Source organism: Passer montanus, unplaced genomic scaffold, assembly GCF_014805655.1.
Source record: "Passer montanus isolate IOZ18808 unplaced genomic scaffold, ASM1480565v1 scaffold6, whole genome shotgun sequence".
Classification (NCBI taxonomy): domain Eukaryota; kingdom Metazoa; phylum Chordata; class Aves; order Passeriformes; family Passeridae; genus Passer; species Passer montanus.
In genome coordinates this window covers 7,018,083-7,306,440 of record NW_024371037.1, presented here as the reverse complement: position 1 = coordinate 7,306,440, position 288,358 = coordinate 7,018,083, and the positions used below count along the sequence as shown (strand labels likewise).

General features: G+C 38.1%; 2 protein-coding genes across 9 annotated transcripts; one reads left to right on the top strand and one right to left on the bottom strand.

Annotated features, from left to right (window-relative positions):
- The first annotated feature begins 116,236 nt into the window (after window positions 1-116,236).
- Window positions 116,237-248,437, top strand: PTPRZ1 (protein tyrosine phosphatase receptor type Z1). Of its 7 annotated transcripts, none has more exons than XM_039726779.1 (31): window positions 116,237-116,706; window positions 156,041-156,106; window positions 189,363-189,542; window positions 191,383-191,534; window positions 192,917-193,012; window positions 193,272-193,338; window positions 196,719-196,876; window positions 197,424-197,574; window positions 203,394-203,578; window positions 204,281-204,407; window positions 210,691-210,734; window positions 213,344-216,824; window positions 220,519-220,663; window positions 227,867-227,958; window positions 231,262-231,347; window positions 233,592-233,612; window positions 233,777-233,873; window positions 235,328-235,410; window positions 236,131-236,265; window positions 237,518-237,652; window positions 238,683-238,846; window positions 239,583-239,666; window positions 241,163-241,298; window positions 242,259-242,405; window positions 242,979-243,072; window positions 243,322-243,395; window positions 244,366-244,494; window positions 245,584-245,730; window positions 246,053-246,195; window positions 246,776-246,911; window positions 247,405-248,437. In XM_039726779.1, the coding sequence occupies exons 1-31, from the start codon at window positions 116,649-116,651 to the stop codon at window positions 247,543-247,545; spliced, it is 6,954 nt and encodes a 2,317-aa protein (XP_039582713.1). In that variant the 5' UTR covers window positions 116,237-116,648; the 3' UTR covers window positions 247,546-248,437. The 7 variants fall into 7 exon arrangements, with proteins under 7 accessions (XP_039582713.1, XP_039582709.1, XP_039582711.1 ...); XM_039726775.1 differs by having other exon boundaries at window positions 213,344-216,914; XM_039726777.1 differs by lacking the exon at window positions 233,592-233,612 and having other exon boundaries at window positions 213,344-216,914.
- A 5,219-nt stretch (window positions 248,438-253,656) lies between these two features.
- Window positions 253,657-281,560, bottom strand: AASS (aminoadipate-semialdehyde synthase). 2 transcript variants are annotated; one of them, XM_039726768.1, is made up of 24 exons: window positions 281,407-281,560; window positions 279,400-279,620; window positions 278,140-278,316; window positions 277,423-277,507; window positions 276,620-276,687; window positions 276,364-276,510; window positions 275,301-275,379; window positions 275,081-275,208; window positions 274,774-274,922; window positions 273,481-273,603; window positions 273,218-273,329; window positions 272,630-272,689; window positions 272,471-272,538; window positions 268,675-268,796; window positions 266,335-266,464; window positions 265,361-265,471; window positions 263,965-264,073; window positions 263,441-263,581; window positions 261,398-261,565; window positions 259,161-259,256; window positions 257,433-257,548; window positions 257,166-257,254; window positions 256,660-256,836; window positions 253,657-256,203 (listed from the first exon to the last, which is right to left on the bottom strand). In XM_039726768.1, exons 2-24 carry the CDS (start codon window positions 279,610-279,612, stop codon window positions 256,085-256,087), a joined length of 2,787 nt encoding a protein of 928 aa, XP_039582702.1. In that variant the 5' UTR covers window positions 279,613-279,620; window positions 281,407-281,560; the 3' UTR covers window positions 253,657-256,084. The 2 variants fall into 2 exon arrangements, with proteins under 2 accessions (XP_039582702.1, XP_039582701.1); XM_039726767.1 differs by lacking the exon at window positions 281,407-281,560 and adding an exon at window positions 280,864-281,377.
- Window positions 281,561-288,358: the final 6,798 nt, after the last annotated feature.

Sequence of the window (288,358 nt, the reverse complement as noted above, 5' to 3'; positions counted from 1 at the left end):
GACTTGTTCAACCACAATTTCATGGTCAGCAGAAAAATGGCCTTTTTGGAATTGTGCGGGGCCATCAAAATCCATAGAAAACAGATTGGAAGAAGGTTTGGGTGATTCCTGCAGGACATATGTACTTTCTCATTACAGCCATCCTGGGACTTCATTTACTGAGAAAAGTTGAGGGCAAGTCTTTGAGAATCAAAATTCACTTCCAAGCAAAACTACTCAGGCTCTACTGACACCAGTGTTAGTTTTGAGTAGTAAACATCATTAGAAAAAGCAGCTGAAATAATTATCCCAAAAATTTCAGTTTTCACCTGAAATTTTTACTTTTCATTGTCCAACAAATTTCTCCACTTAATCTAAAAAACATCTTCAAGTGTATACATACTCTACTCAAATATTCTTCTATGGTTATCCAATATTTATAAGAAAAAATTATGCTGGTTATATGTGATCAAGACAACATTTTTGTATTTGGGAATTTTTACAATAGCTAGACCATGACTAAAAATCACTGGCAGGGTTAAGTGGATTCCACTTAAGCAATCAGAACATAAATGATTGGCACATTGTTTTATATGGCAGAACAAGTATGACTAAAATTAATATGTAAAACACAACATTGATTCATTTTTCCTCTGGCAAAATTGACTTTATGCTATTGCATAAGAGGCCATGGTAGTCTGTGTCTTGAGCAGATGTGATCTTCAGAACAGAAAAAATCTCCTGTTTAATATAACAAAAATATGTGGTCTCAGAAACTATCTGTTTTCATTGGCCACATTCAGTTTCTGGCACATAAACACCCTCCTGAATCCTCAATAGAAATTAACAGCTTCTGTGTACTTGGAAAAATGGTGGGGTTTGTTATAGCACCAATAGAAATAATTTTTAAGTAGAAACTCATCTCAAATATAAATTTAATAAGGTAGGATAAAATTCTAGTTGTTCCTCATTCTAGTATGGCAGTAACAAGTCACCAATACAGCAAAACATTCAAACATTGTAATATCTAAACCACATTATAGTTTTTATAATTTAATCATGTATAACATCCTTTCTTTAGAAACTACATGAAGGTATGAAGACTGTCTGGAATTAGCTCAAATATGAGTGATTAACAACAGATGCAATGGAAATTGCTTACTGTGTGTCACCCAAACACATTCAACCACAAAAAGCATTTTTCATAGCAACACAGTGATCACTTAAAATAAAATTAAAAAAAAAAACAACAAAAACAACCCAAAACCAACTATATTTCTTATATACAGCCCAATAACCAAGAATATTTATTTCCAAGAACTAAAAAATATTTTTCATTTTGTGTTGTGAAGTGCAGGAGGTAAGAGGTTAAACATAGAACTAGAATATAGAAAAATACAGAAGACATGTTTCTTTGTAAGCACACACATGGAATTCTTCTTGGCTCTTGGAAAAATTGAGCTGTTGTACTTTTAGGAGCAGATTTTTCTGCTCTGATTTTGACATCTAGAATTTAAGCTGAGCAAGGTGACATTCCTTTCACAGCTACTGGAGAAAAACAGGTACCTTTGTAAAGTACTCTTCTTGCAATGGGCAGGGGAATCTCATTTTATGTGCTAGAGATTTCCTGGGCTTTGGAAAAATAGAAGAGATTGTGGATCATATTTGTTCTTTGCAGACATCAGTGTCTTGCTAACAATATAGAGGATTCCTGGTTCTTCCTGGAGTGTCGACAAATTACCACCAAATAAAAAAAAAAAAAAGCTGGTACTATTTTATAAACTAAATCATAAAAATAATAAAAAATGCAATTTCCTGTAAATGCTGCTGGGTGTATGAGGACTAGATTAATTTTCCACAGAAGACCTAGATTCAGGGGTCATAATATTACTAAAAGAAAAGGTCTGCTTTCCCTGCTATACCTTTAAACGTTCAATAGATCCTTGAATTAATTTTTACAGGGAACAGAAGACCTGAAAAATTATTGTGGAAGTAAGAGTTTAATATGTAAGGCAAGATTACAGAATTAAGCATTTTGTACAAATACTCTCTCAAAAGGAAAAAGAGGCAAAAACCCAGAAATATCTTGAATACATGTATCTAAATGTGGACTGGATTACCTATAGAAATTAATATCTCCAGGTACTCAGCAACTGCAGTATTTGGTTAACAGACTAGATAAGGGGCTCAAGTTTCTGCATGGCATAAGTATGTCTCACAGCTTCAGATTAGTCTGCAATAAAGTTTTTTGTGAAATTGTTTTTCTGTAAGAAGGCAGCACTTCTGATAGTTCTGGTGAGCTATGAAATACAATTTTATCTTTATGCTAGGAGCAACTGATTGCAAACCATGTTGCAATGAACTTTGTGAACTTGTCATGGTTGCATCAAGAACTGTACTAACACCTGCAGCAATGAGGCCCTATTGTTTCCTCAAGCCATCTTCACTTCACTTGAATTTCTGCTGTAGAGAACAATTCCTGAGGCTTGGTACAAAAATATTTAATTAGTCAGCATGTGATTTACCTGTAGTGTGATATTAAGAAATACATAGTGTGAGGAATTTTAGTAAAGTGTGGTGTTTTTTTCCGTCCTTAATGACCTTTGTGTATGGATTTTGGGTCATGGTGTTGTATGATAACATGCTGTTCTGGATAGTGGCTCAGGAATAATTTTTATTTTTTCTGTTCCTGGAGTTAAAAAGGTAAATGAGAGACACTAGGAGTATGCAGAGCAACACCATGGATGCCATGACGTCAGTCAGAATCATGAAGGTGTGGAAAAGATCAGATTTGCCTGCCTCAGCAGGGCAGGAGAAGACCTGGCTGCCACAACGTCTCTTTGCAAGAGCAGCCTTTGGTCACAGGAGGGACCGTGGCACCGTTCAGCAGCAGTGCTTGAAGGCACACCACCAAAGCAGCTGGTAGGAGAAAACAGTGCTGGAGGTCTCCAGGGGTGGCAGGACTGCTTCCATCCTCCTTTTCAATGCAACAGGCTCTTTGGTGAGAGGAGCTAATCCACGAGGCTATTTCCATTACATTTAAGGGTTTCTGACTGGTTAGCAGGCACTTAAATCAAAACACCCATGGAAAAAGACACCAAAAAAATATGCCTGAGGCAGTGGGGTCTGAAATGAGAGTTACATTTAAATATAAAGGATGTAAAGATAAACAAATCCAGGGTTTTAAAGATAGAAAAATCATAGAGAAAGTGAAATGAGCCCATTGGATTAGACTTGTGTGTTGAGCTCTAGGCAAAAGCAAGATTAACTTTATTGAGGTCAATAAATAAACCTCCCTTCAGAAACAAATTACTTAATTTAGTTCTGTGGTGAGACAGAGCCATCTGTAATGCCCACCCATCACCAGAGCAGTTCTATAAATAACTACCACTGTTGCACTACAGCAGAAGAGGATTAAAGCTCTCATTTAGCTCCCTTGCAGAGACAAAATACAAAGTTTTTACTGTGTGTGAGCAGCGTAAGTCGTCGCTTACTGCTGGGTGAATGATGGCCATCACAAAAACCTTCCCAGGACACAGTGAGACACACTAATTTTTTTCCTTTGGAGCTTGTATTTCTAGATCAGTAATTTAAAAAAAAAATCATCCTCTCCTTTTCCCACCCCCTCCCCGCCACCAGCACCCAACAAAAAAAAAAAAGGGGTTAAATGCAATTTAAAATCAAATTATTGGATATGTTGAAATCTGGGTTGTCAAAACCAGTTCAGACACTGTGTTCAAGACCATTTACATCCCTTCATTTTTCTTCAATATTTATTTTGGTTGTATAGGTCCCCTAACAAGTGTCAATGAAGAACACACTGCACTGCAAATAAGTTCTGTTTCAAATATACTAACCAATTCAGTGACAATCTTACTTTTTTTCTTTATTTGAATGTTAGTGACCTCAAGGCATGCAGTACAAGAATAGGTTCTGCTTTTTTTCTAATGATTATCTCTATCTTTAATTGAAATCTTACTATTATTTGATTTAATAGAAATATTAGAAATATCTGCTAATATTTAATACTGGGGAAAATATCCCCTTATTCAGAGAGACATCAAATAATATATTTTCTCTATTTTTCATTTATAATTATTTATATCTTTCTTAGGACTGTTAAGTGCTACCTAGCTTTTGATCAATATTTTTATGGTAATAAACAATAAAGCTTTTTTACTGCTATTTAAAGTGGTTTTCACCTTCTTCCCTCTGCAACTTCAACTTGTTCCTCTTCATCAGCTAGAACAGGACCATTTGATTCAGAACAGCTGAGAGAGTAGAGATTTCTGGAAAGCAGTGCAGAACAAGGGCAGGGAAGTCCTATCAGTGACTCTTGGGTCCCCAAGATGTGCAGATGAATGTCAAATCAACTGGCTGCCTGGCTGCCTGTTAATCTTGGTGGGAGGGTAATAGGAAAAAGAGGGTTTTAATAGTTTTATTCCATATCACTTTGCAGCTGAGCTCTAAATGAATAGTCAAGGTTTCAAATCACAGATGGAATTGTTGCTCTGAAGCTTTGGCTTAAGTAGAGACCAGTTTTGATAACAAGTTGGTAAAGCTCTCACTGGGAGAAAGTCAAGGTTGGCATCCTGCCTAGATGACACCATCATCAGCAGAAAGATATTCATTCACACCAGCTGCACTAAAGCTCTCCACAGATTTCTTTAAAAATTTTAGTCTGAGAAATTATTATACATCTCTTTATTGAAAAACTTCAGAGTTTACTCAGACTTCAAACAAAAGAGTATGTAGGAACTAAGTGTGACTTTAAGGCTCCAGGACTACCATTTTGTACCACTAAAAAGTCAATAAAATTGCCATTCTTCAGTAGAAGTAGCAACATAATCTTACATCTCAGGAAATTGGGATAGACCACAGTGTTACATTATGATGATAATGGTTACCAGTTCTCCACTACACAATTCAAATAGTGCAAATGTTTCTCAGTTTCTGCCAATATTTGAATGCCAGCAACAGCATTGTGTTAGAGCAGTTCAGAGATTAATAATTTCCCTTTTCACACAGCACCTGACCTCTAATAAACTTGTTCCATCTAGTAACACTGTAACATTTCTGAGAGTTTCAAGGAGCAGTCCAAGGTGTAGTTTAGAGTGGCAGCATATTCCTGTTCTCACACAGGTAGTGTTGCAGAGGTTTTTGAGTAACTTTTCCCTGGATTTAGAGAAGTCCCAAAGAGACCAGTGGCCTCTCAAAATGGTGCTGCATTTCTGCCTGTCACTTTCAGGGCTCTTTATGACCACTTGTGCTGGGTGTCTAGCAAGAGTAGAGCTCCTAAAAGTGGGGAGAAGCAAGTCCATGCTGACAGTATTTTGCTGATTGCCATGGTAACTAGGGGCATTACTGTGCCTCTAAATGGTCGAGATGTGCATTGCCATCCAGTGCTCCTCAGAGGAATGTTCTTATCCTAACCATAAGAGGAATTCTCTAGCACATCCCAGCATTGCACAAATTGTCATAGACAACAAATATGGGGTAGAATTAGACATGTCCATGCTGTATTCCAGGACAGGTGCCCTCCCTGCCTATTCCCTAGGAGCTTGTGCTTGTGCCCCTGGTGAAACATTTCTATCATTTCCACCACTGCTGACTTGCTGCAGCTTCTACACCCCATTACTTTACTGTGCTCTTGCACTCAAGGGGTTGCACTGAACACTGCAACTCAGTGCCTACCACAATCTTTCTGTGACATTGTAACTTTCTCTGATTTATGATACTGAGGACATTATGAGGAAAAAATCCCCCTTTTTATTTTTGTGAGTAAATTTATGCTGTTTCCATAAATTTTTAAATTATTATTATTATTAGCAGAGGATGGAAAGGAGACAAAAATATTCTAACTTCTCCATTAAACTATATAATGAAACAAGAAACTTTTCTGATACATTGAATTATGGACTGTTACTGTTTACACCTAGCTATGTACCCTTATTTCTAAACATCCTCACGGACTCTAGAACATCTATAACAGAATTTTTAAAAATAGCTGAATGAGGGGAAAGAAAATGTCTGTAATCTATACAAAACAAAGGAAGATGTGTTGTGGGTTTTGCTGGATAAATTAGATAAAACATGAGAAAATTATCCATTTCTCTGAAAGATACATTTGAAGTAAAAATGCCCTATTAGGTTTTTAATAAATTCTGGGGTGTATTGAGTAATAGCTGGCCACCATACACCAGGGTTTGGGCAGGATAAATCCTTCCATAGTCATGTCAGGTCACATGAACCTTCTTCACAAGTTGTATAAATAAACGCTGGCCAATTGACTGTATCACACTGTCTGGAATAACTAAGAAAACATAACCTAGTGCAAACGAAGGAAGGTAGTAGCTGGCAAAATCTACTCGGGTTAGCTGCTGAATTTGCATCTATCTACAAGCATAAAATGTTTGAACATTATGGGCAATCATTTTTAACTTAGTTTTTTTCTGAACCAGAGTCTAGATTAATTTAACAGAGAAACAGAAAGATTTTTTACGAGGCAGTTCCATTTTAGTTTGCAGTGAAATTCAGTATCTGTTGAATTATCAGTGACTGCATGTTGGCACAAAAAAGGATGAAATAAATTATTCATAACAATTAGCATAGAAGTGTAACATTTCACAGGAGGGATTAAACTGGAGTGACTCATTCAATCTATCCTGCTGTTTACAGAGGTTTCAGTAACCTAGTGAGGGTGGAAAAATTTTCCATGAGACTCAGGCCTCAGGTCAGGTAAAGAGATGTTTTGAATGAGTTAATTGTAAAAGCTGTGTTTGTGTAATGTGTTGTCTAAAATAGTGTTGAAAGGTAATAACAGCTTCCATGCAGTGGGTCATTGGCTAAATGCAGAATAACAGGCTCATTCACAGGTGGTGGATGTGTTACGTCAATGGAACTATCAATAAAGTCTGCCCACAGAGAGTAACACAAAACACCATTCAAAGCAATGGGATCCTGATCAGAAGTTATAGGACACTACACTGCTGGATATCCATATGCATTTGAGGCTGAAGACAATGGTACAATCCTTCAGAAAATAAACAGGTTTCAAGAAGCAGCAAAAATTAGAGCTTCTCTGTCCCAGACTGACAAAACTTTCAGATGTGACACTTGAAAGCAAAGAAATTGCCTGCTTAATATAAGCAAGAAAAACCTTCATGTACATTTCTTGTAAACAAGCAGAACTTTAGCAAAAGAAATCCAGCTCTTGACATTTTTCCCTCTATCACAATTAATTTTGCAAGTGCCTGATCATGAACTAATAACTCTGATTGATGGGAAAATATATTCAGAAGCAAAAGATTATAAGAGAGATGGCATTTTTATAGTTTCATAATGGACTCAAACATATCTGTATCTAACCATGATAGTTTGAGGTCCTTTCTGAGGTAATCTAATACATTTCTGTGACATCACAGATTTTTTAGAAGAATTTGAAAGGATGGTGAGATTTTGACTGGAAGATGGTTGTGAAAGAACTTTCTGGACATAGATCAAGCTGAAGAATAAAGTTAAAAGAGAATTCCTATAACCAAGAGGCTATAGAAGGATGAAACTGCTAGTAAGTATTTTCAATTTGTCATGGAGCTTGAAGAGAATTCTCCCTGGAGCTGTGAAAATGTTCATAGTTAAAGTTCAGGCTAAGTAAGATGTGACAAGAAAAAATTGATTTCTCTGTGAACATATGCCCATGTTTTAAATAAGCATGATTAGTTGGAAGGATATTTTGTGCAAGAAAAATATTTTGGCCCAATTCTTTAAATGCTTGCAGGTAATTTAAAATTAGCTGAACATCTGTATTGTATCCTCAATAGTCAGTCATAGTCTTAGATGATTTGTGCTGGTTGCAATGATGTTGAACTGTCAATTTTCTAAATAGCAGCAGAGTAGCAATCTCTTTGTAAGCAGGTCTATTTGGCTCCATGAGATTATGGTAAAATCTCCCAAGGCATAATTTTGCTACAAAGGGGAACAGTCAGAGGAAGACTTTGATGGACAACAAATTAAAGTAAATGATTGACAAGACAGAGCCAAGTTCAGCTATTCAGTACCAATTCTGAGAGCCCAACAGCCTGCTGGGATTTTTTACAGGATGTTAACAGAAATAATTGCCATTTTTTGTTATCAGACTACCTCAAAAACTCCTAAATTCATTTTGTACTTCTGATAACAAGAAAAATTACAAGGACATTTGCTTAGTCATATTTTCACAAACTTCATTTCTGCTCCTCCTGCAGGCTGTAGAATCATAGAGAGTCAAAGCTTCTGGGAAAAAGTTTCAGGATTTAATAAGTGCAATATTTGTATGACTGATTTCCTTCGTGTCTCTTGACCTTTTCTTTCACAGAAGCACTTTATTATCTTTTAAGCATTTCTGCATATATTTGTGCAAAGAGTGAGACTCACATATAGGTATAAGTCTGATTTGCCAGAAAAGTTTGATTTATATGACATGGAAGGATTATTTATTTCTATACTCTTTTATTTTAAACCTTACCTTTTTGTGAATTATTTTAACTACTATATTGCTCAGTTTGCTGGTTCAAGTTCTGACCTCATGAATTAGTATTTTGCTGTAACTTATTTAGTAAGTACTGTCTTATGAACACACAATGCCCATGTAACTGTACTTTTGTTTCCACACGATTTAAAAATAAGAAAGCAAAACCATGCTTCAAATACTGTACAAGCACTCCAATCTTATACATGAAGGATAACAGGAAGTACAACTGTGATGGGAGAACAGAATAGAAATAAAAAACAATTAAGATGCATTAGCCTCTGATTTCACTAAGGATCATGTGATTAAAAAGAAAATTGTTAAATATTTGCATTTGAAATGCACTTCCAGAGTTCATTGTCCACTATTCATGCCATGCTCCATCAACTCAAAAAAAATCTAATCAGAACAAGTAGTTCAGGGCCATGTCTTGTTGATTTTTGAGCATCTCCAGGATGAAGAGTCCACAGCAACTCTGGCCAACCCATTTTGGATCAACCTTATGTTTAAAAACTAATAACATTGTATTGCTATGTTACAATTAATCACAATGTATCTTGTTTTCCTCTCTTCCTAGGGACAAAGATAATGTAGTCATTGGAGATGAGGATATGGAGATGGAAACAATCATAATTAGGAAGGAAACAAAGGGGTTAATGATTTTAAGATTAAGATTATTTAATTAAGGTGAGTAGAAACTGATCTAACTGTTTGGAGCACTGTGAATCATGCTGAAGAATGAGTTGTTGAGTTTCTTCTCTTTAGGCTTCTAAAGATAATCATTGGCAGTGAGTTCTTAATGTTTTCATTAATAATCTGGGCAGCAAAATAACACTTTGTTAATGCAATTTGCTGACAACATAAATTTGGTAAATAAGAACAGTACGGAGAAAAGTCAGAACTGTGCAGACACATAAATACGAACTTTAAACAGAACAAAAAATGTAAACACATCAGATTCAATAACATAAGAAGCACATAAGTAAGGCTTACATATGCCTCTCCCAAGTTTACACTTTCTAACACATCTCTGGGTCTTGGGCTAAAGCTCAGCCCAATCCCTTGGTTAGGGATAGGAGAAAGACAAACTTTAGAAATCTGGCAAACCATGGTGTTTAAAATAATGTCTAGGCCATTTATACCTGTTTGGGAGTAAGGTTCAGTCCAAGACCAGGTCTTGGGCTAGATTTTGGGCTTAGTGTTCAGAGAGGTTAGAACCTCTCTCACAATCTGTTTTTAATATGAAGTACCATTGCATTGGGTTTGTGAGACAAGATTTAGGTAGTGGGGAGGGTACAGGGATGGCTTCTGTGAGAAGCTGCCAGAAGCTTCCCCCATGTCCAGCAGAGTCAATGTCAGCCAACTCCAGGATGGATTTGCCTCTGGCCAAGGCCAAGCCCATCAGTGATGATGGGAAATGATATAAGAAATGCTGCCAGAAGCTTCCCCCATGTCCAGCAGAGTCAATGTCAGCCAACTCCAGGATGGATTTGCCTCTGGCCAAGGCCAAGCCCATCAGTGATGGTGGGAAATGATATAAGAAATCGAAAATCTGTTGTGTAACAGCAGCAGTGAAGAGATGAGTGAAATCATGTAGAGAAACAGCTCTGCAGTACCAAGGTCAGTGAAGAAGGAAGGGAGGAAGTGCTCCAGGCACCAGAGCTGGGATTCCCCTGCAGCCCGTGGTGCAGGCCATGGGGAGGCAGCTGTACCCCTGCAGCCCATGGGGATCCATGGGGGAGCAGAGATCCACCTGCAGCCCATGGGGATCCATGGGGGAGCAGAGATCCACCTGCAGCCCACGGGGAACACAATGCCAGAGCAGGTGGATGCCCAAAGGAGTCTGTGACCTGTGGGAAAGCCAAGCTGGAGCAGATCATGAAGAACTACAGCCTGTGGGAAGGACTCATGTTCACGGAGGACTGTCTCCTGTGTGAGATCCCATGCTGGAGCAGGGGAAGCATGAGTCCTCCTGAGGGAGAAGGAGTAGCAGAGACAATGCATGGTGAACAGGACACAATTCATAACCCCCACCCCCTATTCCGCTGCATCACTGTGGGGAGGAAATAGAGAACTGGGGGGTCAGGTTGAGCCCAGGAAGAAGGGAAAGGTGGGGGAAAGATGTTCTGAAATTTGGGGGTTTTCTCACTATCTTATTTTGATTTGATGGGCAATAAATTCAAATATTTTCCTCAAGTCGAGTCTGTTTTGCCTGTGATAGTAACTGGTGAGTGATCTTCCCTGCCGTTAACTCAAACCACAAGACTTTCATTATTTTTTTCCTCTCCCGTCCAGCTGAGGAGGGGAGTGATAGAGCAGCTCTGATGGGCACCAGGTGTCTACCTATGATAGTGAAGTCACTTGTCTGAAATAGGCTGCAGCAGAAGCAAAATGGGTAGCAAAAGCCTCTAATAGCATCCAAGTTAAATGGATTATTGAGTGCACATTGGGGAAATGGAACTCATTAAGAGGTTGCATAGTATGCTCCTAACAGTTATAATCTTATAAGGGACCCACTATGCTTATTTTATTCCAGCACTGCAAACAGAGAAAAAGAGGTTTGGGAAGAAACAATGATCTTTGAAGAGCACATTACCAGTGTGCAGAAAGGATAATTTTGGTAGTGACTGTGGAACATCCAGTTAATTTGTACACTTCTGGTGTCTGGGAGTCTTGAACACACTATTCAGCTTTGACTCCCCTGGGCTCTCATCCAGGGAGCACCCCTCCCACTCTTCACTGCAGTAGAAGTGCACCCAAACACTAAATATTCACCCAATTAATTAGGTTAATTAATAACTTAATTAACTGTCTTATTAGCAATGTGCTAAATGGTGAAGAGCAGTTGAGGCTTCACAGGTATTAAAAGGTACAGAAAAATATTACGGTTCTACATATTAAGGGTCACACCATTCTTACTATTAAAAAATCAAGATTAATACAAATAAATCATGTCATCTGGCTCGCTAGATTGGAATGAAACAGAATTTGTCCCTCTCCTGAAAGACCTCCTTAATGACTTTTAGATAGGTTGTGTACCTGTATCTGTTAACAGAAACTCTTACTCTCTCGGGTATTCCTGGCAAGAATAGATAAAACTGAAAAGGAAAGGATGTTACAGTGCCCCAGGACTGCTCAGTGTTAGAGGATGAGGAGATGGCTTTTTGATATTGCTTACTTGTCTCCTCTTCTCACTTAACACTCCAACATACATGTACATAGGCAATTCATAGCATAGGCAATTCTCCTGGCTGTGAACTTCTGTTAATATGAAAACTTAGCCCTTGGTAATTATGAATACATTGGGAAAGTCAACACTGCTTGTCATCTCTCAAAGATATGTGTATCTCTAGGAAGATTTTCACTAGAATTTAATGGGCACATTCACAGGAATAAGTGAACCACCAAGTTTGATTACTTGTCTCAAAGAATGGGGATGCAGAAGATTTTCAGGTAAAAAATTATAATTCAGAATATATTATAATTTAATTTTGTTTTTGGAAATGACTGGACATGAAATTACAATAAATTGCTTTAGGTTACCATTCAGGATTGGACATATGCTTAAATACTTCAGATTTGGCAATTGAAGAAAGCAAAAGCAGTAGTGTGAATTACAGGCATCATTAAGAGTGTTGCCTATAGTGAACTTGGACTGTTCATTAAACTATAGTTCTTAGCTAGTTAGACCATGGTGCATTATAAAAATTATAGCAATTACCATGATAATTAAATGAGTCATCTATTATTACACCTGAGCTTAATGTCATGCTTAAGGCAAGAGGTACACTTTGGGCTTTAAAAGGTTAATTGGGCTTTTAGAAAAAAAAAAATAGATAGACATGTTATGAAGGACTTTATTACTTAGGACTTGTTCCTAAGTAATAAAGTAATAAAGTCTAGCATAAGTAATAAAGTGTAGCATAATAGCAACCTTCCCTTGTGTGCCTCCATGACCTCCTTGGACTTCTGTGAAGAAATTTTACCTGTAGGCATACAAATTAATTGATTTTAAGACTTACTGCTTAAAGCAAGATAATTGTTCCTCTTTTTGTTTTTGCTCAAATTTTCAGGAATTTGAACATCTTATTAATACTGTTATTAAGAAGAGTGTTAATTTTGCTAGTGGACACTCCTGTAGACATCATCCATTACTGAATGGCATGTGAACTTGTGGTATTTAATGTTTTAAGTTAGCAGTAAAACCAAGTGAATAAAACACTGAGGTTTCAGGAAACATCTGATACAAATTAGTATTTGGGAGTGACGCAGCACTCCTGCATTATACAGGATGTACAGGATCAGGCTGCCTGGATTCACAAGGCTTGAACAGGCTGCAGGAGCCCGAAACAGCCTTAACAGGACTCGCAAAGCAATTGCCAGATGAACATTGCACTTATCTGCTAATCAAAGGTAACTGGGATATTTTCTTTCATTTCTCCTCCTTCTGATGGTCCATGACTGCTGCACAAGTGTCACCTCAGTGTTCCATGCTCACCACCTATGACATTCCAGCTCCTTATTTCTCTTCATCTCTAGCTCCCTATGCAGGCAGAGCTAATGCTGGGGCATCCACATGGCTAAAATGACTGTGCTACAATCACAGGTATCTTTATCTATGGATCTTTTATTTCTTTTTTCTGTTTGTCTGCTTATATTTTCTTTCATTCTTTGTTGCTTCACCCTACAAATCACATTGAAAAAAGTCCTTGATCTCAGCCCAGAATGCAGATGCAAGAGCTAAAAGGATCCTGTTTTTTTTGTCAGAGAGCTGTGTAAGTCTGCAAGCAAATAAAAGAAATTAATAAAACCAATTTACATGAGGGACTCCCTTATGCTCGCTGCCCTGGGAGTAGGAAGATGACAAACTCCATTAGTTTGCTATCAGATGCCCACTCCAATAAAAATCAAAACCTATTTGAGATGCTCTATGATATCTCACATTGCCACTGGCCAGTGATCCAGAAAGGCATGGACCTTTCAGAGGTTTTCAGCAGCTGTGTTTCACTCAGTCTATTAAGCACCTGTCATCTGTTCCAGAGACAAGTATGTTACTGGCAATTTCAGGTAAAAATCTGTGTTAGCTTTTTCCTCATGCACTTATTTGTTTCTCTGATGGCAGAGAAATGTGGCTGTGCTTCTGTGAAGAGACTGGAATTTCCCTAAGAATTCCCTTAGGCTAGGACCTGCTGCCATGCTTCTTAGGGGCATCTGAATGAGTCTGCTCCAAAATGCAGTCTTTTTCCAGAGTGAGGTGGGGATAAGGTTAGTGTTTGTAGGATTAGGAATCTTCAGAAATATGAATATGCTTCCCTACCTTGGAAAAGGCTACATAAATCTGTATGGTCTAAAGACCCAAAGGAGAGCATTCATACACAAATGACCCTTGAAAAACTTGGAATCAAGGTGAAAAACCTCTGCTAAGGGGAACTGGAGATTACTCCCACATCTCCCTGTTTTACTTGGGGAATTAGACAGTGTACTGATTTTAAGCCCAGCTGGAGATGAAGCACCATCCAGTGAGATCAGGGAGAAAACTGGAGGATGAGAGGTACATTTGGGGTGATGCAATAACAAAGGGAAAGGATGCCCATACAGTTAGCAATCCCAGATGTCTCACAAATTAATCACCTTTTTAGCACCCTCTTTCCCTTCTGTGCTTTTTCTAGTTTGTAATTTAAGCAGGTCTCCAGGAAAGACTTCAGATTCACAAAGGCAGGTCACTCAAGGGGATGTTCTTTAGGTTTCCTCACCGGTTTATTCTGAGCCAAATTTACCACACGCACCTGTCTTGTACCATGTTTCCCCCTGGACTCAAAAAACCCCAAAAAAACCTCCAAAATAAACAAACAAACAAAAACCCCAAAACAATCAACCAAACAAAAACCCCAAGAAAGCATGGTCATAGAGGCAAAACATCAGACAGAGACAGCTGACATAAACCCTTTGGCAGATACCCCTGGTATCCTTGAACTTTGTGGACTAAGAAAGTGATAGCAGCATGCACATCAGGTACTTTTAGGATCAGGAATGTTAGACAAGTGATAAACAACACAAGCATGGGTAATTTAGCATGTGCAGCATGAGCCAGAACCTCTGGGGAACAATAGATAAACATGAATTTTCTCTGCTCTCAAGGCATGCTACAAGTAGGCATGCACAGGATTATGACTGTTTTTCCTGCAGTCTTCAGACCCTTTGTCTTCCCTCTCTCAGGATCCCTGATCCTATAGAATCAATGATGATCTGATACTCTGACTATGTAGGAGCCAAGAAAAATCTATGACTCATGACAGTGGGATGTCCAAAGATCCACTTCAGCACCTTGATACAAGACTGTATCATGATACAAACAGCTATCACTGAGTCCTTTTGGAAGTTGCTCACATTTTCTGTTTCCTTGCTTAACTTTCCTTTTGTTTCCCTGTTACAACCTCTGGAGTTTATATAGGCAGTTAATAGATTTGCTGCCTCAGTTTCTGCCTCTTTCTTTTTTTCTCTCATGTGGATTTCTGGTCTCAGAAACCAACATGCAGTTGCAAATGCAGTACAGGCTACAGACCCTCTGTAAGCCCCACATCTGATTCTGCTGCCTCGACATTCACAGAAACACTGCTGTCATGGCTCACCAGGCTGGACTAATGCCAGCTAAATACAGTTTTAATGGGATCCCATTCCCTGGTGATTGAGAAGGCTTAACTGCCATATGGCCTCTTTGGGCTGCTTTGCCAGTAGCCTCACAAAAGTGAATTGCCCTTGCACAAGCTGTAAAAGGGGAGATCAGGAAGTAATATGTTCAGAGAGGGGATATGAAAGTACAGGGTGTCAGGCAGTTTTATAAATTAGCATAGGAGTCATTCATCATGAAGACTAAGTCCTACTGAAAGAATGGCAGCAAATAAAGGGACAGAAAGCATGAAGTTCGCTGTCCTATAGCACATTTCCCTTCTGAGGTGGAAGGTTACTTACCTGTGTTTCTTCAGTGTTTTCAAAATTCATAAGAACTAAACCTTTAATGTAACAGAAATTATCCAGCGGTGTTCAGAGAGCAAGCTTTGGCAACTTCCACAGGATTACTGGGGAAAATAATCCTAAGAAGGACCAGAGGGGTCCTGATGAAAGTAGCTATTGACTTTTCATCAAATCCTTGAACTCATAATTAAACCAAGTGAGATGAAGAACAAAGTAAGTGGTATTAAAATATAATCAGTGATAAATGCAAATGTCAATAATCTAATTAGTGCTATTTTTCCTTGAGAGGCAGCAAATAATAAAACCACAAAGGATTACAGTCTAAGTTTAAGACTACACTTCAGGATTTCCTGCTGTACAGCAGAAATTCTATTGCAAAACCAGTTATGTATTCATACCTGTCCTTCCATCACCATGGTTATTTTTCATGGGAGACGTAGTTTATTCCAGCAATTGAGAGCTTACAAAGTACTGAGGCTGCTGGAAAAATGGACTGGCAAAGACCTTCATGACTTAATGTCAATGTTACAGATTTAATTTAAGACTTCACAGACACAGTCTGAGCAACTGAGTACCTTAATTTTCCTTCTTTGTTGCTTATGCAGTATCCATACATCAGAGCTGAGGGAAGCACAGGCACCGCCTCAAGAAAGATGTTTTCCCTTGTTGAGCCAGACCCACCAGCACAGCTTAGTGAAGTTACCTTTGCCAATGAAAGCACTCCTCCATCAGCCCTTTCTGGCATAAGGATGTGAAACAGAGGACATGATTTGTTCACACACCTATGGCAGCAGTATTTAGCACTACTTACATCAGCTTAAATTGAGTGCCTTAGGCCAAAAGCATACAAGTTCTAGCCAGGATAGCAAGTGTTGGCTAAGCCAGAATCCCCCCTAGGCAATTTGGTTACACCACCAAACGCCAGTTGTAGACCTGTCAAATGAAGAGTGGGCATTTTCTGAATTTTGTTTAGCTCTTTTAGGAAAACTGTGTGAGCTGCGTGGTTAGGAAAACCCCCAGTGCTGCTGCTCCACATGGCATCTCCACGAGAGGGCTCTGCTGGCATGCCTACACGGGCCGTGGGACAGGCACCTCCCGCGGGCTCCTCTGAGCCCTGGGACCGTCCCGAGTGAAGTGTCAGACTGGCTGAGGGAAATGAAACACAAAAACCTCAAATCTAGGAAGAAAAAGGAAAAGAAAAAAAAGAAAAAGAGAGAGGAAGAAAAGAAAGAAAAAACGAGACAGAAGGAAGGAAGGAAGGAGGGAAGGAAGGAAGGAAGGAAGGAAGGAAGGAAGGAAGGAAGGAAGGAAGGAAGGAAGGAAGGAATTCAAAATCAAATGTCCACCATTTTTTCAGCCAAAAATTTTGGTCTTGACCCAAAAAGGAAGTGTGCCACGGAGCTTCTTTACAAAAAAAGGGCTAAAGTTTGCTGTGAGAAGTTGAACCCTGCTATAGCAAAAAAAAGCCCCCTAACAATATGTCACAAACTTTGTTCCCCAAAGACTGTGGTTTCTCCTATGCCTGAGAGCACCATAAGGGTTGATCTTCACTCCATGGCTGCTGGGTGAACAATGTCCATCTGTCTCCTCTAGGTGATGTGGTGTTTACTGTGTTCACAAGAGGAGCTGAACAGTGAGATCACTTTGTTCCTTGTTTGCCCCTGTACTGCTGGCTTCATACTCCCTCCTAAGTAAAAAGTTCAGTCTGTGTAACTGAGCATAGGTGAAAAGAAGACTGAGGCAAGAGCTTTCATCAGTGTACTCAGCATAACATCTTTCTGCACTGAATGATGAGATTTCTGGAACAGAAGTCGACTTTGATGTGCACAGCATCAGGAAAGCAGAACTAGGTCACTCTCATGTCTAGAAATATATTGTATTTTTCACCATAGCAAGGGCTTGGCTTTATATATTGGAAAGTTGTAGAATATTATTAGTTTTCTAAAAATATAACTAATTCCTACTTTTCTCTCTAATAATTACAGAGGTTTTGCATGCCTAAGGCTGACTGCATGTGAGGGGTATTTTTTATTTTTGTATATATAGATGAAATATTGCTGTACTCTGGAGACTGAGCTTTCAACAGCTTCAGCAGCCTGAAATAACTGTAAACCTAATAACAAAATAACTGTAAACCTAATATTACCTTTTTTAAATGTGTCTTATGAATTTAAGACCTCTAGAATTTTATTTAAATCTCACAGACATCACTCAGGTGAAGAAAACTGTAACATTCCTACAGGGATCAGAAGCAGTAATGAATGTAAATGACTCAAGCGTGGTCGAGCTAACTACAGGCATTTCAGTTCATAGCCTGAGCTGTCATGTGAGCCCAGAGCCCACACACCTGCTCACACCCTGACTCACATCTGGAATGAGACAAGGCAAGAAAACTCATGCCCAGGCTAGATCTGCCTCACACACTGGTTATGCCTTGGTTGGCAGAATGGGTACATCCATCTTGAACCCTAGCCCAAGCAGACAGAGTCAGAATGAAAGTAGCCACCCAATGTCTCTTGTGCCTTAAGTACAGAGGGGAGCAAAGCTGTGTATGTGTCTGACCTGGTGCCATGAGGGTACTGTGCTCTGAGAATTTGAAGACACGACCACAGATTTTATCTGGTTCAAAATGCAGAAGGCAGCTGCCTGCTGCCTCCTCAGCGCTCCTCCAACGATGTGCAGTGTAGTGCACTGTGCAGAGCACCCTGGCTCCCTGGTCATCTGTAACCAGTGGCCAGCTGTAGTTCATGGAGTAACACATGCTTTTGTCTTTGGCGGATTTAGAATAATTTGCTACTTGCTCTGGGGGTAATAGTGAAGTTAATTTTGGCATCAGTGGCAGAATGTTAGTTCTGAAAGAAGAACTGTTACTTGAACTCAAATAGTGGTACAAAAATCTCACATAAAATTGGATCAAAAGTCTAGAACTCCTTTAAACCGTGCACCCCACCCCCTCCTCCTTCCCAATTGCATTTTGCACTCTATTACAACTACTGAGTTCAGCTGAGAGCCCTAATGGAACCCTACCTCAGCTGCAATGCCTAAGTCTTGGTGGCATAGTGGTCTCAAAGAAGGGTATTTGACTAACACTTGCATTAACCCTTGGCAAGTGGCCTGCAGCTCTTAATTTCCAGACCACGTTGAAACACCTTCCAGTTCATTTGGCTTCTGATTAAAAAGGCTGATGATGAAGAGCAGCATTTTGGACAAAAAGATATTAAAATCTGATGTTTAGCTTTTTGAATTTTATGCTGATTCATTCTGGGTTTGATTGACTTTTAATATGTGTTTTGTCCCAAAGGCTAAGAAACATAATTAAATTAACTAGAAAATATAATTGTTGATTTTCATCATGACTGTATAGAGATTGGAGCACTTAGTCATTCTTGAGTCTGTGACATTTTTAAAGGTTGCATGGGATTTTCATCCCATCCGTTCTGCTACAGTCCTATCAAATCCGACACCTCACCTCTCTCCTCTTGGCAACTGACAGGAGAACAGTCATTAGAATTAAAAGACCATACATGAGTTTAGAAAGGTAGTGCAAAAAGGTTTTTTAGAAAACCTAGAATGGATTAAAATATTGGTAGTCAGTCTGAAACTGTGAAGTATTTTTCACATGGAAGGCATCATTGCAGCACATTTGCAGCTAGAAGTGAGTCTAGACAAGGTATCTATCAGTCTAGGTGTATGTATTGATAACATCTGGTGAAAGGGGAATATATAGTATTGAGAAAACCCTATCTTGATATCTATATAATTATTTTAATAATAAAAGAGATAAGCAGAAGAAAGAAGAAATGTCAGTATCCATGGCAGTTAAGCACACTACGCTCTCTTCTGAGTAAGCATTCTTTGTATGCAGGGACGGAACCAATAGTGACTCAAATGGAAGCTCCTTGCTGCTACAAGCATGGCAAACCCCAAACGGTGGCTTACCTGTCCCTTACTTCATTCTTTGAAAAACATCAAACGGTGGCTTACCTGTCCCTTACTTCATTCTTTGAAAAACATCAAACGGTGGCTTACCTGTCCCTTACTTCATTCTTTGAAAAACTAGACAGAAATTGCTACAGTTGTCCCAAAAGCACAATATATACCTGTTCCCTCTTTGTTTCAAAATTTAATCTGAAGTCCATTTTTTCAGTATTTCAAATTTGAAACAGCTTTCTACAACTAGATTCACTACAACAGTGTTCTTTGCTTTGAAAATACTATCCTGTGGGGATTTGCCTGCTCTCTGAAATTCCTAGGATAATTCTGCTATGGGTGGTGCTATAAAATTCAGTGTTGATGATTGTGTTCTATTGTCTTAATGACTTGCTTTTCACATTCTTCTGCACCTAATTAGATGCAGATCAAATGAAGACATAAGTGCCTGCGGATAAAGAAAAACTCTTAAAGGGCAATTGGCTCAGTCAATGCAAGCCTCTAAGGGATGTTTGAAGCAGATGCAGTGATTAATTGGTTATATCAACTTCTTGTGATGAACTGTTCTGACAGGACAGGTATTTTCATGCTGTCTGATTTGATTGCAAAAGCTGTTTGTGTAAGAAAAGTGCAGCATCGAAGAGACAATCATTAAATGTGCACATGGGGACTGTATCATCAAAATAAGTATATGGAAGTTGTGAATATGTAATAATTAGTGTGGAGAGGCTAAAAGCATATTTCTAAGGTCGAGGATATGCTGAATAACTTCTCCAAAAGTGGTGATGTTAGTAATGATATGACAAGTAATAAATATTTAGCTGAAACAAACTGACATCAGTAATTTAGAAGTAACTCTCAGAAAATGTAACTGCTTCTGTATAATGGTGAAGTCTTATGAAGGTAACATGCACTGAGCCAGCACAGCAACAGCTGGGAGAAAGTTCAAGATCCATCACTGAGAATCCATGCCCTAGCACTAGTACCTGTTGCCTCCAATTCTTCATGGTAATGACAGAGTTAGGATAACCTTCTAAAATTTCTGGTCTCATTAGCCGGTGTTGAAAAGAAACTTCATACCCTACAGGTCCCAAACAGTGTAACAATGCAAACTCTCAGCTTCTGTTTACCTTATTAATTTAGGAGCAGAACATCTTCAGCAAGAGAAAAGATTTCAGAACTTTGGCTAAGGGAGTTAGGGGTGTTTAGCCTGGAAAACAGGAGGCTCAGGGGTGATCTTATCACTCTCTACAACTCCCTGAAAGGAGGTTTTAGCCACTAGACATTTGGCCTCTTCTCTCAAGCAACCAACAATGATGACAGAACACAGTCTCAAGCTGTGCCAGGGGAGGTTTTGTAAGAATTTCTTCACAGAAAGTATGATTAAACACTGGCATGGTCTGCCCAGGGAGGTGGCGGAGTCACTGTCCTTGGAGGTGCTTAAGACCAGTTCGGATGTGACACTCAGTGCCATGGTCTAGTTCACATGGTGGTGTTGGGTTATAGGTTGGACTTGATGATCTCAGAAGTCTTTTACTATTCAATTGATTCTGTGATTTGTTAACTTGGTCCCTTCCAGGCTGTAACGGTACATATTGTTTTTTGTGGTATAACTTTGACCTTCCACGTATGTTACCAGGTTGTGCCATTAAAGCACAGATTGTTTGGAGCTAAGCAATGAGCAATCACCTTTGGAGCCTCTCTGCGAGACTCTTGCAACTGACCTTTCCCCATCATCCCCCCTTTGGCCTCATCTTTTTTACAGTCTGACTTATATCCTGGCACCGGTTCCTCAACCTTTCCTTGCTTTCTTCATTGCTCTCACTTTATTGTCATTTTGCTTTGCCATCCCTTTTCCCTACTGTATGTATTCTGTGCAGACACATACCCTCCCATCCTACATTGGGTTTTTCTATTTTTTTTTTACAGAACACATGCACACAGGTATGAACAATGCTCAAACTAGTAAGACTTCTGAAGCAAAAGAAAAAGAAACACATTAACACATTTTATTTTGGTCTTGCTTCCTTTTGCTTTCCCCATTCTTTTGATTTTTGGCTTGATCTCTCATGAATAATCAGGCTATATAAATACTTTGTAGTAGGAACTATATCTTTTATCAGTACCTAACACACTTCTGGATGCTATAGAAAAGCTGCAATATGTGGTTAAAATATTTACCTTAAGAACTCAGATACTTAGCATTCAGATTTGATTATCTCTCTTTCCTTAGGCAATTGGCTCTGAAATGAGAACAGCAATAACAACATAAGGAATTAGTCAACTTGTATCAGTCAAGGGACTGCACTTGGTCCATTTATATCTTGTTTACATGTTAAAAAATCAAGGCACCTTTACTGTGACTCTAAAACTGTTGTCTAGGAAAAGAACACTCCTACACTCAAGATTTTACACTTAATTTAGAGAGGAAGAAGAACAAAGGATTGTAAGGTGAAAATACTGCTCAAATTACATTCTATAACATGGTCCAGTGTTTTGAATTTTGCTGTTTTAAGAAAAGATTTTGCTGCTATGCATGTGCAGTGATAAGGTACAGCAGTGTCCCAGTCACCAGATCCCTTACCAGACAATCCTCTTACTTCCACAGGGTTTCTACTCCCATTTACCACATCACATGCTCAGCATGGGACACCACAGCTTTATCCACAGGGTAGCAAACTTGTCCAGGATGTTTGTTATGTGGGTCTGAGCCTGTGGCAGGCCTGAAAGACAAGTTTTTTGCCATGCTTCCAAGGGTGCTGTGACCACTGGAGTATTTTCAAGGCATGAACAATGTTACAGAGGCATGAAGGAGGCACTGATTTATGCTGAGAGGAAAAACAGCTCATAAAACTGCAGTTTCTAGTATATACAAAAGAGGCAAAACTTAAAACATAAATTTCCCTCTAGGTTTTTGTATGTTATCCTCCTACTTTACACCAGCTAAATCTTGATTTCTATATGACTAGTCCTCCATTCATTGTACATAAAATTCAGTCAGGACTAAACATTGTCAAAAGAACCAGATACCTAAATGTTAACATGGCAAAATCATTGAAGCAGACCTATAACTTTGTAACTGGAACAATTAGATGGTGCATTAGAAAATGTAGAGGGACGTCTTTGATTAGTTGTCAGCTACTAATGGCTTATTTCAATTATTTTTTAATTAAAACCATTGGGGCATTGGAAGAAACAAATCCGATTTTTTTATTTTGTTTCATAATTTTAATGTGTATGTTTTAAGAATGTTCAGTGCAAAATTAACTTTAATACATAACCTTTACAGCTTTATGAATAATGCTACCTTATTAAAAGTGAATCAGTCTGAAAAAAGCCCCAGTATTGCACTCTTGCTCCTGGCAATGTGTTTGCTTTTTATTCATCTGTTGTGATGAGCATAGACCTTCAGGTTATCATTTTGTTTCACTCTAGTCTTAATTTCACATTGCAGACAGGATCAAGTTTAAGCAAGCATTGGAGGGAATGTGGTTAAACTCCCTTTTACTATTTTTTAATACAATAGAAACATGTAAATGAACTTACCGGTCTGTAATTTTTTTTGGTGCTACACAATACAGCAAAGCTAGGAAAAGTAATCATCCCCTGCTCAGATTTGAGGGTTTTGGATGCAAAATCATGACATGAAACTTTTCAATTAGGTTGATGCTCCAAGAGCACTTCAGGACAGCACGGGTCAGTCATCATATCAAATACCTGTCTTAGAGCACCTCTCTCACTGTGTTACAGTGGTCTGAATACACGGGGTCAGAGAATCCACTTGATTAGAACCAAAGTGGAAAAAACCCAATTCAGATAATCAAAAAAAACCTCCCATCTGTTATGTGTCCCCCTCATCCTCTCCCCCACTACCACATAACCCCTCCCACCCCAAGTAAAGGGCATACACAAAATCCTGGTTAGTTTTAATCCAATTCAGCCCCCTGATCAGGTAGCAACATAAGAGATGTTTCAGTTTAGGCTCCCAAGCGCACTTGTCTCCAGTGTTAAAATTTAAAGGTGAACCCCTCGCAGAGTGTCTGACTCTCCACTACAATTAAGACAGATGTAGGCAGGAACTCAGGGGGTACCAGCTGATATCCCAGATACCCCAGGTTACCCAACGTACTTCTACAGAGCTGTCATGTCTCTTGCAAGATTAAGAGACCTATGCCCTTCCAGATGGGTAGATGGGCAGCAGGTGAGTTAGTGTAGGGACATGCACAAGACTAGATATTTATGATTAGCCAATTGAATATGAATGTCGACATTTAAAAAATCCACCTCTGTTACTCTCATCCTGAATCCTGACTGTAAACTCAACCTAAAGCAGAACACCACTCACAAACATGCCAACAAACACCAGGGAGAAGGGCAGTGCAGGATGTAGGTATTACTCAAAACACAACGGGAGTGAAATCCTCCTTTCTTAGAGCAAAAATACTTTATTTTGAGTGGAAATCTCTTTGTGTACTAAAACATGATTTTTATAATTACTGTGTTATTAGTTAAAGCAACAGCAATAATCTTTTACTTTTGGAACAAGAGGCCATTAGTTCCCCTTCAGTCCTAAAAAGACCTCTCAGGAAAGAGTTCCAGTTCAAGATGCATCTTCTCTTAACCTGTAGTCTCTATCTGAAAGCATATTAAATTACCCTGGAATATTTTCTATAATTAATTTGTATTCCTTTGCCCACAGATTACAGACTCTGATTCAAAGTTCTTCTGGGCTCAGCCTGAAGTGGGGACAGCCTGAAGGCTTAGGATCCACTGGGACCATGCTGTCTGGTAGTGGAGTGAACTGTGATGAACAGGACAGTAAGAAAGTTGAGGTGAAGTCCCCTCCCATCTGAAGTACTAAAATAGCATAAGTCCAAATAAGCGTGATCAAAAAGGAGAAAAGTGTATTTCAAGAATAAAAACAGTTGCTGCAACGAAATAAGTGGATAACATGAATGAGAGCAAGAATGAGAAGTCTAATTTCCCTGAAATTCATGAGTTTAACCTCAATGAATTTTTCTGCTGATTTCATCTGGTTTCCTCACCTAACCTTACATAAAACATGTGGACAATACCTTTGATATGGATATTTCACTTCTAATGAAAACAAGTGTTCATACATCTTCCTGTTTAGGTGGGAATTCTGCGAGCATCTCTCTGCTGCGGGAAAAGGGAAAAACATCTGTTCATTCTCTATTGCCATCGGGGCCTTTCTTTCGCAGAGGTTACTACCTTTCCCTCATATCATTCCTCTGAATAGACATTATAAAAAGCAAACTGGGGAAAAAAATGTAACCAAAGGACATTTAGGGAACAGAGAACCCTCCTTCAATATTAAATTTACCAGTAAACCTCATTGCTCAGTTTTTACATATATGAATACATACATAGAGCAGCACATGACAGAAGAGAAACATCATAAAAAGAGAACATCATTACTCAGAGATATTGATTCGATATTGATTCAAGAGTTGGGAACAGCCAGCCCATCTCAGCTGGCATGGGAAGAACTTCCTGGGAAAAGTTGTTCCAGCTCAGAAAGTCTATGACTCAGCAAAATTAAACTTGGAAGCAAGGACTTGCCTGCAGGGACAGCTCCAGGGTAGAACAAAAATTGGGTGTAACACCCTTTTTTTATTCTATTCCCGACTCCTTCATTTTGTATTTTCTCTGTGTAGAAAATTAGATTTACTTTATAATAAATACTGCTTTTTATATTTGAAAGTCCCTTTGGTCTTCTTTAGGAAAGTTCAAGTCAAGTTTCCTCCTGTATTTTTCTGTATCTACAGAAATTTGTTGAACCTAAAAAGGCTTACGTGAAGGAAAAATTCTAGGTTTATTTTAAAATAGAAGAAAACTTGAAAGGAGCATGAGCCTTAATGCTATGGAAGAGCTTGCAAGCTTAAGCATTAATACTCCTACAAGAGATTACAGAATCAAAACATGTTTTTAAGTCAATGCTCCATTTATTTCCTTGGAGCCTTTTATTTTCATGTCTAGAAGTCGATTTGGTTCATGATTTCTAATGTTAGCTTGACAGCACTGAGTGATTATGTTAAACTTGGCATTAAAAGGACCACATTTAAAATAAATCAAATACTTAGTGCATATGTGAAGACAGAATAGGATTTAAGGAAATCATAATGAACACTTGAATGCTGCCTATCAGTCAGAAAACTCTTAAAAGGCCCATATTCTTGAGATATTTTCTTTGCTTAGTTTGATTAGTCATGTTGAAAGTAACAGGACCTTTTGTGTGCATCAGTGTCTGAAAGACATGCTACTAAATTGGCAGGAGCTACTATATATCTATTCTTAGTTAAATAGTCTGAAAATCTCAAATACTTCTTTAAATCCTTGACATCTTCAAGTTTTTTTCTCTTTTCAGGTAGCTCTGTTCTCTGTTAATTCAATTGCTTTGGGTGGTTGTTCCTGCCAAATGGCAAACAGCAATTTTCCTTAATCTGCATATTTTAAAATGTACTTCCCGTGATTATCTGATGTACAGTATTCCCTCCTGCAGTATCTGCTTTGTAATTTACAATGGACTTCCAGCTTCTTTAGAGTGATCTGTGATAGCAATCCATTGAAATATTTTTGATGAATCTCCATGAGTATCTGATTTGATAGTAAGGCTATAGATTTTTGCAAGAAAATGTATCTGACAACAATAAATTCTATATTATTTCTTTATTATATTATCTTAATTCTATCTCTTATGCATAATTAATACCTGCAGAAGTTGCATGTCTTCCTCTAGGGACACTTTTTGAAAACCAATACACTGAAGTATCAAAAAGAGGAAAATGAATCAAAATATTCTAGATTTCTAACTATTAAAAATTCAGTAGTTTGCAAAGACACTGTGATAAACTGCCTCTATTCCCAGACAGAAATAAAAGTAATACATGTTAGGGAATCTAACAAAATTCCCACAAGAAAGGGTTCTGTCTGACAATATCCAACTTCTTAACACCATCACTTAGCTGCATTTGGAGGAGCTTAACTTCATTGTATACCTCACTATTTAGCATGAAATCTCTTAGACACTAATTCCTGCACCTGGAAGGGGAATGTTTATTTCCTACCTGGGGCTTTACTGCCTGGTAGTTTGTTCATTCAAATGGGCAGCATTTAAGTCCTGACAGCAGCCTGGAAAGCTAGTTGTGCTCAAAGATAAGAGAAGTCTTCTCCTGGCCTGCTGCTGCTCTTTTTCCTTTCACCTTTCACTTGTTTTTATCAAGATCATAGAATCACAGAATCATCAAGGCTGGAAGAGACCTTCAGGATCATCTAGTCTGACCATCAACCTGGCAGTATCATAATCACCCCTAAACCATACCCCCAGGTGCCACATCCAGACATCTCTTGAGCACTTACTGAGATGGTGACTGCACCACCTCTCTGGGCAATCTATTCCAATGCCTAACCACTCTTTCAGCGAAAAGTTATTTTCTAATATTTAATCTGAAAATTCCCTAGCTCAATTTAAGGCCATTTGTCTCAACCTTAAGAGGACTGTCGGTGGGTGGTACAAAACCAAGGCTGAAAATAAGGTTAGGCATGTTCCTGTAGGCACCCATAACCATGAGATCAGATCCAGACCTTCCTTGTCTTTTGCTCCCAGAAGCATAGTGTTCAGTTTTGACCAAAGGACAGGGCATGCCCTAATTTTTGGATCATGGAATGTTGTGAATTCAGGTATTTTTAGAGGACCCATACTGGGGGAGCACAGATCCATCACCTAATTCATGCTGTCTTCTGGGCAGTTTTGTTAATTGCTAGGCTGTTACACTAAAGATAATTATCAATACTATCACAAAGCTCTATTAAAGATACCAGCCTCAAAAGAGCAGTGGTAGACTGCAACATGAGTGACAAATATTATCAACAATCTGAATCATCTCTTAAAGTTGCCTATAGATTCAGGGGGAACCACTCTAGTTAAGCATACAGCATTCAACCAGCACGGAATTAATGTAACTTTTTAAATGGCGTGGTTTAAGAACCTGGAGGAAGCAAGTTCCCATTTGGCCATAGAATAACAGAATTGACTAAGAAAGAACTGAAATGTCTATTTTGCAATACATATAATGATCAAACTGCTCTGCAATTGTAAGAAGTGACTTATTCCAATCAAAAGATAATCACATTTTTCTGACGTGATACTTTTCTACATTACATTATGTCTAAGATGCACCTGAAAAAAGAAAGACACAGTGAAGAATCTTTTTTTGGATACCTATTGTTCTTTGGGCATAATTTTATCTTGTTTTTCTTGTAATTTTTCTTGTTTTTCTTCTTCTTATATTCCTTTCAATTAAGACAGAGAAGAAGAAAGCATCATAGCTGTTGTGTTTTGGCCTAACTCCATGACTAGTTGCAATTTAAAAGTTCTCTGCTGTTTGCCCTGCAAATTGTGGTTATCACTGATTAACAAACCACTAATCTTGTAGAAATGGAACTGAATAGAATGTCAGAAGCCCAGGCAACTATTTGGACAACACAGCCTATAACTGGATTTCATTAGTACTGCACTAATAACTCAGTGCATTAGCAGAAAGAAAATCATGTAGGAAATGGGATGGAAGCTGTCATCAGCCTGCTTGTATGTTTTCACTCTGGTGTGACAGAGCACAAGAGGTTGATGCCTCGGTTACTGAATTTGATGTGCAAGAGTAAAAAAGCAGATAAATTCACGCCTTCCGTTTTTCTAATCTAATATGAAAGTATATTAATCTGTTTTTGAAATCTGCAAAGCTGCACAGCTTCCCCTCACTCAGAGAAGGATCAATGAACAAAATGGAACATGATTCATGCTATTTGCAAAATTACTTTTTTACATGGAAGCTAGAATGCCATAAAATGTGTGACTAGTGATGATTGTCTTGACAAATAAAAGACTTTCCTTTTCTCTTAAAAGGTAAGTAGCAGGAAAGAAAGAAGGAAAGAAATTATTTTTCAAGAAGAATTTTTCAAACAGCCACAGGGGGCTTACTGTGGTCTGCTCCCACTCTTGGGTGGTCCCTTTAATATAACAATTATGGAACAATGCAAGAAAAGTTTACTTACTGATGGATCCTTCTCATGGTTGTTGTGGTGGGTGGGTTTTGTTTTTTTCTTTTTTTTTTTTCTTTTTCCTCTTTTTTATAATCTTTGCTCATGCAGAGGTAATGGGGAAAATTGGTGCAGCTGTAGCTAGACTGCTGCTGGGACAATGTTAATTCAATGGAAAGGATACATGTTCTTTACAGATACAAAAGATTTGCTTAGGTTGTAGAGGAGAGACAAGAACTTGAAGAGAGGTCTGTTACAGACTACAAAATCTACGCAGGGAACCTCCTGGACTGAAGATCATCAGAGGCCAAGGATGCCAGGAGAAGGGTACAGCAAGTGATTGTCCACTAGCTGCTCACAGCTCCCACTGGATACTAGCTGAGAACAGGGCTTTTCTTACTGGATCATGACTTTAAAGAGAACAATATTTCTGCCTTATAATTAAATAGGAGATTAAAAAATTGTGGGTATTTCTAAAAGTACTGGAAATTAATTTATATAGAAATATGAGTTAAATTTTAACTCTAAAAACTTACTCAGGAGGTCTTCATCTCTGACTTTGCCATTGTCTGTAAGTGCAATCCCTCCTAAAACATTATCCCCTAGAAAGTTTAACGTATTCCTTTTGTTTTTATCACAGAGATTTCAGAAGCTCAGTTATGTACTTACCATGTGAAACAATTAAGCAGTTATAGGTACAGTAATGTGAGCATAAATAACTAAAACTACTACATTCATTTTGTATACAACCTATTCTGTAGTGTGTTAGTAGTCCAAATTGCAATGCTTTGCAACAGAATATGAGTTGTCAGCAGTGAGGCTGGGCTGTTACATCACACCCAGAGAGCTATTATTTAACATGTACATAATATTTTCATCCTCAGAGAGTTTCATGAGCAGCCATGCATTCATCTCCTAAAGATGCCTCAAGCAAAGCAGGTAAATATTACCATATCTATTTCTAAACTTGAAAGACCAAAAGACAGGAAAGGTAGGGAAGCTAAGCGACTCACCCAAAGGCAATCAGTAACAGAAAGACACTATCAGAGACATAATTATAGACCAAGCACTCCTAATTATATCTAGAATACATTTAGAGGAGGAGCCTGAGGCCATGCAAGTCGACATGCTTTTGTCAGCATTTCAAACACGATGCTGTGGTGACCTTTGGAAAAAGTCAGAGAAAGAACTTCTGGATATTATCCCTTAATGCAGCATGCCTGATCCAAACACCTTTATGAATCATTCCAGAAATGCCATACCTTATAAAGAACATGCACAGTATTATTGTTTCTACCATACCTTATAAAGAACATGCACAGAATTGTTCTGATATCTCAGCAACTTTGCCCTATCAGTGAGTGGGATTTGTTGACAAAATAAAAACTTATACTGTCAGCAGTATGGTCAGTTAATAATGCAGAGCATGCTGGGCTGTACCCAGTAATTTCCTATCCTGAAAGCATAATGTGGGTGTGGATGCCACCTCTAGCGCTCATAATTCAACTTAGCACTCCATTTTCCCATCCCTGCTCCTTTTATGATGTCATTTTCATCATGTGGAATCTGTCTCAAAAATGCAGTCTTTCTTTGAAACTCACTCTTCCCTGTCTGCCCCAGGAAAAAAAAAACCGAAATCCTTTGCCCATGACCTTATGAAATGTGTCTTTGACTGCTGCCTATTGACTGTTCCTCTTGATGAGGGGATTAATCTTATTCTCTTAACACTATTCTCATCTCTTGTCTCTAGGCCCTGTACACTTCATCACACAAAATTTTTGTAGGAGAGGTACATTCTTTGCAGCCCTTCTGTACAGCAACACAGTTCTACCTCATCTGTCTCTCAAACTTCACTAACCAATTTCTTAAACTTTTCTATGTCTTCTATCTCCAATCACATCTGTGCATTCACATTGCCCCTCTCCTTTCTATACCCCCTTTTCTACAGAACAGTTAAGTCTTCTCCTTTCAGTCTCATTCATTACACCCAAATCCTCTGCATTCCAACAAAACTTCCATCTCAGTACTATTTCCCTGCTCACTGAAAGCTAAATACACCCCAAGGATATTAGCGTAATTGAGCAGTTCAGATGACTGAAACCAGGGGAGAACTTGGGGTTTTGAAAAAACATCACCATATTCTGTGTTGCCTGAACCTCAGCCCATCCTCCTCCACCCACATAAGAGCAACTCCACAATGATTTAGATTATTTAGATCCTTGGTTTTATAAAATCAAACAATATAAGCTGGACTGTTGATGCTATAGAGTGGAGTTTTTTGCCTCACATTTGACTGAAACCAGGGGAGAACTTGGGGTTTTGAAAAAACATCACCATATTCTGTGTTGCCTGAACCTCAGCCCATCCTCCTCCACCCACATAAGAGCAACTCCACAATGATTTAGATTATTTAGATCCTTGGTTTTACATATATCAAACAATATAAGCTGGACTGTTGATGCTATAGAGTGGAGTTTTTTGCCTCACTTACATTTCTAGCACAGTGATTGACCACACAAATCAGAGTTGCTCCATTCTTTATAATTCTGTTCCTTTTAATTTACCATTCAAAGGTGAGAGAGTCCATGGCATCCAGTGAACTGAATGAAGGAAGGATCTCCTTGCCTTGCAGACAAATATACAGAGCTTAGGCATCTCTTTCCCACAGGCAAGAAATGCAAGGATTGCCAAGCTATGCCAGCTTACTTATTCACATAAAAAACACAAGATTTCAGGTTCTATTTTTTCTGTTTTCTATATTTGTAGTCAGTTCATGTACAACACTTCACAAATTTACAGTCAGTCTCTTTAACCCTTAGCAAACCCTTAAACTAATTTTTACTGGGGAGTTTGTGGAAAAAAAATACAAGGAAGAAGCAAGCTTAAAGGGTTTAATTGTCTAGTCTTCAGAAACACTCTTTGGTTTTGTTTGTTCTTCCTTTACTGTATAACTTTTTGGGTTCTTAGTTAATGAAGAATAGTGCAGACTGGAAAGCTGAGCTTATCTTTAGTTTCAATGAAGAAATCTTGTCAGTAGAATTTCTTGATGATTGAAAGAAGTGAGCCCACAGAGACCAGCTGGTGGGATTCTTTTCTGAGATTAATCTTTTCTGTTTGCAGATATTTACAACAGTTAAAAGAATTCAGTACTGAGAGCCAGTCTGAATGACTGAAAAACACTTTTCAACCATTCAGATATATACAGGAGACAGTATCTCTAGTATTGTAAATGAATGTATCACTCTCAACTTCAAAGGAACTAAGATGTTTCACACCAGATGAAAAACCAATCCCATTGGAATTTCCTCTTGTGCCAGAGTTTGGTTGCTGTTGCATGTCTAGGTTCAACTGATCTGGATCAAAAAGGCTCCTAGTCCCAGCTGCTTCTCACTGTATTCTCTAAAGGTTAACCCCCGTTTCCTTCCCATGTTCCCCCTCTGATATGTGTACATAATTGTTCTCTAACCCAATTCAATCAAAATGAAACAGGTTAGGAAAAAAACTACTATTTAAAGTGTGTGAGCTAACCTGGATCATTTTGACTGAACTGGGTCAGGGAGTGATTATATGTGCCTTCTACCAGCTGAATGAAAAGGAAGGGAGACAATCTATTTGCTTGGCTTAGTAACAGTCAAAACAAGCCATAGGACTGCAGCTTTATGTGATTTATTCATAGACTACCTGTGGATGGTATAAACTGGCATGTCGTCTAAGAGATGTCTCACTGTGCTCTTCCTTCTGATGTGGTTTCTGCATAACTGAAATGCCCTAACAAATCCTCTTGAAACCATAATGGGGAGGTCAAGTGAGCATTTCAGGTCTCCCAACATGCTGATGCCTTGGGAAGTTCTGCCACACACACTAAGTACTGGCAAAACTGCAACCAAAATGGTTTAGAGCAGTGCTGGGAGATGCAGGGCATCAGCTAACATGTATGTCTTTTGAAATCAGCCGGATGGTTTTTTCCTGGCAGATCGAGACAGCCCTCTTCTATTTACTCTGAAGGGGAGAAAGGATTTGCTATCACCATCAACATGCAAATGTTACTGCACCCTGTCTAACAGATTTAAGCATTCTTCAAGTGAAGACATTTAATGTCAACATTTGGGCTTAATAGTCTTTGTCAACAGCTCATTTTATGTAACAAGCCTGTACTCTGCCTGACCTTTAGTTGAGCATAAGGGAATTCATAGCATAGACACTGCATGGCCTTGGATGCGTGCTTTTTGGACACGCAGAAATCTCAGCCTTTCCAGTGCTGGGGCTAGTATTATTACTCTGAAGGCTTTTCCCTTCTTGGAAGAAAAACAAACCAACAAACCTCAACTGTTTTAGCTTGTTTGGTCTGTTAAATAGTAAAATTCTTCACTACAATTCCTTTTTCTCAGTTCTCCATTATCCAGCTGCTGGCAGGAGTACAAGAGCGCAGGAAACACTGTCTAAAATAAAACAACCCTCTAGGAACCATCCAGGTAAGAGCAAAATTCACCCTGGTGTCCCCCCACCCTTTTTTATAGGCTCCTATTAAGTCCTGATAGGCTGTGCTAAGGTTTTCCTGGACCTCTCTCTTCTTCAGGCTGAACAACCCCAGTTCTTTCACCCTGTCTTCATAGGAGAGGTGCTCCAACCCTCTGACTACCTTGTGGCCTCCTCTGGACTCACTCTAACACAGCCACAACCTTCTTATGTTGCAGACCCCAGATCTGAAGCAGTATTGGAAGTGGAGTCTTGAGAAAGCAGAGGAGAAAAACAAAATCCCCTCCCTCAGCCTGCTAGTCACACTGCTGCTGGTGCAGGCCAGGCTGAGGGTGTACAATGCTGTCACATACCCAGGCCTTTATCCACCAGTATCCCTAATCCTTCTCGGCAGGGCTGCTCTCAACCCTTTCATCCCCCAGCCTGTATCACCTGGGTTGCCCCAGGCAAGGTGCAGAACCTTGCACTTGGCCTTGTTAAAGCTCCTGGAGTGCACATGGACCCACTTCTCACAGGCTCACATGAATCAAGAGGCAGAACTATAACATTCAATACTGATGCCCAGAAAATATTAGTAAACATTAAGGGCAGCTGTCAGTACAATTCAAAAATCCTGTCTGAGAGCTGTGGTTCACAATCCTTTTCAAATTCAGCACCTCTTCAGAAATGAGGGTTAACTCTGATGATGATGATAATTTTCATGGGTGCAGCTCTGCCAGCAGCAGACATGCTGCATGCTGTACCCACTCTGCAGTGGGTTGTTAATCTTTCCTGCAGGAAAAGGATGGACAGCTGGAGGCAGTAACCTCTTTTGCCGTTGTAGTTAAATCCATCAGAGACTGAATCACAGCTCATATTATTTTCCACATGAGCTCCATTTATGCTCTGATGAAATGATGCATTCAACAGAAACAAAATTAAATGCTGAAACCATTAAATTCTTTAAGACCAGGAGACACCACAAGTTTTTGTCATTAATCTGCCGTAATTAGGAACTACTATTAACATCTTTCATAGTACATAATATTGAAGTGTTATTAATGAAAATGCTGCCATGGCATGATATAGTGGGATGCACAATTTCATTGACACCCAATTGTACATTCCTGAGAGTGTAGTGGATTAATGCAGGAATAACACAAACACAAACTTGAAGCAATAAGATCTGAAATTAAATCTTAACTTAGATAATCCTTGTGGACTTTTTCCCCAAAAAAAGAAAAACTTTTCAAAATATAGAAGGTGTGAGAAACTTGAAGCAATAAGATCTGAAATTAAATCTTAACTTAGATAATCCTTGCGGACTTTTTCCCCCCCCCAAAAAAAAAACTTTTCAAAATATAGAAGGTGTGATGGGAAGATCACCTGTTTAACCAATGCAAAGACAAAGCCTAGGTTTAACTCCAAATTGAGATGAAGTGAGATTTCAAAGCTAATCTGAACCCAAAACACTGGAATTTCAGCTGGACTTGAAATCACAGAAGAAAAGTAATGGAAAATGTGATATGTTGAAATGGAAAGAGGATGTGGTTTTCAGGTTACCTGATTTTAGGCCATACAAGCTGGACAGACTTGTCTATCTCTATCACTACAAGAAATTTTTTATACAGTCAAGGACACCAACAAAATAAAGAAAAGCAATATAGAAGTTAATTATAAAGTTAAATATACATATATAGTATGCTTATTGTCTTTAAAATAGACAGTAAAAGATAAGATCTCTTCTTTGCAGAGCAAAGCCTGTTACATTTAACATGAAAATTTTAACAAGAAAATACAAAGCCAATCCTGATTTGCACAGAGATTAAAAAAAGAGAATTGTTCTTTAAATCCAGTTTGAAGAAAATGCAAACGCAAATCTCCCTCCCCAATGATTTTTCATGATTTCAAAAAAAAAAAAAAAAAAAAAAAACCAAAAAAAACAACCACTACACAGCACTTAAAACTGTTTCATTTTCTACATACAAGGTAGAATTGAAAAGCCAAGAAATCTCACTTTCTCTTCTTTTTCCCCACCAACAGATGTCATGCTGCTGGCTCCTTTTGGAGCCATGATATTCAAACTCCCTCCCATACCCTCAAGAAACAGACACAGGAGAGGTAGGGAGGGCACAGATGTTTCCATTCTTCCCACCAAGTCTGCCTGTGGGTTACAGGGAAGACTCTTTTCAGCTCCCTTTTATTATTTTATTATGGGTAAAAGCACAAGCACCAAGGTCCTGCCATACTGAAAGTTGTGATTTTAGTTTTCTGAAAATATTTATGACTGTGCAAAAGAATGAAAAAATTCTGTTGACCTTATTAAAAGCTGGTTTTTCCTATGTCTCACAAGAAATGGAACTAGCAAATAGTGTGAGGAAACAAAGAGAACAAAATCTCATGGTTATTTGAAATTGTGCACATCGTGATAGTTTCTTTCAAGCTGATTTTTTAATGGCAAATTCAATTTTCTTCTTGCAGACAGAGTGGAAGTAGCATTAGGCATACACTATCTTTTATTTTGCTGCAAGATCTGTTTGATTCCATGAGAAAATAAGACCATTCATAACTATCCGGTAAAATCACATTCAAGCACAGAACCTGGCAGCCGTAGCAAAACTCTGGGAGATTTTTGTCATTTTTATTTATGGAAGCCTTTGGTGTTCTTGGCACTGTACAAAACAGAAAAAGCCAGAAAACTTCACTTTCCTATGAAGTCAACAACCTGAGTTGTACTGTGCAATTTAAGGCCAGCCTGGGTCTAAGGTAGTGAAGAACTACACTATGTCCTGGAGTGAGAGCACACCTAGATAAACAAATATATTTAAATAGGACAGTGCACTGTCTTGCAGTGGTATTAGCTTGGCTCCCAGAAGCATAAATTAATAGTTTTCCACTGGGGCAAGTTGGGATGATGCATCATTCTGACATGGCTGTAACCCTGGCAGTTTTTGAGTCAGTTCATTTGCAGACAGTTTGGATATGCTGCACTGCCTGATGTGGAATTATCCTTTATGATCTCCTTGCCCTCACAGCCTCAGTACCCAAGTAATGACCCACCCCAGGCAGGTCCTAATTTTGTGAGAGCAGTCCAAACAATGAATATACTGACTAAGCAGATGATGTACCCAACTCAAAATGGTTTAGATGTCATTTTATGATTAAAAAACTGTGTAGTGAGCATAATTCCTGCAACAGGCTAATCCAGGAAGGCATTTATGAAAGTGAATATAAGGGGAAGGTGTAATGCATGTGGGGGATCATTAGACAGTGGCTATAGGTGACCTTAGACAATATGCAAAGACAGACTGGGAGATCATGTGTCACTTAGAATTGTCATCAAACAGTGGAAGAGTAGGCAGTGATAAAGGATTTGCACAGAGAATGAGGAGTCTGCTGAGTATTCAGAACAGGTTTGAATGTGAGCAGAAAGGCTCAAATTAGTTAGTGTAGGAATGTAGATCTTTAGAGGAGAGAGGAGATATGCCCCTGATGAGAATGCTGCTATGACTTGTCCACTCTACCAGAGATTATTTGGCCACACACTCCCTTGATTTGTTTGCTGGGGAGGTAGGTAGCAGAAAATAAGTCAAAATAATTTTCCCTAAAAGATAGAATGTTAAGTAATATTTAATAGGTTTTGGCAAAAAAAAATCATGGAGAGACAATAGTCTTGTACTGCATATTTGGTGTGTTAGTTTCCATTCTTTCAATTGGAGAAATAGACGACTAAAGAGTGAAAACAGGGTTCTTCCACACTCATCCCATCCTTGCTGGCACAGATCACATTCCCAGCCATACAATGGGGATCTGCAGCAGCAGCATGTGTGTCCTCAGTACCTCTTCTCAACTTTCTGGAGCAAGCCATCAGCCTCCTCTCCCAACCAACTGATCAATGAATCAATTTGAAGGGAAGATTTGAAGTTACACTGTTACTAGTGTTAACTGCTGTGTATTGACTGCGTGGGAAACAAGCTGATTCTCCCCTACAGCAGCATGGGAAGATAGGTACTTTAGTCATCTTCAACTAGTCCCCCACATACAGCTATACATCCCATGCTACAGAGTGCACAGAAAAAGTTGTTCAGCAGCTATCTAGAGCTTGTTTTACACAGAAGTTTAAGAAACTCAAACACCCCACTGTTCTTTCAGTGCTAGTTTAAAGGGAAACTGTATCAGCAGTAATGGTTCACACTACACGTGTATATGTGCTGATACATATCTTTCCTACCCTCATGAAATTTTAGGTTTTTAGAGAAAGTCACAGTCAATACAAGCAACAAAGTCCCATGTTACAGTCCCTGTAAGGACATGCCAACTTTTTACACATGACAAGGTATTATGCCATAGAGAAGCTCTGTGTCGTTTCCTAGATTCTCCAATGTCTCAGAGTATCTAAGCTGGAAACTCAGGAGCTCAGCTTTTTCTGAAAGTTGAAATTAAACCTAAAACTGACATAGCCTAAACCTCTAAGGAGTTTTCAAAATGTTCTTGGTCTTTATTTTCTCTGCTTTCAGAATGTTTTGATAAATGTCCTCTCACACAGGTGTCCTTCAGAATCCTCTCTGCAATGAGCACACCTAAAGTAGATATTATTCAAACAAATGCAAAATTAGTATCATTTAATATGCCTTCGGCTGCTCTATATGGATATATCTCATTCGTCAGGGACTCATCCATAGATGTTTTATATTTCCCTTGCCTTGAGAACTTTCAAACCTACAGAGCCCAGTTCCAAGAAAAGGGCCATGAGACTACTATTCACTTTCATCCTTTTTTATTTGAAGCTAGATTATTAAAGAAAAAATATGTAAATTTCAGAATCAGAGAAGATAGGGAATCAAATTCTGTACAGTTTGCTTCATATAAAGAAATTCAATAAATCAGAGAAACACACAAGATTACTTAAGGAATTTTGATGTTGAAAATTCATTAGCATATGGAAAAATCATCGTATCATTAATTATGTAACTGTCTTAGATGCCATTTTAGAGATGCTGATTACTTTCATGTATTTTTTCTCTTTCATATTGTACATAGTACAGAAGTTCACTACAGAAATTATTATTAAATGATATGCTGATGAATGAGCACAAAACTATTAACGGCACATAATTTGCAGTGTACATGTCCACTGGAGTATATAGCAATCCATGCAGATCTTATAGTATGCCCTATGTGCTTTGATTTTCTCTGTTAGATGATTGAAAAATATTCATTAAGAGATTTCTCTAATGAGCTGCGTTCAAGCATAAAATAGGCCATTCCTTTTATAATTTAAGTGTGGTTTTTGGAATATAAATATCCTCCAATTCCCTATAGGTACCAACTTCAAATAGGGGTTTTGTCTTAACACAGATTTCAGGATCTTTGAAGGGTCTTTGAAGTTTATAATTGGGCGCAAGCTGAAATGTGGTGTCATTCACTCAAGCATTTGCACTGCTTATGTTTGGTAGAAAACATACACTTTTTTGAGATATATCCCCAAATTCCTTTACATAAATACTGTAGAAAGCTGAGAGAATATTCACATTATAAAATCAGTACAACATTGTATGACCCTCTGGTCAGTTAATCCTTGATCCCATTCACAGAGTTACATCAGACTTACCCTTTTTGTTTTCCTTTAAGTTATTAGAGAGAAAGCTTTTTTGTGCTTTAATTTATTCTGTTTTCATTTGCAAGGTACTGAGAAGGCTTGAGCAGTGGCAGCTTTTAAGAATATACATAAATATGATGAAAACCAAAACAGTGTTTTCCCATCTATAAGGTGAAAAGCACAGAGTGAAACTGTCCTTTGTGCAAACATTTTGCTGTTATGCCTGTCTGAAGACTGTTAAAAATAAGAGCCATATCCTGAGAGCGTAGCAGGTCTGAATTCTAGCTTCCTGGGGAGGTAAGCCCAGCTGAGGACATCACTTGTCAGAAGTGGCATTTCTGAGCTGGATGAGCTCACTGTGATTTGTTGAGTTGCAGAGTTGAACAGTGGCAGGCTGGGAGCATTCTGCTTCAATGAAGTTAAATAGCCAGTTATGTGATGAAGTGAGGGTACTGTAGCTCCTTTTCTTTGCTATTTCCTCTTCAGTCATGAACAATTCCTAGCTGATGCTAAATTGAAAACTCACTTTGTCGTCAAGCTCCACCACAGATATTCAAGTAGACTTCAAGCCGTATTGTTGCATTCATCACTGCTTTGGTTTTCTTAAATAGAGACAAAGGAGCCTTCACATGGTAGCAAATTTAAAAAGAAAACAAAACAGCCAAACAAAAGCCAGGCACAAGGACTGGACTTTGGCACAGAAGTTTGGCAGATGTGACTGGGTGATGGTGCATCATAAGTGAAAAAACCAAAGCCAGAACCAACACCACTTTGTAACCTACTCTGTCTATCCGGGATAAGCACAGAGCAAGGGTCCCATCAGAAATAGACTGTAATTTTGAAATGAGTGGAAGGTAGATACATTGTCTACTCCAGATACCAAGACACCTAACAGAGCTAAAGAGAGTCTGGTTTCAGTATAAGGATTGCTCTTGAGGGACAAGCACATAAGTGCTCTGCTCCCATAGGAGTACTCTGAGCGTTGGGCTGCCATTGCATTTCTTCATGCCCCATCCTCTTTTGGCTCTGTGATCACTGGCCTCCAGGTGCACATTCCCAGCCTCCTGAAAAATGGATCTATGAGTTCAAACTACTCTTCAGCTCAGAAGTCAGAGCTGTCATTTTTTCCTTCTTAGGCAAGCACACGAGAAGGTAGACTTTATGGTAAAGGATAAAACTGCTGTCACCAATTTCAAGCCAGCAATGATTCCAGGTAGCCATCCAAATGAGAAAGAAAAAAACCCCACGTTTCTATAATATGTGCAAGGTATCAAGATGATTGAAGTCTAATATCAAGCTCGGTAACTTTCTTCTTTTTCTCAGCCAAAAGACTCTGAGGACACTGAATGTACTGTCACATCATAATTTAATCATGCTTCCTTTTCCTTTCCTGAAAAGTCATTTTGGAGGATGTCATCTGTGCTAAATGCTACACAATCAAAACTCCATTAGTTATACTGTCAAAATAAAATTCATTAAACTTCCAACCAAATGTAGGCAATTGTTCTTCAATGTCACTGGTGTGGTCAAAATACTTTTTCAATTAATTTTCACTAAGGAAAAATTTCAGGGTTAGGACTGAGTGGTAATTTATCCTGCTGTAAGTCATATTTGTTTTTCCATTTCCTCAGTTTTATTGTAAAGGTTCAAAGACATAGTTTTAAATTGCCGTAAAGTGCAGTCCATTGACTGAGACATATGAACACATCAGGCAATTAGGCTAATCTTGACAGGCATAAATCATCTGTGCCTTGAAACCTGAAATCAGTATGAAAGCTTGCTTCTCGGACCTGAATTCAGAGAGACAAAACAGCCATTTTCATTGTGATAACCAGCTCATTTCCTTTTGGAGACACTTTTGATGACTGCCTTCTATTTTTCTCACATCACTGAAAACAGGCATGAATTCAGTGCCCCTGCCTTAATAAAACTGACAGCCTGACTAATCCACAGCCATTCCCAGGATAACAAGCAATTTTAAAAATGTAGTTTGCTGCAATAAATACCATCGTGACTGAAGATCTGCTTGTCCTTTAATTCTCATCACTCAGCCAGGGCTTTCCAGTTGCTGCTCACAGTCCTTTGTGGTCTACCAACATCCACCATTCATTGCGAAAAATTCACTGTACTTTAGCCATTGTTCATCCTGGCACAGCTTTATGCTTTGAGAATACTCCATGAATGACCCACTTGGATCCAAACCTTTCTATGGCTGAAAAATACTGTTAAATGAGTGCTTCTAATTTAAGAGGCCTAAACAGTTTTCAATCCTGAGCCAACAGCTGTGGTGAAATCACTCTCCTCAAAAGAACATGGCTCACTAAAACCTGATGGTAACATTAACACGCACCTCCATCCCAACATTACCCAACTCCAAGGTATGACCACCCCTCACTGGGCATGGGCTCTATATTCTTTTTGATTGCATCTTTAAAAATGAAGGGAGAGAATTTTACTCCAATCAGTAACAAAAGTATGCATGACTAGAGTCACTCAAACTCCATCTAAAAATAAAGAAATAGTGTTAAAATAAGTCAAGAATGGGGACAAATTTAGGGAAGACTCCATCGTCACTGCTGGGATCAGTTGATAGGCTGAACCTGTCTTCCCCCATAGGGACACCTGTTGGATAACAACAACATTCTGTGCGTGCTGAATACTCTTACCGGGGATTAGAACTTCTCTGTAAATTGTTTTGAATACATTTTTGCAGTCAGATACTATCACCACCAATTATATTAATGAAGAGTGTTATTCCATAAACCATTGGTGTGAGTGCCTCACAGGCACTGGCTATTGAGTACACTGCACTAGCAGCAGAGATCATAATTACAGAGGAAGACCTGCTGAGGGGTCATGAAGTGGGAAGACCCACTGAAGGGTCTTCCTTATGCTGTTGGTGCATTTCCCTGAAGAGGTCAGTCGAGCTGCCCTTGATACAGCAGGACTGCTCATGAGGGGTGCCCATAATGGGACACCAACCACCTGGTCAGGCACAAGGGTCTTGTCATTTCTGAGGCACTGATAGGCAAATCAATTATTAAGGGTCGAGGAAATCTCCCCTTTTCACATTAAAATTTCTCTCTTTTTATAACTTTTGATACTGTAGTGCATTACTGTATTACTAAGATGTCATGACTCCATATCTGGCTGAATAGAGTTTACACAGTTTCTGCCCCAAGCATGAGAATCTTTTCAATTTTTTTGAGGCTTTCAAGTCTGAGTAATCTTACTCCAGCAATACTTAAGTGTCTCTGGCACTTTTACACTTTTTTTTTTCTCCTCAGAATCCAAAGACAGTTCACAAGTGGTATGTGGTTGCCCTCTTAATGAATAAGCAGAATTTATTGCTTACTACAGGGAGTGTACTTAGTGCTTTTTACTGCATAAAAGCTGTCCAAGCTCTTCTGCTCAAGCCTACAACCTGTCTGACAAGATTGTCACTGTGCTAGTTACTCTGTTTTGAAGATGTTTTTTTATCTCCAACTGAGGATAACAGTCACACAGAATCATGGAATGATAAAGGTTGGAAGGGACCGCATTTACAAGTAAACCATCCTCTACACATCTAAGTCAGGGACAAGAGAAAGTTCTTAAAGGTATGTGAAAGCCAGTGTTTAGTCATGATATGGAAACTTCTCCTCAGTCTCCTGTAGGTGTAAAGATCTGTTAAAGATGATGTAGTTGGTAAAGATCTTCCTGTGACAAATTCAGTGAGAGCAAGGCTTGGTAGAGTGAATATAAAGTGGGAAGTAAAAAGATTTGAGTTAAGATTTTCTGATCCAGATGAGGGAGGGATTTAATGATTTGCATCTGTGTGTAGAAATTCTATGGGCAGGAGCAGACCACTTGGGAAAACACACAAATTCGAAATGGGTATCAAGTGCCATCAGCTCCTGCAGGTTCCTTCCCTCTCACCAGCTATGGAGAATTGCCAACTGATGGGCAAATTGCACAGGGGCTGTAGAGAGGCTCCAGCTGCAGTCAGCCACACACCCTATCCATTGGACCTCACCAGTCAATGTGTCTATTGCTCCATGGAAACTGGATGGGATTCATTGTGTCCCCCTGCTAACAGAGTGTTCTGTTGGGCTGAAAGTGAAAAGGTAATGTATGTACTGCAGCTATGTGTTGTGTAGATGCTCTGTGATCTGAAATGACCTGGAAAATGCTTTTTTTTTTTTCTTTTTTCAGATATGTTCTGGCATGCTCCAAAATGCATACAAATAGTCTCTCTTGCAAACTGGAAGGTATTCTGACATACCACTTCAAACAAGCTTATCAAAGGAATACCTGTGGTAGATAGGTCTGGGCAAAACACCCACAGCACAAAGAATTAAGTAATGACCATCCTCTGCATTCCCATGTACTTTATACCACCTTGGAGTTCACAGTGTTTTAGAAATTCTGAGTGGTAACATTCTAGCAAGACAGGGAAGTATTTTTCTTTTCTTTCTTTTCTTTGAAGAAGCTGAAGCTCAGACTGGCCCAATGACTCACCAATGTACCTAGATGTGTAAAACATCCCTAAAGTAAGTGAGATGAGTTAAAAAGCAAGAGCAAAAAAAAACTTCATATATACATATCAGGTATATCCTATCAGTCACTTCCACCTGAAAGAATGTTTCTCCTGTTGCCCTTTTTTATTGTTGACATTCATCCTGCATTTTCTCTGTTCTAATTGTTAAATCAGACATTTGCCAGTTTTTGTCACATATATTTTGCACCTGAGCAATCCTAGATAAATTCATATCTGAATCTCATTGTAGATAGTCTAAGAGAGCATCTCATAAATTCTTCTACTCTTCTATTGCAAGGAAGCCAAGTACACTGAGAAAACCATTTTTATCTAGGTTTCTGGTTCTTTCATATTCTGTGTGGGATTCTCCCTAAATAGTCTACCAGTCCAACTGTTTTCAAAGAAATGCTGTGCTAGGAACCTATTTAATTTTCAGCTTCCTGAACACCTTTGTGGCTTAGCAGAATACAAAATCTGTACCTTGATTAATTAAAATGTCTCATAGTCATCCAGCTCTGAAAAAAACACATTTTTAAAGGCTAATACAATATGTGTCCAAAAAGTTCAATGCTGTGCCTTCGGTCACCACATAATATGGTTGCCAAAATATGAGGAAGATATAGAATCAGAAATACTGCACAGAGATGCACTAATTAGATCATTGCTTATTCAAGAGAAGAGATCTTTCATCTCCAGGAACTCAGGCAATTAGGTGAGGTCTGTCACAGTACACCACAGGGGCAGCCAACTGATACTAATGAGCTTTGTGCTGTAGTTGAGTAAACAACCAGTCATCACAGTCTCATTAAGGCTCTTCCATTTCCATGTTTTCTTCCCAGTTGCTGGGCTCTGTGGTCTGGTAGTGTGTTAAGGCCCTGTCACTACTTTGGGTCTGCATTTATTACTTCTGCTTGTTCCTCCTTCTCTCTGTCCACATTGTTTTGTTTGTCCAGTGTGGGACTGGTGCTGACCCTTCCCACTCTGCCCTCACCCCATCTGTTTAATTTTTTTCATGTGCTAGCACATCTTCCATTGGATGCTCTGACCTGTTTAGATATGTTCCTCCTTCCTGAGGTTAATTTAACAGCAATGAAAATTCCAGTTATAGAGAATAACTCTATCCAGTTTGTTCAGGACAGCAGCTGTCACAACTGGATGGGTTTTAGTCTATATTATAATTACAATTTACAACAAAATATCAAATTTTTAAGTTACACTGACAGCGATGTAGTTTCAAACTATTCACATACTGCAACATAAATATTTTTCGTTATACCTCTTGAGCATCTATTTTTAAAATATATAAAGTATTAATTTATCAAAATATCAGTAAAAATATGTGTACATAAGAAATAACTGAACTATAAATATAAATCAGCTTTAACATTTGATTCATAGAGATGGTAAAGACTGGCTTTAAAAGTAGATACACAAAGTAATTTGTGGACACTTGGCCAGACTGTGCTCCCCAGAGCATATCAACTTTATACTAGAGTCAATGCAAACAGACATGTGGTGTGAGAAGCTGTAAGAGACCACAATCTGAAAAGCAGAGCTTTTAGCTAGCAGTCAAAGGCCACTCAGAGACTGATGGAATCAGCCATTCTGCTGAAATCTAAGACCATGCCAAACTGGATCACTGTCACTTGTATTTTATTTCTAAAGAAACTAGACTACATTGTTACATATTTTAATTTCTTAATCAGAACATGACAGCATAGCTTCCTTTATGCAGCAAGAGATTCCGTCACTTAAACAGAGGTAGCTGTTGTCATTTGAGATGCACTGGCTGCCAGCTGCTGCTCCAGACAGGACACCCACAGCTCCCTGTACAATTAATATTACATAGGCAAATAATACAGTTACCAATATATGCATCAAATGCTTGTATTTAGGTGACTAAATCCCAGAACCAGTGATTGTCAATAAGCATGTTTTAATGCCTGGACGCATTTCAGCATTAACATCTTTAGACTTATCTTGCAATTAAAGATAAATACAAATTTCCATAGGTTTTGATCCTTGAACTTATCCCACAGGGTGTTTCTTAAAATACATTTACTCCACCTTTTAAATGTACTATTCACTCTGATGCTTCTTAAGCTGTAGTGCATAATATTCCATTGCTTCTAATCAAGGAAAAGTTATTTTCACAAACAGGTATCTATAATTTCTGTCTTTGTAGACTTCTGTTGTGATTGCTTACCTTAAAAAATCCAAATTAATAAACTTACTCCAAGAGGAAAGTGTTTTGGAAGTGGGTAATGCCAGGAAAATGTGTTCTCATCAGAATAAGATCTGTGCTTAGACTTCAGCTGAATTCAGCTGTCCTGATGATATATAATTTTTATTCTTTTTTTTTTTTCATCAAGAGATACATATAGAGGTATAGATGTGTATGTGCATCCTATCTCAAACCAGCGTAAATTTAAGATGAATGCAAAGCCTTGGCAATTTGCACTTGGTTATATGAAACAAGCTTTTTCTTGTCAAATTCTTTTCTTTCCCAACCTTTTCTTGCTTGCAGTAACCTAACCCTCTTCAAACAGAAGCCTGCCAGACCACAGACTTTGTTGTCACTGAGAGAACCCTGGGGTATCACTGAACAGGCACAAAGAACATAACAGTGCCCAAGAAGTAAAGTATGCTTATTTAAGCATATTTAAGCAGCAGAACCTGTCTCTTCTCTTGAACATATTTCACAATAAGTGCAGAAAAGCTTGAAAGGGTGGGAAAGGAAAATATTGTCTGTTTTAATGCCCTCTGAAATGGTAATTTGCTATGAAATTAACATGAAGGTGAACAAAGATACTCACAAACTGCATGCAAAAAGTGCTGAGCCACCAAAGTTTTAAAAAAGAGAAGGTTTTTGATTATAGGTGTTTTTAAAATGAAATATAATCCTCATGAAGTGGAGCAAAATTATGAACTTTGAATGCAGATTCAGCTTGTCACTGAAGTTTCTGCTTTACCAAAATTTTTTTAAAATAATTGGAGAAGTCACTCAGGCACTAAAGCCATGAAGGGGCCTTTAAATTGACCCTGAGGTTTCTGTAACACATGGATGTGTGCTGAATGTCGATGCAGGTCTCATTGTGGCTGCAGATGCACAGAGGAGATTCCCGTGTTTCTCTCTCAAGAGATAGATTCTGGAGGATCAATTAAAACATGCCTGGACTCGACTGACAAGTGAAACTCATTATAAAGAGCTGAACCAGCTGATTTCTGGCATGGGAACTGACAGTCAGCTGAACCTCAGAAATCCTCTGCTCTGGCAGTGTGTCACTGCACACAGAAAGGGATGGAAATCCACACGGTTGTACCACTTGCCTCGGCTCATTCATGTAGACACACCACCTCCATAGCAAAGAGTGTTATACTCAGTGCTACACTCCTGACCCAGGAGCTGTCAATGCCAGCTTTAATGGAGTACAAGTGCAATGCCAGAGTCAAGCAACTCTTCCGTACGTGTTTTTCCAGAGACAGAGACCATCAATTAATTTTGCCTAGATAACCAAAAAGCTGTTGTGGTAAAGATATGATTTTTCCTACTGAGCAGAGCTACTGCAAAACTCACTGACCTGGAACTGAGATGGCCATACATAAGTTTTATTCATCCTCAGATAAATCATGTGGGTTTAACATATCTTTTCCTAAATAGAGACCAGGAGTCGATATTCAGTTTTTTGAAATTGTTAAATAAAATTCCATTCTCATTTATGCCAGTGTGAATAACAGTATTGAAGAATCTGATCCACAAACTAATGATAAACATTTTCTCTGACATGAACACAACACATTCCTGTGTTATGTAACTTGAACTGATTTTTTTTTTCTCTCTGTTTTTCTTTGTGTTTATTTTTTTTTCCCTATAGCTTGAACATGAGCATAAATGGGAGTTATGGTCAATATAGATATTCCTAAGAGGGAGAGAAAAATTTAATGTTGTGGGTCAGCTAGTACCTAAAATAACGTTCTCCTTCTGATCTTTGTCTTTTGGATATTTTTGTGTTTGCCTGTGGTTTAAAAACGAACTCTCTTCAGTGGAAAAGGTCATTATGCTCCTGTAATTTTCATGCTACACCTATGAATTGTATCTATTTTATTATATCCAGTCAACTTTCACCCAAGCACCAAAATTTTAAAATACAGCACTGCCTTGTGCTTATGTGGAACACAATGAGGAAAATCCAACCACACAATGAGAATATTAATTATACAATGGCAAGAAACTTACATATTAATTACAATAAATGTATTCAAGAGGGACATTTAGATTCTTTAGCTTACATAAAGGAAAATACTTATACAATTCCAGTTAAGATGCTATTAAAATAATGTGGCTCCCTTAAGAGCCTTGCTTGGTATGTAATGTCTAAATAGACATTGTAACTTTATATTGAATAGCATTCTATGATGCAACATGGAATAAAATAAAACCCCACTGTATTTATCATAGAAAAAGACCTACAAAGAAAAAAGATATTTTGCAGTGAATATTCCACATGTAAACATTCTTAAAATTACTTACCCTATTACTTTAGCTATACTTAAGTTTCAAAAGTGATTTCTATGTTAACCTCATTCCTAACTGCTTATAATATTCTGAAAGGTTCTATTTTCAGACTCAATGCCTCTGTGTTTTGCCTTTGTATTTATAAATAATAAAAAGTTTGCCTTCTTTAAAATTTGGGTTTTTTATAATACTTGCATCTCCAAGTTAATTCTTTCTCTTTTCTGACCTAAGCTGAATTGAGTGTTATACTATGACCTAAAATTACATCCAACAACAAATCTTTGTGCAGCAAAACTGTAAATATGTGTGTTGACCTTTAAAGATCATACACAATGAATTTTAAACACACCTGCAATGTTCTGTAAGCCACAAATGAAGAGTAGCTGTGTGTAGGGATGGGTGTACTCCTCTGCAAAGGCAAAACCTCTAACTCCAAATATTGTTACAATTCTGAAAAATTATGCTTTTATATATACAGAAAGGACTACTTTCTATATTTCAGGGTTGTTACTCTACCTCCCATTCTGGTGACTGAAGCTGCATCTTCTTGGTCACATTCTCAGGCCTTGAGAGCAAATTGCACCATACAGATAATACCTGTGCTGTTAAATTATATTTCAGTTACTCACCTCTGTGTCTTTATCTTCTAATATATCTTTACAGAAAGCAGATTTGTCTAGATGTGTCTGTGTTCAAGGTTTGCTAGTGCTTTGAAAAAGAGTGTAGACCTTCAAGGATGGATGTGACACTTTTTCTCTCCATATCTTGCATACAAGATAAAAGGTTTGTGTAATAGTTCACTCCAGCTTCCTGTTTGACTTAGCCTGCATATTGTCTAAGCAAGGATTAAGATCCTGAATCATCTTTTACCCCCCACTCTCAGACCTGAGTAACTCTTCCGTTATACCAAAAGTATAGCACTGAAGAACATTTGAATCATTATGCTTCTCTTTCCCAGTTTTTGCGAACTGTTAATTATCAATGATGTTAAAAATAACTAATCATCAGTATGCAGTAGGTACTGCAGTGACATTTAAATGTGATGCTGAAGGGCCATGAAGCAAATGACTTTTGACTGTTACCATGCTATAATTATGTTCTCATGTCATATGTGATTTTTATAATGGGAGATAAAAAGCGTTTTCTATAAAGTATAACAATTGCTGCCACTAGAACTAATGTCTGGATCTACTCAGTTACCTCTAGTGGGAGGAGGAAAACAAAACCTCCTTCCCTAGAGTCTCTGATGGAGATCTGATTCGGAAATTTTTACATCAACATCAATCACCTTATACAACATATTTTCTGGTTTTATTCTTTCCTGATTGCAGTTCTGGATAAGTGAGATTGGTTTGGTGTTGAACTCCTAAACCAGAATTTATACTTTTCTGCCTAGGTAACTCAGAATAGTTAAGTATCAAAGTCTACCAGCAGATTTTCATGGCTCACTGTTGCCATCACACAAAATTGCAGCTTGGGAACATATCAGTGTTAAACATAAGTCATGAGTGCTCTTAAGCTTTCGTGGTATGAAAAGAATAAAGTTTTTTCTATTCCTTATCCAACACTCAGGACTTATTCTTGACCATACCACAATAACTGAAAGTAAGTAGATACAAGGCTTTACAGTGTTTCCAAAAAATAAATATATTCCATGTATTGGAAACATACACAGATTTAGAAAAAATAATAACACATGTATCAGAATTCCCCCACCTAGGATACCTTCTTTTCAACATTCAATATGCTTGTGTCCTTTGAGAAATCTAGGATCTTTCATGATTAAAGTACAATCTCCCACCACATTCATGGCCTTGTTCTTACTGTCAAGCAAGGAATTGTATTTCTTCCCTGGATTTTCTCACCTGCTGTGACTAACTACATGACTACAGTTTAGTGGTGTGGTATCAACTTTGTGTATGGAAAGTTTGCTAATGGCGAACTCACCTGAAGTAAATTTGGCAAACTCTGGCTGCACTATCAGGGGTTTTGTCAAAGCATCTTATGAATCACTTCAGTTGGAGATGCAAAACCTGAAATTGAGAAAGAAATTAAATCCATGTAGTTCATGCTGCATGAGAATGATTTGAATTTAACAGTAGACATAAGTTTGTGTTGTAAGAATTCCTGTCCCTTCCCTGCTGTCCAGCATTCCTCTATCAGTGTTAGTTCCCCTCTTGTTCACCACTTTTCACTTATGTAGTTATCAATGGCAGCTGTTCAGCCCATGGAGAAATCCAACACTCTCAAATGCTGGTTTGCTCCTGAACACTTGGAGAAAAATATTTTTCTCTTTAATTCATCTATGTCAGGCCAAACAGTTTTCTTTTACCTGTATCACCAACCCTTTGGATACCATTCTGGTACATATGCAGAAAAAATCCCCATATTCAAACCAAGGTTCAGTCTGGACATGGCACAAATGGGTAGTCTCAAATTCACATCAGTGTTATAATCTGCATTTAGGCATATTCAACATTTTTTATGTGTAAATTAGCATTTTTTCACATATCTTAACCCAGTAGTTTCTTCTGAATAAATTGATAATAGGTGTTTTCATTACAATAAACATAGACAGTGATTGTTTTCCTATTTATTGCAAGACTTACCACAAGACCTCTTGAGAACCACATTGCATTTATTGCTTTTAGAAAGAGTAAGAAAGAGTAAGAAAGTGTAGCCCTGTTACATGCTTTTCCAAAAGTTTTCACAATACACCAAAATTCATACTAACACCTCTGCTATCAACCACCACTATATGTTTTATATATATATACATAAACCTTTTCTGTCTGTTTCTGTGATGTACAACCCTTTCTTTTAAGAAATTATTTATGTGAAATTCTGCACTGGTTTTAGAATATTTGTTAAAAAATAATTAGCTTTTGCAGATAATAGCAGCCATTTATTTCTTTCACATGGGACTGATGATGAATGCTTAAATATATTTCACATTCCCAAAATGTGTACCCTTTCTCTTATTTAAGTCAATATGCTATTTATTTTTTCCTTTTTCTTTAATATTTTCACATAGCAAATGATCAGTTAAGGTTGGAAAGGATGTCTGGAGGTCATTTGGTCCAACCTCCCTGCTCAAGCAGGATCACTTAGATCAGGCTGACCAGGACTTTGTCCAGATGGCTTTTGCGTACCTCCAAGGAGGGAGGGAGATTCTACAGCCTCCCTGGGCAACCTGTGCCCAGTGCTCAGTCATGGAGCACTGGATGCACAGCTCCTTTTTGGCAAAGTTTCTTTCCAGCCAGGGCCTCCATCATGTGCTGGTGCTCAAGTTTATTCTGAGGGAACAGAGACTCCACTGCCCATGTATCTTAGATTAGGTCACAGGCAGTACACAGACATGGCTGTGTGTTTCTGACTCATTATAAATTCATTTTCTAAGTATGAAATCTTTTTCTATTTCTTCATTTCAGTTTACCATGGTTTAAAAATTTACCTCTAACAGCAAATAAGAATTGCAATTGTCACCTTTGCCACCATATTTTATCAAATTGTTTACTGAATTATAATTACTTCATATTTTAGATAGAAAATTCTTCACAGGTATTATAGCATTATAGTTAAATTGCTCAGGGAGTCATTTGTGAGCAATGGGAAAAATCACAAAAAGAACAGGGTTTCATGTATTTCTATTTATATGTCAAAAAGCAACAGTCTGCCTTTCAGAAAATATATGTTGATTTTTATTGGCCTCTATTGATGTTATTAAAAAAAAAACACAAAACAACTTAGTGGAAGATTTTTAAGGATTTTTTTGATGTTCTTACTTAATCTTCCACATTGTTATATTCTACTTCAAAACTGCCTAAGAACAGAAGATATGCCTATATTAAGGAAATAGAATTTCATTGACAGGAGGGACATACAGCATCATATGTGGTAGTTTTACACTAAAAGGTAATTAGAGGTAGGTTGAAAACTGCCATTTAACATCTATTTTTTTTTAGTAAACATTCCTATTCTGTATGATGAAAGGCAGTCCAGCTATTAGAAACACAATACAAAAATAGGTCAGTGGTGGATTACTGTGATGCTGTGGAGAGCAGGGTATTGCAAATGTCAGTCTTTATGGGTCCTAGAAGGAAGCATGAGAGGGATTTTATGAGCCAAACTGGATGCAGAGATTTTCTCAATTCAATGTTTCATAGTAAACATACTGCAGAAGCAGCAGCAATTAATCTGAGTGACTAAAGTCTACATGAATGTAATGTAATGGCAGCTTCCTTCACTGTTGTCTTTCCCTGGTTTTTGCTGAATCCAGGTGCAAGAATGGAACAAAGATTTACATGTTCTATTATGCATATTCATTAAAAATGTCAGATTCAAGATTCTTTGCCTAATTTTTCTTTTATTTATTTCCCATTGGATGCAGTTTCAAACAAGAATGATCAGTTAAACTATGGATTTCTAATGAAGTATTAACAAATACATGTAGGTTTTTCTCCTTGTGAAGAAAGCTATTTCTATGTTTTACTCATTCAGCTTGGGCAAGAAAAGAGCATCACGTGATAAGCATGTTCTAGCTGTTCAGATTTAGCATATTCCTGCTAGCAGTCTACATATAAAAATTATTTACAAAATGTATCTGATGAATAAATTTGAATTGTAAAAAGCTTTAATTTTTAAATTTAAAATAGGAAAAAGGCTCATAAATAATTTTGGGGTGATTTGACTATGACAAAAAGCTGAAATAACCAAATTATTAATGGATGAGTACTTACTTAGATTTATTTAAGATATTTTTGTAAGTAATTCTCAACAAGAATGCAGTCAATGTTTTTTAGATATCACAGTCAGACACTGGAAAAAGTCAGATAGTTTCAGATAGTCAAATGATGGCATTGATTGGTTTCTTAGTGAAGTGCAAGTGTGTAAATAAAATGGAAGTTTTTTTGAGCTGTTTTAGTTACTTATGACTTTGCTATAAGGATGATAATTTTTTTCAAAAGTCAATGTTTGTATTAAAAGCTGAAAAACTACCTAAAAGGTCTGGTGGGAGGACAGGGTTAAAATTGGTAGGTTTGGTGAAGAAGAAGGAATAGTTTTTCTCAAAGTGACATTGCAGCTGAGAATGCTAAAAATGTTGGTGTGGGAAAACTGAGTTTCTTATGCCTCCTGTTTGGAGAAGAAGAGTTCCTGTGGAGAGGTAAAACACACTCCCAGGACATGTGTGAAGCCTTTTGCTATGGCGAGGTGGCTGCGAGCTCCCTACACTGCTCTCTAGGAGGAACTGAGGGGAATAGAGCCTGTGTCCCCCCTGTGTGGTTCAGCCACCTGAAAAAGGTAATGAAATGCCTTCTTTTTCAGCAAGGTAATGAAAAAATCTACTCTTTGTATTTTGGCTGAGGTTTGATGGTTGCCCTCGGTTACCTCTATGTGTTGAGACACACAAGATCCTTTTCCTACAAGACTGTTGCTTAGCTTCTGTAAACCCAGGCAGGCTATACTGATAAGCAGCACATCCATAACTTGCCCAAGCAATTTTCTTGTTTTGCTTCTATAGGATGATCAACAAGCTTTCCTGGGTTGGGCTGGCTGTGTCTCAGCATGTCCTATGTAAGTCTTACATAATATGCTTGATTGATTCTTTTTCTCCAACATGCAAATCTTGCAATACCACATGATAAACCAGCTGATCAAAATTAGTGTTTCATGTCACAACTTGTATAGCATGACATGTTACAGCTGTGTATTTCTACAAATTATTTGAAACACTTTACTAGCTGCTGTGAAAGAAAATATATTTCTTCTTTGAAAACTATACCACTTTCACCTGGTATAGAGTTAATTTTCTTCTTAGTAGCTCCTGCAGTGATGTGTTTTGGATTTAGTAAGAGAATAATTTTAGTAACACACTGATGTTTTGGTTGTTGCTGAGTGTTTACCCTAATACAGTTTCCTGTGCTCTGCTGGTGAGGAGCAGGGCAAGAATCTGGGAGGGAGCATGGCCAGGGCAGCTGACCTGAAATGGTCAGAGATATTCCACACCATAAAACATCATGTCCAGAATATAAATTGGAGGGAGTGGCCGAGGACCCACAATTTTTCCTTTTTTACTTATCCTCCATCCCACTGGGGGAAGAAAGGATGGTGAACAAATTGGCATTCACTCACCAACTGGGGTTAAAGCATGTCAAAATCCTTGCCTTTCTCATTTCTGTGGAATTTATGGATAAATTTTCCAACCAGTGACAATTTATCTCTTCCTTTGCAGAAATGTCTCTCAAATCTTTCCAGAATCTGATCATATTTCAATGCCATTCCTGTCTTGTGTATTTCCCCTCCTTTCACCCAATGCTATGGTCTTTCTGTAAAATTACAGCCATATCTGACACTGACCACAGGAAATATCAAGAAAGTATTTAAGTAGTGCTAGCTGTCTTTTCAAAATTCTCAGAGAGTGACAAAAAGTCATTAACTCAAATGAGCACTCACACAGAAATGTTCATTCATTTTCAGTATTCAGAAAAAAATCCAGTAATGTACTTTACTCCTTCCTTAAGGAGGAACAGAGAAATAGAAATTGATATGGACTTATTGGGCCTGCTTGAAGCCAGCTTTTGTTGAAGTATATGTATTGACATATAGGAAGAAGACTGGAAGGCACATCTGTGAGCATACATGTGCATCTTCCATCTTCATTTTGAAAGGCAACACACAAGAGAAAAGCTGCTGCATTGCCTCAGGAAAAAAAAAAAGTTTAGCTGAGCTTTACATTGTTCCTCCTGCTTTTTCAGGAATAAATGGTTTGCACAACCCCTGAATAAAATCCATGGTCACAGGTCCTCCTAATTACCATTCCTGTTATTTGTCATTATCTTCTCCCTTCTCTGTCTCACACACCTTCTCACCTCACAGCCTACACTTTCAGCTCTAAAAAAGAACAAATAAAAACGTGTAACCATATCAGCAGAACCAGAATTTATCATCAAGTTGAATAAAGAAAAAAACCATCTCCTCGATGTCAGTGCATGTGTGATTATTCTCATATGAAGTGAAGAGCAAGAAGAAGTAACAATACAGGACACTTTGCATTTGGAAAGTGCTCTGTTAGTTTTCACATAGGTTACTTCTCATGTGATTTGGTAGAATTACTTTCCCTCTTCCCTTTCCATTTTGGACAGGAGGAAAGATTTAAACGCTGTAAAACACAGTAGGTTAGAAGAATTTTCTGGTTATAGGAGTCCAACTAACAGTTTTCCCCAATTCATTTTCAAAGCTTTTCAACAGCAATTACTGGCTTCTAAATTCTTCTTTACCCTGCCCAGCATGTAAAACATGCAATATATGTAGACACTAATATACTCAGCTTACCTCCCATCTCAGCTGAATGAGCTTCATGCTAGCAATTTTAGTAGAGTCATTCTTGTTTCAGGCCAGTGAATTCAAGCCTTCGTATGCAGGATATTTGATCAAAAATCCATACATGAGGGAAGAGGGCAATGCATCAATAGCTGATAGCTTTCTAGTACTTTTGCCTTCCCACTGATTTCGCTGACAGCAAAGGGGATGAACATCTTTTTCAGGTACACCTGTGGCAAGGCTGGAAAACTCTGGGGTGGGGAGAAATGGAGCTCTGATATAAGACCTGGCCCAGCTATTTCATGGGTCAGGTCTCAAATTCATATTAAGAATTTGAGTTACAGTCCTCAGCATAGAGACTAAAACCCAAATGTTTTTATTTTGGTGCTTTATCATAATTTACTGGCTTTAGAATTACACATTAACATAATCTTCTTGCCATATTAATACAGGATTTTCCTGATTCCCAGGTATCCTTCTAAGATCCTTTTTCTTCCCCTCAGTCTCTCTGCCTTGTTGTTTATTGTAATATAAAATAACAGTAAAATATTACTTTTGTAAAAAGGCATCTCTAGGATGTATGTTAGTTTATCTTTTCTATAGTTGCATTGCTTTACTAACACTAAAATTTGCTAAACTAAATACAAGCATTCATCTTATCAACATCTTTATACTCAAAGCTTTTTAGAGTGGTGAGGACCTCATTTTTCAAACAAAAGACAGATTTTCATGTCATTGCTTATCACTTCTGCTTACTGACCTCTTACCTGAAGCCTCCATTTAACTTAAAGCCATGAAACATGCTTAATGTTAAATGGGAAATTCTAGTGCCTTCAAGAAAGTTTTACCTCTGCAGAGCATCTGAAATAGGACATCTAAATTATTCTAAAGCTCTGTTTCCAAAGAGTCTGCTTTTTGCACCAGTTCATTGAAAACCATCTATTTTTAACATTAAAGTTACCTGCTACAATGCTGTAGTCCTAGGCTCTTTAAGAAATCAGATTTGTTATCTGTAAACAGATTTAGGGTGCCCAATTTGACAAAGGAGAATTTTAACCCACCAAGACAATTTCTCAACCCAACCAATTTCTAGTCTGTAGTGGGGATAGCAGTTTTCTCTGAAATCACTCACCAAAATGACCTGTGAGCCACCAGGCTCACTTAATTCAATCTTGGTGCATATCCATGAGAAAATTTAATACCTTTTCCAGCACAGAAAAGGAAATACCACCAACAGTTGCAGAAACCCAGAGGCTATGTGGCTTTCGGAGTAGCAGGGAGAAGTTAAATAGACTGGGATCTGGCTGTAGAAAGAGAGATTGGTTCTTGGATATTGGGATGAAAGGCTCAGAGCTGGCACGAGAAACTATATGTTTCTGGCAAAGGAGTCTATAAGAGGCATGAAAGAGCCTTGTGGGTGGCCCACTAAAAAGGGGGGTTACAGCTGGGTCTGAAGAAGGCTGGCAGAAGACAGTTCCTGGCTGTTAGATTTGCCAGCCTGTGTATGCCTGCAGCAAGGCAATGACCTACAGGGAGTTGTCTGGACAAATTCCACATCTATACCCAGCAGGCACTGGGATGTCTTCAGGGCTGAATGAAGCATGATGATCTTACATTTGTTGCTAACCATTTGTATACACAGAACATGAAAAGAATTTTCCTCAGAAACAAAGGTTGAGAAAGGATACCTTCATTACAACATGATCAAGTGAACACGGAGAATTCTTAAGTGTTTATTTGAACACACCTGTCATTCTCTAGGTATTAAAATTGCACAATGACAATAAAAATAATAAAAAAGAGCGTAAGGTAATATATTTATTTTTTGCCCTACCCTCTGCGTACTTGGAGTGCAAAACAGAATTAATCTGCTAAAAACAAATCAACACAAAAAACTCTTAAAGGGTTGGAAGGCTTTTCATGTCCTTCCTCCTTTGTTTAGTTTGCTCATATGTTTGTTAAACATGACCATATCTTTCCAAACTTTTTATGGGTCATGTTTATAAAACTCTTTTTCCCTGTTTTTGTCTAGATTTTCTTCAACTCCATTTTTCTTAAAATATAGTGGCCTACCTAAATATAGTACTCCAGGTAAGTCCTCACCAGTGGCAGATACAGCAGAAGAGTGACCTTCCTGACAACACAAAATTACATGTTTTTTCACAACAGCAGGATATAGTTGATTCAGAATTAGCCTAATAAGCCTTATAACTTTTAGGCCCTGTCTGTTGGTTTCTGCCAATTCATGCTCTTTTCTGCATGAAAACACCACTAGCAATATATTGAATTTCACCTTTATTGAAATTCCCTTTTTTATACCAGATGATTTTTCAGCTGGTCAAGATCTTATTCAGTGAACCTTGCCTACCATCTTCACTCATTCAGTTTATCATTAAAGTTCTTTCCAAACTATCTAAAAACTATTCATTCAATCTATTAAAAAATATTGAAGAATACTGAGCACAGGACAGAGCCCTAGGGAGTGTGACATAATAGGAAATGGTTGACAAATAGCTCTAGAGAAGATGTGTGCTTTTAGCTGTGAACCTGCCAAAACCATCATGTATACATGACTTCCTTGAGAGAAAGTGCCATATGGAAAGATCTCAAAAGCCAAAAGTCAAGACATATCCTGCTGTTGCCTTTTTCTGTATGTGACATGATTTTCTCTGGAGAATAAAGAAACTGCAGTGGATTAATTTTTAATTATTGGAAAACCAGTTATCTTTTTTCTCATTTCATTGTTATCCTTTAAATACTTACAAACTGGAATTAATATTTTGATTCTGATTCTTCCAGGCTATCAAAATGGCATGTTCTTATAATTCCATTTTACCCTTTTCAAAATGTGAAATATCTTTGCCATCAGGTTTCCTTGGATGTTGTCATTTCTGGAAGAAAATCACTGCAGGTTTGGGAGTTGCTATAATACACTTAATCAGGAACTCCCAAACTTGAGAATGACTGAAATATTCTCAAAGGGTTTTGAGCCTAGGTTTTTACATCTGATTTTAATTTTAATTATTTTGACTGTATAAAATAACTAATTTTTTGCTGTACTTGAAATAAAAAAGACTGAATTTCTCTGCTCATTACTTCCTTCCCTTTCCTGGTAAGGACTTAGCTCATTCTTTCATTTCATTTTCATTTATTTTTAACATATAATTAGAAGGTTTTCTTCTTGTCTGTTTTCTCATTAGTCACCTAACCTTTCACATTCTGTTGTATGCTCTGAATCAGGTGGATTTTTCATAATGATTTTTAGTAAAAATTTTTAATTTTAGTAACAATTTTTAGTAAAAATTTTTAACAGTAATAATGCGTCTCAAGTACCTCAACCTCCTGGCTCAATTGCATCATTACAGATTACTTCTACTTTTATCCATCCCCAGGAACTTCTAGCAGATTGGCTTTTGGTTTCTTGGAAGCCAACACATTAAGCCTATTCATTTTTTATCTATGGTGTTGTTACATCCTATGTGTTTTCTGACTTTACTATTTAGCCTGTTGCTCAGATACTTACACGAAAGAGAACAGGAGATTCTTGTGTCATAAGAAGGTGGTGTTATAGATTACAGTGATTAATCATCATAAAAATCATAAGTATACTAAAAATGAAAATCAAAAATGTGTACTGTTTTGCAACTTTCTCCTTATATGAAAAGAGAAGCTATGTTGAACATCTATTGGCACACACTGGAGAATTACTTTCATTGTAAGATAAAGTAACTTCCTGCACAGTGAACTGGTCCTCTTTCTCTTCTGTTGAGATTCCCATTCCCATGAGGAAGGAAAGCTGAGTGTCTTTTGTATTCTCCTGTGCCCTGAACAGAAAGCATAAGGTCTTGCCTGGCATAAAGGAACTGAAAGAAGTAGACAGTGTATGCAGTGGTGGCCTCTGGGAATGGTTTCAGGACTTTGTATTTCCTAGTTATTTTGTGCCTTTTTGTCAAAGGGTAAACAATTCAAGCTAAATTATTCAGAAGGGATTTAGGAGGTGTTTTCAAGTTCTGCAGAGTACAAATATGTGGAAAGAAAGAAAGAAAAATCAAGCATTCTGCTTTAGTTTTGTGTTTTTGTACACTGAGATCTTTGAGGAGAAAGATTGTATAGATGGCTGGGGTAATCCAGTTCCCCCCCTTCCTGAGTAGGGCTTTCACAGGAAGCCGCTCCAAACCACTGCTGGAAGAGGTCTATCTCAAGCCTAGTAAAGGAGAGAAAAGAAAAACCCCGGCAGATGAGAAGCCATGGTAAAATCTGAGGGGACTTTGCTACCAAGACCAGTATGTTAGTGATATTTCTCCAGCTAAGAGAAGATACTGAGTACTCTTCAGAAGATGGTGTTATGTAAATGGGTGGTGTATTTTAGCTGTGCAATACCAGCACAAGACCTTACAGTGCAGGGTGAATTCACTTTCCTGAAAAAAATACCTTCTTTACATGTAGGTGGAGGAATGTAACTGCCTAAAGGTAGAAATTGAGGTAGAAGCCATCTGCTTCTGGATTCTCACATTGACAATACAATATATGCATACACATAGATGTTTGTGATTTAAACAAAAACTAATTGGTAATTACTAGAACCATGGTATGCCTCAGTACTCATAATCTGCGTGAAGGCAGAAAAAACCTGTTTGACCCCAATATAGCAAAGCCTCCCTCAAGGACTCCTGGAAATGCCATTTTCCAGACTTGTGCTTCCTGCAGTACACGGCAGCAGATGGCCAGCCAGCACTCTGGGATATGACTGACTGTAAAAGAGTGCCTTGACTTTATTCTTTCATTTTAAGGACTCCAAATTTTAAATGTATGTATTTTGACAAAGTTGTGAGACTGATTATATGGGAAGTAAGAAACGGGAATAAAAGTGGTTTCTTTACAAGCTCTCTGAAGAGGCTAAGAACTTCAGGCTTGTTTATACTAAATTACCTGCTGGACTCGTGTCTTGGTTAGGTTAGATAACACTGAATGCCCTCAGTGGGGTCACCCATATCTTTCTTCAATATTCCCACAGTGCAGTTTGAGTAGTGAAAGAAGTAGTAACCCCAGAAATCTGTGGCCCTCATGGCATACTGTCCCAAGGAGAACAGAGGCTGCCTCTTTTGAGATTGGGCATTCTTGTACTCTGTCATCCATCCATGTTGAGCATTATTCCACTTATATGTTATTATGGATTTGGCCTAATTCTATGTGATACAGGACCATGTATTTACATTTAAATATTATGCTGACTGCAGTACAATTACTGTTAATAACTGATCCTAGAAAACCAATTCTCTTTCAAAGCACTGTTACAGCTATTTTCATAATGATATTTTTTCGTGGTTCACAAAGTTGTAGGTGACAAGGTGCAGGCAGGCACCAGAAGTTTTGGAGGTACTGACTTTCAATACATGAGGTCCAAGCACACATCCTTGTCCTCTGTCCTCTGTCTCAGCATGATCTGTGACACTTTATGTAAGATTTTTCAAGCTAGGACATCTATTTCTATGCAGGTTTCAGCTACACAAGTGTGACAGACCAGTTTGAAACCTTCTTCACATTACCCCTATGAAAACAAAATACTGCAAGAGAGTACTACACTTCTTGGGCCTAAAATTTAGTAGACACTTAAGAACCTCACTTACCTGAACCTTGTGGACAAAGGTCTTCCAGACCCAAATTAACAGAAAATGTAAAGTATTTATGACAGGGCTCCAATACAAAACATGGCCTTGAAAGATAATTATGAGCTTGGTATATAGGAATGTAAATGCATTTAATTCTCTTTGTGATATATTGTAGGCTTGACATGTTGTAACAACATTGAAAAAAATTGAAGAATGTTAGGGACATCCTCAAGGAAGCAATGAATTCCTAATTTACATAAAAATGGATAGAGGTAAGGAGAGAGGAAAACCCTGCTGCTGTGCATGACTTTCGAACCTTGAAGTTCTTCCCCAGAAGTCAGTGGGAAGAGATGTGAGACATGAGAACTTGGCTGTAGGTGAGTTAGAATCACATCTTGCTGTTTCATTTTTTTACCTTTGACATTCTGTTTCCAGCCCTGATATTAAGAATTTAAGATTTTCTTTTGGTCTTTCATTAATTTTCCCCATCATCTTTCCAGTGCTACAGCTGAGGCCAAGGGAAGCTGACAAATTTGGCTCATGTTCTGTCTCTGGAGGTAAAGTGTGCAAGCATCAGTCTAACGCTCCCCCCATGAGGTGCACTCTAACACGGTGCACTCTAAATGCTCTCAGCCAAGCTGGAAGGGTCAGCCAGGGCCTGGGAGTGCCAAGCACTCTATTGAAAACATTGTTCCTGGCAGACACAGAGTACACCCCTTCTTCCAGGATCAGGTAACAAAGAAAGACCCCTCACAGCAGACTCCTGGGGACCCTTTCAAATCAGTCCATGGCTTCAAGGGAAAATGTAGCATCTTCCAGAACAGGAGAGAGGGCTGAAACTAAATTAACCAAGAGAAAATGTTGGACAGTACTGATTTGTGTGACTGTACTTGAAAAAAATATTTACAAACACTTTCTGCAAAGTGGCTACTACTGTAAAATATGCAATAGACGGTGTTTTCATGAGAATTAAGAAAAGGAGCAGCTCTTTTAATCTAATAAATTCCATGAAATTTGTTCTTTACTCAATCCTCTGACCTGAGATGCTGTAATATACAGGTTTATTCTACCTGTTTTGAAAGGTACTGGACATTATCCAGTAGTTTTCTCACTCCAGTACACATTGCAGCTATGCTGTTGTTTTTATCACTTCAAGTAAAAACTTCAGTTTTTATCACTGACAGAATAGGCTCTGTTCTGTCAGGCTCATACCTCAAGAAGGTCACTGGCAAAAACTACTTGAAACTCTGCTTAAAGCCCAGACCCAGGCTTTGGAGGAGATCATTAATGCTTAGAAGCTGGCTGCCAGGGCAAAATGTTTTCATGGAGTTTTCATGGAGCTTTCATGGACCTTTCATGGACATACCTGATATTCTTCTCAGAGTTAAAAGCTAAACAGGATGTGGGGAGAGTTTCTATTTTATACTCAAAAATAGGTGCAAATTGCCCTGATCTTATTGTATAGCTATTGTTAGATTCTTTCTTAGGTTGAAAACAAAATAACACGTGCAAAAAATGAAAACATATTGGAAGAGACTTATACAGGAGTGCATATTTCCTTATGTTCCCATGTCCCTAAAAATGTTTGTATTCCACTCTAATGTAAGAAATTAGATGTAAAGAAGGAGAGTGCATTTCATTACAGGTAACTCAAAGGAACTATCAGGGTATTCAGTCCCATGTTAAGTTAGTGTTAAAATAGAAGCCTGAACTCTATATTCTCTAAATGCAATTATGTGAAATGTGTTGGGATTGTCACAAACCAGATGCTACCAATATTATCAAAAGGAGATTCTCTTTAAGAGCTTATCTGATATTTTGTGTGGTACTATGAAAAAGTGCTCATTGTGCAGTAAAATAAACACCATTACCATTCAAAATCATGGGGGAAAAAAGGGGAAACCAGGCTACAGAAATCTGAAGAGTGCATTGAAAGCACTTTTAAGTAAAGCCTTTCAGAGATTCTAACAACTGCCAAAACAAGAAACCCAACTTCATTTAGAAGAAACAGAAAGCAACTGTGTGGAGCGAAAATCCATGCTACATAGAAGAGATTCGAGTGCAGAACATAGGGCCAAAGTGATGGTAATTCCATCTTGAAATGGTAAGTATCACAAGTGAAAAGGCCTAGCTGAAAATAATAGTGCTCCAGGTACAGGTCTTCCATAAGGCCCTAATTAAGCAAAAGAGATTGCCCAAGAATATTAGCATCAGGAAACAGCTCAAGTAACCTGAATGTAACCCTGGCATGTAATTGATAAAATATTAAACTGATATTTTTAATCCAACAGCAGCCCAGGTTAAGTCATGAACTTGTGAGTTAAGCATGTTTTATAGTGAAACATCAGAAGCTAAATTTTACCCATGAAATATACACTCACAGAGAGGTTATCACCCACAGAACAGACACACACCTACTGAAAGTAGGCAGCCGTGCATGCAAAATTACCTCCTGCCTGTGAGCGCAAAGGAGTTACTTAGATCCCTTCTGTGTCCAGTAATGGGCCCCAAAGGAGAGACAGCTTGGATACTGTGTATTGCTAATAACTGAAAAAGGTGCACTGGAGCCTGCATAACTAACTGTAACAGAAAGGGTTACAGCAAGGCCTGTGAGGAATACAGCAGGAAAAAAAAAAAGAGAGAGAACACTGAGCGGTGGAAAATAGTTCATACCCCTCTTCTTTAAAGCTTTTTCTTACAATCCTAATTAGACATGAGAAAATAATTGCTTTTTCAGTTTGGTGGCTGAACCTAAAAAATACTTTCTAATGTGTTCCAGATGAACCTGAACTGATTTCTTTTGCTAACTTCTTTTGCTAACACAAAAAGCAGCATTAACAATATTTGGTGCTAAAGCACTTCGACATTTCCAAAAATTATTTGGTAGTTGCCTTTTTGTTGGTATTTGGTTGGTTTTTTTCTTAATAAATGAAGGAGAATTTGACTTCTGCAAGGAATACATTTTTATTTCAAAAAATTGAAATTTGATCCCAAAGTTTGAAAAATGCTTTGGTAGACCTAAAGCCTTTTCCTTCATATGAAATTTAAATTTGAATGCAGGCACAATCTCCATTATTGAAAGCTTTTACTTTTTTCCCCCCAAAATTCACATTACTAGAATTAATTCTGCCCACATATAAGTGGAGCAATGCAACTCAGTTCACTACCACAGGGTCCTGAATCAGCAAAGAACCTGTGTGTGCCCTTAATGATAAGGAACCTGAGAAGACATTTGTATTTCTGTTTGAAAACTAGGTCAAGTAAAAAAAAAAAAATTGAATTAGCTCAATATCATTTGAGCAGCTTACTCCTACATTCCTTTACCTCTTATAACTGTGCAGTAACTTCCCTATATTTCCAAAATCCTCTCTGTCCTGTGGAGGTTCTCGTTACCACACTCCAAAGAAGTGATTGAGGGCAGTCTGTAAGCTCCCAGTCTGCACTGCTGACTCCTAAACAGAGAATTCCTCAGGGTGCTTCTGATCTCCAAGGTCTAGATCAATGCTTCTGCCACAAGCTGTTTTTATCTCAGGCTTGTCCCTGCCTCTAGAGCGCTCCCCACACTAATTACTGCGTGGATGGGATCCAGCCATATGGGCTAGATGAGACACAAGGAAGACTCAGGTGAAGCGTGCAGCTCCTGTATCTGGGTGAACAAGGATTTCTGAGCATTCCCAGAGTGCAAACCTCCAGTTTGAGGAGTTGTGGACCATTCACATCCCACCATCACCCCAGTAGCTAACTCTTCACCAAAAAGAAAAAAACAGGAGATACGTAGTAAGATAGTAATTGATTGTATGAGCAATTGAGGAAAATTGACTGAGTCACTTGGACAAAATGAATAAGCTGAAGAACAGGAAGAAAAAAAATACATAAAATGAACTATTTAGCAATCTCTGCTGCCTCTGGTATCAACAGTTTCCAGGACTTTTTAAGAGGGATCTTGACTGCAATGCGGCTTCAACAAGTTGTCCAAATGACTATATTCTTTCCATTTCTTTGCACTTTTCCTTATTTCAGTTACTCAGGAATTGTAGCTAAAGACAAGAGTAAAAACATTTCTCTTTATTTAGGGTGTGCTGGAGGAACTTCAGTTGAGAACACTGAAATCACAGCCAGATCCAGAGTCCTTTGTTAAAACCTGTTTTTGGAGAATCCTGTCCCCTGCTGCTGACTCTTTTATTTGCTCTTGCCTCTTTTCTGTGCTGCTGCTCTTGGCAAACTGGGCCTCCTCTTCCCTTCAGAAGGATAATCATCATATTCATTCTGGGAAATCCCTGTTCCTGGGAAAGGGATGAGGCAGTTCTTGCTATCTGCTCTGCCAGCTCTGTGGGTAGTTCCTATTTCTCCTCTCTGTCTATTCAAGTTCAGGTATAGAAGACCTAAGCAGAAACGGTCCCTGCCTAAATAAAGGTCTGTTTAAACCACTCTAGTCTCTACAGCTGTTCTCTGAAACTACAATGACTCTTTTGGGAGATTCAACACCTAGTAAAGTTTTATCTGTGAACACATAGGTTTAAATGTCTTAATCTGAGAGTTCCAGCTGTACCTTATGAATCCATGGCCTTTTATTTCACAACAGCTTTACTCTGTCAGGCAAGATAGCCCAAGCATTTAGACTCTGTGACTGAAGATACTTTGAACCTTGAATTTAGAGCCATATAGGCTTAGATCTGAAGAGTAGCTAGTTTAGGTAAGCTAGGCTGACAGAATCTAGCCATTATTTCTGTGTTACAAAAAATAAAATTTTCTATTAGAGTTAGAGTAAGTAGGATCAGATGAGTTTCTGTAGCGTCCATGTACAATGATCCCAGTCTAGATGCTGCACAATGAGGTTCTATCAAAGGCAAAGGGTGCATTCAGCTTTCTCACACATCATTTTTGAAAGGAGGTCCGAGAGATATCTGTCACTGATGCTTTTACTCAACCTTGCAAGTAAGGTCTGAGTCAAATTCACCAGAGATTATGTAACAACAAAAAAATTGTATCTTCCCAAGGTGTTTAATACTTTTCTCCAACTTCTAGATTATCAGTCTGATAGTCTTCACTGGAAAATCAATGCACATAAAATGAATACATACACAAATGGCAGCAGCATTAAAAGAAGCAGAGTGAAAATACTTTGAAAGAAATAGTAGATTATATCTGACAAAATATATGTGAGTTTTGAAATGACATTTGAAAAGACATCAGAAGGGCAGGGGAAATGAGGCCTTTTCTATCTGTTCCGACTACAACTCTACTGTGAAAATTTTCCCTAACACATAACAATCATAGCAAAAAATCAGCTTCACATAGATAATGAGCTTCACCTTTAATTCCTTCAATATGATGGAAAGAATCTTTTGCAGGCAAAGATACAAGTGAGAAAGGCAACAACCTTTAGCATCAAAATCTGTGGCTTATTGCAAACAGACTGACATTTTTGTAGGAGAAAAGTATAATTAAGTTGCAAGATTATTTTCCAAAACAGAAAGACCTTATTCTACAAGTGGAAATTACATAAACCAAATGGTTCATCATGTTACCTTTAAGTTCAACTATCAGTAAATTCAATTCCCACTACCCCTTCAAAGAGTTTAAATCTGAAAAATATAGAACTGAAGCTAACACACAAAAACTGTGGTAGGGAAAAGGGTGGCAAGATTACTAGGGTAAATGAAATCATGCAAATCATCAATGAAATCCAGTGTCCTAAGTTTACCTGGACAGCTATACAGGATTTGTACACCACAGGCTGGTTTTATCTTTGGCTTATCTCTGGCTGTGTAGAGCTCTGCCCACAGGGAGAGCAGGGAGGCAGGCAGGGCAGACAGCCTCCTGCTGTCCCCCAAACTGGTGGTGTTTGAGGCCTGCAGAGAGCAGTAGCAGCACCCACACATAAGCTTGGACTCCAGGATTCCTTGTGGTGATGACCCAGGCTTACTGCTGTCAGAAATCCCCATCCTGAGGCTGGGTCTGCCAGAAAGGATCCCCCTGGTCCAGCAGAGATCCTCTGCACTGAAGCAGTCACTGAAGAAGTTATGATCTCCAGGCAAATAAGGTAAGGGTGACAAAAGAATGTTAAAATTTTAGTGAAAAGACATCTATGATCCAGGCAAATTGCAAAGGAGAAAGGAGCTGGGAAAAGAATTGGATAATGAGTTATAAAGATGAGACAACTTAACTGCACAGTACTAAAAGACAAACACCAGCTTTAGAGGAAAAAGACATTTTGAGGACAGGAACATTCTTGCAAGTCATGGGTCAGTGCTGCCTGTGACAGGAAAGAAGAATCATTCTTGCTTTGAGACCTTGTTCTTGCCCCTAAGTCCTTTTCACAGCATAACAGTAGGAAAAAGTTGTTAAATGTTCAAAACAGCTGCTGCTGTGCTCTCTGCTGTCTCACAGCATCCTTTGATCACCAAAATGTATAAGCAGAAGCCCAGGTTCATTGCTAAGCAACAGACTGCTTAAACATATACCTGAATTCAAGTTAATGACAAAACTCCTATCAGTAGGACAGAAGCTTGTAACTCAGTTTAAATTCACATGAGTGTCTTGTTGAATGTGGGGTATGGAGGTGGTAATGTGCAATCTCTGCCCAGCGACTTCAATGCCAAAATGGAGGTCACACGAAGCTAAAGCAATATCAGACTTTAGGTGCTTTCTTGATGCTGCTTTTGGGCTCAATGATCTTCATGATCTTTTCTAATCTGATTCCATAATTTGGTATCAGCCATTGCCATTTTGTGTCTGTTGATTAATTTTTTGCAGCAGTTTGAGAGTTTCCCTTCTCGTTAATTAGGAGTGGTGCAGCATGAGCGAAACATGCAAACGCAGCACCTGAAGGGATTGCTGCACAATCTGATCCCATCACCCCTGTCATGGGACACCATGCACTAATCTTTCAGCACCAAGAAGGTTTTACAGAACATTCACTCCCACGCTGTAATCCTGGTTTATAGGTTATGGGTTTGGGTTGGAAGAGACATTCAAGATAATCCAGTTCCAACCTCCCTACCATGGACAGGGACTCCTTCCACCATGTCACTCAGAGCCCTACCCAACCTGATCTTGAACATTTCCAGGGATGGGGCAGCCGCATCTTCTCTGGGCAACTGTTCCACTGCCTCACCAGTCCCACAGTGAAGAATGCTTTCCTAATATCTTGTCTAAACCTACTCTCTTTCCATTTGAAACCATTCCCCCTTGTCCTATCACAACATGTCTTTCTTGTAAGCTCCCTTCAGGTAGTGGAAGGCTGCAATAAGGTAATTCCAAAACCTTCTCTTCCTGGCTGAACAATCCCAACTCTCCCAGCTTTTTCTAGTAGGAGAGGTGCTCCATCACTGTAATCACCTTCATGGCCTCCTCTGGACTTGTTCCATCAGGTCTATGTCCTTTCTGTGCTGAGGACACCAGAGCTGAACACAGTACAGCTTTTCAGGTCTCCTTCTACAAGACATGGAACACAATTTTTAGATATAAGTATACATGTATGTGTGTGTGTGTGTGTGTATACAAATAACATATGCCATGTATACATATCTGTATGCATTTACACAGCTACTTACGTGTGTGTGTGTGTGTGTGTGTGTGTGTGTGTACAAATAACATATGCCATGTATACATACCTGTATGCATTTACACAGCTACTTATTTTTGAATAAAACATCTGAGGAAAGGAAAATTAATGGATCTTGCTGCTTTAGGACTTATTCTTCCTTACCCAGTGTGTCCCTACTATTTGTTACATTCAATTCTCACAACACCGTGAAAAGGAGTTGGTAAGCATCTGGAACATGAGAAGTGTGGTTCTGTTCAATCTCTCAAATGAATAAATAATTTTAGTTGATGCTAAAAATCTGCAATGAAGTTAGTTGCTATAACAGCCACTAAAACTGTATTAGAAATTTTGGGAGAAAGTGACTCATGATATAAAGGTATCACATACATTTAAAGTTCTTCTCTTCATGTTTACTAAAGCCACCTAAGGAAAGGTATAAAAAAACCTCAAGAGGCAGTAAAATGATGGCAGTGACAACTAGCTAGGTTCTGAGCAAAAACCTTGATGACTGGGAATGGCACCAAGGCTTTTCCAACTCCTCTACAAGAGACAGGAAGAAGAGCAAGAAATACAAAGTCTCCCACAGATGGGATCCTGTGCACCTCACTTCAGATGTCTCTAATGTAAATGCCTATGTTTGAGGTAGCCATCCCCAGGTAATTTTACCTGGAGGCGAGACATCTTTCCATTGCCAGATCCAGGGATCAGCCTGACTCATCAGATGCAAGCTATGTGTAATTTTACAGGCTAATTGTGGTTGCAATTAATCTGGTTTAACTTTGTTGTTTTAAAGTTTGGAGATCTGTTCAGTTCACTTGAACCACACCTGTTCAGGCAGCAGTTTTGAAATTTTGCCTCATGCTTTTATTTATTGACATAATGATCATAATTATCACCCCACTTCAGTTAGCAGTGGTTTTGATGTGGCTTCTGAGGGCTCAAAGTTGACTGTATAAGGAACAATATTCTTTCCAAAAAATGCTGATTTCGGCTTATGTAAAACGCTTCACACAAACATGAATGTCTTTCTGGAATAATCACTCTCTTTTCTTCTTGCAAACAAAAGATACATCCAAGAAACTTCAATTAGAACAAGAGTGTAGCTCTGATCAAAGTAAATCACAGTGTAGTAGAAATGTTTAATTTTTTTCCTCTACTTTCAATGCAATTCCAAAATTATCTAAGACCCACTTCAACAGATCTGAAATATATTTCTTCTTGATCAAAGGCAAAAAAAAGGCATTTTCATATCATCATTTCAATAATTATCCTATACTAAATATTAAAATGTGTTCTATCATAAAGTCAAAACCAATTATTTGGTTTTATTAGTACACATAGCATAGGAATTAGCATTTTAATCTAATCCACACAGACCATTTTCCATGTATAAATATGAAACATTACATGGAGATCAATTTGAATTTTTCATTTTTCATGAATTCTGAAATGTTTGGTTTTGTATCCTATTTTATCTCTCAGAATTCCTTGAGAAATGGAAATTCAAATCAAGCCTGGTAAAGTTTTATGAGGGAAAGTAACATTCAGGTTCTCTGAAATCTTCTGAAATTCAGCTACTATCATTTGGATGAATCATGAAGGATTATTCTTTCTAAAACTTGGATAGATTTTTAAGTTGTGTGACTGTGGGATCCCACATAAAAATCTATATGATACACAATAAAAAAAACTCCTTTAATAATTGCTTTTACTGAGAAGGCATAAAAATTCCTGTGTTATTTACACAGAAATAAAGGAAGAGATGATGCTTCATTCAGGTCTTCTCTCTGAATACCTCAATATGACTTGGAAAGATAATAAATTTAAGTCTCAGAAAGATCAACCCATTATTGTATTCTCAGTAATTTTGGAAAATGGGAGTGGAAAATGGGAGTGGAAAATGGGAGTTAAATGGAAGCACTCAGAACAAAGTACTTAGATGTTATCTCAGACTCCAATTATGAAGACCAAAGAGCAAAGCCTTCCAGGTATCATTAGCACCACAGGAGATCTTTTCACTAAGCTCATTTAAAACATAGATCTGCACCTAAATCTCTTCTCATGAAAAACATCTCTTCTGTCTAAAATTTCCCTGAAGCATAAATGTTGAGGCACTGGTGTGCAAATGGAGCAATTAAAAGCAGGATTAAAAGAAATTTAAACAATGTATTTCCTTCATAACTACTCTTATTATTATTCTGAAGCTCCTCAGAGTCTCACTTGATTTCCCCAATGGATTTTTAGTCTTTTTCTAGTATCAATATCAGTCAGGATCTCTCCCTGCAGAGTAACACGTCTGTTTTCAGGGAAAAGAAGGGTCGACAGATACAGGATTTCTTTTAAATCAAGCCAGAACTCATTATGCATTTTGTTTTCCCTCTTGCATTCCCACAGCCATAGGAAAGACATAGCAGGCAAAGTACTCACTATGGAGAAAAAAATTGCCATTATACACTATAGTGAAGCCATATAGTTTTCAAGGAAGTCTGGCATATTTAAATAAGCAGAACTCACTTTTACTGCAGAAAAAAAGTATTGATTTGGTTTTTTTTCCAATGACAATTTAGGAATTTACCTTTTTTTTCACTGAGAGTAACAAAATAAATAATTGCTTTTAAGATTGAAGTGATCACAATAGGCTTACAGAGTTAAGGAGTTTTGCAGGAGCAAAGGCTTTATGAGGAAAAATAGTTTTATATGCCCAAAAGAATGGCCTTATTTATTTGAAAATATAATTGCTTTAATCCTCGAGGGGTTACCTGAGCTTTCACCTTTCTAAAAAGCAAGCTATATTCAAGGAACCCAGAACGGATCCTTTTTGAATTTAAAATATCTTTACAGCTCTCACTCTTTTAATTTGTTCATCTGTGCTGCTGCTGAAAGAACTTGGTCAATATGATCTCTACAGCTATCTCAAATAGAAGTTGCACCTAATGGAAATAGACAAGACAAGAGCTAGGATTTTACTGAGAAAACACATTTCCATCTGAATTAACCAACAATAAAAGGTGGCTAAACATCTTCTACCATCTTTTCTGGCCAAACCCCTACATTCCACCTCCTACAAAAGGTTACGGTCACAGCCACACATGTTTGATTTCTCCTGCTTGGGTCCACATACTGAGGCAAGGTGAAACCTTCACCTCACACAGGATACAGAAACTTGTCTGATGGGTGTAAACTTTGAGAACACCTGAGGTTCAAGACTTAGAACCTGCACTTGTCTCCCTGCACTCAAAGACATACTGATACTGTGGGCTGTCAAATATTTTATTTGTATTCAGCAGCCTTATTTAATTGCCTTTAACTGCTTCTGTATGAGCAACTGCATAGTCACTCTCCTCTTAAACAATTCAACCTGTGGTGCCTAAGGAGTGCAGAGGAAAAGAGAGTTCTCCAGCTGTGAACCAGCAAAAGAGAAAGAAATACAGTGAAAAAAACACACCATTCTTGGAATAGACTATAAAATGCATGCAAAAGACTTTACAGTATTTAAGAATTAAGGAAAAGATAGGAAAATATAAACTAAACTACAGAATAATGTACAGAAATCTTTCCAAGAAAAAATACAGAGAAGTAAAGATCAGTTTACCATTGACACTGCTGAGCAATCCATGGCTGGAATATGGAGTGAAATCACTTTATCCCTTTGTTGCTTGAATTGCAGTTCAATTTATGCTTGCTAATCTATTACTCTTCATCAAAAAGTTACAAAACATTGTCTTACATGTCTTGGAAATCAAAATCAATCTGTGCAATTTGAAAATTTAGGAACATGTTTTCTATCCAAAAGCAGCAAAATAAGGATGGTTATCTTACTAAAATCATGGTACTTTACAAGACTTTGAAGAAAACCAGAAGAGGAATTTACCCCAAACTGCTGGATGGAAAATGTACCTCAACATTGTTTTAGTTTCAAGACATGATTAAATCACATTTCATGTTTTCCTATCTTCTAGATAGTTTATTTACAATGTTCAAGAGTACATTTGTACTTTGTTTCTAAGATCTTAAAGTTCCAAACTGCAACTGCATGAATGCACGTGGAGTGCACCTTTTTACTAAGCTGTACTTCTGTCCCTTTGCCAGCTGTAGATGGAACACCAGGCAGTTTCTTCTCAGGAATCTCTAATCACTCAGGATGGGAGAACAGAAATGCCATGTTTATGATAACACAGTAGAGAGTAGTAGTAACTTGCAAGGTGAAACATGACATCTTAATTACCCTTCAATTCAAGGTATTTGTGGGTTTGTGGATACTGCTTAGCACTAAACCTGACAGTTTGGGCTTTGAGCAGTCTATTCAGATGACTGTATTATTTTAGCCTTTGAAGGGAGCATACAAGGAAGGTGGCTTCATGACCTGGACAATAACTTCCAGTTATAGTAAATGGAAGCTGAAAGTGATGTTGTTAAAGTTTACAGAGCTCATAATAAGGACATGCTCTATGAGACATTGAAATAAACCTCCCTCTTTCCCAATCATCAGCGTGGCTCTGAACCAATCAGCTTTCACTAGCTCCACATCGTACTTCTGACAGGCGTTGTAGCCCTTGCTCTCAGTACACATGCCTCAGTCATCTTCTTCATTTCAGTTCCCTGGAACAAATAATTCTAACTTCCTTTTCAGATCAAAAATCCAAGTAAATTTGGATTTCAGGCTATACAACCAGTGAATAAAATGAGACAAAACTTCATGATCACCACTACTTGGCAGTGACCTTCAGAAAGTATTTCTTCCTCCCTGTCCTCCACACCTGCCTCTTGGCATCATGAATGACCTGAGTGGAAGGGACCTCAAAGATCATCTGGTTCCAATTCCCCTGCCTTGCACAAGGACACATTTTACAAGATTATGTTGCTCAGACTGTTATCAAAAATAGGTAGAAATACAATTCCTTAACACCAATGTAGCATTAATAAGTAGGGATTCTTTATTCTACCAGATGCACAAGAGAATATCTCCTCTGAAATATCATTCATCCTGAGTACAGCAAGAGCTTCTGTTTACATACTGTATTTACATACATATTAATTAATTTTCTTGCAATAAACATCAATATGATAATACTTTTATCAAATACCATTAATATATATTCCCTCTCTTATGCTGATGAGTTCTGTCCTGGAGATATCTTTGGTAGTCCTGGGTGGTCAGTGATTCCAAAGTCATACTTGATGGTCTGGTCAACTGATAAAAATTAGGAATAACTGGGCTGGATACTCTCTGGTTCTTCTTGCTCAATCCTTAACATCATCCTACAGGATAAGCATTGTACAGATCCATAGGTTAGTGGTTTATGAAGAATAAATGTTGTATTATTCCACCAGGTGGAAACAATTTTTCATCTGGCAACAAGAGCTCCATCCACCCTAGCCCCGAACACTTCCCAGGATAGGGCATCCATAACTTCTCTGGGTAACCTGTTTCAGCGTCTCAGCATTCTCACAATGAAGGCATTTTTTCCTAATATATAATCTAAACCTACTCTCTTTCAGTTTGAAGACATTCTCCCCCCAACGAATAGTGCTGTCACTCTATGCTATTGTAAGATAGTCCCTTTGCATCTCTCCTGTCGGCAGAATCCCCTCCCTTGACCTGCTGTCCACACTGCTTTTGATGCAGCCCAGGATACAGCTGGCTTCTCTCAAGGCTCACAGTATTCCCATCAAACTTTTACAGGACATACACATCCACATCCAGGTGCCCTGCTTTTTGTCTCGGTTTTTACCTTTCCACTGGAATGGCAAACACTCTGCTTTAAAAGATCTAATAGCTCTTCAGCTTAAGGAACTTCATATTCTCTAAGCAAATTCAGAAGTTATATTTCCACAGGATTTGCAACCAGATAGGTGCTGAATTCTATGAATTACTTAAGTAAACAAACAATTCTTCAGTATTTTATTCAAATCTGCCTTGAATCTTACCCTGCTGCTACAATCATACTGATGTTTCCATGTGACTGTGTTTCTATGGATGTTACAGTGTGTTGAATTTATGACTCATCTTCATTTTAAAGATAGTTCAGTATGCACACATACACAAAAATATCAAAAGGTTGTCATCATCTTTTCAAATCTGGTTTATAGGCTACTTGATGTAAAACACGGAAGGCTTTTCTATCATAAATGGTGAGTAATACTGACCATAAGTAATTTTTGAAGTCTCATTAGGGTAGAAAGATTGAATCAGAAACTGCTTGCTTTTTTTGGTGATCTAACTGTGTAGCAGGTATTGCTTATTAAGTGGCATGAGGTGTAAATGAAGGAACAATACATCCTACTCATTCATTTATCAGCCCCTGTGTCAGTGAGAGAATTGCATCCTAACATACAAATCATATTTCAGAGGTGCATGTCAGATATGACTTAAGTTGATGGCAACTGCATGAGTAAAGTGTGTTTCAAAACTCAGATCCATGATGCATTCCTAAATCCACTGAAGATAATGTGAGGCCCCTCTTTCAAGTGGAACAGCTGCCAAGTCCTATGGCAATTAATTTTAAAATTGTGCATTTCTGAACACCAAGTTCATAAAGTTCAAACACATTTTGACATTCTATTAGTAATTTTGCCATAAATTAAAATTGAAAACCATAAAACGTCAGAATTTTCCAGTGACCACATATACTTCTCCAAAATTCACTATATTATGTTCTGCATTTATGGATTTTTATTCATTTTTGCTTTCATTCTCATTATAGAATGATGACTTCCATCCTGAAAATAGCTACTTGATGGAAGTAGAGTCATGGACATTTAGTTTCAGCATAGACACAACACTACAGATGTCTGAAGTTAGGATGGATTACAGCTTTTGTCATTCAGACATCATGAAATCTGAGACATACAAAGCAGCCTGACCCATTGCCCAGCACAGACTACAGAACATTATCCAGTGATCCTTTTCCTAACAGATAGAGAACTAATAAATAACTTGTATCCTACCTGTTGAATAAGGTGAGAAAGTTAGGGATGGGCAAAATAATATAGAGTATAATGGATGATATAGAATCCCTTGCTCTAGAACCAAGAGAAACAACAGATCACTAACAGCACTATAGTGAATAAATCTGACTCAATCATGCCAGCAAGGGCTGAAGTTTGAGTCAGGTGTCATTTCACTAGAACTTTTGTTCCAGCTAACACATTAAAAAAGCTAAAAATAGATACCCTCTATCTAACTATCTGGTTTAACCTCTAGAAACGGCTTTTGCCTGCCAGATTAAAGACTGATTGCATCTACTGATCTTTTTTTTAATGTACATATGTATGTTTATATTTTTATAAGTATCTAAGTTGTATCTTGATTTTCTTTTGATCATGGGAATAAATTATGAACAATTACCTCACTGTAACTTATGAACACTTCATAAATTCTTACTTTTTTGATAAGAGGTGGCAGGTGTAATCTGCTTTAATGTAATGTCTTTACTTTTAGAAAATAAAAATAGATGTATCATACCCTATTTGTTGCAATGGAAGTTTTAATGTTTACATCTAGCTCAACTGGTAGCAATTAAAACTCTAGAAAACAGCCCTTAATAGGATCAAAAAGGTCTTTTTCATTTTATTCCTTGAAATGCACATCAAAGCCTCCAACTCCCTGGGTAGTGCCATTAAGCTGCTCTATAAATATGTGCTCTGTCATGTGACAGTAAAGAACGAGGAATTTTTGGCCAAATAACAGTTGAGCTGCAATGTGACCATTGCAGAACACAGTGCTGTGGGTAGGGGAAAGAGAAAGTTTTACTGTGAAGGCATCATGAAACTCAGCTGAGGCAAACCAGCTGAAGAATCCCCACCCTAGTTTTAAGAAGCCAGGCATCCAAACACATCTTTTGACTCATGGAATATGAGCATGAAAGCTTATCCCACAGCACAAAAAAGCCTCTCACAATGTCACCTAAAAGCAGAATTGGATCATATTTCTGCCCTTAACTGTTGGAAACAGTCATATCTGTCAAGCAACAAAGAACACACTTCTCTTTTAGATCTCTCATGGAGATCCTGTGAGAGCCTCTTTTTAAACCTACCTACACCCCCTGAAAGGCTGGTCTTACAATAAAGTTCAAATCTGAGAGGAAGAATTTTTGCTGGTTCTTCTACTCCAAAGGAAGTATTAATTTGATGCTGTTTGATCTTTAGATGTGGTCTCTTCAAGATTTGAGACATAATGACTTCCTTAAATCTATAAGACTTATGCAAAACTTGTGTGAGGTAAAAGATAGACACTATTATTCTCTAAAAGAACACAAAACAGGAGTAGACATTGTCCTGTTCAGGCAGTTTGAACTTCCTGTGTATGAAGGGCAAGAAATAATTCTGTGCTTGACATAAGTTTTCCAAATAGCACAGAACATCTGGTGTTAAATAAGCAATGGCAAATTATGTTTCTACTACACTACAACAGATTGTTTCATCTATTAAAACAAAGGACAACTAATTGCTTGCATAAATTATGACTTCATTTGGACACATTACCTTCATTCCTTTTTCTTTCCAAGCTTCACCATGATGTAACAATTCCTATCACCTAAGGGAAAACAGATTGTTAAAGACTAACATAACATTGTTTCAGACTTCAGCAGAAGCCTAATCACACAATCAGCCTGGAAATGCCTTTCTTTTTATGGGTAAATTAGATCTACATTTTTAGAGCAGCTATGTAGAAACTGCTTTGAAACTATTGGTCCTAACCAAAGTCTGCATCTATTTGAACATAATTTATGAGGTGCATACCAATATCTAGATATCCAAATTGTATATTTCTCTCTAACATTCTAAGAGAACCACTGGCTACAGGGTGTATAACCCTTTCTTTGCAAATTGAAAGGCATCTGCAAAGAGGAAAAAAGGGCAAACTCGACTGATCTCTGGGCTCCAGACACTGGATTAGAAATATCCAACATCTTGATTTATGTATCTGTTTTCCTGACTAGCTATTCCAATGAAATTTAACTTATCACTTAAAAACTCCTAGGGAAATGAAGACTTCCTTCTATCTGAAGAATTTTTTCTTCTTTCTCAGATACTACATTGCAAATAATAATTAGGGATTATTATCATGAGGTCTTCACCATGTAGAGAACCAATAGGAAAATGCACCGTTCAGCACAATTTAAAATCCCAGGATAGATTGATTCCTGTAAAGCTAGAAGGATTTGTCATTGCTTAAGATAAAATCTTCAGAAGTGCTTAAATTACTTAGGCTGTTGAAGTCCCATTTTCAAAAATGACATACACACTGAAAAACATAAGTGAATAGAAGCCCTATGATTACTGTAGCCTAATAGTTATTTCATTGCAGGTGAGCAGCAATAACTGCTATACTTAACCTGCTAAGATCTGCATATGAGGCTTAAATGGCTCTTCCTTTGTAGGTTAAGTACAGTCAAATTTTTCTTACTTCCCATGTAGCAAGCAGGCAGCCTGTTATGAAGGCCTACTTGACATGTGGCAGAAGATGAAGTTATAGTAATTCATGATTAGCAAATGAAATCATGAATATATAAATTATGAATATATAAATTCAGCGGTTTTTGACTCATAGCCTAAACAGAACTTCACCCAGAAGTTCCTCCAACAACCCCACGGCAGCTCACAGAATAGGCATGTGAATGAATTTTCTTGAAAGCTTGCTTTATCCTAAGAAATAGCTATAGATTTTTCAATTCTCTGAAATATTATTCCAAATGTTCTTACACACTGGTGTGTATTTTAATATAGTTCCAAAGAGAATGTTTACTGAGAGCCTGTGATTGTTTATATTCCTTCATTTCTTCTACCTTTGTTGGGTTACCCAAGTTTTCCGGGAGCTGAGTTTCTTGGTATATGCACACACATGTGTGTTACAACTATAAATTGTGAAGAATGCACTAAGAAAAGACATACTAACGGGTTAATCATCCATCTAAATCTGTGTGTGGGTGGCTAAATAATTCATTTGAAATATAGCTCACTTCTCACCCACTCACAAAGGTGTTACTGAAGATATGAATTCTCTTTCATACTTGGGAACAAAACAAGGCTTATTTTTTTGGCTTTTGTAAGAAATGCTAAAACCAATGTGAGAACCCATCTTCTCAAATACACACAGAGTTCCCACAAGCATTTATACAACATCTGCTGCTGGGGGATGAGGCTAGTAAACAGTAATGTTAATAAGAACTAAAGATATAGTATTGCTAATAATACAAAGTAATAATGTGTTTCTACTGCTTAGGGCTTCACAAGTGTATAACCTAAGGCAAAGACTGTTTTTCATCTGGAGGGGGAGAAAGAAGACAGTCACATTTTACAGCAGCAAATATCATGCTTTGTAGAATTTCTGCTTCTCTACTGCAATGTGATTCTGTAAATATGATGCATTCATTTGTTCTACATCTATTGCTCTGTACCACAGAACGGATGCTGTGATCCAAAACACATGAAAGAAGAATCACTGGACTGATTGCAGAATCACACTATTTAAGTCAGAATGTGCTGGATTTAAATACTTTGTTCTCATGGACATGGTGAGCTTTTCTGTCAAACTAGCTGCAACTGAATATCCTGCTTTAATAAAAAGTATACACTATTCTATATTTACAGAATATTACTGTTTCCAAAATGCTGCTCCTAGATAACAAAAGTTTGTAAATTCACCCAAACACACTTAAAAAGGAACAACTTATATGGGTTTTACTTTTCAGGTAAATACATATCACACACAATAGGAAGCATGGGTATTATCATGGTTTTTCCACTCTCTTAAGGTTTTTAGGTGTTTTAAGTTAAAAAAAAAAAACAACAAAACCAAAAATAAAAAACACCAAAACCATGATATTCAAATGATATGGGGAAAACAAATTCTAAACCTCATGGCTTTACCATTTTAGAATTGCATCAATAAATTTAGGAGAATACTTCTGACACAGTATGCTTAGCCTTCAAATTTAGGGAAGTACAAATTTAACTACATGGAGAAGAAAGCCTGGGGCATTCTCCTTCAATAAGACACTGTCCTCCTGGCAGTCACTGCATTATAAAAACAAGCTCAAAGAGTTTTTTGCATAAGGGTTGACATAATACAGTTCCCCACTATACCTTATCATGGTATCTTGCTCATCTGTTCATAAGGTGGGCACTGTGCACAACAGCAAAACTTGTCTTTCAGGAAATTACTTTCTGGTTGACTCTACTCAGATATTCGGTTCTTCTCTACCTATGCTAATAAACAAGGAAACACACTGAACTATGTATCCAAATGCAGCCCAGACCCTTCATTTTTATAAGTCAATCTACAGCACAGATCCAGTTCAAATCCAGCTGGATTGAAAGGGAGCCTTTTCACTCTGTTTTAGATCAGGGTATGCATCCTGCCTTGGACAACTCATCTTTCTGTATAAAAGCCCTTGCAATTCCTTTCAAGTTCCCTTCTAAAAACATCTTTTTCTTCTACTAGAAGAAATTCTGAAATATTCTCGTTTTCTTCATGCTGTGAAATTACAGTATGTGGTCTTTATGGGCAGTGTATGATGCAACTGGCAAGTGTTAAATGGCTGGCCACCCACTGTGGAATAATAGTGGATGGTAGAAAAAGCACAGCAAAAGTCCATCAAATAAAGGGCCAGAATTCCTTAGACAACAGTTAAAACCCCAGGGATAAAGCAGTCGAGCATCACTTCCTGCTTAAGATAGATGACATTAGTGTCCAATGAAAACAGACCTAGATGCACAGGGAAAATGCAGACCAGCTCCTGAGATCTAGATGTGAAGGCACCCCATGAGCTGTACTTGTTATCTGTCCACAAAACAATACATAAATCTGTAATGCCTCCTGTTTGGGAAAAAACAAAGAACTATATAAACCAGTTTATAATTTTTACAGTTCCTTATTGCAGCTGGCTATTGCTAAAATAGATGATCTCATAGTCTGCTGTGTGGCTGCCAGATAGCTTGCATGCAGATAGATGCCTTTGTGCTGCAGACCATAGAAACCTGCATAAAATTGGCCTTCTTTCCTTAATAGAGCTGCATGAACAAAGATGAGTTTGTTGCTGACCAAGAACTGAAAGCTTTGTTTTATAAGACTCTTTGAATGTATTGCACTTTGCCAAAAGGAAAGGTTCTCTATTAAAAAGGAGAAGGAAAAGGGGAGAGGAAAAAAGAGAGAGAGAGGAGAGAGAGAGAAAGAGAGAAAGAGAGAAAGAAAGAAAGAAAGAAAGAAAGAAAGAAAGAAAGAAAGAAAGAAAGAAAGAAAGAAAGAAAGAAAAAAAGAAAAAAGGAAACCAGACAAAGTGTGTGCACTTCTGTGGTGAATATTTGTGAATAAAGTGGGCTGAAACCTTTTTTTTTTTTTTTTTGAATAGTGGTCACTTTTTTTTGAGCTGAATAAAAATGAAAGCAAAAGGAACTTTAATTAATGGGATGCCTTTTGATTTGTAGAGCAAAACTGCCAGAGCAGATGTACCAGTAAAGAGGATTAGATTGTCCCTTCCCTGACGCACTGAAAATTTCTTTTTCCCCTTGTAGTAACCCCCATTGAGGAGAGGCTGTCTTTAGTGTCGAAAATTCAGCACTGCTAAAGAAACTGTTGTATTTGGGCACAATGGGCAGCTCTCACAAGACTAGACAGAATATGTGAGGAGAGAGCTAATATTCCTTTAAATCCAAGGTTGATTCCAGTTCAGTATTTAGAATAAGCCTAAATAAAAGAGAATTTCTAAGTCTGATTTCTTTCAAATCTCATCAAATATGTATTAAAGCGAATCCTGAAGCAGTCATGATGAATGTTCATCCTTTTTAAAAGACTGAAGTAACTTAAAGAAAGAATCTTTTAATTTATATTAAAAGTCCGTCAATTACTTCTGAAATCTTTGGCTTAAGTTCAACTTTGAGCAAGGTGGAATCATGAAGTACAAATGCAATGATTAATTTCATACACAAAAATTAGGTCTGAGAAACAAATTTCTTAGATATTTGATTTTTAAATATTTTAAATGGTGGTTTTAAGACTAGTTTGAAGAAAAACATCTCTCCATGTCACTTATATTTATTTAACTTCCTTTGCACCAGCTGTGAGATAAGGTGCATAATAAAAATTCTTTTATCTAGTGCTTGCCTAAGTTCATTTTAAATTTCTTCTGTATTGAGAACAAGCAAAAATATCTAAACAGATTGCTTTGGAAATACATAACTGACTCAGTGGTGGACATGCTAAGGTGGTGAATGCACAGAAGCCTAATTTATCCAAAGAGAAGCTAAATGGCTGCAGGAATCAAAATAAATACTTAATTTTTTTTTCATGTATTATATTCCACCTGTAAACAACACATATTTACTACAGCAAATGTATTCACAGAAAAGAGGGGCAATAATGCATTTTTCAGGCTACAGTGCTTATTTCTTGTCTTTTTGGATGACTCCTGGAATGGAATAGGCACAGAGGTCTTCAGTTTACATTTTTCCTCCTTTCCAAGGGATAGTAACTCTGGCCTACACCTATTCCTGCCTTAGTCAAAGGCTAACCTTGATGCAATCTTTCATGAGGATAGTCCCAAGCCATGATCTTGGGTAAGTGATAAAAATTACTTTTGGTACACCATTTCCATCATGTTTACTTGACCAGAACAGTTTCTACTGCCAAATGTCAAACAAAATCAAAGCCCAAATGTTTCCTTTTGTTAAAAAAGGTTTCTTCTGGTGCAAAACTTGGCCATGCATTGCTCTCCCACTGGGTAAGTTACTACATTGTTTAGGCTATGATCCTGACAAGTTCAAGTCCTAAGGAAACATTTTAAATGTGCTTTTTCTTCTTGCAAATCACAGTATAGATTATCCTCAGCATAACACTCCTGCTGCTACTGTAGTGCAGAAGCTTTATATTGGCATCAAAAGTATGTACAGCACCAGAGTCCCACACCTCAACAGTGCAGACATCATTGCCAAGGAATCAGGACTTTTATTTAGCCGATTGCAAATCTTGTAGAACACAAATCAAAACAAAGCGATTAAGTTTTTTTACCAAACTCTCCAACACCAAGGCTCTGGATGGGATCCTGTGATGGTATGACCAGAATATCATTAGACAAATCAACTCAAGGGAAGGGCTCACCAGTATCAGCTCTTTCCCATGAGTGCCTAGTTAATCTGCAGTCCTTTTTGTCCACACTTGTTCTACACATAAAAACAGTGGGTAAAAATAAGCACATGGCTATTTACCAGGGATGCACTGCTCTTCCCCGCTCAGCAGGAAATTGCTTGGTTGTATATTCAACTGCTGCAAGAGGTGGGGGGGGGGGGGGGGGGGGGAAATGCAAGAGCTTGAAAGTGTTGTCTTTTGGCAAAAAAAAAGATGGGTATTCTAGGACAATTTTATGCCCTGTGGACAACTGATCCCTAAACTGTTCATTCTAAAACTAAAACGAAAATCAAAGATAGGCAGAGGTAGGGATTGCAGTTCATGCAGTGCACAGGGGCAAAGAACAAGTATGTAGACCCATCTTAATACCTTAATAACATAATTAGTAACAAAATTATAGCTTAGAAGTGATGGTGTACCAAAACTGTGATAATGATGAAAGGCAGAAATTTCAGGCAGGGATTCAATTTTCTTTTTCCATAGAATTTGCTATATGTCAAAGATCCTGTTTTAGTTCATTCCTCTTTCATTTTCAGTATGAATTTTAATGTACAATTTTATGGTGGATGCTTCAAATTTTATTTTAATGTAGTATATATAATTCATAGACATAAAATAGATTTGCTATAAAATTGTGGTTTTGTTTGCTTAACTGTAAGAATGGCATTTATCAGGAAGGAAGATATAGCTTTATAATATCCAGCTACTGAAAGACTGACAAAACATGTCCTCCTTTATACTGGTTTTGTTATAACCATAGTGATAGAACAAAACCCAGCAATTTGGGCTTGTGCGTAGAAATTGAATTAGAAACAGAATGTAATGTGAATGAGTTTATCACAGACACATTTCTATAACAGCACTACAAACACTTTACTTGCACTTGCTGTGTAATTAAATCCATGATTCAGCCTGTTTTGTTAAATTACATTCATGTCTATATGTATAAAGATCTGATTATTTTCCTTTTTTTTAATTCTGGAGCAGAGTTAAGATGGAGCCAGTTAAATCAATGCTTACCTATGAAGCACTACACTAATTTTTCATTCCTTGTATTACTTACTTTATTAATTATATCTTCCTTGGTTTGTAATAAATCCACTGCTCTACTTCAATACCTTAGCTACACTAACGTGATTTTTTTTAAATGTACAGCATTATTCACTATACTTACAAAAGGTAAGATAAGGTAATGAAGTATCTTTCTTTTGATAAGTAACAGTAGTGTCTAGTGATAGAGCAATGCAGCCCCTTTATGTGTGTTTCCCATGTGTGTTTCTCCAAGTAATGTTGCTCACTTGTTGCAGTCTAAGTACTAAACAAGATTTCTTCTCATTTAAACATCACTCAAGAACTTGCCTTATTTGGTTTCTTTATATTCAGCTTCATCCCAGTCTTATTGCCAGCACACCTCTATGAAACAAATTCCAGAGATTTCGATTCACTCTTAGGTCCAAACTCCATTCAGTTATAGCTCCATCATTTATCTAAAAGACAGAACATTCAAATTGATTCTAATTGTTCTGCAATTCATGCCATAGCTGCTAAAATAGACTTTTCCTGTAATATATCCTATTGGTTTTCTTTTGCTCCTCTAATCAAGCACTTTTGCAGGTTTTGTATTTATAGCCTGAAAACTAAGAGGTAGGTAATTTGTGGGTTACATTATTTGTTTCAGACACTATCCTTGATAATTTGTATGACTAGCCAGGAATCAGAAAAAAGTTGACCATTAGACCTGTACCAGAGGTGTTCTTGCCTCCTTACTCTATGTGAGATGAGAATGATTAGCAAACTAAGACTACCTCTCTCCAGCTCATAGTCTCAGCATGGCCATCGATAAGTGAAGGGACATCAAACAGACATGGAAATTTGCATCCATGGAAAAAACTTCACAGTGCCTCTGGCTATGATTTCAAATCACTTTGCAAAGCACGGTCAAATGTTACCCCGTGAACAGCGAGGTATCCAAAGTAGGGCTAAAAAGCAGGTCTTCTGCTGTTCTCAGATGCTTTAGTAGAGTGGGACAAACAAGAAGTGTGCTATCCAGAAGGAGAGAAGATGTGGGCAGAAATTCCCAGGTAAAGGCTGAGGCAGAATTAGTAAGTGAGAGAGTGAAGGTGTTCTACTGCAAGAAAAACAAACAAAACAGGTAGGAGAAAGATCAGAAATCCACCTGTGTTGGTATGTGATGACAAGACACAGAGGAACAATGTGAAGCTCTCTGCCACGCACAGCTCCTCTCAAATACTGACATAGGAGGGCTAATATACTGTTTGGAAACAGAGTGGATCCCATTGCCCTTTTTAATGGATGACAAACCCAACTGAGACATGTAATTCAGGCATAGATGCCCTTCCACTTTGGGCTCCTGCCAAAGAAGGAGAAGAAGAGGAACACCTGAAAGGGGAAGGGGTCTGTCCTTTTACCCAGAGAACATAATTTTCGCTTGCCTTCTGCACACTGCACAGCCTTTTGCACCATGCAGCTTCAAGGGAGCCGAGTACTCTGGTATCCAGAACACCAGAGCACTGGAGGGCTGGTCAGCCTGCAATACAGTCTGAATTAAATCAAATCTTCCTCAGACAAAGAAGACATGAATTCAGGGCTTCCTCTTTCCAAGAATAAATGGCAGTGTATGATGCAGAGGACGTGGCTGCTGGTTGAGGTTCAGCGGGAAACAGTTACCTGTCACCTCAGCATGAGGGTAGGTGAGTGTCAAGAAGTTTTTACAAGCTTTCCTTCAATGACGTGTCTAGGAAGATTAGTGTTTAAGGGGATAGGTAGCTAGCTAAGCTGAAAAGATGTAACCCTGTTCCATCTGTTTTTCACAAATAAAGTTTTATTTCTATTTATGCCAAGATCCAATTCTAACAACTTAAGTGTAATTGAATAATCCCCTTGTATTGTGAACAAGTCCATCAAAATCAATTTAATTTTCTCACATACTGAGGTTGTATTCAATACAACCTAGAATAACAGTCATGGTCTTCAAGAAAATATGATTTACTGTGTTACCACCCTCCCAAATAAAAACAAAAAACAAAACCAAAACAAAGACCCCCCACTTATCGTAGACTTTCTATTATCAAATCTTCTTTTTAAGGGTCAATTATTCTGTAAAATGTGTCTGAAAAGAACTATGTTATTTTCAAAATTTGCAGTTGCCATAAGGCTACTTCATATCCCTGCATGAAAGGTCAAGAGAGATTCTAAATTGGTATCAATTGGCAAAAATCCATGTGCTTCCATGGAGCTGAATCTATTTACATCAAATGCTTTCCTGGCCTTTTGAGAACAAGATTTTATTGTTGTTATTATTATTATCATTTTAAAGGCTACCAAGACAGCAAGGTTTATGCCATTTTTTTCCTGAAACTTGTGTTTGTAAAAAGAAAGCACATTACTTTCTCTTTAGTAATTTTCTAATTAAATCCACATGGAGATAATCAGCACTTTACGAATAATTGGGTATACACCCAATTCTTGCTCTTGGAAACATGAAAAATTTTTCAGCAAATACAACGGCATGAAATGTCCTTTATAACAGGCTCAATGGCTCTCACAACTGTGACATTACATCATAGGAAAAAGTTCATAATGCTCCTCCAGCAGGGAACCAAAGAAACAAACATATTAATATACACACAAAAATTATCCTCAAGCTAAACCCTTGCTTCATGCTCAGTGCCTGAATTTGCTGCCATGGCCACATTGAAAGGAACAAAATCCAGAATCATGTCACAACAACCATGTTTTATCCAGAATGGATCAGAAGCATGTATGGCTGTTCCTTGGCTCTTACAGATAGAGATTTTGAGATTTACTCCCACACTGCAGCCTCATGGTGTGCAGTAAAATGCCATTTATTCTGCCCAATGCTGACAGAACATGGAACTCTGTCCATGCTCCCTGTGGAGTGAGGACACCCTCACTGCTATGGCAGGGCTCCTCCCGATGACAAACAAGTGTCTTGCTCTTGGGTTGAATTCAATGTTTGCTCCTGCCCAAAAGCAGGACAAATTAACACTGGTCTGCAAGTGCAGGTGCTCACTTTTAGACAGACTACCAGTTTCCAGGCAACACAATGACCCTTTTTGTTTGGAGGTATTGCTTTGTTAGGTGTAATTGTATACACTGTCTCCACTTTAATCAGAGACACCTAGTAAATTATACAGGGAAGCATTTTACAGAGAGGAACACTGGCACTCTGAGAAACTCCAGCTGTTTCTCTGCAATATTTATTATTCATATGCCATCCCCATTTTCTCTATGGGGCCTTCACATTGCAACAAAGCAGAAAGCAAAGATGCTATCAGCTGACAGCTTGCAACTCTGGATCTAAAAGTTTAACTGTTCAATCCCATGCCCTTCAGACAGGCTGCTCCCCGCTCAGTTGTGTTTTTGCTGCCTGGTAAATAGTTTACAGTACAGGATTAAATGAGCACAAGAAATTCTCTAGTCTAATAATAGGCTACATTTTTGTAATGATATCATTATATCTAAACAGTAAATTCTCTCTTGTTCTAGAAAAGAACACAGCTACATGAGATTGAGAAAAGTGTTACTTTCCATTGACAGCCAAAAGCATGTACCCATGTGTCTGATCCAGTTGTGTTGTTAATGGAGGGTACTGGCAGGAGAAATAAGACATCATTACAGCTCACTGCTAGTTTTGTACATGCAGCAAACATAGCAAGGAACAATAACAAAAAAGTAGAAGAATGAGAGAAAAAAAATCAAATTCCCCTTTCTTTCATTCTCATCTCTGGGGGACTTCTACTCAAGGTGCTGTGGTACTAATGAAAAGCTTGAAAGCCCAGAGTCAGATCAACCCATCCACCTGCCCACAACACCCTGACATCACAGGTTTTAAACAGAAAAAAAGACAGACTGAAAGATGAGCCCAGGTGACCTCCAGCTTTTTTGATTTAATGGCACATCATATTGAATGAACCTTCCCAGAACAGTTAAACAAACGATCTCTGATATTTCTCTAGGCTATGCTTTATTGAAAACTGCACTTTTCAAAGATTGCATGTTTGGTGACGTTTTTGCTCACTGATAAGAGCTTTGCAGTCTAGTTAAGGATGGGTGTAAAGAGGAATATTTCTCACCTACTACAGAAAATGAGGGTAATTGATTAAAAAAAAAAAACAAACTTGCAGCACTTTAATTAAGCCTTCAGGTCTGTGGACTAAAACCCTAGGATTCATGATTAGCATCCAGAACACATAACATTCTCTTCAAAGAACAAAGTGATGTACTATTCAATAACACTGTGGATATTAGGAGAGTGGGCAGAGCTGTGGTGAGTGGGAATTATGGTGCCATATGGCGGCAAAGCCCACACAGAAACAGCAGCTGCAAATCCACAACAGCAGCAGCAGCTGCTGGAAGGGACTCAGGAATAGCAAAGCCTTATAAAAGCCCTGGAATAGAAAAAATATGATGATGTTGGGAAGGCCCATGCAGTTATAATTCTTCTTAGATTTCTGAACATGGGTTAAACATTCCTGCTAGACACTGCAGTGGAGTGATGCAAGGTCATAGGAATATTTTCTTTGTTATGACTCTTTTGACCCACAAGAACCTCTCATCTCTCTTGGCCATGTTTCTGTCCTGTGCCCCTCCATCCTTCTTAAGATGTCTACTGTGCTCTTATGACAGGAAAGTAACCTTGTAAAACCAGTTCTGTACTTAATCTAACAGTTCCCTATGTATAGCTCTGCAATTAGGAGGTGGTTTAGGTGTGGCACACAACAAGCAGTAGAGCAAAGGAGCCTCTAGTCAGTTTTCATCTCCACTCTTCAGTCCCTCCTGGCTGCACCTACTTGTGGTGAGGGGGAAAGGGAGATACATGCAGATCAAATATCAAAGAACAGCGTTTTACCAGATTGTTGCTCGACCCAAATAAACACTGCAATAGCTTCTTTTATAAGCACGTAGAAACCTCTTACATTTCTAGCACCGTAGAAGGAAAAAAACCAAAGGAAACACTATGGTAATTAAAACACAACCCCTTACAAAAGGAGAATTTTAGCTATGATTTTCCGTCTGAATATTCCCAAGCCTTTTAGAAAAGCAGCTTATCTTCAAGAAAATTCCCATCAAAGGCAAATCCATTGAAACACTGAATGCGTTGTTTCTCTGCTTAATTAGCCCCATCATAATATGCTAATCAATAGTAAATAATTGGTTTTTAATAGTTACCACTCTATAAAGCCTTTAATTACCCACAACCTTCCTGTAAGTCATCAACATCGCCAACCAAGCAGAAACATACTCAATAATAGCTCTAAAGTTTCATAAAAATCTTTGGTGATTTGAGTATCTAATTGAAGAAACTCAACCTTGTCCTTCCAAAGTCAGGTACTCAAAGCAGCTTAGCATATTTGGATAACCAGACTAGAGATGGGGATAAAGGCAGGTTTCACCCAATTTTACTAGCAGAGTTTGAATTTTATATAGCTGCTTTTCTCTTTTGCTTAAAAAACACATTTCATTTGTGTTGAAAAATTATGTCCTCATTTCATTTTTTATGTAGTCCATATGGGAAAAGGCTTCCATGTGGCAGCAGTGATCTTAACAGATGCTCCCCTTTGGGCAAATGGGCTTTTAATGGAAAAAGTGCTGAGCAAGATGCCAGTACCTTGTTCTGATGGAGCAAAATCATTCTGAAATTAAAGTTTTGTTTGTCTCCAGTGTACTTTGTTTATTATGTCAGCTGTTAACTGCTATCCTTCATCACAAGCCATGTTTAATTTATAGGTATTCATATCAGATATAAAAACAGAGAACTGGAACTTAAATCAGTTATTAAATACAGTCCATTAAATTGACAATATAACCCATTAAATGGGAGATTATAGCTGCAACTTATTCTTCATCTGTCACTCTTGAGGGAAATGATTGTTGCTTTCTACATGGAGTCATCAGTCAGACTCATGGCTGCGTGATGAACTGTGCTGATTTGAACCTAGGAAACATAAAGACCCAAGTCATTCATTACTTTCTCTTGTACGCCACTTGTAGACATGGTGCCAGCTGCAGGAAAATCTCTCTCTGCCCCACACTTGAGTTGCAATAGGCCTATTATTCAATGCCAGGCTATGGTTTCCTAACTTTTCCGGCATCAGCTTAATAGTAGCGTCAGCTGGGCATCATGCCATGTGCATCAGCTATGCCTCATTTACCCTCCTGCTCCCAATTAGCTTGATCACGATGATAAAACCAGGAGAAAGACCTTTGGATAGAAGGCACATATTTATTTGGCCAACAGTCTAGTAAAAGGAAGGAAGGATGGGAAACTCATAAAGGGGAGGAAGCATGGAGTGTGATCTTGGCTGTACTGCAAATGCTCTGCGTGACTGCCACTTCTCTCAGCCTTCTTATTCTTCTTCCCACAACTGGGATCATTCTTTGCCTTGCTCATGGGAGTTTTCTGAGCCACTCAGCACAGTGGCAAGACACAGAAATGAATTACTATAAATGAAGGATTCCAAAAACTTTAAATAACCCTGGTGTTCACAGATCTACAGTCGCTGCTGATGTCTCTTAATCAAAAATCTTTGCTGAAATTCCCATGATCCTATTTTGTTTGCTGTGACTGTTAGGCTGTGAAGCTGCCATCTATCGCAGTTGCAATTCAAAAGCTGAATGTGATTATTTTGGGTAAAGGAGAGACATCTACTTTAAGACCTTTGGGCAAGATATGAGCCACAGCAATATAGGTATGAGAGAGAAAGCTCTTTGATTTACTCAGCAAGTAGTGTTTGTGCTAGCACACAGGAGTAGACACCACCAGATCTCAGATACAAGCAGGGCTTACAATATGCTGGACAGGAAAGGAGAATTTGCAATTTCCTGCTGTTGAATCCATGGCATTATATGGCAGTGGAAAAAGAGATCATTTAAATGAGAAGATCCTGTATCTCCCGGTGATCTCAGATCCAAGGCAGACAAATTGAGGGAGAGTTGCTAAAAACCTCTCCAACTACAAAGAAAATCTTCACCTAGCAATCTCAGGAGCTTAAGATTTCCTTCATTTTGGTCTTTTGGCCCATTTTCTCTAAGGTGCTGCTCATCCTCTAAAAGATACTTTCATCTACATGATTCATAGTCTTCTGAAGCAAGATGTTCTTTTTGAAGATAATGGAATCAAGATTGTGTGAAGTCCTTCAGGAAATCTGTACCCAATGTAGCTGTGATGAACATTCAAAGCTAGCATAAGAACTCTGGGAGTGCCAGCACCCAATATAGAACACATTGCAGCCTCAGAGCATGGAGACACAGAAGGACAGAAGGCAAAGGTCCTGTCCAGACCAAATATTGCAATGTCCATTACAGGTCAGGAAGGCAGTGAAAGTCAGCTGATTATCCCATCTGATCAGATGTAGTTCCCGTCTCTTCCCACCATCATTAAAATGGTCAACTTCAGACCTGAAATTAGTCTTGTTTCCTCATCTGGGCCTCAGGCACTAATTGTGCGTCATTTTGGCTGTGACCCTCTATACATCAAAATGAGTGACAGTGGAATTGAAAGAGAAAAAGAGAGAGATCAACATGTGATGCCATTTTATGCCATCTGCTACTAAGTATGAGGATATGGGTAAACACTGTTTAGAAGGCTTCTTAAAATGTTTACCTACAAAGGTCTACTACTTCACTGCTGCAATCTTTCCTAGCAAGAATAATTCTCAGAATGATTATATCCTCTAAAGATCATGATGGCATTTACACCTACATTATTCAAAAGTAATGTCCATGTTCCACCTGAACAGGCTTTCTGTGGGAGGTACTGAATAGAGTGTAAATACCTTACAATGCCTACGTGTATTAGTACATGACTTTCATTCTTTCATTCTCCTGATTCAAAGACTTTGAATCTGGTGATTCAAATCTTTGAATTTGTTGTTCACAGCAAGAAGACATTCTATTATGTAACTTCAGTGAAAAACTTCAGTTATTCCTTAGAGACTAAATGTAAATCAAAATCAAGTCTGTAAGAATTAATTTCATCTGCATCATAATAAACATCTTTGCCTCTGTTCACTTTCATGTTTCTTTGAAATTGGAAGACTAACTTTTTTTTTTTTCGTTCTAGCAATCATAATTCCATCCATACGAAAAATTAACCCCTGTTTTCTTCAAGAGTCTTAGGTTCTTATCCAGAAGATTGATTTTTTTTTTATATTTGGAGTGTGCTTGGAAACACACTATCTCATTCTAGGAAACATGTGACCCCATCCCTCTTTAAAGCAACTATCCAAAAGCTGTAACCTGGGATGTTTTGAACATATTCCTGACTTTTGTTGCACAAATTAACAGCATTCACTCTCATGTTTGTAGAATTTGGCCGCTAATTTTCTACATGACTATGTAATTTAAGTATATAACCTGCAGCCAACCATTAAAGTGAATAGATTTATTTTGCTAAAGAGAAAAAAGACTGTTCCTCTTATTAATGCCCCAAATCTTTATTTCACTACTGTGCAGAAGATAGTATGTCACTGGAAAAAAATACATTTCAGTTTCACCATTATTTTGAGTGCTTTTTATTTTTCCCTCTGTAGACTTTCTACCAGAGCACTGCAGCCCCAAGCACTCTGTCATAATTCCTCAAATAATTAACAAGGCGGTCATTTAAACTGAGCAATCTCTGAATACACCCATTGCTCTCTAACATGGGAACTTCTACAAAATGGGATGGTTGTGCAATGGCATTTGTACACAATATTAAGTAATCCTAAGTACCATATGAAGAATATACCAAAAGTCACTGACAGGATGTCTCCTTGCAGACAAAAGAGAATGTTCATTTTCAAGTGAAATATGAAGTAAAAGAAATACTTGCTTTCTTAAAAAAAAAAAAAAAAAAAAAAAAGGTACTTTGGTGCCAAATATTTTAGAGATATTGTTGAGGAACAGTCCTTCCTCACATAGAGGTTATCCCTGTGGTGCTGCCAAGTTCAGTGCCTGAGTGGATGATTTGCCAAGTAAGTGCCAGTTGTGTAATATATGCTGTAGCAGGCATGGAAGCAGATTTTACTTTCACACTCGCCTTCTGAATTGGCATTCTTTGACTCTTTTGTGCCAATATTGCTCCTCTTGCCCATTCTGTGCCCTCCTGTTTCACTGGAATGCCCTTTCCCCTCGCATATAAGCTGAATGTCCCGTTGTTTGCTTGAAAGCAAGAGTTGCTGAATATGGATTTTATGAAAGTCACTCAAGAAAGACAGACTGTATTACTTGCTACATACCTTATTCACATGGTAACCCTACCAGGAGTACATTATTTTTAAAAAAACCCACTTATATTTTGTCACATGTAGTTGTCTATCTTATAAAATGGAGACAAAAATAGCTCTTCATTCCTCTGGAGCTTTTCTTTCTCATACACCCTTTCTGTCCAAACGACTGTTTAAATTTTACTTCAATTTTTTCTCTCCCAAATCTTGATTGTCCTCATACGTATTCCTTTGAGTTTGCAAATATCCACTGTTTAGATAAATATGTACCTACTCTTCAGTTCTTAACCATATGTTTTGAGTCAAGTCTCTTTAACAGCTCCACACAGTGCTTAAGCATGTCTTTCCAAATGCTGACAATTATGTGTGCCCTCTCCAGTAGTAAAACTGGATTTTCCAAAGACTTTATAATCAAGACTTAATAAGCATGTTTATGCAATCAAATTATAGAAGTTGTTGCAAAATATATTAGAAAGTTTCTGCAAGTTAAAGGCAACTTCTAGTTCAACTGGTGAATCACAATCCTGCTTAATGTATGTTGCTTTAAGTCCTGCAGTAGACCACGATGTTCTTCTTCTTTGTTATGGAAGCAGGAAGGATAAGCAGGCTGAACAAGGACATATCTTAAATGGCCTTCATCTACCTGTCAGTGGCCAGAGTAGCATATCAGCCTTGCATCCTTTGAAGTCACAGAGGACTCCTTCCAAGAACCAAGAAGGGACTGGAAGACAATAATCACTCTGAGAGTTTGCAATTACATAGTGGATGCATCAGCTGCTCAGGTCTTCACTTGTCAGTCAAGGAGTTGTATTAATAAGGATGCGTGTTCTGATCCTGGGGTAAACATTAGGTATTTCAACTTAGATTGCATCCTTTTCTTTGTGGCTTAATCAAACTCAAGTTTCTTTTCCCTGTTATTTCAGGATGTGTGTATAGGCAACTACTGACACTCAGCCAGTGCTTGGTGAAACGTAAAATATAATGACATGATGGGCTGTGGAATCTCTGAGTCATAATACCTTTAATGAATGCCTCTAAGTTGGACCATTTAAACTGTTCCCTAGCTCAGCAAAGACCCCAAATGTCAACTGAGTAGAGTATCAAAGTGTTTTGCGTACACCTTTTAGCCAGAAGAAAGAGAAGGGACTTCATTGCATAGGATCTACCAAACCTTCAGGGAGTGGTGAGATCCAGTTAATGCATCTCAAGGGTAGTTGATGCCACTGCAGAGTGACTGCTCAACAGTCTTATACCTGGCACATGCAGAATTCTTTGGAATGCAATGATTTTTTCATGTGGAATTCTCCTTAGGAGAATTTTTCTTTGGAGGAAAGTATTAGTTAATCATTCATTAATGTCTACTACCAATTAATGTCTGCAAACATGTCTCATTTATTAATTACTACAAACCATAAAGACACCCTGCTAAAAAAAGGGGGGAAAAAAGACTTACTGGAATGCCTGGACAAATTCTTTTTTTTCCTTTTTGCTGAGAGCAATGGCTTCCTCTAAACATATGTCAAAGTAAGTTTTTAAGAAAAAGTAGTTAAAACTCAGTTTAGACTCCCTGTCAGATTTCTCCATTTCAGGTTTCATGAACACACAGAAACATAGGAGCACTGAGACAGCGTTCATATGGGGGGAGCAGGGCAATTAATAGAAACCAATTTATTTCTTTGGAAATGCTATTAAAAAATAGGTCACCTCCTTTAAAAGGGAGTAGAAAGTCTGCAGATGCTAATCTTTGGTGTGTTTTGAATCACACTTTCCCTTGTGATAGCCTGATATCTGCACTTGGCTATAAATGAAATCAGAACCATTGCAGATGTAGCCATCTTCTATTGTTTTCAGGACTTTAAGAGACAGAGTCCTTGCACAAGCTTCCCAAAATTTCTGTGTAGAATTTGAATGTACAACAGAATTTCTGGCAGGTTAAATAAATTTGGAGAAAAAAACAAACCAAACCAAAACTTACAGGACACATGAGAATGCACTTTTGTCTATGGCAAGATATATTTTATTCTGATTTAAAATAACAGTTAGTGACTTACTTTCTTAGTGGGATATTTTATTTCTCTATTTCTTCCTGCAGTAAATCAGTTCTTTTTTAATAACCATCATTTTTTAACTTCTTTCTTACCATTGTAACAGGATGCTCAAATTATGTTATTCTTCCAGAGACTGCACTTAATCAGATACTTCACTATATCTCATTATTTCCACAGTTATATACTCAATTTATTTAGCATCTACGTCTAATTTCTTAAAGTGTAGTGTCATGCATTGGTTGTTCTTCATAAATAAAAAAATAAGAATACAGCCAGATTCAGTGCACTTTCTTTATTTCTGAAATTATTTTTCTTAAATTCATGGGATGAAATAAAATATTTAAACATTTAAAATGCATTTAAATATTTGTAAAACAGGTTTTTCACTGCTAAGAAATCCACCATCTTTCCTGTAACTTTTCTTAGCTAAACTTCATTAAAAATCAGCTCCTTCGCTCTCCCTCTCTTGCTTTTTCCCTCCCTTTCTCTCTCTTTATTTTCCTCCTCCTTGTTCTCATTATTATCTTCATCATCTTCCTTGATCTTGCCCTCATCATCCTCTTCCTCTCCATCTCCCTCCTTGTCACCTGCTTCACCTTATTTTCTTTCTCAAAGCAGGTTAGACTCAATTTATGTCTAGGACCCATGAAGCTCTCCCAGATCTCTAAGAAGCCAAAAAGAGACTCAATGTGAGCCAAATTATAAAATAGGCTAAATGACAGAAAAGGAGATAACTCTTCACAAGGTTTCTGTGTGCTGACTCTTTCAAAGCTGCAGGCCATGCCTGGAGATGACACTGATTTCTGTCTTATTACGTCCCAGTACTGAAAGGGAAACTTCACTTACAGCTGGACTATTATTCTCAAATCCTGAAGAAAATTATTATAGGATAAATCTAGGTTTTTCTTTGTCTAATAAGGACAATGATTTTTAAGAGTTGAAAGTTCACTTAAAGTTTAATTAATTGGGATGTTAAGTACAGAGGTTGCAAAATAATAATTTTAGAAAAATTATGAGAAAGTCTACTTGATCTAGTAGGGCTTGCTGTTATGGCAGCTGTGCTATAAGAAGCTTTCTTCATAAAAATAATTTATTTTTTGCCTACCTGGAGTCTGCTCATGTTATTATCTAAAATGCAATAGCTGAAGCATAGGGGAGTGAAAATGTGAGGTGAAAAATTCCTAACAATTCATTGGTGTATCTAAGCAACCAAGTGAAGGACTAGATGTGCTGTCTCATGGCCTTCTGAAACTTTACAGTACCTGCCACTCACCAGTGTGGCCCACTCTGACAACAGATGCAAAAATGGAAAATTTAATAAAACTCACTTCAGGACCAGCAACACAATTAAGCTGTGCTTTAGCAAAATAGATCCATCACATAAAGTATGCAAAAGAACTGCTATAGGCTGAGAAGAATAAACTTTCCATCTCTGCTTCATTCACCATGATGTGCCTCTCACTGCTTTCTTCTCTTCTTCAGCCCTAATTTCCCCTCCTCCTTCCCTTTTCAACTCCTAATTCTTTCACTGCTTCCCATTCAGGCCTTGCCCTCTGCATTCAGTTTCTGCTTCTCATTCCCCTTTGCCCGCTACCCGCCCTGCCTGGTCCTTTTTGGGTTCAGTTCTTCTTACTTCAGGCTTTTATTTCTCTGAGGGATTTGAATAATCACTCCTTCTTTTTTGATCTCATTGTCATCTCAAAAGGTCTTGCTGCCTTCCACCCTCTCCTCAAAAGGTAGATTTCCAAAGAAAGTATTCATTCCAAAAAGGAGGAAAGGGACCTCTGAAGCTCACTGACCCTTCCTAAATTGGATGCCCCATTGTGCACCACAAAATTAGGAATTTTTCTATTGTATGACAATGTTAACTTTGTTAGTGAATTTCTTTTTTAATGAGCACATTAAAATCCTCCTTAGCCTTATAAAGACATAACTCTATCATTATTAATTTCTGTCTCCAGAGAGGTGATGTGGAGTTTTAACAAGGCTGATTTAGTCATACATTAAATTTTATGTAAAACATCAGGTGAAGGAGTCTTACTAAAGGCCAAATAAATGCTTTTGTAGTATAAGAACCGGGACCCCAAAAGAAGGCTGACACATACTCTTGACCATATTTTCAAAATGCCCCTCAAATCTAAAATCTGCAACTGAATACCCTTGAATGCAACTATGCACAACTATGCAACTATGCAGCTAGCAACACTAGCTGAGTGTCTAATCACACTGCTTGAGCAGAGAAGTCTTTCATAACTGTGCTTGTTCTTTGTCATAGGTCAGACCAAAGACCCGGACACAAACATCAGGTATTCCAGGAAAAAATTACAGTGATACTTCAGAGTCATAACTACTGTAATAAATTAAAGAACAAGTCAAAAAATAATAAAAAAAAATAATTTGCAGCTATTATCAAAGGCTTCAGCCTTTTGCTTTCACCATATATTTAAAAAAAAAGAAATTAAAAAATACTCAGTGACATAGAAAAGGCTACAACACAAGAACACCTGGAGTCAAAGCTCTTCAAAGGACAACCATATAGGCATAATATATTTAGTCAAGCAAGTCATATATTTCACTCCTTTTGTATTCTGTCAATGGCAAACTGCTAGTTTGCTACAGACATTGTAGCTAGGTGAGGAAATGTTAAAACATTCCTTTTTTTCCTGCAGCACCCAATCACCAGGATACTAAACAAGCATTCCAAAATAAAATGAATGCAGAACCATATGGTGAGTTTTGCAGGAAAAAATCGCTCCTGCTTCTGTTCTGTACTACAGATGGTTCTGATGGACAGCACATTTTTACTGCCTAGAAAAATGTGAAGACAATTCTGAAAATCTATTTATGGAGCACTGTCCTTCTATTAGACAGAGGGATAAGTAGCCAGAGGGTACCTTTAAAGAGTTGCCATTTCTATTTTATATTCCTTTGCACATGTATTATCTGCTCATGCAAATTCCTTAGCAAATCTTTGAAAAATGCATTGCTGCATCCAGTCTTAAGACTACATTTTCTTCTATTAGTTTCATCTCACTTCCCAGAATTCTCACTTCTACCTGTAACACTGAGCCTATTGTTACTTGACCTTTTTTGAGCATCAATATAGTTATTTTTTCTTGTAAACTTGTAAGTTTGACTGCCTGGTCTTTTGAAGTAATAGTGGTCTTTAGCAGTTGCCTAGTAGACACATCTGACTCATCACCATATCTGTGGGATGTTGACTAGGTTTAAAAAAAAAAACAATCATCAACAAAAATAAGTGAAAGACCTATTTTCCTTCACATTTACAATTCCCATACATATCAATAGTTTTCTTTTTAATGGATAATGTAAACCAACAAGCACTTTTAACTGTCAGGTTTTCATTTATTGTTTTCTTAAGTACAGGACAGTAATGTCCAAAATGTTCAATCTACTGTTATCAGAATATTGCCAAATTAAATTGTACTGCAAAATGTACAGATTTAGATAAAATGTCTCAGAATGATCTCTTCACAAAACATAGGAACATTCATTTAGCAACATAAAAAATCATTCTCATGTCATCTGCCTGTGACCATAATATTATGAATTTCAGTCTGCTCTCCATGAACTCACAGGAAGAGAGATCCAGCCCATTTTCCCTCCTCCTCCTCTTTGTCCTTTGCAGGAATTTAAATAAGATTTCCATATCTACTTTTACCACTTACATTCTGTTTCACAAATAAATGGTTTTGTGTAAATGCAGATTTACACAGTCACAGGCATTCCTGTTCTACATTCAGTTTTGACTATTTTGCATAATTTTCTCTTTAGGGATTCTTACAAAAAGTGACAGGGGGATGGAAGTGTGTTTTTTCACTCCTCAGCCATGAATTCCATCTGTTGTCATGGCACTGAACCCAGTGCTGAATAGCAGCCAGCATTGCTTTTGATGTTCTGTAGGATTAGTAGAGATGTCTGAAGTTATTGTGCAACATAATTCATTGGAATAGCTCTAACTGAGCTATACACAAATATTAAGTTGCTGAATTAATAAATATATATTATATACCACCTAAGTTCACTTTCTGAGAGAAATCCCTTGGACTGGTACTATTTCTCTAATGACTCACATACTTTTTTTTCAATTATTCTCATTTCTACAAACACAAGTCAAAAGTCTGTAGAGTTTTGTTAGAGGCAGTTCAAAAATAATATGGCCAATGAAATATAACTGATGATCTGTGACTGGTGAAATGATGAGGCAAGTTTTATTTTTGTAATCTAATAAAAATATTCATGATTTGGCTCTGCTTTTCACTCTGATATTTTCTATTGAGCTATCGACAAAGTTACCATTGATCCTAAATTCAGGAAGAGTCAAATATTCAACAACTAGATATATTATTCAATGCTCAGGACATTCAGGTGGTCCTATTTTAGATCTTCAAATCTCTTGACAGAATCAAAATTTCAGAAAAGCCCATCGAGTAGAAGAGCATTATTTTTGTTTGGTTTTGTTTTCTTATAAAGATGAGTCAGTGCTGTATAGGAGTTTCTTCCAACATTACTTTTCCAAATAAGAACTACAGGCTGTCAGTCTAACAATACCTTGTCTTGTTATAGATACACTTTGGAAAGATTCTCAAGTTTAAAACAGAGTTTCTGGTTGAAACAGAGAATATTTTACCTTGGCATGAACTCAGGAAAGGACATGTAAACAGCTATTTGCAACAGGTAATTACAAAGGGTAGCATATGAACAGAACTCTGCTGCTTCCTTTTCTGTCTCTAAGAAGCCAAGTTTGCTTCTGCTTCTCAGAAAGCAGCCAGGTTATACTGGCCCGGGCAGTGGCGGTGGGGAGAAGAGGCAGCAGCTGGCATCTGCTGTCCTCCCTGGTCCTTCCCTGCAGGAGCAGCAAACCGATTTATTGTGCTGTTTCCTGAGGAGGAGCAGTCCAGCCCTTCATCCTTGGAAAAGAAGCGCTCAGTTTTGCCTCTGCAGCTGAGAGGTTCTGTCTCAGCTCTGTCCAGAAGAGTAGCCTGGTGGGTGTCTCTTTCTAACAGAAGTGAAGATGTAAGTCTTTGATGCAGAGCAGACTGTGTGGATTTGGTACAAGACACAGCTAAAGCCAGTGTCTTGCTGCTGACTGTACTCCATGGCTTCAACAAAATGTTTTAGAGAGAGCTATCTTGCATTCTCTTCATCCTGAAAAAGCAAATAGGAACTAGATATTTATTTTCTTCTCTAACTGATGAAATATTACTGATTCGAAACCCCTTCGATTTATGCTGTTTCTAAACAAAAATATCTCTTTTTTCCTTAAATTCATTGTTTTCATATCAACTGTTTGCACAGACTATATGGTACCCGAGAATTGGACTCTTACAAGTGTTTGGAAATTACCCTGGCTTTTCCACATGTGACCCTCTTTGAATAAAACTATGCAGCTAGATCAGATAGTGTTTGTGTGGAATAAATCTAATTATTTCAGTAGTAGCATCCTGAAGCTACTTCAGTGCAAATTAATATGTTACTAAATTAGTTAATCAGCTTCTTATTTGAAATATAAGTATAGAATACAGATACATTACCTTGAAAACCAACAGAAGTCTTCTGATATTCACCAAGGGAAAAGGATAAGGACAACTGGACTTGTTGGGATATAAGATGGAATACAGAATGAAAGTATGCTCAGCTGTGCAGGTCGGTTTCACCTGCAGATATTTTGCCCTCCCTGGTGAGCCAGGAAGGCTGAACTTCCATACATTTAGTGAAGTGAGGGAGCTTCTGCAGCAACAAGTGCACAAGAAAAGAACACTTACTGCAGAGTTAACAGAGGTAATTTCTTGTTTATTTTGAGAAAAAAATTAGCATGATTTCATCTTTCGTGTGTGAACTGGTAGAAAGATATGTCTGTTTTAAAGGAAGAAATCATCATGGCCCACAGTACTTTTTCTCCTTTCTGTAAAGGCTTTTCACCCATATCTTCATCTCAGTCTATTAAATGCATGTTTCTTTTGTAGCTGATGCATCAATGTCTGTACAAATGCAGCATAACACATGAATGATTGGGTGAGGGCTGGACATTAAATTGGTTTGGAAGAAGCACAGCTTAGGCACTGGTGAGACAGAGCCCAGACTGTTATTTCACCAATACTTAAATCTCATTTCTTTGTGATGCCTCCATCCCCAGCAGCTCCAGCCTGCAGCAGATGTGTAGCATGGGAATGGCATCAGCCTGGAAATTCTGCTGAGCATCAGCTGCAGCCCTGCTCACCTCTCACTTCACCCTCTGGCAGATGCAATATGCTCAGATATTTACTGTATGGGCTCTGTGTCCCCGGGGCTTGACCATACATTCTTCAGCAGGACAGGGAGAGTACCATAGCTGGAGATAGGGGTGTTAACCCTTGCTTTTCAGTGAAGAACAGACCACTGCTGAAGCAAATAAGAATTACCATATCTGGAGAGGCTCTGCTCTGTTATGCTGTGGGAGTCCCTTGTGCTGCTCCATACTGTGGAGAGAGTGGTAGAGGACTGACAGTGACAGCAGTACAATGACCCTGGTCCAAGGTCAGTCATGGCTGGTCTTCTGGTTCCTATGTGCACAAAGAAAGGGGAGAAACAGAGAGGCCAAGAATCCAGAGTTCATTTGCAGGTTAGATTGAATCTCATTGAGGTGAAAAACCTTTTTCTGATGTCACAAATACCATTCAGTCCCTGTATTGAGCACTCTGTGTGGAGCATACATCCCATTTGTAGCCGTAAAATTAAAGACTGCCTTTTCGCTGATAATTTGGCTCATAAAACACATCCATTGTAGGCTCCTGGTGCACAGGTGCAGCACTGCTAACTGAACATGAGCCCATGAGCAGTGTGGTAAGGAGGGATGCATATGATACAGCACCAGGCTGTATCGGTGAAAATACTTTAACTTTTCACTGTTGTAGTCAGCTAGACTGAGCTGCCCTTCAGGAAACACAGTCAAGCTAGGTTCCCTGTGCTCAGAACAGTCTCATCTAGTAAATAAGCGTCATGCTATCTAATTGTGTGAATTTTATTGAGTTTCATTTTTAAGTTGTTATTATCTCAGGTACCCGTAGATAAGATATCACTGCAGGAGAAACATCAGGTCCAGGGCCAGAATGATCCTGTCTTATTTAAGGACTCTCCTTGGCCACTAAGACCTTTATCCACCTTAAGGACATCCAAGAGCTAGTCTCTCTTTTGAAAAAAAATGCACAAAAGAGATGTTGAAGCACTGTTTTATTCAGGGGTTTAGTAGACTCCACTGTATTGTTTCCATTTTATTTGGTTTTACAGTGCACTGAGAGTGTCTTCAGAGACAGAAACCTCTTTGATAAAAAGCACAATTGTCTAATCTGTGCCAGTCATGCTGATGGACGCTGTAGATATCTTGATATTATGGTGCTTAGTATTGTCAGATGGAACTGAAATATCAGCATAGAACTATATTTACAATGAAGTTGGGAACAAACAGCAATTAATAGGTACAGTTAACAGGCTTTCAAAAAGTGGCAGGAAGCCTACCAAGCTCTCTTTTCACAATGTATCACCAGAAAAAGTTTTATAGATAACCTGTTTTCAAAAGACAGAGAGACAGCAAGACAACAAGATCTATCAAAGAAAAAGCATTTAGGGCAAGATTATGAAGTTGTTGAGCACTTACATGTCAAATCTCATTGACTTCAACTTCTCATTAGCATGAGAAAGGGTTGCATAGTTTGGCCTTTAGTAAGACAGTAGGCTTAAAAAATACACATTTGTCAACTTTCAGCTGAAGAATCTCACTAATACTAATTCTATTCAGACTACCCAGCTGAAAGAAAATCGAATTAAGTACCTGCATGTGAGGTTTTATCTATGCATTTGTGCACACAGGAGTGAAATTCTGTTCAATTTATAGAATACAACTTTTACTCTAAAATTAAAAAAAAAAAACATATCACCATCTGCTATATTTTATTCCTCAAAAGCTGAGCCAATCTTTCTAAAACTCATTGCAATTTGGAATCAGTTGCTGAAATGTGCACAGTTTTCACAGGTATCCTGAAATATTTCTTTCATGTATAGAGAAACAGCACCAGTATTACCAACAACTGAATATTCTTGGATGAAAGCTGCCTTTAATAAGTTTGGACTAGGAGAAAAATCTGTTTCTTGATGTAAAAATAAATGACAGAAGGCTTTCCTTTACTCACTAAGAATTATTTCTTTCACTAAGGGTTAGTTCTTTCCTAAACTTCTAAGGATTTTAGAGTGACATGATGCAGATATGTTTTTTGAAGCTTCTCAGGAAGTAGAGGGAACATGCTGATTCAAGAGCTCCTTTTTTGAGGGGAATATCCCTCTTTTTAATATCCTTGAAGCTATTATGTAGGCCAGACAAATTACACCCCAAAGCCTGAATGTGTTCTGAGCTAGTCAGACATTTCAGAGTAAACTTTCAGGGACCTCATCTCTTTCAGTAATCCCATGTTTTAATACATGAACCCAATTCAAGACTATATTTCCTTTGAGGATTTCCAGAATTGTTTTGGAAAGTCATTATACAGTTCCAGTAATTTGTAGATAGAATCCAGTCATAGCTAAAGACACAATAATAGAGGCATGGCTCTAGATTAAAACAAAACAAAACCAAACAAACAAAAAAAACAAAACCAAACTAAACAAAGACACAACAAAAAACCCACAAACAAACAAAAACACAAACAAAACCCAAAACAAACTTGATAGAATTCTTTGTCTGTGGTATTTAAGAGATAGTGGAGAAAAAAAAAGAGGCACTTTTAGGGGGGACATAGGTCAGGTTATGTTTGATGATACATGTTTTAATCATTCCACCAGTGTTTTTTTTCTAATCTTTCTCACTTATCACTGTTAAAAAAAAAAATCAACATATCTTATTATGTATTATTCTCTGCATCTTCTATTTGCCTTTCAAAAACATTTGTTTTCCACATGGATGCCAAAGCCAGAAGGAAGTGACAGCATTTAAAAGCATAAGGGCAGCACCAATTCTACTAACAATTTCAAAGCTCAACAGGAGTCTCCAAGTACCAGAGAAATTTAACCTGTAGTACACAAATGTATTTTATAAAGTACAAGGGATTAGATTAAACCATGAACTCTCAAAAAGAAGGGAATTTTACCACTGACTCTGCTAGAGGCCAGGCTTTCATCCTCATTGTATCCCATAAAAGATCTATAAATACAATCCGAGCCTGAATTTTCCCTCTGTAAAGACTCAAAACTCGTATCTGAATGGAAACGAAGACAGTTTTGGAGGGAGGAGATCTAGTGCAACAGCACTGTCAATCCCATAACTAAAACGTGGTGCATACACCCTGGGACTGGAAAAGGACTCCCACCCTTGTCATTGTTCTACCTGAATGTTGTGAGAACATTCCCCACAAGGAAGTGGCTCTATGGGGGTTATGCAGATAATGTAGGAAATGTTAGGAAGAGAAAGATCATCTGTATTTTCAAAGGCCTTCTGATTCAAGGCTTGACTTAGAGGAAGCTCTACAAAGCCTATGCCAGAAGGGCTGCTGGATTTTACAACACTCAGCTAGTTGTAAACATCACACATCCGTCATCCAGGCCCTTTAATTTTCCACAGTACAGTTCAGTTCAGAAAAATCCATCTGTACTGAGGCAGAATAATTTTTGTGCCTCCCAAAATAATTTGCAGCAGGTCCTAAGGTAGGGAAGGCACAGTCCAATGCTACAAAATTATGTTTTAAATTTGAACTCACCTATATTACAAAAGTGCAGTAGTGTTGCATTTTAAGGCATCACAGTTTATGTTACTGTAGTGCTTCTCAGCCATCTGACTAGTACAGCAGTCATGTATGTCCTAGAAAAGTGGGGAGGACAAAAACAGCTATGAGATGAAAACCCTCAGTTATTTAATGCTCTGAATTCAAAGAAACTGAATGTAAAATATTTCAAATTCAGTCATTTACTTACAGTGTATGCCAAGAAAATCTGAAACTGTTATTTCAGTAAAAAGCCAAGATGTTTTACAGTTACAGCACATTTGTTGTCTGTGTCAATTGGACTTAATCCAGCCCCTTGAGATCTGAGTTACAAAAAATCATTAATTTTTTATAAATATGCTCATCAGTATCAAAAATTGGTGGTAAGACTTACCTACATCTTAATAAAAAGTACTGGATGTGTGACCCTGTTTTCTGATATTCTGAGTTCTGATAGCTGCACAATGCAAATTGTGCCTTTTCAGCTGCTTTGAGAAGTTGGCAGAGTAAACCAGGGATGTTATTCCAGTCTTTGGTTTAATTGGAAGCTTTCAGTATGTACTCTAAAAGTATGGGGAAAAGAGATCTGTTTTTCATTCATACCTATTCTAGTTATGGAGGTTTTTCTCACTGTTACACACAGCAAGTCCTTTAAGGCTACTTCCAACTTCAGGACAGTCAGAAGATGGGGAGGCCTTCTCCAGACTGACTGCCCTGCTCAGCATCCCTCAGAGTGATCTGGAGTGCAAAGGCAGCTCACACCACTCCAGTGACATTGGCCACAGGTGAAGAAATGTGCAGTTTTGTCCAAACATTTTTTTTTCCATATTCTTGATTGTTTCTGGAGTCTGAAATCTAGTTTGAGATTAAAAAATTCAAAAACAAATAAATAGTGTGGGAGCTTGCTGTACCACACAAGATAAACACACACATGTACACATACAAACCTCCACCTCTCTCTCCACCCTCCCATGCTAAAGTAGCTATCTTGCACATCAAAGGGTGAAGGGTATTTTTGGTATATTCAAAAATCACTCAGGAGATGAACAAGCTTATTTGTTCCAAATGATGAAAGTTCAAAGTATTTCATTTATGCTAACAGTTCATTAGTGTAGCCACTCATGTGTGCTAATCCCACTTATTAAGCCTCCCTGTCTTCTATTAATAATAATTTAGCTAAATGGGAGATGTTTCAACAAGAGTATTCCTACTTTCATATATAATTATACCAGATATGGGTATAGTATCTTGATAATAATCTTCCTTTTCACAAAGCCTTTAATCTAAATAGAGCTTGGAGTTGCCACAAACGACACTAAGTGCTGCACAGGCTGTGTTTGTCTGAAATACTGCTACTGAGCTGTCTGTACAGTGCTCACCTCCAAAAATCCCCATGGGAGTAGATTAGCAGTGGTATCTCTCCTGAGCAGACAGAAACCTATACAGCAGAAAAACACTGAAGTGGAATCCACAAAACTACTCATGCAACTTAATGGGTCTCAGGACCTCCAACAAGCTGTCGCAATAAAAAGAGGCAGCAAATGTTGAAAAAGCAGTGGAGGACTTGAGCATCCTATTATTGCCTAAGTGAGAGCTTCAGCTAGTACGCAAAAAGAGGCCATTTCCTTCTTCAGCTGTTTCCAGAAGTGAGCTAATTGTCTGTGCCTTGAGAGATGATTTACACAAGACAGTTAAGCCTTGGCAGCCAAGGTTGCCAGATGTTTGTAGGACCTGCTACAGCTTTGTTCACCTCTGCTGTAAGTAGTTAATTTCTTTCATCACGTAAGGAGACAACTTTATGCTTCTCTGCTCCAAGTCCAAGAATAGCCCATTTCTTCCTCCTTTTCCTTTAAAGTATCCCATCTTTCCTTTTCTCCCAGCACATTGCCATCATCTCATTGAGGACATCTGTTTCCACTGTCATACAGGGTAGCCCCCCTTCCACTACATACAGGGTAGTCCCCTTCACTGTCAGTTTGGGGACTGACAGTATTTATACAGTCAGTCCCCAAACTGAACAGTGCAGAAAGCCTGCTTTTCCTCCATCCTCCTATTTCTGGCTAAATCAGACTACCTGCTTTCTCTCCTAGCTTATAAGTGCCCAAATCCTGCTCTGCCAAGCACCATGCCAAGCAGGATGAAAGATATCTCCTAATCTCCACCAGGGAAGAAGGAGGAGGCCAAACAGAAGCACACACATTCCTAAGCTCATGGAAGGATTGCAACCTTGACTGTGCATGGACAACATGTCAGTCAGTCCTGCAGGGAAGATAGGTACTTATCTGGAGAAAGAGGGAATGTCTGCCCATCCCTAACCTCTGAGAGGTGTAGAACTCAGCCCATGAATCTTTCTCCAACAGCCAGACCTCTGGAGGCAATATGGAATGAAACTCAACACCCATGCACTAACACTCCTTTGGGGATTTAGCTCCTAGCAGTTCCCGGAAGGTGATAAACCAGGTGATAAATCCTACTCATCTTGAAGATGATAACTGAGCACATGTACTCATGTATAGGCATCTGATCACACTCAAGATGCTTTATGAATGAGTTTCACGCTCACAGCTGTAAGTCTCATCCAAGTCCTGAGGCCAATCTAACAGTACAGAGTGCAGGTCACTGAGATTCTCAGATTCTCAAATAGCACTAAATGCCTATATTTAGGAATTTGAATTGAGCCCTCAGAGTTCTCCCTGTATGTGAGTTTTCTAAGTTCTCACAGTCAAATCCCAACTGAGCCATGCAATGGCATTCAGATAGATATTCAACATATCCTGCAAAGTATTTGTTGATATTTGGTCAGAACGCGCTGGCCAGCTCTCCTTGTCCTATAATGGGAGCAGAGTCATATTGGAGGCCCTTACAGTTACATGTCTTTTCTTTCAAACTATAACATCCCCATCAAGACAATATAAGATGGAAAAACAGAGCCAAGAATTCAGCATGGGCTTTACAAGGATAACCACAAAACAAGGAAGATTACTGGTGTAGGATAAAATAATGTAATCTGGCACTAAGGATTGACTCCAACTACTTGCCCAAATCATTTTATTCAATATTTCAAAACAGTGAAAGATCACAATAGAAGTCATAATCCGGGAAATCACATGGGTCTTTGCACACTTGTGCTGATTCATACTGCGAACTGGGAATGTTTCAGTCAGCTTGATCAAAGAAAAAAATACTTATTGACCTGCTCACATATGCAAGCATGTTTATGCTCCTCATCAGTATTTTCTCAAGCATGCTTCCCCATCCTCCTCGATCCTTCCCTTTCTTCTCTGGTCTTCCTCTAGATAATAAACCAACCCTCAATTATTTTTCCCCATTTGTCCCAGTTTTACTATATATGTATTCATATTTGGTGGTTTTGATAGTTACCTAGGTAGTCTTGACCTTACAAAAGTTTATGGATACTGTTACCTAGGCACTGATGACATTAAGATTTCCCCTCCCCAAAAGATGCCACTATTGCCCTCCTTACTGTGAATTTTGGTTAGCCATCAACTCATGTAACTTACCCTTAACTAACTGTGAAACACAGCCAACCTTCACAGTTCTATTTCTAACTTCTGACAGCTTCTCACTCTGCTATTCATTATGTCCCACAAGAAAATGTCTTGTGCCACATTCAATTAGCTGAACCTCAAGCCTGGGCTCTGTCATCTCCCTACACACCTTACCCTTGGCTGCTTAGCTTTCACTTAATTAATGATAAAACTTACTTAAGGATTTAGCTTTTTCCTGCAATTTAGTTCCATGGACATGTTTACATTTTTTCAGATGCATTTTAAAATAAGCAAATGACATTTGATAAAAGCATAACCTAATAGCACACCCTTTTATTGCAGTCAGAATATTTTGATGATCTGATGGTAAACACCACTATTACCTTTCTTATCCCAGCATATTTAAATACACCATAGTTTCTGTCATCTGCCAGGGCCATACCTGTCATCACAAGACCTCTAAAGGTCTCAGCTGTCCGTGAAGAGTGAACTTATAACAGTGGAATCCAAAAGCATCATTTGGCTCACAGAAAGTACCTGTTCTTTCTCCAGTGGTTAGTAGGTCCCCACAAAAGAGAAAAAAGAGGACTGGTACAAAATACTTCCCCCAGCTAACCTGCAACCACTGACTAATCCTGCGTTCAGATTTACTAAGACTGATGGTACATGTGCATTTAGTAAACTTCTAAACTCTTGTTGGCCAGTCCTTGAACTCTCATCAATACATTTGAATCCACAACACCATTGCCAAGGATTTTGACAGGCCTGAATCTAATCACTGATAGAACTTTGGGGATGGAGTCTTTTCAAACTTGGCTCATGCTGGATTCATTTGCTGCCAGCAACAGTTCTTCCTGTTGGCCAAGTGAGCAGTTCCCATCTTTGGTCTCCATGGTCTGATCTGGTTCTACAGACCTTGGTCATGGGATGTCTCTCTTCCAAACTGAGGAATTTTAGACTCTTCCCCCCTCAAATGTATTCCTTATTGTTCCCTAAACATAGAAGACATCTCACCTCATCTTTGAGGTGTTCTCTGGAGAAGGTTGTTGTCCTTAAGAGAAGGAAATTTTGGTATTTGAAGGTGTGTGGTGAGGAAAAAAACCCCAAACAGAACCTAAGGAGTTTTTAAGAAGGAATTTTCTTTTGGCCATAATTAGAAGCATCAAGCAAAGAGAGGATTTGTAGAGTGACTTAAGTAATTATGTTCTCAGTTTTGTTCTCTATTAAGAATATTTTTGCCATTTTTTGGACGTCTGTCAAGACTTTTCATACAACTGTCTATCATAACCCCAAATACCAAATAGTGAGTGGCAAGAGCAACCTCAGATCTCATCATATTCCTTTAAGATATAGAATTCTTTTCTATACATGTGTCACTTATGTCTTTATATATATTAATTTTTTTATACTTCAGTTACCACAGTTGATAGGCAGCTCTGAAGTTTTAGTAGTAAACTAAGTCTATGTTTTCTGATAATAGTTTGTTCAAATATCAGAAGTTTATTTTTCTAACAACAGAGGATCTGAGATCCTAAAAGTCTTTACAATGTAATGACTGCCACAAATGCTTTTAGAATTAAGAAGCAATATTGTTTAATTATTCCTTTCCTTACTTGGGAAACTTGGGCATTTTGTCTCCATGTACTAGAAACCAACATATCTGCCTCTCTTTATTTTTCTTATCAATGAAGTAGCAACATGTGGTACTGTCAAAAGAAGGAGGAGTGGTGAATTTATTTTGTGGATACCTTGAATACTGACAAACAGCTGCTATTTTTCAAATGGGCTATGGCATATCAGCATACCTTTGTTGTCATTTGTGTGCTTTTATCCCCAGTTGAATAATAGATTTCAAATATATTTATATTTTAAAGCTATGAAAATAATAGCAGTCATAATATGCAAATTCATTTCCATAATCTAACTAGCTTCTTACTCCATCTAAAATTGAAACTTATATTGTAAATGTGTTACAATTGCTATAAGGAAAAAAAAAGGGAATAAAATTATAAACATGCATTTAAGAACAAAAAATTCCCATGCTTCATTTTCCAGCAGTGAATTATTCCTACCATTCAATATGTGTTATTTGAAAACTCCTCTGTGTAGCGTCATCAACAATGTTTACCGGAGCATGATGATTATGATAAATTGTTCCAGGGAGTTCATGCCTATTGTAGTTGTAGGTCAGCACTTGCTGTAAGAAGAATGCCACCAAATTCACAAATAAAAGAGCAAAAAAAATTATAAATGTGACATCAGCATAGGAAAAAACTGTTTGATAAGATCTGTGAATATGCCAGCTTGCTTTTGGCTGGAATTGACCTAGCAGATATCAGCTTAATGGCTTGTTCCAGGGAGATTTATTTATTTATTTATTTATTTACTACCATTAAATGGGCTATTATTAAAGCCTGCTGCAAACGTAGGAATGGGTTCTACTCTGCATGATCAACTGTTTAAGTCTATGCATGCCTTTAATACATAGCTTAACCATGCACTGGAGTTTTGCATTTTGGATTGATGTTTTTGAAAGTATACATTTTGGTTTTGTTTGTCCAAATTTCCTATCAGGATGTACATTATCCTTAAAAGAAGCAGCAGAAAAAGAGCCCTTTAATCATCGACACCACTGAAAACAGTGCCTTATTCTGCAGTTACTGACTGAGAGAATTTTCTTCACTGGCACAGAAAATGCCTCTTTACACTCTGTAATGACAGCTACACCAGCACAGTAAGAACAGGAGGAGAAGGGGACATGTGAAAGTGTAGGCACAGCTCACTGCTTGGCTGACATGAAGGACAGTGGGTGCCTTATGTGTCTCAAAGTGGAGGGCCAAATTCCATGCCTGGGTAGGCTGCAGAGGAGCTGGGAGAAGCTCTGCACACCACCACTGTCCCCAGCAGTAAGGCAGACCTGCTTCTACCTGGCCTTCTATAGAAAGTTCAGCAAAAGTTAATGTCACCTCCCAGGAGGTCACATTACCTTGTGTTTGGAGACTGGAAGGGAATTGGATGCTAAATAATTCACTCCTGCCCACTCTTCATTTATCATTTCAGGATTTAGCCTTATCTGTCTCTGTGGGAAACTACTGTGTTGCTAACAGGTAACCAGGCAGTGAGATGATATAATAGTGTGGTCAAAGCTGTGCTTTCTGCTTCCAGCTTTACATTTAATAATCCAAGCAGAAATTAATGGGAATGTTAAACAGGAGTATGAAATATTATTTTCATTTCTTCCTTCCATTTCTTTGTTCCATAGCAGGATGGAAGATAACCAAATATCCCTAGAGGCATATCCATTTGTCTAGAACATAGGAAGAGATTTGCAACTGAAGTAAGAACATTTTTACAACATGGCCATGGCTCCCACAGAGATGAAAATATAGTCAGAAACTCAGCCAGTGGTGCATCTTTCTTCACAGAGAGGTTTTGTGTATAAAAGACAGAATCAACCTTCAATAAATATGTTGGAAACACTTGTTCATAAGAGGTGTTGAGTAGCAGCAGTGGGCGTCAAGCAGTAGTGTTGAGTGCTACATAACAAAGGGGTAAATTGTGATCAAACAGCCAAAAACAAGTATGAAGGAAATGTAGACAAATTTGACTCAGTGCTCATGCATGGATGCATATGTGTGTACATAAACATATATTAAAAATGTTCAAAATTTGCCCTTCAATCCATCATTGCTTATTTCCCACACTCGATAATCGCTCTGCTCCAAGACATAGTGGGGTTAGAAGGTCATTCTTCAGCAGACTTAATAAAGAGCAGCTGTTTTGGCACTTAAAGTATCAGCTAGGAGAGACTGGTTTTGCCAGAAAAGACAGAGTTTGTAGGGGGATGTGGAGTTTATTTCACAATCACCTGGTAAAGCTGGGAGAAAACAATATATAAGATTTCTAACCCATAAAACTTTGCTTTGCTTTGCTTTGCCAGAAGACATGGTGTTGAAGCCTTTTCCATGTCTAGGCCAGACAGATAGCTGTCTAAAAAAACAAGTTTAAACCCTGCTTTTTTTAGTGCATCTAACAGTTCAGCTTTTTTCAACTGGTTCTTACAGGGAAGTAAAAAAATTAAACCAGATTATGTGAATTGACTTTGTCTTTCACACAACCCTTCCAAGAGTCTGATGGTACCAGGCTCCTGTCAAAGTGTCAAGTTTTGATCTTTTTCTGAGAGGAAATTATACACATGTACTGCCCTTTTGCTTAGCTTTGAAAACCAAATTGGGTTACATCTTCTCTTTCAGGAAAGGGATGAGAAAGGGCTTCAAAGTCATAATTTTTCTTGTATTTTTGTGTTCTTGGAGGCAGATTAATTGGGAAAGTAATGCCTCAGACCAATTAAAAAATGGAAGTAACAGTAGATAGAGGTCAAAAATGGAATTCATTTAAAATATGAAAATAAAGTATTTACTTGTTAATAGGTTTTGAATAACCTTGAAGCTCTAACATGCCGAACAAAATTGAGGTGGACAAAAATAGTAGGTTTACTTTCATTTTGTATCTTGATATTACCAAAACAAAAGTTTGAGATCCTGTGCCAACACTTCTCCACATATTTAATTCAATATTAAACGCCCATGTCAATAAGCAAGTGCTCTGAAAAAATACAATATTTCAACTTGACAGATCTGACACGTTTTATTTCAGCACAACTCCTAATGAATTTGGGGTTTGGTTTTGTATTGTGTATCTGAATGATATTCCTAATGATGGTAGGGACAGACACTGCCAGGACAACACATTTTAACACACCTTTTTAATACTTTGAATGTACATGTGGGTTTGTCCAGGGAAGAGAGAAGAGGAAGAGAAGAGGAAGGGAGGAAGAGAAGAGAAGAGAAGAGAAGAGACCCAAAAATGGATTTGACCAATATCAAAGATATTATTGAAAATTGAAACAAGAATAGACGATAAATGCTACAAGAAATTGACATTATTGTGAAAAAGCACCTATAAAGCACTCAGAGCTAGAAAAAAAATTAAAAGCTGAAGGAAGCATGGAATGACTCATTCTGGAAATTAACAAGGTTGTCACAAAACAAAGAAAACTACAATGTCAATGTGAGAAAAAGATCATTTAGCCTAACAAAAAATGCTGAAATTGATAAAAAGAACAGATTTGAAGAAAATATTTAACATCAGGTGGGAAAAGAAAGTTGAACATTAAAGAAATTTGAAAACAAAAGGAAAGGCCTTTCAAAAGAAGAAAAGTTTTAAACTAAACAGGGAACAGTTTCTCATCAAGATTTGCTAATCATAAAAGTACAAGTAGAAACATTGTGTACAAAAAAAAGCTTTATGAAAATCCCCAACATATCTACTATACAGTACAGTGAGGAAAATAAGTCATATTTTCATTGCTAAGTCATCAATAAGAATAGTAAGTTTTAAAGAAACAAATCTGTAATGTTAGCTACAAGTCCATTTCATATCTGCTTGCTCCAGTGACATGTTCTGGGTTATTTACTTCATAGAGGAGAGAGAGGAAGCAGTAATACAAATCATGTTTTGAGCTAGTTATTTTCTTTACACATTTATCTACAAATTAATTTCTGTGAATTTGGCTTGTAACAGTACAAGCGAAAACATCATGAACTGACAGCTGAAGGCAAAGATGAAGCATCACCCTACCACAGCCAAGTGCTTCCTGTTCCACAGAGAGCTCTCTCCCCAGCCTTTCCTCAGCTCAAGAACCAGAGGGAACTGTAGTACTTGGCCTCTGTCCTGTGTATTTTCCAAACCACCGACACCTATTCAAAGCAGCTGTAAAGTATAATCATAACAGCATATTACAATTTAATTCTTATTTTGACCAGCTATGCACACACAATGAAAGGCCAGAGATGAACCTTCTAATCTATCCTAATTATCTCCATATTATAGGCTACAAAAATGCAGCTGAATTGCTTAGGGTAGGCATCTTTGGCCATGTTTTAAGGAGACTATATTTTGATGTAAAGGTTTGAAGTTATGGAGATTCTAACACATTCACTAGTAATCTGTCTTAAATGTTTATCATTCACCTCATAAAATATTATAGTGTATTACCTACTGAAAGTTAACTGTCAGCATAACAACTATGTCAGTCCAGATTCTCCCTGTGTAGTAATTTACTGTGGAAAACTAGGAAACAGTAGTGCCCTCTGTGAATGCTGTGAATGACTTACCCTTCATTGTGGATGTGTTCATGATGGGTAACTTAACCATGGCATAAATAAAAGGGAATTCTTAAAGAAACCTCGTAAGAAAGAAATACACTGACCTATCTAAAGCTTTTCCAGCATGTACCTGAGCAGCTAATCATGTTAGCAGCTGTTAAGAGGAGGTCCTTTAGTCTTGTTAGGCAGTCACAAGCCAGGGAGCAGCTGGCCACAGCTGAGCACCTGGTGATTAAAAAGTCATCAAAAATTTGTTCTAACATGGATAGAGGAGGAACCTAGAAGTTGCTGCAAGCTCATGCATACTTAGAAGCAACACAATTGAGTTACATCTACTTATCATCTTGAGAGAAAAGCCAAGCAGAGGAATAGTCTGAGAGTCAGGCATTACTGCAGGCTCTGGCTTTATACTGTACATTACAATGATCTATTGTATATTACAATATATTGTACATTGCAATAATACCTCTGCATACCGCTATGCAATATTGTATTATTCTTACTCCTACTGAAAAAATAAGCCAGTTGCAAAATGGTGTTGGAGCTGGAGTTTATCTCAAATATATTATTTGTATTAGTATCTTGTCTTCCAAATGTGTATCAGTGTGTTTTTGCATGCTTGTCTATGCATGGATCTGGAAATCACTATAGCTTTTTCCTGGCATTTAGGTTCATTCAATAAAATGAAAATCAGCTGATTAAAATCTTTAACATTTTCCCTTAGGACAATCCTAAAATAGTTTTCTATTGGTGAAGCTCAGCACATGAAGCTTGTTTCTTCCCATGATGCCAGAAGTCCATTTAGCACGTACTGTCACTCAAGTTTTCTCCTAATGAACCAACCCCTATTGTATTTACATTGTAGTACCCTGAAAGATGCTGACCTTGCATGAGAAGACACATCTGCAGTCTGCTTTCTAAATACAATTGTCTGCTTGAGCATCTTGGCACTTTCTCCTCTAACTTTTATTCACTCTGAAATTTCTACTTTGTTTAATGTCAAGATAGCTCATAACAAAAAAGCTAGGTAGAGCAGGTGGAAATTGAAATCAGAAATACACAGGATGGGTTTTTTTGTCTTCTTGGAAGGACAAGCTGACAGATGCAGCCCCTGTGCCTGAGGACTGAGAGGCTCAGTAGAGGAGGGTACCTATAAAGCACCAAGTGTTTTTAGACTTAAGTTGCCCACCATTAAAAGTCGCATCACATCCGTGCAGAATAGACCATTTCACTCGGATGCAAACAGTATCACAAACACAGAGACCATTCACACGCCTCCTGGGCTGCACTTCGGCGAGCCTGGGACGAAGCCGAGGACCGTGTGTACCATCTAACGCTCCCAAAATCTCTTGTGTTTGCCAGGGGTGTTTCCAGCCCCCACTTATCTTTTCCCATGAGAGCTCAGCTCGGCGCGGGCAGGCCGTGGGAAGGCAGGCACAACTCAGAGGGCAGGGTGCCCCCCCCGCCGGGTCGGGGTGCGTGCAGGGCAAGGGGGGCTCAGCTGGGGCCCCGCACCAGGCCCACGCGTGCTGCTCTGCATCCCCCGCCCGGCGGCCCGCGCTTCCCAATACGCGGGACCTGGTGTCTGCCTTCATGTTTCACTTCTGGTTTGGGTGGGTTTTGCTTTCTTTTTTTCTGGTCTTGTTTTGACTTCCCGCAAAAAAAACGGTGCCAGTGCCTGCGCCCTGACCCACTTCTCCGCCGGATAATGATATTCCGCGGCTCCAGCCCCTTCCCCCGCTGCCACTCCAGTTCCCAGGGAACACGCAAACCCTCCGGTTCCCGGGGCAGGGAGCAGCCTGCAAACGGCACCTCCTTAGAGGCGGCTCCGCTCCCAGCGCCGCCGGTGCCCGCGCCCGTTCCCACGGCCGCCCCTCGCCGTGCCCGGGGCCACCGCTGCCATCGGGGCCCGTCCTCGGCCGCTCCGAGTGCTCCAGGCTGCACTGACCGGCCGCGCACCTCGCTGACCTCGGAGACATCAAGAAGCCCAGAGACACCCTCCCCCCCATCTCCGCCTCTTATAAAGATCTTGTTAAAGAAATAAACTTTTCTTCCCACGGCAAGGGGAGGCTGGCGGTGTCGGGGGGGGCTGCTCCTCAGCCAACGCCGGAGCTGCTTCCCAGTCTTCGACCCCGGGGCCACGCTCTGCCCGCGGCGGTGTGAACCCCTCTCGGTCCCCAGGCACCCATTCCCTCCCTCCTGCTTTTCAGGAGGCGAGGGAGGGTTCTGTTCCTCCCGCCCGCGGGTGCGCGCCACCGCACTCGCTCCGCACAACACCCCCGCACACGCACCCCAGCCCCGCACCCCCCATCCACACCCACAAGCGCGCACACACACACAGACACATATACACACACTAATACACACACTCACTCTCGCACACACACTTTCACATATACACACACTCACTCACTCACACACACATACATACACGCACTCTCACACACACTCTCACAGGCGCGCACACGTGCGCGCCCGCCCAGCGGAGCGCGGTCTCCGCCCCCCGCGCACACACATACACGGCGTGCGCACACACACACAGACACAGACACACACGACACACAAACAGTCGCGACAGACACATCAAGCGGACACCGCGCACACGCACCCGCCCGGGCACACCGCGCATCCCGCGCTCCCCCGCAGCCGCCCGCGGCCCCGCCATGCGCTGAGCGGAGCCGCGGCCCCGCAGCTCCAGCGGCAGCAGCCCGCGGAGGCCGGCGGCGGGCAGGAGGCTGAGACAGCCGGACAGGCAGGCAGGCAGTGGGAAGGAGCCGAGGGACGATTTGGACATGCTCATTCTCGGGCGCTTGGTTGCCTGCATCCAGCTCATCTGTATCCTCAGAGTGGGTGAGTGATCTCTGCATGATTTCATCTTCGGGCTTCGGAACAACTTTTCTCCCCGGGCTCCGGTGGGCTCCGGTTTTGGTCTCTCTGATCCCTTTTACTTACATATGCAGGCGCAGTCCGTGCCTGTTCCACGCGGCGAAAACACGCTGTCAACACCACGGGTGGGAGCGTTTCTCCTACCCCGTGTACTCAGCCGCCGCGCTCCGAGGATGCGCGGTACCCACGCCACCGCGGGCGCTGGCGGGCTGCTCCGAGCGGGGCTCGCCAGCCCGCGCTGCCTCTGCTCCCCCAGCGTGCCCGCCGAGCCCTCCCCGGGGCCGGCCCCGCGGGGGACACCGGGTGTGCGCCGGTGACAGGGGGAGAGAGGGAATCCATGCCCAGCAATGCTGATATCGATCATCTCTGGGGACGTGCGATGTGAGATGTTACTTTAAGGTCTCGCATGAACTGTTCCGAAGAGAAGGGGATGGTGCAAAATTTCCCTTTAAAAAGGGCTCGTTCTCCCTGAACCGGTAACCTCAGTGGTTGCCCTGAACCATGCAAAATACGAGTCGTTCATTCACGTGGGACCCCGCAAACAGAATATGGATTCATATATAGATGTTAGTAGGACTGCTTACATAACCAAATTCATTTTCGGCTCATGCAGACCTGTGCAACTGGAGCGCATCCTAAAAATCATGCAGTTCCCTGTTACATGATAAGATGGTTATTATAACCAGCGTGAGTCACTTAATGCTGCTAGAGTGCTTCAAATAAACACCAGCAGCTTTTGTGGTCGGGTTTTTATCCTGTTGGAGGACCGTTTTGAATTTGTACGTTCTAATTAAATAGAACACTAGAAAATACCAGTTGGCTGCTTAGATTTAAGTATGAGGAACTTGGGAGCTTTACCTCCTTGTGTATAAAACCAGTCTTACAATAGGTCTGCGGTGACAAAGTAGTCACTAACCTACATTTGTCACCCAATAGGCGGAGCTGCTTCTGAAACCATGCAGCTCTATAAACAAAGATCGGGGTTAGGTTTCACTCTCAGTGGAAGCAGTTTTGTACCAAGTTCTGCTAGTTTGGGAAAACTACTTTTTTATTTTATGGGAAAAATGCTTTTTCCTCTTTTCAGAAAATACTGTGGAATGGTTGAACTATAAACGTGATGAATGTAACTGATATCAGTTAAAATGTATCATATTCGTAAGGGCATTAATAACATTTTAATGTCACTTTTCAACTAACCTATTCCTAAAAATAGGGTTCTTGCTCCAATTCTCTTACTTCAAATAATTGTCTTATACTATGGCAAAGAATGGCCTGTTATAAAAATTTTAATAAGTTTTAATAATGTCTTTCTTACATTGACAACATATTTCTTAAAATCAGATGTACTCCCAAGTCTGTTTAAAGGAAAAAAAATTAGCAGTTACTTTTACATGTGTGTGGAGGTATATGAAAATGTTTGAGAACAGATCAAGTGTACAATAATATCATCATAATGTAATACAACTCAATTAAATTTTGGAAAGAACTTCCCTATTCAGGTGATCCTATCACACTGAAAGCAATGCAAGACATAAACATAATTTCATACCCTTTTTTGTTTGTTTTAAATAATTTCATCTAGAATCTTATTAGAAATAAGCTGGTTTTATGTAATATATAATATAATGTTTGGGTACTTGTCATGCATATGTATGTTATATTCATGAATTTACAAGATCTGACAGGATGGGAAGAGATTTTCTATTCATACATAAGATTTAAGTGCAGCTACTTTTTGTTTCTTTAGACGGATACACTATTGGTTTCAAACCTGACCTGGAGAGGACCCCCTTTCTAGATGTGATGGATTGATTTGGTCTCAGTGGTGCAGCCTTCTGAAGACTCATGAGCTAGACTTGTCAGTGTGCTCAGCATTATGATTGTTTCCAAGAATGAATAGCCTGTATAGGCTATTAGATTGAATCAATAAGATTTCATTTGAATATGTTCCTGTTTGATTACCTCTCTGTAACATATATGGGATGATACAATAACATTAGTTCATAGAAACAAATACTTAGAATCCTGATATCATTTTCTTCTGTGTTTTTTTGTTTGTTTTTTCATAAAATATAAAATAAATTATTGCATACCACCAAGGAATGGTTCCAAGGGTTTGGTGAGAGTGAAGAACTGGATGGGACTGTCTGGCTCTTACCATGAAATATTTCTGGTGCAGAAGAAACCAGACCCAGGGCTCTGTGAATGGATTGGTGCTGGAGAGCAAGGCAATCTGCCTTGGCATGGTGGAGTCTATGTTTATTAGTGTGAGGCTAGGCAACGTGTAGATCCCAGCCTCATTTGCTTGCAGTTTCAAAAAACATTGTTTAGTCCTTAACTGGTCTGGGACAGAGATTTATCAGTGGCCCTTCCCAGGAAATCTGATTGGGAGATTTGCTATTGACATTGGGAGATTCAACAGGGAAATCTGTCTCATATGTGTCCAAAAAGACAAGGCAGCCAAGTCAGCCTCACCCAGGAATAAACTGTTAGAGCAGATGGAGGCAGAAAGTTCTTCTGGGAATGACAAGACAGTGACAGTTCATTCTTTGCCTTACTGAAGAAATGCTTAGGAGCTTAATTCTAATATCCTTGCTGAGTTATGAACAGCACCTTCCTTCACGGTGTTACTGAAGCCAAGGAACTTGATTGCATCAAGTACTGATGTAATTATTTATGGAGCAGGGTATTATCTGAGTACTCTCAGTGAGTGCTGTTCAGTGAAGTCCAATGAAACCTGTGGAGTGAGATGCTATTCAGCCACAAATAAGAGCTCATAAGAAATCCTATGCCATTGTTTGTGAACATTCCTGTGAGGTTAGAGATTTCCTATTAAGTTCTTTCTTTTACTGAGATTAAAAGAAGAAAACCCCCAACCCTACATGGACAATTCACTTAGGTTTTTACAGTTTTATTTTTAATGAGAAATTTAGGAATCTGTACTCTTCAGCCTGCATGTATCTCAGACTGAAGATACTCTTTGAAAATCTGCCCTGGCTTGCTGATGTGTTCCATATAACCTGAAAGTCAATGAGGTGTGCCCTTTTTGTGCCATTTGTTGCTTTGTTCCTATGGAAATAATATCTGGAGCCTCTTCAATAAGTAGACTATTTATGAATCTGTGTAGGCAAGAAAATGTTCATAGAAAAAGGAACATATTTTAACAAATTAGACTGTAACTGTGGTTAAATTTGAGTCAAAGATGTGTAAATATTTAGGCAAGAGTTAAAAATATTGCATGTTTTCATTAGCAAGATGTAGGGGTAGTTTCCCCAAAAAAAAGTAAAAACTGTCTCTAGAATTAGCTAGTCTGTATCTTACTGCTGTCACTGCCCAGCCTGAACCAGGGTTTTGCCTTTCAAAATGCAGCTCATTAATCTATGAATTGCTTAATTAGTTGTGTCTCAGTTTAATTTCTCACTATCTAGAAAAGGTCTCTTGCTTTTAGTTTGTTTCTGGCATCCCTGTGCCATGACTTTATTTGCACAAAGATGGTAATAATTCCCTAAATATTCTTATTTTTCTTACACAACTGACATCAGGACACTATTTCCAAGCTGTCAGGCAGCATGCAACTCACTATCAACATGAAAACAACTTCTCTGCACTGTTAACTGGAGGACAACTACTAAAAATTATGTGAATCTAAAGCACAGCATTCCTTTGGCTTGCTAAATCCTATCAGACTTTGTTTCATTCTCATGTCCACATGTTTAGACTCAGTAAGCCCTTGGACTATTAAAGGACTGTGGGATCAGATCCTTCTTGTTTGCACTGATCTCTTATTTTGGCAATATTTTTGTAGGCCAGTTATTTGGCACATTTAAAACTGAATTACATTACAGTAATATTAATGTATACTACTTCTAATGCTTTAGCACATTTTATGCTTAAGACTATATGTTCCTGTGGATGATGATACATAGCTCCTATGGAGACATTTAATCCTGCCATAACTAAAACATAAGAGCTAAAACGAAAACCAAGAATTTTAGAACCTATTTATTTTCTACTTTAACCACATATATTGCAGCCATATATATGTTATTCATTTTTGTACCATAGAGATTTATATGTATCAAAATATAAATATACAGTATGGATTTATTTTAGATTAAAATACTGGTAGGTATGAAAAGTGACAAAATTAATGGCATTTTAAAATTAATGTCAGTTTAGCCAAATATTTACTTAGCACACTAATCATCTGTAAGACATATCTAAAATAATTATGTAGTTTTCAACATGGAATTAATACAATTTATAAGGAGAGTCTTCTTAATTGCATTTGGACTTACTTAGTCTCTGATATTACCCTTCTATCTGAATTCCTGGAGAGAAACTAAATAATATGTATAAAACTAAGATGATAATTTGAAAATATTATCATTATAATCTGTATTGTAGATTAGGATGTTAATTTATGAAAATAGGTACTTGCCCATTTCTTAAGGAAGGCTATTCCCTAAATATTCAGTGCTCATCATTTAAGTGACCACTTCCCACTATGAGATCTCTAATTAGGAATTTAAGGGTGAACAGATTCTGCTCTTTCCCTGACGATTTCAATTCCTCTTCAAATGTGCTGTGCTTCTCAGTATTCCCCGTAGGGCCTGGAAGTCTGTGGCAGTTCCGGAGCCCCCAGCTCCCATTTAACAGCTCAGTTCTCACAGCTTCTTGCACCATTTATGTGGCTTTCCTGTACAAGACATCCTTTGGCTATTCAATAAGCTTCTTTTCCCATAAAGACAAAAGTTACCTTTTTGAATACATGTCAAGCCTTCTGTATTAGAAAGATGAATCTACAGGAAGAAAAGGACTTACAGTATTAAATAAACAAGATCCACTAAATGAAAGATAGCAAATATTTCAAAGAGGCTGGGACTATAAATGAAACTTGGCTCCTGCAGGTTGTTGAGGAACTGTTGGCGGCAGAGTACTTTTGTAGGAAGGTATGGTGCAGGTTGCTTGTTGAATACAAATTACTGATGTTGGTCCATTCAGTCTTGAGGCTGAACTGGAAATAACTGGAAATTTTAGATACAAGGTGAGGGTTTATTTGCATCACTGGCTGGTAATTATGGTGCTATCTGATAGAGGTGAAATAATAGACTTTTTAAGTAAAGCAGACTGGGTGTGAGAGTGTCAGATTATTCTAGACGAGGCATGTCTCTCAAAATCTCCTATTGCCTTCTACATCTTTGCCATACTTGACTTTGGTTTTCTTTCATCCATTGGAAGTAGCCATATTTCGCCCTACAAATCAGTATTTTTCATTACTGTTTGAAGACCCCAGGAGCTGTTGTTTGAGTTAGTTAATTTCAGAAATCATTATTGTGGTGAAAATCACAAGGATGGTGAAAGTACTATCCTACCTCTGCTGAGGAACACTCAGCAATGGAACTAGGATGCCTGTGGAACTTAGGTGTCTAAACCCAAAAATTTAATCCAAAAGTTTCCTGACTCAGCTCATACCTTGATGGCTTCCAGGAAGTTTTCAGGCAGCTATAGTGGCTCTCCCCATGTGCCTTACCTAACCTTATGGTGTGCATCTCAGTGCCTCTTTCACTCCAAAGTCTCATTGGATCCACATGCAAATGTCCTTTCAGGTGACTTTCCTGAACCTTAAGTCAGTAAGGCTTCCCTAAATATCTGCTGACAGAATCAGGTGTCTTGATCTGGCTGCTGCTACTTTTCTTCAGGATGAAGGACAAGGTGGTGGCTATGCCACCTTCTCATGTTGTAGCCCAGCCACTGAAGCCTTTTACCCAGACAGTCTAGAGAGAAGGTCTGATCTGAGATAAAGGGATTTGAACCATGTCTGCTGTCTCCAAACATTAGGTTTTGTCAAATGAGAAGACTTTCATATTTCTTGTGTAATATGAGGTAATTTAGCTTATTCTTCTAAATTAAAAAAAAAAATTGTGAGGATTCTGGGCAAAATCTTGAAAGAGGGTTGCTAAGCAGTTGGAAACCATATCTATTTCAGGAGATTTTGGAGTCGGAAATGGATCCTGGAAAAGTTTGCAAGAAAATTTTCTAGCACATAAGTTTGCCTTTTTCTCACTGTTCCTTAAGCATCCACTTCAGGCTTCTGAAGCAAGGATTCTGAATTAGTACAATGCTACAGCAAGATAGATAGGAAATATGAGTTCTTATGCCTCCTTCTACTCAGAATTTCATTACCTACTTGCTGGATACAATGCAGAAATCACTACCCCTGGTACTGGCTGTACTCTAAAAAAGGTCAGATTTTGCTCATTTAATAGTTCCAGATACTTATTTAAAGAAGGGAACTCTAGGCTGCACTTTTGAAAGACTAACCTCTCTCACAAGTGAGCAAAGCTCAAATGTCTTTTCACCAACTCAGCATTTCACATCAGCTGTCCTGGTCAGCTGAGCACCATTTGGGCAAGCCAGTTTCTTGTTACTGCACTCAGCTGCTTAGATCCCCTAAAGGCAGTGGAGCAGCCTGAACTTCAAGGCCCTGGAGCCTGCTGCTATTGCCTGGCACATGGGTAATTCTTAAAGCTGTCTTGCTCTTGAGTTTTTTTCTAAGTCAAGGCTATTGGATATATCTTTTGCACCACAGTTTCAGATTCAGCAGCTAAAAAATAGGCTAGATGTGGTTTGGCTACTTGCCATATAAAAAGCACTATTTCCTTATCTAGATTTCTACAGCACCCAGTTATACATACAAGGTGACATGTCTGGGGTTTTTTTACTATCCTTTATATTTCACTGAATGTAAAAAATGTAGTTACTTTGAAATTTTCTCCGTGATATTGAAATATTAAAGATCCTAATGTGCAGGTAGCATTCAGCAACTTATATTTCTACATGAAGCTACTAGGACTTCTCACCTGACCAGTGAGATATTTCATTAGGGGTTTTTAGGAGCACTATATCTGTTAGTTATTTGGCTGGGAATTGTTGTCCTCCTGGCCAAAAAATTTCTGCTAAATATTGGATTACCTGAAGGCTGAAATATAAAGTAGGTAACATTTGAAAAGTTATCCATTTTCACTTCCTCATTTATCTCTTTGCTGACATAGGATAGGAGTAAAGCAGGGAAGAGGTAGTTAAACAGTGACAATGAAAGGGCAAAATAAGAGACGTCCAGAGTACTTGTGTTAAAATCATGTTACAAAAAATTGGTCTTCAAAATCTTATAAATTAAGAATGTTATAAATTAAGAATGTTGCATAAAAATAAATCACATCAAATGTATCTTAGTGAAAGACAGGGGTTTGTAAATTCTGTAACAGAATGTGACAAAGAATTCCTGACTCATTAAAAATTTTCTTGTCATGGTAAGTTCTTTAATTAGAACAGATTTTTTTTTAATAAGCTATCCAGACCACATGAAATATTTTACTAAAGAAAATGGAAGGATTTATTGAATTTATTGAGATTTAGACTGGGTTGTATCATAATACTTCAAAATACACTTTTCCAAAAATAATGGCATTTTTAAAAGCTTAAAAAAAAATCCTTGAAAAAGATAAATTTGTGACGTTCTGCAGGGACAGCATATACTGAAGAAACAGAAAGCTTTTTGAAAGCTACAGCAAATATTTTGAGGAAAAAATAAGCCTTTAAAATCAGCACTTTTAAAAAAAATTGACTTGATTCTTCAATTGCTTTATAGGCTGAACTCCATGATTTCAGCAGAAGTTCCCAAAAAGAAAAACATCTGCTTGCTGAGACTAAATAGCTAATGATCAGAGTAACAGCTGGCTTTATAAAAGGGACCTACTATTGCTCTGGGCAATTTTTCTTCTGGCTCCATCCCCAAACTGACCAACTGTGTTTGATCTATTTCTAGTCCCTTAGAAGAGTCTCTTAGTTTCAAGTGTATGCCAGTTATTTCTTTCAGTACCTTTTGTAAGTCTTATTCTGATAGGCATGTCTAAGTATGATAACTAACAAATTTGTCAGGCTGGGACTTCCTGGGTGTCCTGAGAGCTTTCTTCCAGCTTCTTGGAGCACTCCAGTTGTTGTCTGTGATAAGTCATTCCAAATGGTGCACTGGCCACACAGCCCATCCACCTGTCATTTGCACAGAGTTTGGGGAGAGTCTTGTGTAATTTGTGCCTACCTCTTTCTTCATATCTGTGAGTTTTGGTCACTACCTTTGCATGCCATGTATCTTGCAATGTTACAGAAAAACTGACTTTCAAAAAAAAAAAACAAGCGAGAAGAAGTTCCAGAAGACCTATACAAGTTTTAGGGTAGCGCTAACACAAATCCAAATTACTATAAACTGGCAATGTGAAAATTTATCCTGACAACTCAAAGAAGGCTCCTAATTATGCCAAGCAGGCAAACAGGAGCATGGCATGTCTCTGAGAACACGGCACAGCAGTTCGAGCAGGCAGGGGAGGCAGGCAGGGTTGCAGGTTTCTTCCTGCTAGTGGGATTTTTAGTTTATTGTTTGTTGTGTTTTGTTAGTTGGTTGCTTTTGGGTTTTTTGGGGGGTTTTTTTGTTAGTAATGGTTTTTACACAATGGAAAACTGCAGTTACTAAAAGTGTGGATAGCAAAATAGAATCCTCCAAAAAGGACGTGTCTGTCCAGACTCCTTCCTGTGATGGAGTGCTTGAGCCTTTCTGTGATGCCAGGGGGCATTGCAGGAGAAGCCTGCCTGAGGCATGAACAAGTGAATGATCTCATTTCACTGGTGGCTGAGCTTAGGGAGGAAATTGAAAGATGAAGGTGTAATAAGGAAATTTAAACAGAAATAGATTGCTGGAGTTCAGCTCTTCTGTCCTTGAGGGACACCCACCAGGAGCTGGTTTTTACACAATGGAAAACTGCAGTTAGTAAAAGTGTGCATAGCAAAATAGAACCCTCCAAAAAGGACATGTCTGTCCAGACTCCTGCCTGTGATGGAGTGTTTGAGCATTTCTGTGGTACCAGGGGGCATTGCAGGAGAAGCCTGCCTGAGGCATGAACAAGTGAATGATCTCATTTCACTGGTGGCTGAGCTTAGGGAGGAAATTGAAAGATGAAGGTGTAATAAGGAAATTTAAACAGAAATAGATTGGTGGAGTTCAGCCCTTCCATCCTTGAGGGAGGCCCACTAGGAGTCAGAGGACTCCCATGCCTCCCAGTGTCAGGCAGGAGGAGGACAGCAGGTGGATGAAGAGGATTGGAAAGGGGTCCTTACTCAGGGATGTAACAAAAATTCCTCCCAACCCCCATCCCCAACCCAGGTGCCACTTCAGAATAGGTATGAGCCCCTGAATCCACAGGATGAGCCAGATGATGTAGGAGAAAATTAGCTGCCCAGTGAGCCTCCCAGCCACGCTTCATGTGTCAGACAGATCACCACCTCTGACATTAAAAAGAAAGGAAGGGTGGTTATAGTGGGTGATTCCCTTCTGAGAGGAACAAGAGGCCCCATATGTCAAGGGTCTCTTGCCTTCCTGGGGCCGGGTATGAGATATTACCAAGATACTCAGTCAGCTGATTCAGTCCTCTGATTATTATCCACTGCTGAAACTCCAGGCTGGCAATGATAAGATTGAAAAGAGGAGCATCAGGACAATTTAAAGGGACTTCAGGGCATTGTGTCAAATGGTTAATAGGGCAGGAGCTCAGGTAGTGTTCTGCTCAGTCCCTCTGGTGCCAGAGAAAAACTATGAAAGAAATAGGAGAGCCCACGCTATCAACATGTGGCTCAAGGGTTGGTGTCATCAGCAGACTTTTGGATTCTTTGATCATGGGGCAACATTTTTGGTATCTGGCCTGCTGGAACTGGATGGGCTCCATCTCTCTGTTAAGGGCAGAAGGATTTTAGCTCATGAACTGGCAGAACTCATTGAAGGGCTTTAATCTAGGTCTGAAGGGGGAAGGGGATGCAGCTGGGCTCTCTGGAAGCAGGCCCAAGGGTGGTAAGCCTGAGTTAGGGGTGAAATCAGTAGCCCAGCTGAGGTGCATGTATAGCAATGCACGCAGCATGGGTGACACACAAGAAGAGCTGGAAGCCATGGTGCACCAGCAAAGCTGTGATGTAGTCACCATCACAGAGACGTGGTGGGATGACTCAGGTAGTGCTTTGTCAGGGTTCTCCTTGCCTGGTTTCTGCACCCCTTTTAAAGTGTAATTCTTACATACCTGATGCAATTCTTTTTCCCTGTTTGTTCCTCCTCCTTTATTTGGGATGAAGAAAAAGGGATTTCTGTTTTGCTTTCTGCTTTCTCTGTATGGTAAAAAATAAAGCAAACATAAATCAATATATATTGATTTACACTAGGTAAAAAATGTAAATTCCTTATTTTGTTTCTCTGTGAATTTTATTTTCTGCACTGTTGCCTGATCAGCTTCAAAGGTGTATTTTTTGGTATATCTTGATGAGAGATAGAAAAGATTTCTGTGTTTAGAAATTATGTATGTATTTGACCAGTGTCAAGACAGTATTACATTCAACAGGATTCTTCCAGGAATACTTAGACTAGAAATTATTCCTTTAATCCATTAGAGAAAAATACCTCCATGAAAAATACCTGAGAATTATGCAAAGATATCTTTTAATCGGAGTCTTTTTTCAATATTTTCTGGTTTTTGCTATCCACAGTGGTTTGTAATTCATGAATCAGCAGACAAAGTATGTTTCCATGTGACAGTACTCATCTCTTTCTGTATGGGAAGTTCCAAATTTTTTTTGTGAGTGATAAGACTGTGACACAAAATCTTGTAATGATTTGTCTGAGCAGTAGCTGTCCTCATGAAAACAGTAGTTTAGATTTGATATTAGAAAAAATGTCTTCACTGAAAGGATGGTCAGGCATTGAAACAGGCTGCCCAGGGTAGTGGTGGAGTAGTCACTGGAAGTGTTGAGTCCTGGAAGTGTTGAGAAAAAAACCATGTAGAGGTGGCACTAGGGGATATGATAAAGTGATGGACTTCGTGGTTGGACTGGATCAGCTTAGAGGTCTTTTCCAGCCTTAAGGATTCTGTGTTTCTGTAAAAAATGGTAACAGGAACAGATATGCCCTATTGTTAGGAATATATGTCAATCTTATATGACCCAATTACCTTTTGCAACTATAGGTTTACTGTAGAAAAAGAGATTCATCATAGTAAAATATATTGCAAGTGCACTTTAGAGCAGGTTAAAAATATCCTTATTGCCCTGCTGAATGGAAGAGGACAGGTTCAGCTGAATCTGCTGAAGCTAATAAGACAGTGATGAAAAATAAATAGTTTCAGGTTACGTGCAGTCAAGTGAAAGACAGGAAACTGTATATGGAGCAGCCAGAAAATCAAGTCCTGTTTTTGGTGAATAAGGTAATATGAGTTAATCAGCTTTTTCTAATATGATCTACATATTCTATCACAACTGTAAAGAGTGCATTTGAAAAAAAACTGAAATACAAGTTTTCATGGTTTGCTTCATGGTTTGCTTAGTTAAATAATTCTTGGATGTGCAAGAGCTTTTCGAAACACATGTAACCCTGAAATCTGCTGTTCAATTGAAAGCAACAGGAAATTCAACCTACTCTGAGTATGATTAAACCAAAGATGTTTCATCATCTTGCAGTGGAACTCAAAATGCTGGGTGTACATAGACTGGGACGACTCACAGCAGCCAGCATGCCCTTTACTGGGACATGCAAGCTTGGCTGGTAAAATAGAGATCAGTGTAGAGATCAAAATGTGAAAAGAATAACTAACTGGGACATGCTTCTTAGGGACACACATTGGGAATAATTATGCTGACACATCTTGTTTAGATGGCTAGATATGTGGAATTCACAATTGTTGATCTTACTACCCCTAAACCAGCTGTATGATGCTGATACTGGACACTTCCATCCTCATCTAATAATACAATATTTGCCAGAGAAACAGGAGATGGCAATCCTAAACATTTCCCACATATTGAGATTTGAACCACAGCTGTGGAGGGCAGTATGATCCACAGCATGACAGAGCACAGCAGCTGGGGATGGGCAACACTGCTGATCTGTACCACGCTGAAGATGGGAATTGTAGAAAAGTTTGAAAGAGGAAACCAAACTATCCAGTCCCATGGGTGGGATAAGGTGGTTCAGTGTAGCATTTCCAGGTACTAGGCTAGATTTTTGCCCTCTCTTCTTCACTGCACTACCCTGCTCCAGAGCAGCAGCTGCCGCTGTGTGTGAGCAGCAAATCCTGAGCAGCAAATCCCTGGTCTCCTCCTTCTGCTGTGGCTCCTTGCTGTCTCTCCCCTCTACACCCCCACACCACTGTCACTCTGTGGCTGCACTAGGGATCTCTCTACTGGAATGGACATAAATGTGCATTTGGCAGCCTGTACTGCTGGAAGGGCCACTCTGCCATGGGCAGTGGGCAAGAAAATACATTCTGTAGGTTGGTTTAAAGGCTTGGGTCAGCAGTTGGCCCATGCTGGGTTGTGCCTGTCATAAAAATATTGATACATGGAATTCCAAACCCTGTCTTTTATCTAGCTGCTATCCAATATAAAACCAGCAGGATTACTATTGTCTCCTGTAGTTTTGAACCCTGATGAAGAATGCTGCTGTTATCTCCTAGTCAGGTGCTCATTCTGGTGCTTATCTAAGTCTTCTGGGCATCTCTGAATAGTCACCTGCTTACCCTGCACCCATGAAGTCTCTGAATCTTTCAGTCTTGGACCAGCTGCTGCTTTTGTTGTGTTGCAGAAGGTGAACCAGTTAGACACAAAAGTGCATTTTAACTCTCCCAGAAAAGCATGTAGCTGTGTCATTAGTTTGTGCAAGAAGTGCATTTGCACCACCCCTGTTGGAATAACAGGAGGTTTTTCTGCCACAGGCAGGTATGGCAGCTGAATGAGCAGCTGTGCAGTGCCCTGGAAGAAAATACAACATGTGCTCCTTTTTGTAGCAAATCAGATGCTTTAGATGGCATGGAGACAGAAGATGCATTTCCCTGGTGAGTCACTGAGCTTCCCTAAAGCCCCTCATCTCCAGGGCTTTCAGCTGAGGTGAAGCATGTTATGCTGCTCCCAGTACAGTCAAAACCTTAAAGGCTTAGTCAAACCTATAATTAATTAATGCTTGTGTTAGACTTAGAAGATATCTCACTGGATGAGCACTAAGTCTGTTGCTAATGATTTTAAATCTATGAAACAACTTCCTAAAACCCTTTAAAATTGGCAATTATAATGTTCTGTCTTACATGGGAAAGCTTTGATCACTCCAGAGCAGGAAATAAATGCATGACTTAAACTGGAGTGATTCAGTGACAGAACAGCAGCAAACTGTGAAATACAGTGGCATGGCAGAGAGCCAGAGGAAGATTTGCTGTTGCTCCTTCCAAAACTCAATTTGAAGTCATTTCAGTATTTCTGTGTTGCATAAATGATTGTGAAAGTCCAAGGAGGTCTGCAGTTGCATGTGCTTACAGTCTGAAGATAAAACTAAATTGAAGAATTTTTGCTTTCATGTCTTGTTCATTTTTTTTTTAGTTCCTATGCAATTACAAGGCTACATTCTGACACAGCTCTAGAAGTGAACCTAATGAAAATCTGGCTTGTTCTGCCACAGGTACTTAAATGTGATTTTAAAAAAAAAGGTGTTAAATGTATTTGAAAGCCCGTTGTTTTCTGCTCAACAATAGACTCTAGAAGTGAACCTAATGAAAATCTGGCTTGTTCTGCCACAGGTACTTAAATGTGATTTTTAAAAAAAGGTGTTAAATGTATCTGAAAGCCTGTTGTTTTCTGCTCAACAATAGGAATACTTTGCAGGGAAACTAACTAAACTAACTAGCTCCAGTCTAGAAGCTTCATTTTTGCTGTGATGTTTTCTGAGAGCAAAACATGTGAGGCTATCTTCTGTGCTTGACTAATGTTTGTTGTGGCTTTAGCAATGCCATTCACCAAACTGTTTTCCTAACTTATTCAATTTTTAATGAGATCATTAAAATTAAGCAAGTTCTTAGGTATAAAGCAGTCCGGTTTTTGCTTGTAAACTTTTCACTCTTCCTCAAATAACTCAGTTATTAATGCATAGAAGAGAGAAAATAAGAACATTTTAAGAAAATAAAAATGCATTCTAAAAAGACTCTGCTTTAATGATGTATGGGGTCTTTTTAAGTTACTGTACTGCTGTCACCTGCATGTAATAAGCACCTGTTGGAGGCATCTTCAGAAACATTTTACTTACTTTGATTAATTGCATAATAAATTCTCCCTAGTGGCTGTTTGATTAAGTGAAAAATGCTGCAATTTGCTTCTTGAAAGAGCAAATTTTATTGTAATGGGTTTTTATCATAATGAAATAAATTTACATCCAAGTAAAATGAGGGGGGAAAGGTCTCTCTCTCTAATTGTCCATAAGCTTTCCACTGAGGGATTAAATGTTAGCACTGTGCCTATTGATGCAGTACTAGTACACTTCCAAAATTTTACAAACATTAGGGAAACTTATAACTGGTTACTGGAAACACAGCCATTTAAAATACACAATGTATTTATTTCATTGCATGCAATATATTTATTTCATTGCATGCACAGATGAATTCTTTAACTGGGCTTTTATATGTGTTGGATATAAAAAAAAAGAGACGTCATGTTAAACTGACATGTGGAGATGCTGTATAATCAGGCAATTGCTACCATTTATTATTTATGTATTGACAACATTTACGTGCATCTGTCAGTGACCAGGGTTTCATTGCATAACGTACCATGTGAACACAGAGCAGGAATATGACACCTACTCTAAGGAATTTAGAAATAAAATAGCATACAGAAAGAGAAGCTAAGCTATTATGCTAATACAGAAAGAGAAGCTGAGAGGACAGAGAAAATGGGTATTACTGCTAAGAAAAAGAAATATGTTAATATAAAAAGCAGTTTAGTTGGTGAAGCAGCAATTTGTCATGTTTTCTAATTGTTCCTAAGAGTACCAGTTTTCAAAGAGATATTGAAGAGGTCTGTCTTGGTTCTACATCTGTAAGGTAGAGGTAGTAATGCTTTACTCAAATGTATTTTGTGTGAACATGAGTATGTTCATTTCTGAAGCTCTTTGAAGAGTAAAAAGGTTGGCTGGAAGTCACAGGTGACAGTGTCCCACTGAGAGGAGGTTGTGCAGGGAGCCTCTGCAGCCTCTGAGGACCCAAGGCACACATGAAGGCAGCTCTGTTTGCAGTTCTCTGGCATCCCTGCTGCAGCCCCTTGTGCTGTGTCAGTGCCAGGCAGCACTTTGAGGTGAGGAGAAGCATTCACCTGGAGACTTACTGTATCCTGATGGTTCAATAGGCAGCTGAAAATCATGTAATCTTGGAACTGAACCTGGCAGTATCAACTCAAGCATGTAATTTCACCTTCTTTGCTTGTTTGCTTTCTGCAAAGCTGAGATGATATACCCAAACTTTCTGACATTGGTTCAGGAGCAAAAGTACTGCACGCTTATGAGGTGCAGACATAGTACAGTGTGCCCACGGGTGTGTGAGCTGCTTTGGGTGAAAAAGGGAAAACCCTTTCAGCCTTCCTAATGGTGTAGGACTTCACTTAGGGGAGACTGCACGGACACCTGAAAACATGAGTCAAAACAGCTGATCTGAACATTTATCTAGTGGTGGATTGTCTCTGATCATAATCCTAAATGGGGGTTCTCACCCTGTGTGACCTGCTGCTATCCTGAAGCTATGGGCTGCAACAAGATCTCGTACCTCATGGTCCCTGAATGTCAGCATGGAGAAAGGTGGGAATATCAGGTACGCATTTGCTGCGTAAAACAAAGCTCCAACATCTCACAAAAGGAACAATTGCACTGAATGGGCATGCCACTGATGTTATTTTATCTAATTGCTGTAATGCAGTGTTCATATGAAGCGTGTAGTACACTCAAACACACTGAAAGTTGGGTTTTCCTCATGTGTAGCAGTCAGTAAAGCTTGGGTCCATGTGTCATGTTTGATGATAATAAAAATAATTATATTCTTTATCCTGTGTAATTTTTCTTCAGGTATCATTCTTCATGCTACAAAGGTAGCATGTGAGCACAGGTATAGGTGTGGTGGCTGTTGGCAGCTATTTTCCATTAGCTGCCATTTCAGTTCCACAAGGTCTTGCAACCCACGTTTTCTAGGTGGTGCCTGGTGCTGAACGAATGTACAGCTTTTCACTCTTATGCCCTCCATACTGCCTCTTCATGGGTCACCCTGCAGGCTTCTGTGTTTGCTGCCAGTTACCACTGCAGCGTCCTGACACATTCCTGTCTGCAATTCTGACTTCAGGGAGGTGACGCTCTGTATCCATTTTTACTTTTACTTCAGAAATAAATGTTGACTTCTAAGTTGTTACCATAAGGCCAACTACTGACATGGACAAAAGTTTTAAATTGCACAGGTGCAGTGGATAAAAGCCTACATTTCTTTGTATTCTCTCTAAAAAAATAGCATGTGTTAAAAATTAATTGAAGGACCATTCCAGATTTCTGATGTCTTCTGGCAAATGATAACTTGTGAGGGGACAAACAGTAAGAAAAGTGGTGGGTCCTATTAACAAGAGGAAGAGACTTAATGGTAGTTTCCGGAGTCTTTAGTCTTTCCCAGTTTGTAGAAATCCCAGAGTGACTGAGAGAGTAAATGAAAGAAAACAACAGCAAAGAAAAAAAAACATTAACAAGAGGAAGAGACTTAATGGTAGTTTCCAGAGTCTTTAGTTTTCCCAGTTTGTAGAAATCCCAGAGCAACTGAGAGAGTAAATGAAAGAAAAAAACAGCAAAGGAAAAAAAAAAAAAAAAGAAAGGGAAAAAGAGAAACAGGAAGGAGGAAGTGAAGAAGAGAGGGAGGAAAAAAAGGAGGAGCAGTGATGGGTGTAGGGAAAGAAGAGACGCCACCTCCTGCCCACTTACCCACACTTCCACACTGCCTTGACCTTTGAGGTTGGCCTTCAGCCCCTCTTCTCTTCTCCCTCCTCAGAGGGAACTGTATGCACTCCCATTCTCCTCCTTCTGTTTTGCAGCCCCACATCTGGGTGTGAACCAGATTCCCTCCAGAAAATCCTACTCTTTTAGAACAGTTCTTGTCTGAGGGTAGGAGGGAATACTGCAAAGTAGATTCTGGGTAATTATCACTGCCTGTGGCAAGCATCCATATCTGAGATTATTCTACTTGTACTACATACAGTCTCAATGCAGCACAAGTTCTGTGGATTTGTTGTCAATATTACAAGTCAATTATTGAAATAGTTGTTAAAGAGTGAGCATTGACAGTGCTATTCAGGCTGTAATGACCACTGTAATCTAAAAACTTCCAAGGAGCTTTATTATTTTCAAATAGAAATGTATGTTCTTATGCTGAAAGGTAATTTGGTTGGAATAATACATTTCATTTATAATGAATACATCCTAAACTAATGCTGCCTCATGGAACATTATTCAAACCCAGGATCTGAGGGTAAAACTCACTTCCTAAGGATGGCACACTGCTGTCTCTATGGACAGGACATCAGTGTGTGTTACAGATTAAATAGGACTACTGGTTTTCACCAAAATGTGCAGACCTTTGGTAGTAACTCTTTGTGAAGAAACATTTGAAGGAGAGTTAAGAGCCTTGGAGTTGTAAGGACCATGTTGGGAAAAGTTTTAGCATGTAATAGGGAACAGACAGGCTGGCATGGCAGTAGGTTTTTTTTTTTAGAGAAACAATATTTAGAAATAAATTTCAGCTAAATTTCACAATTATTTTAATTGGAGAAAACAGCTCTAAATTCTTTTTGATGCAATAACTGTAATGAGTACTATTTTAAGAATCCACCCAAGGCTCTAGTCATGAAAGAACATGTGCTTGACTGGGTTGCGTTCACTCTTTAAAATAAAACTGATGTTCTGCTTGCTGCTTTAAAGAGAAAATCTCCATTAATTTTCCTCCATGCCAGAATTCCATGATGACTGTGATAAGTATGCTAGTTTTCCATGGAAAAAAAATCAGAAGAGAAACAAGCTGTAATTACCTACAGAAAAACAAAATTAAGTAAAGAAAGAAATTGTCAGAAGAAGAGGCATACTAGTGCAAATCTTGATAAAAAAAAATTCTTCTGCTCAGTTCTAAAGTGTGCCCATTGCATTTTTGATGTAAATCTACTAGGTGATGCTATTTTCTGATGTACGTTGTACAACAAATAAGTTTCTTAGAGCAGGGCAATACTGGGGTGTTGTGGTTTAACCCCAGCCAGCACTAAGCCCCAGGCAGCCACTTGCTCACTCCCCCTCTGCAGGATCATGCAGAGAATCAGAAGGATACAGGTGAGGAAAGTCGTGGGTTGAGATAAAGAGAGACTAATAAAGAAAGCAAAAGCTGCACTCACAAGCAAGGCTAAAAAAGGAATTTTCCCGACCTTTCCCATGGGCAGGCAAATGTTCAGCCATCCCCAGGAAAGCAGGGCTCCATCACACTTAATGGTGACCTGGGAAAACAAATGCCATCACTCCAAACATTCCTCTTTTCTTCCTTCTTCCCTCCACTTGGTATACTGAATATGATGTCATAGGGTCTGGAATATCCCTTTGGTCAGCTGGGATCACCTGCTCTGACTGTGTCTCCTCCCAACCTCCCATGCACCTCCAGTTTCCAGAAAAGGCCTTGGCTCTGTGCAAGCCCTGTCCAGCAACAACAAAAACACCTCTGTATTATCAACCCTGTGTTCAGCACAAACCCAAAACACAGCCCCATACCAGCCACTGTGAAAAAAAATAGCTCCACCCCAGCCCAAACCAGGACATAGAGTAAGAACTAGTGTCCAAGAGCTTCTCCTGCCTTTAAGTGACTTGCATGCTCGGAAAGAAATTAGAAAAATATTAGCTGCTACAAGTTACCATATAGCAAGCTAAATTTTAAGAGGATTGATTCCAATTACAGATGATCATCTGCTTTCTTTGATGTATAAAAATATCCAAAACATGGCCAAAAATGTGGCATAGCAGTGTTTGCATGAGAATGACCTATTAAGTGTACACCAATGTAGCCTCTCAAGAACTTAATATCTACTTCTACATAGAAGTAGATATTAAGATACCAATAAAATAAAAAAATATTTTTCCTACAGTTATATTCTGCTATTGCCTTTCCTTTGAGTGCAAATATAGAGTTCATAAAAAACCATACACATTTTAGTGAACTAATAAAATTTGATCCTAATATAAATGTATACTATATTGCCTGTGTAAGAGCAGTAAGCCCATTGTTTTGGCAATAAGCCAAGCACTGCTGGATAAATTAAAATGCAACCCTTTCATCACTGCTTGATTTAGCATTTAGTTGACATCAAACTAGGAAACATGCACTAGGCAGAGTACAGTATGTGATTTCTCCATATAAGTACCCTAAATTCTTTTATTCCATACCTATATAGTAGGCAGGATTAATACTAATAGGATTTCCTCTATTTACAAAAAAAAACCCCAAAAACATGGTCATGTTAGAGTGTTATTTTGTAGTTGCATTCAGCATATATAAGATATTCCTTCACCCTTAATATAATTATGACAAAATTAATAATGACAAGCCTTGACAAAATAAGTGTGTGACAATGAATAAAAAAGTGGGTTAGACATGAGGGACTTTTCTTTGTCGATGATGACAGGGCTCAACCTATAAATTACCAGTGTAAGAGGAGTATGCTGAGAAAAGACAACCATAAAGGTAAATTACAAAATCTAAATGAGACCCTGGGGACTGGGAAGATAATGATGTAAATCTAATCTGAGATGTGGGCTGAGGCACAAATGTATAGGTGAAAAGCAAGCTTTGATTTGATACAAGAAAAAGGAAATGTTTGAGAAATGATCTGTAAGTTATATGTGACCTCAGAGAACAATTCATCCATCATTCAGTTAACTGCTGACAGCTTGCTTTCCCTGGGGAGTTAATTTGATGGCAACTGCCTGCCCTTAGCTGTTCATTTTGATAGGAGCTGAGAAGCTTGTTGCTACCACAATCAGGCTTTTGGCACTCACCTGACACCCAGCATGCACGCAGATAGGTGTCTGCCACTCTGGGACAGAGAGGGCCACCAGGAGTGGACCAGACAAATCAATGTGGCCATTAAGGAAGCCCTTGGTCAGCCCAGAATGGCTCTAGGAAGGGCATCTGAATGCTTTGGCAGCTGAGCCACCCCTCAGCCCTGCCAGCAGGAGCCTGCCCCAGCAGCACGTGAAGGTATGGACCCCTGTACCATGCTGCCCTTCGTGTGGTTAGTGCATGGAGCAGCTTATAAAGAGCAATTAAACGTTAGGAATCGGGAAATAGGTGTGAATGAAGTAAAAGTTGGCAGGAAGGTTAAATGGACAACTTAAACTTTCAAGCTGCAAAATATAAAAAAATTAACAGAAAAAATTATGAATGAAAGGAAGGGAAGAAGAAAATAAATTAGAAGACAGCAGAATGATCTTTGGGTCCCATTCTGATTTGACAAAGAACTTCTTTCAGAAGACTTCTGGGTTTTTTTTACAAAAGCTCTGGGTTTTTTTTGTACTTCAATCTTCACACACATGTTATAGTTTGATTCCATTTTTTCTGGAAAGAGAGATGAAACACTTGTGTCCCCTTTTGGAAAGGTATGATGATTTTGGTTTGATTTTCAGCCCAGAAGTAAGTTTTACCAATAAGGAAATAAAAATGGGCAGATACACACACTGGTCTTCTGCATGTTGGTCTCAAAAGTGAATTGGTTCAGGTATTTATAAAAAGCCATAATCCTTTCATAGTGCTACAATCACCTAAGAAGGCCAAGATACATTTATGTAAAATTTGTAATTTACAGTAGAAGTCTAGACCATATTTAGTTTTTTTCTTTCTAATCTCAGCTGTAAGCTGTGTTTGATTGATGCTGTGATGGGCCCTTTCCCCTGTTGTGCCTCAGAGTAGAAGAAAAGGGAGAGTTAATGCTGAGCCATATATTCTAACCATTCAAGGACCAAAAATGCTCCTTTGGGATGAAGATTAGAACTTCTTTTCTAAGGCAGACTTTGATGCAGTCATTATTTCTTGTTGAATTCAGTTACCTATAATGTGTGCCTCATGAGAACTTTGAAAAGGCACTGCTTGCACAGGTTGTATGTAGCCAGCACACCCCCAAGAAATGTTCCTTACTTTTCTAAAGAGAGTGTTTACTTCCTGCTTCTTTCATATGCCAGTCTCTTAGAGTGGGTGGTGGGTGGGGGAAGTTTAATTTCTCATTTTCTTTTCTTATTTTGCTTCGGTATACTTATGAAGGAACCTGTGCTTTGGAAAGGGACAGTAATCTTCATCACAAATTATATATAACTTCAGCTAATCAACATTTGCTTGGAAAATTTGCATTTCCTATAAATGAAACCATATATTACTTATATAATGCTTTGTCACAGAAAAGCTATTTTCTTTCTATGGAAAGACTTACTCTGATGTGAGTCCTTTGAAGCTGGTGGTAAAACTGAAGTTACAAGTTAATGATACATAGTACCAGAGAATATTGTGTGAAGTATTGAAGGCTGAATTGCAGAAAGCTATGTGGATATATGAAATGTATTTGTTATTAGTGATATGGTATTTATGGGCTGAAGAAAGGCCATCTTTTTCAGATGAGTGTCAAGATACTTGATTTCATTCCAGATTAATTTTCAGAGTAGAACTTAAGGTACAACTAAGGTTCAAGATTACCACTGAAGCCCCAGACAGATGTTACTACATGTATATGCATGCATGATTATTGATTTCAGTTTAAGAATTCTAGAATTCTCTCACACACAGAATAAATGGTTGAACCCAATGCCTCTTACTAAATTCTCTATTTTTCTTTACTAAGAAATGTGTTTTATTGTTTGGAAATCATTCTTATACCATGTATCAGGATAAGCAGATAATTTAGAGCATAGCAGGTGCTTTACTTTAAAGAAGAATAGGGTAAGGGAAAAAAATTCTTTCGGTTCATTTGTGGAAATTGTGTTCAATGTATTTGAAGACATTGTAGATAATAAATTTTTGTACTCTCAGATCATACCTGAACTTGATCCCCTCAAAATCTGTGGCAACACTTTCTGTTTCTTTAATGGAGCTGCAGTTTGTTGTAGAGAGGCTTGGGTGCGTAAGGGAGACAAGAAGGAGAAGAAGGAGCTTTACCATTTAAACTGTTGCATGGTAGTCTGACTTAAAAGTACTCAGGACTTGTCAAAGAAACTAGCAATTAACTCTGAAGTCTGTAACATTTCAATCCTTAAATACAAAAGAGAGATCTCTTCCATTTGTAATTATCCTTATGCTCTAAAAAAATAGGCTCCAGATAAAGAAAAGTATTTCCTTTCATTAAACCCCATGAGTACTTTTAGACGGAAAGGCCATTACTATGAAAATATTGTTCAGTTTAAAATCTCAGTGTGATTTTGTTAGGGAAAAAACCACAAATACATAATTCATTATTGAAAATTCCTCCACTTGTGCATAGCAGAGTCATAGGAAAGGTTTTTTAGGTGCAGAAGCTGATGAAAAAGATTTGGAAACCAGCAGAGAGAGGGTTTTGGGGAGGGAAGATGTGATGTCAATTAGCCCTAGATGGATTCAGAGGTGTGGAAGAATGAAGATTAGATGACAATAAACTCAGAAATATAAACTGTTGTGGATTGATAGAAGGTAGGAGAATAGAGATAGTAGTGAAGGTATTCTCACCCTTAAAGAGTTACAGCTGTGCTAATTATCAAGCATGAAGACCAAGCTTGCCCTTAATAGGTCACAGCTGGATCCAATTAAGAGAGGTATTATAAAAGAGCAGGTTGGCTGGTTGAGAGGTGAGATGGTGTTTGTTGGCTGTGCAGAGGAGGAGAAAGAGTCAGTGCTGTGAGGAGCTGCCCATGAGATATCACTGAGAAGGTATGAAACCTTTACAATAAGATGCCAACAAACTGTAGCATTTTGGACATACTGTGCATTCCTCAGTTCCTTGGGAGTAAGAGATTGTTCAGGTAAGACACTGACCTTCATGCTGTAACATACCCTTGGCCAGAAAGTTAGCCCAGATTCCTCCTAAAGATCTGATTTTCTCCTCAAGAGATATGTGAAACCAGCAGGTGTATTGCTGCTTTACAGGAAAATGTTTTGAAAAGGATTCATGTCATTTAAGTGCACAAAATCTTACAGTAGGAGCATTTTGATTTGGAAATCTTGAATCTCCCAACATCTTTTCTAAAAAATTAATTCCTAATAATGCTATATTAACATAGTAAATCCAGTATCTGGGAGGCCTTTTCCTGGCCTCTCCTCTTTCAGAGTTTTGAATGCAAAATTGTAGTGATGTCTTGTAGACCAAAACTGATTTCAGTGGTGTGTTTTAAACAAAAAACAAACAAACAAAAGGTCTGAGGAAAACAGAATGTAAGTCTAGTTCTAGCAAGGTCGGCCAAGCCAGACTGCACTGAGGACACCTTATTGGTCAAAGGAAGGGATTGCATCTTCATTTTGGTTTATGTCTGACAGATGTACTGCTGTGACTTGCAGAGTAATTTTTGACATAAAAAGTTCACTATTATGGCATAACAGACTAGCATTTTATTGTTCATAGGGTATTCCAAACTGTTTACATTTTGCAGCTGCTTGGTCTAAGATAGTTGGATAGTGATTGTTTATTTTAAAAGATCATTTTAAACAGTTACCGAAAATACTGGTTTTCCTTCCTATTAACTAATTTTCAGGTTTTTTACTGTAAACTATATTTTAGGAGATAAAAGTATGTATTGTTTGAAACTCTCATCACAATATTCATGTCACTGAAAGCTTGGCTGCCTGTTTTCTCTGCAGACTTATGTAAATTTTCAGGGACCTTGTGTGAATGGAAGGAGTTTGAATTTGTGTCCATGGTAATCTGTTCAATGTGTAGAGGAAGTTACAATGGCCTGAGCCCATGAAAAGGATCAGTTGTTTTCATGGAAAGCAGTCAAGACATGCTTTGAATTCAGATAGTCAACTTAATCAGAGCTGGACTTTGTTCCATAAGGGTTTCTCTTTGAAAGAGCTGAATGCTGGTCACCTGCTACAATCAAAATACATCATTCATCTGTAAAGGGGCATAAAAATTTAACAGTTAGTTGAAGAATGGATACATCTCTGAAACAAAGGGAAAAAGTCCTGCAGTAATTTAGAATCTCTACATGGGCATATAGAATCATGAAAATGCCACAGCTATCAGGGCTCATTACCTGCCTTCAGCCACGGGCAGCTGAGTTAATTCTTACTGTGCTTCTTTAGGAATGGGGATACAGCTGTGCTTCTCCTCGCTGACTTCCTGGCTGTGGTGGGAGTTCTGCTTGGGCAGGACTGGCCAGCACACCTGATAGGCAAGAGTGAGGGGTTTGAGCAAATGTGGGAGTTCAGAGTTGTATCAGCCATGAGAGGACATAACAATAATTCAAGTCTAGTCCTTCACCTCTGACAAAATGGTTTTGTGTGGTACAGCTTACAGCCCTGGTAAGAATAAAATTATTGAAACTATATTTCTCTTTTGTCTTTACTAAAAGAAATCATGTAACACTTGGTGGCTTTTCCCAGCATTTAAATGAAATTACAGTGGAAATATTAGGAGAAGTATCATTAGGCAATCTATATTTATTTTTCATCATTTTATTAATTAATCTATATTATTATTCAGCAAATATTTAATTTGAAATATTGACTAATACTTGTCTCAGCTTCATCTCTTCCAGCTAGTGATTCTTCTGCTTCATATCTTAATTAATCTGCTGCAGAATATTTCCAGAGATCAAAGGTAGATTTGTATGAAGGATGGCTTGTGTTTGATGATGACAAGGTTAAAAACAGTTAATACAATAATGTAAGAAAATAAACAGTTCAGTCTCTGTTATTCATGCAAGATTTTTTTGCAATACCTATCAAGTGCTACTTGAACGTTTTCCACATTACCAATGTTAGCTAAATAGATTTCCCTTATTGTTGCATGAAGCTGTATTTAGAGAGCATTGTAACTACATTCTTGGGCCTTCCTTGAAAATGGCATTACCCAAGAGCTTTACAGGGAAGAGGCAGATCTTTCAATGCAGAACTCTGAATTAAGACAGCAAGGATACTGGGTACTTACCCAAATCCAATTTAAGAGCTGTAAAGTCATAACATTATTTTCATAAGAACTACTGTGCCCTGTGCGTGTCCAGCAGTGGAGATGTTTTGACATTAAAACTGTGATGGGAAACATGGTAGCTGCTCAAGGTGTAAGAGAGAAGACTATTGATGGACAATCACAGTGTCAGCAGCAACATAATCTCATCCAGCCAGAGGCAAAACACTTAAGTACTGTTATGGCTTGCATTTTTACTGGAAATTTAAGTTTTCGTTCTCCATTGGAGCAGACAATAGCAGCAAGGATTTCCTTAAAAGTCGCAACAAAAGATAAGAGCATAGGCAGAGGTACACTGTTAGGGAGTATCTCTGATGTTTTTACAGAGGAAATAAGGATGAATGGCCAGATCAGGCTGTTCTCTTGGTTCTCCACATCAAACACAATTGGATAAAGCAGAATTTCTGGAAAATATTCAGGGGGAAAGGCAATATTAACATAATAGTTACCTAAATGAAACTTTGTAGAGTAATTGAGTTGAACTGTACAGTGAGGAATCATAGAATTTGGAAATGCTCTTGTCCACAGTATAAAGGGTGTACTCTGCAGTGTTGGTTAGGCCAAAATCTGCTCTATCCTATTCCTTTACTTGGGTAGTGAAAGGCAGTATTGTCTAAAACCAGCATTTGCTCTCTGAACAAAGATTGCAATACAAAAGTAAGCATCATGTGATCCCAGTTCTATAAGGTAGCTGCAGCTGATGGATCTGAGATTTTTCCTTTTTTTAGGTATTTCACTTCACAGTCATGTTTTGCTTCCCTGATGGAATTTCAGATATCTAAGGGGCACATTGCTTAAGAGCATTTAGGGACATACTCCTGAATTGAAGCAAAGGAAGAGTCAGTCATATCACTTTCTCCAGCAATCCTCTCAAAGTTAACTTCATTGTTTACCTGGACATAAAAGTAAATTATCTATCACAGAACAGTAAGTGACGTTTATTTTAAGTTTAAATAGTACTTGTATTTTATCTAGGCAAAATGCTGCCACTGTTTCAAACACCATGATCATTCATGTGTGGTATGCAAGTAGTAGGAATGGCCATGTTGGGTCATCTCTGAATTCAGTTTTGTGTGAGAGAGGCCAGTGCAGAGGTTTCAGAAAAATGGGTATGAAATCATACAGTAGGTAGAAGTTAAATACTCCCCAATCTTTTCTCATATTTATCATCTGTGCTACCTTTCAAAATGTGTTGTGATAAGACCAAGTATTCCTGATATCCTTACAGTTATTTCAGTCTTCATTAAACTGTTAACCTGAGCAGTTTCTTGCAGTGATAATTGCCTAGACAGATGTGGATAAAGTGAATCCTTTCACTACTTTTTTTTACTTTCAGCCTCCTCATTAATGAGGAGGTTCTTGTTCTTCCAAAGAGAGGGGAACAGAAGTTCCCAGTTTTCATCTTAGCAACATTCATTACTCTTTATATTTGTTTTCTTTACAAAACAAGCATTCTTAACTTTTTTCCTTCTCCTTATCTAGAACTTTTCTGTGGCCACTTTAATCAATGTTCCCTCTCGCCCATGTTATTGTGCTTAGTTATTGAAACCACACTGATGGTTTGTTTTAAGGGGCAATAATATTTGTTCTTTACCATTTCTCAAATATTTCCAAATTTAGGCTCGGTCTCCAGCTATAGATTGAATGAAGAACTTGATTTAGCTGTCCAGATGCCCTGGTCTGTGCTATCGGCTGATAAAATTAATTAGAAACCCAACAAAATAAAAGCAGGAGTTTTTTTCTGTGCTTTTTAAAATTACTTTTTGCTGCTACTTCTGTCAAAGCTAATCATCATTTGGCAATGTTACACATTTTCCTTGCCTGTTACAGCTCTTTGAATTTCCTGAAACCATAGTCTTACCTAATCTGATTAAATGAAACCTCAGTGCATCACATTTTGCCATGTCCTCTTGGATCTTTAACCACTTTACTTTCTGGAAAATTAGTAGACAATTTGAAGAAATGTTATTTGCTGCTACTTCTGTCAAAGCTAATCATCATTTGGCAATGTTACACATTTTCCTTGCCTGTTACAGCTCTTTGAATTTCCTGAAACCATAGTCTTACCTAATCTGATTAAATGAAACCTCAGTGCATCACATTTTGCCATGTCCTCTTGGATCTTATAACCATTTTACTTTCTGGAAAATTAGTAGGCAATTTGAAGAAATGTTGCATTGCTATTTAAACTGGAAATATTTTTATTTTGGGGAACTCTTTAAAAAGCTTGTGCATTTAATTACTAAATGTAGGTGTCATTGTTCTATTTTGCCACCCGTGCTGTTCCATGAATGTCAATTTGAATTATGGTGCCATCATCACTCTTTAATGACTCATGTGCTGTTCACTGGGTAACCTGTCTGCTGTGCATATTAGGAGAAAGGCTTTGGCTTGTTTGTGTTCAAGAGGTACTTTTCAGATTTGCACCAGCAGTGTTACTCTAAGCTTTGTCCTGCTGGGCCATTTACCCATTTTAAATGTAGCCATTGATGTCATAGTGGTTTGTTACATTGTGCTGATTATTTCATTCTGCTCCCCCTTAGGAATTCAATTTGCTTTTCTTTGCTAGCCTTTGTGACATAGCCACATATATACATGTTTATACATTATATATATATACACACACAGTATATCTTATTAAGGCTCAGACTTGTTCTTCATACACACAGTATATCTGTTATTAAGGCTTTTTCTTTTAGGGTTAGCTGCATGTGCCTGTCCTCTCAGCAGTTTTACTTTTCACAAGGCAGTCTCCAGTTCCCAGAAGTTTAAACCTTCTTTGCTCACTCAAAGTGAGTTTTAGCACTCTGTTCATTTTGTCTGTTTGGGCCTACACCCTTAAATTGAAGACTTTATAGGAAAACAGAGAGGGAGCTTCTTCTAAGGCTATAGGTAAACTTCCAGGCTGTTCCCTATTCACAACTCTGCATTGCTAGGCGGGATATGTAAGTCAGGCTTCCTCCCGAGCACAATGGCAGAAGTGTCTAAATGGCCCTTGGACAAAGCGCCCTAATTATGTGCCCAAGGAGTACTCACTGCAGACACTCTGAATCCAGCCTATTGAAGTTTTTCTTTATATAAATATTCATAAGAGAGAGGGGGACAGGCAGACATGCTTCACAGGCTGCTAATTAATGCCTTTACCCATGGTTTTATTGCTCTACACCTACACCAAGGACAGGATGTGTTTATCAAGGGCTTTGAGGATTTGGGGAGCCTGCAGTGGGAGTTCAGTGTTAAAATCCTCTTCTGGTACTAATTCTTTATCACTGAAGAGCCAAAACCTCTTAGCTCTGTTGGAAGTTGAGATCTGAACAGGCAAGGAGTTTAGGCAGGTGAATTCCCAATGAGGTAATGACTTGATCTGTCCTGGTGTAAATTCACAAGCCTCTTTAATGCATTGAAACTTAAATACAAGATTCAAGCATGCTCATGCTACTAACTTACCATACATTTTTAGATAATGTTTTCTGGATTCTGGTTGCTATTAATTAATGGAGCAATTAATTAATAAATTTATTGGCTATAAGAATAATTCAATCCTGGTACATAAGTAATTGCATGTTTTTCTAGTTAGGTACATTGTATTTAACTTCAAATTTCAGTGTTTAGTTTGTAATACAAATTTGCCTGTGAATCACAGTGACAGTCCCAGCCTTCCAGATTTTAATTTCAAATATTTAATTTCTCACTATTAGAAAGTCACAGTGAATTTGCAGTTGCTTATTGAGTGTTGACAGCTGACTGCCACAAGTATGAACTTTCAGTTGTATTGAACTAATGGGAGCCTAGGAGGAGTTCTGCAATATAATTCTCAGTTCAAACTGTGTTACACACTCAGTGTAGGATTGCAAGTAACAAGAGGTCAGAACCTCTATTTTGTGGTTCAGTGCACAAATTAAGGCTTTTCACGGAGTGCCACCACCACCTGAGACCTGTGAAAATGCTTTTTACTGCCTTAGCGAAAGACTGGATTATATGGGGAAATGGTTATTGCAGGAAGGTGAAATTTCATGTTTACATGATTTTTCAAACCATGTTTCCATCATCTTATGGGGCTATTATTTCCACATTTGGGGTCAAATCTTGCTTAGCTCAGGTTATGTCTCTTGACAGAACCAGCATTAGAACTAAAAGAATATGAACTAACAAAATAATCTTGTGGGTTTGTTTTTCTGAAATCACAAATCTGCATTGTATGCTGTTACTGTTATGTAAAATATGCATAAAGTAGACATTAGGAGGATGGGTAGGTGATGGTTGTATGCCACTGTATAGTGGTTTTGTGCTCTGTCTGCATTCACATGGATCTTATATTTCTTCCCAGTAAGATTTACCATCCCACTCCAAGATGGAGAGCATATTGATTAAATACAAATAAGCAGAATGCATTGACTATATAGATCATGCAAAATATCTGATCAAAACATCTTTCTACTTCCAAATATTGTTAGTATCTAAATTCCAAAATTGTCTTTGAAGTTCCAGTTTTTTAGGTGATTTCTACAGGACTAGGATGAGATTCCTATTTCCTTCATGGTACTGTCTTGGGTATACATAAACCATGAGACAGACTTTGACCCTAAAACTATATCAAATGGTCATTACAGAGTCGATAACAAGTAACTGCAGAGAATTAAAAATTGAGTCAAAAAAGCAAATGTGAAGAAAATAGTTTTTAAATTGGCCTGCCTGACCTTATTTTATTTTATATTCCCCTCCCCACACACACTTTTTTTTTTTAGTTAAATCTGTATGATAAAAGAAAAAAATGAAGTGTCAATATTGCTGCAGTTAGCTAAACAATCACATCCAGGCTCAATCAGTACACAATGTTGTTTTCAGCAATCTGTGAAAGTAAAAATATTGTTCTGTAGAACACTACACCATATTTGTGTATATTTGATAAAGTAGGGGACCAGATACCGAGCATTTGCTTTTTAAAACACTAGTAAAACATGCTGGTCAACAAAAGTCTAGTGTGAGATCTCAGTGCCTGGACTATATGGCAACAGTGGTGCAGCACCCTACCTGCATGTTTCAGGAGTTGGCAAAGCACAGAGGAAAGCCCAGACCATCCTCTGGAACTTCAAGCCATCCCCATTTTTTTTTGTACTCTTTTATTTTATGTGACTTTCCAAAGTAATAATAGAAGCTAATGCAATGTCATTTAATCTGTCCATATTGACTATTAAATTTTTGAAATGAACTTCTAAATGGCTGAAGTGCAATAATAGAATGATATCCCACCAAAAGCAGAGGCCATACTAATTAAACTTGGGACTTTTACAGCTACAGTCCTTGGTAGCTGTAAAATCTAGATGAGGATTATGGGAACCTCAGCCCCATCCAACAACATCACACCCTCCTCATCAGTCAGCCCCTTCCAGGTTCTGCCATCTCTGAGCAAAGCTCCAAGATCTGGGAGAAATTCTGGCTGAGTGCACTAATTTTTTTTTCTGATCTATGTGACATATATTTCTTTTTTTTCCAGTAATTTCCTGGTTTAGGTTGTGCCATAGAGGTTAAATTCAATGTACATTTCAAATATGTTGTGGTGAAATCTCAGAGATAGTACTAGGACTGTACTTAAAATCAACAGGTGTGGTTTGGCTTATTCAACAGTGAGTTTCCAAAGGATTTTGTAATTTTATACAGCAGGAGTCAGACTGAAAAGTGACACTTGGGCAAAAGACAGACACCCAAGTCCAAAGTTATCCAAGTCCTGAAAATGCTAAGAAATAATGCCTGACTTTACAGATGCTTCACTTCTGCCCCTGAAAGTCTCCTGAATGCTTAAAATTCTGCTTTAGAGTTTGCTAAAAATTTCTTAGTCTGGATGGCAAGGAGCTGCCTGGAGTCTTTTTCATACCTAACACATACTAATTTCAAAAATTAATGATATTTCAGGCATTCTATAAAAATTAAACAATATCAGAATAGGTTAAAATACACATTTGTAGAGTTAAGCTCCATATAAGCTATTGCTGACTCCAGGTCTCCTTTTGACCACATCCTACTGGCTCCACAAATATCAGGAAAAAACTCCACGAATATCAGGAGACAGGTTCTTCTTCCTCTGACTTGGGAGAGGTGACTCTGTGGGGCAATTGCTCCTTAAAAGCACACAAAAGCCAAGGACAAGGCATCTGCAGGGGCAGAGGGAAGGTGCTGGCTTGCACTCGTGGCGAGGGGAACTGAGGATCTGCAGGGCAAAAGGCAGCACAGATTATGTATCAATTCAGTGTATTGCTAAATACTGTATAATGAATTAATTTTAAAGTAATTGCATCATTCTGATTATTTTATCTGCAGTCTCCCTTATGCCACTATATTTATAATTCTGCTGAAGTCTAGTAAAAAATAGAAAATTATTTTAAAATCATAATACAAACCCATAAGTACATGTCTTTATTTTGACTTTGGTTTGTGTTTCTAGTGTGCTAGTGTTTGTCACATTTTTCCCTGTTGTCTCTATCAATCATGAGACACTGTTTTCTTTTACAAAATATGTGTTTCTGTGATGAGTTGCAATAAGGAAATGGCTAAAGGAAAAGGGTAAACATGACATTTAATTATGATGTTATCATAAGGGAGAACAATGTGTGTGAATGCATTTTAATACCCCTTCTTGATAAATCCTTACAGATGAACATTTATGCAGACATACTAATGCACGTATATAATATAATTGTTAGGATCTGTCAAAAAATGGTAGGTTGTGTATTGGTTTACATGTTTTTATTTGTTTTGTTTTTCATTATGTTTTCATCATGTTTTTCATTATGTTCATATATATTTTATGAAATAGAGACATATTTTTAGAGATGTGCAGTTTCTATTGGGTTTTCATTATGAGCTTTGGAATTTTTCAGTCTTGATGTTGTGGTGTGTAGTTTCCTCAAGGGAGTAGAATGATGTTGATATTGTTTTATAAAAGGTATGTGGCATAATCCCTAGAATTATTTGAATACTTATAGGAAAATCATCCAGAGCAACCTCTCTCTTCCCCATGGTTATTGGAAAATAATTTCGTTGAGACTGTAATATGACTGGAGGGATAATGGTTGAGTAGAATTTGCAATTCCTGCATCAAATAAATGGGAAAGGAAAATATATAATAATTAAATTAATTCTTCCAGTAAGGAATGTCTTTCTCTCAATATCCCATCCACCAGCATATTCAGTCTAAGGCTGTTCATTCAGGTCCCCAAGATGATTTTAGCCATTGAAATATTTTGCAAAAGACAAAGTTTCTAACAGCTTGACTTCACAATCCCTACTGTGCTAAAAAAGCATTTATTTCAGTAAATGCTCCTTTGAGGCAGCTTGCATAAGGTTTACTCTCAAGAGTTTCAGATAAATATTGCCAAAGATTTAGAGCTTTACTGGTTGTTAGCTGCTAATATTAACAGACAGAGAGGCATTGAAGAAACATAGTAATTAAAAGAAAAACCCATAACTTTCCAAAAACCAGTTAAATGTGAACTCTGGGATTTTGGAAATAGGACTTAAATTTGTTTTATTTTTCGTTGCACTTTTATCACAATATTTCTTTTTGCTGGAAAGGGAATTGTGAATGTTTTTACACTTAGGTGTGAAATACAAGAAGCAGCGCTCATAGTCGTCACTCTTAATTATATTTATTACAGTACTTGACTCATGATTTTACTAGAAATTGGGATCATTTGAGTTATTGGAATGCCTAGAATGTTGAAAAGGATTATGCAAATAAAATTATTTTACCTTTACTATTTATGTTTAAACAAAGCTTAGTTGTTTTTATCTCCTTCTTACTTCCCTGGTACTGCTGTAAGAAAAATAAATTAATTTTTAAATCAAATGTCCATAGTCTCCCTGACTTGTTTCATTTCTTGTTTGTTCGTGTCTGGTCTGGATGTACTTTTTATTTGTATGATTCCATGAATTTCCATGTTGTGTTAACAGGCTCTGGGTATGGGGAAAAGAATCTGGGTAGTAAAAGCGTTATAAAAATGTGTTAGGAATCACTCCTTGGTACCTGTTTGTTTTTTGTTTTGTTTTTTTTTTAACATCAATTCCAGTTTCTGTCATGAACACCATCTCAGTTCATATATAGCACAATGATATAACATTTTTGGGGAATTACAGTCTTCCTAAGTCCCTCCTGCTTTTGGCTTTGAACACATTTTTAGGTGCTTCAGCAGCAATCTAGTCTTGTAGTTTTGCAAGGCTATCTCATTGTGCAGTCTTTAAATTATTGATAAATCTTTGTGTTTAGCCAAAGGTCTTCACAAGCACTTAGTTTATTTTACCTGTGCTTGTTCAAAGATGAGCACTGGTAGGTACCACTCTCCCATCTAAAAGCTGTCTTGTTACCTTGGTTTCAGTGAGCAGACACTTCAATGCTATGTTGGTGACCAGAGGAGCCCTAAAGCTTGCTGTAGGTAATGCTCCATCTGTTGGGAAATGGCTGTGTGGGAGGCTGAACTCTGTCAGACCATTTGGGTGTACAAGATCCCAAGTGGAAGGAGATATTTAACATTTCCTACTTCGCCCGTAGTCAGAGTGAAGGTGGCAGCCCATAATTTAACCATGTTGAATCATGCCCCAGAGTATCCCTCCCAATTTCCACTGGCAGCTTAGGAATTTCAGGGCCGCTCTAAACCTGTAAAATTCCAGAGGTGTAGAACCTAAATTGGTCAAACTGGAGTCCATGTTATCTTTGCATGTACAAGTGCATTTGAAAATTGTGATTAAACAAGATTTATAAATCTTAGCTGATGCCATAGGTATTATATTTTTAATTCATGGCACTAGTCACTATAAAGTTGTGACAGGTGAAGTAAGCAGTGTGCCTATTAATACTGTGGTGCTTAATAATAGCTACTTTTAAATTTAAATAGTCAATCTTTTTCTTCTAATTTTTTTAACTTAAACACAATTTGTATTAGTAAATAAACAGTACAATGGCCAAATTGTAAGAAGAGTTTTATTTTGGCTTATTATTTAGTGAAGGAAAAGTCTCACTTGTCAATGGATATTGGAATGAGCAGCCTACACTCAAGTGTGATGGAGGGGACTGACTCTCTCTATATACACCTGATCATGTACCAAAGCCTGAAATAAGCCTACACACAAGAAACTGTGTGTAAAAAAAAAAAAAATTTAAATTTCACTAAGGGTGGGAGAGTTCTGACAGGGCTTGACAGAAGACTTAGACACTTTAATGTTCAGGGAAAAAGAATATGTGAAATTGTAGAGGAGGGTTATTAAAGTATTTTTGTGTTAAGAATTTTACAGATGGCATTACAGAATGAAATACATTCATAAGAAGAGGGAGGCCTTACTCAGGCAAATGTAGATCATTCTGCTAAAGCAATTTATAGTTAGCTACTGTCTTTTAAAACTTTAAGACTGTTACCAGGTTGTGTTCTGAATCTTCTCATTTCCTCTGTCAGTATAAATTAGAGTTATTTCAGTCGAGGCAACGAAGCTACACCATCATAAGACTGATGAAAGATATAGAAGTGGATTCTGTGACAATCCTGTCACAGAAATGAAAGACGCTAAAATAACTAAATTAAAATTGTGGGAGAAGCAATCCATTTATCATCAGATGTGATTTTGCACAGTTTTACCTCTGTTTAACGTTCTTAGAAGCAGAATCTGTATAATGAAACTCCATCCAATAATCTATTTAATTGTATTATTTTCATATTTGACAAGCACCAAGCATATATTCTTTTAATTACATGTTGCTTCTTTTTTAAAATTTATTATGCCATTTTTGCAGTTTGTCTTCCTCTCTGTGACTTCTTTGCAGCAATTTTGTCTGGTGTTCCACTTCTTAGCTGCCAGCCATGCACAGATTCTTTCAGCTACCCTGTATAAGCATGGCTGTTACCCTACCATTTTAATTGATTCTACAATTCCTAATCCTTCTACAGTGAAGATATGTATATCTTAATCTACAAATAAGCTACTTGCCTGATAACCTGTCTTTATTAATAACCAATGCCAACTGACAAGGCAAGTGGATTAAAAGAGGGCAGATATGCAATGAGAATTTCTTAATATAATCCTCCCAATTTGATCAGTAGACTTAGTGAGCTAAAAGTGGTGTCACTGTGTTTAAGAAGTGTTTGTGGATTTCTCCTTCACAAATTTTAAAATAATTTCCAAACGTGTAATCCTCTGATATTCATAGCTTCTTCAGTCAGTAATACCAGTGTACATAGCTGAGCTCTCATGAGACACAACTGACTTGAAACAAGAGCCTCTACGTTCCTCAAAGAGAAGATTATCACAGCTTTCAGTGATTGCTCATCCTTGCTGCTATTCTGAGAGTTCCTGTGTACTTCCTTGGCCTAAGAACCATGCATTGACTCTTTGCCATGTAAATTGGAATTTTAATACCGACAAAGCCTTTATCTCCATGACTATACTGCATTGCCATTATCCACTTATACCAGATGAACGCTTATGACTTTAGAATCTGTCCTCTTTGCTCTCAAATGAGATTTTAGGAGGAAAATATTGAATGGACCATGTATTCCAGGACCAAGTCATGTTTGTAATCTAAATGCATAGTTCATAATATGTCTACCCATACTGCACATACACCAGTGTCCTATTTGTAGACAGATCTCACTAATGCTGATATTACTTGATGTGCCCCAGGTCCCATAAATAAGTCATTCTGGTGTCAGAATCTCAAATGCCAGCTCCACTGCAGGTGCAGCTCACAAGTGCAGGCTGAGTAGAGGTAAAACCACAAAGGGGTTGTCCCTTTTTCCTCTCGAGTCTGGTAGCTGGTATGTCTTGACACTGCTGTGGCACAAAGGCCATAAAGGGTAAAATTATAGTATCCTGGGTATAAATGTCAGTCCCAGATTACGCGTGAGCTTGTATCCTTTGTAGCAAAGCAGCACATGGAGCACAGCATCCCTAGCCTCTCGAGCACTGTCCTTAGAAAGCCCTTTTATACCAAGGCTTAGGAGAGGGATCTCTGATGGATACTTGGAGCTTGTTGCCTTAGCATCTCTGACAGGAATTTCCCCAATAGAATTCAGAGGTTTATTGTTGGCTCTTTTTTTCTGGCACAGAGTGTCAAATCAACAGGATCCCCCTCACAGAAAATTATTTCTGTTAATCATTAAAGCTAATCATTTTTCACGTATAGATATACATAAAGATAGTGAGGATTAGAAGGTTTCATTCACAGGACTAAATCAAAAGAAATGCAACTGAGGCCAGGAAGTACAAATCTGGTTATTTATACTTTTTAGACAGAAAAAAGTATCTACAAGATTGTATTACTCCTAACACTATGCTTTAACCAGAGATCATGTTCTGTCTTTGCCCTTGTGACTGAACATGAGACAGGGTCAGTCACAAATCAGTCTGTCCTGCTACCCGTGAATAGCAGGGAGCATTTGCCACCATTATTTCTGATTTCATGGGCCTTGGGCACTGGGGCACATACTGTTTCAACAGAATATAAAAAGAAACAAGTCTTACAGCCTCAGACAGAAACATTTGACTTTGAAGGAGAGAAGTAAAAGGCTGGGGGGGGGGAAGCATTTAATGGTATCTTGCATGTCTCCTTAATAGGCATAGAAGGATAACAATAAAACTGTAAAAACATTATCCCAAAACCAAGCTTCCCTCTTCTGTGAATAAATCAATTTACAGAAACATGTCCAAACGCTTCCTGGAAACAAAAAAGAATATTTTGTATTTTTTGCTTCATAAAGCAGCACCTCATCCAATAAAATTCAAACTATTTTAGGCACTGGCTGAAGACGTCAGTGTCACAGGAGTCATGCAGACTGTCAAGCTGATCAAGCTCAATCAGTATCATAGATTCACGCATAAAACCATAAACTTGACATCAGTTTTGCCTTTTTTTTTTGTGAAGATGTTCTTCCCATCTTCATTTAAATTAAATGCAAGGAATTTAAATACAATATTTAAACAGAAGTACCTGCTGTCATATATCATCGATAAAAGAGATGGTGATTTGTTAGCTTTAAATAAAATAAAACTAAAAAGTAAAATAATTTCTTTCCAGCTGGTCTCTACACTGTTAGCTGTTTAACCTGACATTTTACACAGCAATAGAACGCATGGTTGTGTTTCCCAGGGCCATTTACATCAGCAGCTCAAAGGAAGAATTGCTGCATGGCTTGACCTCACACTCACACAGCACTTTCCTCCACCACTCATGCTAGCTATGAATCTTCAGTCATTTCCCAGATGAAATTTGCTTTTCTTCTCTAGTTTTGCCATGTATTTAAAGTGCAAAGAGACAAGACCAAAACCACTTGAGTCCCTGCAGATGCAAGAAGGTTCATAGCTCTGAGTGTGCTGTGGAGGGGCTGTGGAAACACAGCTGGCAAATAACAGAGGAAAGGAGGCGTATCAACTCCTGACACCTCCTGAAATCTTTAAAAAACTTTCTCTAAGATTTACTGGGTTTGTAAGTGTGTAATGCACCAAACAAAGTAAACCTTGCCCTTTTTTTTTTTCCCTTATTCGTTGAAATTGTCACTCTTTGTTCATCAGAACTCCCTATAAAATTTAAAAAGCAGTGGGAATCTCTCATGCTCAGGCCCTGCTTAGTTTGCATGTGACTGCTCAACAGATTTCAGGAAGTAACAATTAGGAGGACAATGGATAAAGGAGGAAACTGGAGACATTATCTAACAGCTGTGAATCACAACTTACATAGCTTTCTTGTCCATAATTAATTGAATGACCAGACACAATGCACATTGACTTGGAAATGTGGTCCAAAGACACCTTTGATGCATATCAATCCTTTTCCACTGCCTTTACTTACCTGTGAGATTTGATCTCAGTAAGGAGTGAAAGTTGTGAATTGCTACAAGGGATAGTTTGGTATTTTTTGGCAGGGAGGGAGAAGGAGAAGAGAAAAATATGAAAGGGGAATCACATCTCATGGAGGAGGTAGAAGTCTAGTGAAGTTAATAAAACATGGGCTTCAGATAGCTAGCAGAAAGTCACTGTAAGACACATAAACGTGTAAGCTTGCAAATAGGAATTATGATTTAACGTCCTGTAAATAGTACTACATTCCCACATGAGAGATAAAGAAATGAATGTTATGAAACTGTTTCGTTAAATTATTTATTGCAGAGTTATGAGCTGAATTCTGTGGCATTTTCTCACAGAAGCAATCCATATATGTGTTCAACATGCTTGAGGGCAAATATTTCTTAGATAAGTTGTATTTTACTTCTCTAGATCAGTAATGACATTTTATATTATGGCATTAGAAATTATGATCTCAAAAAACACATATCTGCAATTTACATGCCTCAATAATTATTAGGGGGCATAGTCATCTATTTACTCATATCACTCTGTTGCTAGAATTGCCCTAGGACTGGCATAAAAAGAATAACAGTGAAGGTTATTCAGTAGTCAAAGTAAGTCAATGTGCATTTATACACTTAGATATTTCTCTCTAGAAAAACCTAACATCATTTAAAAGTAGCTAGTATCTAACCTTCTCTCTCCATCAAATATATGAACATACAGCTAATACTTTATATAAAATTATGCCAATTATATAACACAATGAAAATTATTTTAATATTTTAGAATATTCATGTTCAAATATTGAATCATTTTATAATATTTTATTCATTAATATTTATCTTGTATCAGTAGTAAAAAGTTACAGAAAACATTTGAAGTTATGACCACACTGAAACAAAAGTTTAACTGCTATTGACATCCTGATTATCTAGAATGGTTCTTCTAAAGGACATGATAAACCAGGATTTATTCATGGGAGGGTTGTATTAATTTTAAAAGAGGAGGAATGGCTGTGGGAAGGAAGGAAGGAGTCATTGTCTTACTGTAAAACTTTCGTATTGTATTTGTGAATTCTCATGGGTAGCTCCTCACAGCCAGCTGACTCCTTCCCCAGCACCACCAGCTAACTCCAATGCTCTCTCAACTAGCTAGCCCACCCGTTTATAAAACTCAACTTGTGTCCTTAATATGCTACAATGTTAATGATATTTAGATTCTGTTTAACCAGTACTTATCATTTGAGGTCCACGATAGGGACAAAGTAAATTATCATTAATTAAAAGAATGATTATCTTGTTGGAAGCAGAGGTGTCATCAACACTTCAAGGTCCTGTTAGGCTTCTGGTTTTAATAGTAAATTATTACTATTTTGCAGATTTGGTGTACGGATACTTTAGACAACAGAGAAAATTGATTGAAGAGATTGATTGGTCATATACAGGTAAGAAAATCATTCAACTCTCTATTGAATAACTTGTTTCACTTTGATATTTGTGTGTTCATTGTTACAATTTAAAGAGCCTCATGTGTCTGTATACCACTTACCATATGCCTAAACAATTACTAAACTGCAGGAAATGGAATCTGAAAAATACAGGAACTTTACGATAGGAGAGTATTTTCATCTATTTAGATTTGTATTTCAATCTACTTAGTGATAGATTACATCTATTACTTTTGGAAAGAGAAAGTCCTCAACCTTAAAAGCTCAGCCTGCAACCTGAATTATTTGATGAAGGCTGGGCCAGTAAATTGTTAAGTGCTTTTTAATCATGTCAACATTATTGTTCTAGCCAATCTGAAAAGCAGTCAGAAAGGCTGAAACAAGGCACAGCACGTTATATGGAAAAGAACCTGTCCATATACTGCATATGAACTTCTACCCTGTGCGTGTGAGCACTTGAGCATCCTTGCCAAGTCCCACCCTGACTCTCCTAAAAACTCAGTCACTTTGTCTCTCATTTACATGAGTAAGGAAGATACATCCCGAAATTCTTCGTGACCGTTGTGTCATTAAAGAACAATGGAAAATTGACAATTAGCTTCCTATGTTCTTGTGTACGAAAGGGTGAAACAAGGCACAGCACGTTATATGGAAAAGAACCTGTCCATATACTGCATATAAATTTCTACTCTGTGCGTGTGAGCACTTGAGCATCCTTGCCAAGTCCCACCCTGACTCTCCTAAAAACTCAGTCACTTTGTCTCTCATTTACATGAGTAAGGAAGATACATCCCAAAATTCTTCATGATTGTTGTCTCATTAAACAATGGAAAATTCACAATTAGCTTCCTATGTTTTCTTGTGTATAAGTCAAGTGATTTCAGTAATACTAAAAAGGTAATTTTGTCCTTGGTGTCTTTTGCCCAACATGTAGGAAGTGAGTTCTTATGGATGTGTGTAGGCTCCTACATTTTAAATTGCTTATGCTACTGTTTCAAAAATACCAAACTATGAAAAATAAGGACTGTCATATTTCAGTTTTTCATAAATTTGATTCAAAATATGTTCCTGTAGTTAAGGAAAATTGCACCATTCTTTTTATTTCTCTAACTTTCTTTCTCATTTTCAAGACAATTTTTATCTTCTAGCGTAAAACATAGCTAACAAGTTTTAAATCTAGAGAGAATTGAAACAGGCTAGTCATAAACCCTTCAAAATGAGATTTATAATGAAAACTCCCACTTACAGAGATTGTAGTGCAAAATTCAAGCATAAGATCAATCAATACAGTATTTGATGTTCAAAGTTGATCCATTTTTTAATATTGTAGTTAGATGACTGTGGGGATAAACCTCCTGGATTCCTGGTGACCAGTGGGCAATCTTTAAAGGATAGCAAATAGGGTTTGTTTAGGATATCAGAGGATATAGCTCTTCCCTAGGCTGCACAGAGCACCCATGCACTGTGCAGCTGCTGCAGCATCCATAGCTCACACTGATGGATATTTTGCAAGGAAAAATAGCACAGAATTGGCATGTCAGCTGATCCATACCTGTTGTTTCTCTCCCTTAACCTGTGATGGATACGTGTGTGTTGTCATCTCAATTCATATGCTTTGCTCCAGTGACTCCCTAGCAGGCAAAGCCTTTCTGCCCATTCAGACCTGTGCAGGAGCCCTGGCTAGCATCCTGCTGCTCCTGCAGCCACCCGCCCCAGCTGCATCCTACTGCCTCACTGCTGCACGAGCTCTGTACACCCCCAGCATTCCTAAACAGCCTGTGTGGTCAAAAATTTATGTTCAAAGCTTTTGGGGAAGGTTGCATGTAGATCAGGCACTCGGAGCTTAGGGCTAGCAACTGAGTGTTATGGGATGCTTTGGTAAAATACCAGGTAATTGGTTCATGGAGTGAGGTGGCATACACAAATCCAGTTTCACTGATAAAAGGACAGCCTTCCTGAATGTGGAAAAAAATTACAGCTTTTGGCATTGTGCTTTGGAGGCATAAGATCTAGAGACTGAAGCATATGGGTTTTGATCTCCTTCATTTATAAGAACTTAAATTATTTTATTCCTGAGGCAAGCAATATCAGGTACTGTATGTATGAGCACTGTACCTAGCACAGGCTTATGGTTGTGAGTCATACACCAAAATGCACACTTCTGTATGGATGAATGCTTTCCCAGTACATTTTTTTCCTCAGACACCAGTTATATTCTGCTGTCTTATAACCTTCTCACTCAAAGACTGAAAGTGAAAAATTTTATTGAAAGTGAAAAATTAGACTCAATGTGCCAGTGAAGTGTTTTGAATGGGCCTGGGGATCCTGGAACCATGAAGTCTAATCCACCATGGGTAAGAGAGATCCAACTAGCTTGGTAAATTAACCTGAGTCTGTGCAATGTAATTCTCTATATCAAATAAGAAATTTCAGATACATTAGCCACAGTGGGTCAGTATACTCCTTTACTGGGATGGTGCTGTGAGGTGAAAGTAAAATGGACCTAGAGAGTTTTACCTTCTAAAATCATCCAATTTCCGAAGGTGAAGTTTCATAATAAAGTAATTACATATGCTGGAAATTAATGAGTCACCATCAGGTGTTAACTCTTGGATAAGTGTATAATGAAGTCATAAATACTGCTGGAAAGATTTTGTAATACTTCTAAGAGCTCTGTTTTAAGCCATGAACAAAACCTGCATTTGCATGCATTAATTTAATCTTTTGTGTCTTAACTTTGCATGTATTTGCATAAACAAATACCACGTTAAAGAACTGGAAGGTAGGAGTTCTTGTTACAGATGCATCCAATGTTTTCTGGAATGAGGGGAAGCTAGCCTATTTGTAAAAAATACTTTATTTTAACAACCTTTCATTATATTTTTCATTAAAGCAGTCATAGAAATTTTTTTAAATGTCACAAATATTTTCAAATGGTGTCATATGGCAAAAAGTGAATCCACCCAATTTTTGTTGCAGAAAAACCCTGGTGTACTGTGAAAATTCAATTTCCTTGAATCAGTTACATACTAATTGATAGGCAGAGGTCATTTAGACAATATTTAACCGTACCACTAAATTTAGTCATTCACATATTACTTCAAAGCATTAAGCAAGTAATATGAGTTTCAGTTACTTTCTGTCATAGAAGTGTAAGATTAAATTTTTTTTGATGCTTTGCTTGTCTGAATTATTTTTGACAGAAGGAATGATATAATGTTTTTTTCTGGTTCTGATGTTTGGGATTTATTTTAACATGGCTGGTTGATATTAGTCCGTCAAATTCCAAGTCTAAAGTTCACATGTAAAACTGGCAAGTGATATCACAAAAATATTTTTTTTTTTTGTCCCCAGTGAAATGTCTTTCTGTTGGGTTTCACTCCTGGGATTTTGGTTCTTGTTCACAGCAAACAATTTGTGTGCTTTAGGGGGAAAAAACACAGCTGAAATTTGTTAAAAACAAGAGATTCTGAACAGTCTTCAAGGAATTAGCAAAGCCAAGGGTTTCAAAAATTTTCAAAAATTAAATGTTCTATGTAAATAATACTATCATCAGATCAATGTTCTTTGCCTCATCATGTAGGAGTGTTACGTTCAGCCTGTGCTGCCATTTATTATGTGATACCCTGTTACACATTTGCTTTACAAATAATGACAAGTCTGATCTTGAGGAAAAGGTAATTTTGTTATAAATTGATTGGTCTCCAGATATTCAAAGAACATTTTTATTATTTGCATTTAGAATCTGAATAATATTTCCTTTCTCTCTGGGGAAAAGCATCATGAATCATAGAATCACAGTATAATTTAGGTTTGAAGGGGCCCTTGGAGATCATGTGATTCCAGCCTCAGCTCAAACCAGAACGATCTTCAAAGCTGAAACAGGAAAAGTATGGAAATTTTCCAAAGAAAGAGGTGCTGCAGCTTGGTCAATGTGTTCTGTTGTTGTTTAGAAAACATTTCTTTTCTTTTAGTCAGCTTCAATATGTCTTATTGCAGCTTGTGGCCATTGCTTCTCACTCTTTCCTTGTGCACTGCTCTGTAGATTGCTTTTACAGAGCAGTAGACTTCAGCTAAGTTCCCTCTCAGCTTAAGGTTCAGCAAACTCAAGTCCCTCAGCCTCTTCTCATACATGGTGTGCTCCAGCCCCCAGAGCACCTCAGCAGCCCTTGGGTTGTAAATATCCATCTCGTACTGGGTTCCATCTCATCCTGCTGGCTCCACTCTTGCTAAGGTAGCCCAGGACAGTGTTTATCCTCCTGACTGCAGAGTCACGCTGCTGACACACACATAACTCATTCCATCAGGATTATTAATTAAGATATTCAGATAATTTTTAATATTATCTGATGTTTTTTGGTAGTAATGTATAATGATGGTGCTCTTCTGGCACTTGCATCGATACTTCTTTCAGTAGCAATGCCTAAATGTAATGATTTTTTTTGTTTTGCTCCCCTGTTGAACTAATTGAACTAATCTTGTTAAACCTGGAATTGTTACCTTTTTGTGTCTGATTCAAGAGCTTCCTGGAGATATTCCCCTAGTTTATCATTCCCTTTACTGTTGCTACACAGACAAAACTTCAATTGGTATTTGAAAGGCTAGGTTTGCCTTCCCAAGTCTTACAAATGTGCTGTGATTGCTTCAAATGTTCATGCCTGTAGTTTGGCTCAGAAATCAAAATGGCCTTTGTTTTCAGTGGCACTGAGAAAATGCAGTTTTTTTTTCTTGCCCAAACAAGAGCTAATATTTTAATTTCAAATGCTCCCGTATTTCAATACTGAGGAGATTTCATTTCAAAGTCACTTCTCATGAAGTTTATGGAAAAGCTTGTTGTTGCTTATATGCATAACAATGCATGGGTGTATTTTGCTTTTCACTCAGCCTAAAAAGTGAGCAAAGATCTACGCTATCTCAGCTGTGGCTTAACAGAATGATTTTAACTCTAGCTAGGTAGCTAACTCTGCTTATTGTGTAAAATGTCTGCTGCTTCTGCTACCCACCAGTTCAGTCCAGGTAAAGTGGAAAATCTGAGTCTTTCCCCTCATCCTCACCCTGTCTCTCTATTCAGCAGCCATGTGCTGGGAGCATGGACAAGGTGGGGCATGCAGGTGCTGCTCCCTGCCCTGCAGCTGAGGCGAAGGAGACGCTGTGCTGCTGAGCTTGTGTGAGCGTGGGCATGGTGCACGCTGCCTGTGAGACAGCTCCAGGAGCAGGGCAAAGGGAGTCAGGAGGGAAGGGCAGGGGTCTGGGCCTGGGCCTGGGCCATCACCTCCTGGGGTGCAGCACGATAGATGAGCTGTTTTGTGAGCCAAATGCTGACAGTGAGCCTAAGAGTAGGATGCACCAGCAGGAGCCTGCTGGAAGTGGGATCGAGGAGCTGCCTGCTGAGCTGACTGCTTTAATGGACAGTTCTGCCAGACCAGACTGAAATGTCTCCAAGAGAGCCCTGGCCAAGAGTTGATGAAACCTTCTGCTTTCAGTGGCTTGATAAACCTGTGTTCTGGGAAGATGATGCATGCCAAATTAAATACAATTTTTTTCCTTGCAAAGTAACTACCATAGCAGTATCGACACAACTTCATGAGAAGATGTTGTCTTTTTATGACCTCCTGCCAAATACATCATATTGTGCTTTGTGTTCACCAGGTATAGTCATAACTGATGTGCAATATCAGTTGTGGATAATAAAGAAAAGCCTGTGCTCTTGGGCTGTGTGGGTTCCCTCAATAAAGGGTGCAGCATAAGAAATGAAAATAAGATACTTTCTTTTATTAACTCATAAAATAGTTCTGCAGGGGTCTTTTCTTTTTTAGTAGACTTTATGCTTCAGAGAGACTGTCACACATTTTCTTGCATGACAGCTCATTACATGTATTTATAAGCTCCAGATCACACAGCCACTTGTGCTTCCAGTCTTTCATCACTAAATTCACAGGATCACTAATTAAAAGTTTGTTGTTTTACATTGTTACTGGTTTTGGAAAGCTTGTGATTCCACAGCAGAAATTACATGGTTATGCATCTGTTTGCGCCAAAGGTACAAGGTGTCCTCAAGTGAAAAGCCACATGCTGGCATTTCTGGTCATCAAGAAATTCCTTTTAAGATATCTCAGTGTACTGAATCAACAGCACAAAGCACATTATTCAACACAAAGAAGATGTCTATTCAGTATATTTCCAGATTTTGAATTCATATAAAATTATATGGTTCAGAAGTCTGTTTATAATAAGCTTTGTTTTCAATGAAGAAAGCTGATCTTTGAGCAGTAGAAAGCTATTGGCGGCAAAGTGGAATTTATTTTTTTTTTTATTCAGTAATATTTCCAGGGTAAACTGAGTGGAAAAGTTTTCAAGGGATTTTGGGGGAGGAAGTAAGAGAATTGGACCCCAGATTAATGGAATTTTCAATGTTGGATGCTTGTGGGACAGGTCTGAAGAATAGCATGTTGATATTAATATTTGTCTCATCGCTGCTAAATTATAGTGGTTTTATTTCAAATAATGTTAAGGTCATCAATTTGCCAAAGTTTCCTTTGAAGAGACTCAGATAAGACTGTAGCTTCCTCCATTTCAGTCCTCTCATGCTACAAACAAAGAAAACCATTTTCACAAAGTGCACAGCAAGTTCTGAGCATCATCCAGATTTTTCAAATGCAAGGTTGGCTTCTGAAGTATAGAAGTCTAAGTGTGAGATATTTGCATTGTGTGGCACTGCTGTTATGCCAAGGTCTGTTCAGGGGTCAAAAGATGTTGAAACTTCCCATTAAGGGAATTCATTTGGAAATTAAAAGCTTTTTTAGGAGTGCTGTCTTCAGAAATATACCAAAGTCAGATGGAAAAAGCAAATGTTGAATATCTCGCAGCAGACTGCAGCCTCTGATTAAGCCCCTTTGCCCTTCAAAATGATCATAAAAGTATCTTTATGCACATACTACTGATTGATTTCTCTATTTACAAGTGCATTCAATCTATGCTGCAGTAGGAAGGTTATGTTCTTGGTGCTTACCAAATGCACAGATTATTACTTTAAGGTCATCACCTCCATATAAAAATAATCTGTGTGTTTGTGAGGTTTAGAACCCAGCAAATAACTCTCACAATGCTTATGTTTACAAAGGCCATATTTAATTATCTGCTCCATCCAATTCGTTTTGGACTTCCTTTACTGACATTTTTACTCCAAGGCTATTCTGCTGTGTTTATAACAGGTTTTGTTTTTTCCTGATGAATTCAAACCCCAATCATTTCAGTATGCGCAGTGTGATGATAACTAATAAATAATTCTGTGGGATTTACTCAAAAATTTGAAGCCATTCCTGATGATCTTGCTGCATCTCATTAATTCAATAGATATCAAACCCTTCTAGGTAGATTTTCCATGTAATGTTCTTTAACCTCTAAGAATTAAAGCAGCCCCCCAAAGGGCAGGATTAAACAAGTCTGTGAGAGAAGGAAGATAAAGGGTACAATGAAGAATCCTGAGCAGGAGGGCACCATGGAATGTTATAACTTCTTTTCCCAAAAAAAAAAAAAAAAAAAAAAAAAAATCCAAAACTTTTCAATTTGAGAAACTAGGGAAAACCATCAGCATTTCTGTCTTGGAATAGTCAGCATTTGCCACTAGATTTATCAGTTGAACTGTTCCTTCAATCATTTGAATGCCAAAATGATGGAATTTCAGTTCTGAGCATTTCTTCCAGCTGTGAAAAATGCACAAGCCCTTTTTTTTTGAAAAGCTGGGTCTCTCTGCATACATATTTAGCTGGTTCCTGCTATACTCGAACAGTTGTGCTTCTCTGTAGACAAGCTGTGGAGGCCTCTTTCTGCTCTCTTCCAAGAGCTTTCTTTATAAGACTGTAAACTGTGGCTTGATCTGATATTGCCTGGCAATGATCCTGTTTTAGGAGCCACAGAAACAATTGACTTGTCTTCTTTCATCCTTTATCATAGATGCTGCATTTGAAACCTAAGCTGTTTTCCCTCTGTCAGTGGCTCCTCTGTCAGTGCACTTTAGCTGATGAAAACTATGTTAACAAGAGGTGTTTTCAAAAGGTAGTTATGAAAATTAAGGTATTAAAAATGTAAAAGCAAAGAGATGGATAATATGTTGAATGCTAGAAAAAGGAAAGAATCATTTACATGTAAGGACTTGGATTTTTTTTCCCCCAACTTCTGATATTTCCTTAGATGTTTAACGACCCAATTCAGGTCTTGAGTACATGGCTATAAACTGATTACAATAATTTTTACTGTGTTAGTGGTATGAACAAGCCCAGAACAAAAAATACCCAATTTTTTTATTACCCTGCATCAGTAACTGAAAGGGAAAATTTGAAAAAATACTGTTGCTGGAGTATTTACAAATACTGCGACAATGATTAATAAATTCTCCTGTTTCAGAACAGAATAGATTTTCTGCCTGCTTGTGTACATGTTTTGTCCACTTTGCATATACACAATATGATCAATCTCTTTTTCCTGTTGTTTTTCAGGAAAGCAAATATTTGAGGTTAGAGTTCTAGTCAGTGAAAAATTACATGCTAAAAGATTTTTTATTATTATTATTCAAATGTAATTTCTTGAAAGCTGGCTTCAAAGTAAGGCTGTGGTGTGTGTGAACAGAGGAACACTAGCATATTACCTGTTTAATCTGTGTCTCATTTGCTTTCCAAGTATCCAAAAGAGATGTGAAGTGGCCAGCACAAACAGGCAATAGACAATATGTAATACACATTCTTAAGTAGCAGGAACATACTTTAAAAAAAGGCAAGCATTCATTTTTTCAGCTGTAAGTACCCACTTCACACAGATTCAGCACATTATCATGGCTAGTCTTTACCAACACATTTAGCCACCAAGATGAGATCTGTACACCTGCCAGTCCTAATGTGATGTGTATCTGATCAAAATGAGAGCAGTACTTGTTCTCCTCTGTGTGAAAGCAACTGATGATAAGCTGTTGCAGTAGCTTGATCACACATTTGAAGTTCCCTTTGAAATAATTTGTTTTTTCCTTAGAGAAGCTGTGGAGCATGTGCTAAAAAGAGCTTTTCTGGATGACTTCCTGTGTCTGCTCACTTCATCCCATTCTCAAAAGAAATTTTCCTATCCTTTCCATTTTACTTTTTGTCATATTGCTTTAGTTCTTCTCTTAGAGTGTAGCCGCGACTTGTTTCCCTTTTGCATTACAAAATTCTCCTTTTTCCCACTATCAAATAATCATGTAGGGTTTTGTTGCCTACTTCTACCTGACATTCTTAATAGCTGCATGAAGTAACTGTCAGTTTACCACTTTATCTCCTGTGTTTCCAGGAAAAACTTTGCTTCTGAGTAACTAAAGAAGAAAGAGCTGGCTGAGTGTTTCCATGACTATCTTGCAGTCTCTCCCAGCTGCCTTTTCCTAAATGTCAGAGCCACTCTCCAGCATGGTTACCATGGTGCCTTCAGCTGGCATGCCTGCAAGGGTTCACAGAGCCAGCACACCCACTGCACGTTTTATAGGAGCATACCAGGGGGGAAGGCTCTGCCCTGCTGTGTCACAGTTAAATAGAACGTATCAGAAGGTACTTCTTGGTGCATATTCTGTGTACAATTGGCTCCAAAAACCCATTCAGTCAATTAAGGATATTCTCTTTGCCCCTCCGTTTGTGAGGGTAGTGGTACATTTATAGATGTGTTGCAAGTTACATACATAAACCTGCTGCTGAAGTGCCAGCTGAACAGGTCATAAATGTAAATGCTGCTGGAGAACAGTGAGATTTATACTGTGCTATATTCATTAACTGTCTTCTATAAAAAGATTTTAGGGTGTTTTCTTTTTCCTTTTAATTTATTATTCAACTTCAAATACTGTTATTAGCGAAAGAAACTTTCAATCAATATAGTTTCCTGACATGAAAGTCAATACAAATAAAGTATATGCTGCATCCTGCCATTGGAAAACATGACTTTTTAAACCTCAGCTTCACAACTGGTAATCTGTTGATAGATTAGTAGCTGAAATAACAAAATGCTTTTTAAAATGACAACAGATTTTAAAGTTTATTTTGAAATTCCATGCAACTGAGTTATATTGATGTTTCTAAAATTTGCCTTTGTTCCAAATAATAAGCTACTAGTAAGTTTTGTTCCAGTCAGTCACTTGTTTCAGGTTCAGTTGGTCATATTCTCTTAAACAAATGGTCAGATAGCTGCAAGTCCATTTTAGGTGATCATAAAATAAGAGGTCTGAACTACAGTGTACTTTGATCTGTTTCCTTGATAAATGTTTTATAGAAACAAAATATTCTTCTCTCAGTTGCTCAGCTTTAGTTGTTGTGAATGAAGTGGTATTTTCCAGTCCTTTAATTGAATGCTCAGGGTTTTGGTTTTGGTACCATATATGAACTCCCCAACTCCAACACATGCTACAGGCAATCATGCCATCTAATTCTTACAAAAATTAATTGAAATCTGTTTTAAAAATAGGTGTAATATTTTGCTTCATAGTTTCACTGAAAGACTATCTCAGAAACCCATTCTTGAGTTTTCATAAAATCATAGAATTATGTACATTGGAAAAGACCCTTAAGATCATTGAGACCAGCTCTTAACCCAACACTGCCAAGTCCCCCACTAAACCACGTCCCTTAAATAACACATCTTCTTAATGCATCCAGGGATGGTAACACAGCCACTTCCCTGAGTAGCCTTTTCCTGTACTGGATAACCCTCATGATGAGGAATATTTTTCTAATGGCCAATTTGAACGTCCCCTGATGCAACTTGAGGCTATTTCATTTTGTCCTGTCACTTGCTACCTTGGAAAAGGAACTGACCTCCACCTGGATACAGACTGCTTTCAGGAACTTGAAGAGTGATAAGTTCTACCTTCAGCCTTCTTTTCTCCATAACACACTCAGCTCCCTCAATTGCTTCTCATCAGACTTGTGGTCCAGACCATTCAGCAGCTTCTTTGCCCTTCTCTAGATACACTCCAACACTTAATGTTTTTCTTGTAGTGAGGGGCCCAAAACTGGACACAAGATTCCAGCTGTGGCCTCTCCAGTGCCAAGTACAGGGGCACACCCTCACCTGCTCCTGACTAGACTATTTCTGATGCAGGCCAGGATGCCATTGCCCTTCCTGGCCACCTGGGCACATGCTGACCATGTTCAGATGGCTGTCAACCAGCATCCCCAGGTCCTTTTCCACTGAGCCTGGAACATTGGATGAGGTTGTTATGACCCAAGGGCAGGACTTGGCACTTTGACTTGCTGAACCTCATCCAGTTGCCCTCAGCCCATTGATTCAGCCTGTCCAAATCCCCCTGAGAGCCTTGCTGACCCTCAGCAGATCAGTAATCTGGCCCAGCTTGGTGTCACCTGGAAACTGACTGAGGGTGCACTTGAGCCCTTCATTCAGATGATTGGTTAAGATCTTAAATGCAACTGGCCCCAGTAGTGAGCCCTAGGAAACCCCACTTGTGACTGGATGCCAACTGGGTTTTACACCTTTCACCACCACTTTTTGTACTTGGCCATCCAGCCAAACCAATTTGGAGTTCCAAGCTAGCTGTATTAGTGGAGTGTTAAGATAATCTGGTTCTTCCAGTAGAATTTATTGTTTTGTTTGTTCTTTGGGGACTTTCTTTCTATTGGCAAAATTTACCTGCACTGATATCCATTTCCTGTTAGTTTTAAGTTAAAAAAACCACAATAATCTTCTCTCTTGTCCCACTTTGATTGATGCACTAGATTTTTCTGCTCAATTATATTTCATCTAAAATTATTTTGTCTTCAACCAGCATCTCATGCACATATCCTACATTAACTGTTCCCAGGACTTTTTGCAGAGACATTAATACTTCATTATCTTTACTAGGAGTTGCATGGTTAGAACTTCAGTACACACTTGCCTTTCCATCAGTTTCTAGCCCTCTGAGACTGTCAGACACGGTCTGATTCTCCTCCTCCCCCATGTTTTTCCTACGTTGAGATTCTTATTAGTAACAAAAACTCCCACTGCTGTCTAAATGTATCACTTTATAAATTGCATTGTTGAATTTCATGCCATATTTAATACTATTTTTCTCAAGGTCAGCTGTTTTTCCCACATGCTGTACTGGACCTCCTTGTGATGGTGTGTTTTCACATGTCATGTCATCAGTGGGTGAAATTAGCAAAGTTGAGAATCTGCAGAGCTTCCTGCACACACACAGCCTAGTATTTCCTATGTACTGCTGCTTACTATTTTTCTTCTTTTCTCATTGTGCAAGTACTGAGCTGTTAGAGCTGGCTGATAACAGCAACAGGATAATATGGAAACAATTTGTATTTATTGATGTATTCAGCACAATTTAAAAATTGGAGAGTTTCTGCTTTTCCAGACACTTTTAGTTTTTCCTTCCCTTTCTTTATTTCCTTTCTTTCTTCCACAATATCTCAATTTTGAAATCACCTAAACAGTCATCTGTGTTCTCATTCAAATTCTGCAGGCACATTCAGCCTCACTCTAACTCCACTGCCTTCACGATCATAGGTCAATATAAGGAAGTTGGCTTATATAATGTTTTATATCCTAGGTGAAATATCATTTATGTTGTAAGTTTATTTTGTGTTCAAGCATCACTAAATTGCAATGATTTATAGTCTAAAAATGAATGGCTATATGAATACATAATATACAGTTTGTACCTTTATTATTCTATCACCCACAGATAAATATCTTTGATAAATTCCGCTGTAAATAAAATTTAAATTATTGCTAAGTAGGTACAAAATTCTACAACAGCTACTAATTACCTATACTCGGATTTCAAACTTCATTGTTACTGCCTGAACTAAAGCCAACAGAAATCAGTGAAAAAGATATCCCTTAACATAAAATTAAACCACAGTTCAGTCCTACCTTATCGTTATGACCAATTTATGTCACATTAACAGTGGAGTATGTTTCTAAACAAAATTTTATGTGTGGATCTTATCAAGGATGGAGCAGATAGGAAAAATACTAAGAAATTAGGTGCAAAATTTGTTCTACTTTCAGTGTTTAAAAATTATCAAATTAATTTAAAAATTATCATAGAAAAACTAGGAGTATTTGGCAATTAGGTGAGGAATCACTTCATAACACCCGACAATTAGCTGTTGCCATGTAGACCCCTCATTATTTTACATTCCAAGAAAAATTACAAGCTTATTAGCTTTATTCTGCAAAGTCAATCATCAGTGAAAATTGATCTTTATGTTAAATTGTCATGAAACTTTGTATCTGGCACCTCTCTAAGATGAACAGCTAAGTTTGTACTTGCCAAAGCTATTGTTTTAGTCTGTGGTAGTACAAGATTCAAAATAATGCAAGCAAATACAGCTTTTTCTACACAATCAAGAATGATGTAGATTTTTACAAAGTTTATGGTAATGTGAAAATAGAAAATAGTTTCATAAATCCTTTCAAGACATATGCAATAAATCCCCCTAGATGTGATCTTCTTCACTATTTTCACTAACATCTCAGGTAACAGAATTGGGGGCATTTGCAAATCACGGGAGACACCATGCTGGAAGTTGCAAGAATTTTGGGTGACATAGTAAGAATTCAAAATGTACTTGAGAAATATTCTGAAATTAATCAAGTAGAATTTTTCAATAAAGTGATAACAGCAAGCACAAATTACTCCCACCAGGAAAGAAAATCAAACACGTAGATGCAAAATGGGTACTGGCTGGTTAGGTGGCTGTATGGCAATTAGCCATAACTGCATCTGAATTAACAATATGTTGTCATTGCAGGAAAGGCAGTCCCATTTTGAGGTGAATTAGCAGGAATGATGTATAAGGCATGGGAGGCAATTATTCTGCTCTACTTGTTGCTAGGAATATCTCAGCTGTACTTCTGTATTTATCCTTGGGCTGCACACTGTAGAAAAGACAGTGACAAATTGAGAGAAGGTGCAGAGAAGAACCAAAAACAATGATTGGTGTCTAAGGAAGCCCAAAATCCTTGGATGATAACTGAAGGAAATAAGTTAGTGTAGAAAAGGGGGCTAGGATAATATTTTTCAAATATTTAAAAGCTGTCAGTTGTTCTTGATTCCACTGAAGTGACAAGGTTGAATCAGTTTAATCTGCAGATGAAAAGGCCAAGGTGCAATAATAGGAAAATATAACTGTGAGAATAGCTCCATTGAGGTTGCTTAGGAAGGCTGTAGAATCCCTCTTACTGAAGTTCTTTCAAAAAAAATGGGGAAGGCAAGTATTAGTGAGAGATTATTAAATCTGATTAAACTTGATCCTGTAATGAAGGAAAGGACTCAGATGACCTTTCAGTCTTGCACATCTGTGATGCTTTGGGGTAATGTAAGACCCAATTTAATCATCTTTCAAACAGCACCTTGTGTCTACGTCATTGCTTAGACAAAGAGAATACTCCCAACCATTCCTGACATTACCCAGAATTTCAAACCTTCACAACTCTGTTAATCATTAAACATTTGTTTAAGAAAATTGTTTTCTATGCTGGGTGATTTCCTCAATTTTGACATTTTGAGGCTGTGGGAGGAGGGGCTGCAGGGAGTATTCCAGACAAAATTATCAAGTTTTTTATAAAGAGACACAGAAAAATGTGCAAGTTCTCTCTTCTGGAAAAAAAAAAAAAAAGGCACAACATTTCTCTGAAAGCCTGATATGTCCTTATTTTGGATCTGGATTCTGGAAGGATGAGGTAGTTTTTATTTTATCTACTCAGTTTCTGTATAAGGCAAGTTTTTCTTGGGCAAGCTCTTGACACCATGCCCTGACATAAAATATTTGTTGAAATAATTCAATGTTACCTGGATGATCTAGACTACTGTAATTCTTTTGAATGGAATTGCAGTAGAATCCTGTAGGATGGAGACCTCTGTCTGAGAAAAGTAAATTTTTAAGTCACTCAGACTTGTTTCTGGGGCTTGCCTGATTTGCACCTACAATTCAAATTTAACATTGAAGATTTCTTGTAACTCTAAGTTCATAATTTTTTGGGTTTTAATCAATCACTTACTCTTCCAAAACTTTTGGATGCCTTTTTGAAATCCAAATTAATTTGCCTTTCTTTGGACATTTGTTGCAGATAATTTGAGATTAAATGCATTTATTTTTATTTACTTTTCTGTCTCTTGGACTACTGCAAGCCTGCAGTCAGAACACTGGAGGCAGGCAGTATTTTCTTTCTTCTGCCACTGAGCAGCTCAGATCATCTGGACTGTCAGCAGCTGGAATGTATTGACTTCACTGTCAGAGGAGCCCGAGGGCTGAGTAGTCTGCATTTGTACTGCTTTTTTCCTGTTCTGCATTTGTGTGCCCTGTGGACTAGCAGGGCCCTATTTCACAGAGCCCACAAATAGTTGCGTCACCTGTTCACTCAACTAGTAGTTTCTAGTGGCTGCTTTGTATTTGTTCTAGCATTCACATTTTATCTTTATGACATGACATGAGAAATCAGCTTTTCCAACATTTTCCAGCTTCAGGATGCCTTCAACAGCTTCCTTCAGCAGTATCAGTGTGCATCACTGGTGCTCACGCATTTGCTGTTGGTGAATCACTTTCTTTTATGTCACATTCTTTTGCTGTCTGCCTAGCTGAAACATTCCTTATAATATTCCCTGAGGTAACTGCACTGGGGAGTATGATGAATCCATGTCCCTATGAGGATAATGTTAGGTTTCTTTTTTGTATCATAATGATACTGCAATGGAGCCAGAACTTATGCCTAGAGATGGAATAGTTACAAACCAAACCAATCCAACAATAGCAGATGTAGAAAAAACAATGTAGTAACTTTTTAAAATGTCAGGCTTGCATCCACATATCCTCACAAACTTTTTGTATATGTTCTTTAAAAACACACACTACTTCCTGTTTTCTGAGCAGCCAGAGCACTAACATGACCCTGTAAATTTTTTGCGTGTTTTTGTTGCAAACAGGTACATTATAGGAGTAGAGGTAAGCAGATGCTCTTTTATCCTAAGATACATTTTTATATGAATTTAGGACCTGATTCTAGCTATGCAGTCTCTTGAGGTTACTGGGAACTTAAGGCACTGTGATTTACAGGCCCATGCACTTTGCTGATTTGAAGGAAGAGATGCAGTCAGGAAAAAAATGTCTCTGTCACTTCCAAAACATCTTTCTTCTTCCCTCTGATGTATTTTTATAACCCATGAAGTGACTATTCTAGTTGTCAGGAATCACTGGGGTACTTTCTGTCAGCAGAGCACAGAAGTGCTGGTGTGTATGAGGAGCAGGGTTGTCTATCTCTCCATAAGGACATCATGTTCATCATGCTCAAGTATCACTTGTCCCCTTATTTATTTTCAAATGAGGCATCCACTGCTATTAATTAGTTAAAGTGAAATGAAATACACAATCAAGCAATACTTTTCCATTAGAAATGCCCCTCAAGGATACATTTGGTTTTCTTTTTACATATTTGTGCTCTCCATGTTGCACATTCCACATAAATTTGCAGCTTTGAGTCTACAAAGTGGCAGGCATTTACATGAACTGAAACTAGCCTTATCTAACCTTGTACAGCTCCTTTCTTCTTCCCACAGTGTGGTGCAATTTTCCTGCAAATTAACACACCTTACTGGAATTGAGGTTCCAGAAAAAGCTTCCCCATCTCTCAGATTATATTAACTCAGAGTAAAAGGCAAAAAAAAGACCTAAAAGGCAACACAAAACTTCAGAATGTTCTTTTGTCCTCCTTCCCCTACCCTAAATGCTGAAACCACAAGGTGAAGTCAGGCTTCTTTTCAGCTTGAGGGCAGAGGTCTTTTGCTGCCCAGAGGCCTCAGCAGCCCAGCCTCCTTGGAAAGGCTGGACACTTCTCTCTTTTACTGGTTAGGCCTTTTGTCAATATCTTGGGATAACTCTTTCAGGAAGAATAAACCTAAAAATTCAAGTCCCTGCTTCCTCATCCAGTGCTCTAATCACTAGTGCACTTGCAGTGGAATATAATCTGTGGCCATCATTCCCATTGCCATTAAGAGAAAATTGATTGGACATTTGGACCGACCTTTGAAAGGTGCCTGCCTTCAATACAGCCAGTGAAGAGAAAAAGGCAATTAATTTGTGAACACTCCCCTTCAAGTCCTTTTGCCTTTGGCTGCATAGCATATTTTACCAGATGCTTTAGATACATTACATTGAGCCTGTGCACTGCTGCAGAGAGATGGCCAGAAACTTCTGCCCATGTTACCCCTCAGTTTCCTATTTTGGTTTGAGTAAAACAATGGCATATGGATGCTCATGAGAAAGCATCCTTTAAAAATAGATAATGTGATGTCAAATGACAAATGTGCTCCTTCAAACCAAATAATCTGATTTTCTTGGAAATGACTGCCCAGGTTCTGATTTTGCAATGAGCATCCTTTAAATGCTATGCAGGGCAGCAAACCTGCAGTTTAAATGCCAACATCTTAAGCAGAAATGCAGCTTATGCAATCTTGAAATGACTTAATATTTCTCAGAATTTATGTATATACTCACCTTTTGTTTTTTCTCCTCTGCTTCAATGAAGGTTGCTTTTACATTCCACAGCTCATGTAGGAGGCTATGTAAGAAGTTAGTAATAAAATATTAATGTTGTCGTCCCACAGGACATATTGTTTATACCACCACAGATGTATTTTACATCTCAGATCAATACAGCAATTTTTAAAAACCTCTTTTGAAAGCAGCAATTGGAGTATGATTATAGTTGTCCACAGTAGTTATTTCATACAGCAAATTAGGAAATATATGTCAGGACCCATTATGCTAATGGGAGTCTTGTAAGATTTTTAAACAATGTAAGTAGATGCCAGATTTGCAAACTGATGACCCTTTTTAGTACAATACTCTCAGTAGGGAGGAGGGAACAAAAATATTGTTGACTTGAACATGGCTGTCAAGTTAATGCTTCACAGGGACCCACAACACTAATCACCCTCCTTGAATGCAAGTTCTCCCTTTCTTTAGCTCTCTCATAAGTTATCTCTTAAGCACTCATTAGCCAGTGCAGCTGAAGGCAAATTTGCTTTCAGTGTCAGCTACCACCATTTCAGTCCTGGCCAGATACAAAAGAGACAACAGTATACTGCCAATGACACTTTATTTCCTGCAGTATTTGTAAAGAAACATTTTGTTTTCAAAACCAGTTAAAATGGAGTAAGCTCTTACATATTTGTGCTCCATAAAATGCCCACTCTGTAGAGGGTGAGAACTGTAAAAATTATAATGCAGAGGATTGGAAATTCTCTATCCTAAATGGCTATTTAAGTAGCACATCTGGAGAAGGACATCTGCCAAATTTTTAGCAATCATCAGCAGCATCATTAACAAGAGAACCATTATGGTATGTGCAATGGTAATATTTATCTTATGCAACTGAGAGTTTGTCCTAATATGAAATTAAATTATGTACCAAATTAAAGGTTAGATCAAGCTTTACAGTCCTTCAATGGGCTCTACTTATTATCAAAGAGGGAGTTGTCAGACCTAATCTGAAGGGGGGAGTTTATGCAGATATACACCTGCAGCCAAGTCAAAGGACATGGGAATGCAGAGTGGGCAAGGGCAGGGAGTAAAGCTCCCTCAGTGCTCTCTGTCTGCAAGCTGAGGATTATTTGAACACTGATCAAGTGTTCTCAGGAGACATGTTTTAATTAAATTCTGCTCAGCTAAGAAGTTGGACAAGAACACAATTGTCAACAAAAGTCCCTCTTTGATGAGGCTGAATGCCAGCATCATGAAACCCTCAGAGTGTCCCTCAGTATTTCAGTTTGGTGGAATAGCAGTAATATTACAGCTTGACAGTGCAGAAGCAGGAAGAGTGCTCTTCAGGCTATGCCTAGTGATGTTGCCAATGTGCCTGTGGAATATGATTTTCCAAGCTGTGGAGTAGTGTGCTCAACTCATCTCACAAATGAGAGGGGCCCAGGATGGCCGTGCAGAGTACTTGTAATACCTCAGCTCTTAGCTCTGATACTAGAGTTTATACAGTTCAGGTGAAGACATTTTCTTTCTGATTTGATTTAACAAGTTTGTATTTTTTTTTTTACAAGGTTCAGCATAATGGGAAAAGAGTAATACTGGAAAAGAGTAATACTGTCTCTCTTAGTCAGTGATTTGGATGATGGGGCAGAGTGGACCCTGAGCAAGATTGCTGATGATATACAACTCTGAGGAGTGCTGAGGGACCTCATCAGACTGGAGAAATGGGCTGACTCATGAAACTGAACACAGGAAAGTGTAAAGTCCTGCACCTGGGAAGGAAGATCCTTAGGCACTAGTACATGCTGGGAGACAGCCAGCTGGAAAGCAGCTTTGAAGAAAAGGACCTGGGAGTCCTGGTGGTCATGAGTCAACAACGTGTCTTTGCAGCACAAAAAAAAAGTGTTAATGTTGACTTGGGCTGCACCGGTAGAGAGATGCCAGCAGAAAAGGGAAGGTGATCCTTCCCCTGTTCTCATCTCTGGTGAGGCCACGCCTGGAGTGCTGTTCTGGACTCCTCAGTACGGGAGTCATGGATGTATTGATGGTGCTCTGAGTGATGTGGTCTGAGTGAAAGGTGCCCCAATCCGTGGTAGAGAGGTTGGGACTAGAGGTCCCCTCTAACCCAACCCAGTCTGTGATTCTCTGATTCTGTGATTAGAGTGAGTCCAGTGAAGACAAGAAGCAGAATCTGAAACACAGGAGGTTCCCTTTAAACTTTGGGAAGTACTTTATTTCCTGTGACTGGAACTGAGCACTGACTCAGGTTGTCCAGAATTGTGGAATCTGCATGACTGGAGATATTCAAAAGCCTGGTCCTAGGCAACTGTCTTTAGATGACCTGATTTGAGCAGGGGTGTTATACGATAAGCCTCAGAAATCCATGCCACCCTCAATTGTTCTGTGGTTCTGTGATTCCAAGTAGAAATCTCACACAAAAGGCAGATGATTATGAAACCAGAGAAGGAAGGAAATAAAAGAACATGGCAAGCTAAGAGATTATAAGGGTGAGTAAGTCTCAATAAAAGTTTGCAATGGTAAATCTCCACAGAATAAGAGTTTCAAAGACAACAATGAGTCAAGGAACTATTTATCAGAACTGCAGTGTGACAGGATATTAGCAAAAGTACAGGCAATATAGAAAAAAAATGGTTTTCACCAAATCTCCTGTGACTCACAGTCACAAACTGGCAGTATTTTCTGTGAAGTCAAAAACATCTGTTCTTTGCAGAAACAATTCCATGGAAACTCCACTCACTGAGTCTTCTAGATTTGATTTTACCCCACAGGGAGGTAGGCTGTACTAGAAACAAAAGATTCTGGGTATTATTCCAAGATAGAGCTTGTTCTCATGAAGAGAAAAGTTGTTGTGGCCTACAGCAGAGAAATTATTTTCAAAGACTTCACAATTACATATGCAAGAATCTGTCTCTGCATTTTCTCAGAAACTTTCATTTACACAGTTCTTTTGCCTTGCTTTCCCACCCCCAAGCTCCCACCTTCTTCTAATGTAATACATTATTCACTATTTTAGAATTGATGCAGAAGAATAGTATAATTTACCTATAGGGTTTTTTTGATCAGTCCCTTAGACTGAAATCTCTGTGTAAATGTTGTCCAAGTTCTTCAAGAATATAATTAATCTTTTCATATCTTCAAAACTATACCAAGAGGTAAAGATTCAGTACCTGGGCTTCTCTGTATCTTGCCTGTGTGATATGCCTTAGCTAGAAAATCAGGTCTTGTATCTTCTCTTTAATGATCATAACCTTTGGCCACTTTTTCCACCCCAATTGTAATCAATGCCTACATTAGTCATTCACAGCTACCCTAATTAGGGAGAAGTCATACACAGGTCCTCAAAGAATTAGAGAGAGAGGAGAGACTGAGACATTGTGGTGTAGAGTACACATGGTAAGCAAAAGAGAAATTCTTACAGAAAAATAATATTTCAAACCAGTAAGTGGTTGGTTTATACTTTGTATAAACTAGGTGAGGTTTCTTCTCTAATTTTCTCGATTATAGTTCACGTGTCCCTGTTTTGGCTTGGAAACAAGTAAATTTTTGCTTCTTAGCTGCTATAGTGCTGAGTTTTGAATTTAGTATGAGCATAATGTTAATAACACACTGATATTTTAGTTGCTGCAAAGTAGTGCTTGCCTTAAGTCAAGGGCTTTTCTGTTTGCCAGTGAGGATGTGCAAAGAACCTGTGAGGGAGCACAGCTAGAACAAGTGACCCAAACTGGCCAAAGTGGTATTCCACACCATCAGACTCAGTCTATAAACTCAGGGGAGTTGGCTGGGAGCCAGTTGCTGCTGGGGAATGGGGTCAGTGGGTGATGACAAGTTTATTGTGCATCACTTGTTTTTCTTGGGTTTTATTCCTCTCTCTTTTTCTCACCTTTTTCATTACTGTTTTCATTAACATTATTAATATTGCTGTTGTAATTTACTGTAATATTCAATTAAACTGTTCATATCTTAACCCATGAGTTTTACTCTTTCTCTGATTATCTTTCCCATCCCACTGGGGTGTGGGGAGTGGGCAAACCTCTGCATGGTATTTAGTTGTTGGTTGGGGTTAAATTATGACAATATACAATCTGTTAAATTATGATAATATGCAATCTGAGTTTCTTGTTTGAGGATATAGTAATTAAGCATCATGATTTCATGCAAATTTAGGTGAGTAGAGGTTTTGTGACTTTGGTCACAAGAGGAGAATTTTTCAGAATGAAAATGGTCAAACATTGAAATAATCTCCCCAGGGAAGTGGTGGACTTCCCATCCTGGACACTTGTAAGATTCAGCTGGACAGGGTGCTGGGCCATCTTTTTTACACTGTGCTTTTGCTAGGAAAGATTGAACAAGATGATCACGGAGATCCCTTCAAACTTGGCATTCTATGGTTCTATGCAACCGTGTCAGGAAAACTTTAAATGGGTACAGTGCTATTTGTTGCCATATTACATACATTAGCCAATGAGCTGGAATAGCAACTATAAAACAACTAGAAATTGATTATATTTAATAATTTTTAACAATATGAACATTTATATGAACATACACAAGGTGTTTTGTGGCCATCAGTATGTTCTGTGACCAGAACAGCTGACTGTACACATCACTCTGGTTGTGAGGCTGAGACCTAATTCAAATTACCAAAGAATCAAAACACCAGCGAAATGCTACAGAAGAAATAGACACTGGTTTAGGGTTTATGTGTGCCAGCCGAAGCAACGAAGCAATATGAGGAATTTTGCAGTAAGTTCTGTGTAGATTTCTCAAGAGCACAAAGGTTTAGTGTATCCATTATAATAGTGCTGATGGTAGAGAAGGTGTATCTTCCTAAACTTCACAATTCAAAGTTAGGCACCTACATTAGGCACATAAATAGCACAAGGGGGAGTTATTTTCTTCAGAATACACCAGTTAGCAGAAAGGTGCCTGCTTCAGCCCATTTGTGTCATCCCTGCTCTTTCCCTGCTGAATGCTTCAGCTGCTGGGCTACAAACTCAGCCATCCCTCTCCTTATCTTATCTGTCAAATTAGATGCTGGAATTTTTAGCATCTCCATGTCTCAGCACTGGCAAAATGAGTGAAGATGACTTGTTTTCCTTCCCTTTTAACTATTCTTAGGCATTATCAGGGAAAATGCAAAATATGAATGGTGAATGATTTTCTTTTGGCTGAGGAGCATAATCACATTGTGCCAAATACACTGCCTGGTTGTAACTGCTGGGATATTGTAGTAAAATGGGCATTGCCTTGAATGTCCCTGAAGGGCAGGAGGCGCAGCTGCAGGGCTTTGCTTTCCCCTTGGTCCTGTTGGCTGTGTGCTCTGAGGGTCACTAGGCCCATACCAGCTGGATCTGCGCCTTGGGGGACTGTGGCAAGGGATGATGATCCAAAATGGGCTTCAAGTTTGGTTCCTCAGCTTAGTCAAATTGACAGTGTCTTAGGGTACAAAAAGTGATAGAATATTTAGTGGAGCTTTTGGTAAAAATTTGGGTATCTATGAACTGTAATGTGGCTTGCTCTCTTTACTTTTATTAACTGCAATTCAGTTAGGTGCACAATAGACATCTGCTGGGGAGATTTTGTCCTAGCAGCTTGCAGGCCTGTTTCAGTTATGGCTGTCCAACTCTTTGCAGACTAATGGACAAGATTCTTGTCTGAAAATTTTTACTCTGGAGTAATTCAGTAAATGTAAATGTGTTTTCAAAATATTTAAATTCAAGATAAGATGTTTCAGGTAGTATAATTTTCTTCCTGAGTATAAAGTGATACTTTCCAACAAGCACAAGAATGAAAGGAGAAGCAGTGATAAATAAAATTTCATTAAAATTTAATCTCCCCCTAGTTAGAATTCTTCAGTACTGGGGATGACTTGGTACTGAAGTTACTTGTGTGCATTCATTCCCCTCTGGGGACTCACTAATATCCTTTATGTGAGTGATAACATAATTCTGTGCAGATGAAAATTACTTCTCTGCACTGGAGAGACACTTGATGGTTAGGTGATGTTACTGGGTCAGGAATACCATGTGCTACTCTTGATCCTGCCATAATAACTTCTTGATTAAGGTAGATAAACAGACCAAGAGTCATTGCTTAAATTTGTTCCACTGTGATAAAGTATGATAGATCTCTTCCTGCTTAAATAGTTTATTTAGTAAAAAAAATTAATGCAATATTTGCAGGTGTAAAATGTAAAAAGTGTACTTTATATATTTGATCCGTAGGTAATAATGTGACAAAAATAAGAAACATGATCTTCAAGTCCTCTCCTGTTTTCCTATGTGTATATGAAAAAATACTTTCTTCATGGAGAAATATCAAAGAAAAAAATATTATATCAATCTTCATGGAAGAAGATTTTATATTGGATTGTGTAGTTCTGTGTATTAGCCATGGATTTGAAAAAAAAAACCAAACAAAAAACAAAAAACTAAAACAAACAAGTACTAAACTGTTTAAGAGTTTAGTGAATTTAAAGTTAATATTGATATGAAAACTTCCCCACCCTGAACTTTTGTCTTAGGTGGAGTAAGTAGGCAACAGATTTTATTTGTTTCTGAATACAAGCAGTGCAATGAATTCTTCATTTCAGAAAATATGAAGTAAAAAGCTGTGCTCCTAAAAGCAGAGCAAGACTTTTTAGGTAAGTTTTATCACAGTGAAGCTAAAGAAAGTACAAGAACTTACTGGCTGAGTGAGATAGATGTGAGACCACAGCTGCCCAAAGATGCATGAGTTGTGTACCTCTGTCCAGCTGATGTTGCTTCCATCCTCATTTCAAACATTTTCTATTGTAGAAGAGAATAGAAAAGTTGTGAAAGAAAATCCTGTCAATGGCAGCAAGTTCCAAATCTGAGGTGGTTTGCCCCTACTTCTGAATAGCTTTTAGCTCTGCACTCTTGAGAATAACTACTCAGCATTGAAGGTGACTTTGAGAGTTCTTAGTACTGAAAGGTTGTAAAAGATGGTTAGGATTTTTTATATATTTGAAAATTAAAAAGAGAGATCTGCACAACTTGTTTATGCAAAAAGTTCTTGTTAGAAATATCTGCTGTGTATTTTACGTAATGCCGTTATTGCATCAAGACTGGGTAAGATATCGCTCAGTGGAAGAGTTTAGAAAAAGTGTTTTTGAGGATATGATAATCTCAAAAAAGTCTAATCAGGGTATAGTATTATTTAAATTTAACATGGATTATCAGAAGAACAGTTCTGTATATCCACTGACATTGCTACGGCAGTTGTGAAACTATCTGTATGAATTTTTGAACAAAATGTAAACATAATGGTAATGCTGAAATTATATTTAGTCCAAATAAAATAATGCCATTAGATAAGGAAGGTTTGTGTATTGTTAGGAGGGGGTTGATTTTTAACATTTTGCAAAGGACTTTATTTTGGGGAGGTAAAGGAAAGAGAATTAAAGTTTTTAGTTATTGTAGTCAAAAATCCTTGACAAAAAGGCCATTTTATGAACTAGAATTGTCTTTCTAAAGCAGAAAATAAAATATGTGAAGCAGTTGTGTAGATAAACATGCATAAGCTATGGCTCTTTGTAAGAAATCCATATAGTTCAATATAGTTCTGTACAACATATTTCTGCCCGTCACCTCATTTTATCCTTACCATTATGTAAACATAATGTGTATTGAAATTCCCATAGAAGTGTGATATGAAATCCTGCTAAAATATGCTAAAAGTAATCCAAATTTCCTATGGTATTATGTTCTTCTGCAGATATTTAGGAGCTTCATTTTACAAAAATTGAAACTGTGTGAAAATGAGAACCTAGGGAGCAATGAACCAGAATTACTGGTATGTAATTTTGGACATTAGGTTAATTTTTTCTGCAGACAGCTTCTGGGACTGCCTGGTCAGTGACATAATCCAATAGTCTTTTATATTTATCTTGCTTTGGTTTATATCGATCTAAGTCCTTGCTTTTTATAATCTTTATGTTATTCTTTACAGCTGAAATAAATGCCTTTTTGCTATTCATAGTTAAATGCTGACCTTTTTGATGGTTATTTGTGGGACTTTTCCATTCACAGTTCCACTACTGCTGTTCAATAGTGATGTTTTATATGCTCACAGCCAATCTGATTCAAAGCCCAGAGAACCTACTTTGGATTATTTTTATAATTCAGCAGGCTTTGGATCAGAACTCATGACTGTGGCCTTTATGAAATGTATTATTCTTCTAGACAGGCTTGTCCTGACCCAAGTTATTTTCCTAGGTGGTAGCAACATAATAATGCATGTGTTTGATAACAGGAAAAAGTGCCTCTATGCCATACCACAACAGGGCTTCTCATGGAACTAAACAGACTGCCTGTTAACATTTAATGGTCCAAGAGGGAGGGAGAATAAAGGGAAGAGAGCAGGGGAAAGAAAAAAGAAAGAAAGAGGACAGGAGGGAGGTCATAGCAGAATAGAAGGGAAAAGGAGACTGTACTGATTTTCTCAGTGAAAGCCAATATTATTAGATCTGCTGAGCTGAGAAGGAGATTATATACTCTATTCTAAAATTCATCATTGCATTTTGTTTCTTTACAACAGTGTGCCTGGAGTGCCTGGTTCTGTCATGCAAGATAATTTCAAAAATACAGTAGAGTCTGCTTTGTAATAATGAGGAGAGAAAAGCGAAGACTAACACAGTGCCATAATGCGAGTCATTAGACTTAGACGGTGATTTGTACTCCAGCAAAAAGGAGGTTTCTTGCTGCTGAAGATGAGTTTCATTGTGCTCATCTCCTGGGACTGCATGAACTATCACTTGTCAGGCAGGTGCTAAATGCTGTGCTTGAAGTAGGTTATAGCTTCCTCTTCCTTTGCTCAAGCTGAGAATCCTTTAAAGTGCATCTTTTAGGCCTGTTTAAAATTGGCGTAACCTTTGTGTCTACACAATTTCTTTCATATGCAGCCATTCCATTTCTCATAAAATGGTACTTGCGTGATATGGGGAAGAGGGAGATACTGCCATAAACTTCATTTATGCCCATGTTCACCAAGAGAAAGACAATAAACATCCACTTGTTCTACATACAGTAGCCATATGTTTGGGAGTAAGCTCTACTTCTAGGAAGTGCAGATTAACTGCCAATGAGACTGCACCAAGTTTAAAAAATGTTGCTTTTATATTCCAAATCAGGTCTGGCTTGAGGGGACAAAGCCTATGAATGTCCTGTTTTCTTCTTCCTTCCCTGCTAGTAGCATGTGAAACAGCTGAAAAACAGGTGGGGAATCCTCATCTTGTGCAAGGCCAAACACTCTTGTGTGAGAGACCAATGTTGCCATGACACATTGACAGCTAATTAAAATGCATGTATGTTATAGGAAAATAAGCCATAGCCCATGTTTCTTGGTGCTTATTTCTTAGTCTGAAAGTGAGTCAGTCCTATGTATTCCAGTTCTGTTGTTCTGTTTTCAGCCCTGGTTATTTGTGATCCTGAAATTATCTTTGTCACTCAACAGTGTTGTATTCAGTTTCATGCTTTAAAGTATCAGTGAAAGTTAAGGAAATAACTGCTACAATCTGAATTCCTTGGAACAAGGTTAGAAGTTATGAAGCCCAATTAGGGCTTCATATATTGTCAAGAATTAAATAAAGCAGGAAGAAGAATGTGTTACTTTTTATCAGACATTTTCTCATTTGGCACTGTACCAAACTTCCTTCCTTAATACTTAGTTGAAAATATTGCTTAGATCATAACACTACAGTAATAAAAAATTATTACGTGGCAAGTTTCATTATATATAACTACACAATTCTCTAGCTGCATCTATATGCAGATTCAGCAGTAATGAGATGAGAATAATAAAAAAGAGGTGCCTTAAAAGGTTGACTGAATTTCTCCCATAATCCTTCTCCTAGTCTGAGCAGCTGTCCCGTTGAGTGCCCTGCAGATAGAGCATCCGTGATAATCTGTATTTCTCTAGCACAGAAGTATTTGATTGTATATTTTCTAACTAGTCTGCAATGGCAAGATCTTTTAGGCAATGAAAGAAGAGGAATGGCAAACAATTGCTGTTATGAAAGAAAGCTGTCCACTGGCGTTCATCTTCCTATGCATTTTGCTCACTAATTCACTTAGTCTGACTATGAATCATCAGACTGAGTCCCAGGAAGAAAAAATGACAGATAGTCACTGTATTAATAGAACTGATTAGTTTTCCACTGTATCTCAACAACTGTAGTTTATTCTATCTGGGGATAAAGTGGAAAAAACAAAACATCTTTTCTTACTTGGTTGGTTTTTGACTACTTTATTGAGCAATGTCTCTGTGGCTGTGGATATGAAGAAAGCATACAGTTTATGTTCAAAAAACAAGCAAACGAAAATGGAAAAAATAGCTACAGTCTGAAGATAGCAAAATGTTTCATCAGTGTTTTCCTGACACATTTTCTATGAGAGATTTTAATAAGAGGTAAGGGGCCTAGGACATTTTAAATGAGGAGAAGGAAAGATTAAGATGATAGGGTTCAATTGACTACAGATTAGTGCTGTGCTGTCTTTCAGGGTATTCTCACAGATTATCCATGTTTATGTGCACGTAGACACAATGCACAAGATACGGTCTAGGTAAACTGATATTTAGGTACAAAAATGATGAATAAGGTGCTAAATGGAATAAGAAGTTAAATTATTTGGCTAATATGAATGCATCTGGTTGCAAAGCAACTAGAATTTTCTGTTGATTCTGTTTGCTTTATTTGAAATATTACACTCCACAGTAAGAAAATGTGTTGAATTAATTTCTGTATGAGTAACAAAAAAGTCCATGGGATAAATATGATTTGACTTCTGCTCATTTATAAGCAAGTTACTCTATCAGTGTTGAACTTTGAGGGTTTAAGTGCTATTAAATTTTTCTAAATCTAGCCTGTGGGCTGACTCTCTCTAACCAAACCAGCACAATTTTATTTTTGACAACTTTGACTGAGATGTTGGCAAGAAATCCAGTGCTGGAAAACCTCCAAGCAACTGCATCACTGAGAAAGGCATAATAAATGGCTAAGCCCAAACCTGGAAGCCAAAACTCCTTCTTTGTAGTTACAACTCTGTCTGGGCAAGTAATTTTATCCATTAAATTCACGAATTTTACAATCTTAAGAATTTTTATAAACTTATGAGACTGATCATGATCAAGTTGTGGGAGTAGCTGGGGCTTTTGGAGGGGAAAAAACCGAAACCCTATAACCGTTTCAGTGAAGATCAAGATGACACAGAAGAATTGCCTTCTACTCAGTAATATGTGAAATTTAGTCATCTATTTTTTGATGACCATAAACCAAAACCCTAAAACCGTTTCAGTGAAGATCAAGATGACACAGAAGCATTGCCTTCTACTCAGTAATATGTGAAACTTAAGTCATCTATTTTTTGATGACCGTGTTTCCCTAGAATGCAAAGTGTTGTGTTATAGCCCTTGGAATATGAGCTGTGGCAAGATTCCCGAGACCGATATAGGCAGAATTTCTCTCTTTGGGCCAGTAGTGCACTCATCCAGACTGAGAACTAAAATCATTCTTCTGCCTTGGAGGATTACAGAGTGCATTGTGCAACTTTTAGTATAATGATTCTATATTTTAGAGCTCAGAGCAATACTGATTTGGCATCTAAATTTAAACTTTGTCCCAGTGTAAGTACGCATATCTATGTGTGGCCTTATTTCTGGTTTTTCATATCTTAGATAAAACATGTTTGCTAAAAATAAATAATTGAAATCACTTAACACTTCAAAGTGATAAGTCAATAACATTTTTGATAAGGCAAATCCATTATTAACAGTCCACACAGAGGGGTTATCTTTAATCTCCATATTTATAGAAGTAATTTTAAAATCATGAAAGCAAATGCTGATGAAAAATGGAGGGGAAAAAATTAAGTAGAAGTAAAGAATCCATCTCTCTTTTCTGCTGTCTTTCATCTATAAAATAAACCCTGGGATTCACATCCATTTCATTAAAGGCCTTCCCTGAACCTCCTTTTCTCCATGCTAAACAGCCTCAGCTCCCTCAGCTGCTCCTCAGAAGATTTGGACTTAGACCCTTCACCTGCTCTGTTGCCCTTCTCTGGGCACACTGCAGCACCTCTATTTCTTTCTTTCAATGAGAGCTGAAGAGGAAGCCAAAAGGAGAACTGGATGCTCATTATAGGAGTGGAATCACAGGGACTAAGGTTGAGGAGCAGAATTAGATATGAACATTTCTTAGAAAGAAAGGCTAGGAAAATTTTCTTCAGACATTCTGCTCTGGACAAGAGTGGTAAAGGTTATGGTATTGCAGGCCTCCATTTAATCTACTTTGTTTGGTTTTATTTCCATTCTTTGTGAATTGCCAGTTACTTTTTCAGGTCTGACATATTTGACAAACATTCTTCCTCTGTGCACTCTTGAAGATATAATGTTCATATATTTGTTCTCCTCAGATTTCTAAAGGACAGTTTGGGAGAATTCATTTTCAAAGCTCAATTTCAACAATATTTTTCAAAATGGCTGGCACAGCTTTGATTTATGATTTCCATCATAACACCTAGAGTAAAACAATCTGCTCTTGTTTAAAAACATTCAGTTCTTTCATTTTTACTTTGGTTTTCAGCAAGTTATATAAACTACAGCAGTTCCATCACCTGCTGCCTACACCAGATGAATTTATGTTAACATTTTAGTTCAGATCAGGAGTGGACTTTTGATCAAATCTCCTGTCTGCACCCCACTTACTAAGTTTTGGTTTGTGCGATAGAGTTGTCTCACTGTGTGTGGCATGGGTTCCTCTTAACTGGTACCAAACAGGAATTGTGTTGCAGGAGAGTACCTTATACCCTTCAGCAGCCAATGGGCATTCAGCCCAGGGGACCAGACAGAGCTAGACTGAGGTAAAAACCTTCTGAAAAACATCTGGTATGGACATCTGGTCCTCAACCTCAACTGTTTCTTTCTATAAAGCTATTTGTATTGTTCAGCACTATTTGCTAATATACACACCCAATATCTGCTCCAACATTTGCAGAATTCACGCATAAAAGTGTATTTTACTGCTGTAATGTAATTTGGGTCATCATGACCAGATTCCAGTTCTCCATTCCTTCTCAGACTCCATTCCTTAGGGGATTTCCCTTGTTTCTGCCCCAGATCAGACCCTGCCATTGATTTCCTGTATATTTTATTCCACAGTTTATTATCAATGCTACAGCTACACAATGTCTTCTGGGATGAGCAAAGATTGCTCATCCCAGAAGAAATTTTATCATGAGATGCATGTTAGGACTTTATTACACACTGAGCCACAACTAATGACTACCAAGTTGTAGAACTTAAGTTCTACATACAAAACCACGAAGTACAAAACTATGGAAGTTGGAAGGAGATTATAGTTTCTCTGGTTTTAATTTACTTGTTTTCACTGAACATAATTTAAAGACAAGATGAAAAATGCAATAATGTCTTTCATCAAAAGAAGCATGGAAAAAATTTTCCAAAAGCACTATAGTGGGGAAAAGAAAAGAGTAGTGTTTTTAGTCAGTTCTAATGTCAGTGATGGGAAAAGCAGAATAACAGAAATGCATTTTGGGGAAAAAAAAAGATGATGTTCTGAAGGAGAGACTGCAGGTGAGCTATGGGATTGGTTATGTCAGTTTTAAGAGAATGGAGATTTCTACTGCCTTGAGGATACTGCAGGAGTCTAGGGAAGTGTTTGGCTTTGGCAAAAGGAGCAAAAGAAATAGAGCATGGAGCGGGAGTGCAGCTTAACTCCAAGGGATGGCCGTGGGCAGCCGTCTCAACCCAAACTGGCAGAAACCTGTGAGAGGGAGCTTTAAAGAGTTTCCTGCAGCTTGGAAAATCACTGACCTCTCTGAAATCAGACCTGGAAACAGGAGCCTGTTTGCAATGATACACAGGGAAAGCTGAGAGTTATTCATGTCCTTTCTGACCCCGTTTGGAGGCTTTTCTGTTTAAAAGTTAACTAATCTAATTTTATTTTTTTAATTTCTTTCTTGATGTTAAAAACCTTCAATATTTGTTAGAAAATTCTCTGTTGAAGACTTGAGCAGATTAATATCCAAATATTGATTGACTTGAAATGAGAATTTCCTGAGGGACACTTATGAAAGAAATATTAGCCACTCTTTTCTTGTGAAAGTGCATTACAAATCTCGATATTGCATTATTTTTCCAGGTGATAAATTAAAACTGACAGCTAAAGGACAAGTCTGACTTGAGGAGGAGCTGAAAGCTTACCCAGTGTGCTATTTCCAAAGGGACCAGTGCTTGCTTGGTACAGGGTTCAAGTGCCCACCTGTAGGATGCTGACATTCATAAGCCTGTGGCCTGATCTCCCTTTGGGTTGTTGCACTGTTGTGCCTGTCAGTTCCTTCTGTTGCTATTTGAAGGCAGTAAATGTGTTTGGATACCATCTGCAGTAATTCTGATGCAGTAAGGTGATACTGGTAACTGGCTTGACTTGTACTTGTTCAATAATTTAGTTCAGGCTTATTTCTAGCTGGCTATCCAGGTGAGCATCTTGTATTACTGCCTATTGTCATGGTTACAGGACTGTCTGCATATCTTCTTCCCCCTATGAGTTTTCTGAGTGCAGTAGGAGAGCTGTCCTTGCCTGGAGTACAAGATAGAAAATTGTCACTGACAGACTTGGATGTGGCACACTGGCCTGTAAATGAGCATTGGTTTATTTCAACATAACTAGTAGAATTCAAATATATGCACTGCATACACTAATATTAGTTCTTAACTGCTAGTAAGTGGGAAGTTAACTGAAGTCATTCCATTTTATTGAATATGTATCATTAACTCTTGGTTTTAATTAGCATTTTGAAGTATTGCCAGAAATCCTTGTCAGGAAAAATATCTATATGTTTTCAAACACATTAGCATACACAAAATGTTGTTCCATTTATATTAGTATGTTATATAAACAAAAGATTGTCAGAGCCGATGCTACTGCATCATGCCGATTTGTGGAGTACTTGTCCATTTCCTGAAAATAATCAAGTCTTTGGTGAAGCACACACTGTCTGTGTCCCTGATTTGTGTCTGGACTGGCCCCAGTGAAATGCTACACCAGCCTGTGCCCTGGAGAAGGCGCTTGCTGCAGCACAGGAGCTCCTCTCTGCCGGGCAGGTGCAGAGGGAGGCAGATAGCTGCAGTGGAGTGCACAGCTGGGCCATACAGCCAGCCTCTCAGATACAGCATCACTCATGGCTTTTCCTTTTCCAGAGTAAAAACAGTTTACCTTTCCCCCTCTGTGTAAGAAATTCTCAAAACATCTTACTGCTTCTTTATATTTAAAAACCTTGCCGGATATGACTTCATTGGGCAAAAGGAACATTAACATTGGTTTGATTAAAAGTTATTTGGGTAGGATAGTTCTCCAGCAGTTCCCACCTTTTTTTGCATGTTGATTCCGTTCATCTGAAAGCTTTTTTTTTTTGTTTCATGTACATTGTTCATGAGGGTTTTGTTGTTGTTTTATGCTTTCCTTTAAGATTCATAAGAATGTATGTGTTGATGTCTAGAGTGCTCAGAGTATGACTTAACTGCTGAAGGTAGGAATCAGTGGTAGGTGTGCTAAATATTGCTACAGACAAAGTCTAAAAGAGGGGCCAGTTCTCTGATCTCAGATTGCAAACTGTGTTTTAACATTACCACAATAAAAAATGTATGGATGCCAGTTTGCATTTAAATGTATTTACCCCACATGTTTTGAATTCTAGGAACTTTGAACCAAAAGAACTGGGGCAAGAAATATTCTGCCTGTAATGGTGCCAAACAATCGCCTATTAATATAGATGAAGACCTTACCCAAGTTAATGTGAATCTGAAGAAACTTAAATTCCATGGATGGGAAAAGGAAACTTTGGAAGATACTTTCATTCGCAACACTGGCAAAACAGGTAAAAAAAAATGAGATCTCACATTTGGAGTTAAGAGGTCTGAAAAGTGATATAGGACAAACAACCAACCAAGAACTGTTACTGAATCATTTTCATTTCACTTAGCAGATGCATTCTGAGTTTATCTATTAAATAAATAAACAAAACAACAGTGATGACAGTAGCTAAATGAAACACAAATCACACAAACAAATTTTTATGTGCATGGACAGATAAAGCCGAAGCAATCACATCATGACTATCATCCCATCATGGGCATGTCATTAAATCAAAACAGTAAGCTGGCATTTGCTGTGAAATTATGGTAATTATTACTGTATATCTAGAATCTGTAATGGGTAGGCAAAAATGATTTTTTAAAAGTACAAATAAATTACCTACTCATCTGAAAGCACTTCATGGATAAACTGAAGTTACAAACAATTCAGGTTGGGATTTATCTCACCTACACATAGACACATATAATATAGAAACTTCCATCTGAATTACTCACATAGATGCCTCCTAACAGTCAAAGAAGAGAAATGTGTGCTTTTGTGTTCTGATTTGTTTTACCAATCATAGAAATACATTTTAGAACAAAGTGATTTATACCTACAAGTGCCTATTTTTCCCAGCCGTGAAGAAAGCTTATGGTGTCATCTAAATTGTCAGACAAATCTTTTTACAATCACTTATAAATCCAGGAACATAGTAACTAAAAGCCACTTGTTAGAAGTACTGTTCCTTGCTCCTTGGGCATATGTGTGGAGGAAGGTATCTCTTAACAACTGTGTTTGACCTTCTACCAGTTCCCAGTGGGACCCCTAGATCAGCCTTTATGGTTCAGTTTAGTTTGCTTTGATTTAGTTCAGTTCAGTTCAGTTCAGTTTAGCATCATTGTTCCTAATTTCTGTTCTTTCTGTCCTGTACTTCCCACATACCACTACACAAACCATTTACTTCCCTCCTACCCTACTAGCTGAGATAAATATTGCTTTGTATTTTCAAAATGCCCCTGAAAAAAATGTTCTTTAAAGTCCTTAAAGTGCACTAAAGTCTTTCTCGTCTTCAGCAATCTGGATATTTTCAAGGAACTGCTAAGCTTTTTTAAATGGTCTTCAAAGTTTCGAGGAAAGGAATGTAGGGAAAATGAACACCATTAGTGCTGTTTTATCAAGAGGTCAAGCAGTTCGCAGTTGCTGGAGATGAGAAAAACAAAATGTGGGGCTTCAGCCTATCCCATCCTGCTCATTCTCTCCAGAAGACAAATTCTCTGTCCCAACTACAGTTTGCGTACAGCTATGTCCAGCTGAAGACCTGTCATTGCTTTTTCCCATAGGAGACAGCTCCACAGCTAAGGAGTCTTACATCAGGACAGCTGGCTAAAATATTCTTTTGTCATGTTGCCTCATGATTTGTATATAGAATTGTGGTAAAGATGGGGGACAGGTGTGTATTTTCCTTTTCATTAGAAACACAGACCCTTTCAGGAAGGTATGTACTTCAGGAATTTATTTTCTTAAACAGCCAGCTGGTGGCTAGACCAACCAGCTTTCTGAGCTTTTTAGTGTAGTTCTGTGTCTAGTTTCAGATAACAGAAAACAAAGTGCACTTCATTAAATTAGTATTTTATGAACTACAGCATGAAATGAAACATATTCTCCATGCTAATAGTAAATTACCACACTTGTTACTTAGTTTAAGTAACCAATTTCCTGTCCAAATGCTTTTGAAATACAGAGAAATAAGCATATCATATTTAACTTCTAGCACCTAAAAGTGAAATATGAAAGTTATAGCTACCTTGCCTGGATTTTATATTCACACTCCTTTTTTTTCCCTTTCTCAATTTTTTCAGTGGAAATTAACCTGACAAGTGATTATTATGTGAGTGGAGGTGGGTTAGACACCATCTTCAAAGCAAGCAAGATCACTTTCCACTGGGGAAAATGCAACGCATCATCAGACGGATCAGAACATAGTCTAGAAGGACAAAAATACCCTCTTGAGGTAAAGTATAGAATTGATTTTGATGATTTCAACAATTTGACATTCTGCAACATTACTACTCTACAGAATTCCTTTTTTATCTCTTAAATCTCTTTGCAAATATAAGCATTCACTTAAATCCAAATTAAGAATAAATTATGCATTTTAGAAGGGCAGTGTAACGTGTTAGTGGCACGTTAAGAATGTCTAAACTGCATTTTTCCCATCTTCTAAGATCATATTAGATGTCAGTTCTGCTAACCTGACAAAACTGTCACTAAATGTTAAGCTCCTACAAATTTGGCCCATCATATTCCACAAGTTCATTGTTCAAAGTGGAAATGGACTTTTCAAAGTCAGGGCTTTGCTGAAAGCCCATGGGAGCTGCTGGGCCTTCCAGATACAAAGCATGGGCTGGAAAGAGCTGGCAGTGATGTGCCAAGGGCCATGTGAGCAGGTCCTGGCTGCAGCCACATTCCTAGGCAGCCAAGCCAGGGTTCCCCTGGCTGGTTTGGCAGAACGGGTTGCAGCAGCACAGGAGTGCGGTGGAGGAGAGGAGCAGCTCTTCCTGGGATGCAAAAGGCCAAACTCTCTTCCCTCAACATGGCATTGTGTCATCTTCCAGTTCAAAAGAGGCAGCTCTGGAAGGCAACTGTGCTGTTCCTCATTCCAAGCATTTTGAACTTCTATGTGAAAGCAAAGCAATAGTGCCAGGGCTATACATGGGGAAGAGTGGTCAGCCAGGAGCAGTCCCAGGACAGTGTCATTTCTTTTACCACACTAGCCACTTAATAATTCCCAATCACACTCAGCTGTCCTGACAAGGCATGACAGAGAAAGCTAGTAGGAGCAGTGACTCCCCCATACATGTTGGTCACCCAGCACTGGAGGAGATTTCCCAGCTGCATCTGGAGAAAGAGAGAAAGGGGTGCAACAAAACCAATTCTCATGAGAGCAGTCAGATGTGGGTTCAAAGTGCCTGGTAATCTTATATGATTAATGCTTTTCTACACTTACTGCAAGGTAGATGCAGTAGGGACATCTTGATATATTATTCATATTTTATCACTGATGTACAGATTGATTTCACCAAGTACTCTAGGTCAGGTGTCCAGGTATCTCAGCTTACTGTATTATCCATGGAAAGCACTGTGCTCCTTGAAAGAGTAATTCCTACATCCATAATAGTTGTCCAGGAGAGGTTGTTTTTACATAGCTAACTGCTGAGGAATTCCATTCTGCATCCTCAGATAGCACAAACAAGAGAGGTAAAAAATCCTGCATTCTTTTAATTTTTTTTGTTTGGGTGTTTTTTTTTTCCTCAGAATGGGAATATAAATAATTGTATTGTTGAATGTTTACAATTTTTTATATATAACATTTGAATATATTTTTAATCGCAGATGCAGATCTACTGCTATGATGCAGATCAGTTTACAGATTTTGAAGAGGCAGTTAAAGGAAGTGGAAAGTTAAGAGCTTTATCAATTTTGTTTGAGGTAAACAAAATGTATCTTTGTGTCATTTAATAAGCCTTGAAACACAGCATATGTTCAAACTGAATTTAACTGGTTCCAATGTGTGATCACTGAGTTAAAAAGTTTCATCTCTTTTTCTAATTTATTCTTGCAGAAAAGCAAATAAGAAAAATAAGTTTGTTTGGGTTTAAATAATCTATAATTTTGGTGGTAAACTGTAGCTTTCAATCTTTTTTTTGTGAAGCCTGTACTGTTAAAATATGCAATTTCTTTTTAACAGATTGGACTAGATGATAATCCGGATTATAATCCAATCATTAATGGAGTAGATAGTGTTAGTCGTTTTGGTAAGTTTCCTCCATTTTTTATTGATTACTGATTAACTAAATTCTACTTCAGTGTGATTATGAAACATTTAAGACATTGATGAGCATGGTTCTGTATTGCTCAGTCATGTCTATTTTGTTAGAAATTACAGAAGTCATCTGGACAGATAAGAAATGGACAATCACCAACCACATGAAATGTAACATTAGCAAGTGTCATATTCTGCTCCTGGGAAAGAGTAATCCTGGTTATATACACAAACCAGGGAGGGAGAGTCTGCAGAGCACCCCTTTGGAGAAAGGTTTGGGGTTTGGTTCAATGGCAAGTTGAATCTGAGTCAGCAGGGCCCTGGCAGCCAGGAGGGCCAACCCTGTCCTGGGGGCATCAGGCACAGCATGGCCAGCAGGGCAAGGGAGGGGATTGTCCTGCTCTGCTCTGAGCTGGGACAGCCTCACCTCCAGTGCTGGGTGCCACAGTGTAAGAAGGACATCAGCCTATTTGGCTGCATCTAGAGAAGGGCAGCCAAGATTGTGAAAGGTCTTGAAGACAAGGAGTGTCTGAGGTCACTTTGTTCAGCTTGGAGAAGGGTGCCTCATCACAGTCAACAACTTCTTTAAGTGGAACGACAGAGAAGCATTTGCTGACCAGTGGTAAGACATGAGGAAACGGGATGAAGCTGTGTCAGAAGTTCAGATTGGGCAGTAGAAAAGACCTTTCACTGGGATAGTGATCAGTGACAGCCTGGGAACAAGCTCCCCAGAGAAGTAAGTGGTCATGGCACCAAGCATCTGGATAATGCTCTTAGTCATGTTGTTTAGCTTTAGGTAGTCCTGTCAGGAGCAAGGAGTTGAACTTGATGATCCTCACATATATCTTTCAACTTGAGATATTTTATGTTTCTCTGATTAATTTACCCCAAGAATATTTGTAACAACAGACATGAAAGTGAATAAATATAACTATCATGAGAAATTTGTAACTGCTTAAATGCTAAATCCAGATATATCCGATTTATTATGTAAGTCTTCTTAATCATGCATGTCAGGATTTTTATATTTGGTTGGAAGCCAGGTAAGACGCTTGTAAGTATCCAGGAAAGATCTTACAGGAGTGAGACCATTAGTGCTCAGTAGACTCAGAGGAGTGAAATTTTTCTTTCAGTAGCTCCTCTGTAAATCCAAAATAGTCCAAATGTATTGTATTGGTAGTGGTTGCTAATCAAGACATGACTTCAGTGTGCACAAAGAGATCTGGGCTATGTTTCTAACTCAGTTTCATGGTGTCTTTGTAGATGAATAAATATGAATGAGCACTGTCTTGAACAGGGATATAATCTTACATCATGTCCATGACTTTAAGGAAACCTTGTCTGTTTTCCTTTATGTAATGGTGCTTGAAGGTAAAAAGCTGTTTTAAAAGGCTTCAAAAGTGTAACATTGAAATCAAGACTTCTTTTTTCCCCCTGGAGAACAAACACTATTCAACAAATTTAAAAGGGAACACCTTTCGTAAGTTAGAAAGACATAGGGGGTGGAAATATAAAGTAGTTAAGATTCATTACTTTTGTGTGTCATCTTCTGTGAAACAAAAAGGAGAACTAGTAATACATCAAGACAGATACCGTCCTACGGCCTTGGAAGGAGCTGTAAAACTATCAGAACAAGATTCAAGATACAGCCACTACATGGCACTTCAACAATGCTTAGAATACAATCTTCCTGAATGAAATGCAGATGAGCTCAGGAAATTCAGGTCACAACCAAATCAAGTTGTTTCTTCTGAAGAAAAGCACACAATCTCTCCTTGTCAGTCATATCTCTATTGTGCTTATTTGAATCACAGCTGCTGAGCTCTCAGGTTCTGCAGAGGAGCTGTCCTGTTCCTTCTAGACAAACATTCTGGTTTTCATCATTCTTTATAGGTGTTTGATTTTGAGAATCTAGCCTGTGAGTCTCATTAGAGTGTTCTAAAATCCAAATTTGCAAAATGTATGGCAGGATTCTTGTTATGAATGAGAAGTTTCATGTCCCTAGTTTCATGTCCCTAGCCATCTATATAAAATGGACTTCATTTTTGCTGAGGGACAAATGTGTTAATTAGACACATACCAGATAGCAATCATAGCTCCTGCCTGAAGGCTGATTAGCATTTTGACAGGAGAAATGGAAGGATGTGCTTTGCTCTACACTGCTAAATGTTCCCTCTTCATGATACATGAATGAGAGAGAGGGGGTGAGTCAGCTCTTAAACCTTTACTCAACAGAGAAGTCACTGCAGAGAAGAAAGGCATCAGTCCCTTAAAGACAGATCAGAAATCTGTACAGGGCTGAAGAAGTAACATACCTGTAAAAGAATGAGTTAATGCACAGTCTGAAAGTTCATTAGATATTCAGAAGTACTTATCAATTAGGGAGGAAATTGAAATTAGTAACTTTAGATTGAAGTAAGTTGTATAAGGATCTACACTATTACAAGGTGTGAAAAGCAGCATTATTTTGGATGCACCAGACAGTAAAGCAGATAATTGTCACAGACTGAAAAGTCTGCCTTGCTGAAGTTACTACCATTTATGCCAATTGCTGTTGCTGGACCCTACTGCCCTACCAGCAGACACAGCTTTCTGTGGATGGACTTCCAGCAATCCCTCATGCTCACTCCCAGCTGACAAGATACCCAGTAAACTGCTGACCTGAAAGATGTGATATTATTTTTATCATATTATCACATTATTATTTTATTATTTTACAGAATGTGTTCTCCTGGAGGAGGTCTTTGCATCATTTGCTGATTTGTGTAAAACTGTTGCAGTTTTTCACTATATTATCACCATTTTAAAAAGAATCCTGATCCACAGAAATTCTGCTTCTGCAATCATGAGTAATATTAACCCTCAGGCCTTGCATGGTGACTGTTCCCCAGGCAGTGATTTTCTGCAAAAAACTCAACAACTTGATTAAATTGCAGGAGTTTGAAGCCATGTCATAAGACCAAGAACAAAGATTTAATAATTTTTTTTCTTTGAAATTCAAGAGTGAGACAAATGTTTGGCACCTTGCATGTAAGCTTACAGTGAGAAAATTCTTGTGAACCAATATACTAAAATTAGTCTATTTGTTGCTGGAGAAACTTACTCCAATATACTAAAATTAGTCTATTTGTTGTTGGAGAAACTTACTACACCTTCCAAAGTAAACAAAGTTGGGTTTGAGCTATTCTTTTGAAATAAAATAGAAGATTTCATGATTTATTTGTATGCTAGTCTCTCTGGAGATTAAATTTTGAAAAGCCTCTAAATTAGCATGTTCCTATAATGGTGGTTCTTTTGGACAGTGTGATTTGTATTTATTAATTACTTCTGTAGTATTTTAACTATCTGATGTTTTCTTTTTCATTTTCTCAGGAAAACAGGCCGCCTTAGAACCATTTATTTTGCTGAATCTCTTGCCAAATGCAACAGACAAATATTACACTTACAATGGGTCTCTATCATCTCCTCCATGCTCTGAAACAGTTGAATGGATTGTGTTTAAAGATACCATAAGTATTTCTGAAAACCAGGTAATTTGTTTAATGTAGTAAAACTGAACAACTATACACAATACCAAAGAGAAATTGCCATGTGTATAGTAGAAGCTTATGGCATTCATTGCCAGCCCAACAACACAGCTTTTCTTTTATCTAGTTAGAAGTTTTTAATCAGCTGTTAAATTAGAAAGCATCTATATTAATTGTGTTATCTTTTACTTTTTTTATAGTTTAGTACTAGAATCTGAGCAATTTCTTGTCTTAAAATAGGGTAAGAATATATGTTCAGGCTGTCCGGACTTCAAGCTCAGATAAAAGGGAGTACAAAACACTTTTGGATATTCCCCCAGCCACATGGTTGTGCTGAGCAGAGCATAGCTCCAACAGCTGAGTGGTTGAAAAATACTTGTGGAGTAAAACATCAGATATACTGATAGAACAGAAGAAAAGATAAGTGCCATGCAGGATAACTCCATTGTGAGATTTTTTCCAACATATTTTCCCCAGAGTTTTTTGCCTATCAGCAGAATCTGGTCAATTTTTATGCCATCTAACTTATTTTTTTCCTCTTGTCTTCTAGTTAGCTGTATTCTGTGAAGTGCTTACAATGCAGCAGTCTGGCTATGTTATGCTGATGGACTACCTGCAAAACAACTTCAGAGAACAGCAATATAAGTTCTTTGGGCAAGTGTTTTCCTCTTACACTGGACAAGAAGAAATTCATGAAGCAGGTACTTAACTGAATAGTCATTCCTCTCTTCACAAGTTAAAAGACAATTTTCAGTAAAAAATTCATCCAAGTATGCAGTTACTCATTTTAAATTGTGTAGAAAGTAGCACACTGTGTTATTAGTCATAAATCTATCACTTCAGTGAAAAAAAAAAGCAATCATAAAACATGTCAGATTAAATGGAGTGGAAAATTAAATGCTTGTCTTGACCAAGCATTCAGTGAAAATCACGTCAGTTCAAGTTTCCTTACAGTGCCCTTTTAATGTATTTCAGACTTCAACAAAGCTGCCTTTTCAAAGACTACAAGAGTATTTTGTTTTACAACCTTATTTGGTTCTTTATCATGTAGTGTGGATGCTTTTTCAACAGAGACTGGAGGGTTGTCACCAAATTAATTTCATGTAGTTTGCTTAGAAAGTGATGGATGGAGAAAATTCCAGAAGACAGAATCTGTTCTCGGTCTTACCTAAAACTTCAGGCAGGTTTGAGAAGGTTATGTGACCAAAAAAATACATTATGTAGTGGGAAAGAAGATCTGGCACTAAATATGGAGGTTAATGATTCCTGTACTAAGCACAAAAGAATATATAGAAAACTTCTAAACTGGAAGCACTATGTTATGACTTGGATGAGAATACATGTAGATTCTTTAACTCAGTTTCACTGAACTGTGTTCAATTAGACATCAACAGATGACTTAAGCACAGGCTAAAGGTGTTCTCCAGATTAGAAGTGTGATTTCATACTTTTGCATATTTATATGGTCACACATGTATATAGATGCACACAAATGCAACTATAGGGTTTGTTTAATGTAGAACATTAGAGAAGCGTTTATATTTTCACCTCCATTTTAAGACAAAATTTAAAAACCCTAGGAATCATTAAACTTAAATGTTCAGATGTAAGAGCTGTAACACAAATGCCAAAGTCTCTAAGAGTCAATAGGCTTATTCATGTTTAATATTGCATAGTAGTCAACAGAAAAAAAACTAATCTTTTTAATCCCTTTAGAGGATGTATGAGAAATGCCAAGACTGATTATTGCTCAGGTAGATAACTGAAAAATTATTTTGTGTTGTGAAACCTAGAGTCCCAATTATCTCCTGTTGCGTTCAGTGTAGATTCTCATTAGGCAGTAGGATTAAATGCTTGATTTACTGCTGTAATTAATACATGATATTTCATAAGTAGAACTAAGTTTTCTTAGAAAAGCTAGAAATATCTTTCTCTTCCATTATAAAGTAATTTCAGAAATTTTCAAAATATTTTCAGGAATTGTCTAACAGTGACATCCCTAACATTTTTGGTGTACAAGCACAGTCCTACTAAGGGCATGGGAGATGCTTCATTCCCCAAACCTGCCTAGTGATATACATAATTTCCCTATGCAATATGTATGTAGCAATTTAAGAAGATTAAAATAGATAATCCTTACAGCCATGCTTGAGGATTCATCTAAAAAAAAGTGTTTTGAAATTGTAATGCTTAATCTCCACCAACCTCAGCTGGCATGCAAATCCATTTATAATAAAAATCATTGTTTATTCCTGTAAACCTGAGAACCATTGTGGTGGCTGCTGGGCACATTGGGTCACTTTCCATCCATTCCACCCTTCTGGTAAGGCCTTGGAAATAAGGGCTGAAACCTAACTCTTATCTTCCTGGATTTAGTAAGGTATAAAAAACAATGGGTCCTTAAAAGTCAAGACTGACAATATATATTGATAAAAAGTCAACCTGTTTTCCCATGAGAAATACAACCCTGTAAAGTTCAGAAAGTTCAGTGGCTGTGTCAGTTAAATTCTCTTGTGAGACACGGGGTCAGGACTCATGCCTTTGCCCTTTCACGTTCCTCAGTCCATGTGACTTCAGTGTGAATTCTCAGATTCCCAGATGTGTGTGGGATACTTCCACTGGCACAGTGTGTGGGGTGCAGGTGCCCAGGCACTGGCAGCTGTGGGTACAGGGGGGGCCTCTGTGAGGAGAGCCCGGGGCTGCCCCGAGTCAGACCCAGAGAGTTCCAGCTGGCTCCAACCCACCCATCTCAGGGCACGGGAGCCATGGTGGCGGCACCTCTGGGAAAACAAAGCTGCACAGCAGTGAGGAGTGAGGGAGACATGAGAAACTGCTCTGTCACACCCAGGTGAGAGAAGAAAGAAGGGGAAGAGGTGTCCAGTAGCAGAGCAGAGATTCCCTAATGCGGCCTCCGCCGGGGTATGCCTGGTGGGCTGGATAGTGCAGTCCTGTTCAGCACAGCCTGTCTGAGCTCCCAAGCAGCTCCTCAGTTGCAGGCAACCCTAGCAAGCTCAGCTCTCAGTGATTTCAACTCTTTAGCAATTATCAGCTCTTTGAATTCATCTCTTTTTAGCTTGCTGAGTGCCGGACAGACGTGGGGAGAGAGAGAAGCGCTGTGTGAGGTTCCATAGGGAAGTCTTTATTGGGGTCTTCTATGAAGGTTCTCAGGGACAGCTCTTCCGCCAAACTGGGCAGAAGTAGGGGTTTGTACAGGGTTTTTGGAAATTGTCCAATAGTAAGGGTCAAAGGAAAGTGGCCTATAGTCTTAACAGAGATAAGCAAGGGTCTGAAAGGCAGAAGAGAGGGGCTTCTAAGGCCCAGTCATCATGACTTGGCATTTCTTATCTTGGGCTGCTGACCACCAAGGAGGCATTACAGGTCCTGGGCCTGCTACAATTCCCCTGCAGCCCACAGCGAAGATTATGGTGAGGCATCCTGTCCTGTGGCAGACTGTGGAGACTCCATGCAGGAGCAGGCTGCTGGCTGTGGTTTGTGGAGAGGAGCCCATGCAGGAAAAGATTATCTGTCGAGTCTCTGACTCTAGGGAGAACCACAGTGTAGCAATATGTTCCCAAAAAACTGTCCAGAGGCTGGAAAAATTCATGAAAGACTCTATCCTGGAGCAGAGGAACAGCATGAGGAGGGAGCAACAGAGGCAAAGTTTTATAAGCTGACCACAATTCCCATTCCATATTCCCCTGTGCTACCGAGAGTGGGGAGGTGGAAGAATCAGGAGTGACGTTGAGCCTGGGAAGAAGCAAAGGATGGGGAGGTTTCATAGTTTTGGTTTTGTTTCTCACTATCCTACTCTATTTTTATTGGTGATAAATTTCCCCAAGTCTAATCTGTTTTGCCTGTGATAATGGTTGGAGAGCAATCTGTCTTTACCTTGACCCATCAGCTTTTTCATCTTACTTTATTCCCCTGCCCTGCTGAGGAGGGGGAATGGGCATGTGTTTGGGTGGGGACCTGGTGGTCAGCCAAGGTCAGCCCAGCAGATATCTGCTGTGCTGCTCCACCTCCATTACAGAGAGAGTGTAGATCTGGCATATAGAAAAAATTGCTTTTTTCCACACACTGCAGGGATCTACAAAGCCCCTGAATATCTGAATGTAAATTAAGTGATTTCATGGCTTCAACAATTGAAAAGTTGAATTGAAAAGATAATCTCAAACATAGATTTAACTAAAGTAGAAGAACGCAACAAAGGTGGGAGAGAAAAAAGCCAAATTTGGCAGGTTATAAAGGTCTTCTGGTCAAAAACATAGCCCAGGTAATTTCTGGCAATGATTTAGCTGATGTACCCCCACTGGTTCCCCATGATGCAATTAAGTTTAGATGAAAATTTCCTAAGTTACATGGGTAGCATTTTATTCCACAGAAGAATAAGCTAGATAGATGCATTACTACAACATGGTGTGATATGTAAAACCAGAATCCAAGTATTCACCTGGAGAAAGCAGAGACTTGGCTTCAAGTTTAGCCAGGGTTTGAGTAGGCCTCTGACTTCCTGTGCATTTTTTTGCAAATTTTTCTGTGCATTTGTGTCTTCAGACTAGTAACAGATTCAAGAACTCCCTTTCTTGCAGTCTCTTTGCTCAGATTTTCTAAAAGTCAGTATCACAGCAGAAGTACTTAATTAGGTAAGTTTTCATATGGTCTCATTTCTAGTCTCTGGAGAAGAAAAATGGGAAAAAGCAGAGTAAAGTACTTCTGTGTTACTGACTGGTAGGAAAGAAAAGGTATAAGCAGGATGATTTATGAAGTAATAGCAGAAGAAGGGCAAGAGAAAATATTTTGGGAAGAAATTGAGGGGAAATACGTACATGATTGTCATGTAGTAATATTGTCAGTCATTGCTGAGATGAACATCAAAAGGAGGAGAACAAAAATGAAAACTTTTTTTCTTGGGAAAAAAATAGAAGAACTATCTGGAAAAGGAAAAAAGAAAACAAAGAAATAACACTGGAAGCACCATCCTTGTACCTTTAAAAGTATTATAATACTGCTCTATGAGTCTGAATACAGGCAGAGATTTCAGAACCAAATTCACTCATAAGAAAAAAGATGAAGGGAGGAAAAAAGACTGTAGAGAAGAATTTGGAATACAGATAAGCTTGTTGTTTATATTATAAAAAAGTGTTTTGACAAGAATTTTAAACACCTTTGAGAAGAAATAGCTGAGGAGTCTTTAGATTCATTGAAAAATAATGAAATCTGTTTAAATCATCTGTGTTCATGCTCAGAATTGAAAAGGGCTAGTCTAATGGTCTCTCCTTGCCATCTGGTGGAAATGAAGAGGAATGACACATTTTAGGAATGGAATGGAATGGAATGGAATGGAATGGAATGGAATGGAATGGAATGGAATGGAATGGAATGGAATGGGATGGACACAACATGAGATTTTTTTAAAATTTGCTCTTTCTCTGCATCAGTTAAAATAATTAAGTGTAATTAATACAATAATGTAACAGTTATATAGCACAGTAGATTCAAAATGCAGAAAGGGAATTCACCTAAATTACACAGACTAACGCTGCCTCTGCTATTAGCTTACACAGACAAACACAGAAGTTTGGAAAGCCGTGCTGCTTGTTTTCCATTGGTTCACTCAGACGGAAGCTGCTCAGAACTTCCCACCTTCCCTGGGGAGCGGGAGAAATCATTTTGACAAATATTTTGACGGAGTTTGAGTGTCCCCTTGTGTTCAAGTGGCGAAATGCAAAGCTGAATGACTTCTCTTTCAAAATGCAACTTTGTCCCCCAAAACCTTGGGGTATCTTGTGTTCGTTTCTTTTTAGAAAATTCCAAGGGATCTGCACCTTTTTTCTTAGTAAGCTAAATAGGGGTTTTTTGGTTTCTTTTCTAGATGTACATATGTTGCTCCAAGCACATTATGAGATGTAAAAAATGTTTCCTCATTTATTCCAATTCAAGCTAAAAATATAATAAGAAGACATGAAATTACTACTACTAATGCAATACTTAGCTTCTTGTTATTTGCCTTTTCTCTCTTCTTTAAGTACTATAAAAAGATTCAAACAGCCTTGAGGGGAAATTCAAGTGATAGGTTTACCTTTGACCATTAAAAACAACCTACTGTAGATTAGTTTATTATAGCTAGGGCAAGAGTATGCAGCTCTTCTAGTGCTAGTTTCATAGAGCCATAAAAGTAGAATTGTTGAGATTTTTTTTTGATTCCCAGGACAGATATAAGAATCCTTATGTTTTATCATTTATATTTTATTTCTTAGGAACTGGGTACTAATATTTGACAAAATATGTTGTAAGAGGCAGGGAGAGGAAACTCAGTCTTCAACATTACTTGCTTTTAGAAGTCTAGTGTTTAAATACTGGTTCTGTTTGCAATGGCATGGCATTTCAAATGTTTTAGTAGAAAGCTAAAACTGAGGCACACAAAAAGACTTTCATTGATTTTCTCAGGAGGTCTCTCAAGATTTTAGTTACTTGTACCGTTTGATAAATACTATATTCTTTCCTCTTTTCTTTCTTCCAGTCTGCAGCTCAGAACCTGAAAATGTTCAGTCTGATCCAAAGAATTATACCAGTCTTCTTGTTACCTGGGAAAGACCTCGTGTTGTATATGACACCTCAATAGAGAGATTTGCTGTCTTTTATCAACAGCTGGATGGAGAAGACCAGACTAAGCACGAGTTTCTGACAGATGGGTATCAGGACTTGGTAACTGTAAACTCTTCAAGTTTCATAAAAAGGGATGATGGTGGAACAACTCACTGTTAATTATTGTGACGGATTAAACTGTAGCTGGGAGCTGATTGAAGAGAAATTATCTTGTTTTTTGGCTATAAAGCCACAAAGACAATTTAAAACAAAAGAAAAAACTTCTCTTGTCTAGGACATGGAAAAACTCTACAGATTGCTGCTTTGATTTGCCTGTACTTGTCATAAGCATGTCAATCACAGAGCTCCCTGCCATAAAATCCAATTGTCAGTTAATAATAACCTGTCATTCATTGCTCATGGATGTGAAAGAATTACTTACACAAGCAATGAATGAGATTCAATACAATTATGCTGCTATAAATACTAAGTTACTGATTACAGCTTCATGGTATTTTACTAGTGAGATCTGTTCCTCTAACCCTCTTTAAAGACTCATCAGACATAATGTTACCCAAACCTGTGTTCAATGCTAAATAGTTTTTTGGTTTGTTGTCCTCCATGTAAAAAGTCACAAGTGGTTTTTTTTTTAATTTGACTGAAAACCATTTGTGACAATAAAATAAAAAAGCACACATTTTAATGCTAGAAGAAAGGAGCTTTGTGCTTCATAAGAGAAATATGTTATAAAAAAAAATAACATTTTCAAATTATTGATACTTATTTGCAAGTAAATTATTAAATGGCTTTTTTTTCTCTTAGGGGGCTATTCTAAACAATCTGCTGCCCAATACAAGTTATGTTCTTCAGATAGTTGCTGTTTGCTCTAATGGTCTCTATGGAAAATACAGCGACCAAGTCATTGTCGATATGCCTTTAGAGGATGCAGGTAAGTGGTCTTCTTTTGAGTTTAGTGATCTCTTTTAGCTGAAAAATCTGTATTTGAAGTAGTTTACTTGCAAACCAGTTGAAATGCATTACTTCCAAATTATGCCAAAATGAAATTTCAAAATCACTGCAGTTAACCTTCAGCATGTCCCTTGCTAATGATATTTTACATTATATAATTCCGTGTAAGCATTACCTATAAAAACTGCATGTTAATTTTTTTTTAATTCTAAGAATATTCTGAAAAGCACCTACTTGATTTCAAATCTCACACAAATCTCACAAGTGTATCTTTTAGTTGTTTAGGGAAATAAAACCATGTTTGGTATTATTTCTCTATGGTTCAAGGATCCTCTCAAAATTAATCCACACTGCCAAAGTATTAAGGAATCAAAAAATACAACCCCACTACATGATTTGTAAGTCTATATTCATGATTTTGAAATTTGATTTCTTATGAATACTTGGAGTTTGATTTCAAAAGACTTGTGATGATGGAATTCCCTTGCTTCTTAATGCTGCCTCGCAAAAAAATCAAAAGGCCTAACAAACAAATCTTAATTATTTCACAGCCAGATTTGCTTCTTCTGCCTGCTGGTAAATATGAAATAACTTGAAGCTGTAGCATGAAGCTTGATCTTCTCCTTAATAATTCCTTAAATTTGGTGTAGGTTTTAGCATCAGATTCAGTTCCTATGAAAGTGAGTGAGACCTGTGTTTTTAATTAAGTATACTGTAATTAATAATAGAAAAAAATCAAAATTTTTTATCATGTTAGGAGCTTTTTTTTTTTTTTCATCTGAGGGCCTGGATTTTGTTGTTTGTTTATTTATTCTGTAAATTCAGTATTATAGTGACATATGTTTGTTTAGCTATAGCAAGGTCGTAAGTGATGTTGTGGTGAACTTGGGAAAACAGGCCAGTTTTTCCTTTCAAAGGAGCCACTTTCCATTACTGTGAGAGAGAATGTGATTCTCTACAATCTCTTCCACATGAATTCTGGACTAATAAGGGTAATAAGTTTATAATAATGTGGGTTTCTCTGTAGGAGGAAGACACAGCATCAGGTATAGTAAATACACATTTTTAATAAAGATTTAACTTGTCTTTCAAACACAGGTGTATAATAATGTATTTTGGGGTCTTAAGTTAGTATCTACCAGAATTTTCGTATTTCTCTTTAGTTTTCTAAAAAGTCCACAACAAGGTTCTGACATTCTGCCTGACATTTCACTCTTCTGTCTACCTTTTATCCATCTCTTAGAGAGTATATTCTTCCACTTACATTCCAGAATTTGCTGGGTTTGTGTTTGAAGAGTTTTCTCAGATGAGAGTTCATCTACATACCCCACATCCATTTCTACATGGAAAGACAAATAAGCAGCATAGTGTCATCATCATTTAACAACAAATCAAGTCAGTACTGTGCTGCCATCACAACTGTAAAACCTCTTAAAATACATATTGCAAAGCAAAGTCCAGTGTAGGCGATATCCAGAGGCTAAACCACCTTCCTGCTGCTAGTGCTGTATCCCTGCTGTAAGGATGGGCTGCATCCAACCCTGCTGTGGTCCGTGATCCCCTTTGGAAGGAGACGTGGGTGCAGAGGCAGGGACAGAGACAGGGGCTGGGCAGGCAGTGCCAGTGCACCTGTGGCACGAGCTGTGCTGCTGGGGAGCAGCCCCTGAAGGGGAGGATGAGGCACTGGGCAGCCTGTGCCTGGCCAGCAGTGCGGGTCCCACCAGCCAGCACGGCAGCCCTGCTTACTTCTGCTGAAGTTATGCAGAACAGGGCCTTTGCATTCATACCAGCAGAAGGAAGAGGGAGGGAAATGCATACTGGAAAATTGCATACGTCACCTTCCAGCAGAAATTTCTCTGAGGTTTGTATGCCCAGACAAGAGAATTTGGTACAATAAATGTTATATTTCAGACTGTTGTATTTGTTTAATAAATGTTACATATCAGACTGAAGGTTTGATACTTTCAAGCCTTTTTACACAGGTAAATCATTAATTTTTACTTTGATATTTTAAATTTTAAAAAATTTAAATAAAAGGAGACCGAAGTTTTTAAATGAAAATTAAATACTGAAATGAATATTTGCCTGTTTAAAAAAAAAACAGTTACACTCACATGCTTCTTATCTGAAATGGACACAAAGTTATTAAATCTAATTTGGTTATTTTCTTTTGGCACTTCCCAGTGATACATCTGAAAGCATTGAATAAAGAAATTTCAGGGAAAAATTCCTCTCATGTAATTAGTTTGATTTCTAAGAGTGTACATTGCTCTATAAGTAAGTTTCTTACATGCTGTGTCAACTCTGGATACAATTTAAAAATAGGAAAAATCTTCCATTAATTTCTAACATTAATGTTTATTTGCATAATTAATTTTACTAATTATTTATACCTGAATTAACTGTTGCAAATATTTCAAATCTTTTCATATTTAATTATATCTAATATTAGATAACATATATGGGAAAGTAGATATCTAATAAGAAAGATTTCTTCAGAGCAGCTTGCTGATTACAACTATAACATCAAATTGATTTTGTGATCTGCTTTATAGATCTTGAGGCAAAAGGGGATTTCTTGGAGCTCCTGCTTGGGAATTTATGAAAGAAAAGTTATCTTCACCGTGAAGACATGAAATAAAGTTGACACACATAAAGCACAAATTAAATCTTTCATTTTCAAGAATTACTCTGAGTAATCCAGTTTAATTAAGATGAAATTCACTCCAGTCACCTCCAGATCAATTAGTCTTCCTGTTAAGAGCCAAAGCAAGGCATGAGTCATGTGGAGCCATTAGATGGGCCCTTTTCCAAGAAGAATTCTGTCCTTGGAGTGGCCACTTCTAATGAACTCTGGTATTCAAAAAGCTCAAGACTGTTGTTTTAGACTTTCCTTTTTGAGATACTTGCAAGAGAGTGTTTCTCATGCCTTCTCCCCACCCAGTCTAGTGCTTGCCATGAGGTTAGTGAGGGCTCTACTGATCCACGGATCCAAGGCTATTGTTCTCAGCAATGTTTTGTAAGATTGAGGACCTCTTTGGGGCCATGGTCTCTGCTCCAGTGTGTGGGAGCCTCAGAAGCTGTAATGTAATGATACTGGGCAAGCCACCACAGTGGAGACCTCTGCTCTCTGGCTTTTTCCTGAACTCTTCAGAATTGCAACCCTTCATCTTGTAATACGGTCTGTGTGCAGGTTCAAAATTTTTTCCAGTAGGTTTCCACTTAGTAAAAGCCAACAAATGCACTACTTGATGTAGCTACAAAATTTCTATTGAAAATTTAGGGAATCATGTACAATGTATTTTAATCAGCTTTGATAAAAATCCAACCTTTATTTATAGATTTTTCATTTGTTAGTAGAATTGGATTTTGAATAACTGTGTAAATGTGTGCTTCGACTCCAGATAACATTTGTGTAGAACCGAAGGTTGTGCAGTAGTTTGTTGTGTAGCTAATCCTTGTGGTACTTACATGCTTTTGCTGACACAGGAAAGGAAAAATATATAATTCCCCATTCCTATTCTTTTGTGTAGACTTCAGTTGGTGTTTGTCAAAAAAAAACCCAGCATGGTGGGGCATAGTTCTCAAATGCTGTCTCCTGCCTGGCAGCTTGTGCTGTCAGCAATGCTTTGTGAGGGTCTAACTATGCAACTTCTTTGTAACTCGTCTTTGAGATTTTTGTCCTAGAAAGCACTAAGCAAATGTTAAATGTCTGATTTAGGGGATGCTTTTTTCTAATTTTGTACTGATAAAAGTAGAAATCTGAAAACTAGTTTCATCAAAAGAAGCAGGCTTTACTTTTGTTCTTGCCATGCCATTTATTACATGTCAGTACAGAAATGAAAAGAGTTTATGTTGTGCGCATTATTCTATGATTATAAATCACATTGTTTTAAAGAGATTTTTTAATATTTCCATTGAAAAAATGTAGGGAAATAGTTACTTCTCTGTATTTGTTCTACTGTTTCTTCACTTGTCATTAAAATGGACTAGGAAAAGACCTCTAAAGAACTCTAACTAATTTTCTAATGATTTTATTTTAAAATGTATACTATAGAATAATCAATATGTAGTTTCAGAAAAAATAAACAAGCTTGTTCATCAACCTTTTGGAGGGTATGGCTGTTCACCTTGGATGGGGGATATTATATTTCTGTAATCTCCTGTCAAATCAAAAGCTCAGCAGCAGGATTAACAAAATTTCTGTAAGTGTGTGTCTCTAATACTTTTGCCAAATAAATTTTATATGGCCATCTAAATTTAAATATTCTTTTAAAGTTCCTGGATATTTACTGTTTTTGTTAATAAAGAGGTTCTTTATGCATATATATATATATGCATATATATTTATATATATATATAATGTATGTATGTTAATGCCTCTCCCTTGAGAAAACAGCAAGAAACTGTAGTTTCCTGCTGGTGAAATTTGAGAGCATGTACCCTACTGTATCCTCTAGCACAATCACTACAGTTTGTTTTTCTGGCTTAGTCTGATTAGAGCTCAACTCAAGATAGTAACCACAGAAAAGTATGGATAGAATTCCTCTGTACTAAAACCACATTTCAGAGAAGTCTGTTGAATACCTAGTACATGGTGTGGGTTGATTATGGGAAAGCATTCAGACTAATGTCAATATTTGATTTGTATCATTGAGAAGCCAGGGAATATCATTATCTTATCCACCCCTTCCTCCCCTCCACTCCCCTTCCCACCCTGTCCCAGAGCCTCCTAGGCCTCAGGAGTCAGAGGTAAGATAATTTTTTTATCTATCTATCTAAAGAAAGGTCAGTTCCATATTTGATAATTTATAGATGTTTGTTACTAAAAGACAATTTGTGAAGATTTTGTGCAGCAGTGCTTAGTCAAAATTTGTTTGCATGCTATAACCTACAGATAATACTGTATGATCTTATTAGTTTGATAATCTTCATCTAGTGTATGTTGCATATAGCACATCTTAATTTGTTTTGAAAGGTAGATATGGATAGACCAAAGAGAATACAAATTTAGTCACAGATCTCTACCTGACTTAGCAAAAAAGAGAAATATAGAGATGGAATCTTTATCCTTGTGCATTGAACAAATTACATTTGGGAATTGTGGAGGAAATGCAGACATGGAGCTGTGTGTGATGGTATTGTGAGAATTGCTCTCCAGGCTAAGAGATTGGCATTTTCACCTAGTGGAAATCAGAATATGTGCTAGAACATGGCTTAGGAGAAAGCCTTAGAAAGACTCAGAATGGAAATGGGCCTTTTTGTGGACCAAAGGAGCAGTAAGCTGCATTAGTGCTCTGGAAGGGGTGTTAGATTTCCTCACTGAAGACCTGTGCCAATTCCTAGCAGAGAGGTGGATATTTCTTTCAGCTTTCTTTGAAGCCTCTCTTGCTGACCACTATCAGAAGTATAACATTGGATTTGGCTGAAAAGAGAGAAAGAAGGCAAGAGACTACGTCTAAATTTGGAAAGATGGATTTTCAGCTGGGTTGTAGGAAATTAATTTCTTCAACCTATTTCAACTGGGTTTTTATTTTTGAAAATTAGGAATGCCTCAAAAGCCTCTAGAGTAGTTCTTCACAGAGTGTGCAGTACCTGTTCATTAGGGACTTTTTCTGGGATATGATAAAACTGGCTACATGTCGTTACATTAAATCAAGTAGGGTGGGAGTTTGAAAAAGGTTGTAAGCACTGGGAAGGGTGGGTCTCTTTGGTCTGACTTGCTGGAAGCCTGCAGCCTGCTAAATGCTGAGTATGATGTCATTGCTGTTGCTATAGTACCTAAGTCCAAGCCTGGGTGCACAAACAAGGAATTTTCTAGATGAAAATTGTAGAACAAATTATTTTTCAAAAATATCTTCAGAGCTTTCAGATTTAATGTAGAGAAATAGTTAATCCCCAGACTTACGGTTTTTCTCACTTGTGTATTTTGCATTAAACTGTATTTCTCATTGAAAACGTTCTTGTAAATTTGGCTTTCCCCAACCAACATGTGCTTCCTCCAAAAGTGAAAATCCAATGGTATCGAAATAGAGCCAGACAAAACTGTAGTGGCTGAATGAATGTGTCCTGCCTAGATGAGTGGGCATTGCTACCCTTAGTCCTTGATGCAGGGGGTTGGCCACTTCTCCAAACACAGTCCTACAAAAAATCTTCTACATTGTCTCAATAACCATATTAATTAGGCAGTTGAGTCCTTGCAGAATTCAGAAGTCTGTCTATTTAAAATTGTGGATGATACAGTGTGTATTTTTGTTTTATAGAGGCTGACCTCATTCCTGAACTGAGTGAAGCTGAAGAATATGAGGTATAGCATTCATTTGTTTTTAAGAGAATATTTGAAATAAATATATTTCAATTAGATTGAAATTATATTCTGTGAAAATTTACAAAACTGTGTCACCAACTGAGCGTATTATCTGCATTTATGTATACATATGCCTATGTATGTGCATATATAGCCTTTGAGCTATATTTCTCCCTAGAGAACTCTGGAGATACCTCAGTATTTCTCTGGGATTGGAGGTACATGGTGAAGTAAAGGATATCACAGAATATTCCTAAACTATTTTTAAAATGGGGCATCAGTTTACAGTCACCCCTCTGTGAAGTCTGACAGAATTGTTCATTTAGCAGAATCAAAGCTGCCATCTAGTGTTAGGATTTTTAGTTAAAGAGAAGTTTGATTTGTCCTTACTTGTGATGGTCTTATGATGTAGTAAATTAAAGTAAGGGAGGACGATAGTTGTGTTGAAGAGTGACATTCAAGTGTGTCTGCAATCAGTGTGCTGTTGGTTTAACTGTTATTCAAAAATTCTTGGAGGTTCATTTGCTTCTTGAACTCAAGTGAGACTTTAAAGTATAGCTCTGTTTTACAAAAGTTTTGATGATCTCATGATAACTTGGAGGCTTCATATTCAGTAACTAGGTCTCTGGTGTCACAGCAAGGAGAGATGTAAAAATACCATTATTAAGTTTTTAACAGTCTCTCATACCAATTGTACAACATAGTTACTTCAGTAAGACATTTATCAAGTAACATCAAGAAATCTCTCAGAATTTTTAATTTATAGTTTCAGACTATGACCACAATATTCTCACTGCATGACAAGTTCTTTTAGTTAAATAGCACAGCCTGTGCTTCACCTATCTATTTACCTTCCCTTGCATTTGTGGACACTGAGTAACCAGAAATACAGTCTTTTCTCTGTTGTTGTAAGCTATGTATCTAGATTATTATATTGCATCTGTTAGGTGCCAGTGAACATCAACTGATTTTTACTTGAACCAAGAAAGTTTAGAAGTGCATACATTGTCTTGCATAAATAGAAACAAGGGCCTGTCCAGTCTGGCCCAGGTTTGAAGGCAATCAGTCTTGGTGCTGCTGTCCCTACATTTTTGGTATTTAGTCCTTAGAATGAAATCCAAACCTGAGAGTGACATCTGAGGTACCTTATATTGTGTGAGTGCATGAGGGGTTCCTGTTTCAAAGAGGGACTGCAGAGTGAAGCCCAGCTCTAGCCTAGTGGGAAAAGCCCTTGTTCTGGTGAGACTGGGTAAAAGATCACAACTCCTGTTTGCTGAGTGCCTCAGTCAAAAACATACTCAGCAGCTCTTTATCTTGGGCACATTCTTTCAAAAGCTGTTGATTTTTTAAATTATTCTCCCTGCTGTGCCCTGTTCAGTGCAGGAATGGGAGATCTACTCAAACTGAACTATAATGGAAACTGAGGAGTTGTTAGATTGATAACTGTGCCTATCTCCTCTCTACTGCGTGTTTTCTCTCAGCATTATGCTTTTGAATAACAAACAGTGGCATTTCCACCACATCACCAAGCCAGATCTTTTAAAAAACAAAAAAAAAAACAAACAACCTGTTTTGCAAGAGTCTCTGTGCTGCTCTGTCTCTTAGGGCTATGTGTGCCTGTCAAATTAGGTCCTTCAGAAACTGAAAGTTTACCTCAATCTAGATGGCAGAGCTGGGCTGGGAGAGGTTCAATGGTTCAACTCTGGTGCAGCACTAGATGGGGACACAACACAGAACTGCAGGGACTACTGTACCTAAATAAAAACAAAAATGCTTCCTGAGCAAGTTAGGTGCTTCGATTATATGTTTTTTGATTTCGTGCAGGGGAAGCTGTAGAGGGGATGAAAAGATTTGACCTTAGATCCTCAAACACTGCCTAAATCCTGATTGCATTAGGCACATAATTTTTTTTTTCCTCTTTTGGATATGTCCTTAAAAAGCAAAACTCTATCACAGATTTTGCACAAATTATTGTTATTTATTGTCATTCATATTCAGAAAACAAAGGGTCATAACAGGACTAGGGGATATGACTCCCAGCACTTGTGAAATTCTGAATCTTGCTGAGGATCATGAACTCTTCCAGAAAACTCTGACAATTCAGCAGAATTAAGGTCACAAATATATTTTACAAATTCAGTTGTTAATAATCAGTTTAATTACCATCAGGATATTAGTACAAACCTCTAAGGTATTCTGAGAGCAAAACCATTTTTTCACTGCAGTGTAGACAATCTATGCTATATATTGCATATACAATTGCATTTTATTAGGAAAGGGTTAGAGCCTCCTTAATAAAGTAAATAAATACTGTGAGTGATTTTTGGCTCTCAAACACAATTTAAGTAAGGCAATATTGAAGAAGTTGTTGCGACACAGCATTTTTCTGTTTTATTGCAAATAAGTAATAGTTTTCAAGACAAAAGATAAAAACCTGTTCTTGCAGTTAATACTTTAGTTTAAGACCAACAGTCTTCTCAAGTGTTGTTTTGCTTTACCCTTCTTGATTTATCGATCCAGGAAAATATGTTATTGCAGTTTTAGTTTTCATTCATGTTCAGAGTCTATAAACATTTTTAATTGTCTTCGGCTATGATGTTTTTTCAAAGGATGAAGTTGATGAAAAGGAAACAGAGGTGGATGAAGAAACTGCAGTGGTTCCAAGTACTGACAGTACAATGAACCAATTGCGGAGAGATTTTCAGGTGATTACATCCAGCTACAGTCAAGGAAAAAAGGGAACAAAACCCAGTGAAGCCAAAACAAATAGATACCTAACAAGAGATGAATTGCATGGTAAGGATAATGTTTTCAAAGCAGTTTATTATGCTACTTCTGCACCTATTGGTGAAAATTCTGAAGAGGAAGATCCCTTTTTGGAATCCCAAACAATTACTGGAATTCCCCCTCAACTCATTGACTCCACCAAAGGCGGAGAAGACGAGTTTATATATCTTTCTTCAGGCACCGAGCCAACAAGAATAACCACCACTGGCCTCAGTGACGAAGATTTCTTATTGTCTCCTTTTAAACCTCATCAGGAACCTGATGACTTTTGGAGTTCAGTTCCTACCACTTCTTCATCACAGCTGGTTACAGAGGAGGCCTCCCAAGACGATGCCCTTCCTTCAGGAAGTCCAGATATAAGTGTGCATGATGTTCTTTCCCAAGGCTCCATTAAATATATTTCAGAAGTCATAGCACCCTCAAGCTCCGATGAGCCTCCAAAGCATACTTCTTCCACTGATGGAAATTTATGGTTTCATAATGCTTCAGATCCAACAACTCAATCTGTTGATACATCACCCAGCGGGCAGTTGTCTCAGACCAGTTACACTGATGCTTATGTAGAGGGATTAAAGCCAACTACAACGCCCTATACAAGCAGCCCAGTGGTTTTACAAGACACTTCAGATGTGGATTTAGAATTGCCACATTATTCTACCTTTGCTTTCTCCTCTGCTGAATTATCACCTCACTCTATCTCTTCAAGCTCTGGAGAATATGGTTCTGCTTCTGCTGCCAGTGAGGTACTCTCTCAGACAACTCAGCCAGTCTATAATGGTGAGATACCTCTTCAACCTTCCTACAGTAGTGAAGTGTTTCCTCTAGTCACCCCCTTATTGTTTGACTCTCAGATGCTCAACACTACCCCTGCTACATCAGATAGTGATGTGACCTTGCATGCTACACCTGTATTTCCCAGTGTTGATGTGTCATTTGAACCCACCCTGTCTTCCTATGATGATGTACCTTTGCTTACATTTTCCTCTGCTTCCTCCAGTAGTAAAATGTTTCACCGTTCGTATACAGTTTCTCAAATGTTTCCACAAAGTGCTACTCCAGCTGTTGCAAGCGATAAGGTGTCCCTGCATGCTTCTTTGACGTTGGCAGTGGGTGATCCATTAATACAGCCAAGCCTTGCTCAATTTGCTGATGTGGTGTCACATCAGACCACTCATGCTGCTTCGGAGACACTGATGTTTGGTCATAATAGAACTCACATATTTACTCAAGTTGAACCATCCAGCAGTGATTTAAATATGCATGTACTATCTACAATGTCTGAACTTCCTTATGCTTTGTCTGGTAATGTGGGCTCCCTCCAAAGCTTTACTGTTTCCTATGACTCTGCAGAATTTGTGCATGGTTCTGTTGACGTATTTCATCAAGATCCTTTATTTAGCAGCTATAACAATGTACTGGTGCATAAACCTTCTTCTGTAATATCACAAGCTGATATTTTGCTGCAGCCTACGCGCTCTCTATCTAGTGACACGGATTGGTCTGAAGCATACTCTGGTAGCGAGTCCCTTTTGCCTGACACAGATACTTTGACCGTACTTAATGTTTCTTCCTCTGATTTTGTTGATGAGATTCCATATGAATCATCCGGGTTTAGTGATGTTAATAAGATACTTCAAAAAGGCGATGTTATATATGGAGATGAGAGAGAACTGAAAATTTCCTCTTCTTTAAGTGACATGGCTTCCAGTGCTGAAAGTAAAGTGATACATGAACTTTCTACATCTGTTTCTAATAATGTTGTAATTGAGCAGAATATGTCTCTGCAAGAAAGCCCACTTCCTGTTTCTAGCACAAAGGGAATCCTTCCAGTCTCTCTTGCTTTTCCCACTACTAAGATATTTGATAATGATATTAGTACACTTACAGAAAAGCACCTTTCTGTTCAGCCTTTGCATGTTACAACTCCAGCCTTTGATGACACTTTGCTTAAACCTATGCTTAGTGCAAGCTCAGATCAAGCTCTCTCTGTCCCTGCTTATAGCAAAATGTTATCCTCGACTCAGCTGTACTTTTATGAGACCTCAGCTACATTAAATAACGAAGCACTACTGCAGTCCTCCTTCCAGTCTTCTGGCGATGGCACTCTGCTTAACACAGCTGCAGTTGTGCCTAGTGATCCTGTATTGGCTGAAAGCTCAAGGGTTCAAAAAGATAGTTCTGCATTTGACCAAATATTGCATCAAATGGCACCAGGTTCTGCTACAACTGAAAGCAAGCTGCATTCTACATCTGCACCTTCTGTTGCTGATACGATGTCAAACACTTTTAGTAAGCCCACAGCGTCACTTCAAGCTTTATCTTTTTCTTATGCAAATGAGAGATATGTTTCATCCAGTTTATTTAACAGTGAAGATGTTCAGAAGGTTATGCCTTCATTGTACAGTAGCGATGTTTCCTTCCAGCTGACCAGTTTAGAAAATACAAATGCCTTTCCGTCCCAGGCAGCGAATGCTGCAACAACTCCCTTCCTAACAGGTGACACATCATCACATGTAGCTACTCCTACAGACAGCCATATCTCTTCAAGTGTTTTTGAAAGAATTGAGGCTGACAGTGTCTCTTCAAGTTCCACACTTGGTTTTGATCCTGTTCATATGCCTGCAATTGTTTCTGGTTCTGATGTGTCCATTCATCACACTCTTCCTTTACCAAATACACTTGTTTCAGTTACGGCTGTCCCTTCCAAAAGTGAGATCCCTGTAACTTTGAATAGGTTGCTGGTTCCTTCTGGAGAATCCTCTGGGTTATCTCCCAGTATCATGTCCAGTACTGATTTGTGGTCTTCTGTAGTTGAGGATGACTACGATGAATATGATGATGCCTTCCCTGTAAGTAACTGCATCTCGTGCACCTCCCATAGAGAAGATCAGGATATGGTAGTAGAGGATGAAAACACAAAGGTAAATAATAACAAGGATCAGAGTAATCTAATTATAAGTACACATTCTGAGAAACCTGAAGAAGAGAAGTTTTCTACTGCTGCATCTGACACTCAGATAAATCGTGACATGGACAGACATAATTATACATCCACACCAACTTTGACAGCGAATGTGATACCTGAGAAGCACAACAACCTGAAAATTTTGGAGAACCACATTCAGACTTCTAGTGTCCAAGTACAAAACACATCAGAATCTAAGTCTTGGGCTGTTTTGACAAGTGATGAAGAAAGTGGTTCTGGCCAAGGTACCTCAGATAGCCTTAACGATAACGAAACTTCAACAGATTTCAGTTTTCCTGACCATAATGAGAGAGACACTGAAGGGGCAGTTGAAGCAGGTAACTCAGAATTAACTCCTGGATCATCACAATCATCAGCCTCATCTGTTACTAGTGATCATTCATCAGTGTTCAACATCTCTGAGGCAGGTTAGTTATGGATAAGTCTAATGAATACCATGGGAAGCTGCGAGGGGATACTTTTGTGCCATACAGAATGAGAAGGTTTATCTACAGATAATAAAGGGAGAACATAATAGTGCCAATGGGTGTGATTAAGGAAGCATTGGGGAACGGGGGTTCATACTGAGCTGGCTATCTTGTGAATGCTACTTCTGGCTACTTAAAACTGCACCTGAAATATTCTTCAGTAAGATGACTGATGCTCTGCTTTTGGATAGGTGCATACTGTCAGCAGAAGTTGAGTCATGCAAAATCTGAAACCAGAATTGTTTCAGTGCTAATTGTTGCTTTTACTTTTAAAGGTTTGTCAGGGACTTAGGTTCTCTGTTGAATTTTTTGCACAAAGACAAGTGCTGCCCTTATGGAAATAACACCAGAGGAAACCATGCCTCTGCCAGAGGAAACATGCCTCTGATATTCTCTTTTAAACTTACAGCAGCACCTTTTTTTGTGTTTTCTAAGAGATTGAATGAGGAAGAAGATGCTGGTTTTATTCTGATTCATAAAAACTTTCATTTTTATTCTGTGTATGCCACTTTCAGATTTCAGTGAGATGCAGAATTTTTGTGCCAGATTTCTGTATTCCCAAAGTAGAGCCAGATTTTCCTCTAGATGTTTATATTCAATGCTACTTTCTCATTTATTCCTCTTAAATTCAGTGAGAGTATTTGCAACCCATGATTCCAAGGATGAAGTCAGAAGTCAAAACTCATAACACATTTCCTTTGTATTTAAAAATGCACTGTGGAAAATCTGAAGTATTCAGACACATAATTTTCATTCCTTCTTGTGCTAGAGAATTGAAAATCAAAGAATCAAGTCAAAAATAATCTATGACCTTTGAAAAAAAACCCAAACAACAAACAAAGTGGAATTGGTATTTTAGAAAATAAATTGAACTTCTGTTATGCACTTGCATCATCTGTAGAGGGCAGTATCATTCAACTAAACCCATTAAGGAATGGAATTCGCAAAGCATGGGAGGGCTTCGGCCCAGTCCTACAAATAAATACACAGTTTAATTACCTAAGGTTGTATTTCTCGTGAGCAACAGAATATTGATATGAAAAGGTGGTAAATTGACACTCGATATAATTGGGGCTAGAACAATGTGAAAAATAGAAAATGAAAATTAAAAGAGAATAAAAAACTTTGAAATTACTAAGAGTCTTAACAAGGTAGGTGTTACAAAACTGAATTAATAAGTGAATTAGTTTACTGGTAAGTAGTTACCACTTTCTGTAAAATGCATAACATTCCTTCAAAAATAAGCAAAGATAGCATTAATATTTCAAAACCTATGTTATTGGTGTGAATGAGTGCTGCCATAAGATTCTAGAGTTTACATAATGAGTGTGATTTGAATTTTTACCAATAGTAACTCAAAAAGGATTATACAGTATTGGAGGAGTAGTATAACAGACTTACTTTGTCTTCTAGATATTGTTGAAAGACACTTTACAGTATCATTTCACGCTCATTACTTTTTTCCCAACACACAATGCCAAATTCTGGATTTTAATAAGCTGAACATTCAATTTCAGCATGTCTAACATGGTCTCCTATAAATCAAAGACATAATTGCTTTTAAATTACAAAGAAATGCAGCAAACACAAAAATTAATCTCTCACCTGAGAACTTACTTATACATTGTAGTGGATTTTGCAAAAACTGGTGAAATGTCTTTTCATTGTGACCATTACAGAAAAAAGTCATTTAAACTTTTCCCAATCTTGTAGCTGTTGATGCATAACTATGCTTGTTCTGAACAAGGATTTTCTCCATAAGACCTCTATGACTACCCAAACCTTTCAACTTCCATTGAAAAACTAAGACAGATTAACAGAAAGAAATATGCAAAGGATCCAAACACATCAATTATTAGAAATCAAAGAAACCTGCTATAGCTGAGACTGCCTTTTCAGCTGCCATCATTGGAGTGAATGAAGTAGGCAAGAAACCCTCTGTTACAGGAGAAGCCTGCACTTCATTCCCCATAGGAGGAGTCCTGATAGAACATGGTCATGAAGTTTGAAGGAACCCTGTCATCACACAGATAGATTGGATTTTATGCTGTGTATTAGGCCAGAGTTGGATAAGCAATTCTGACTGTTTCAAAGGGATCGTATTGTGCTTTCTCATGCATACACATAGTTTTTCTCTGGAGTAAATAGGAAGTACCAGTTTTAAACCTACTCAACAGACACTTGGAGATTTTTCAGAAGCAACTTTCTGCCTTCAATTACTTTGCCCATTGAGCTGCAGAATTTAAAGAGAAGTGATTCACATGGGTGCTAAAGAGTATTTTGAATTTAAACCAAGAAGACATCTGCAAAATTAGAGCCTAGACCTTTTTGCACATAAAGTCCTGAAAGCCTCTAAACTCAAGAAAATGGAAGAAAATAGAGCTGCCTGGAAATCTGTACTGTGTGAAGCCATTTGGTTTTTGACATCCTATTTAGAGCATGTAATTTGCTGTCTTTTTTTTTCCCCCAGATTCAACTCCATTCCTTCCTCCCTTTGTGTAAAAGCTTTTCATTCATGTAGAATTTGTCTCTTGAAATCCCAATGGAGTGCAGATGTTTTCTGTACAGCAAAATTCTGCTCTTATAGAGAAAATTCATTGAATTAGGACTCTTTGCAAAAGCAGAAAACATTCTAGGGGTTTAATTGTAAAAAGCACAAAAGTGTTTATTTCTGCATCTTAAATAATGCTCACAGTAAACTGCACAAATTGAAATAAGTCAGTTGTTTTACATCAAAGTCACAACTTTAAAATACTTACTTCTTGAGATAGGACCAAAGCTGAAAATAAAGCTGTTATGTTGTCCACCATTGGTTTTCCTTCTTTAACAAAATTAAAAATATTTTGTTTTAATCTTCATACAGATTCCCATGTCCAAATATTTCTGTCATCCAATAATATATGGCTCACAGAAATATGAAACCAAAATAATATCTAAATAATAATTTGAGCACCTGTAAAGACTGGGGTGGGAGATTTAATTGTGGCTCCAATGTAGTTGAGGGAGGCAATTGGATTCAAAGGAAGCAGGGTGTAGCTATAAGGCAGTTTACAGAATGAGCAATGGATAAAAATACAGAAAGCTAAACTATAATACAGCAAGCACATAAAGACTTTTTCAAGATAATTTTTATATTAACCTATTAGCCAGAGAAATTATTTGCATTATATGACTGACAGTTTAATATCAATTCCAATGCACATTTCAATATTCTGTATTCAGACTTCTTAACTCATTTGGCTTTCAGCTAATAAAACAGATTAAAATAAAAAAACTTTCTTCTGAATTTTAACGACAGTCTGCTATTCTTACAAAGAGGAGTCTCCACTGCTGGAGGGCTGAGTCACATAAGCTTGAACACTTTGCTTTACCTTCTATCTGCTTATCTTCTGTAAGCTGGTTTGCAAATGTATAAACTTTCTGCGGTACATAGTAAAAAGTAGAGGTAAGTGATATTAAGTAGCCTCATTATAAGACACATTCACCTGTGCTGTGCATTTCTCAGAATTTAAACTTGGACTGTTTCAATTTTCTCTGACTGCAGAGGCAAGTAATATTAGCCATGAGTCTCGTATTGGTCTAGCTGAGAGTCTGGAATCAGAGAAGAAGACAGTTATACCACTTGTGGTCGTATCAGCCCTGACTTTTATCTGTCTAGTGATTCTTGTGGGTATTCTCATTTACTGGAGGTAAGTTGTATTTTGGTTGATCTTTTTTCAGTTCTAAAGAGGTATGATTTGAAAAATGTGATGGGCATTATTGAGCTGGTTTTACAGGAGGGAGACTGGATCTTATCTCTTACCTTGCCTTCATAATGCTCAGTGTCATAAAGATGACAAAATAAAGTGGTTTTTGTCCAAAATACTCAGATGCATTTTTTTTGTTTTTGCAGAGGGTTTAACCACTACAAACAGTTTATTCCCATATTGATAGGCCTTAGTAAACAATAACTCATGATTGATGCTTAGAAACCAAGTGGCTAAACAGAAAACTGGGAAAAACAAGAGGGAGAAGAAAAATAGACATCATGGCATGGGGCTATTTACTATCTTTCCAATCCTTTACCCATTAAAAAAAGGTAGTTATCAATTCAGAATGAGAATCTATTGTCCTCAACAGGACTATGTAAATAAGCAATTCATACAGCACTGTAGGAGTCTGTTGACACTGTGTGGAAGACAGAAAGGGGGTAGTTTAATGATACTGTAATAGTGTCACTGTTTGAAGATCACTTACTGAGTAGCTCTTAGGATGCTCTGTGATTAAAAAGTCATTCTAGTTTGTGATTCTGACAAACTAAAATTAGCCCTGGTCTTTCAAAGCTTTAGTGGATAACTATGGATGTGTTTCATGTGCACATGTGCTCAGGTTTCCTCATGGATGTGTTTCTCTGTGACTGGATAAATTAATAAGCCAGTAAAAAAAAAATAAAGTAGGATAAAGGGAATTGATGGGTATTAGAATTCATTATAACATAATCAGTAAGAGCAAAAAACTGTTTCTGCACTGTGAAATAAAACAGACCAGCTAGCATGGCACAGATCTCTTCCATACAGCTGAAATTACTTCCCTCAGAGAGGATAAAAAGAGTGGCTGCCTTCACATTGCTAACTGGGGATGGCCTCTGCCCTGTGCTAACCCCAAACTGTGTTAAGCATTGTGTGAAATACTGCAAGTTTGCCTGAACTAGAAATGTACCAAGATACTTGTTAGCCACATGGCAGTATGTGTCGATGCTCAAGGCTTTGGCACTCTCCCACTGGTTCTAGTTAAAGTCAGTTCTCCTAGGGACATGCCTGCTTAAGCTCACAAAATCCTTGCACAGCCCTAAGACTTTCTCAAGTGTTTAGATTGTCAGGGAGGAAGTGCTGTGGTGGCCTGGAAGGGGGAAATAAGTTGCAAATACTTCTACTTCAGTGATTGTCAGGAACCTGATCCTGCTTCCACTGTGCTAACACATAAACTAGCAGCCAAAAACAGGACCTTGCTCTTACAAGGACTGTACAAAGAATTGGGAAGACAGGCCCAAATATCTTCTTTCAGATGCCTCCAGAGCTTGTTTCTTCTTCTTCGTTCATCCCAAATAATCCTGCTTAATCTAAAATGAAAAAAATTGGTGGAGAACCATTAACTTTGGCCCTTTCCAAACTACTGACTACTGTTATCTCTAGACTGTGATGTCAGGATCATGCTTATGCCTTTGCCATGATGAAAAACACTTGACTGATGAACCTTGAGAAAGATTTCTTCTCCTTTTCAAAGTAGTAGTTAATTGCCATAATAATTACAAAAGTAATTTCTTAGTTTATGTTAATTGGATAATTCTATTCTCCATCCCAGGATTTCCAGATAGCCACCTGCATTCTGAGAATCCTTTTCTGTCATTCATGTTATGCAACATGATTGTTCATATTCAACTTCCAAAGGTTACATCCCTGATGCTGAACAGTATTTGAAATCTATTTGCTAAAGAAGGTCATGCATTTAAAGACCCAGATTGTACAATGCAGTTCTAATAATCCTACACGTTACAAGCTTGTTTTTGTCGAATAACATTGTGTTCATTTTGTATTCTTTCTCTGGGAATGAACAATTCTGTAAAACACGTCTTTCAAAATGAAAGAAAAATCCTGTTAGCAAGAATATCTTCTTGCCTTGAATCTAATCTTTTCTGTATTTCTTGTGTACTACAAAATAAAATATGGAGCTCTTTTATTGTTAATCCTCAAAATTCCTTTGGCATTCTGATAACACCAGTAACAATTTCTTATTTCAGGGGCATGCAGCATAAAGGCTATCATCATAGATAGGACTTTACAGCCCTCTTTCAAAGTTGCCAAAACACTCACCTCTTATTAAAGACTGGAAAAGAATCAGAATATTAACTTCATTGCTATGCAGATTTCATTAAGCCTGGAAAATATTAGCAGAAACCCTGTAAGATTTTTCTAATAGATTCAGGAGGTTTTTTTTAAATAATTGCTCTTAGATGTTAATGTTTCTTTTTATATTGCATCTTTTTTTTTCCCCATAATTTGGGCCAATTATTTTCACTTATTAAAGTTCATAAAAACATTTAGGTTTACAAGAACTTATTCTATATTTCTTTCGCAATGGTAGTCCAGAAAAACCATTGCTCTATCTCAGCTGGTCAAATGAATAAATAATGCTTTGGGTTGTTTCCACTATTAGCTCCTTGTTTGAATATTCAAAAGGTGTGTTATTTGATTTAAAATGAAATAGCTACCAAGAGCAACAAGTTACAGTCTCTCAAGGTTTAAGAAAGGCAAAATTATTTATTTCTTCACTTTAATGACTTGTACCAGAAAAATAATTCTGTACCATCTGTTGTTTGGGTTTTGGTTTTGGGGTTTTTTTTAAATGAAATTGTTAATCAGCACTTGAGGAAATTCCTCAATCTCTTCACTATCTCATTAGGCACAATTTAAATCTTTTTTTGATAGATATTTATTTCTCTGACAGGGATTAAAACTTCTAATGGCAATATTGTCTAAAGATTGAATAATTATCAGTAGGAAAAGACACAATTTTTAACTACTCTGGTTTTGTGTATCTTTTTTAATTCAAGCAATTTTCAAGCAATGTCATTTTCCTTTCATTTCTTCAGCATGATTAAGATTACAGTGGAATAAACAAGGAGATTCTTTGCCCTGTTTACTGGCCTTGCTGTCCAGATAGACTTTTTAAAACAGCTTTATAGAGATTTTTTGTGTCCAAATCTAGAGTCTATCCATTTCTTTCAGTATCTGTCTACTTTCTGAGTCCTTGCAGCAGACATGTGGCAGGAATACCTGAATGTACTTGCTCTCTTCTCTCTCTTCTTGATGGCTTCATTATTACTATTTTGCTTAATTATTCATATTTTGTACAGATCAGCTTTTATAATGTTTATTGTAAGAAGAGCTTGGAGAATAGTAACATGGTAGCAGTTATCAGTGGGCCTTATACCATTCAAAATTCTTTTCAACAAATATATGTGAATTGTAGTAAAAGACCAGCTCTGATGACATGAACCACAAACTGCTAATGCACTTCCAGGTCCATTTGCATCTGTAGACATACTGAGTGTCAGCTGCCTGTCATGCAGCCTATTAGACATTTCATGATAGCAACACTTCAGAAATTACCAACTCGATGACAAACACCTTGAGTAGTTATTTGAATTTTAAATTTCCTCTACCACCCTATATAATTTGAACTACACCTGTCAGAGAATGTTCATTTTCTTAGCCATGATTTGAACAAATGCTGAGTCCTGTAACTCAGCATTTGTTTATGGGAACAGAGTTGAGAACCCTCTCTGAGGATCATTAAGCTTGGACATGCAGAAGCAATTAAACCAGATTTAAATATGCAGAGGCCATACTCATCCATTCATAAAGGAAAAACTTCTGAACAGTGTGCCATGTCATAAATAAAAGTCTTAATAAAATCTGACAATTAAAATTCCACTTGAAAAAACACATAAAAATTAATTGCAGCTATTTCAGGACTGAATAATTAGCATCCATTGAGGATCCACTTATAGATCCTTTGGCTTCACCAGATCTTTAAATTATCTGTACATTTTTTAAAATCTAGTAAGTGTTTGAGAATACCTACTGGCAGATAATCCTTTGAGATCAAAAGACACTGAAGTTTTCAGAGAAAGAAGTAATCATGCATCTAAGACCATTGTGCATGAGCAGCAGAAGCACAAACACATCTGTGGATATTCTCAGTTCAGTCGAAGAAAGAACAGAAATAATTTCTCCTTGGCTGAGCCTGGGAATCTTAGAGGAAAGAATTAAAGCAATTATTATCTCTCTTTCTGTAACTGTTGTTTATAGATATGGTTCTCCAGAGTGTGCTATTCATAGTGCACCAATAGTGTGAGACATTTCTCCTTTGAGACCAATCACATATCACCTTAGCGAGTCACATTATAAAAGTCCTGCTACTTTCATTAAACACTTTTACCTTCTGATCCACCTGCAGACTGGAGTCTTCTTTCCATCCCTGACTCAACAGCATCACACATCCTCTCACAGATGCCTCTGACTTGCAGAGCTCAGCTCCCTTGCCGAGTCCCTGGGCAGGATCACTCTGCACACAGGCACAGTCCCACGCACAGGGTGCCCTGCTCCCTGCCAGCCCCAGCGCCAATCCCAGCCTGGCTCCGAGCAGCCCCTGCCGCGGGGCAGAAGCAGGGGCCCAAATGCGGGAAAATCTATGTCCCCCACAGTCTGAGGTTTAGTCTTGTAGTCTCACGTGGTTGCCATTGAAGTGTTCATTCCGATCTAGTATCCCTCCTGTCAGACTGAAGTGCTGCTGCTGCTGCTGCTGTACAGATCCAGACACTGTAATTAATTTAGTGGTTTTAGCAATGCCCCCATATATAAAGTGTGTGTTTGAACAAGTGCAGTGTCTAAATTACAAATTACAATTTTAGGTTGGAGATCTAAGTGCTGTGATGAAAGGTGTAAATTAAATAATCAGGTTATTGAGTGATGGGACCTTTGTCTGGAAGTTTGAAATAGTCATCACTTTTTTCATTAACAACAAGTGATAATTAACAAGATGTGAGTATTAACGTTAGGTTTAGTCATGAAGGCTTTCAGTGCTGATGCAGAAGCAGATGGAGTGCCTATTTATGAGTCTTATTACAGGTTAAGTCAACTGCTATGAATTTGTCTCCCGAATGTGCTAAGGGTGTAATTTATTTTCAGCCACAATTAATTTTTAAAGATTAAAAATGTATTGGCTCAGTGAGGGATAATGAGTGTATGGCATAATATGAGAACATTTTAAGTACAGCTTTAGATGTGAAAGTCATTATGCTAATTAAATTCTTTATAGCTCAGTCTTTTCTCAAGTGAATAGGTGACAACGTTAGCCCCTAAACCTTACATGTGACAGTTGTTCACAAGCAGTAGATGTTTGGGGGAAGGACAGTTTTTGGGTTTGGAGCTTTCACATCAGGCTGCTTGGCATGTTTGTTTGGTGCAGTTTTTAAAAAACACAATACAGCATTTGCTGTGCCCAGCAGACAGGCCAGACTTTCCAAAGTGATTTGAAGACTTGGAGACTTGCCTGCATCTCACAGATGTTTCACACACAGTTCTGATACTCTCGAGTTTTGTGCTGGCATGGAGACAGCCTCTCTCACTTCAGCAGCCACTAACCCTGATGCTAGAGACTCTAAAATTTAGAAGGGTCTTCCCAGGTTCCTCCAGAGTAGGTTCTTGATCTGCATCCAAAATTGCCATTTCTAAGTAAAAACACATACATAACAGATAGTATTGCTCCAAATATCAAATGCAAAGTCAAAGTTTCTCTGTGAACATCACAAATACACTTTTAGAGAATTCTAGCTGGACTTCAGATTTCATTGTCTTGTGAGTTAGCAGAACTATTTTGCATGTCTCAGTTTTCCCTTTTAGGTAGCGGTCTGCTTTTTCTTCTGTTTTAAGAGAATCTGTATTGTACACTGAGAAAATTCTCAACACATTCTGACAATATGGGCATGTTTCCCAGAGGTTTAATTCAAATAAGCTTACCAAAATCTTTATTATCTATATTAATGTTTGTGGAAAGAATGACAACTGCCACATATTCCCAATCTATTTCTCAAGATATCTTCAAAATTTATTTCTGTTTATAACAATTATATGAGAGTTTTTATGACTGCAGTGATACAGGAATGATACAAAATTTAAAATTAAAGTGATTACGCAAAGTAACAAACAATCATACAATAGCTGCAGCCAACAGCTTTGAAGAGGCAGAATTATGTAAATATAAAATGAGATTAGTATTTTCATTACTCATATATTTCTTTTTAAATTTAATGATTAGTGAATAATATTTCAGAGAGATTAAGTGACCCAAAGTTAAGATTGTTATTAGCATGTCTAATCATATGGAGATTTTTTAATTGAAGAGGATTTGAAATGCTTACAGCAGCAGTTGGTTATTCATTCCTTTGAATAGCTTGAATTCTTAACAGATGCTATTCTTATTATCTTCGCATCTGGATTATAGCACAGATACAAATAACAGGGAGAGTCATAGTTAAGGTTGGTTCTATTTTCATTCATACTTCAATGTGTTTGCAACAAAGCTGAGTTCTTCTGGAATTAGAAATTTCCCTGTTTCTGTCTATCAACTTTGGGAAGTCCTCCTTGGTTAAGGTGTCCCTCAGTGTTGTGATTGCAAAAAAAAGTTTGTTATGTTGTGTTGTGTTGTGTTATGTTATGTTATGTTATGATGTTATGTTATGTTATGTTATGTTATGTAAAGTTGTTTAGCCCCAATCACAGTAGTTCTAGAGTCACTGTTTTGACTGTTGCAGGGCACGTTGTTTTTTATTGCATTTCCGTGTCTGCAGTAGTATCTATCAATGAATCACCAGAACTGATCTCAAACTTGCTCCATCTTCAGGCTAACACCATCACATGAAAGGGAACAGTAATTATTTAAGTGAATTTGGATAAGCAAGGAAGACAGTGATGGTTTTTTGTACTTGGAGTTATGCAGCATCTACAGTTGCTCCTGATGCAGATTTTCTCTTTCAGCTGTGACTATGTCTGATGTGTGCTCCTTCTTATGCCTCTGGTATAGGTAAAGATGTATGAACTATGTATTATGCTAGGTAATGTAGTGTCTTCATGTTGTATGCATAATTTGGCTATGTGCTGGGGGAATATTTATATTGTAGCAGTAGAATTTGACATTCCATGAAAATTGGTTTTCAGAACCATGATTTTTCTTTCTGACTCAATAGTGCCAGAATTCTAAATCATCTCAGATAATATTTTGGTGATGTTTTGGTGGTTTATTTTTTCTTTCTTTTTTTTTTTCCAATTCTTTGTATATTTATTCCTATCTAGGAAATGTTTCCAGACTGCTCATTTTTATTTAGAAGATAATACATCGCCTCGAGTGATTTCTGCTCCCCCAGCTCCAGTCTTCCCAGTCTCAGGTATTTCCACTGTTCTGTGGATTGGTGTTAACTGTTGGAAGATGCTGCTTTATATGTGTCAATATGAATTCTTCAAATGCTATAACATCTGTAAACCAGAGATTTGTAACCTCTTGTACAAATCTGTGTAAACGGGTACACTTGATGTTGGCAGACATGTGTTATTAAGTCTCTTCTGTAGGTGGCACAGAAGAGACATATCTTCAGTTTACAATGTTTCCTCCAGGATACTCTGTGCTTTTTAGCCTCCCTAGAGTGGCTGCTCATGTAGCCATCTGAGCAACACTAAATAGCTCGAGAGGATTACACCAGCAACAGATTCTGTTCCATTTCTGCCTCTAATTGGATTTGTCACCTGTGTATAGAACGTGTCCTATTCTTTTTACCAGCAGGATAAGGATGTGCCTCATCTGTCTGCATTTCACTTGCACTTACAGCGTGTTCTTACACTTAAATATTTTACTAGCATAATTACTATGGTATAGTTATGTAAACCTCTCATTAAAATAATACAGAAGTTCAGAATATTATATTAGCATCTTCTGATTCTATATCCACCACATTTATTTGGAGAAACTGTTTCCTTTCTTTTCTCAAAGAGTATCACAGAAGCACATGCAGCCTTCTAGTTTTTTAGTCTGTGTAGAATGAAATGGATTAGAGAAACTGTTTCCTTTCTTTTCTCAAAGAGTATCACAGAAGCACACGCAGCCTTCCAGTTTTTTCAGTCTGTGTAGAATGAAATGGATTCATTTCATTCATCTACTTAAACCCAAAAGTGATTGATTCTGAAGCAGATCCTAAGCCACATTCTCACCTATGAGACAAGGTTATCTTGTTCCACAAGTAATGTTTTTTGCAAATTATGCTATTATACAAGAAGATGGATTTTCATGGAATGACTAAAGGAAGAATATCAGCCCTTGTGTGAATAACTAGTAAACACAAATAAATCCCAGACATTGGACTTCCATTGTAACTGAATTTTAGACATCTTCAATGCATCTTGTATGGATTGATGCTATTAGGGGATGCATAACCTATTACTAAATGGTTAAAAAGCAGAGCTATGGCTTGATTTCAGAAAACATGATTGTATATGAATGTCAAGCAGCAATCATAGGAAATGTCTGATTTAAATCTCCATCATTAACTGTATTGAACTAAACTGTATAATTTTCTTATAATTTTTCCTGACCAACTCACCTTATGGGGAAAGTGTTTTCCATTTCATAATTGCACTTACAATTATTCTGAGTGCTTAAAATGCATGTTTTGAAACTGGAGGTTTTCCTACTGAATTGGTGATAAATATTAAAGAGAATTTTTTTTTCTCAGTGACTGAAGATAGAAAGAAATATTTTATGGAAAAAGCTGCAAGCACTGAAGAAATACTTTTATTTTGCATGCAACAGATGTCAAGTGAACAGTTATTGTGTTTTCTATTGCACTAATGTTTCAACAGTGTAATTTTACAATTGCATCTAACTACAATATAATGCTAGAAAAGAGTGTTAGGTGGGAAGAGTGTTTTACAACGCTAAGTTTAATTCTTATGGCTTTGACCAAAAGCACATTCCACAGATCTCATTATATATTTTTTCCTTCCTTTCATTGGCAGAGATAGGAGATCTGCAGTTATTCACAGAAAATGCCATGGCTCTTCACAGCACAATTCAAAGATGCATTTAAATAGTAATGAATTACAGGGTAGGATTCAGATCTACTATCAAACTCTAAGTAGTTTGAAGTGATAATTGCCATCCAGATATAAAATACATTCCTGGGTTCAGAAGTGATCAAATTGAGAGATGTGCACAGGGAAGGAAATAAAACCTAAGATTTATTTCTCCATTATTGTACTCACTCTTTAGGTCATTTACCTCCCCTTCTGATTTTGAGTTTGCATACCATTAGGACAAACACTTCATGCCAGGTTTCAGTTCCAAAGTGTGAAGATTGTGTTACACATTTGTTCAGCTTCTCTTAGGCTTGACTGGATAAATTCACTTTTTGTATTCAGATCCAGTCATATAAGTGGGAGACCAGATGGATCTTAGTACGAATCAACAAAATCTTGGTAACTGAAAGCTAAAATTATTAGGTGAGCTAAATACTGAACATCTGTTGATGTGAATAACAAGTCCTTGAAAACAACGTTCAATGTTTCTGACATTTTGTTCACATATGAAACGGTGATGAAATTACAGGTTGTGAAATAAACATTTTTCAACCATGAAAGGCTTTTAAAAAATCCAACAAAATTATTCTTCAGAACCAAATCTAAGTGAAATAATGTTATCCTTTAGCAGATAATTACCAAACACATGACTTTGTTTACACAGCATATTTGCAGAAAAGAGAAGATTAAAAGTCCCAAAGATTTTTTATGTTATTATTCCTGATGCATATTCCACACAATTTTTTTTTTGTATTTGTCTAAAGTAAAATGGAGATGTCACTTTAATCGTATTTATTCCGCAAGAGTGTAGATGTTTTCTTTGTGAGTAGCCAAAAAGTCTTAAATATGAATCTTTCATTTAAAACTTGAAGTATGAAGCCTGATGTGAAAATCTGTGGTCAGTAGTGCCATGGTCAGACATGAGATTATTATCAGTAGGTAATCACAGAATCACAAGGAGAGCTGAGAGAAAATTCTGTATGGAAGGTAGTCACTAATGACATTAATGCAGTAAAATATGAAAATTAATTCCTGTTTCTTTTAGATGCCAATGAAAACATGCAGGTGTCAGTTAGTATGAAAATACTGGCATAATGCTGCTTTAATTTAGTAGGCTTGGAACTATGGGGCTCCAAGTTCCAGTGCAACATTAATCAAAGTGGAACACCCAGACAACTCTGCCTAATCGTTCCTACTTTTATCAGCATTATTCAGAGCTGTGCTCTCTCCTTTTGAACATCTTGCAGCAAAGAGCTAATCCTCCCACCTCTCCTTGACTTCACAGGGAATTTTGTACGTTCTTCTATTTACAACCAAGCTCAGGATCTTGCAGAATCAGCACCTTGATTTGGGGGGCTTACAGACAGAGCAAGACCTAGCAAGGCATTTTCATTATCTTCTTTCCAAATAATAATCTAGAAAAGTACAAGTGTTAGGTAACTATTTTAGAAATGTTAATGGCATCAAAGGATGTTGCATTTTTTTGGGAGTTGTATATCCAAAGTTCATGACAAGAATTTTATTTCAGCATGTTTTGTGGATTGCCTACATATAAACTGCATTATATGTCACTGTCTTTTTATTCTACATAAATATATTTTTTGTCTTTTCCCACCCCTAAGATGATGTTGGAGCAATTCCAATAAAGCATTTTCCCAAACATGTTGCAGATTTACATGCAAGTAATGGTTTTTCTGAAGAATTTGAGGTATGGCTCTATGATGTAATCTTTTTATTAGCACGTACAAATAATGTTAAGTTTAACAAACAAAAATTTTTGTTTGCCTGCAAACAAAAACTGGGGCATTACATTATGACTTGGGCACTAGTTTCATGAATGCATGTAAATGTGATTGCTTTGAGCCCTGTACGGAGTTGATGCATAAAGCCTGGGGACATTCCTAAAATCAGGACTGGAATACAAATGGGTATGTTTATTATTGTGATGTTATACTGAATAACTGTGTGAAACAACTGTGCAAAGGTAGTACAATGGTTTATCAGATGCAGTGATAGATCTAAAGCTTTTCCAATACTAATGAAAATTGAATTTTGCAGAAACTACCCATATTTACATAGAAAATAAAATGGAAGTAATAATGAGTACAAGTGGAAAGACTTCTGATTAACAGGGGAGCTAATGTAGTCTTCATATGTGGTAGTGAAAGATTTGCGGTTTCTTTCCTAAAGTATATCATTCATAAGAGGTATTTCATAATGTTGAAAGGTGCTGTAATCATATAATGTTACTATCACCATATGTAATTAACGATCTTCATTGTTTTTCCCACTCAAGTATTGCAATCAATTTAAATACAGATACGTTCTAACTTAATTCATATAAGCATTAAAACCCCCAAATACCTAATTAAAGCTGTGCCATTAGCAATTTTTATAAGAGATTTCTATTAAAATCAATCCATTGGGATGGAAACAAGTATTTTAGTAGATCTATATTAAGGTAAAATACGATAGTAATATTCCTGTTGCAAAAACAATAATGAAATAAAAATTCAGAGTTTTGCATCTTCAGGTTTTACTTTTGTTTCCCCAGCCAATGTATTGTGATCTAGTTGACCAAAAATTCCATGTCCTTCACATAACCTTCTTCATCAGCATTTCTTCTTGAATTCATTTAACACTCAGAATATCCATTCAGTTGTGGACCAAATTTGTAAATACTTGTGAATGTCCAATAGATATTCATATATTACACATAGGCATATGCAGTGATGGAACTGGACTCCAGCCTGACTAGCTATTAATAAGAGCAGATGTTGAAGGACTGGATGTAAATACAATGGATACAAAGTTCTTTCAGCATTAGTCAGTACACCAATACAGAAATCAGATTGTTCGTTCTAAATTGATATTTTCCTACAATTTTACGTTTCCTAAATTACAGCAGTAATCTAAAGACCAAATATAGTGCATGTCACTGAGCTACAGCTGCACCATCTGAAATATTTCATGCTAGTTTTAACTATTACCAAAAAAATCAGTCTCCCCATCTTTTCTTGGAGATCTTTTTTGGCTTTATGGACTACTCCAGAAGCAGTGTTCAGTTCTTTTCTCTACTGATAGAGAACATAGAAGATTGGAGAAAACTGAAATGTAGTCATTGTCTTTGCAGAGTTAGCATATTTATTTTTGGCGGGGGTTGCAAATTGTTTTTTCTATTACTACAAAATAACTCATTTAAAATCTAATTTTTAACTGAAAACAATGTTTCATATATGTATTTAAGTAGATTAAGGTTATTGACATTAAAATGAATTCTAAAAAGTGTTGGGAAACACCATTAGTTCTTTTAGTTCTGACCATATATTTGCTGCTTAAAAGTGTGGACCTTATAAATGCTTAAGATTTCTGTCAGCTAAAGTAATCAATAAAATGAATTAATTTTGTGAGTCTTACAGATTTTGTGCCTGTCTTGTCAAGCCTGTCTCTCTTTTTATAAAATTGTTGGCTTCACTGTGAAACCGCTGGCAGCCTGAGTGAGGGCTGTAGCTCTGTCTTTCCCCAGAGTGCTGTGAGGCTGGCTGAACTGCACACAGTCCTGCTTCAGTGGAGGTTTTGCAGCTGAATGCAAAGAGACAAAAGCATTCCCCAGAGAAACTAATGCATTTATAAGGACACATAAAAATTCCAGTGAACTGTTACATATATAGATAATCTGGCTAAAGTCTGTGATGTTGCTCATATGTACAATCTTTCACTGGCTTAAAGTCTAACATTAAAGGTAAAGATAGGAAAGGAGACACCAGCATTTTAACTCTTGTTTCCTTTAGCAATTATGTCAAAATATTCAGTTTTGTTGTTATTATGGATATATTGCATGACCATAACTGTTTTCCATATAGTAATTGTAATTTATATAAACACTTATCCATTTGTTCTGTGCTGTGGAATTTGATTTTTTTTACTTTTTTTGCATTCATTCCCTCATTAGACACTGAAAGAGTTTTATCAGGTAAGGAATTATTTCACTGCAATTTTTTTAGCAATGAAGTAGTTGTAAAATATCATAGATAATTGGGTATAAGGTTGTGGTTCTTTTCATGCTTGCTTACAGTATTTGAAGACACTTTATGTATCTTAATAGTTACTTAATTCTGATACACCTTTTTTTTTTAGGAAATCCAGAGCTGTACTGTAGATCTAGGTATTACATCAGACAGCTCTAATCACCCTGACAACAAGAATAAGAATCGATATATAAACATTGTTGCTTGTAAGTAAAGGCATCACTTGTTGTCTTGTGCGAGAAATCATTATAAACAAGTACAGATTTATATGGCATTAGCAGGAGCAAAAATACTTCTACACTGAAAGCTCCAGCTACTGATCAGCAAAGTGCTCCTTGGAGAGGAGTTAATATCAGATTTCACATTTCTTTAAGTTAGTCCTCTGACATTCTGCTGCTTTGGTGAGCATGTGTTAGCAAGATATATTTGTGTCTTCTGCGATGACCCAAAGGGAGTTGGGAGATTTCGTTATAATGCCATTAGAAAGCCAATGGATTGTCAAAATTAATCCATCTTTGATTTAGAATAATGGTGATTTATTGTCTCCATGAGATTCAAAATCCCTGGATATATTTACTGTCAAATATAAACATAAATGTTCTGGTTTTATGTTGTGTTATGCCTGGCAACAACGTAATACAGCAGCTTCATTAGCCAGTACACTTGTTTACCCATTGTATCACTCTCCCAGATTTTTCTGCTCTGAAACACATCTATTCAGTTTTGTTAATCTCTTTTTCAATCTATTTCCTCTGGGTTTTTGATCATTTGGTAGCTCAATACTTTTTTTTAACTCTCTGTAGCATTTCAACTTTGTTCTTATTACCAGAAAGGTCTAAATTAAATATATCTTCAGCATTCAGTGTCACTAAAACTTAATAAAAAAAGTCAGAACCAAGTCAACTGTCAGGCAGAAGACAATGTAAACCAGCAACAAGAAATGCCAATCCCTCTGGCTAACGATGTCTCTAAAGGGACAAAACCCCAGGGATTTTCCTCTGCCTCTGTGTTTTGTACCTGATCATAGAGGCGCTAGCCCAGGAGCTGTTTTAATAAAAAGCAGTGCAGAGGCAGCTTAGGGCAGCTGAAGTGGTAAGAATTGTCCTCTATAAGTGACTCAAGTGTAGTTCTAACAATCAGTACAGACTACAGAACACTTCAGCTCACCCTGATGTAGTTACTGTTGACTCTTCAGATGACCAGCATTTTCAAAATCCATTGCTTTCCAAAGTCCACTCTTTTAACTTGGAATTAAAGTTCCTCAACACTGGTGCCTGCTGTCATTTTGAGACATCTCACTGTGCAGATTTAGCAGTCATGACACAGGATTTATAGAATGACACAGGATTTATGGAAGACCTAGACACCTTTACAAGCAGCAGCTAGAGGCCATAGGGGAAGCACATCATAGTGGCTAAAATGACCCCAGGTGCCGCTATTCAGACCACTAGATTCTGAATCCCTTCAAACTTTGGGTTCATTTCTCTATTTTTCTGCAAATTAGAATTTTTAATCTGCTTCATACCTAAGGAGGGGGTGTTTGACTATGTGATTGTTACTGTATTGGCCTTATGTATTGTAAAAATGTATTTCACTATTTTTATGAGAAAGAATATCATTCTTACCAAAAATTACTTATTTTCTCCCTTGTTTACTGCAGATGATCATACTAGGGTTAAATTAGCACAGCTTGCTGAAAAGGATGGAAAACTGACTGATTACATTAATGCAAACTACGTCGATGTAAGTGCCTTTTTCCATCCATTGGCCTATTTATCTGTCAGCCTTTTCTGTAAAAAAAATTATGTATGGAGATTTAATTCAAAAAAGGTATCACAATATTAGAGATTCTGTTAAAAAAGCTTTTGTGGTCTAAGTTAAGCCTACAAAATTAAAGCAAAGATGAAATGCCAATTCTTTCTTGAATCCATCTTGATATTGTAGCAGCTGCAGCTTGACAAAGGGCATTTTTAAAGAAAAAATATCCTGTCACATCTGAGTCATTTTAAAAGTATATCTCATCTGAGTGGTTAATTCTCCCATCTGAGGTAATCTCATGAGAGGAAGGTGCCATTTGGCTCAGAGCCTCACCAAGATACCATTACCAGTTTTCATTACATAATTATTTACATGTGAATGATCACTATTCATTTTTTAAACCACTTTTGCAATGCATGTCTGTGTGTCTCCTAATCACTATCATGTCAATATTCTGCCTAAACATGGGCATTTGAACATACATATCCTATTTGTTGGAATGATAAACATTGACATAACAGTTGTATTCCTATGTCGTTTGATACCACAGGGTTTCCGCAATGTTGACAGTTAAAAATTTAAAAGCACTTAAAAGCTTTTCAGAGTCTTTACAAAAAAATACATTAAATGTCATGTGCACCTCCCAAACTTCTTTTGCTCGTGGACAGTGTTTTGACAAGTGTCATTTCTTATATTTCAATTTAGGGCTACAACAAACCAAAAGCCTATATTGCAGCTCAAGGGCCTCTAAAATCAACAGCAGAAGATTTCTGGAGAATGATATGGGAACATAACGTGGAAGTTATTGTGATGATAACTAATCTCATTGAGAAAGGAAGGGTATGAGTACTGTTGTCCATTTTTTACTTCTCTAATGTTGGAAGATCTACCTGTAGCAAAGTCCCATCTTTCTCTTTAAATTTAGTGTAGTCTATTGTTGAGCAAAAACCAATAGTTTTTAGTAGTTGCTTGTACGTGGATTGGCTAAGAAGTATACAGTTGAGGATTTGTAGCATGAAACTAAAGAAAATATTGTTGAAAATCTTGAAAATACCATGTTCTGACCACAAAAATAAAAAACGTACTGAAAAAAAGACTACTTATATATAAGTGGACAGACTGTGGGCTTTGTGCCTGCATTCTGCTACCAATCTGCTTCTCTCCTTGCCATCATGCACTTTGGGTTGCCTTGGACCCTGGAAAGGAGAAGAATGTAGTTCAAGTAAACTTTCCTGGGTATTCACTGCCTGCTCCCTGTTAACATCCCATGGTACTCACTATTCTTTTCCTACTACATGACTGGACACGCATTTGTCCAGTGAGACCAAATGAGGTCAAATCCCAAGACATGGTTTCTCTGATTATGTGATGTGCCCTGGGGTTACATTGCATCACACTTGCCACACACTGGCAGCAATGCCTAAAATGAATGCAAATCTTATCATACAACCTATAAAACATCTCTCAGATGATACAGACACAGTAATTTCAGATGAGGGCTGACTGGCAGTACCACTTCATTTGTAATACCATGCTATAAACAAGCACTCTTTCTAATACTCTTAGAGAAGGCTGTATGACTACCCAACCTAAAGGCTGGACATACCTCAGCTCTCTCCTGTACATTCTAGCCATACACAGGCTCAGCCTTACCCTCTCTACCAAATATACTCTGCCCATACTATAAACTAATCAGAAGCCACTCATGACCCCACTGATTTGGATGTATTCCTATATTTCCTATAGATCGTGTTATTTATTTAGGTTTTAGAGTGTCTATAAAATGGAAAATTCCACAGCATTGGACCCTTTTAACTCTGATAGTATGATTCAAACCTCTTTTTTTGTGTTTTCCAAATAAAGAGCATCTTTGAACAGCTATCCCTCTACAGCACAAAATAACTGTTATTTGTTCTCCTGCACAGAAGATCATGTCTATTATAAACTGGGTATATTGACAGTCCCAATAGAGTTTCATTCTTTACTCTGCTCTTAAATTTTAACATTTCGGCTTACTAGTTTGACATTTTCCAGGTTTTTTCTCTATTATTTATAGAGAAATTTTCTAACAGAGAAAATTCCTTTCTAACAGAGAAAATGTGACCAGTACTGGCCTGCTGAAGGTAGTGAAGAATATGGGAACTTCTTGGTTACTCAGAAGAGTGTTCATGTACTTGCCTATTACACTGTGAGGAATTTTACTCTTAGAAACACCAAGATCAAAAAGGTTTGTGACATCCTAAAAACAAAGTAGGCAAAAGGAAGTGTTAAAAGATGCTCAGAATATTTTTAAGGCCATTGGCAACTCTTTTCTGCTGTATATGTGAAGCTGAATCCTATAGATCTCAGCCAGCCAAGATGCTTGTGAACTTTAGTTAATTTGACCAGATATACAAAAACTGTAGGACCATCAGGGAAAACTGTAGGACCGTCAGGGAAAAAGCAGTGATCACATTGGAGAGCTGATGTGGACTTTGCCTGCCTGGGTAGCAGGAAGATACATTTTCAGAAAGAGAGCCACTTGAAGAAGATGTGGTATGAGTTAAATTACCCACTTCATCTCTCCATTTTCCTTTTTAAAGACAGGTGAATACACACTTTGTTTTATTGTAACCAGAACCAGCATGATCTCATCTCAGCAGAGTGATGTTAGCTACTTTGAGGAGAATTCTGAAAACTTAATTTATTCCAGCCACATAAATGTCTGAGACATCTAGCCTCTCACTCTTCCTGCATAATTAGTACATAATGTTCAGTATTTACTATCAATTAGTTTATTCTGCCTATTTTAGGAACCAATCTCTGAATGATATTACCTCCTTTCTGAAGGCATCCCTTCCTCTGAGTTGCCATGCAGGAAGGGAGCTTAGAAAAGCAGCCTACACAAGGCTACTTACCTTGTAGATCACTAAAGCTGGGTGAGATGAATCCTGCTCTTTCTGTTCACTCAACAGAGGAGCAAAGTGGCAGGAAGAGCTGGTGACTCTTCAGAGCAGCAGTAATTTGTTACCCTCCAGTGCTCTTAATATTTCTCTATGGCTTTCTGAGACAGTGTCAGGTCATTTTTCCACTCAGTGGGCAAGCTGGTAAGAGAGGAGCACGGGTCCTTCCCCTTTTCTTTCAAGGCTGGAATACTAGAGCCAGATGGCATGCTTTGAACTAAATAGGGATAGTACTAGTTCAACAACTGTCAGGTATGGAAATAAAATGAAGGAAGATCTGGGCTGCTTACATGTGGAATTATTTTTTTGTTGCAGGGCTCCCAGAAAGGGAGGTCCAGTGGGCGCATAGTGACTCAGTACCATTATACCCAGTGGCCTGACATGGGTGTTCCAGAATATACCCTGCCCGTTCTCACCTTCGTGCGGAAGGCGTCGCATGCCAAGCGCCACGCTGTCGGGCCTGTTGTGGTTCATTGCAGGTGTGCTTTCTAGTGCTGTAAGGTTCACTCCACTTTTGTTTTGCAGAAGAAGAAAGAATTTTTCAGTGGTGGGTTAAGCAAAATTTCACTCTTGCATTTAGCGATTCCTGATGGAGTAAGATTAACTTCTTAGCTGATATTCTTATCTGATATTTCTCTCCTTCATAAGGCCAACTAATCAATTGTGCCACTTCTGTAAATCTGTAAATCTCCATAAACAAGATGATGCTGCTGCTCTGCACTATGTTCTTTTTCTTTATTCTTTTTGGCTAAACTGCTTTTACTTCTATTTTTTTTTCGCATTTCTATACTGCTATCTTGAATGCTATGAACTTACCAGATACACGTGTGGGGATAATTGTTTCATTTCTGCAAATATATTGTTAGGATGCTTTTGGCTCATGCTTTCTTTGGTGCAGGGATACTCTGTAATCCTAAGAGGAGCTCTGTGCACAAGAGAAGACTCACTCTATTCCTGGCTGAACTACAACTCTGCTGTTTTTAACATTCTCTGGGCTCTAGCAATCACTTGCAATGGAGGAGCGTTCTGGGGAACGGTTGAGGTCTGCATGTGCCGCAGTGTGCAGGCAGGTGTTCTGTCAGTGCTCTCTAAAACTGGCAGCTCAGGGAAAATTGGTTGAAAAGGGCTTGTAGGGCCTGGTATGACTTCACAATGCCCATGAAGGACTGGGTTATTGTAAAATATTGTAAAGCAGGTTCTGGTTTTCCACTGTAGTACCTCACCTTTGATGGAACATTTGGAAAGAGAACCTCCTCATGAATTCTGTCCTTCTGGAGCTGACACTGAGAAAGCCAACAGGTAAAGTCACCTCACAAATGCTGCAAATGAAGATATTTTATTTGTGGGATGATCTAATCTGACTGACATCTGTTTTTAGCTTGGAAAATGAAAATTCCATATCTTGTTGTTCTACTGCTATTTACATCCTGGCTGTTCTTGGGAAATTCAAAATTTCAAGTCTGAAATTGCTGAGATATTGGCAATACATTAGGAATCAATTAAATTGAGTTTTTAAGAAGTGAACAGTGGTAAGTTGTGTGGCTTCAGTCAGACCTCTCCCTTGGGTCACAGGTATAATTCACCTCTGTCTGTAGGTAGTTTTGTACAGTTTTTAGCTAAACTGTCCACATGCACTATGGAATTTCAAAGGAATCATCTCATATTTGAAATATAAATGTTATTTATATTTACAGGCTATATGGAAGACACAAATTATGATATTCATAAAACTTATTGTAGCTATTTTTGTTTGGTACTTTTCATGTTTTATTTTTCATAACAAGTAGAGGTGGTGTCTGGTAATCTTTGTACTTCTTTGTGTCTAACAGGGTATTAACAACCTGGACCTTTGAGTTTCATATTATACTTATTTAGACAGTTTATTACAGCAATCTGATCTCACTCTACCAGTGATGTGTGCCCCCTCTGTGGCAGAAATGACATGACTGAATTAGCATGTTTGGACTGAGCTGGATCTGCCCACAGGGGACCATGCAGACCCAGCACAGTGCTGCTCTCAAGTTACATGTACAGTATACATAATGTTCCTTCATATCTTAGAGGGGAATTACAATGGACTATTTCCCATATATCACTAGAAAACAAAAACTGACCTCTTGACCTTGTACTTCCTACCCAGATATTTTACAAAAGAAAAAGGGTTTTTTATGATACATCTGGTTTTATGCTACGTTAATCCAAGTTCATAACAGGAATGAGTTGATTAACACTTTCTTCTCCATTTCCTATTTTTAAAAAGGTTTTCAAAAATTGCTTGCCATCTTAACTTTGTCTAAGGAGCACTAAGGTTTTTTTCTTTTACAGATATACTCTCAACAGTTCTGCCATTTCCTGGGGTTTATCTTTGAAATCTCCTGTACTGTAGTGGGTTGCATAATGCAACTTTTGCTTTAAAGTGGGGTTGCAACATAGAAGAATTTGAACATATTAACTGTGCCCAAGTGCTGACATATACCACCTTGTCTAGATGTAACTGGCAAAGTATCCTGAGGAATATCAGAATGCTGAAGATTGCAGATCTTCAGGAAATCCCTTAGTTCTATTTCAGCCAACAATTTAAAAACCATTTGAGAAAATGATCTTTACATCTCTTCTTGTACAGAGAAAAAGATGGCTATCAGCCTTGAACCTTTAAAAAAGTATATCATATAATAAATTCATTTGTAAAGAAAAAGCTTCCATATGCAAAAGTTTGTTGAAAAAGCTATGTAGATGAAAAAGTCTTTTACATTAGAGTTTTATTTCAGGCTCAAGACCATTTTTTTGTTTTATAGTGCTGGTGTTGGAAGGACAGGGACATACATAGTGTTAGACAGCATGCTGCAGCAAATTCAGCATGAAGGGACAGTCAACATATTTGGATTCTTGAAACACATACGTACCCAAAGGAACTACTTGGTGCAGACTGAGGTAAGAATAAAATATAAATAGCATGAGACTATTACAAACTTTCTGTTTGCAGGAGAAGAGATAAAGCAATCCTCTTTCTGGCACCACCAGACAGACAGAAACCAGCCGCCAGACTAGATTTTCTCTTTTGCTTCCCTTGGTTTTATAGAGACATCCTTCTAGGCACACTGAGAGCAGTGCATTAGAAATTACCTTTCCTTGGGCTCTTGTCTGTTTATTAAGGAGGGCTCAGAAGGAGGCCTGTATAAATCATGCTTCCTACAGCAGTGCTTTCTTGGCAGGACTCATATTTTTGTCACGGAGCTTTGTGAGGAAGCACCATTGTCAGGCATTCAGATCTTCACTGAACCTCATCAAACAGTTTATATTAGGCAATAAAATATGCTAAAAAAGCTATTTCAGACAGAAAATTGTATATAGGTGCTTCAAGCTGAAGATTATATATAGAATATTGAAAGACCAAGAGAAAACAATAAGTGCAACAGCAGGGCATTTGAAAGTCTATTTCAGGTTTCAAGAACAGGTGGTTAGATTCCCCAGTGCCTTTCAATAGGAAAAAAGTTAATCAACAGCTAAGGCGCTTGTTCCAAAGGATGTGAGAGGGAAAATAGAGAATAGCAGTAGGAACCAGGGGTAGGACTGGCTTGAAAATTTTACTCAAGGCTGTGCTTGCATTTTTACCTCAATTCTGTTAATGTGAGATATCACGGGTATTGAGGATTTGGTATTAAATTATACATATATATATATATGTATGTAGATAGTGCAAATGTAATTGTCCAATTGTGCTTGTAATGCGTGTACTGTAACTGCAGAGGGACAGCCTTCACTACAGAGCATCACATTTGAGAAAACCCCTGTGAAAAAATACTGACCACATCAGAAGTGACAGCTTACCCAGAGGTATCCAGGGGAATCTGAAAATCATGAGAGCTCAGATGTTTGGTTGTGTTTTCCTAGGAGCAGTACATCTTCATTCATGATGCGTTGGTCGAAGCGATACTCAGTAAAGAAACAGAAGTCCCTGAGACTCACATTCATGCCTATGTTAATGCTCTCTTGATACCTGGACCAACAGGGAAGACCAGACTGGAAAAACAATTCAAGGTGAGCTCTCTGAGATAGTAGTGTGAAGATCTTTAGGTTTGTAAACGTGAATGACTTAAAAGTAGGTATCTTAACACAACTTTCATCAGCTTTCTCTACCTAAAATTTAACTGCTGAGCCTAAATTAAGATTAAATTTATCAAATGAATGCAGTCAATTGGAACAGAATTATTTGCATACTCTTAAACAAGGAATCTACCCAAAAAATCCACAAAAAAGAGATAATGAGAAATAGGACAGTAAGTGGATTTTGGAAAATTTAACTACATGCCTTTGTAGGAAGATCTCAAAGGTAAAACAGCAGTCTGGAAATATACCATTCTGGCAGATATGTCAGACTTCACCTTCAAAGATATGGTTATTGATCTAGGGTTCAAGAATATTTTGAACTGCTAAGAAGAGTGAAGAAAAAATATTCTGGTGCCTTGCTAAGTAGTTTAGACAGATAACTAGAAAACTAAAGTTAAGTGAGACAGCAAACCTACAATATATGCACCCTTTTGTTTAATGCAGCTTATGAATTAATGGCTTTTCTGCAGTTACCTGACTTTTTTTTTAACTTCATTGTTTCAGTTACTGAGCCAGTCTAACACACAGCAGTGTGATTATTCAACTGCACTCAAACAGTGTAACAGAGAAAAGAACCGAACATCATCTATCATTCCTGGTAAGCTTCTTCAAATCCTCAACAACAAGTGAAGACATCAGCATTAGTTTGGATCAATGCTCTGTAAAGAACATTACAGTGAAGAAGTGAATTACGAATTACACATAGAAAAACAAAATAGATGGCTGGATAGCATTCTGTCCCAATTGATGGAACACAGTGTTGTAAGATGTGTGAGATGTGAGATAATTGCTATAATTTTATAAGAGTCATTGCAACATGCATGTGAATTCATAACTTTTTTTACAGTGGAAAGATCTAGAGTGGGTATCTCATCACTATCTGGTGAAGGCACAGACTACATCAATGCTTCCTATATTATGGTAAGTCAGTTAATATATTGGTGAAAAACAATGAACAGCTGTTTTCAGAGCTGCCATTTGGTTAATTTAGGGTGGCACAATCCTGATTTTGAAAGCTCCTTTCTTTGGTAATTCACTCTGCCTTAAAGAGTTACTTCCCTCAGGAAGTACTATTACCATTATTACTGCTTTTAAGATTGGTTAAGTGCATTTTATTTTAACAATCTGTAGAAACAGAAATCACATCATAGTTTTAAAGCCTGGTAAAGCTAAATGCTTTATGGAAAGATTATTTGAGATTAACTAAATGTCTAAATGTGCTAACAAGTTTGCTTTCTTCTAAAAGTTGTGTTTGTCTTCCTACATGCTCATCTTACAGTGCTTTTGTAGGTGGCATAGCCTAAGATCACATAGTTCATCAGCTTTCCATTATCTTTTTGCTCTCTGGATTTTTTTCAACTCTCCCCCTTGAATAGCTGAGAGGGAAGAGTAAATGCCTCTTGGACATTCAGGGAAGAGATGGCAAATCTCTGTGCTGTGGTATGTTTACATGACCTACTAGGTGCATTACTGCATAGGAACTCTTTCACGGTAAGAGACTGATCTGAGATATGTGTACAAATTAAGAAACTGCTTGGGATTTTGCAGATCTTTCAAATATTCTTTTATTTGGTCAGGTAGTCACCTCCTCTGGAATTATGGATAATATATTTTTATTCTGAGTTGGCTGTTTGAGTCTTCTCTGATCTCTTTTCTCCTTTTTTATCAATTTTTTTAAGTCTTAATATTTTTTTCAATGCAATTAAATCTATTCTTTTCACATGGAAAATATTTAAGTGCAAGTTTTATATTTTTCTAATATTTGCAGGAAGCCAAAAAAAGGAACAAGTGGCAATGCATTTTCTAGGTTCTCACTCTGTCCACTAGGAGCTTCCTTTAAGCATTTATAGTTGGGCTACAATTCCATATCTGTACTCTTTTTTTTTGGCAGGGTTATTATCAAAGCAATGAATTCATTATTACTCAGCATCCCTTACTACACACTATCAAGGATTTCTGGAGAATGATATGGGACCATAATGCCCAGTTAATAGTCATGCTTCCTGATAGTCAGAACATGGTGAGTTCTGTGGCTGATTGTAATGAATTTATGTACGGACTTTATTAGTATTACCATTTTGGAATATGCAAAAAACAGTTAAAATTAATAATACCAAGCTGAGTGTAAAATCCTGAAGTCATCTAGCAGAAATCTAGAAATCCTTGTCTAGGCAGATTGTGATTGGAATGAAAATGTATTGAATCAGTCCTTTACGATTTATACGAGGAGGCAAACAGCAGAAGTAACCGTTATGCAAGGTTAGCTTTTGCTCCATAACTTTTTAGTTGCAATATGGCTTCTTAGTCATTATTAGGTAAGGGCAGAAGTGTGAGGTCATTTCTCACAGCAGCAGCTGGTGGGACCTGGGCAGGGCCAGGAGCCCCAGTGGCCAAGCATTCCTCACACATGAGAGAGGCCTGTGAGGAGCAGGAGTGGCCAGGAGCACTGCCAGCAGGGGGGCACACAGGGCATGGGGCATCAGTTCCTGCAGGAGGGAGTAAGGGCACTGAAGCCCTGGCAGCTTGACCAGGCAGCAGTGGTACCCACCCAGCACACAGCCATGGCCTCTCTGAGCTCTGCATCCACCACAACTGCAAGCCAGCCCACCATCCCTGAAACACACACAACAGGCAGGCAGGACACATGACAAGGAGGATTCCCTATCCATCTGACCATTTTGGTTATTCAAACTATTATAGGATTTTCTTTAAAAAAAAAGCAAAACAACTCTCTTTAATTTCTACTGTCAGACAGAAAGGATGCGGCCATTAACTTTTTTCTGCACTTTCAGATAATCCCAAGACCACACACACATTAGAACACACCAGCTAAATTTATCACATGACCATAGGCTATGTTCGGCACAGCACAACCCAAAGGACAGGCTGGATGTGTGGCACTATGCAGCACTGCAGGTTCATTGTTATCCCACTCAAAATTTGATTTGTCAATTTAAATCTATATGGCTGAACTCATTAAATTTGACACATTATTTATTATGTTGGATTTTGTATTTTAAGATTATTTGTATTTTTGTATTTTAAGTTATATTGTTGTATTTTAACATTATTTACTTTTATGACTCAAATTTTGGGTTTTTTCCTGAAGGCTGAAGATGAATTTGTGTACTGGCCAAATAAAGATGAGCCTATAAACTGTGAGAGTTTCAAAGTCACTATGATTGCTGAAGAACACAAGTGTCTGTCTAACGAGGAGAAGCTCATAATCCAAGACTTTATTTTAGAAGCTACACAGGTAACACTGTCATAAACATATCTCAGGACTTGATTTTTTTAAAGGTAATACCCACATTTTTTACATTTTCAATGCTAAATTACTGATAAAATATCCATGCCCTAGAAACACCCATGGAGGGAGTAATGTCTGTAGGGTAATACGATGACACGGCAAATAGGGTAATCCAACCTCCACAGCAGTGGGGTTCTGCATCTGGAGGCTGGAGCTGGAACAAGGCGAAGGGAAAGAATAAAGAAAATCAATCTTTTACAAAACTGATTTATGGGGGTTTTTTTGTTTGTTTGTTTTTGTGTTGGTTTTTTTTTTTTTAATAATTTAGGATGACTATGTACTTGAAGTGAGGCATTTTCAGTGTCCAAAGTGGCCAAATCCTGATAGTCCCATTAGTAAAACTTTTGAACTGATCAGCATCATCAAAGAGGAAGCTTCCAACCGTGATGGACCCATGATTGTACATGATGAGTAAGAACTGCACTTTTCTGTTTGTTTTGATGTTTTTCTGTAGAACCATCCTTTCACTGTGTGAAAGCAGCTGAAACAAGGCACAAAGTCTGCATTTAACAGTAGTGGTGATGCTTCTGTTCCAGCTGCATCAACAAGAGAAACATTTTTTACTTTATCATACTTCATTTCAGTTTTATCATTTTGATACTCTAGATGGCTATCAGGGAGGTCACTAGAGGGGAAGCCAGTTAAGATTTCATTGCCTTTTACTGAAAGAAATAACTGTTTAGATGAGGCACCATACTGTTCTCCAGATTTTCAATAGTGGCAAAAAATAACAAAATGTTGAAACACTGAAGGACCCAAAGCCTTCAGCATTTCGTTGTTAGAGGATTGAAGAGAAATAACTCTAAGAAGTTGTAGCTAGGTGCTGTGAAAGTTTTTTTAAGCCAGTGCTGGGGAGACCTGTTTCAGATATCATAAATATCACATGACAGAGATTGATCTTACCAGTTTGCCCCAGAATTTGTATTTTTTCCAGCTGTAAAACCTGGCCCAGTTTCTAGAGTTTTGTTTTGTTTTGTTTTACTTTACAAAGGCATGGAGGGGTGACAGCAGGCACTTTCTGTGCATTGACAACTCTGATGCATCAACTGGAAAATGAGAATTCAGTGGATGTTTACCATGTAGCAAAGATGATAAATCTGATGAGGCCTGGAATCTTCACAGACATTGTAAGTAATAAGCAAAATGTGCACTTTGTTCCCCTATGTGTGACATTAGATCTTAGGGCAACAGTACTGAACTATTTTGCATCTTAGTTTCTGCACAAATTTATCAAAACTTTTTTCCAGAGGTGCTGTAGAAAAAGAAATCTTCCTGGAAAGAATTCAGATGACAAAAAAATGAGAAAAAAGCCAACAGACAAATAGTAACCCTAACCCTGTCCCCAAATTTGCAATTGACTTTAACAAGGGTCTGAGTCAGCATATTATATTTCTTTTAAAATCCAGTTTTCTCCCCTAGCTTTACTATGCTCCCTATTGTTGTGCTTTACATTGTGTACAGGGGGAGCCATTAGTCAGAAAATGATAAAGCTGCTAAGTAACACAGAAAATTCTGGAGCACAGTACATTTACAGACTGACACATCAGCTGTTAATTAATTTTGAGCAACAAAATAACTATTTTTGCCAACATCCTGAGTGTACCCTCTTTTCTTCTCCAGGAACAGTACCAGTTTCTGTACAAAGCTATTCTCAGCCTTGTCAGCACAAGACAAGAAGAAAACCCTTCAGCATCTATGGACAGTAATGGCTCAGCTTTACCTGATGGAAATGCAGCTGAAAGTTTAGAATCCTTAGTTTAATTAGCACATCAAATCAAACATACACATCACAGCATCACACCAATCACACCTGGAGTTTACCTTTATTATTTTCAGTTTTATACTTTGGGTGGGGAAAATCTGTGCAGTCACTATGTATAAAATCAGACCCCAACCATTGCTCAAACCAAGTCATTTCTGTTATCTACGACTTTACTGTGGAACTTTTATCATTAACAATGTGTGCCTTTTCTTGAAAGATTTCTTGTAATACATTGTTACAGCTGGACTAACTTGATTGACTTTTACAGTGTTTCTAATAATTGAATTGTGGTATGTTTTTTTCAGTATTAGGTTTTTTGATTTTTCCAGCTTTACTTTTAACTTAAAATTACCATATTTATAGATGTTAGGGAATTCTCAATTACAAACATGTCATGGGTTTAGTATTTGGTTTATTCACTGTATTTATAACAATTTACATTTGCTAGAAATGCAACTTTTAATATAGTAGAATGTAAATAAGATACTGTTCTACATAACATTCAACATTTTAAGACTTCAATTAGACATTTAGAATAGTAATCTGATACTTACTGTAAATACTGCTACTTCTGTAGTGATCCATGGACCAAATTTATATTTATAATTGTAGATTTTTATATTTTACTACAGAGTCAGTTTTCTAGTTCTGTGTAATTGCCTTGTTAAAATGATGTAGTCAGTATGTTTTTACTTTAACAAAGTCTTCTGATATACAATTGTGCATCTTAAGCAATTTACCTTCATATAGCTGCATGTGATTTTAACTTTTTGTGGGAACTAGAAATCATTTGTTTTGAAATGAAAACTTTTTATGAGACTAACACTGTACTTGGCATTGTTAAATTGTTTTTACCCTGGTATTGCAAAAATAAATATAAATATTCCAGTCTGTGCTTAATAGTCTTCCACGTAGAGTAAACAGTCTGCACTGTCATGCAGGAGAGCTTTTACTTACAAGAACAAGGACTTAAGGCTGATCTGCAGAGAGCTGCTCTTCCTATGGAATCCATGAGTTCAGGAAACATTTATAGAAAACTTTTGTGTTTTTTAATCTCTGTTCCTACCCATACGTACATGTCCACATTAGCTCCTTTTTTAGAGTTTCCTCCCACATCTCCCAGTCTGACTGTCCCAGGTGTCCCAATTTTCTCAGCTGACCCCCTCCCAAGACACCTCTGTGCTGGCTTGGCTTCAGATCATCCATTCAGCTGCTGAGCCCTTTGCTGCCTCCTTTGGCAAAGCAGCAGCCAAACTTTGGGAGCAGTAAAGCAAACGGTCTCTGCAAGAACAAAACCAAAATGTTTCAAATTGACCTCAACCATTTTCTGTAACCTTCAGAACTGGGAAAAAAAGATACTGATTGTACTGAAGGCTGTGCCACTGAGGGGCTGGAGGAGCCTGGAGTAAAATGTTCATTTAAAACAAGCGTAGGCAGCAAGACCAACTATTTTCTCACTTTATACAGTATATATATAAAAATATTGAAAGCAGAAATACTGTTCTGGAGTAGAATGCACAGAAAATAATGGACCCTATCTGAGATGAAATCTAAGCATGGCAAAAGACAGGCCTGATGTGAGCCTTGGAGACTGATTGCTAGAGAAGCCATATGTAAAGGAGTTCATTGTGTCAGCAGATAGATCTAGACCCCTCAGCAGTGTGGGACTGAGGAGTGGTGGAGCTGCCAAAGCCAAAATAAATTTAGATTTAGAGGAATCTAAACAGCAGAATCTTTAAAAAATCCTCTTACTATTGATACATGAAATGAGCATGAAGGTCCTAGACAAGGAGATGGACTGGCACAGAATGTCAAAATAGCTAGCAGTGAAAGAGGTATTTCTATGCTCTTATCCTCTTTTATTACAAGAAAAATAATCATATAGACAAAATAATGTATCACCAAATCACAGGGACGATGTAAGGTTGGGACTACTGAACGTCATCTAGATCGTGTAACGAAAATAATCATATAGACAAAATAATGTATCACCAAATCACAGGGACGATGTAAGGTTGGAAGGGACTACTGAACGTCATCTAGATTGTGTAACATAGGGGTGTTTATAAAACTGTGTTAAAATAGTAGAGTGTTTGAATTCTCTTTTACCTTTGACCACTTCTGTTTGTAGCCACAGCAGTGCAGTCCCAGGGGTTATGGAGCGTTGAATCCATTTTAATCAGGACCCTGGAGGTTTCCCTTTCCCCATCCACCAGAGCTGTATGCAGGATGATTGCCCTGTCAGCCCAATGGCCCTGGGAATGTGCAGTGCACATGTTCCACACAGGGAGACACACGTGCATACACACACACAGGATGGGAGAAATTGGATTCATGACACAGAGAATAGGACTAGGATTTAAGAAGGGGGCAGGACGAGGGCCATGGTCAGACACAGGGCATGAATGGGTGAAGGTACTGGCCAGCAGCCAGCACATACACATGCAAGCACCTTTCATTCCTCTTCTCTCCTTGTTCCTATTCCTTAAGGAGTCCCTGTTCTCTTTAGTGCCTCTGCTTCTCCAACCTTGTCTATCTCTTTGCAGGTAAAAAAGTTCTTACCTAATTACTTTCATGGGTAGGTTGCCACCCCATACCCAAATGTGAAACCTCAGATGCTGCTGCTTAGATCATCTCAGCCACAACGGTGTTATCAACTTCCCTGGTGTCTTTCATGGGTAGGTTGCCACCCCATACCCAAATGTGAAACCTCAGATGCTGCTGCATCTGAGGTTATCAACTTCCCTGGTACTTCTTAGTTCACAAGCTTTTCTTTCCAAAAAGTCTTCCCCAGAACTTGGCCTTCCCTCACATAGCTTCCCATGAACTGCTTGTGTAGCACCACAAGAATTTATGGCACTCTTCCTAACTCCTGTCAGCTGCTCATTCTCACTCTCTCCAGCAAGTTTCTCAGGATCTGTGCAGGTAGCTCAGCCTTGGGCCAGGGGTGCCAGCCATGTGCCTGCAGATACCAGTATTCATTTATTTAGTTCAAAGATATAATTAGTTCATTAAAAAATTCAGAGGGAACCTACTTTTCTGGGCTAAAACATCTTTATTCAGGCTTTACCCTTTTTTTTTTAATCCTGTGGTTCTTGCTATGGTTGCATAATTGGTAATTCTGAAGTTCAGGAAGAACAGGACTGAGATAGGACTCCTAAGTGCAAGCAAAAATGCAATGTATAACTTGTGGAGTTAACTGCTGTGAACAAATAGGATCTAGAACTATTTTAAATTGGAAAGTTTAGGGGTTGACAGGAGTTTAAAATGTACACAATAGGTGCATTGCCCCAAGTGATGCACTTTTTTAAAGCATTACACATATATGTTTTTCACAGTGTTCAGGCATAAATTTGATGCATACAAAGTTGTGTAATGGTTGTGCTTTGCAAAATGGATTATTTTCTTTCTCAGGTGTCCTGAGGGTTCCTTACTATTTCTTCTAAAGCACTCAGATTTGCTGACAGACTCCATTTGCACATCGGGACTACAAGGACAGCAATATTAAGTACTTCCCCCTACTTATTCAAAAATATACAAAAATTTTTTGATATCCTAATCTCTAGGGGTGCACATACCAGAAAGGTTAATTGTGATTTTATGGCCAATTGCAAACCATATTCCATAACCTTATTAGCAGATACTATACTTCTGCACTTCACCACATTAGCATCTCACGTGCTACTCATTCAGCCTTTTCTTCTGGAAAACTGGCTTGTTGTCTCATATATCAAATAACAAGCATGAAGTTAACTTCTGCTAATGCACTTACAGTTTGATATAGTTGTATATACAAAGTAATTTTTTGACCAATTAATTCTGTTATGTTTTTTCTAGCATCTATGGACCAAAAACAAAAAATGAATCCTCCTTTCTAAAATCCCATCTTGACATAACTGTTCCTTTCAACCTAAATTTTTTGCAGACATTTTAAAATTGTAATCCAAGGAATCAGCTGTCATTCAAAGTTTTCTTTCGGAGATGTTTGTAATCACATTCATCATCTTAGCATGCTGACAAGTTATTTAAAACATAAGTGCTTAAGATAATCTCTTTACTCACACATATTGGTTCTGATCTAGAAAAAAAATAAGAATCATAAAAAATCTTCTATAATCTTCAACTGTGATGGATTACAGATTTTAATAAATGCGTGTCAGTTCCTCTCTCAGACAAAGGCCATATTCTAATTAATTTTTTTCTTATAATCCAAGCCACAGACTCAAAAGACATATAGCCTGCCTATTCAAACTGGGTCAAGTGTGGAGAAGATGTTATGTATCTCTGGCAAAAAGTAAGACATTAATAAACAACATCAGGTTAAGCTTTTTTCTTTACAAAGCTGTAAGTCATATGTGACAGGGAAAACTTGATTAGTCCTCAGAATGATAGAAGAGTTGAGAGTTAAAAAAAAAAGGAAACAAGTCATTTACTATCACCAACTTTTTAGTGATTGTGATGTAGAGATTTAATACCTATGGAAAAGCTTTTCAAGGATCAGGAGTAAGTGGTGAACCAAATTCATAAAAACTCACCACTATCAGTACAACAACAAATCAGCTAAAGACTTCAAAAAATCATTGGACTTCAAAAATCAGTTGACAAAACTTGTTAGCAATGTTTTATCACAATGCTTTACCTGGCTTTACAATTCTTTGCTATGTCCTAGGATAATGTGAGTAATTTCAGACAGGTTGAAATTCTCTGTGGTAAATGCTTACTTCAAGATGAATTTAGCAAAGTTAAACTCCTTTCTCTCTCATTCTGAAGCATAAACAAAGCACAGCTGGGGAGGAGAGGAGCAATATTGTCTTGTTGGGATTAGAAACAGAAACAAAGGCCCCACTGCTGCCCTAGGTCTGAGGTATCACAGGTTTCAGCCTCAGTTTTCACTACTTCACTGCAGCAAAGCCCATGCCTGACCATCCACTTCTCACAGGTTTGTGCTTTGATGGAATAGGGTTTCAAAGGCACAAGAAGAAAGAGAAGTGTTCTCACAATATTTGGCCACATCATGTCTGCCTCCCCTCCAACTTCAAATTACATTCTTTCTTTTTGAAGCCAAAACAAGTCGGGGGAGGGGGGGAACCCTCTTATGGAATGGAATTCTTATAGCTCATGGAATTAGCTTCTTCATTTCTGGAAAGTCACAACCTGTACACAGTAGGTTAGTAGGAATCTATTTGAGAAGGTCTGATTTGCCTTGACAAATTTTGCTAGACACAGGTAAATTTCTTTTTTCTCTCTGTCTTTCTCTCTGTCTTCCTAGTTTTCCAGCCTAATCACAACCACTAGAGCCCATTTTTTTCCCTCCCAGCTATAATAAACAGCTATTTTGCTATGAGTTTACACCCTTTTCCAGCAGTGTCACTTTTGTACTCCAGTCCCTCCAAGGGAAATAACTCTCACCTGTAGGAAAATCTGGGGCTGAGAGACTGGAAAACACAGAGGCAAAGAAGCCAGTGTGAATGTAATGGGGCTCAAGCACCTCCATTTCAAAAAGAAATTATGATCTCACACGTCATGAAGATCTGGCATTAGCATAAATTCCAAAATTAAAAAAATTAGAGACACACAGTGAAACAATCTGTTCCTTGAAGCCTGATATGAACAAAGAGTTTGAAAGCCTTTCAGCACAGACAGTGATAGCAGAAGCAATGTGCTCAGCTGAGCAAGGTCCTCAAGCTGAGACACGCTGTGAGACACCAAGGTTCCATGCTTTCCTGGGGCACAGGGAGACATCACACGTCTACTGTTCTGTAGCTTAGCACTTTGGTAGTTGTCCTTGTGCCCAAGATCAAAATGTGCTGGGAAAAAAAGAACTCCTAGGATTAGAGCTGAAAATTATCTAGATACACATATACCTATATATCTGCATATATATATATATATATGTATATATATATGTATATAAATATATAGATGGGCATGTTTAAACAATCCTTGAAGAGTCTTCTCCTGTGAATCTAGCAAGAAGTATGCAGAGGTATTTCATGTACATAGAAAAGTCCATGTGTAGGCATCCTTTCAATGTAACCATCTATGTGAAAAACAAAATCCCATTCAGGTACATCCTATCATTAGACTGTAAAGATGACATGACAACAAAACAGAGGAGTTCAGATTTATTTTTCAAGCAATGTCATGTATAAGATATAGTTATCTTTCTAGTAATATGCAAAGAGAACTGAGAAGTATAATCTTCATACAAAAAGATAAGCAATAAATTCATTTAAGTCTAAACATAGAAAACACAATGCAGCATTGCGCTGGGAATTAGAAATATATTCCAATATAAAATGTGTCAAAAATAGTAGCAGTTTTTCTTGATGAAAACACTGCAGTTCTCATTCTTTAGTGCTCCAAAAATATTAGATATTTGTAAAAAAATCTGATTTTCATCCCATACTGCATTTCCAAGGCAGAAAAGCAAGTACGGTGCATGCATACATACAGAGGAACGACTCCGTGGTTGTGTATTTGTGGGCTAAGGGAGGGGACAGAGAATTCTCAAGTAAATCCTGGTCTCACCAAGCACGGGACTGGAAGGGACCAGCAGGTACAAGTATAAATTAACCCTTAGTTGTAGGCCATTAATCTGCCTGGAGAAGGAGGAGGCAGCAGAGAGCAGAACTTCATTGCAGGCTCCATCCTCACCCAGCTGCATCTACCAGCCAGGTAACAGACCAACAAACAGCCTGTAAGATCAGTGAGAAGCAGAAGAACTTGGTGGAGACAGGATTTTGTGTGATATATGCATAGAACTGTAACAGAATGCAAATTTGATATTACATTACAAAAAGCATTGGTTCAGTAGAAAAGGTCCTTCTCTTTCACAGTAACAGATATTTGATGCTGCCTGCCCTTCATTCTCCCTTCTCCCTTTGGCTCCTTTCACCTAACTCCCTAGCAGTTGCTTCTTCATTGCATCTGCACAGAGAAAATCCAAATCCTGAGTAGCAAAAGCTGAAGATCAAAACTTGAATTATTGTTATGGCTTCTTTTCCTACCATGCAAAACAACACCTGGAATTCCAGCCTCTCTGAACTGTGATAACAGCACCGGTTCTCAGGAAGGAAAAGGCGTTTATCAGCAAAGTGCATTTGTGAGCAAAGCTGAAAGCAGACAGCTTCCTGCTTCAGTATTCAGCTTTAGAAAAGAAAAGCTCTAGGCAGGTGCACAGGTACCAGTGCAAATACAACCTGCCCACAGCATTACACCTCACAGACCTGACTGGTGAAGTCTAAGCCATGCTTAGAGTTGCAAGGTAGTGTAGAAATCTCTAAGCAAAGCCAGAGAAGCAGCCCTGAAACGAAAGGATGCAATTGGTACTATGTTAAAGAGAAGCTGCACTTGGGCTGAAGTTCAGTTGTGGACTGATGTGGCTAAACTGCAGCTAGAGCAGGGCTGACACATCTGACAGCACAGCACACACCAGCAAATGAGCTGGCAAACTCCATCAGGCTAAAGTGACACAGTACTGAGTAACAGGCATGGTTTCCCAAGTGAATGCTTCAAACCCATGCTAGCAGAACAGAAGCTAACTCAAAAAGTGGCAATTTAAACCTCTAAACCTAGTGCATTTCAAAGCTGCATATACTACACAATGTATTCCCTTTGTAACAGTACTTAACCTGGATGAGGCATGCAGTGTAAGTGGGGAGAGTAAACATGTCATTTGGAGCATTTTCTAAGCACAGTAACTGTGTTGTATTTCAGACTGCCCTTCTAGCTGCAGAGCTAAATGTTAATGTGCTCTCTCCACAGCACAAGGCAACACGTAACAGCAGGTATTTCAATATATTGCAACCAGCTTCCACTATGTAACAAGAAAGGTTATGGGGGGAAGTTTGCTTTGAATTTCCTTCCTCCTCCAATTAATTCAAATTTACATTCATTATAAAGTGATTAAAAAATTAAGATCTAGGTCTCAAATATTTCAGAAGTGAACATTTTCAAGATTTAACAGGAACTTATTTGCTAGTAGTGCATAATTTCTAAACTATTTTTTCATATTGCTATTGTGAAAACATTCATGAACACTGCTAAAGTGAAAGGGACAACCAGACTTAAAATTTAAATATCATGTCCATCTTCATTTTTCTGAAAAATAAGTTTTACCACATGAACAATCAAACTTCATTGATGGAGTTCATTTCCCAGACTTTTCCACCACAAAATAATCCACTAATAGATTTCTCTTTCAGCTCAAATTTGTCACAATAATAACCCTATAAACTTAGAAGATAAACTCTAATAACTAAAACCAAAAACCTTCTGAGATATTTTAGAAAAGATATAAGGAAAGATCTGATTGATGCTGAAACATGAACATGAAAGCTTAACAATTTTAAGAGGAAAGTATCACAATCTGTGAATATCAAGTTTCTACATCCAGCCTGGTGGCAGGTTTTATAGAAGGCAACATTTGCATATGAAATGGCAGGTGCTCCCTTTAGCTGGTCCAAACTGAGATTCTAAAAGGGGAAATGGGGGAACCAAAAAAAGCCAAAAGCGGATTAAATGCACTGCTTTCAGTTACTGTTTGATAATGCTGCGAGTACTGTACATAATGCCTTCTGCCCGAACACGTTCAAGTATTGGCCCATAAACGTTCTTTGTCAAAGGTATGACCATGCCTTTGGCAGTTATTTCACCTGAAATAAAGGCATTTAAAAACAGTGTTAGTGCTCTATCAGGTTTATTTGAGAAAGCTTTGGTAGCTTCACAGTGGGGTTTTTGTGGGGATTGCTGTGCTGGACACTGCCAGATGGAAGTGCAGGGAACTGCTGACTCATTCAGCCCTGTCACATAATCAATTATAATTTATCATGCTAAAGGTTTTGTCTATACTAGAGTAACATTTAATATTAAATTACTTAAAAGTCTTTGTTTTTAAGATTAAGGATTAAGCAGTAAATTAATAGTTGTCACTGAACGTCCGAACTTCCAAATATGCAGATTAAAAATTCCTGTAAAGAAGACAGGAAGTGTCTGACAAATTAAAAGAAATGCACGTAAATATACTTAAGAGACACTATATGTTTACTTTCTACAGGCAGGAAGATAAAGAAGATTGAAATACTGTTACTGAAGTTGGAATAGCCACTTACCATCTAGAACCATTTTAGCAGCAATAGCTGCAGGGTATCCTACTGTTTTAGCCATTGCAGAATATCCTTTGTTATCCCCATAGACAACCAGATCAATAAATTTGTCTTCCAAATGACCAGAAGGATGCCTGAGACCTATTTCACTTCTCATAACAATCATATCTCTCTCTCCAGTGCCTAAGAGAAAAGCACACAAACTATTCATTACTTGTATTTCAGTCACATCAAGATGAGGTTCCTGAATAGCCAGGCACTGCAGATACACAGCATGTATATCAGGGAAGTGACTGAAGGCAAGGACTGTTAAGGAGGACAGAACTCTAAGATCAAACTGAAAGTGTAACAGGAAAGAAAATGATAAATTGGGGAAGTAGGGAACATCATAATACATTAAAAAACCTATCATGAAGGTTTATTAATGAAGGTGAGAAAACTAATCCAATTAAGGATAATAAAAGATATTGCCTTATTCCCTTCAAACCCATAAAAAAGAATTTTTCACATACCAAAGGGCAGCTTCATCTCCATGTGCTTTGCAAGAGCCCCTACAATGGAATCTGCTGCTGGAACTGGTTCATCTCCCAATAAACCTAACCTGACAGAAGAAATGAGGAAGTCTTACATCATTGCCTATCAGCAGTTTCATCCCATTTTTTTAATATCCAGTTGTTCAGCATACCAGTTTAACAGTCTTAACATGAACCAAAATAGCTAGAATTGGAAACATTTATTTTTTTCATTTTTAAACTTTCAAAATCATTGGAAAATTTTACCATTCCACTGCTTCCAACTGATTTTTGTCCTTCTCCAGTTTGCTAAATACAGCTTCTTTAAGAACATGGTGCTCAGCAGGTGACTTAATTCCAACCAGTTTGCACATGAGCTCTTTCTATTTGAAAACAAAAAAGGTTTGTGAAGGCCTGACATCTGTTCCCACTCCATCTCAATCAAGGTTTTGAGAACCAGCTACTCTAAGATAAGTTAAAATCCAGGACTTCAGAGAAGACAGCTTATGTGTACTGGGAAAGTTAGAAAGTTTGAGAATTTTAATCACAACAGGTGAAAATAGGGTTTATCTTTTCCTAAAAGACTTTGTACCCCACCCCTCTACTGCTTCCCCCATATCTTAGTCTTATCCCTTCCTCTGGCAGCAAAGAACATAGAAACTGCATAAACAAGGAACACAAGGAGGATATTAGGATGAAAGAGAAGCCACCTGGAGACTGACAGAGTGAAAATTTGGAGATAGGATATCTTTCAGTTGGTCTAGAAATGGAGAATGTCTCTTTTAAAAGAAGGAAACAGAACAATAAGATGAACAAAGGCTCTGGCAGTCCTGTGAGTGTTACCAAAGAGATTTCTCATGATACTTGTGCATATCTGAAGGCTGTTTTGTGCCAGTTAGATGCTAATTATTGCTTGCTTCATTCACAGCAATGTGGATAATGAAAAGAACTATGAGCAAGATATGAAATAAGCAAGAACCGCAGAGTCTACAAGCTCGTGTTAGCCTTTCTCTTCTACTTCCCTGACAGAGTAGATAAAGATGTAAAAACATCGCTAAAAAATGTTTGCAGTGAGAATAATGAATTTATAGCTATTTTTACAGATTACATAACACTGTATACTTATTCATTGAGGCTAGAAGAACTGGAAATTCCAGCCATCTTTACAAAGGAAACTTGAAAATATCAACCCTAAAATTGAAAGTAGACAAAAAATTATCTCAAAATTTTAAAAAAACTTTAATAAAGAAAAAAAATAAAAGTAATCCCCATATGGCCACCTAAAAACTCCTAGAGTTTGCTCATTTCCTAATACTATATGTTAGTCAGAGACAAGCAAGACTGCGGCCTCTTCACTTTCTTTCTTTGTTCTGAGAATACTCAAGACATTCTTCAGCTCTTTCCAACCCCTACTGAAATATGAAATACCCTGTCTCTACAGAGAAAAATATTGATTGTCAAATGTAACAGCAGCACATCTCATGTCTTGGATGTGATAAAGATGAAGTAAGGCACCCGAAATCAAAACAGAAAAGCTGCATAACAGAAGACCTAAAAATGTTTGTACAGAATTTCGATAGAAAAAATATAATATACTCCTTTATGCACAATCTCTTACTTCTTGATGCCCTGAAAAATGCTTTTACACTGACCCTCATAAGCCCTCAGTAACAATATAGACACTGCAAACTCAGAGCACTGAGGACTAGACTGTGACTAACACAAAACATAAGACAATTCATAAACATCTGGCCATGGCTTTGTCTAGCGGAGACCTGAAAGCCTCCAATGTCAGACACTCCAGAATCTATCAGGGAACCTGTTCCAGTACCTTATTCCATTCCCACTGAAGAAAGTTTTCCTAATTTCCAGGAAAAAATAATCAAAGATTGGGATGCAATAGAAGATTCTCATTGCTAAGTACACCCAAGTCTAGCAGTAAGAAAGCCATCAATAAAACAGAGGAAAGAAGGCAGAGTAAGCAGAGTAACTCACCCAGGTCAGAGGTGGTGTAGTTGAGCTTAGCAAAGGATAAGGATCTGGGTTAATTAATCCTAGTTTTACAAAGCCCCCCATGGTCCTAGAATATCCCTGAAATAAAAGAATAACACCATTAAATATATTAATCACTTGAAATTGAGGTATTTCTCCTTGGTTTGAATGTAGTGATAGACATAACCATAATTATTCCCTTGGGAAGCCAGCCACAATAACCTGATGCCAGTGAAGTTACTGCCACAGAGCAGTGTCTTCCCCAGCCCCTCTCCTCCCTTCCCCACTTTTCAATACTTTTATTAAATGGCTTTTTCTGTCATCAATACTTCCATGGCAAGCACCATTGGTTGCTGAGATGAAAGGGCTCAGCTGGCCAGCACTAGTTGAAATCCCAGCCCATCACTGCGGGGTTGTATCAGCCAGCTGGCCCATAAACAAACTACTGAATACACAGAGCACAATGAGGAACTCTGCTCACCCAGCTTCACACCACTGGGATTGTGTGGACATCACATAGGCTGCTTTTAAAGGTAAGAATCCTGTGTGCTTATTTCTCATCTTCAGGAATATCAGACAGACAAAGCAGTAGAATGGTTTAAAAGGAACTGGCAAAGGTTGCATTAGGCTGCACAATAAAAGTCTCAACTGATTTCTGCTTACTTCTCTTTGTATCCCATTAACATTCCCACACACCTGCTGAATACCTGAGAGCACTTACATGCAAGTGACTAGAAACACAAAAAAAGCAGAACTGAGGAAATAAAGCACCCTGAAAGAAAACTAATTCAATTAGTAGTCCCTTATTTGGAGCACTAGGTTATCAGCTCAGATGGCCTTGCACTGCAATCCTTCTGTGTGACACCTCTTTTTAAATTGACTCCATTAGCTATCTAACTTAATCTCTAAAAGGCACTTTTAGGAGATGATTGCCTCCTCAGTGAACAGACTGGCTTCTGCTCTGCAGCACAGCAGTATGTGCAAAGGGCCAACACTAACTTCTGTCCTGCTCAGCACCCTGTGCTGCCATGTCAGCACCATGTAGGTAGAGCTGTGGAAACCCTTCCCCACAACCTTACCAACACCACCCCAGCCCAAAATGCTGGCCCTGCCATGGGGGTTAAGAAAACAGCCAGCACCAACTACAGGAACAGCATTCTTCAGCACACTGACATCCACTTGGCATGTCATCCTGACACTTTCGCAGTTCCTTGTGCTAGCCCATACAAAAGAAGAAAGTTTACCAGGCACCAAATGGAATGGAAGAGATATTGTCATATTAGGATTCCATTATGATATAGACACCTCCCACATAGTTTTACAATCTCTTCTGAAAAAAGAGATTGTATCTACACTGACAGAAACAGAGCTATTGCAATTTATAACCCTTTTCCCCCATATTGGCCTTCCTTCTTCTTCTATGCCTTTATCTAAGCAAGCTTCCCTCCTAGAAATACAGAAAAAATGCTGCTGTACTGCAACAGGGGAATTAAGACAAAAAGGACATACAACTTCCTCAGGCTATGGACAAATAACAATAATTTAAACCCTAGCATAAACCTTAACAGACATAATTAAGCTTTTTCAAACATTCAATATGGTTCTAGATTTATTCCTTCTTAATGTATATTGATTGAAAAAATAAAATCTGACAGAAAAACATCAAAACATTTTGATTCTGCTTTGGACATCTAACAAATGAAAGGAAAAGTCTTGATCAGTTAGAAGGAAAACACATTTATCTCTTAATATTTTACTTAGCTGACCAAAATTATAAAGCTTCTCAAATTTAAGATTTGTAGTTACTTAATGAAAAACATTCTCAGATTGACAGAAAATCATAATTTTCTGTAAGATTTTTACATTATGTTTTTCATGGAAATATAAGAAAATGGAAGTATTTAATTTTTTTTAATCTTCTATTGATCTGACACCAGACACAGAGCCAGAATAAAAAAAGGAAACACAGACTATGCAAGACAACTGACCAACTGTCCAAAACAAATAAAACTATTTTTCTATTTTGCAGCAAATACCTGTTGAATACACCAGGTAAAGCTACATTAACAAAAGAAAAGGATAACTGCTTTCAGTTGTCTCTCAACTGGGATAATGGGGAGCTCATGAACAGCAAGTGCAGACCTATAAAAGGCTGAATTTTAAATACGATTTTTACTGAAATTACAACACTCATCTCTTGAGGAAAGCAATAATTACTAATAATAACACCAACAACTTACTTTGTATCTTAAGGTGCCTCTCAGCAAAGTGCGAGCTGTCTGAATACCATATGGCTCAGCATATTTTGTACTGTCTCTGTTAGGAAAACCTTCAAGGTTTAATCCTGGGAAAAAATCCATTGGAGTAACAGAATCCAGTAACGCTCCTCCAGGTGGAATATTGATAATCTAAAGTTTGTGAAAGAACAGCTAATATTATTTTTGAGCAGTTGTATTTGACTTATTTTAGAACAGAAAAGATTAAGTATGCTCAAAAACAGGAAAAACATGTTTGGCATTCAAGTGCAAACAAACGCCCAATCTAAATAAAGCAGTTGCCCAAGCCATTTAATCATACCTGGTGCAGGAAGAGCATGCAGTGTGTCAGCCATCAAAGGGCTAAAACAAGCCATGTTCTTTTCACACACACAGTTAATTCCTGCTGCTCTTATATTAAAATGGCACGTTCTCATTTCACTTACATTAATGTCATTTTGGAGCATGCCTCTAACTGCACCAGTGTGATGGGAGAGTCTACCCATGAGCTCTCTGCTTTTTGGTCAAATAATTTATTATCTTGTTTAGGTTTTGTTTGGTGTTTGTTATATGGGAGAGAAAGCAGATATAAACAAAATTATGGATGTTTGCTCCTTTTTTTAAAAAAATATAAAAATAAATCAAGTGATATCACATGTACATAAAATTACTGTCCATGTGTATCTTTACTTGAAGCTACAAAGTACCATAGAAGAAAAACAACAAAACTGGTGACTAGTTCTCTTACCACTCCCAACCATAGCCCTGAATCCTATTTCCTTCAAGCAGCTAAAGCCCAGATCTGCTACACAGCATCAATAAAAACTCATGTTCTGACTTCTGAGCAAAGGGACAAGCTTTACCTATAAAAGAAACACTAAAGCAGTGAAGCCTGCAGCAATACCAAAAGATATTGTTGTGTTTACCAGGCAAGACAGGTGTGTGAAAGAATCCTACACAATGGTCAAAGACATAAGTATTTAGAGGCAAGGAGGAGAAATTGCAAAATTTACTGACAAATTCATCTAGTGCTCACATAATGATTCATTCATATGCATGATCTAATTTTTCCCAGCAACAGATGAACCAGATCAGAAATAGAATATTTCAACATTTTCCAAGAACCCTTTTCATCTGAAACTTATACTTCATTGCTTTTTAAATAATGATCCAACATACAATCCCTGCATTTCTCCTTTCTTACTTCCATAAAAACAGTAGAGCACCAAAATGTCATAAAACATAAAAGATTATATTTCAAAAAATTTCTAAGTTTTGCAGATCAAAGAGTTTTAGGTAACTAGCTAAACTTTACAGTGGTTATACAAGGCAGTCTCCTTGACAATTGCAGTAACTACTGTGAGCAAGTGACAGTGGAAATAGATAGTGCTGGAAAGCAGAAATGTGATAATGGCTTGCAATAGCTTTGCACAAATCAATTACAATGTTTACATAAAACAGAAGCAGTGACATTTGTAAGGTTAAGTCTAATGACTCCTGCACAAACAGCAAAACAGAGCTTCGATAAAATAGACCCAAAAGCATTTCACAAAACCCACTCAGTGGGTTATTGGTATTACACATTGCACCAAAAGAGAAAGGAATCAAGAGTTCTGTTATGCATTGTGCAAGTACAAAATGAAGCTGTTCGATTTATCAACAAAACTAGATAGACAAGCATTCTCACCTTTGTTTCACAGGACCAAAGACAGGGCAATTAAATAGCAAAAGCAACACCCAACAGGAATGGAAGTTGAACCCAGAAAAATCAACTCCAATCCAGTGCTTTAGTCTTTAGAATAAATTCCTTCCTGGCAATCAGTTTCTACATAGTAAGTATTAAGCTGGCAGCAGCTAGGTATCATCATGCTTCAAATACAGGACTAAGTGATTTATGCAACTAGCTTAGGCAACTGACTGCCACTGGCTTGAAAGTAAACACAACATTTTACAAGTCCCAGTTCCTTCCTTAGCCAAACACCACAGTTTTTTGTCTGGTTTTAAATGAAATTTTTCCCATTACTTCACCTCTCCATCTTTTAAATACGTAGCAGACTGAACTGTATTCAGCAACACTCCTTGTGGACTCCAGCTGAACTTGTACCTCAGAGGATTGTCAGAGTGCTCTGGAGCTGGTAGACCTCCGCAGAAAGAAGTGTATGATATAACCTGTCAGATTTATCCACAGGAAAGAAAAAGTGAAGAGAAGACAGATCAGGATGCATAGAGATCTACCCTGCAGAATCACCATCAGTTCCTAAAATTTCTGTTATCCCCCAAATGTGCTAGATGAGAAGGATCTACAGTGGGGAGGGGGAAACTGCAGGCACTGCCTGTAAAGGAGAGGAAACCAAAAGATACACTGGAGCGGGGCCATCTTAGTTGATGGTCTCACCAAGTGAATTAGTAGCTATGAAATTCAAAGCATCAGGAAAAGTAAAATGTCCAGAGTCTGTTACACATCAGTGACATGCTCAAAACCTGCACGGTGTTAAAAGAACAACTTTGCTAACATAATCTTGGCAGATCTACGCACTACCCGCTAACCTTACCGTAGCACCAACTTCTTTCGCCTTGTCGATACATTCCATTGCCAACATGTGATCAAGACCAGGATCCAAGCCCATTTCACTGACAACTGTTATACCAGCAGCTTCTACACTAAAAATAATAGAAACACAGAGACTCAGAATATTCACTATTACTGGCATTTTATTCCATAAATCTGTCCAATCTGCCCAGTCAACCTTCTCCAACACAATAAATTCTGGGTTCTGTCTGCAGCTTGTGGGAATAAAGAAACAAAAGCAGATACTAAACCCTGAAAAGTGACACCCATCTAAGAGCCTTCTAACCTTTGTTTCTCTTACTTCTCTGCACCTAGGTGCTGGTGGAAAAATAATTTTCTACCAGCTATTCATATCCCACAGTCTCCTGGACAGTGCTATAACACAGGAAGGTGGTATGCAGAGAGCAGCACAAAGCTAGTCATAATTGTCCTAAAGAGCTCCTACAAAACACGTTATTTCAGAAGAGAGACTAAAATGCCTGCTTTCCAAAACTACAAGTATTTGGAGGTTTTTTTCCTAATAGTTGCCTACAGTCCCAGAGGAGTTCACTTACCACCACAAACCAAGGATTTGTTTTATTTTCAGAATCAGTTTGCCTTTTGACAAATGAGAAGTGCCCTTTTTATTTTTTTTTTCCTGAGAGCATGCTATACTCTCAGTAAGAGTGGTAGGACAGGATCCTAAATATCCCTCACTTTCTGCAACACTGATTCTCTACCAGTCTAGCTTTTTGTGTTTTATCTTTTGTAAAGACACAGCATGTACAATTCTTCACTTGAATGCACTTCAGATTTTCCAATACTGTGACTCAGAGGAACACCTAGACGAAGCTCCATGCTCAAAACAACTTCCAAGCATAGTAAGGAGGACAACAGCCACATTAGCTAGAGTTGTCACCAATTTGAAAATTATACAGTAGGCATGTCCAAAAGAAGAGCATGAAGGAGGAAATTACTGTATATACAATAAGCCAAGAAGGAGTTTTTATTATGGAAAGGCAAAGGATGACAAACAAACTTGCTGGTAGAATATGACAGCACAGCTACTCAGCTTGAATATCAGCCCAGCTCAAACATCTTAACAGGTCTGAGGGAAGAGGAAAAGGCACATAAACATGAAATAGGATGACACAGGCAGAAAAATACATTCCATTATTTACAGCATTAGTCTAACCAGGTTGGGGTATGCACTCATTGCTCCACTCTGCAACATGCACCTATGGGAAAGTTACTTGGTCCTCCATCACAGAAAGAGAAGCAGAAAGAATTCAGAAAGCAGTAATTCACAATAAGTGTTGCAGGTGTAACAGACTGCAAAATATTCAGATAATGCACTAAAGAAGGAAGCAACACCAGGGAGATGCTACTTCCACACCTACCTCTCCTGAAGTTCTTTCATGGCTGGTGTTAAGTAGCTGGCTGTTACCAAGTTCACTTTGTGGTCAATACATTTCTTAGCAACAAAAGGATGTGCTGAATAAGGCAGCAAACTACAAAGGAAGGAGAATCATGCAACATCAAAATTCAACCAGTGACTTATCCTGTCACTGGAAAGACACTCAAAAGTTTTTTGAATGCCTACAAAAGAGCTTCAGTAACAGTTTAAAAAACAGTCATATCTGCCTTGCCCTGAGCAATTCCATACCTATGAAAGTGAAACAGTACCCCATCAGGACAGCATTGTTGTATGCACTCAGAACAGGGCATCTAATAATAGGGAAGTCATTCTTGAGAGAGCATCACACTTATCTGTGAACCACAAACCACTGACTTCTTTCCAAAGACATCTTCTAAACTAGCATGCTGGAGGTTTAGAAGATGCAAAACTGCGAAACTGTCCTTGAGAAAGCTTGCATTACAATGATCTTGGTGAACTACTTTGTGAAAAGCAAGCTCTACATGGAACGGAAGCAACATTCATGACAGCTGTGGCAAAAGAAACAATGGCAAGGACTATGAAGTCCCTTCCCTGTATCAATATCTGGAATGAGTTCTTTCTTAATGGGATATTCAGAAGAAATTTCCAAGATGCCAGAATTTTGCCTCCTCTTGTGAACAAGAAAATTTGATCCCAGGAACACATAAGGCTGCGGATGCAACTGGCCCTTCACATTAACAAGGAAATCCACCTAACTGGTGAATACTTCTGAAGAAGTCAAAACCCCTTTTAAAGTTCTGATGCCCTGCTACACAAGAAGGCAGCAGCCAGTTACAACTACTTACATACACAAACACAACCCCACATCTTGGCCATTAGAAAACAAGTTTATAAGTAGATTTAGGTCAATCAGCTAGAAGAAAGGAGCAGCATGACTTAGGGTTGAGCCTATCATGTTTTACACAGAAATCTGACCTGATCACAAGGTCGTGTTTTTTCACCAAAGAGGACAGCTTTTCCTCATGCTTAAGGACATCCATATGAACTGGAGTAACATTTCTGTACTTCTTTGTCAGTTGTTCAAGTTGCTCCTTCATGTCAGATACTGTTTTAAAATTAAAACAATAAACCGTTACTTACAGATGAAGCCAAGTCTAAAGCACACCCATGTATAATTGTGCCATATTTCCCAAAGAGAAACAGCTGCATGCATTTTTTCCTTCACTAACAGTTAAAGAAAAATCAGTCATTTTGTAAACAAATGTGTTCAGAAAAACTTACTCTATCCCTCATACCACATGTTTATAAAGAAATATCTTGAAACTCTCTTTCAACACACTTTAACAAAATTCCTATTTACAGCCAATAACAGCTTAATAGCTTAAAGCAAAAACCAATTCATATCAATCACCATTTTTAACCTGAAAAAGATAGACACGTTAAGTTTAGCTTAGGTCAAGTGTGAGTAAAAGGTTCAAACTGACTACTTTTAGTATTTACCTACAGCGTTAGTCCTCCCAATCCCAAATACCATATTATAACTAAATGGAATAAACCCAGTCTCTGCTTGCCTTCACTAAACTACCATTACAAAGAAAGCAGAACTGAAAGAGATCCACAATAACACCACCAGTATTTGCCACCTCTAATTGTTTCCCATCCAGCTCACCATGCTGCCAGCACAAGCCAGAGAGAACAAAAAAGGAGTGGCCAAAGAAGACAGCATATGGGGCACAAGCTTCTGGGGAATTAAAAGGCATCAGCACTTACCATTATAAGGAAAGCAGAACTGAAAAAGAGAACGACAGTAACACAACCAGTATTTGCTACATCTGACTAATTTCCTTTCAAAGGTCACCATGCTGCCAGCACAAACTGGAGAACACAGCCAGGAAAAAGGAACGGTCAAAGAAGGCAGCAGGCAGGGCACAAGGTTATGGATAATTAAAAGCATCTGTGCCTCTGAGTTAGGGCCCTATTCCCTTATGGCCTTTCCACAGCAGTGGGAAATAAACATTACCAGAAGGTGTTTCTCTATACGCTACAAATGAAATTGTGCTAAGGGAAAAGAGCTAGGCAAAATCATCTACAAATTCAAACTAAAAAAAAAGTTTATTACATGAAGCTTTCCCAATTAAAGTTTTCATCATCTGGATTTAAAGTGGTGTAGCCTAACAGTACAAAGCCAAACATGGCACTTGGATGTGTGTTTTGTTTTCTGCACCTACTTGCCTGCTGTCAAAATATTAAACAAGTAATATCTTCATGTCCCTTTCCTTCTGTGCTATTTGTGTGCATGTGTGCTGTAGAAACTGCTTGTTTTTAAGCTACCCAGATAAGAGGCTATGTTTGTTCAGTGCCTGGCAAAACAGATCTTCCAGTTCACCTGGTTTCCCTTCCTGCTACTGCACTGCAGGGAGTGGATGTCACCTCTGTAGTTACAAGGGATGGGCACTGCCAATTGCTGTAATCCTTCCCTCTCCACCACCTCAGGCAGTGCTCGCAACAATGGTGCAGCTTTCCTAGATTTCCCCTCTTCCTCCTAGTAAATCTTCTCCCAGGGGTTAAAAGTACTGTAGTTATGACCATGAAGGGTAGAAAAAGCAGCCAAGAGCCAAGTATGAAAGTAGCATGAAGAAAAAAAAAACAAAACAATGCAACAACAACAATCAATGGCAATAAAACTGTAAGTTCTAAGGGAAACCACTTCCCAGCAGAGTATCTTTCAGGCAATAAGGCAATAGAGCCTGAGTTTTAAATCTGAAGTCCCAAAATCAGGGTAAAGTCATCATTAAGGGTACGGAAAAGCATTATTGAGATGCCCAGCCTGAAATATGCTACAGATAAAACCAAAACAGAGGAATAAACAAGTTGGCATTTGGTGCTCATAGGAAAGCCAGGGTCTGAAGTTTTACCATCAAGACACTCATTATAAGAAAAGCAGCTCCTTAACTCATAGAGATGTCTATAAAAACATTTTCATATTCTTGTTGTGTGAGGCTGAAAACAAGGCCAAAGACCAAAAAAGTGACTGACTATCTACAAAACCAATCCTGAGCCCAAAGCGGGTTAGAAGGAAAAATACTTCTAATTTCCCTCAGGTTACACATGCAAACAGTTAACTTTAAACATGGCTATGTCAATTATTTAAATTCAAAATGCTCACAAAGCTAAAAAATCCTTTTCTGCCATGCATAATAACAAAGATTTCCTTTATCTCTTCTCAGAACCACATCCATTTATTATTTATGAAAAGGGTTCTGCCACATGCTTCAGCAAGACATAATACTGTAATGAAAACAAATTCTTACATACCAACTGTGATGTCAATGTTGGAATCTCTAGTGAGATATTCAAGCACAGGGCCAGAAACATAACCAGATCCAAGCAATAAAACCCTCTTCTCATCACCCATCTTCAGTGACTGAGCCTGTTCCCTAGAAGGTGTTACAGGCAAAATTAAAATTACACAGAAGGAAACTGTAAGCTGCCAAGGTTAACAGAAGAAATATGTTTTAGTAAGTCTACAAACCAAGAACTCTAGTCAGACCAAGAGTCAAGTTCTTAGCTACCCGATCCAGGACTATCTAGTACTGCTTCCATTCTTCTGTTGCATAGCTTATAGCTCCTTTCCTCTAACATAAACATGATCAAATCCATCAGAATTCCCACTGCTTCTCCAATTTCTTCTAGCTGTTCATCAAAACTTTCCTCAGTTGTATTTTTCCCAATGGCCAAATTACTGTAATCTGGCAATTCAAGGGCCACCAATGTCATGCTGGGCTGTCAGAAAGGGATTCCAGGCTCTGCCTTGCTCCCTTTACATCACAGTAACTGTTAAAGGACATTAAATCATTCTGGTGAAAGAGTGTTTTGTGTAAATCATACTAGGTTCATATTAGTTCATCACAGGAACATGATAGTCAATAAAAGTCAAATAAAAGTTAATGGCCAACCAAGAAATCATCACTGCAGACAAGGACTCAGATTTGAAAACCATCACAGTCCTTCAACCTAACTACTACTACTCTCGTAAATAAATTTAAGTTAATCTCCTGTTGACTTTCAATATAAGATGTATTCACATCAGATTTTGCATTTCTTTCTGTCAACCAGAATAATGCACTCAGCAGTTGTTTAAATATGGTCTCATAAATTCATAAATCATAACAGGAATACACATTTTGGTTGTTTATAATTAGTTTTCCTTTTAGCTTAAATTTGCATTAAGTTGTAAAATCAGGATTGTGAAACTAACGTATGACTACACAGATAAAAATTATTTACCAAAAGAAAAAAATCTTAAAGCACTTCTTATTTTTGAAGAAAGGTGTTCACAGCTCTGCTGTTTAATCTAATTAATGGAGATTGAGGTTTGGCTTTTCTTATCCCATACCCTGAAAATAAATTACAACAAATAGGTAGGACTTTCAAAGATACAGTTTCATGGGAATCTTCATAAGCATATAAGCAAGAGCCTCAGTTTCCCCTTTGTCCACTAAGAGTTTATACCAGTATTGCAGATTATGACTCAGAAAGAATCCTGACCTTTAGCTGATCTCTACTCTGCTGAAACCCTGCTGACCTTAGAAGAGGACCAACCATATGTTTACTAAATAATATTTGTTCAGATGTTTTTGAGGCTTCTCATGGCAGCCAAAAGTCAGTATCTCGGTTATGTTTTTTCATTTCAAAAATGGCTATAACAATGATAGATGGTGTAAAAGTCTGCCAGAGCAACACCTAATACCAAGACAAACCAGAGCACTATTGCCCAACCTAAAGCATGGCAGGAAGTATTTGACTACATTTAGGGGCACAAGGCCTTAAATAATGCCACTGAAAAAACACTTTTGAATGAAGAGAGTTAAATCAATACCAAATACATCTATATCATACAACTGAAGCACATTCCAGCCTACTGTATCGGTACTGTAAAGCTTGAATTACTGTCCAAAATTTCAGATGTTCCATCCTCCTTTCCTCCTATTTCAGAGCCTTTTAAAAAAATTATTCTTTTCAGATAATTAAATCTGAATGGTATGTACCAATGTATCAACTCTCTAATCTAAATTATTACTATAGATTACTGTAAATTTTGACCTTCCTAAAATGATTTTTTTAAAAAAGTTAAATCATTATTTAATACATTCAAAGAAAGCCGCCCAAGCCCATCATATCCTTTTATATTGCAAATCCAAAGATTTTCTTCCTCTTCCTCCTATCAGAACATCTTCCACAACTGCACTCTTAGAGGCAGAGAAAGAGAATTCCTCTCCATGCTTTAGAGAACAGAAGTGGTAGGTAGTTTGGAGTGTTGATGAAAGAGAAATTCTTATATGAAAGCAAGCTGGATTTTGCAATCCAACTTGTCATATTTAATCAAAACTTTTTTAGTGTATAGAATGAAGTCCCACTTGAATCAAACACAGCATGTTCACTCTCGGACAGGCAAAAACATGAGCTGCCAAATGACCCATCAAGCATGAAAACAGAATCTACACAGCTCCAGATTATGCCTACTTTCTATAAATGAGTTTTAATAATTCAGTTACAAATAATATCTACATTGTTCATGTGATGTGCCTTTACAGCTGTGGGTGAGAAACCAGTAGGACTTAAGAAGCAAGTAAGGACTTAAGAAGCATGTTGAGTTTGTTTGGTAAATCTAGTGGCAGCCAAGAGAGTTCAGCTCATACAGTCTGACTGTCCCATGTCTGAAATGTTCACAGACTTGAAGGAGTATTGGCAATTAGTCTAAATAGAACCCTCAGAAACTAAACTGGATGTAGGATAATGCTTTTCTAGAGTGGAAACAAGCCACATAATTCCTATAGGGCCTGAACAAGAGCACATCTCTAAACCATCACATCCTAAGCCGTAAAACCCTTCTTTCATTTGCATCACCTCTGAAGTTTGCAAAATAAAGGAGGGTATTGTTAGCAGATCCTGCTTTTCTGACAGCTAAGTGAACAACACCACTGAACAAATGATCATCACATGCAGCACACAGATGTAAAGAAATATCAAAAATCTACACAAAAATAACCACCCTTGGAAATTAAGTCTCCATGGCAGTTCACAAAAGACCATGCAAGTGATTATGGAGGAAGCTAAAATGAATATATCCTTGAACTGTGTGAGGAATAAAAAAAATTATTATTGAAATAGCCTCTTGAAGGGGTCTAGCAAAGAGCACAGAACAAAAATCACTGTGAGCTGAAGCCTCTAAGAGGCAAATAGCACATTACTTAGTGTGAAAAATTCACCTATAGCTCATCATGCACAAGTTCATAACCAGAAGTCTCAAAGGAAATTGGAGGGGTTTGAGATGCAGAAGTCAACACACTTTTTAGTGCATAGTGCATGCAGTGCTTATGGTCAGACCAATTTAAATTTCTGTAAGATGTATAGTGTAGCTGTCACTGACTATGAACATGAACCCACTTACTGTGAAATTAACATTTTTCATATGTAAACTATAGATACTTGTTAATAGTAAGGGGGCAAGGGGAATGGAAGGGATGTACAGGTTATTTATACTTTTGTTAGCTTAATTCACTCTAGGCTACCACTGGCACATAACAGCTGTGACAGGGTGGGGATGAAGTGGTAGCTGAAGCTGTAGGTGCATGAATATAACAAGAAGTCTCAGAGTCTCCTCAATACATCCAGTCACAGAACAATACTACACAGCACAGCACTTGAGCCATACAAGAAGTAACTAGATTCAAGGAATATTCAAGAGCCTTTTGCTTTCAGGCATTCCTTTCAAATGACTGTGTGTTACATCCTTTTCAAAAGGGCAAGGAGTAACAGAGTAGCATGTGACTGTTCTCTGCCTCTGGTAAAGCAGTTTTCATAATGCAAGAAAGAGAAAAATGACCACTTTCTCAACTTTAATATACGTTATTAACAACACATGTTAATGATTTAAGCAATGTGCATGAAGAAATAAGGAGATCATCAACCTAGAAGACATTTAGACACAGTGCAGTATAGATGCACTCCACCAAGACACAAGAATAAATTAATGTAAAAGGGGAGACAGAATGCAGACAGGATGGCTTTTTAAATCCTGAATCAAATAAACTTTAAGAGCATACATTACCTGTTCTCTCTCAGTTTCTGGATATATTGATACTTAGGTGTCAGTGAGCCATTAGATGCAATCACTGCCTGGAAATATATGAAAGATTTTAAGGGCTTTATGTGTCTGTATATTTCAAAGCAGGGGAAGACAAGAAGGGTGCAAAATTGCAAAACTTACATCTCGAACAACAGGCGAGTAATTCTGTTTTTCAAGAGGTTCTGAGCCTTCTGATACCAGCTGTGGAGATAAATTATTTCAAATCAGGTCATTTTATTACCAAATATTTCTCAAAGTAAAACATTAAGATTTTGAGCAACATTTAAATGCATGCAACAATACCAATATCTGGTATATTTGAAATACTTCTGGCTGCAATCAGCATCACTTGGTCACTTTTAGGAAAATACAGGAATTCCAACAACAGTCTGACTGTAAGGGATTGCTGAGTGCCCAAGAAAATCAGATGTTTACATCTGGTGCAGGGTCCAGAAGCAATGAACTACCTACCAGAGAGTATTTTCTGCCTACAGAAAGTGTTCTTGACAAATCCCTAAGACATCCAGGTCACTCATGTCTCATTCACATGTTTCCTTTTCAAAGGATTGCCTCAAGACTTCAAAAGTTCTTTTTCTTTTTTTGAAGTACAAAGTCAGTTATGTTCTACAGCAGATTCCTTTTAAATGTATACAGGAGACCAGAAAAGCAACAAACAAGCAGACCAAATTCTGAACCTTTTACCTTCTTGTCGGACACATAAGCTCTTACCATCTCTTCAATATAAGGGAAAAGCATATCCCCAAAGTACTCTGTTGCTTCTATAGGAAGCTGAGCTGGCAGATTGTCAATGGAACACATCAGAATCCCTGAGCCTTCAACACTGAAAGAGAGAAAACAGCTCTTCTAAACTACCTCTTAGTACCTGAGAGGTACCACCTTTCAGAAGTGTTATAAATGCATGATTTTTTTCAGTATAATGTTTCACTCTATGAGTTACAATGGAAAACAGTACAAAGTAAGGGCTCTCCCACCTGTCGTGAGTAATATGCTGGTCAGCATCATACATACAAAATGGGTTGTCAATTGTTGTACACTCGGTCATAAATTCTATAGATCCTCCAGTATCTGCTGAAATGTCACATATGGCCAGAAGTCTAAAGCAATTAAAATAAAAAGACAGCAGAATAGAGCATTATATAAATTACTAAGAAACACAGGTATAAATGGTCACAAGTGAACAGAAAATAAGAGAAATGTGAAAAGATCTATGCAACTTGTAGATTTCTTCATGTCAACCAATTTAGAAGTCAACAAAACACAAAATATTGTATCCAGAAATATAATGGATATTTGGCCCTATTGTAGTCATCAAGTTTGCATTCCTATCAACAGCTTCCAATTTCAGGGAAAGACTGGCACAATCCATTCACGCATGATATTTTCTCTCTATGCCATGTGCTGCCAACACCTCCCATTCATTTTCCATCTACCAATTTCCTCAGGTTGTGCCTGCGCAGTCCTGCATTAAACTAACTTCCCATCCTAAAGGGAAGCCTAAAGCAGCAGCTGCCTCCTACCAGCTCACAGCAGGTGCAGGTGAAGCATTCATTAGCCTAATGCACAGCCTCTGGCTCCACTGAAGGTTAACTCTTCAACTCTTTATTTGTCATGTGAGAGAAAGAAAGGTGTCAAGAGCTGACAGAGAAGAGACAAAGACCAGATTCCTCACTTGGATGTATTTTCATGTCCTCCCCAATCTATGACAGGGCTATGAGAGAAAGGGTAGCTCCCATCCCCACTGAAAGGAGACTAACCCTTGATTTGCACCCCACATTCTATCCTTAAAACTATTCAGGGCTGCGAAGCATTCAGGGCTTCTGCAGCACTACCTGCTGCAGAAATAAGAGGTGCTAAGGAATGGTTATTGAACTTGTACATGCCAAATGACAGGGTAGGAAGAACTTTCCCTAAAACTCTGCTCAGACATAGAAACGTCTACCAATACTGGTGCAGCAGGTACATTCCCAGATATCACACTTTTGTTTGTATTGGATTCTGTATGAAAATTGGTGGCAGAACTACCTCTGCAGAAAGACAGATGATACCTGTAAATCATTTCTACTGTGATGTTTTCAAAAACTCCAAACTGTGAAAATAAGATTGCAAAGCACAAAAGAAGATGAGCTAAATCAATGGGGCACTTTAAAACATGCTACAGGGACAATGTAAAATAAACAGAATAATTTACTATGTACTGTGGTGAAACTGCCTAACACTATGAGTTAATCATAGTGCAGAATTGTTACAAGTGAAATGAGTCTTACCTGTGTGGTAATTCAGGACAGCCATCCATTGCACCAGTAGCAGATTTAACTGGCACCAGCAGCTTCTGAGTGTCCTGCCGACTGAGCAAGCGAGGACTATTTTGCTCCCAGTATATGCCATTAATTAAACAAGTTGTGTAGGGTGCAACCTGCAAAGACAGTTACAGATGCCTGATGTTTTCACCTAGTACTTTAAGAAGCTGAAAGCACCTGGTCTAGTATTTTAATACTCTCTCAAATGATGAATATGGAAAAGTACAAACACTCTGTGGAAAACCTTTCATAAAAGAATAGAAGAGATTCTCACATCTACATGAAAGCGAGAAATGTAATTTTCTGGATGTTTCTCATAGTCTACTGGATCATATAGTCCATCATGTTTCCTCACGAGATGATGGTGACGACTCAACACTGTTCCATAGACTTTCCTGAGGTCTAAATTTCAAAAACAAAAATTAAAAAAAATTAGCTCTTATACTTGGACACAAAGGGTTTCAGTGTTTTTTATCACTATTGTCACTGCATACCTCCAGATCTGGAAACTTCCTTTAACTCATGTGGCTCCACAAACTCACATGGGAGAGCACTGAACATTTCTTGAGCACCCTGAAATCATGAAGTAGGATTTAGAATAAGTAGACCATAAATGTAACACTGCTCACTTGGTGTTTGAAAACAAATTTGGAATGCCACATACAATTTGACAGCCCTGCCAGAGAACAGCTCCAGAGATGTACACATTGTTTCACACATACTCCTGCTCACACAAAACTAAGCAGCTTGGGTGTTATGTGCAAGGAATTTACATCATTCCCCACTACTGCAGAATGCCTAAACTACAATCCAATGCCTGGTTCACATTTCTAATGGCTGAGATGGGAGGCCTCAACTCAGCCACAAGAGGGTTTTGCTGCCACTCTGAGGAGCAGTTTCTCTTTAGGAAAGATCCCTGAAGCCACTCTTTATCAACCAGGCTGTTCTAAAGGCCAGGAACTACAAGATGACTTCCCCAATGAGCTGTGATCACAACCACAAGATTTTCAGACACACCATCCTTTTGGCTAGAAAGAACAAATTATGCAGGCAGTGACTTCACTTTATACCTGGAGCCTTGTTAACAGATCTTTGTGGCCAAAACCAGGGGTATGCCTCTTCCCTGTGTCACAGAAAACAGCCCTGAAGTCAAGCACTTATAAGCCAAGTCAATGATATCCAGACATAAAAACTCAGCAGGTGTTGGAAAAAAAAATTCTTTTCCCCATAGTTTAATGGAGTGATTAATTTACCTTGTGAGCACAGAGTCAACAGTGGGGAGAGAGGGAGAAAGAAAACATGCAGTTTGGAAAGGAGAGAGAAGCAGTAAGATTTAATCCATGTTCTTTGATAAGAAGTTAGCATGTCAGCCTCGTTAAGCATGACCTCATATTAAACATTTTAGTTTACGGTAGTTAAAAATTGTTACTGGCAAAGGAAAATGTGAAGTGCAAGCAAACAAAATGAACCCATCAACCCATTCAGCCTGATAGAGATCAAATGCCAAGAATGTCTATTAACAATTATAGAGCATTTCATTTTGAAGACAATTCTTACCTTCGAAACATTACCAGTGCCCGTAAACACAAATGTTAAGGGCCCCACTGACTTTGGCATCAGTCCCAGTGAAATTTCATACCCAGCATCCCGTACTGCCTGCACAGCCTGACTGCTATTCCTGTAGTTATGTGCCATCCCAATGTGCTGAAATCAAAGGCACAGACCAATCAAGATATTCTTCATATTCAAATACAGATAACTAGCAGATACTGAAATGTTATTTAGCTAAAGACAAATACACACATACTCTTACCATGAAGGGAGTGTGATGACCCAGAGCTAAAAATCGCAAACCCAGTCCATGCAGAATGTTGATCATTCCTGTTGTTAAAAAAAAATTAGAAAATTTGACCATCAGTCTTAATTACAAATATGCCCAGTTAAAAACTGCAGAGACTGACTGAAGACACCAATTATCCCAGATATCTTCCCCATGTTTTTATATTAATACTTTACTACTAAAGAAAGTCTACATAAAACCAGAGAAGGAGAAATTTAATAGCAATCTGTGACCTTAAACTTGCTCTTGGCACTTTATGCATTTAGGCACCATTTAATATTCAGATATCCTTTCATGAGGTGTATCCACAGCACCGGATTCCAAAGAAGGAAATAAAAGAGTCTCCTAAAGAAACAGTGTTAAAGTTCAGTAGAAAGAAATGAGAACCATGCCACACAAGAATCAGATTAAATGCATAACAATGACAAACAGATGTTGTTCAAGCTCTCAGGACTGACAGCAGCCTTTTTCTTATCAAAAGCCTAATCAGTTGATCTCTTGATATGTAGTCTGCTCCAGATAGTTCAATGGACAAACAGGACTTCAAGACAACAGCATAAAATATTAGATTTGTGAGGAATCCACAGGAATCTATTTGACATGTCGTCTCATGAAAGTGGGAGGCACAAACCAGAATGGAAAAAGGCTGTTAAAAGCAAGAATTCAAAATGCAGTTAAAAACACATTGCAAGCCTCAACTTTCAGGAAGGACAGACAACCAGAAGTATTACAGGAAGTCACTCGTTGCAAGCCTGCCTTTACTTTATACACTATACCTGCTACACCAGCCCACTTTCCAAAGGCCACAACTCGCATTCCTTTATGATCAACCATTTTTTCATAGTCAAACAGTCGAATTTCCTGAAAATACACAGCAAACTGAGTATTAAAATTTTCAGTGAATGCAGTCTGTGGCACATTGCTCTCCCAGGAACTACCTTTTCACATGCCTTTGTCATTCTTCATTGATAGAGTCTGATGGGTTTATATATTGTAATAAGATTAAAGTATAAAAATAAAAACGTAACAGTTGCACTGAATTCTTGTTTGAAAGAGTGTCTGCACTGCCCATGCCCTCTTTGCACAGAGCTCCCCAATGTTCCACTCCAGCTGCTGCAGGCCCATTCACATCCTCTGCCAAGAGGCTGCTCATTTCAGTGTCAGATGGCTGCCTTCCTCTGAAATGGTCAACATGTACTCCAGCTTAGGAACTTTCCAACTCTTTGTGCTCAGGGAGAAAGAGCCTCCCTTGAGCACACCATGCTCACAACTTATCTGCCTCATGCACATGAAGAGAATAACACTGCAAATACAAGATCCTCTGAGCAAGAAATACTCAGTTTCAGGAAAGGATACTGAGAACTATCCGCGTTAGCCATTCACAAGTATGTGTCCTGGAAATAACCACACTAGGCAGCAAGCTCGTGATCACACTTAAGTTCAGTTTCCATTTCATGTTAACTGACAATGATCTTCAATATGACATCATTTACCTGTCTTAAAATCTCATCCAAAAGGGGCATGTTTGCCTCTTGGGCTTTAATAGTGTGAGAGAAGAAGGCATAGTTCTTTTTAGGGATTAATTTGTCCTCTGGAGGTCTCTTCACACCTATTATCAGTGAAGCCTCAGAAATATCTTCTTGAATAATGGCACCTGCTTTGACGTACTCCTATGAAAGAGAAAAATCAAAGAAAATTTTCCTGTGTTTTTTCTTATTCAGATCTCAGCATATTAGCAGCTAGAACAGAGGGGAAATATATAATTCTACCAAGCAGAAACAAGTTACTGCATGTGATACATTCACAAAATTATTTGATAAAGAGGTATCAAGTATCAAATTGAATTACCATGCTATTGTCCTATTATATGAGGCCAAGTTATAATTATGTGTTAGTAAAGTACTTCATCTTACATTTAAAGACTACAAAAAGGATATTTTACTAAATTTGAAGTATCCTGCAGTATTGCAACAATAAACACTTTGTCAGATGTTCAAATACTTGGAAATAAATTTAGAGAAATATGAAAAATTCAAAAATATGAAAACTGATGGCATCTGATTTTATAAAATTGTATAAGCTCAAGTCCAAGCTGAAGAGTGATTTCTAAGGAAATATGATAGTATGATCTGCACTTTGATTAAAAAAGCACTGTGTTTTAATTAAAAGGTGGTATGTGCAAGTAATGACTAATTCCCTACTTTTGTTTCAATTTTCATCTGTTTTCTCAGTTATCTTACAGCAGAATATTACTGCTGTTACAAAAACTATAAAAGCTCTCTGTCTTGAAGCTCACAGCATTAAAGAAAAAAACTCTCCTCATTTCACATGAGGAATAGGATTGTAGCAAGAGTGGAGTTCACCAGATTCATCTTTCCTGTTCTTTTAAAAAATACAGGGTTTTTTAGAGTCTTTGCCTTCTCACAATCAGAAGACAAAAAAAACAATGTTAAAGAAATTCCCAAGATTCTACTTCAAGAGAAACTAGAACTTCTAGGGAGAGTAATGACAGGACATGAAATTAAGAAAAACAGCACTAAAAACCCACCATGGTGCCAATATTACATTAAAAGGCTAAACAAACTACTCCTTTTCCTTTCTACTAGCACGACTCCTCATTTAGCAACAAAATTTACATGTTTCTGGGGGTTTTATATGTTTCCTCATGAATGGCATTCGAATATTATTTTTCCTGTACTATGGTTAATAACTGCACGATGATTTTGCTTGTGTCTCTCAAAATGGGATCTTACCTTTTCATGGATGGCTCTCCGGTTTGATGGCTGCACCAAGACCTTGTACCCCATCTTTGTCAACTCCTTAACATGCTTTGGTGCTAGAGGTGCTCTTCTTTCCCACGCATTGACATCTTCCCTCCTGATGGCCAGCACAGACTTACGATGGTGCCAGCACTTAGCGTGGTGGAACACGCACCTACCGTTTGTGTGACTAAAGGCTCGGAGCATGGTAAAGCCTGATGGCAGCAAAGAAAAAGCAATAAAACAATACAGGTACGTACACAATTCAGACACTGTTTGTGCAAAAGTTCTGGTCTCCTTTAGCATCTGCTGTAAAACATAAACCAAATACCTCATACTCTAGTTACACCCTACTGTTGTGAGACAATTCAATTTCAGTAAATTTTGTTACATCTTGGTCTGATGAGGTGACAGTTTGTCTCCTGTGATTTTTCTCCTTAGAGACAAATTTTCAATTTTAGTAATTGTTTTGATTATTGTGAAGGAAGGCTTTTAATGCAGCTAGTGTTTAACTACAGGGCTTAAAAATAATTCTGGAAACTTAGATTTTCCAATTATATTCATTTGCCACCATAAACCAGGCAAAGACCATCAAAACTTGCATCAAGGTCAGAACGAACAAACACACAGAAAGAAAGCAGAACACTGGCTGTATGGCAGGCAGTTGATTACAAGAGAAAGCTCAGCACTAAGTATATAACTAATGCTCCACAGGCCAAAAATGGAAGATAAGGTCAAGACCTTAACTACTGAGTAGCAGTGAGCATATGTGTGACCAGGAACAACAGGTTTTCACCCTAATATGAATTCTCTGCAAAATGGAAAAGCTTCACTAGGACAGATTCCCACTGCAGACAAAAACCCCTTTATCTTCTATCTTGTCCTCTTTACTCCCAGTGAAGCCTGCATGCCACTGCTTATTTCTGCACAGACACTGCCAGGTCCAGCATCAAGTATCCAGGAGCCTAAGGCCTTCAGATACTTATGTGATTAAAAGATGTGAATCTCAGAGATAGGCTTCAAAAATGGGAACTTTGTTTCCAACACAATTTTAACAGATAATACATGAATCTCCGTATCTGAATAATTTGGAAAATCCTGCTTGTCCTCATGCCTTAAACTTGTAAAATCTCTATATACCTAAAGACTTCAGAGGTCCTTAACACCAGAGGGACTAGCACAGAAAAGATGGCATGAAGGAAAGCACACAGTCATCTACAACAGCTCCAAGTGTTGCCTTCCTACCATGGCTACATTTGTCCACCAGCAAAGGTTATTGTACTGAAGTTGGAGGTATTTTGGCACTTCTCAGCATGCTAAGAGGGTTGTCAAGGCGCATAATGATCCCTCTCAAAAAACAGGAAGCCTTGTCACACCAAGTCACTATCTCTAACACTATCTATGCACACTAAAACGTAACAATGAGAGCAGTTTGTACTAAAACACTACACCTCATACCCAAGCCTGCAGTGAAACAAATTTCCCTCACGCAGAGGACTTGCACAAGGAGAGAAGCGACGCCTTCCAGCGGGAGTGCGCTGGGATGGTGGGTGTCCGGGCAGGGAGCAAACAGCCGGGTGACCTCTGGCAGGCCAGAAGTTCGTCTGCATGCCTCCCTGTGTGTGCTCAGGCTCAGCCACAGCGATATCCACATCCCGTCGTAAAAGTGAAACTAACCTCAGCATTCCAAGCCTGCAGCGCTGGGAGCCCTTCCCGGCCCCAGCGCGCCGAGTGACCGCGGGGCCGGGCCGCGCCGGTCCCTCCCGGCCCGTGCTGGGAGCGGCTCACCCCGCCGCCAGCATCACTGGGGCTGGGACAGTGCCGAGCAGCACAGCGAGGGGCCTCCCGCCGGCAGGGGCGAGCGCTGAGGGGAAAACCCCTGGAGAGCGGCGGGGAAAGGCAGAGGGGCGGCGGCGGGCAGGGGCAGAAGCGGCGTGAGGGGGCTGAGGGCGGCGGGCAGCGCTCGCTGAAACCCGGAGCGCCGGGCAGCGCCGAACCTACCTCGGGCAGCGGGGCAGCGGGACAGCGGCAGGCACGGCCTGTGGCCCCGGTCCCTCCTCCGGCCGAGGTCCGGCGGAGCCGCCGCCCCGCGCCGCAGCCAACCGCGAGGCGGCCGCGGGACACACCTCCCTGACCGCGGGACACACCTCCCTGACCGCGGGACACACCTCCCGGGCCTCGGGACACACCTCCCGGGCCTCGGGACACACCTCCCGGGCCTCGGGATACACCTCCCGGGCCGTGGGATACACCTCCCGGGCCGCCAATGGCCGGGCAACCGCGGGCCCGCGCCTCGGGGAAATGCGCCCTTTATGGGAACTGAGCAGGAAACGTCCCGGCAAGCCAGCGGAGGAGGCACTTGCCTGAACCTAATGCTGACCGCAGAGGAGAGGACTTTCTTTGTCAAGGGCTGTCGGCTGTGAATATTCCTCGGGAGTTTTACTAAGCCACGAGTCTCTCCAGTTGAGATGTTACAGGGATAACATACCTGTCCCTGTGTTGTCTCCGATGTTGCATGTTCTGCTTCGGCCACGAGCCAGCTGCTTAGAGCACTCTACTCGAAAGTTGAGGGCTGTTTTCGAAGTCGCAGTGTAATTTGAAACGCTGACTTGAAAACATGTGTCGAAAGCATAAACACGAGCAAACTGGGGTTTCCAGGGCGAGCTCCTTCAGCCTTTTGTACTGGAAGATACTTTCTGTATATGACTCCTTGTAACTGAAGGGTCTCATATCTGAGCCACCCCTGAATGCCCTAACTACTGTGATGGTAATTAAAAAAATTTTTAAAGTTCCTGCTGCCTTTTTTTGAGGCCCGAGACATGGTCTAGACACCAATAGGATCGACTCCTGTACATGAGAAGGAGAGGTTGATTCCGAATTATAGAGGATGCATGGATATATGTAGGGCTGTAGCTCTGCAAAACTGTATTTTACAGAACAGTAGCTAAAATTTTTTTTTATTACCAAACCATTTCATTTTCAATATATTTCTGTTTGCAAGAATGTTTAAAGATTCCTTCATGTGTATATAAAAGAGACTTCACTTTTAGCTAAAACTCTATATACACTACTTTGCTTGGGGTAAAGCATATGTTGTGTCATTTGAAATTATTGAGGTTTGTACATTTTAGTTTGCTGATGTTTTAGAGTGTTCTTCTAGGAACTGAAGTTCCAGGCTGGGCCAAAATAGTCAGCAAACCAAAGACCATCCTTCTTTAATCACAGAGATATACTTGGTGACTGGCTTTACCCAGCAGCAAAACCTTATCTGTGTGCAAGCAGGAAGAGCAGAACAAATAAGGACGTGACTAAGATACTGCCAAAATGCCATTTGGAGTTGATTTCTGCCCCAGATTTGCCATCCCTCTGAATGGAGATTGAGAGAATTTTATCAGCACCATTTGAATCTCTTCCTGCTTACAAAACAGACCAGGAGAATTTTCTTATATTTGGAGAATATAAGAAAGTGCCCATTATGCTTCAAAGAGAAAAAGGAAGCCTAAGCAACCAGCATGGAGTCATGCTGTGACAATGTAAAGCCAGCTAAGGTGAATCTAACCTGCACTGTACTGTGTTCCAGATATGGAAGACTGAATGGCTTAAAAGGAAAAAAAAAATCTGGAATTCTGACTTTACAAAACATGCTAATTTGGAATTAGAGCTGTTTTCTGTAATAAATACCTAGTGGTCTGTGTGGATTGTAATTCCATTTGTCTGAAAAATCCTAATTATAAGTTCTAATTCTTACTCAGCTGGAATGCTTTTTACTCAGCACTGTGGGGGAAGTGCTGACTTCCATTATGGTAACAATGAACTCCCAGAACACATAGAGAGAGGTGGACTTCATAGATTTTGTTCTTAGTCTATCACGTATAAATCTTGAATCTGTTGAAGTCAGTGAAAAACTCACACCAACTTCTGCTGGAATAGGGCTTCTCTCTAGGTCTCAAGTGAAAAAAGGATTTGGTGTCCTGAAGACATTGTTGCAGACTGTGCATTTACCTCTCAAACTCTTGTTTCTCCTTTAATTCTGGTTTTATACTGCAGAGATCAAGAAGTTCCAAGAAGCTTTCAGGCTTTCAGTCAGAATGAGGCTATTGAAAAACATGACCTTTTATTGAAAAGCCACTACCTGCAGTGGCTGTTGACTGCCACTGTGAATACTGACCTCCCAGCAGAGTACTAGACATCACTGAACAGCACAGTGTTGTGTTCTCTACAATCACGTAGAGAGTATATTTACATTCCTATTGCCCAGTGGGGAAAATTGCCTTCTCAGCATCCCCAAAGACTTCTAATTTTAGTAACACCTCAAATGTAGGATATATGTGTTCTCATTCGTAAACACCAGAACTCACAGTAGCATCATTTACATTCCTGTTCACTGTAAAACTTTGTCTTTTGCATTCACAGTGCATACTCAGACTGCTGCATCAAACTGAGATTTTTTTTAAGCCGTTCTCATAATCCTTGAGGCACCATGTAAGTTTTTTTAAATGGCTCTGTAAATAAACCTAAACACAGAAGAAAATTACAGCCTGTGATGTCAGGTTACTCAGCAAATTAGTGAATTGGTTGATTAGAAGACAAGTACCAGGTTCACCGCGAGAAACCACAGCAGGTCAGCTAAAATACCCTGACATACTTTCATTAAAATCTTCATTTAATCTAGTAATTAGACTTACTGATGCTCACACCAGTAGGCCATTCAAGTCAATAACAATCTACCATTAATTATGGATCCATGGAATGAATAAAATCAAAACTGGGGCCTTGTTTTGAGGGAATCGGGGGTTACTGCTTGAAGAGCCCATTAAAGCAATTATGCCATAGCTGTGCTAAAAGTGCAAACCTGCTTCTTTAGGCTCCTTCAGCAAGCAATGCCTATCACTGCCCTAGCTCCTGCAAGTGAGGTTTGTCAGAAAGAGCTGAACTTCTTCTGAAAAAAAATCACAACAAAACTCAACTTTTTTTTTCCCATTTTTGTACCATTAGTGTCTTTATCAATTCAGTAGTAGGAGCATGTGTATTGTTCACATTTTAAAGCAGATAAAAATGGCATAAAATTATGGTCCAGCATGCAATTCACATTCAGACCAGTGCCAGACCAGATATTCAGGACTTCTTCAATGAAGTTTTTTCTGCAAGAGTTCTTGATTCTTTTGGATTTTTAAAATCAGAGATATAAAAATTATTTTAACACAACCATGAAAATAGTAGAAAATATATAACATGTATAGTGACAGGTTCTAGACCAGCAAAACTATCTCTAAAGCATGAAATAGAAGTGAGTTGCCTTTTAAAAAACAGCTATTTATTTGATAAGAATACTTCTCCTTCTTCAGTTCTCTTTCTCATTCAGCAGACTTAAACAGCACAAGGTGTGTGCAGGCACGAGAAGGAAGTGTATAGGGATGGGAAGAGTAAAAGGAGATGTCTGCTTGTCCTGGCTTGTAAAATAAGCATGTATTCTATTTTTGCCATCTGTTGGGGGTTAGGCAGTTTTTCTTATCTCTTTCAAGAACAATGACACTGCCAGGAAGATAATCTCCTGCTAATGGGCTATTGAATTACTCACTGTGGCTGGTAAGATTAGTTACATCATCCCATTGGGAGATGCTCCACCCACAGGGAGGAGCCAAGCATCCCTGCCACCATAAAACAAGGTGGTTTTATGGTGTGAAATTGTGATAATTCGGAAGGAGGGGGTTTACCTTTTCCATTTCACAGGAGGCTTTTGCCTTCCTTCACAGACTCCTGTCTTTTCAAACCAAGACACTGCTTAAGGCACAACTGCTGATTTTTTTAAAAAGTGTGTTAGATTACTGTCTCAGTATGGTTGGCTTTGACATCCATTTAGAAGTACATGTTGGGGCAGGTCCCGAAACATGTGATGTAAGAAAAATTTTACCCAAGAACAACCAGATATCCCAAAAATAGATCCTCCATGTACTCCTGCATGTGATCAGAGTGACAGTATATTCAAGGGCCAGCTGGCTTTCAAATCGCTTCTAAGTAACATTCTGAGTGACCTCAACAATTTTTAGTGATTGGGGTACTGTTTTAACATAGATATAGAATTCAAATTACTACTGTGTCTGACTTTATTTGGTAAAATAGAAGAAAACACTCGCTTATTAGGGAGATGAGCATGGAGACAGCAGCACGAATGGCATTTACTGACTTATAAGGAAATCTTTTTACCACTAAAAGAGATTCTACTAAACAATCAAAATCAAGGTGCATAATGCAACTCCACTTGTTAATGGGCAATAACAAAGTAAAAAAATTCTCAGGAACCATTTTCTCTCTCTCTTTTAAATATTAGAAACCAAGCCACATTTCCAAAGAATTAAACAACAAACTTCAAAATCCTTTTTAAGAAGAGTGCATTGTTCTTCAGATGTAAGAACTTACAGCTTACATATTTGTTATTATATGCATAAAAAAGCTCTACATGCTTTCCTTACAGCAATACCCCTGGAGACTTCAATCTGTAAGATACTGAAGGTGAGGATAACAAATACACAGTTAAACATACTTCATATGAGCTCTTTGAAGCATTTAACCATGTCCTATCTGTTCCTTTTCCTGAAATACCTACAGACACATTATAGTTAGTCTCTCCTCCACATACCACACTCAAAAAAATGCTTCAGAAAATTAGTGTATCAAGTAGAGTCATACTGTTTCCTTGAGATCCAAGGGACACAATTCTCAGTTACATCTGCATCCTTTCAACCACTTTGGAATGTAGTGGGCTTCTAAAACCCTTCAAATGTATAAAAACAGCCCCTCTGAAAATAACCTTTGTTTAAGGAGTTTCTTTTCCTGATGCACTACTGCAATAGAGCCCCAGAGCCTCCCTCTCCCCAGAACCCTGTGCAGGGGGACAGAGCAGCAGGTGGGAAGTGGCACAGGAGCATTGACAGGATCGTACTTGGCATCTGGTGATCTAGAACTCTGCTCTGGTTTCCAGCCTCATGCAGAGTGCTTTATACATGTACATAATGATCATGGAGAATTTGTTCATTTCTCCATAATGATCATGGAGGGGAAAAAAAATAGCAGGAGCCAAACCTAATGGTGAGAAAGCATCAGTGACACCTGATGACATGCATCAGTGGGTGACAAGCATCAGTGGGACCCTATCACTATGTACCAGATGGGATGAAAACATGGCATGACACATTAGAGTTTGTTTTCCAAAACAGAGTATAATATAATATTTTGGTCTACATCTGAATATTGTAATGCTTTAGGAGAGTACTCTGCAAGATTTGAGAAATGGTGGAGAGTAGTTTTTTTAATAAATACATGCATATGTGTGTATGTGTACAGTGTGTGCATGCAGAGAGTCCATCTTCTGAATGTTATTAAAGTAATGCAATCCACCAATTTTGCTTTCCTGAAGGAAATAATGGTAATTAATAACAGAATCAAAGAATCATTTAGGTTGGAAAGAATTCATGATAATACATTATACTTTATGTGTGATAACTGACAAGAGTGGTCTTCCTGAATATAGCAGAAAAAAACATTTTTTGGTATAATAACTGCTCAGAAATAGAATGGAAAAAAAGAAACTTCCAAAGTGAAGGGTTTTTCAATTTTTTTCCAAAGTTTCTCAACAGAATAGTTCAAAGATTTTGATAATTCAACGTGAAATAATCTTGCTTCAGAAAAAAAAAAATCAAACTTCTTTGTTTATTTTGAATTATTATTACCATTCCAAAATAAAATTACTTCATTTTATAAGAAGATTTTTGGTGTAATAAATATCTAAATTTTTGAGTTTTAAGATAATCTGGGATAGCCATGGAAAAACTCAGTAAAATAAAACCAAATCTGACTTATTCAGGTTAATCCAGGTGTCTTAATATTGAAAAAGTTGTCTCCAGAGGGCAGGAAATTTATTATTTAAGTGACAGGTCTCGGAAATATCTGACTACGTTGAACTGAAGTTCATTCCATGCAATTCCTCCCTAACATAAAGCCAAGGAATTTAATTGACTTTCAGTGAACAAGCAGCTGAGGCAGTGTCAAGCATTACCAAGGGATGCTATGCTCTGCCAGTTCCAGTGTGAAAGCAAGGTTCTCCAGGAAAAGTGGTAAAACACAGAGGACCACTGCAAAAGAACTTGTTGGAGTGAGTTTCAACTCTATCAGATTATCCTGGCTTAAAAAAAAATTACTTGAGAAATTTAGAAATACAAAGGAATGTGACTTTTAATCCCTGCACATTGGAACAAATTCAATACATAGCATTGGCTGCTGGCTGGCTCTGGTGAAGAGCTCCCTCAAGGAGACCACTGTGCTCTGGAATGAGGATTTGGCAATAGGCAAAATTCTTGCCAGCAGCACACTGCAACGTTCCTAGCAAGGTAATTATGGATAGTCTTTAATGGCAGCCATAAATAGGATTTGTCAAAAACTAAGAAATGTTTTCCATGTGTAAGAGAGAAGGATGTTGGTTCTTAAAACATGTTGACAGATGGGACTTCTTGCCAGTTTTCAACCAGAATATAATGTCTATGACAGGGAAAGCATTTCCATTGCAATAGTTGAAAGTGCTGGAATGTATAGCTAATAAAATCCACGTGCTGCCACTTTGCCAGCTCTTCTCAGCAATACAGAATATTTCCACTTGATGGCACCAAATTTTTTTTTTAACCTTAGCTCAAAATAATTCTCTAATGAGATTTTGAATTCTGAGGAGATAATCTGCAAAAACTATTCATTTTATATTTTCTCTGAGCACATTTCATTTCTTAAATATCTGGACTTGTTTATAAAAATTGTAGTGAATTTCTTAGAGTGGCTTTAACTCTTCTATTTGACAATGACAGTCATTCAAACTACCTATTTTTTCCCTAGTGCTTAGAGAGTATCTTCTTTCAGTGAAGAAAAGTTTATGTTATCATATCGTTATAAGCCAGCTTCTGAATGTGGA

Bases quoted from the DNA above. Each gene is read 5' to 3' on its own strand.
- PTPRZ1 (XM_039726775.1), top strand. From the start codon at position 116,649: ATGCTCATTCTCGGGCGCTTGGTTGCCTGCATCCAGCTCATCTGTATC. The intron at 189,543-191,382 runs GTAAAAAAAAAT...CAATTTTTTCAG, and splicing joins TCGCAACACTGGCAAAACAG to TGGAAATTAACCTGACAAGT. The intron at 233,613-233,776 runs GTAAGGAATTAT...TTTTTTTTTTAG, and splicing joins CACTGAAAGAGTTTTATCAG to GAAATCCAGAGCTGTACTGT.
- AASS (XM_039726767.1), bottom strand. From the start codon at position 281,059: ATGTGGATATCGCTGTGGCTGAGCCTGAGCACACACAGGGAGGCATGC. The intron at 273,330-273,480 runs GTGGGAGAGCCC...TCTCTCTTTCAG, and splicing joins CAGCATATTACTCACGACAG to TGTTGAAGGCTCAGGGATTC. The intron at 263,582-263,964 runs GTAAGGTTAGCG...TAAATCTGACAG, and splicing joins CGAAAGAAGTTGGTGCTACG to GTTATATCATACACTTCTTT.